This window comes from Vicugna pacos, chromosome 4, assembly GCF_048564905.1.
Source record: "Vicugna pacos chromosome 4, VicPac4, whole genome shotgun sequence".
NCBI lineage: Eukaryota > Metazoa > Chordata > Mammalia > Artiodactyla > Camelidae > Vicugna > Vicugna pacos.
Genome location: NC_132990.1, coordinates 67972346 through 68235585, shown reverse-complemented (window position 1 = coordinate 68235585; position 263240 = coordinate 67972346). Strand labels below are relative to the sequence as shown.

Below are 263240 nucleotides of genomic sequence, written 5' to 3'. Positions count from 1 at the left end.
TTTGGGGTCAGTTGGAGAGAAAGGGGATCCTTTTGATTTTTTTCTCCCCAAATGGTAATGTTTGCCAGGGGAGCTAAATATTGCCCAGAGGAACCTGTGAGATCCTAGGGGAGATGGAAGTAGTTTGGAAAACCCCCACCCCTCAGTCTGCTGAGGACAGTCTCCCTGAGGGAAGGAGTGACATGTCCCTAGAGTCTGGCCACCTGGCGGAGACTCTGTGGTGGGGCACCAGCCTTGGGGGAGGGGGCGGCCCTTTTCAGCTTCGTGTGTCCTGCAGCCTCTGCCTGCTGCTCCGGGGTGGGCTGGATGCGGGGCAAGCTCTCAGCTCACGGGGAGGCTCTGGGCAGGGCAGCTCCCTGGAGAACTGAGCCCCTCAGGCTGCACCAAAGAGGCCACCTGGTGCTGCTGGCACACCTGGTGGCTCCATCCCGAGGAACAGAAGCCCTCACCCCGTCCTGGCGCCACCCCTGCCCTGACCCTTCAGGAAGAGCCTATGTCTGCTGTGAACGTTCCCCAGCCTCTGGACCACCTGGGGGTTTTAAACTAGATTCCACAATGTCCAAAGGTAGCTTGGCTGCTCTGGGTTTGTTTGTTAGTCTGTTTTGGTTTTTGGTGGTGGTTCTGATTTTCATATTGCGGTTGCATGTAAGGAGAAAGCTTCAAATGCCGTCACCATCATCATCACTTCCAATTTTTCACCTGCGACAAAGCTGGGGGCCTGGGAGGAGTAACTGGTTTGAAGTCATGAGCAGAGCAGCCTCTTCCCCTCCACACCTGAGCCCAGCCGCCACTCCTGCCACTACTCCAGCCACTTGGACCCCGGAAGAAGTGCATCGTGCTGGCCACCGTGACCAGTGCCTGGGCGGGCTCACCCCAGGGCCCAAGACAGGAGCTGTTCCGTCCTCTCTTACTCACCACAGAATGGTCTTGGGGACCTTGGAGGGCGGCACCGGGCTCATTTCTCACTTGGGTCTAATCACCAGACACTCTCCATGCGACCTGCTCGGACGCTCACCCTCGGTACTCCTCCCTGGGCGCCTGCATAGATCTGCACTGAGCCGTTTCTGGGGCCAGCGGCATCAGTGGGTCCTTGGATCTGTCACTGTTGGTGCTGGTGCAAAATAGTGCCCAGACCGGCAGGTGAGAAGTCTGCGGGTGTGGCCCAGATACCAACAGCAAGCAGCCATTTACTTGAAGCCTCATGTCTTAGCTTTAAAAGTCCTGTAAATATTGCTTTGGGCTCCATATTACATCCATATTTCAGTCAGGATGCTGACTCAGATAACCCTCCAAATCGCAGCGGCTGAACACATGGAGATTTATTTCTTGTTGGTGCAAATATGATGGGGTCCAGGGGCTCTGGATATTATGCTCCCCTATGCAGGGTTCAGGCTGCTTCTTGCCTGGGTTCTGTTCCCTCAAGGGCAGATTCCCAGTTGCCTCTGAGAAGAGAAGACGGGAGGGTTGCAGGAATGGGTTGTTCAAGGGGCTCTACGTCAACTCTGCCCACATGCCCTTGGTCAGAACCTGGTCACCTGACCCCAACCTAAGTGCAGGGGATCCTGGGAAATGTATTCTTGCCTTACATCCAGGTCGAAAAAAGGAAATGGGACTTGGTGGACACATGGAATCATTTTACCTCAATTCATAGTAATTTTAATATAAAAATGCTTTTCTCTCCTTCAATCTTCAAATAAAATTTCTTCTCCAAGAAAATGACCGGGTTTCTCTTACAGCTAGCTGCACAGGGCACCCGCCCCCACCACCTACTCTCTTCTGGAGAAGCACAGAGTGACAGAAGGCACATGGGTTTCCTGAGACTTCAGAGTCAGGGGATTCTGGGGCATCTTGTATCTTCCCACCAAGAAATTCAATCCTCGGCTCTCTAGCTTGCCTGCAGCCCAGCCCCAAGCTCCTTGGGGAGCCTTCCCAACCTCTGGGAAACCCAGTCCAAAGCAGGTCACTGCTGAAGTTTCCCCTTGAGGAGGGGAGAGGCCAGGACTGGAGGAGGGATGAGAATCATCGACAGTGTGTCTGCCTTTCCCCAGCACACACGGTCCAAGGCACTGGGGGCCCTCTGGCCTAGAGACAGGTGGTCCGTCCAAGCCAGCTCCGGCTACCCCTGCGTACAGGCCTGCTGAGAAGGCAGGCCCTGCACAAAGTGGCCTCCGTGCAGGGAATCGAGTGGCATCAGGGCTCCTTCAGTTGCTGGTGGAAACTTCGTCACACCGTAGGGCAATGCGATGGGGCATGTAATCACGACCTTAATTCACATTGCCTGAGCACCTATGACGGCCAGACCAGGCCAGGCACATTCCAGGTGTTAGTTCATTTAGTTTGAGAAGCCCGTTCAGGAAAGGCAGACTCTTATCACTTCATTTTACAGTTGAGGACACTGAAGGTGTACACTGAGAGGAAGTGCTTGGCCGGAGGTGGCGCGGTTTGGAGATGCCAAAGCCGGTTTGTGGTCCCAGCCGCATGGATCCGGCATCCCAGACGGTTCTCCTCATGCTGCCGGGATGGGCGCCCCTTGGAGGGCTGGGTGAGTCCCGCCAGGGGAGGCGTCTGAGAGCACGTGGGAGTGGGGAGCTTGGGGGAGGCCTTGAGCAGCACCAAGTCAGCAAACCCTTCTCTGAAAAGCCCGGGCGTGCAATAAAAACCTGGAGGAAAGGCCCCACCGGGCTCTGCTTCCTGGAGGCCTCCCCAGCCCAGCCGGCTTGACGGCCTTGGCCTTGGGAGGCCTCGGGAGCTGCTCGGCCAGGCAGCGAAGGGACGGCGGAGGGGAGCCCGGGAGGCCACGCTCCCGCAAACAGGGCAGGAATGTGCCAGGCAGCGTGGGCAGGGGCGCTGGTGAAAAAACGATGACCACGTGTGGAGGACCCGCTTGGTCCCAGGCCCCAGAGTCACCCCGGCCATTGGGTGGCTTGACCCCCCCTTTTAAAGCCGGGGAAACTGAGGTCTGGAGAACCTTCCCACCTGGCCTTTCCCCAGCCCACAGGCCACCCTAGAGGCTCTGAAGTGGGACCTGCCAGGTTATTGCAGGTCAGAACGTCCCCGGACTCCACCCACGTGGGAGCCGCCAGCATCATGACATCCGGAACGTCTGCCCCGAGCCCGGGCTCCCCGTCCGGAAATGACACTCTCGTCTCAGCCCTTTCTCTCTGTGTGTGTGAAGTGGCACCTGATGGGAGGGGAAGGAGCAGGGGCCCTGTTACGCCAGAGAGGGGCCCTGACTGCCGGGAAACTTTCATGTACACTCCACATCCTTTACTTAATACAATAGGAAGAATATTACATAATTTACATAGGTTTCCTTTATTTAAAAAAGAAAACCCATATTTAAAAGAGTTTTGGTTCTTGTAATGTATCTGGAAAATTCACATTTATGGAAATTCATTCCCCGAGGACACTGGGTAAAATGGAACTCCCCCCAGCCCCCCTGCACGCGAATGACACACCATCACCTGGGTTTCTTGTTATTACCATAATTTTTTCTTTTTATCTTTTTTTTAATGTGTTAGTTTCAGGTGTATAGGAAAGTGATTCACATATATATTTATATATTCCTTTTTAGATTCTTTTCCATGATTGGTTATTACAACTGTATTAGAATATAGTTCCCTGTGTTATGCAGTAAGACCTTGTTGCTTATCTATTTTAAATATAGTTGTTTGTATCTGTTAATCCCAAACTCCCAATTTATCCCTTCCCCTCTTTTCCTTTTGATAACCAAAAGTCTGTTTTCTATGTCTGTGAGTCTAGTTCTGTTTTGTAAATAAATTTATTTGTATCATTTTTTAGACTCCACATGTAAGTGATATCACATGATGTTTGTCTTTCTCTGTCTGACTTACTTTACTTCACTTAAAGTAAGTAAAGTAAGTGAAACGTCCATCCCTGTTGCCTCAAATGGCATTATTTCATTCTTTTTTATGGCTGAGTAATATTCCATTGTATATATATACCACATCTTCTTTATCCAGTTATCTGTCAATGGTTGCTTCCATATGCTGGCTATTGTAAATAGGGCTGCTATGAACATCGGGGTGCATGTATCTTTTTAAATTAGAGGTTTCATCTTTTCCAGATACATGCCCAGGAGTGGGATTGCTGATCATATGGTAACTCTATTCTTAGCTTTTTAAGGAATCTCCATACTGTTCTCTATAATGGCTGCTATAATTTTTTAAAAATATGCAGTGGAGATACACACACACATAAATGCACATGTACTATTAATGCATACATCTGACCAAAACAAGCAAAAACAGCACAAAAAGACGTACAATGACCAGTAATCTCCGTTTTATCCATGTGCTTCAATTCTCCAGGCCGTCCCCAGAGACAACTAGATTCTGGGTTTTGTGTGTCCTTTCAAAGAGAGTCTGTGCATATACAAGAATTCTTACATATGTGTGTATCCAGTAACCCGCCCTCCGCTTCTCACTTAACGATGTTTCTTGGAGATTGTTGCATGATATGTACACATCAGCTGTCCTCGGGTTTTTTCAACGGCGCCATTGGCATGCCATTACGCAATGCACTGTAATTACTCACAACACTTTTGTTTACTTAACTGGTCCCCAGTTGATGCATTTAGGTTGTTTCTAGTTTTCTGTTACTACATAAAGTGCTGCAGGGACTCTTCCTGTACACACACCTTTACGCACACGTATGAGTGTGTCCTACAAGTCGGATCACTGGGTCGAAGGGTACATGCATGTTAAATTGCAATCAACGTTGTCAAATTGCCCTCCCAAGAGGCTGCACCGATTTTCAGCCCCACCAACAATGTGTGAGAGGGCCAGGTCCCCCCTCCTCCCCAACAGATCCTATTGTAAAAACACTAACCTCTGCCAATCAGTGGGTGGAAAACATAGCAACACCTCATTATAGATTTAATTTTTTTCCTCTTATGAATGAGGTTGAGACTCGTTCTTCTGTGTTTCACAGCCGTTAGAGTTTCCTTTTCTAGGAACTGGCTGCTTATGTTCTTTGCCCATTTTCCTACTGGTCTTTTTCTTATTGACTTGTAGCCATCTCTTTGCAGATGAAACAAGTTGGCCTTTCATCCTATTTTTTTGCAAAAATATGTGTTCTGTATTGGCCATTTTTTGCCAGCCAACTGTCTTCCTCTGCCTCCAACACATTCTCCACAGGCTGCCAGAAGTGACTTTTCAGAAATACCGACCTGATCCTGTCACCCTCCTACCTAAAGATGCGAAACGGCTTCCCGCCACCTGGGTCCAGCTCAGACTCCCCACTTGATTTGGGGGGGCTGTCCATTTGGGGCCCAGCCTTCCCCCAGCCCCACCAACAGGGTCACCAGGTGCAGTAATGAGGCTTGTGCACGGGGCAGGGGCAATGACACCCAGAGAAGAACATCAGGGGCGCCCCCTGGAGGTGAGCAGAGGGGCAGCCTTTGGAGCGGCTGTCTCTCTCTCCCGTGAACCTTAGCTCAAGACTCACAACACTTTTTGCAGTTCCTCAAAAGCCCCTGTGCCCTTCCATTCCTCCAGGGCTACATCCAGGCTCTTCCTTCTGTCCCTTCCTTCTGTTCCTCCTCTGCAAAGCTGACCTCACTTTCTCAGGCTGGCTCAGGGTCCCCCAGCCTTCCTGTGTCCCTTGAACCCACTTCAAGGTGATTCTCTCTCTAGGGCAGGGCTGTGTGCATTCACATCTGGATCCCACCCCCGCCCCCGGCAGAGGGGGTGCTCAGGAAATGTGTGTGGAGGGAATGAATGAGGAAATGAATGAAGGCAGCCTTCTTGTTTTAATTTAAGGTATCCTTGATGTACAATATTATAAGTTAAGGGTGAACAATGTAGTGATTCACAATTTTTAAAGATTATAGTCCATTTATAGTTATTGTGAAATATTGGCTCCATTCCCTGTATTGTACAATATATAGTTTATAGCTTATTTTATACATAATAGTTTGTACCTCTTAATCCCCTCCCTCTGTATAGCCGCTACCCCCACCCCGTCCCCACTCTAACCACTAGTTTGTTCTCTACACCTGTGTCTGTGAAGGCAGCCTCCTGACCACCAAACCCAGTGGGCATGAGGAGTGAGGGGTGAGTCTTCTCAGCCTGATGTAAATTTGCACACTTACCTGGTGGGCTGTTCTTTTGTGTAAATATCCATTAAACACTTTGGAAAATACAAATACAAAAAAAAACCCACAGCCACCTGGTTCTTCCCAGGTGATTATATAGTTGGCCCTGCTATTTTGCAGGAGGACTTTTTATTTAATAGGTCTGTGTATCTTTCCTGCTTATAAAAGGAGGCCCTTCAGGGAGCAGGTTATCCTCTCTCCCCTAAGCCCTCCAGGGGAGCATCACAGGAGGACTCGGTTGGCACAAACACCTCTGCCACGGGGCTCGCCCAGAGAAGCAGGCGCCCCAGGGACCCCTCCTGGTCTGTAGGGCCCAGTGGGATGTAGGCTTTAAAGCAGTTCCTTCCTCCTAAACCCCAAACCCTCACTGCCCAGCCCCATCTGGGCCAGCCCTCTATCCCTACTCAACCCAGAATGTGCCCACCGCTCCCCAGCCCTGCACCATCCCCCTGGCCACCTGCAGGGCCTCCTGCTGCTCCACCCACCGCCACACCTGGGTCTGCCATCCTTCCCCTGCATCCTGGGAGACCCTTACTCACGTAAGTTGGATAGTGGTCTTCCCAGCTGCACTTCCCTGCCTGGGCCTCGTGGCCCCTCTGGACTCCCGTGCCCTGCCCCCTGTGGGGTCTGTGCTCTACCAGCCCTGCCGGGGCCCCTCTCATCTGGCTAAGGCCCGCTCAGCCGGGCCACCCCTCTCCCTTCCTTCCCTCCCCTATACCAGCCCTGGGGTGGCGAGGAGGCTAGCAAAAACAGACATAGCCCTTCCCCGCCTGGAGCTGGAGGTTGGACAGGGGTTAAGTGTAGAGAGGTGAGCAGAGCAGAGAGGAGGGCTGAGCGAGGCCCCGAGGGGAAGTACAGAGAGAGGCTCAGAGGTTAAGGCCTGCGCGGGGAGGGGAGGCTGGCAGAGGGCCTGGCCCTGCAGGCAGCACAGGCCACACTGAAGGTGTCCTCCTTGCTGTGGGAGAGTGTTCAGAGGATGATATGATTGGGGTTGGGGTTTGAAAGCTAAACGAGCTTAGGATCTGGAGGGTGGACTATGGAGGGGGTGGAGAGGCTGGCTGGGAGGGTGTGCAGGGATCCAGGCAGCTGGAACCAGGCCCCTGTCCTGGCGATAAAGGGCACAGACTCAAGAGGCTTGTAGGAGTCAAAATTGATGGCACTTCTCATAGAAGTTATTTAATGCCATCTCGCCTCCCTGCAGGAGGGTGGGGCCTCGTCCATCCCACTGGCAGCACTGGCAGCATCTGGCACGCAGCTCACTACACAGTAGATGGAACATTCGGGAATGAATGAATGAATGAATGACAGGTGAGAGGGAATAGTGATTGAATGAATGGATTTAACAGTTGGGGAAAATGATGCTCTGTGTCATGGGGCGGTGTGTCACCTGGGTAAGCTGGCGACAACCCTGGCATGGGGCACACCCAGGAGCAGGGCCAGGGGGAAGACCATGGGGCCCTGGGACAGTGAGAAAACCCCGTCCCCTCCCACCTTGCTCACAATAGCTTGTGAAATAACTTATTTCCCCACACACCCACAGGCAGGAAGACGCACTGCCCTGATAAATAAATCTGGGCCACTTTTCAGCATCATTTAACGTCCCCGGGAAGGTTGGGTCACGTGGCATCCAGCAGTAGCCCATTAGCTGACAGGCTGAAGCATATCATATTGAATTCCACGGCCCGTGGAGCCCACGAGACCCCGTGCTGCTGGGAAATCTGCGCTGATTTATTAGAACGCAATTGTGCCGCTCATTTCCTATAATGAACATGCTGCCCCCTCCTCTTGCCAGGACCGATTTCCCAAACCTCCAGTGGGAGTGGGAGGACCTTGAGCTCACTCCCTGTCTGTGGGGATGAGACCTGAAAGGGAGATTGTAGGGGGCAGGGGCCAGTTCCGGGGGCTGACCATGAGCGCTGCTTTCAGAGAGATGGCCTCAGGGTGTTGCCCTGTCCTCCTGTCCACCCTCTGCCCCTGCTCTGTGTCTCCTGCTCTCCTACCTCTGCCACTGGGTCCCCTGGCCCTCAGCCACCACTGCAGCAGGACCTATGGACAGGCCAGCCAGGGACTCAGCCCTGACGCCCACAGCCTGGTCACAGCACTGCATCTGCTTCTGCCCCACCGCCTAGGACCCCACGAGCCTGGGCTTCTGCCTTCAGCACACACCATGCTCGCCGACAACAGCCCTGCACCAACAAAACTGGGGCACCTACTGTGTGGTCAGGCCACTCAAGATGGCTGTTCTCTTGCTCCTTGTACGTCCCCTACTCAACCAGTCCCTGCTTCTCCTACACCCGACTCACCTGAGCATGTCTGCCCCCAGGCCCCAGCTAGTGATAGCTCTGGTGCTTAGGCCAGAGCGGCTCCACCTGCTAGTTTATTAAAGGGAAACATCTGCCCTCGTGATGGTCGTTAACCCGAGGGGCTGTGAGGGACGTGCCCCAGCTGCTGGTTTCCCTGGTGACTGATGAGCCAACATGACGTCAATTCCCCCATAAATGGTGGCCTCCTTCTCCCCCGAGGAGCGGAGATCCCTGCCATGTCCTGCCTGCCGTCCGCTGCTCACGGTGGGACGTCGCTCCAGGATCCTCTGCTTCGGCCGTGTAAGGTCCCCTGTCCAATGAGCCATGGATGTCTCTGTCGCTGTCTCCAGGCTCTTTCTTTAGTCTTGAGTCTGGGCAACTATAAGGCTTGCCAGCTGGTGGGGGGCAGCCCAACAATTGCCGAGCCAGCCAGGAGGCCGAGGAAGCTCCCATGAGCTCCGGGCTGTTGGGAAGTAAGGGCGGGAGCTGTAAGTTTCCAGGGGTGATCCCAAGGTGGCCGCCCGCTAGCACATGGGGCCCTGGGGCAGCTGCCCACCAAGAGAGATGTCTTTCTCTCCCACTATGTTGATGATGTTCTGTTAACCTCAGAGTCTCTTTCCAGTTTAAAAGCAGCAGCGCTGTGCTCATGGCTCACGGGACTGCACGGGGGTGGCTGCTGAGTACAGACAAAACACAAGGACCTGGACTGTCTATCAAACACTTGTGTGCTATCTGGTCGGGGAAGACAAGCTATTCTCCACCCACCGCCCCTGGATAATTACAGACACAGGTGTTAGAGATATTAACTCAGGGACAGGCTTATGTGTTGAATGTGGCCAGTTACCCAGAAGGGTTTGTTTGGGGCCTGTGGCATCAGCAAAATAATGAGCACCCTTGAGCTTCTGGTCCATGATGGAAGGGGGCAGAGCAGCCACATGGTGTGATGGACCCACAGCTCTGTGCCGGCTACAGTGCATTACAGCAGGTGGGAGACATTATTAAAGGCCTGCCGCAGTTGTCAAACAATGCAAACACCCACTATTCGGGGTCAAGAACAGCTGTCCGTGACATATGGGACCCCCAGGGACATGGATAGTGAGCGAGGAACCCACTTTACTGGACACAAAGTTCAGGAATGAGCTGATTACAAATGCCGTGTTTCCACCTGCCCTACAGCCCCACTGCTGCCAGGCTCATTGAAGGGGTGAATGGACCACTTCAACAACCACTGAGATGGAAGATCGCTCTCTTACTGTGTGGACCGGGAGGCTCATTCAAGCCCTGCAAACGAGCATCACTGAACATCCCCGGAGCAGTCGTCCCAGTGCCAACGCCGTGTTCACCCAGAGGCAAATGGTCAACATAATCCGAGTTCAACAGTTGACCACCGAAGAAGGTTCACTGCCCACTGTTGATCAGGACGATAACTCACTTTGGCCCTTGTCACAGGATCTACACCTGGGGGAAAACATTATAAAATGGCCCTGGGCCTGGCAGGTAAGTCCCTGGTGGTTTGGGTTTGCAGCCCCGTGGGGAAGGGGACAGACTTCCCTACTGGAGAAAGGCACCACTATATTTACCCTGTGGTCTGTTGTTAGCCCCCCTCTCCCGTGTTTGCACCAGCTGTGGGGACTGAGGGAGGACAGGTGGCCTGGTACCGCAGGCCGGGGCAAAGACCACAGGCAGGGGTGATATCTCAGAATGTCGCTACTGCTTGTGTTTTGCTTAACGGCCACGACCTCCCCGTATTGTGACTGTTAAACATCTGATGTTTCCTCCTAGCCTGGGTGGAGGGAATCTGTTCATGGACTGGGCGACACCTTGGCCTCACTGCTGGGTGAGTCTGATTGCTGGGTCTACAGCCAGACGCCGTGGTCATCTGCCCTGGACGTCCACGAAACATTGACCCGATAAGTGCTTGGCTCCAAAGTTTGTGCTCCTCTTGGACTCTGATGTCAGAACCGCATGTGTGATATTTAGCTGCAGTGCACCTCACCTACCTGACCCCGTGGATGTGGCGGAAGAGGGGCGGGCTAAGACTGCAGGGGCCATGCAGGGTGTGTCAGGGTGGAGTGTGCGGTCAGGCCACTCAAGATGGCTGTTCTCTTGCTCCTTGTACGTCTCCTGCTCAACCAGTCCCTGCTTCTCCTGCACCCGACTCACCTGAGCATGTCTGCCCCCGGCCCCAGCTAGCGGTAGCTCTAGTGCTTAGGCCAGAGCGGCTCCACCTGCTAGCTTCTTAAATGGAAACATCTGCCCTCGTGATGGTCGTTAACCTGAGGGGCTGTGAGAGATGTGCCCCAGCTGCTGGTTTCCCTGGTGACTGAGTCCACGTGATGTCAATTCCATCAATTCCCCTATAAACGGTAGCCTCCTCCCCCGAGGAGCGGAGATCCCTGCCATGTCCTGCCTGCCGTCCGCTGCCCATGGTGGGATGTCGCTCCGGGATCCTGCTTCGGACACGTAAGATCTCCTGTCCAATAAACCATGATCTCTCGGTCACTGCTTCTGGGCTCTTCCTTCGGTCTCGAGTCTGGGTAACTACAAGGCTTGCAAAGACCTGCAGGGTGCAGCCGACCCAGACCCACACTGATAATATAAGCCATCTGGACAGAACCACACTTGAAAGCACACCGCATGGATACCTGCTCCCATCCCAACATGCAGGCTACACTTACCCACAGGGACACACACCACACCCATCACAGCCAGCGTGCTGGATACATGCGTGCACATGCGCGTGCGTGCACACACATACACACACACACATACTTCTGCATGCATTTTGAATTTCCAAGTGGCAGATAAAATTTGTTAATTCCTACTTTCATAGCCCTGTGGTCAAGAAATATGGCCTTTTCCTTTTACTAATCTGCTTTGTTAAAACATTGTGTTAGACGTTAAGTATACAAAGTGGAATCAACTTGGACCCTACAGCCTAATAATAAAACAAATTCACCTTGACAAGCTGACGTGACACAAGGGGCAGCAGAATCCCAGCACCTATATTTTCTGTAACATACTTTATGTATTTTTTTTCTACTCAGGTTGATTTTTACTGTTATTTCTATTGCCTAAACACTGGTGGACCCCCCAGAATTTTCATTACTATATTCATTTGCTTTTCTTGAATTAGTATGAGTGGACATAGTCTCATTTGTTTACTGTTCATCTGTATTCCCTCTTTGCAACTTGCCATCTCATATCCTTTGCCTGCTTTTCTGCTAGTATGACTGTGGAATTCTCCAAATTTCCAATTATTTGTCTTTTTCAATATTCTTGAATGATGCTTCGAGCTGATACACGAGCGTAGATCACGACACTGACTTTGAAGCTCACGTGTTCTGTTTTTCGCTCTTAGTAACGATGTGCTGTAATCTATTCCCAAGTTTTGTTTGTCGATGAAGCGTTGTTTGAATTACTCTGGCACCATTCAGGACCTACTGCGAGGCTTCTGCGGGCTGACACGCTAAGGCCTGATGTGCCGTGGAGAGCAAGCAAGACTCACTGTTGCCAGTGGAGTTGGTGGTCCAGGAAGGAACCTCCGTGGGAAGTCGCCCTCCAGGTTGTGTGCTCATCCATCCCTCCGAACAGGCTGTGCCCATGCCCCATCCCGTTGGGGGCAGAGAGCGGGGCAGCTCCACCTCTTTCTCCGCTGATCAGCCTACACCTGATGCAAGTGTCCCCCCCGGGACACTTGTTAAACTTCCGAATCCATGGAACTAGAGGTATAGATGCCAACACGTGATTTCCAAGATGTGTCTGTGTATGTGCACGTGTGTGTGTGTTTGTGTGTGTGTACATTTATTTCCTAGCTCTGTCTGCTGCGAAGGTCAAGAAAGGGTGTTCTCGTAGCTCTCAGATCTTGCTCTGTAATTCCGTTCCCCAGGGTTCCTCAGAAAGGACTAATTCCAGAGCTGGGGTGGGGCAGGTACAAGTTGAGCCTAGGACATCTTGTGAGGCTAGAAAGTAAGGGAATGTTCGAAAACCACACTGAAGGCATCACAGGACATGGGCACCAGCTTGGAGGGACTCCCAGTGGCCAAATTCGGGACTGTTTGAGCACCGAAACTGGTGACTAGTTAGTAGCCCTTTAAAAACAGGCCTTTGTAACAGTCCACACCGATAATAGATTTTTAAAACATACGTAGGGAGAAAGGAGGACCTTTGCTGACGATAAAATTGAGTCAACTGGTAAAATGGGAGAAGGGCTTGAATTGCAACCATCCTCGTCAAGACTGGATCGCTCAAGAATCATTAAAATTGTCTAAATCTTGGGGAACGTTTTGTCCATGAGCAGGATATTTGTGTGGTGTCAGCATGTCTCCCGGCAGACTGCATATTATAAGTTGCAAGCAAGAGCAAAAAAAAAACCCCACTAATTATACACTGGAGAAGTTGGACCACACCTCGATCAGGTAGATGATCAAAATTAACATCCTCAGCAAGGGCTGGAAGGGCGTCCTGTGCCTCCAGCGATCTGACTGTGGGAAGGACTCAGCATGCTCCTTGCAGTGTTTTGACCAAGAATGGATAACGGAAACCAGGCACAAGGAAGCATCAGACAAATGCAGAATGCGATTTTTATTTAGAAAGCGGGAGGGGGCAAGAGGAATGGTTGGTTGTATTTTTCCAAAATGTCAATGCCAGCAAAGACAAAGAACAGCTGTAAAAGTGTTCCAGATTAAACAAGGTTAAAGAGACATGACAGCTAAATGCAGTCTCTGACCCCAGACTGGATCCTGCGCTGGAGGGAAAAATAGTATAAAAGGATGTTGGTTCTACTGAGAACGTTGGAATGTGAACGTGAGATGAGAGAAGTCTGTACGATGTCAAGTTGACGGAGGTTATAACTACACAGCGATGACATTAGAGAACATCTCTAATCTTCGTAACGACACTGAAGTATTGAAGGGCGAAGGGCTGTGATAAACGTAACTCATCTGTAGGGAACTGAGGGAAAAAATTATGTGTCCGTGGAGAGAGGGAGTAGGAAATGATAAAACAAATGGGTAACAATGTTAACAGGAGAATCTGGGTAAAAGACATGGGTGTCCTTTGTATTGCTGGTTTTAGAAAATTGGCTGCAAGTTTGAAATTCTTTCCAAATCAGAAGTAAAAAAAAAAAACAACTTTATATTCAAGAGCTTGAGATTTTAGAGTATGTGCAAATACAATCATTAAAAAGAAAAAAATCATGTGTCAGAAACCTGGATAAATGGTTATTAACACTAGATAGCCACGGCGGGGCGGAAGGATTTGTGAATGATGGGATCCCTTTTAACTTTGTATGTTTCTGTTTGTTTTGCTTTGAACTAGGGGTCAGGAAAAATTGTGAAAGACCTTGAAATAAGAAAAAAAAAAAGATGATCAGACTTCCTGAATCCAAAACCAGTTTTCCATTGTCCTTGAGCTACTCAGTCATTAAAAAAAATCATAATCAATATGATTCTTATTCATAGAAACCAAACAGTGTCTGGTGGAATACACTTGGTTATTGCCCTGCCGGTGGACCAGTTTTGCATCTATTTGCAAAGCTCTTTCAGCACTTGTGATTGCCTGTGTAAGTGTGGCTCTTTGGATTCTCCTTTGAATTGGCTATGACAACAGATGGGTTCCCTCATTAATTAATGAGTTAAAAAAATGCTACTTAGATGTTCATTTTATGTTTGTGTGAAATTCATGCCTTTCCTACTTAAAAAGGGTCCTTTAACACAAGAATATGTTAATTTTTTAAAGGTTAAAATCTAGAAATATTTTAAAAGAAAAATATTCCAGAGGCTCTCCAGAGACCGAAGTCAGACTTGCAGGGGGAATCTCCTCTCCCATCTGCACTCTTGATTCCCCAATGAGCACAAAGTCCAGCTTCATACAGACAATTTACTGAACCCAGATCCTTTTTTGGTTGATTCCCAGGGATATCCTAAGAAGATAACCCCATCTTTTGCCTTCTCTTTCCCAATAGTTATAATTAGTGTCTTTCTTGCCTTGTTGCTTCGACATGTGGCAGAGTCCTGCCTCCAAGTCTCCGTTTCTTAACCTCATTAGGAAGGTCTCATGTTTTAATCTTAAGGATGATGTTGGCTATTGGCTTGAGATAGCCTATTTTTTCAAATGTGTTTTTATTATAAAAGCAAAAATATGGTCAGAAAAAAAACCTTAGAAAATACTAAAAATACTAAAAGAGAGAGAAGGGGAAATAAAAAGCCATTTATTATCTCATTATCCCTAGGTCAATATTTTGTTAACACTTTGATATATATCCTTAATAACAGTAATTATTTTAAGATTTTATTAGAATAATTGTTATTGTTCCCAGAGCAGGTAGCATTTATTTTTTATGTGTCAGTAACTGTGCTAAGTATGGGGATGACAAGCATTGTTTCAGCAAATCTTCACAGAAGAGCTCTCTATACTGTAGGTACTGTTATCCCCACTTAACAGTCAAAGAAACTGGGAGGACTTACCCAGTTTACCTGAGAGCACCTGGCTCATCAACAGACACTAAGACTAAAACCCAGGTCTCCCTCATGCCCAAGCTCTGGCTCTGACCTACACTCTTCTTTTCTATCTCTTAATCAAGACCTGTTTTTGCAAATAGATTTTTAAAACTAAGCTAGAATCCTTCTAGACATACAATTCTGTTACGCTTTACACCTAATATATTATTTACATCTTTCAAGGTCATTTATTATTCTTTTACAAATTTAATGGCCACATGGTGTTTCATGCTATGGGTATGTTTTATTTATTCTTAAATGGCTCCATATCAAAACAAGAAAAAAAAACTGGTTGTAAAATAGTACAATAATAAGAATGTAAAGTAGAAAGTTCAAGTTCTCCTTTCCATCCTGCTGAGCCCCACAACTCAAAGTCGCCATTAATAGCATGTGTTTGCAGCCACAAAGTTTTTCTATGTAACTGATTACATGTGATGTAATTCGTTTTTCTTTAAAGCAATAGGGCATACCAATCTATCGCTTGCCTTTCACACACAAGAAATACATCATGAACATCATTCCAAATCGACCCATCCTTTTTTTTTTCAAGCATTTTAAAAAAACTGAACTATAGTTGATCTACAATATTGTGTTAGTTTCAGATGTACAGCAAAGTGATTCAGTGATACGTACATAGATATATGTATATTCAGATATATGTATATATTTTTCCAGGGTCTTTCCCATTGTTATTACAAGATATTGAGTATTGTTCCCTGGGCTATATAGTAAATACTTGTTTACCTATTTTATAGACAGTGGTGTATATCTGTTAATCTCATATTGCTAATTTATCCCTCCCCACCCTTCCCCTTTGGTAACCATAGTTTTCCATGTCTGTGAGTGTGTTTCTGTTTGTGAATGGGTTCATTTGTATTACTTTTCAGATTCCACATATAAGTGATATTATATAATAATTGTCTTTCTCTGTCTAATTTACTGCATTTAGTATGATAATCTCTAGGTCTATCCATGTTGCTTCAAATGGCATTATTTCATTCTTTTTTATGCTGAGGAATATTCCATTGTGTGTGCGTATATGTATTTCTTTATCCATTCATCTGTTGATGGACATTTAGGTTCCTTTCGTGTCTTGGCTGTTGTAAACAGTGCTGCGATGAACATTGTAGTGTATGTATCTTTTTGAAAGAGAGTTTTCATCTTTTCGGGATATATGCCCAGGACTGGGGTTGCTAGGTCATATGGTAACTCTATTTTTAGTTTTTTAAGGAGTCTTCATACTGCTTTCCGTAGTGGCTGCACCAATTTATATTCACCAACAATGTAAGAGGGTTCCCTTTTCTCGACACCCTCTCCAGCATTTATTTGTAGGCATTTTAATGATGGCCATTCTAACCAGTGTGAGGTGATACCTCATTGTAGTTGTGATTTGCATTTCTCTAATAATTAGCAATGTTGAACATCTTTTCATGTGTCTGTTGGCCACCTGTATGTCTTCTTCGAAGAAATGTCTATTTAGGTCTCCTGCTCACCTTTTGATTGGGTGATTTGATTTTCTGATGAGTTGTATGTGCTGTTGGCATATTTTAGAAATGAAGCCCTTGTTGGTTGCATCATTTGCAAATATTTTCTCACACTCCATAGGTTGTGTTTTTGTTTTTTTTCATAGTTTCCTTTCCTGTTATCTGTACTTCTTAATGCACAAGAATCAAGAAGTCATATTTGACTCTTGGCTTGAGAACTGGGAGGATGGCAGAGCCATTTGTGAGGGTTGAAAAATGGAGGGACAGGTTTTGGAGTCATATCAAACCTGGTGCCAAGTGGACCTGTGAATGAGGCTCAGGGCAGTGGAGCTGGGTATAAAAATGTGGGCATCACTGAGCAGAGAATGGGTGCCATGTAAATCCAGTTCCCGCTGCTGAGAAGGAGCTGCACCTTGAGAGAGGGTGTGTGCTCTTCAATTCACCCCCATCCCCACCTCTCCGGGGTGTGTCTCAATCCTGGGGTCTGAGTGTCTTCTGAAGTGGGCCTGCTGCAGTCACTCACATGCTGCCAAGTCACTGAGGCTTCCTGTTTTGCAATGTTGGGGATATTCAGAAAAATCACCTGAACTTGGAATTAAAGCAAAAGGAGGCCAGCTTGTCATCCCAGTGTCCCATCAGAGTATTGCTAAGAGGACCACCCTGGGACTATTCCATCGTCTGCAGGAATACATCTTTATTTGACTTGCCCCTCACTCCGTATGTAGGTATGCAGTGTGTGAAGTTACATGCTCACTTGTGGACTTTGGACACCCTCACTGCTCATGGTTTAATTGCCCTGTAAGGTATTAACTAGTCTTGACTTTCCTTCCTTTCAAGCTGTTATATTTGCAAACAGGGGGCTTTATTGCCACTAATGAAGCAAAGCCCTGGGGAAATTCATATCCAGTTTCTTTTATTCGTTGGGAGCCCCCCTCAACTGTCTGTGGGGTCCTGGCCGTCGGCACTCTTTGCACACGTGTGTGTGTGTGCGCGCGTGTGTGTACCCAGGACACAATTACTGCTTAGATGTCGCTATGGGATGGTGGGACAGTGATGCAGCCTTTGCATTGGGAAGTACCTGGAGGTCTTTTCTCTGAAGGCAGTTTCTCCAAAGATCGTTTCAGCCAGCGACCTGGGAGACAGAAGCCTGGCCCTGGGCGTTCTGGGACCCGTGAAGGTGCTTCAACCCTCCCCCTGCTTTCAGACCCGTACCTAGCAGACTTCGTTCCTGCCTGGTGTCCCCACATCCAGTCTACCTGGTTCCATTCCTCCAGAGAATAAACATCCAGTCCCTTACAAGGAGGTGAAGGGGGAGAGGGAGCTTCCTGGCTGTGCAGACTAGGGGGAGGCTGGGGTCTAGTTCCCCCATTTCCCACCTGGTGCCCTTGCTCTGCTCCCATCATGCTGGGCGCCCCCTCTTCCTGAGCCTCTTGGGGGGACCTTGGGGCTGATCAGCACTTCCGGTTCGTCTCCCCTTCCGCTCTGCTAATTTAGTCGATGCTCTTTCGTTAACCTCCATCTGCCAAAGCTTCTCAGATTTTCTCATATACTGGTATCTCCTTCCCACATTAATTCTGTCCTTACGAGTGAACATCTTTTTAGTCCTTTCTTGTCAGTATAGTGGTGTTTGGGAAGAGAGAAGAATGCATGTCTTCATCGTACTTTGTTTAATTAGAAGACTCTCTCTTAAAAAGGATCCTGCTGATTGAATATGTATTTCTTAAACTTTCTGATAGTTTTTCGTCTAAGTAAATGTTTATTCGTGATCTCTTTTTATTGCTTCAAGGTACAGAATGTGGCCCAAACTATTTCTTTGGTCAGCTTTGAGGTTTTCCTATCTCGATACAATAGTCAACGCTGAGTAATGTTCCAAGTGTACTCAGAAGGAAGGTGTGTTCTCTCTAGGGTAAGCACTTCCTGTCACCCTGCTTATTAAATTGTATTAATTATTAAAATCTTCTGCGTTCTCATGGTCTCCTTGATCTGTCATAAACTAATATGGGTGGTATGTTAGTCTCAAATGCAATTGTATTTTTGTCGATTTTTTCCTTTGCATTTCCAGCAGTTTTTGCTTTGTACTTGTTACTTAATCCACATGTGGAGGTTCATAGCTTTTGTACTTAAGTCATAATGGCCCCTGCTAATGTGAAATTCTCTTCTGTCCCATCCATTGCGATTTTCTTAACTCCTATGTTGTCTACATGGCATCGCCCCAGCAGAGGGACGGCGGTCCCTGAGCGTGGGGACCAGGGCTGCGGCATGGAAGCACTGCAGGGACCCAGCGCTCTGGCAATGAGGTGATGGAGGTGTGGGAGGCAAAGCCAGGTGATAGAGCCGGGGAAAGAACACAGGTGGAGTTGGCGGGTCCTGCAGGCTTTCAAGGCAAGAAAACCCAGCCTGGAGCAGGTGAGAAGCAGGTGGAGACCTGATACTTAAAATGCTATGTGAAGGCACAGTAGGGGCTGAAGACACAGGAGTGATGAAAAGCAAGGGGTGGGAGGGATAGAACCCTGGCCAGGGGCTGCCTGGGGAAGGAAAGGGTCTCCTCCTCTTCTGTGGTTGCTGTGGGGAAGGAAGCGATGTTGCGGGCTGGGGAGCTGGGGTCACTGAGCAGGGTCAGAGGGTCAGTGCCAGCACCTACCCCCAGTGCAGTAGGAGGCTGGCTCCCAGGGCAGGAAGTGTCTGGCTGGGACGTCTGAGCAGAGGTCCAGGTCTGGCTGAAGCGCAGTGGGGAAGGAGGGAGAAAGGCCTAGCTGAGTGGAGACAGGAACACACAAGGGCATGGTCTGAACTCGGCGTGTTTTTTCTCTTCCGCTCAGCCATCCAGAGAGCACAGCCTTGGGGCTGATGTGGTCCAAGAATACCGTCAAGAGAGGGGTCGAGGAGGGAGACCACAGGGGCTAAGCTGGGAGGCAGTGAAGACACTGTGGCCTGGGAGGAGAGGACCTGAGGACCGGGGTGTTGACGCAGGAGGCGACAGGGAAGGCTTGACAGGAGATTGCAAGATGCGGCCACAGGCGCTCAGGGGCTTGTTCCCAACAAAGGCCCTGGGTTCATCCTTGCAGGTGAGTCTGCGCCGCGTGTCAGGACTTTCCGGGTCTCAGAAGCCTGGGTTTAGGTCTAGCTCTGCAGTGACTGGTTGGTGATCCTGGACCAACCTCTCTTCCCTCCTGGAGACAGATTTCAGGGGCTTGGAAAGCATTTGAAGCAGAGGCTGGCAGGAGCTGGTGTCCGCTCCAGGGAAGTGCAGGGGCCGTGCTCTGGGAGCCCAGCAAAGACCTTGTCCTTGCTTGTCAGAGCCAAGGGAGAGACCCCGGCTGGAGGAGGAGTGGGGGGCAATCCCCCTGCCCACAACTGCCACCAGGGTGACCCAAGTGCTGGGGTCCCCTCGGTAAAGAACAGTATCAGCCCACGACTCAAGAGCCACCCCTGGAAAAGCTCCTGAGTCCCAGCTGAAGAGAGAGGCGAGCCAGGTTTAAAATAGCTAAATAAATCTTTAATATTTCTAATTGCAAATGTACAGAAATTGCACAGCCACACAGTCTTAGCACACCGACAACGCTCTCTGTACATTATTACACTGTTAGAGCCCCAGCTGGAGGGAGGCACTCCGGCCAAGACTCCAGCGTTGGCGTTTTTTCCTTTTCACATACTTACAAAAGGGGGGCAGGGAGGCGGAGTGGGGGCTGGGGGCGGCTCTCAGGCCATGTGTAGAAAAGAGGGGCTGTTTCCCTGGACAGTCTGCCTGCTGCAGACGGGAGGGCGGGGAGGTGTGCCCCGAGGCAGATGCTCTGCAGGGTGGGGGCACCCAGAGCTCTGGCCTTGGTCCCCCACCCCCTCTTTTGGGCAGTCGGAAGGAGTCTTCACTTATGGAAGTTTGGCAGTTTCCTTCACCCTAAACATAAAAGTCAAGCAAAACAATCGGGCCTCTCTGTTGGCAGGGGAGAGCCTTCTCCAGCAGAGCTGGGCCTTGGTCTCCCCAAGCAGAGACTGCCTCCCCTCACTTCTCCCTCTGGGGCACAGGTTCAGTGTGACCCTGGCGGGACACATCTCCCCACCACCCTCACCCGGACAGCACACTGCAAAGCCAACAGGTAAATGCCACAAGCAGGGAAAACCCCCAACACCCAAATCCCCAACCTCTGCCCCCTGCCCAATACTGTTCTCTAGATTAAAAATAAAATAAAAACCGTCGGAGAGCAGCGGTCCCGGGCAGCCCTCGGCAGCACAGGACTAAAGGACTATGTACAACCATTAGGTGAAATAGTTACATTACAGTCAAACACCAAGAACATTTACAAAAATCGTCAGACTTGCAATTCAGATAAAAATCTGTGAAGAGTCTGTATACTTTTACAGTTTTTGCACTAAGTAAATAAGGCTCTTGGCCTGAAAGCTTCCAACCCCAGGCCAAGGGCCGCCAGCACCGGCCACTGCTGGCCTCCGGAGCCCGGCTTGCCCAGGCCCTGGGAACCTCCCCCTGTATTGCTAAGAGGCGCTCAGTCCGAGGTCGCTCAATGAGGCATCGGTGGGAGAGAGGTGGGTAGGGAGGAGGGGAGGGCTCACTGGGCAGCGGGATCGAGACTGAACCAGAGGAGGACATCACTGGGGCCAGGCCCCGCCTGTGCGGCCAGGACTGGGGTCAGGCCTCAGCCCCACAGCTTCCCTCCTGAGGTCTGTGACCCTGGGGGGTCCTGCCCTCTCACCACCAGCATGTCTCCAGCCTAACTGAACTGCAGCTTTCACCTAAGAGCCCCTGCTCAGAGCGCGGGCCCAGGACCGGGTGCAGCGTGGTCCGGGCCACCCCTCCCGCACTGCCCTTCCTTGGGATCTCTGTGGCAACCTGGTCCCTGGTAGCGTGTCTCCAGCCCCGGGGGCAGGAAGGGCTCAGCGCTCTTTCCAAGGGGCTCCTCAGCTTCCTACGGCTGAGGCAGCTGGCCCAGCCCTGGCTCCCGGCAGGGCAAACACCTCAGCTCTTGCCCAAGATTCCCCAGGGTGAGGAGTGGGACAGGGATGGACGAGAGAGGCCCAAGCTCCTGCCCACCTATGTCCCGCAAGGGGTCGGGGGTGGGGAGGGCTGATAAGCTACAGAACAGCCTAGAGCTGAGGGAAACCAGCCCCAGCCGTGGGGTGGGCGCCTCCCCTGTCTGCAGCGCCTGGGTCCTCCGCTGGGGCCCGGGAGGGTGAGGCAGAGGCCGGCCGCACACACGGGGCCAGGTGCAGGCCGCTGCTGTCTTGGAGAGGGAGCAAGTCTAACATCCTCCAGGGCCGCTATTTCCCATGCAGTGCACACGCTCAATTTAAAAGGCCCCTGTGTTCCAGCAAGCGAGCAAGCGGGCTTTTGTTTCTAATGCATACTGTGAAAGGAAAAAAAATCACAGTTATCCACCTTCTCAGGGCCTGCGGGCATCAGAATTTTTTTTTAACCATCAATCAGAAAAGCTCAGCCTCTCTCTCGGGGGAGCACCAGCTGGCCACTCCCTGCAGGGCCACCGTGCCTGGGACACTTGCTGCAGGAGAAGGGCAGGCACCGCACAGTGCCACTGGGGCCAACTCTGCCCACGTCTTTGGCTTTGCAGCGCCCAGAGTATCAGCCCGGGCCCACGATTCAAGGGAGGGAGGCTCTGGATCTTCCTACAGGCACGAGGGCCCAGAAGAGCGAGCTGTGATCCTCATTGGGTTTATTTGGCAGAACAAGTTAGGGAAGTTGGGGACAGGTGTGGGGGTGAATCCTCGGTTCCTCACAGCCAAGAAGGCTCCCTGCGCATGCAGTGGCAGGTGCTCAGGGTGAAGACGGGCAGGGGACCCAGAACTCTGGCAGTTCCGTCCTCCCCACCCACTCCCTGCCTGCCTGCCGACCGCCCTGTCAGCTCCTGGAACGGAAGGCAGGTCCCACAGGGCAGGGCCTGGCTGCCTGGGAGCCCTGGGCCCCTGGGGAGGTGAGGGGAAGCCATGAGGAGTAGGTTCCTGGCTCTTCGACCCTCCACCTCTCCGGGCCCCTCCCTGGGGAGGGTGTGGGGGTACATGCACTTGGCCAGGTCAAGGAGGAAAGGTGACGCACACCAGATTCAACAACGAGCAGAGACACGTTGTGGCAGGCCCCCTGCTCCCACCAGGCTGTCCCCACTCCCCAGCCTGCAGTCTCTTTGGCCTACACTGAGCACGCTTCTCGGGGAGCGGGCCGCTGACCCGCTCACGCTGCGCCAGTCTCTCGCGGCTCCCTCTGCAGCCGCCTCCTGGACCGCGGGGTGGAGAGGGGAGGCGGGCCGCGGCCTCCGGCCCCCTGCGCTGGGGCTGCTCCTCCCCAGGCTGCGCCCCCGCCCTGGGCCACCTCGGTCCTCCCTCTCCTCGGGCAGGTTAACAATTGCTGCTGTTTCTGAACTCGCCGTTCTCAGTAATCTGCAATTTGGTGGGGTTGGTGGGGGAGATGCCGTTACGGGCTTGCATGCTGTACCTCTCTTTCAGCTGCGTCAGGGCACTCATGAGGCGGGCGTTGGCAGCGTCCAGGGAGGCGATGCGCTTCTCCTGTGGACAAAGGGGGCGTTAGTGGGGGTCATGGAATGGGCTCCTAGGCCAAAGGATCTCCTGGGGGCTGTGGAAACCTCCAAGAAGTGCTGGGGGGGCTGCAGCCTGCAGGTCACCACGTGTGAAGGATGGGAAGGGCAGTGGGCCTGCTGGAGAAGAGGCGGTCTCGCCATCAAGGACCAAGGCCTCCTCAGGCCTGCCTCCCTAATGTCCCTACCTCGTCACCTGCTTCTCACCCAAACAGAGCAGCCCCAGTGCTGTCATGCACCAGCGCCCCGAGGGCAGGAGGCCTCACTCACAGAGCGTGCATGTGTGTGACACAGGTCACAGCTCCCGGTCAGTCTGTGCAGTTTCTAGACTGAGCAAGGTTGTCCCTTGAGAGGATAAGAGTGCAGACCTGAGTGAAGGAGACTGGAGGCCAGGGTCTTTTATGTCTCCCCTCTCAATGTGGCTGGGAAGCCACGGCTCTCAACAAGAGCTCCCCTGCTCCCCCTGACCAGCCTTCTGTCACCCCCAGACTTCCCCATTCCCCTCCCAAAAGCTTCCACTATTTGGTCAGGACCCCTGGTGAAAGGCAGTACCCACCAAGTTGCCCCACCCCTTTCACAGCCTGTCCTGGTGAGCCTGTAGTCCACTGAGACCCTCAAGTCTGACTTCTTGGAGCAGAGATCCTGGTCTTCTAGCCTCCTTAGCTTTTATAGTGGGGCATGACTGAGGACATAAAGAAGCCAAGGTCACCCCCTCCTTATCCCAGGTCCTCTAACACCTGTGGCAAAAGGCCAGAGCCCCACACCTGGGCATCAATGATCTTCTGTTTGGAGTCTACAGCTGCTTGCATCTCCGCGTGGTCCTTCTTCAGCTCCTCCTCCACTGACATCAACCTGCCGCCAGAGACAAGGACAGTCAGGCTGCATTTGAGGGAGCAGGTGATTTGAGGTGGGTGTGGAGCCAGGTGGGAACAAGCCATCACACCCGCACAGAGGGACACACTAAGAGAGCACCTCCTGGGCCACACTGCCCACACCTGCCTGGGACAGAGGCCCTCCAGCTGCCCCCCGCGACTGACATGGGCTGAGCCTGCTCCTTCCTTACAGTACACCTGCCCCAGGAGCCCCTGGGGCTGCCCCTTTCCGGATGTTCTGCCAGGAGCCGAGAGGGTAGGAGTGGGTGTTAGGTCCTCACCACACCCCAGAACCAGGCAGTTGATATGAGTAGGAAACGAAGGCCCTGAAGGGCTCTGGAGGTTTTTCCACCCACTCTCCTCACTGAGGCTGTGCCAGGCACTCGAGGCAGCAAGATTAAGTCACAAGTCAGCGGGGACACAGGAAGGGAGACAGCCGCTACGCTCTGCATGGGAAGCTCAGGGGCCAAGGGAACAGGGAACAGGAAGTAGTTAACCACCTCGGAGGGTGGGGTGGGGGTGCCCACACCGGATTCTACACCTACATCCGAAGGACAAGCAAGGCCTGCTGGAGGGGTAATGAGCACAGGAGATGTGAGGAACACGGTCTACAGAAGCTGAGAACTAGGGCCAGTGTGAGTCTGCTGCCAGCTGCTCCGTCCCTGAGACCCTTTCTGGCCTCACCTGCTTGTCTCTCAGGTACCTGTCACTCACTGCTCATCACTCCTATCCTCTTCCTTTAGCTTCTGGACCCTACGCTCTCTGGGTCCCAGCTCCCAGGCCACTGCTCTGCAGACGCCTCGAGGACGTCAGGGCTCCACAGGGCTCTGCCTCAGTTCCCTACTCTTCGAGCTCGATGCTCCTCTCAGACGAGCTCACCCACTGCTTTGTATCTGTCTCCACCCGCACTGCTTCTCCAGCCCAGCGGAGCAGCTGATCCCAGGCGAGCACTCAGTCCATTTCACAGGAGATGCACAGGGAGGTCAGCAGTGCTGGGGCAGGTACAGCAGGGCTGTCGTGAAAAGCGAGTGGGATCAGGGGTTGAGGAGTGATGATCAGGAGGAAGGGGTGTGGGGTCACGCCAAGAGGGCCTTTCTTGTCACAGGAAGGTAAGACACTGAGCAAAGCCTGTAAGGAGGCGGGGAAGAGGGAGAGACTTCTGCTTCCAGCTGTGGTAGAGTAACAGGCACTGGATTTAACCTCCTGCCATTTAAAAAAAAAAAAAACCAGAAAACTGGACAAAATTTATGAAACAAAGATTTCCAGACACTGAACAGGCAGTGTAGTGCAGTACAGTGACTCCCAAGGGAAGGGAACACACAAGGTGAGCCCCGCCCACTGCTGGGAGTCCAGGCAGGCAAAGGAGGGAGGTGATGACAGGGAGTTAAGGAGACCGTGGGGCAGGGGAGGGAGGGCACGAAAGCTTTATTGGGGCAGTGCCACAGAGAAGGAAATGCAGAGGACTCCGCCTGTCTCCTGAGGGGTACCCCTGGGGCTTTGGCTGAGGACTGGTCTGCATGCCTGTGGGAGAACAGCCAGGCAGGTGCAAAAACCATTGGAAAAGAGTACACAAAACCACCCCAGGAACAGTTTATGATCCTTCCAGGCAGTGTGGGAAGATGTACTACACAGGGGCATCAGGGAGAACCCCAGAAAGTCTCCAACCCCTGCCCAAAAGGAAACCTCAACAGCGGAGCCAGATTAGGCCTAGACTGAAGACTGTCCAGGATCTGCCCCAACAAAACTTAAAAGTAAGCCTCAGAAGGATCAAACTGATTCTTATCACCTCACTATGTCCTAAAACAAAGCCCCGAAGTATTTAAGAAACACAAAACATCCAGGAGCTACATAAGTCACAGTATCTGGCGAACAACCGAAGATCACCCAGCACACAGAGAAGCAGGAAAGTATCACCCAGAACCAGGGAGAAGAGCAATGAAAAGAGACTCAAACGTCCGATGACAGAAGCAGTAAACAAGGACATTAAGACAACTGTTACATTCCACATGTTCAAGAAAACAGAGGACATGAGCATAAGAGAAGAAATGGATGGGATTTAAACCAAACTGAAAACCTAGAGGCAAAAAATCCAACATCCAAAATGAAAAAATACTGGCTAGGATTAACAGCAGATTAGACATTGAAGAAGAAATAACTAGTGAGCTTAAAGACACAGTAATAATCTAAGATAAAACAACAACAAAAAAAACCCACAAAAAAACAAAAAAAAAGAAAAAAGAATACAACAGAGTGTCAGTGGGATGTGGGGCAATGTAAAGCACCCTAACGTACGTGTGATGAGAGTCCCAGGAAACAGACCGGGGAGGCAGAACTCCATACCCACAGATCCAAGAGCTCAACAGACCCAAGAAACACAAAGGAAACATGCCAAGGCGCATCATAATCAAACTGCTGGCAATTAATGATAAAGAAAAAAAATCTTTAAAACAGCAAGAGAAAAAAGATACATTAAGTATGGAAGGACAAAGATACTACCAGAGTTCCTACTATTATAGCCAGGGTTAAGAGCAGAAATGGGGTCCACTGCTAGTTTTGGTAAAAAGCCACACCACACACATACTCCTGCTAAAACAGCTGAGTTACACGGCCTACAAAGCCTAAAATATTACCTGCCCCTTTACAGAAAGTTTCCAACCCCTGCCCTGAAGCGACAAGATATAGCTAATACCCCAATGAAGCAGATAAAAAGGGCTTGTAAAAAATGTTCCAAAAGAGGGCAAGAAAAGGAATAAAACAGATGGTACAAATAGAAACAAGCAACAAAATAACAGATTTAAAAGTAATTATATTACATTAAATGTGAATGGTCTAAACACTCCAATTAAGAGGCAGAAACTGTCAGATCAGTTAAAAAGCAAGAATAATAAAATGTGTGTCACAGAAACTCACTTTATATAGAGGGATATAGTTGGGTTAAAAGCGTAGAAATGGAAAAGGATGTATCAGGATAATACCAACCAAAGGAAAGTTAGGGCAGTGATATTAATATCAAACAAAGTAGATTTTGAAGCAAGGAATATTATGAGATCAGGTGATTGTATAAAGAGGTCTCTGTTCATCAACAGCACTTAACAAGCCTAAGTGTATATGCACTAGTTTCCGTGTACACAGAGCAAAAACCAACAGAAGTGAAAGGAGAAATAGACAAATCTGTAATTACTAGAAACTTCAATATCCTTTTCTCAGTAGTTAATAGAAGAACAGTAAACAAGTGCACGGAAAAACCAGTAAGGATAGAGAAGACTTGAACAGCACTGTCAACCAAATTGACCTAACGGACATTTACGGCAGAGAGAACGTAAACCAATCCTGGTGTGTTTCCTCCGTGCTGTAAACTGAACTCAAGAGCACACAATTCTCAGAGAACACACAGGATGAGGAGGAGGTAGTGAGGCTGAGAAGTGCTTTCATTCTTGGAACCACATATATGAGGTGAGCCAAGAAGACGGCTGGCAGTCAAGTGAACAGTGGGTTTCCAGTCACCCTGTTTACAGGCCCTCTGCTCATGCTAATTAACCACTTCACAAAGAACCAGTCACAAGTAAATGAAACTGACTAGAAGCAGAGAAAAGGTGACCTAAATAGAGGGCACTGGGGGAGGATTTTTACACTGGGCAAAGCATGAGGCCAGGTGGGGTGACATCCCAGCGACTGCACACCTGCTGAATCTACCCACATGACAGGCTCTTGCACCATGTGAACAAACAAGCTGTAAATCCAGGTTCCTCCTGCACCTGGTATTGCTGTCATAAGGAAGCAAACTCCAGGACTGGGACCCTGGGGGCTGGCCTGGATGCTACACTTTGACTATATTTCCTGCTTGCAGACATGGAGGAGGGTGTATCCACCCTACCTGTGAGTAGGGGGAGAGAGGAGAGAGAGATGGGAATCAACACAGAAATAAAGGTGAAATAAAAGCCATCAATGAAATTGAGAGTCAGCGTTAAAACCAATGGTCCCCCTGAAATCTTCCTCCACAACCCAAAGGCACCTTAAAATTCAACATACCCCAAACGGGCACCATCTCTCCCCCTCCCCATCCAAAGTTTCCCATCCCAGTAACTGGCACCATGACACATCCAGATGCTCCTGGTAAAAATTGGGTTATCCTGCCTGCTCCTTCCCTCCCACCTCCCGCTTACACCCACTGCATGGAGCTGACATCCACTCCTACTTTTCCTGCCCTGGGCTGGGTCCTCACTGTCCTTGGCAGTCCTATCCAGCTTCTCATCTCCCCCGAGTGTTCGCCAAGAAAACGCAGGCCCCAGGCCCTCTGCAAGCTGCCTTAGCCGACCTCACTTCGGCCAGGCCAGCTTTACATTCCACCAGCAACACACGTTGTACCGTGTGGGTTCCCCACACTCCAGGCTACCTCCCACCTCCAGGCCTGTGCCACACTGTCCCCACCACCTGGGACACTCTTTCTCTCTCCACACTCAGCTCATCCTGCAGCCCTGCCCCCTGTGCGTGTGTTGGGCCAGGACTGGGCCCAGAGCAGGACCTGGCTGGCCTCACCTGCTGATGATGCCCTTCATCTGGATGTCCTTGTCCTCCTGTTGCCGTCGCAGCCGCTCCTCGCCCTCCTCCAGCCGTGCCTGATACTCCAGCACCAGCTTCTGTGTTGTCTCCTCCTGGCACTTGAACAGGGTCTCATACTCCTCCAGCTTCTTGGTGGAGATTCGCAACTTGTCCTGCAGTACTGCCAGGTCCTGCCAGGAGGGCAGCGTGCCACGGGCACAGCACCCAGGACAGAGAGCACAGCTTCATGAGCTGAGCGAGGGCACGGGGCAGGAGGGAGCCCGGCTCAGAATGCCCAGGGTCCATCCCAGCCCACTTCGCCCGGGGGGAACGCCCAAGGAGCCCAGGCAGAGAGGCCAAGGTGAGACTAAAAGCCTGTCCCCTGTCCAGGGCTCTCCCACCCCCTAGCCTGACCCTACAGTTACGAGGGGGATGAAGACTCAAACCCAGATCTCAGAAGTAAGGATCTTGAGCTTTTCATAATTAACAAAGGTTAAAAACCTCCTGGGTACATTCAGGAGTTCTGACAGTGCTCTGAGAGGTAGAGCCTCTATAGGAGGGGAAACTGAGGCCCAGAAAGCAAGTGACCCAATCACACGGAGAGTAGAGTGCGTGACTGGCAGGGTGAGGTCCCAGCCTTGATTTGTCCCTAAAGCCATGGCAGTGGCGTGGGAAGTGAGGGGACAGATAAAGGCAAGGCGGTCCAGAGCTTTCCAGATCTGACTCAACCTTCGGGGAAGAGAAGGGACATGTAAAGTGGCAAGAGAAGCAGCGAGCCGGGAGGCCGGGTGAGCTGGACCGAGGGAGAGGCAAGGTCAACACGGGAATCAAGGGGTTGGCGGCTGGGGGCCGTGAGAATACAGGGAAGGGGGAGGCAGGAAAAGCCTCTTCTTGAGCCCCAGGCAACGGGAGCCCGATTCACTCATCAGCAAGGCCTGCCCAGAGCTCAGAAGGCAGACTGTGGAGAGACCCCAATCCCACCCCAAACCTAACTCCTGAAGCAAAGCTGGACCCATAAAAAAGCCCAGCTCCAGGAGAAACAGCCCCATCCCGAGCCCTCTGCTCGGCTGGTCAGAAAGGGGTCAGGAGGGCCCTCCCTGACAAAGGCAGGACCCGGTCTCCAGGAAGCTTGAGAGAACTCCTGCGAGAGTTAATAGCAAGACAGTGAGAGAAGCAGCAGCTCATCTGGCCTAGGAAAGAGGACACTCCGGCTGCCTAACTCTTGAAATCTTTCGGGCAAACCTTGCAATCCACAGAGGGGAACGTGGTCTCGGAAAGGCACAGAGCCTGGGCTGAGACTGGCCCTCTTTGCTCCCCAAATGCTGGCTCTTGGAGCACTGTGCTCCCTGTCCCCTGGTCCCCTTCACATAATAATGGTGAAAGCAGGTGGATGCAGTGCACCAAGGGGATGGTGGAGGCGGCGGAATGCAGCATGGACATGGACCTGGCCCCAGGCCAGGGAGAGGGAGTGCAGACCCCTGACCTCCGTGTCCTCGCCTGAAAGGCTGCTACAGGCTTTCCTGAGGCCAAGGAGGGTGAGGGCACCCACGGTAAGTGGGGGGCCTCGGCCTGGGTCCAGCATCAACCTGGGTTTTGGCCTCCAGGAGGAGATCAGGACCAGATGTGGACCCAGAGCAGCTGCCACAGTAACTAAAATAATTCTGGAGAACTGGCTTACCCTGCTGCCCACCATGCTAGATGTGTGATGGGGTGGGATGTAGATGTTTTAGGGCCAATATTTTTCCCCTGAAAGGAAGAGAATACCTCAGTAGCAACCTGACAGCACCCCTCCCTGGGTTTCTGCCCTAGACCCTGCGGAAATGGGGACTGGGAGAGCGCCAGGCCATGGGTCGGCACGATCCTGGAGTGGAAGAGCCTGGCTGGGGAGCCTCTCCCCACTGTCTTGTGAACCCACGTCTCTGCCTCTTCGTGCATAAGGCTCCCCCAAAGGTCTCCATGCACTTCTTTGGCACCCTAGACCCCCAAGTCCTACATTCTCAAGTCTTAGATTCTCAGAAGCTCGGCTGCCCAGTCACTGAGGGAAGATGCCTCCTGAGTCTGGATTCAGTACAATTTCTAGGTGAGTCTCCGTACAGCCCATATAGACACCTCAGATTTAAGCTAAATCCTCCAAATTCCACTGACTGCTGTCCTCATGTGGGACCAGGGAGTTGAGAAGGGACTGGCCATTTGTGAGAACAAGGAGGGCCCCGTATTCAGGGCTCCAGCGGGCAGAATCCCGCCAGCCACCGCGGGGAGGCAGCCCGCCCTGCCCGGAGCTGCCAGGGTCCGGCTTTACCTTTTCTGCTTGGCTGAGCTCGTCCTTACTCCTTAGCCTATCCCTGTGGGGGGGGTCAGGGCCCAGGCCCTCGTCTTCTAACAACTGCGCGTTCATGGTCAAGAGCCAGGCGGCCGTGCGGTCCAGGGCATTGGGGCTCACGGGTGAAGGGCCCTGCGATGAAACACAGCTGTGAGGGGCTGGAGGGAAGACTGGGAGGGATCCCGGGTGAGCCATGGGGGCGAGTGGCTCAGAGGGGAGCTTCAGCTGACTAGGCACCTCGGACGCAGCCCCTGGCCCAGGGAACTCCCAACTCCTAGATGGCAACCTGAAGTCAACAGCCCAGGTGGCCTGAGCATGGCTCTCTGTCACCCAGCTGAGAGCCAGTGAGCTTGGCCTGGTAGGTCAGGTGCCCAACCCAAAGCACATCTGTTTTGCCTACTGCGTGGAAAGCCCAGGAGACCAGCTCAGAGCAGGGAGGGGTTCCTGGGGGCCATGCCAACTCTTATTCTTGGTCGGGCTTCAACAGGCTTGGAACTGGAGGTGGATGGACCCCTCCTTCTTCCTCCCTGACCCCAGATGTCTCTGAGGGAACTGGCAGAGAGTCCCCCAGGCTACAGTGCCCTCATTTGCAAGACTTAGGTAGGGGCCCGTGGAGCCTGGGGGAGGGGGTGGTGATGTGCAGGGTAGGGCAGGGTGGTGGGATGGGGCCAAATGTGGCATCATTTAGCATGGGATGGCGGCTGGCTGCGGGTGGAGGTGACATGACCAGGAGGAGCAGCACGACACGGGGTAAGACCGCCCCCCAGGCAAGAGAGCTGGGCATGCCCTCTGACCGACGGCACTGACCTGCTTGTGCACCGCACGAGGCTTCAGCTCCGGGCTGTCGCCCTTGGAGGAGGAGGACTGCTGCCGCAGCCGAGCTCCAGGGCCGGCCCAGTCGGGTGAGGCTGATGCCAGGGTCCCGCTTGAGGGCCGGGGGTACTGCAGGGTGCTCAGTAGGGTGGGTGGTGTCCGGCCGCGGGGGGCAGGAGGTGGCGGCGGGGGTGGAGGCGGCGGCTGATCGATCCTCCGCTGGGGGCCGGCGCTGTTCTGGCGGGGCACTGTGGGCTGCCCGCCCTTCTCAGTCAGCGACATCTGCCGCCGCGCCAGCTCCCCGGGGCGCCGCCCCAGCTCTTCAGCGGCACTGCTGAAACTTCCCAGCTTGGCGGCAGCCGCCAGCTCCTCGCTGTTGCTGTGGGAGCTCAAGGAGCTGTGGCCCTCAGAGCCCGAGTCGCCGAGGCCGCGAGGAGACAGCGGCAGGCCGGCCGCCATCTGGTACACAGGGTTCTGGAAGGAGAGCGGTGCCAAGAGCTGGGGCCGGCCCGGCGCGCCCTCTGAGGTGCCTGGTGTGGTCGGCGTCTGGCCTGCCCGCCGCACCGTGGCCAGCCCTGCCAGGCTCACCGGAGCTGCCCGGGCCGGCCACCCAGCCACCAGCTGAGTGGTAGGTGCCTGCCCGTCAGTGGCGAGGGCATCAGTGCCCGCCGGGGAGCCCGCCTCTCCGTCCAGTGTGCGGGCGTCTTGGAGGTCCACCATGGACAGGCTCTTGCCACCGTTGGCCATCTGAAGATCAGGCTCGTTGGCTTCCGAGTAACTCGAGCTGCGGGCAGGTGAGGGCTGGACCCCGGAGGACCTTGTGACAAAAAACAAGTCCTTGTTTTCGGGGGTTGGAGACGGTAACCGGGTGAAATCTATCAGACTGCAGGGAGACAAGCACACACAGGGAAAGAAGGGGGAGAGAAGAACTGTGAATGCGGCCGAGGCGGGTCCCAACCGAGAGCCCCGCCAACCTGCCGCCCACGGCCTGAGCCAGGGCGGGGAGGAGAGGGAAGGCAGGGGAGGGGAGGCAAGGGAGGGGAGGGCGGGGCAGCAAGAATGGGAGAGTCCCAGGAACAGAGGCCCAGCTGCAAAGCCAAACCACAGGCTGGCAGCTGATCCTGGCAGAAGCCACCACGAGGGCTGAGGGGCCGCGATGGCTGCTCCCGCACAGTCCTCTGCACTAGGGGCCCGCAATGCCAGCGTCAGGCCAGGCTGCCCCGCAGGCTCTCTCCCTGCTCAGCTGCACCTCGGGACAGTGGGTTCTGGGGTGTGGAGTATTCTGGAAAATTTCCCTTAGCTAAACCCAAACCCACAGTGCACTGGCTCTCTGCTATCCAAGGGCCCTGCACTGAGAACTCCGACTTCAAAGCCGCGGGGGCTCCTTTTGCCTCTTCCCTCTTGTTCCTAATCAGACTGATAACCTAAGTGGGGGCCTGCACAGAGAGAAGCCTCCTCTGCAGCCTCCTGCTGCCACCTCTTGTCTGACTGGCAGGCGGGGGCTGGTGTTTCCGGCAAAAACAAGGAATCAGAGGAGGATTCTCAAGGTGTGACTCAGGAGGGGAGGGTCTGCACCTGCAGTGGCAGGCCATTCTCTCCCCCAGTGCCTCAGCCTCTCTCTGGCCCCTTCCTGGAAGAAGGCAGAGTGGTGGGGCCAGTTGGGCTTTGGGAATAAGGATGTAGAGCGGTGAACAGGGCTCTGGGCTGGAGGTAGCAAGAACCTGGGGGTTCCACAGAGGCTTGGAATGGAGTTGGCTTAGCCTGGGATGGAGAGGAAGTGCCAAGCCCCAAGTGATGGGACTCAGGCAGGGCAGGCCACGGCCACTCACAGCCACAGTACTTGTGGGCCTAGAAGAAGTGGACAAGGGCAGTAGACAGAGCCAGGAGAAAGCTGACCAGCCATGGGCCTTGGCTATCCAGCCAGATGGCAAGGTCAGGTCTCCCAAGAACCCATGTGCCCGGCCACCTCTTGGCCAAGGTGTGTGTCCCCACCTGAAGGCTTGCTCTGCCTCACTCGGCAGGTTGAATGAATGGCCCCTCAAGATTCAGGAGGACCCTGGAAGGAGCATCAAGATCTCTGCACCTCCGGCCTCCTCCTGGGCCTCCAGTCCCACACACCACACCCCCCAGGTCCTTGATCGCAATGCCCTAGCCTGCCAAAAGCCTCTCGCAGCTGCCACCACCTCAGAACGAGACAGCTCCCAACTCTGCTGCTCCAGCCTCATCCTCACCAGCTGCTCCAAGATGGCCCCGGTAAGGGGGGGAAGTACAGGAACGGGGCATAAACAGTTCAATACAAATGCCTAGGTTTTCAAAGGAACGCCCTCTTTTTGATGTCAACACTCGAGAACACTTCACCTCCCCCTCCACTGTGGAGGGGTGTGTTTTATTTACAGGCCACTCGTCCTGGGGCTGGACCTCAGCACCTCTCTAGTTTTCCCAGGCTCCCAGCCTCTAAGCCTTGCTTTACCTGAGCCCCTCTTGAAAACATACACCCTGGAGCACCACTTCTGGAGATTCTGATTCAGGTCCAGGAGATACCAGAAAACAAGTATTTTTAACACCACCCAGTGATGTGGAGGTGTTGTAACTGTTCTTCATCAAAAGATGTTACCTTTCTCCAGTCCTTTGTCTGCACTAGTCCCTCTACCTAGAATGCCTTTTCCACCAATGGGAATGTTACTTTTCCTAAAAGGCTCAGAACTATAGTACCACCTCCACCAGAGAGCCTCCCCTGATACTTCCCAAACAGAAGTTGACCACCTGCCTATAAAACATGAGTCTCCCTCAGCTTGTTTATGAACACCTGTGCAGGCTTCTTCTCCAAATGAGACTGCAGATGGGCTGCACCTTGCCTGCACGTGTACCCCACAACACCCAGCGTGCCGAGCGGTTCTTACCCAGAGAGATCATTCTCGATCACCATCTTCTGCAGCCCAGCTGAGATGCTGCTGCTGCCGGAGCCAGGTGTGGAGGCCAAGTCGTTGGTCCCTGCAAGCTGTCCACTCCCTGGGGTGCTCAGTGCCGTGTGAACATCCCTCAGGATTCGAGGCAGAGGCCCCAGTTTGGATACAATGCTCTGCAAAGACACAGCAAGAGGCAGGTGTGACCCACGGGGGCCACCTGGGGAGGACAAGTGCACTGCAGTCACTATGTTCAGAACTGCTACGGAGCCGGTCAGAAATGCAGGCCGCCCTCCCCTGCAGTCAGATCCAACAGGTCTGGGAGGGGGGAAGGAGCCCAGAAATTGCAAATTACATTTTTACCAGCTCCCTGGATATTTGTGAGACGGGGTGAAGCCCATAGGAGAAACGCTGACCTAGCTCCAGCCTCTCACCCTAGTTCATCCTACCTCGGTGCCCCCGCAGAGAGAGAAGCCCACAAGGAATACCCGAATTTCCCCACCTGCACCTCCCCATCCGAGAGGCTTCTGGGACAGCCCTGGCCCACGTCACCTACTCCACAGGGTGGGCTGGGGCCTGACCCACTTTGACACCAGAGCTCCAGTGATGATGGCCCAGGTACAGAGCAGGCACCACCACACGCCTATCAGATGAGTAACAGGTGACTGGTCACGCAGAGGGTGGCACCTGGGCATCTGAAACACACTGTCTTGGTTGAGATGGACAATGCTAAGGGCTCCAGGCTGGGGGAAGGGGACGCAGCCTGCACCTGCTCATGCACCAGCTCCCACCCAGGGCTTTGTGCAAAAAGAAAGCGTGAAAACTCGGGTAGTCAAGAGAGAAGAGATGTCAGCGGCAAACAGCTCCATTTTAAATCCTGCTGCAACTCTGTTAGCTGTGACAGCTGCTGACCATCTTCTGTACTCCCTGCCTGGCTGCGCAGATACAGAGGACAATGACTGGCACAGGGACTCAGTAAGTGGTGGCAGTAGAGTGACTGGTGCTGGCAGCAGTGGAGGAAGAGGGGGCCTTGGCCCTCATTTCCATTTCTCCCTCCTGGGTCTCTCGCAGCCCATGGATATAAGTGAGCAGAAAGGACTGCGAGTCTGCTTGTAGTGAAAAGCTGGGACTAATCTGAGAGGCCAGTGAAATAACAATGCAGTCGTGTGATGGAACGGTCCGTGGCCATCAGAAAGGCTGCAGTGGCAGTGCAGCAGGTACCACTGTAGAGAGATGCCCACGACAGAGGGAGTGAGAAGCACGCTCTGTAGTGCACGGAAGTTCTCACTTTAAAAAGGAAACAACTCTGCCTGTGTGTGTACTTAACACACGCACAGATCTATCTAGAAGGCTGTACACCACAGCGCCCTGAGGGGCCACCTCCAGGGATCGCCACGAGCAGGGAGGCCCTCCAGCTCTGGTTCAGCAGTAGCTACTTCTGTGAGATGGTCTCCCAGAGCCCTGGAAAGCAACATGCTCTGGAAGTGGATCCTGGCGGGCTCAGCCCTGGCTGCCGAGAAGCTGCTCGCTGTGTGGGCTAGGGCTGCTGGAGGCAGTGGAACCCCAGGCCACGGAGGCTGCACTCCTGGTGGCTGCAGCAATGTCAGAGGTGCCTAGGGAATAACCATTTCAACTGATGGTCAAGGGCATCAGATGGAAAGGTTTGCAGCTTCCCGCCTGACACGTGGAGGTACAGCATCTTCAGAATCTATCTTTTCCATATCAGTGGCATCAAAACCCATAGCAAAGATGTTTTTGGATAAATGGCTAAACCTGATCACGTTTCTCACGGGTAGGGAGCACACCTTCATACAGGGACTCCATCTACTCAACACCAGTGTGCGGGAGGCACAGCCAAAGCCTTGGTACACGGAGCAGGCACCCCCGGCAGGTGCCAGCGAGTGGACGTGGCACCCTCACCGAGGAAACGGTGCCCGAGATCCCCAGTGCATGTTGACAGGGCCTGGGCCGGACCCTCTGGCTCTGCTGCCTGGGCAGGGCTGCTGACCCACACCCCACAGGTGAACACTTCGACCTCCAGGTTACTCTGGGGGGAGGAGCAGCCTCGAGCTCTGCAGTGGCCTTCGGCCCGCCCTCTGCCCCATCGCAGCCCAGTGCGGACAGGCACCTGCTCCAGCTGGCTGACGGCCTCCCAGAGCAGCGAGTGCAGGCTGGAGAGCTCGCGGCCCAGGTCGATGTAGCCCTCGAAGCCAGCCGTGTTGGAGATGGTCTCGGGGTTGGAGATTTCCAGCAGGAAGCGCTGCATGTTGGTCCACTCGTGCTCCAGGAACTGGTTCATGAACGACATGTACTCCTCCTTGCTGCCAAACCTGGAGATGGAGCACACTGGGTAAGTGCCCAGGTGCCATCGAGGGGCTCCTCCTTCCGAGACCCCCTCACCTCCCATCCCTCCTTGCCCGCCTTGGCTGCCTCCCAATCCATTCTAGCTCAGGGCCCTGTTTCCTCACGACTAAGTCCAGACAGCCTTCCTGGACCTCACTCTCCATTCACTGCCGGTCACAGTCTCCTTCCTCTTTTCCTTCAGTGTCAATGGCCTGGTGCGCAGATGACTCTCAGTCCACGCTCGGCCAGGTCTCTCTGCTGACTTTCAGACATGTACATCCACAGGCACCTCCCTTCATCCTCAGCTCAGTCAGGTGTGCAGTCATCCCCATCACCCCAAACCCCTGTCCTCCTCCTAGGCTCCCTATCCCAAGTGGAGACACTACCATCCAGCAGAGGACTGAGCTGGAAGCCTGGCCGTGGTCAGTTCCTCCCTCTCCCTTTCTCACAACCGGCAGACCTGCTGACTTTATCTTCTCATCACCCGCTGACCTTGCAGCCACTGCCCCCCGTTGCCGCCACCTTCCTGAGCCAAAGCTTCCACCACTTTTCTCTTATGGGAACCATAGCTCTGCTCTCCTCCCAGTCTTGGCTGCCAGTCCTGATCCCTTCCACCCCTCCTGCACCACTGCTGTCAGGCTGAACTTTTCAGGACCCAGACAGATGAGGGCCACCCTCTCTCCTGCTCAAAGCCCTTTGGCGGCTCCCACTGCCCTGTCTGGCTTCCAAGTCCCTGCTGTCCTCTTGGGTCTCATCTCCCACTTCCCCAGCCTGGCACTGGATGACTGAGGAAGCTCACAGCGCCTGGTCCCTCCCTCCAGCACGCAGCCCCCCGGCCCTGCCCCGCGGCTGCTGCTGCTGCCTTTCACCCTGACACATAGCTGGGGAAGCACGTCTTTCAGGAAGTTTCTCCCCTCTCCCCACAAGCTTAGGGCCCTCCTACGAGGCCATGCACATCTCTACCACAGCTCTGTCACCTGCTGAAGAGCGCAGGGACCAGGCGTGATTCACAGCCCAGCACAGAGAAGACCCGGAGGGGGGCTCCATCCACGCCTGGTGAGAGCGCTAGATGACCCAGCCCTTCTGTTTCCACCTGCTCGGCCGAGGTACAGCGAGAACACTGAAGTGCTTCAGGAGCAAAGACGGCCTTGGCAGCATTAGACAAGGATGGTCTGAAACCACCTAAGTGTCCAGCACAGGGGACAGGGTAAGGAGACATGGGCCCTGCTCCCTCGGAGGCATATTAGTCATTCATTTCAAAATGAAGCTTATGAATGTTAAGTACATGGCAGAGTCCTTCTGATAAAATGGTAACTCAAAGAAGCAGAAGGAAAAAATATCTTGTGTTCTCACCTCTGAAAATTAAAGAAACAGCAAAATGGCAAGTACTTTCAGTAGGGAGAGGATGGGGTGTGGAGATTTTACTCTGAAGAAGGGAAAGGGGGAGGCCTGAGGATGGCGGGGGCTGAAGCAGGGGCTGTGGCACAGCCCAGCTAGGGGACAGACCCCTACCACGGGCTCCAGCCTGCGCCCTGACTCTGCCTGTCGGGCGACGTGGCACTCACTTGGCAAAGTTGGCCAGGTTCTGGGTGACCTTGGCGATGAGGGTGAGGGTGCGGGCAGTGCGGTCGTCGGGGTACTCCTGCAGCAGGTTGAAGAGTGAGGGCGACATGATGGCCGGGCAGAGGAAGCGCAGAAACAGGGAGGCACTGATGAGCCGCTCGCTGATGTCCGGCCGGCCCCGGCTGCTGCACTCCTGCCGCCACGAGGCGAACACCTCCTTCAGCTCCCGTGGGAAGACGCTGTGCAGGGACAGGCGGGGGTGGGCCCAAGGGTCAGGCAGGGGGCAGAGCAGAGACCTGGTCCCAGGTCCAAGGGAGCCAAGTTCCAGCGCCACTCCACCCGCCGCCCGAGTCCTCTGAGCCCATCGCTCCGCCATCCACCACGCAGAGCGCAGGGGCACAGGGACAGCACGGTGCAGGCACAGAGCGCGGGCTCGGCTAGCGGAAGCAGCAGGGACGCCCTAGGGGGCTTCAGCAGAGCTGGGCATGATCAAGAAGACGGGAGTATCCTGACCTTGAGTGAGAACACAGCTCCCCGCTTTCTCGATGGAGAGGCAGCGACCTCCCCAGGCAGCCACGATTGAGTGTGGGCAGGGGGCCCAGCACCGGCTGGGGGCTCTCTCCACTAGGCATCCCCACCCGGCCACAGTGAGACCCTTTAAGTGGCCTTCCAATCTTTTCACTCTAGAAGATGTGTATTCCCTGGACCCAGTCTACCCCTGGCTCTCTCACTAGCCCAGGGTGCTCTGACTCAGGGCCTGGCCCTCCCTGGGCTTCGGTCTCCTCACTCTCACTGAGAACAAGGCCTGCCCTGCTGAGCTCACAGAGCCATCTCATGGCCTTAAGAGGCCTTGAGCAACTTGAAAAGCTTTTGCCCAACAAGCCCAGAACCCAGCCCAGCAGGCTCTGGTAGTGAATGGGGCTAAACCAACAAGGACATGGCTGGAGAGGAAGTGAAGGCAGGTGACCTTTAGTCTTGGCCCCCGAAGTGCCTGGCAGAGGACTGGGCAGGGGGTAGGTGCTGAGTGATAACATCTATCGACGGCCTTGCTCAGAACTGAGAGGTGCCTCTGGGCTTCTACAAATGTCAGAAAGAGGAAATGGAAAATCATTGTCTGTGGACATGTTTCCCTGCGTTCCACACCCGGCCCACCCTGGGAGCAGCGGGGCAGAGGGTGAAAACAAAGCCTGGCCCTAGGCTGGGAAGTATGCTCCAGAGTTCAGGCACTCTGGCTGCCCCTCTTCCCCTGGAGCCGGGGGTCATTTTTGGCTCAGCTCAAGGGGCCAGGTGGGCCCCAGGTGAGCACCGTGTGCAACCCTGGGGCAGAGGGACCTGGGCAGGGGGCGCCCACCCCATTGGCTCTGCCCCCACCAGAGGATGCCACTCCCCTAGCAGCCTGTGTCTGCCTGTCCTTCGGGAGCAGCAAAACAATCCCAGGCCCTTCTGAGTGCCCAGCCCTGAGCCAGTGCATCTGCCTGCCCCTAGGGTTTTCACAGTGTGTGCAGGAAATGGACTCGGACACAGGCATCCCACTCTGATGGGACCAGAGCTATGACAGAGTGCCCAGGAGGGGTGAGCCTAAGGAGGACCACAAATGGGAGCCAGATACAGGCCTTAAAACAGGAGGGGAAATAATATGACCAAAGAAAGGAGTAAGGTATATCTGGGGGAGGGGGTGGGAACGGGGTCAGGAGAGCAACTGAGATGGGGAGGACGCAGGCCTGAGCTGGAGCAAATTTGGGCAGCTCCTCTAGTGTAAAAATAGACCCACTGCTCAGGGACTGGCCCCGCAGTCCCGCAAGCCACCTGTAATGGGGCTGTGCTCGGCACCAGGTCACTCGCCCCCAGACCCATGTGCCCCAGGAGCAGGCACATGCCTGGCACATCAGCCTTGCAGGAAGTGGCTCTGGACTGATTCTGGCCCCGACTGCAGTCCTGCGTTAGCACCTGCTCTGCTCACCCCTGCTCCTTTCAGGGGCTGCCAGGAGCCTGCAGACCTCTGTTCTGTTTGAAGATCAACCCTTCTCCTTTGTTCTCTACAGTCCCAGCAGGAGGCCTGCCTGATGTCCAGGCACCCACACAAGCCCCTGCTGGGTCCAATCACAAGCCTGTGATGTGAGCACCAGCTCCTGTGGACAGGTAGAGTCCCAGGTGAAGCATCCACCTGCCCCAGGTAGGCCTGAGCAGGGCCCTGTCAGTCTGGCTCCTGGTGCAGCCCCATCACCTATGACATCACCTGCCAGGCGCACAGAGGATGCCCACTATCAAGCATGTGCAGTGGACTGCCAAACCGAAGGCTTCAACACTGCACAAACCATGTCCTGCATTACTTTGGAATGCTCCTTACATCTGAGAGCCCAAAAAGAACCAGGACGGGGCCCTGGCAGTCTAGCAAGACTCAGTGAGGTCAGACAGCAGGTGGGTTCCCATTCCAGACTGGAGTTGCATGAGGCTGCAGGCATGTCACCTGCTCCTCCTTATTAGACGTCAGCTCTCCTGTTGGTAGGTCAGGGATGATGGAGCAGAGCTCCCTTGCCGGGCTGCCTGGATGGGGTGAAGCACACGTGGGCGAGCACAGCACCCAGCACCCTGTAGGCACCCTGCCATAGGAGGATGGGAGAGAGGGTGGGGGGCCAAAAGGGCGTGCGGGGCAGCACTGACCAGTAGGAGTTGATGATCTTGCAGAAGGCCAGCTCGCAGCACATCTTGAGGTTGCCCTGGTGCTCAGGGAGGTCAGTGGCCGAGCACTTGCTTGGGTCCACTTCACAGTTCTCATCCGACTCATACAGAGCTTTGATGAACTCACCTGGAGCCGGGAGGGCAGGGAGGGGCAGTGAGGACCTGGTGGGCACATCACACCCTCTGCCCACTGCCGGCCTGCACCCCCTACCTAGTGCGTCCTGCAGGTACTTCTGGCCCACCAGCTTGAGGTACTCCTCAATGGCCTTGGTGGCCAGCGTGTTCTCCCGGAAGATGAGGTGCTCATTGTCTCCACAGCGGTCCACCTCTGACATCATCAGGTCCGTCAGGAAGTCCTGAGGAGGCAGGTGAGGGGAGTGGACCTGAGTGGGCCTGGCAGGTAGAACCCCAGGAGAAGCCCCTGCTCCTCGGGGCTGCCCCATTGCCAAGCTGCTGGCACCCACCCTTGGGGGCTGCCAGGGTAGTAGGCAGGGCAGCCTGGTCGGGGGAAGATACCTCGTGCTGGCGACATCAGAGCTGGGTCCAGGATCAGGGAAGTAAGAGCACGCTACATGGAACCATGAGCCTCTGCATCACAGCCAGACCCGCTGGACTCAATTCCCTGTTCAGCCCTGCCCAGGCCTGGCTGGGTGACCGGAGAACTCCCCCTCCCACTGCCACTGGTGCCAAAGAGGACAGATGGGCTGCCCTCTCCCCCTTGTATAAGCAGCTGCCACCATTCCCCCGTTACTCTGATGGGGTCTCCTGCACCAGACAGACTCGCTCTGTGCAGCCTCAGAGGGAAGGACGAGAGAGAGGCAGAGGCGGTCCAGCTGCCCTGGAACACAGTGAGCCAGTGCTTAGTCGGTTAGAGCACGGACCTTGGCTTGGGCAGGAAGGCGGGGGCACCGCTCCCACCTGGCAAACCTGGGTGGCAGCCCCTCACTACCGTGGGTCCCAGACTTCCTTGGAGAGCAGCTGGAAGGCAGCTGTTAAGCGATGAGCCTCGCAGTCCCACGCACGGCTTCACGGGAAGACCCCAGGAGGGAGCCTGCGCCCACGCCTTCCCTCCTGACTGCACCCATCCAGGTGGAAACTCCCTCCCCTAGGCCTGTGCCTCCCCACGCCCACAGCCAGCCTTGTGACTTGGGGGAGGGGGAGAGAACAGGCAGGAGGCAGGAAGTGGGAGACTCAGGGGAGGGTTAACAGTCAGGGCAGGGGCCACCCAGCACAGAGGCTGCAAAGTGGCCAGCGTGGGCCAGGGTTTCTGGCGCTCTGGAAATCCCCCACTTCTGTGTGCACACCTTTGGGGCCCTCTGAAATCACAAGTGGCCCAGGAGACCCAGCTGGCCAATGGAGACAGGAGGGACTGGGGGGAAGTGGCAGTTGGCCTCTCCGGGGACCACACACAGCCTGAAGACCCCTTCCTGATCTACAAGTGACATCTAGGGCCCCCTTCTCTGACTACACAGAAGCAGGGTGAGTGCCGAATGTACAGCCCTGCTCATGCCCAAGGGCCTTCTTGAAATCCTGGGGCAGGTGCAAGGCCCCGGCGGGGATGAGGAGGGGCTCTCCTCAGGGCTAGGACCCAATGAGGGGGAACAGGCACAGGACAGGAAAGTGACCTGTCCAAGGCCACACAGCTGCCTGGGCCAGATCTGGCCCAAGTATCTTGTTTCTTAGGCCCTGTGCCTCTTGTTCCACTGAGTGGGTGGGGGTGGGGGCACCAAGGAGAAGCCCCTTGGAGTCCCACGGTGGGAACAAACTCTGAAAAGCCACAGCCAGGAGAGCAGGGCCTGGGGAGGGAGCAGAAGGTGCCAAATGTCCTCTCACACGGCCCTCGTCAGATGCTCTGGTGAGAAGCATCTCACAGGTTAGTCCCCAAGTGTTCAGAGCTCAGGTGTCCGTCACCCCAGCAGCCTGAGTTACTTTCTACCCTTCCCCTTGCTGCTCCCCCGGCCCCTCGGAGGGCCCCTGTGGGGGTGGGGGAGGGGTGGCTGGAGCCCTGGCTTCCACCTCCTTCCACAACGAGCACCCCAATTCTCCTCTCATCTCAGCTGTGAGCCTCAAGAGCAAAGGTCACTTCAGATTGGAATCAGCATCCCAGGCCAGTCCAGCCCTCAGGGGCCAGTTTGCTGAAAGAGCAGACAGCGCAGAAAGGATCCTGCCAGAGCCCTCGCTGCCTCCCTCACTCCTGCTCTGAGGCCGGACTTCAAATGCCTCAGTTTCCAGCACCCCTCCCAGTGTTGGCCAGGAAATTAAGGACAGCACAGCCAGACGCGGCTCTTCATGCAGCCCTGCCCAGTCAGGTCGGTGGCTGTGGGTTGGGGAAGGAGGGGTTCCAACAACATGGAGGAAATGGAGTGCCCAGTCCCCGGGAAACCCACAAGGAGAAGTGCCTCTCCCTGGTCCTGCACTGGTCACACACCATGAGCCCAACAGGCAGGGGCTCTGAAGGGCCAGAAGCAGGCCAGGGCCTTCTGAGAACAGTAGAGGAAAAGGGGTCCAAGGGAGCCATATACCCTGGGCTCTGCCTGGGGACCTGAGGCCTGGCCCCCAACCCACATCTCCCCTGACCCCAGGCTGAGGGCTCAGGATCTTGACCTGGCCACTCGGCTCTCAAACCACACCATGTCAAGAGGGCGAGGCCTTCTGCAGCATGATGGGATCCAAATCTGGCCCCTCTCCACTGCATTCTCTTCAGGCAGCTCCCTCAAGGGAGGGGCAGGGTAAGGGGCGGGTGTGTGCCCTGGAGGCCTGAAGAACCACGCTCCACTGTGCCTGCTGGGCGCGTAGGCATGGGGAGCCTTCCAGAAGGAGCCCACTAGTCTCCAAAACCAGGCAGGTGGGGCTGAGGCGTGGCCTGGCAGGGAGCGGCCGGTGAGAGGAGGTGGAGAGGAGAGCGGGGCCCCTCCAGCCCTGAAGCAGAGCCTGCTGGGGGCTTTAGACAAGCCCTGTTCCCGAAGACTGCATGTCTCCTGTGCATGAACCTGGGAGGGAGGGGGGGGCTGGGGCTCGGGGAGTGACTGCACCCTGGTGGGCACCTACTGGGGTATCTGCCAAAATCAACACCTCACTGGATGTGTGTGACTGGGTCACTGGGACCCATGTGCTGGCAGAGGCTGGCCACATGGCCTGCTCCCCTCATCCCTCAGAGGCCAGCACCCTGGGGGAGTGGGGAGGTCCCTAAATTCACTTCCTCACTGCCTCCATCCGCCAGCTCCATACCTGCCTCGGCCATCAGCTCCAACAACAGAGGAGTGCAAAATCTCCCCTTCGTGAAGCAACTCTTGGGTTCAGGGTCCCAAGACCAGTGCTGGGACCAGCGCCTCGACCAGAGCTGAACTGCATCACGTGGACATGGGGACTGGCAGGTAAGCTAGGGTGTCACCCAGACTTCCACAGAGCCACGTGACGTGGGGGGCCCCGCCTGAGGCCCACACACCTACCTTGACCTTGCCTGTGCTCTGCAGGATGTGCACCAGGGCCGACGCCATCTCTTCCTTGGTCTTGGCACTGAGGATGGGCTCGAGGGCCGCACAAAGCCCCAGGTAGTGGTTGGTGATGTGCTCAGCGAACTCCTTGTACATCTCCATGGGCAGGATGGTGATGGTCTGGTAGCGCGCCTTGATGCGGATCATGGGCCCAGGGCCCTTGCCGCCCTTGGGGTTGGGCGTCACCACCGGGTACCACTTCTCCACGAACTGCCGCCCGGCCACCGAGGCGGCGGGCAGGCTGACCAGGCCCAGGTAGCTGTTGCGCTCCTTCTTCTTCTTCTTGTCGGTCTCCCGGTACAGATGGACGGTGACGGTGCGCAGGGGCGGCAGGTTGTGGAACTCGAAGTGCTCGCCCCAGAAGACGTTGTCGGTCTTGAGCTTGCCCGTGGTGCGTGCATACAGCACGTCGTCCAGGCACAGCTCGCACAGGTACTTCTTCTTGGCCGGCAGGTCCTTGGCCTCAATCACCCACAGCTTCAGGATGTGCTCCACACGCCGGCTGTTGTCCTGCACACATACAGAGGGGCCATGGTGACCAGGGGGCCGGTCGCCCGTGCACTGCCCAGCCCGGAGTGGGAAGGAGCTCTTGGAAGGTGGTAGGGAGGGCCCGGGCACTGACAGGACTGGGGTGGGGTAGGGACAGCTCTGGAGACTGATGGACACGAGGCTGGGTCTCTGCTCTGCCTCATACTAGCTCACTGACCTTGGGCAAGTGACAATCTAAGCCTCCATTCCCTGTTCTATAAAATGGGAATAAAACCGAGTAGAGAGCAAGTCCAAGGCCAGCACAATGCTTGGCACACAGCAGCCGCATATTGGCTCTTACGCAGCTTGCTCGTCTGCAAAGTCACTTCAGAGGTCATGACCATTGCTAACGCCCTTCCTTAGTGATGTCACGGTGACCAGTGCTCAGCGCAGGCTGAGTCACCCAGGAGGCAGACGCAGAAGCAGGTGATTACAGTCAGGGTCCCAGGAACCTGCCAGGAGAAGCCCAGGGGTGGTGAGAACACAGAAGAGAGCACCGGCCTGGGCTGGCGGTGCTCGTCTGGAGGAGGGACAGACAGCTAAAGTGAAATCGGAGGGAAGAGCAGGAATCAGCTTGGGGGAAGAGGGCCCAGGAGTCCCAAGGCAGAGGTACACCAGCACCCACAAGCCCAATACTCAGTTCTCTGGCCCAGCCTCCCCACTTCCTCAGTGTGCAGCTTCGAAGACAGAGGCCCCCAGCACCGGAGTCAGCCTCTCTCAGAGCCCAACACTACCTCCTGCCCGGGCCCAGCCCACACCGGAGACCCCTCCCTCGGCTCCCTCACGTAGGAGTCTGGGCTCTGCTCTGGGGAGGGGGACACAGGCCCACCTTGTTGGGATGCACCGCTCGCCGCAAGTTCTCCATCCACTTATCCCGTTCGGCTGCTGACCGGCAGGAGAAGCACTTGCTTCCTGACGACGTTGTCACCTGTTGGGGGCAGGCAGGACAGCGTCATGGGACGGGGAAGGCAGCAAGGCAGTATGATGGAGGACCTTTGGGGCTTGGGGGGTTTGGCTGCCAGGTCTGTCTGTACCACACCCTCAGGGAGGAGGCAGAACAAGACTCAGTGATCCCTGTATTTCACGTCTGCAGGCGGTGCACAGAGACCTGCAGTCCCACAGCAAGACAGTGACAGGAGGGTGGCCCAGCCCCGTGCCATCTGGCGCTGGTCCTGGCTCCTCAACCCGGCCTCAGTGCACTCTGTCCATAGGAAAGCCTCTTTCTGACTCCAATCTCATTTTCTCAGAGATAGAATAAAGAAGGCATGGCCCCCAGCACCAATCAGAGGGCAATGCTTAACCCAGTCTCCCTCCATCGGTGGGGCCAGAGGCACCTAGGGGACAGCCACAGGTAGGTACAAGGGTCACCTCGGTTTTTAGCTGACACCTGCTGCTGATGCTTCTCTTTTGCCAAGCGACAGTGACAACAATGATGGTCACAGAAGCGTAACATATCTGGGGCCAGACTAGAGAAATAAGAATTGGGCCATCTGCGTGTGCTGAGTCCTGGGGTCCTCCCACCTGGAACCCTTACCCTCCCCCCACCATCCAGCTTAATCATCCTCTGGTCTCCTCCAGGCGAGGGAGGCTGGCTCAAGCTGTTCCTGCTACCCCAGCAGCATGCTCTACCTAAGGAAACCAGACTCTTTACCTAACCTTATTCAAGGGCCTGCACAAGCCACAGCACCCCCTTCCGTAGACAAGTAGACAGACACCATCTTTAGCCCATCCCAGGCAAAGAAGTCGGAGCCCAGAAGGAGCCCAGCTGGACCAGAAGTCCTGAACCAGAACCGACACCCAGCGGGCACAGGGCTGGGGCAGATGCCAGGCACCACTCCATTCCCTCTCTGGGGCTGGGGGTGCCAGGAGGTGGCCACATCAGTCCCGGGCTCACTCCTCTATCAGGAAGCTCCCTAATTATGCAAGATTGTTGGCGGTGGGAAGCTTCCCAGAAACAGAGGTGGGAAGAGAATATGAATAGTTAGAGAAGCAATTAGGAACTCCCAGGAACACCTGAGACATTAGTTACCCTGGTCCTGGTTTAGCCTCAGGCTTGTTGAATGACCTCTGATATCACCTTGCCCTCTCTGGACTTCAGAGTCCCCATCCATAGTTGGGCACTGGACAGATGATCCCACTGACAGCCCTGCTGGGTTGGGTGGCTGGCCCTCTGCTCTCAAACCCTGGGACACAGAATGCTGGGGCAGGACAAAGTCTGGCTCTCATCACTCAAAGGCGGGGACACTCCTCACTGCCCCACACTGCACTGGAGGAGTTTGCAGGAGGGGCGAGCAGGCTCGAGTAGGGCTCTGGGGCTTGACCCCTCCACCCACTCAAGCCTCTTGCACCTGCCAGCATGGGGGACAGTGCCAGTCCGTCTCCAAGGAGCCCACAGAGCAGGAATGAAGCCCTTCATTTCTCAGCTCCACTTGGTCTCCTAGGAGCCAAAGGCTTTGACAGTCCCAAAGAGCCCGGCCCCCAGAGAGGCTACAGAGCACTCCCAGAGGGTGTCTGGAGGAGCCCTGGCCTCAGCGGGAGAGGACCCAGAGCCCGCCCTGCCCCTGCAGCGGGACGCACCTCGAAGCAGTAGTCCTGGCCCAGGATGCTGCTGTGCACGGGCTTGATGACCACCTCCTCCTCCATGCTGAGGTCCAGCGCCTCCACCGCGCTGCTGGGGCTGAGCAGGGACTCGTGGGAGCGAGACTCCTTCAGCCTCGGCATCAGATGGGACCTGGAGGGCGGCAGCAGAGTGCATCAGGCTGGGCCTGTCCTGTCCCCTCCCTTCCCTTCTCCTCCAGGAAGCCTGCCCAGACATCCCCTCAGCTGGAGGCACTCACTCCTCTCAACTCCCATAGCCTTTTCTGTCTTAAGGCAAAGTTGGGGGGAAGGGGCATCGCGGGGCTGAAGTCACAGACTGGCCAGTCCCTTTTCCCCACTGCAGGGCTCTGGGTAAGGGACTCAGCTCCCGCAGAAGCAGAGAGCGAGGATGAGGCACCACCCAGGACTGGAAAGTCAGCACTGGGTGCAGGGCAGGGATGTGCCTGGCTCCTCAGCAGCCCGAGACCCACGGGAAGAGCTGACCCAACACAGGCAGCCTTCCCCACCTCCCCTCCCCTCAGCCCTGGTCCCCATCCAAGACAGAAGCAGTCACTCCATCCCAACACTTGTCCAGAATGTCACTGCAGACAGAACCCTTTCTCCACCAACCAGCATCGGGCGAGGCAGGAGCGCCCCAGAAACTCCGCTGCTCCCTTCTTACAGATGAGGACCGTGAGGCTCAAAACAGAAGGGATGCAGCCATTTCTGCACAGTACCTGAGATGCCAGGACAGAGTCCACACTCTGAGGCCCAGGAGCGCAGGCCAGGGTCACTGGGCCCCATACAGGCACAAAGAACAGAGCTAGTTGACTCCAACTGGTGCCCAAATGGGGCCTGAAACAGGACTGGTTCTGATAGACCTGGCCTTGGACCCGGGCTCATCGCTCACCTGCTGTGTGGCCCTGGGTAAGTCACTTACCCTCTCTGAGCCTCAGTTTCCTCAGCACATCACATGGAAAGCACCTCAGTAGGCACCTGCACAGTGCTGGGGACAGCCCACCACTGAGAGGTAAACGTCCCTTTCCAGAGCCAGTTGGACACTGCTGGGCCTGCTAAGACCACTCCAGGATGGAAGCTGGGCAGGCCTCCCCCCAGCTCAGGCCCACAGTCCAAACCCTGGGCTTAGGTCACTCAGACCTCCTTCCCTAACACCCTCCACCCTTCAGCTCTCAGCTTCCAATGGTTGAAGCCTCAGTCCATCATCTCTCCCTGTCTCGGCAAGTAAAGACCCTCCCCCTCAGGTCAGCGAGGCCTGGCAGGCCCACCACATGCTTCCTTGCAGGGCACACACCGTAACCCACTTCCAAGACCACCAGCAGTAAGGGGGGCTGAGGCCCACTGCATGTGGGCTCAGGAACCCGGAGATGAGCTGGACAGGCCCTGCCCAGAGAGCTGCCCAGGCTGCCAGAGGCCACCCTCCAGCCCCTACACATGACACCTCCATGGCAACAGCCCTGCCTGACATGGAGTCCCATGCTAGGCACTTCATGGGAGTCACAGCTGGAACTGGGACCCCAGCTCTTGCGACTTCACAGCTCAACCCAAGAGGCTCGGTCAGGCTCCCCGCAACTGCTCCCCGATGCCCAGCACAAAGCTGGCACAGAGCAGGGCTCAGATCGCTGGAGCCGAGCCAGCGCCCTGGGGCAGGCTGCTGAAAGCTCAAGGGAAATGGACAGACCAGAGGGAAGCTGTGAGACAGGCTGAAGTCAGGTTAGAACCAATCCAAACCCCTTACAGGGCCCGCGTGAGGCCCCGGGCCACTGGCATACACAGCCGTGGTGCCTCTGCCCCTCCAGCACCCTCTCTGGGAGGCAGCATTTCACACACAAGCACTGCGCCCAGGCCACTCCACCACAGGTGCTGGCAGGCTTCTTCCCGGGACCAGCCCTCCAGGCCCTGCTTGAATGGCCCAGCCTCCTCCCCATCACAGCACTGACCAGTGATGCGGGCGGGTCTGCCATCCCCTCAGTTGAGGTTCCACCCTGGGCCTCCCTCTCAGAACGGGGCTCCATACCTCAGGTGCCAGGTCCAAGGATGGGACCCAGAGCCCCCAGGCCTGCTGTCTAGGGCTGAAAACCCAGCCTGCAAGTGGAGATCAGGCAGCTTTCTGGCCCAGCACGGGAAACCCTGCCAGGTAAGATGCTGGAAGCCAGGGTGGGTGGAGCGGGCACCCAGGAAGTACACAGGGAGGAGCTGGTAGGCCAGGCCGCCTCTTGCCTGGGGCACCTGCACTAGCTGGCTGGCGAGAGAAAGGAGGCACGTTCAGTGGATTCGGTCCGTCCAGGGAGACCCAAGGGGGCCCCAGTGCTACAGTCGAGGAGCCCAGCAGGCCGAGGCCAGACCCCAAAGCAGCCAGAGCTTGGAACCTGTGGCTAAGGGCCCTCCTCTTCCCTCCCCAGCATCCTGCCCCACAAACATGCCCCAGCTGGACCAAGCCCCACTGGGGCAGTTCCAAACTGAGCAGAGGGTTTGGGGAAGGTCGTATCTAAGGCATCCCGGTACAGCTGGGCAGCCCTGACCCTTCCCACCTCCCCCAGGGATTCTCTAAGTGAGAGGACCTGGAACACGGGCCACACCCAGCCCTACAGCCCAAGCTCACTGGGAAGAGGAGGAATGGGGTGGGGTGGGGTGGAGTGGGTCAAGGCCCAGGGAGGCTCAGTGGCTACTCCGAGATCTCCCAGGTGCTTCTGGGAGAGGAGCAGAGGGCCAAGATCTGACCAGTGGGACAAGGCCAGGGGGCCTGCGCTCTATGACTCATATGCAGACACATACCCTCCTCCTTCAGCCTGGAGTCTACCTGTACCCCCTCCTCCCGACAAGGTTTGTTGGGGAGAGAAAGGGGTACCTATTTATCAACTCTGGGCCTGTGCTTTGGGCCCAGAGGGAAGGTAGTCTGTGGTGACCCTGCAGGGTGGGACCTCCTGGCAGAGGTGAGTGTGCCCATGGTGGTGATTGATAAGACAAGTGGGGCTCAGGGTGGGAAAATGGTCACTTGGTCACTTTCCAGATCCAGCAGGCCCATCTCATGGCCTAAGAACCACCTCCTCCAGGAAGCCAGGCAGCCCTGTCCTGGGCCTGCAGCACCCCTAACACTTCACGCTGGGGACTCCTGCCCCATCAATCACCCAGGCAGGACTCCACCCTGCCCCCTCCCCCGCCAGCCTCTGCCTCTGGCCAGCATTGTGAGGCACTTCCTTTCTCACCTCCAGCCTCTGCCTTCCCAGGCTCGGCTGGAAGCCCATCCAGAGAGGGAGAGAGGGAGGGAGGGAGCAGGGCACTGCAGACTGCCCAGGCTCCAAGGGGACAGAGAGCGGACACAGTCTCCCTACCCAAGAAGCTTGGCAAGGAGGTGAGCAAGTGCTGGCCGCTGCCTTGCTCCCACCCAAGTTGTGGGTGCCCACCTCCACTCGGCCAGGGCACCCAGCTGGTCATTCACATCCCTTTTTAAACTTCAACTGCACACAACTCTGCCAGGAGCATTCATCTACCCATTTAGAAAGATAGGCTCAGGGAGCAACAGTCACTTCATCTGCCCAAGGCCTCCTGCTGGAAGGGACCCAGGTAGGTCTGGGGGCCCTGCCTACAGCTGCCCTGTAGGGGATCAGCACCACCCCCCTCCCCATTCCTGAGTCAGGCCCTTCCCTGTTGCCCAGAGTCTGGGGTGGGAGAGACGGTGGCCCAACATGCCCACTGTGTGGCCTCCCCAGTGCCCAGCTCAGTCTTGTGCATCCCTCAGTGACCTCCTGTGGTCTCTGGAGACCAGAGCCTCGGTCCTCGGTGAGATGGCACCAAGGAGGGCAAAGGCCTTTGCACAGGGGCCCTGGCCGTGCAGGTCACTCCCATAGCCCAGGTATAGGCTACTTCTCACAACCACCCTGCCAGGGCTGCCGTGTGACTGCGCTGGGCTCAGAGAGGCTGGGTCTTGCAGCTACAACAGAACCAGGTCTCATGTCTGGGCTGTGGGGCTGTGCCCGCAGGTAACATCACACACAGCACTTGGCTGGATCCTCACAAGGCTGTGAGATGGATACTGACCTCACGCTGGCTTTACAGGGGAGACACTGAGGCCTGCTCAGAGAAGACAGGTGACCAGCTCAGGGTCTCAGCTTCCTCCTGGTGTCACCTCCACACCCCAACCCCACTGGGAGCCCTTTCCTTATCTGAAAGAGAAAGGACTCTGTTCTCAAATGGAAATAGAGGATAATGAGCACACAAGGAAGCACCACAGAGAGGCTTTTCAGGGAGAGGCACCTCCAGCATGTGAGTCATGAAGAGGGGGGTGTCCCAGCACGATCACATGGGCTCAGCTGCAGCCCTGCTGGCTGGGATCCACCTGTGCCTGTTCCACTTCCCCCTGGCTCCTCTTCCCCAGGGGTCATGACTCCCTCAGGCAGGCCTCTAGGCACTTGTAGCCCGCTCTGCCCAGAAGTTCCCTTGTCCTATCCAACCTTCAATACCCAGCATCAATGCTCAATCTCCCACGACACATTCTCAAACTCCTGGGGCAGACAGCGACCTTGCATGTGGCCCCAGCACCTTGTTCATTAGGCTGTGCTGGGAGGCCTGTCACAGAGCTGTCTCCTTGCCAGGCAGGGGGCTCCTTGTGGGGAGGGCTGGGTCTGGATCAGCACCAAGAATCAGAGCCCCCGAGTTCCTGGACCAAGGCCACAACACCCCAGCAGCCAAGGTCAGCTAAGCCTGGGGGAATAGGAGGTCAGCTGCCATGAGGACAACCCTCCCTGAGCCTTCAGACCCTGGTGGTGGGAGAAGGGACAAAATGGCCCGAGCGCTGGTCTTCAGGGCAGCTGCCTGCTCAAGGCCAATTCCTAAGAGCAGCACCCTGGTGCTCACACAGAATCTCCAAGGAACACCTGGCTGTTGCTTTGTCCAGGTATGCAGAGCTCCCTCCAACTCTCCCAAAGTCAGGGGCTCATCCTCCACTCTGTGGCTGCACCCTGCTACCATGGCCCTACCCCTCTGACACTGTCCAAGACACAGCTGATTCTCTAGACCCTCAACTGCCCATCCCCATCCCCAGGACTAGAGGCCCTTGTGTCCCCTGCAGTCACCCCTCCTCAAACTGGCCCAGCTACTCAGTTACCCACATCCTCCATGCCATGGAATCCTCACACATCCTGGGAAAGGGGTGGTGCCCAGATTCCCAGGTCACAGACAGGAGCCAAGGCCACGGGAGAGGGAGGCCTGCCCTGCCCTCCTCTGCCTCTGAGAGCTGTCTTGGTCAGGACCTTGGGGGGCAGCAGAGGAGGGGAGCCCCACTGGTCTTCCTGTCTAGACCACAGCAGTCCCCTCCCACTGGACAGGCCCCTTTGCCTGACATGATGTCACTCTGGCCCTATCAGCTCTCCCCTCACAGCCTAGAGAGAATCAAGTCTCAGTGCTTCAACCTGGGGTTGAACCCTCCCGACAACTCTACGCACTCACACATACCCCGGCCAGTGACCTAGACTCTCCTCCCCAGAGAATCCCTGGCCAGCCGGGACTCCTTCCCTCTGGGGGGCCTTTGCCCATGCTATTTCCAGAACCCGTCCCACCTTTCTCTCCACCATCTGCCCCAGAACAGCCTTCTTTCTCAGTCTTCAAAGCCCAGGCCAAATGTGGCCACCACAACGCTGTCCCTGGTCTCTCAGACATACAAGAGCTCACACTCAGGCCGGGTGGCGGAGTCCCACTCCACAGCACTTTCCAACCTGCCTCCTCACCTGTCCTCACGACAGCCCGTCAGGACTAAGGTACCGCACCTCAGAAGGGCCAGGTGGCTTGCCCAAGACCGCACAGGTGGCAAGTGGCCGAGTGGGATCTGAACCCCGTTCAGCAGACTCCAGGCCTAACTCCATCAGCCCGAGCCGAGCATCCCCACAGGCGGGCACGCAGGGAAAGGCCCACAGCCAGCTGACCTGCTCAACATGACCACTCATTCCAGGTCGGAAGGAAGAGCCGCAGGGCCGGCTGGGGTCGGGTAGCCTGTGCCCAGGGCCCAGGAGCCGAGAAACGTGGGCACAACACGGGTGCGGGCGGAGCCGCTGAGGGAGACACAGCCAGGCCCCAACAGCAGCTCATTGTGAGGGCCGGTAGCAGGAACAACGGGACATTGTCCTGGCTCCTGGGCCACAGCCTTATCTGATAGCCTTCCAGCCAACCCATGAGCTGTTTTTCAACTCCATCCCCTTTTTCCTCTTAAAAGGTTAGTGACACAGAAGTTTAGCAGATCCCATTATTTCAAGGAGGGAGGAGACCTGAAAACAGAACTTGTGATAATTAAAAAGCCCTATGGGGAGGATGTTCCCACTACGGGTGGGGCAAGTAGAGAGTGGGGCTGGAGAGCCTGGACAGGAAGAGGCTCAGAATCTCCCTCCAAATCTCGACGGGGCAGAGGGAGCTGCCGTGCATGCCCCCAGAGGGCAGGGCTGGGGCCAGGAGAGGCCAAGTCCAGCTCAGTCACACTGTCCTCAAATGGGCAGGCTGGTTTGGTTTGAGAGGGAGCGGGCACCCTGTCTCTGGAGGCGTGCAAGCGGAGCTGGGAGAGCGCGCTTAGCTATGCCGCGGAGGGGACGCCTGCACTGCTGGGGGCGGCTGGCGCAGGGAGCAGGCAGGCAGTGGGGTAAGTCCCAGGAGTAAACACGCACTCTGCACACCCGCAGCTGGGAACAGGCAGGAGAGCCTAGTGTCAAGGGCACCCAGCTGCAGGAGCAAATCAAGTCCCATTCCCTATAAAACACACAACCTTGAGTACCTGTAACTCATTCAACTCTCCAGGCCTCAGTTTCCCTGTCCCTAAGTGGGGAGAACTGACCAACCTTCCTCAAGGGGCTGCCATAAGCATCAACTAAGACAATGCAGGGGAGGCTCCGGAGAACAGGGTCAAGGCCAGGACACAAACAGGGCCACACCCCACCCCGCCCCTCTGCCCCAAACATCCAGCAGAGCCATCTCTTCCCTAGGCCCAGCCTTGCCCTGCTGGCCTGGGAACCGGCTGCTGAGGCCAGTGCTCACTCCTGGCCCAGCTGGGGTCCCAGGGGAGGGGAGAAGAATGCAGCCGCCTGATGGCCCCCAGGGCCCTGGGGAGACAGAATCTGTCCTTAAAAGGCAGGGAGGTTCACTGCCCAGCCTGGGAAGGCTTCCTGGGATGACAGGCCCTGGAGGCATGGTCCCTCTCCACCCAGGGTTCTCCCGGTCTGAGTCAAAGAGGCAAGTCCCAGTAGTCACTAGAACCAGTGTGACCCCGCCACCATACTCACACTGAGCCCTGGGCTGGGAGGTGCCAGTCTCCTGCCTCACTTTACCACCCTACCAGCCGGGAGCCTGTCCTTCCCCGACACCGCAGGGCTGAGCTGGAGAAGGAGGGGCCACACCCTGGCAGCTGTCACGTGCTTCGGCAGCGGGAGGCCCCACTCCCGGGGTGCCCCACACATGCTGAATGACTGACCTGCGGCAGGGTGGACTTCAGCCACTTAGCAAGCATCTACTATGTGCCGAGCTCGGAGACAGGTGTTCTCACCAAGGTACACACATCACCACACGGCCTTCTCCCAACAGCCCTGCACAAAAGGAGGCATTGCCCCAGCAGAAGGGGGAGCAGAACTCAAACAGGTTTGATGAGCCCCGGCTCGTGAGGCGACACCCTAGTCAATCCAAAGGGTTCGGTGAAGGAAGCTTTAGGACACCAGAGAGAAGTGGGCTGGCCAGGCCACAAGGTCCAGAAGTAAAAGCTGGGATCCTAACGGCCTGATCACCCTCTGTCGGACAGTCCGGTACCTACCTCATGCTGGGCCAAGCCTGTGCCCTGTGCCCTAGCAGGGGTCCAACCCTCTCACTGAAAGGGTCCTGTCCTCGCCCATCCTTGATCTGCCTGTGACCGGGGGCCCACAGGCCTGCTACACGGCCCCAAACAAGTTCCTTCCTCTCTCTAGGCTGCTGTCTCCTCACCTGCCGAGCTACCCACAAAGTGAACTCCCCATGAACATAAGGGGCCAGATACTAACCATTACCACCCCCCTCCCCCCGACCGCCCCACCTCCTCACCGCCTCATGTAACAGTGTCGGGCAGTACCTCACTGCTGCCTGTTGCTGACTTGCGCCACAGGCTTGGGGAGAGACCAGGGATGTGATGGGTGCTGGTTCTGACTCCTGAACAGGAGAGGCACCCCTCAGCATCCTGCCCATCTCCTGTCCCCACCCTTTCCAGTACAATTCTACAGCCTAATGGAGTCTTCAAACAACATTCAGGAACACATTTACCTCCCCACATCTTTTTTTGGGCAGGGGGAGGGGGCAAGGGGCACAGAGAGAAGAAACAAAAAACTTTCCATCTAATCCCTTAAGTTATCCTGCAGTCTGAATAATTTCGGGGTTTTAATCAATAGCTGTCAGACTTGTCAAATTACTTTGGGGACTGCAAAGCAGTTTTTAAACATTCATAAACCTCAGCAGAACAGCGAAGTGCCCTGAATTTTAAAAGAAAAGTATCTGAGGAACACTCATTGAACAGGATGAGATTTGGGCAAATCGAAAGTGAGTTGAGGACCAAATGCTCCTCCTGCTTCAGAGTCAGGACAGCTCTCTGCCCTTCCCTGGTCCCCAAGAGAAACCACGAAGCCTGGACCAGCTGCTCAGAAAGACTGAGACACCCAAAACCCTAAGCTCCCCTCAGCCTCCCCCCAAGGAAATCGCCCCCCAGCCCAGGAGCACAGCATTAGCCCCATCTGCCACAACCCTGATACTGCCAGTCCCAGAGCACCCAGACAGCATCCCACTGCCCATCCCCCAGCTCCTTGGCTTGGAACTCTTGAGAACAGAACAGTTCAAGGCCCTGGCTGTGCTGTCCGTCCCTGCGAGTTCAGTTCAGTCTGTGCCGTTTCCTCACAAGCACGAACACGCCCATGCATCCCCTCGGTCCCACAGATCATACCCCTCCCCACCCCACCCTCCCAGACCATCGAAACCTCCAACAGCTGCCTCAGGCCCTGGGGGCTCAGGACCCAAGTGGGGAGGGATGATGAAACAAAAAAAAAAACAAAAAAGAATGAGCTGAAAACCAAGGACTTCCACTCCCCAAGGAAGCTACTTCTTCTCTGGCTTATCTAATTCCTCCCAGCTCTCCACCTCCAGGAAGCCTTCCTGGGCTCAGCGGCCCCTCTAAAGAATGAGAGAGTTGGGGAAGAGGCGGCATCTTCTCCCCTCTCGTCTCCACCTCAGACCTGGGTTCTGGTGCTGTGTGAGCCACTCATGTTGGGGTGACAAGGTGATCTGGGGACTGTTCTTTTCCTACCCCTGGGCACTAGGCTTCCAGCCTCAGACCAGCCACTTGTCAACACAGCCCTAGTCCCTGGCATCATGCTGGTTGATGACTGGTCTAATGTGGTGAGGTCTCCTTCCTTAAAGACAAACACACGTGACTTTGGTCAAATTAATTAACCTGCCATGTCTCAGTTGTCTTATCTGTTAAATGGGGATAGCATCACCTTCGGTGCAACAGGTGTAACCGAATGCGCAGTGATCAGTCCCCGCCCTTCCTTCTCCTGGGCATTCTGCCCCTTCCCACCCCTACAGCGCTTCTGCCTTAGGCAAGTGGCTCTACTTCCTTGCTTAAGGAGAGATGGACCCATCTGGGAGCAAATGCTGGCATCTGAGGTCCAGCAGCAATGCTTTCTCCTGTCCTGCCACCATTTAGGACAGAGGTGCTTTGTGGCCTCTGGCAGACAAGAGGCAAAGACAAGCTGGGGAAGAGGCCAAGGGAGTGTAGACCTTGGGCAGGTCTCTCCTGCACCTGCACTTTCTCATCTGACAAATGGGCTGCCCTTACCCCCTCCCAGAGCCTGCTGGAGGTCTGTTATCAATGATGACACCCCCTACTCCTGGTTCGAGTTAATTCAGTATTTCAGTGTATAGTTACTGAGTGCCTCCAGTATGAAAGTGCTGAGCCTGGGGGCCTTGGGACCCTGGTTTCCCATCCTCTCAAAGCCTGGTGTCTGGGAGTCCCAATGGGGCATCAGAGCTCTGCTTCCCTGACTGCAACTCGCAGGAGACAGCCAGAGCTCTCATCAGCAGCAAAACAGCAGGAGCGGGTGGCTGCCAACCAGCCACGGGCACCCAGGCCACCAGCGAAAGCCAAAACTCATGTCAAAGAAAACCAGGGTGTGGCTGCTGAGTTCCTCCTGCTCCTAGCGACCATGCATCTAAGCCATCTGTGGCTCTCCGGTGCTGGCCTGAGTCATGACACCCCATACGCCTGGGAAGTGCACCAGGCAGGCACTGGCTCTGCATCTAGCAGACCCCAATCTCTGCTGCTCACGTGGCCCAGCTACAGTTAAAAAAACAGGCTCTGAGACCTTGAGGGGCTTCCGAAGGCCAGGGTGTCCCAGATGCCCAAGAGCCCACCTTCTCTTCCCACCACACTCTGGCTGACTCTGGGATAAGCTAGCCCTGTCTGTCATTTACCACTGGCCCATGGGATTCCAAACAGTAATGCCATATACTTTAAATTGTTTCCAAGGTGCATCCCAATCCAGCCACACAGGTCCTGCTCAGCTGCATCTGGACCCAGTCACACTGGGTTGCCCACCTACACTCAGAACACCCCCAGCAGCAAGTCCACCTTATCCATCAATGCCCAGCTCAGAGACCACCATGTCCACTCCGCCTGCCCCAGCAGAACCAGAGTTTGCCCCGAGGCACTCCACCACCAACCCACCTCTGGAAGTGGAGGCTCAGAGAAGTCCAGCAGCTTGCCCAAGGTCACAGTTCACAGGCACCTGGGCAGGGCTGGAGGTCTGGCAGCTGGGCTCCAACTCCAAATTCTCTTCACTGCCTGTCAATGCCTCAGACTTTCACCAAGCCTACAGAAATCCTGTGATCAAATGCACTAACTTTCAAGTCACTTAGAAAAATCATGGGTCACCAGAACTGTACTGAGCCCTTCCTGTCACCTCTTGTGTGACCCTAGGTAGATCACTTCCCTGTCTGGGAAATGTGAGAAGGGTAGGACGCTGATCCAACAGCAGTTGTAGTGATGGTGGTGGCCAGGACCAAGGGACACGGAGACTTGTAAGAAGCCAGGCACATGGCTGGCACTTCCATAGCAGTGGCTCAGCTGCCCATCACAATCGCTCCGCAAGACAGCATGTGACAAGCCAAAATCCGGACGTCTCTGGAGCCAGGATACTTCCCCAGGACAGACTGACGCATCACAGGGACCTGGCTCCTGACAACTGTTTCAAACATTTAAGCTACAGCAAAACACACCCCAGGTCTGGACACGCTGCCGGCCTGCAGGCCGATGGATCAGGAGACAGACACAGGCAGGGAGAAGCAGGGGAAAAGAAGAGTCCGGCTTGGGGTGGGGAGTGGCCCCCAAACCCTAGCGCAGCCCCACCCAGTGCAGCCCCGGGCTGGGCTGAGCAAAGGCCAAGCACCTCACTTCCCGGTTCCCGGTGCAGCCATGGATGCCACCGGGCCTGCTCACGGAAAGGAGCATGATTCCCTCTCTTTTTAAAAACTGAAAACAGAAAACAACACTCCTCGGTTTCTCGCTTTTTGGCAGGGTTATCCTAATCACTTCTACTACACTCTGGGCCACCGGTAGATGTCTGCAGAGGGGCAGAGACACCATTGTGGGGGAACAACTGAGTCCCTCCCAAGACTGGGCACCTGTAACGACCCCTCTCTGACCAGACACTCCCACCCATCTCATTTAGTTGCCCCTGGGCCCAGGAGGCTGGCAGTCTCCCTCCTTCCCTCCTCCGCTCAGGCCATCGGGTCACTCACCATCCCTCAGCTCGGCCACCAGGCTCACCAGGCTCACCAGACCGGGGAAATGGAGGGGCCGGGCCAGCCACCCTGCTGCCCGCTGCCCCCCACTGGGCCCAGCCAGTCCAACCCCACTCCAGTCCTAGGCATACCACTCCAGCCCTGTCCACTGGGACTAATCATGGCTAGTTAAACAAAGGCTAAGTTCCAACACTCCGTAATGTGCTTTTAAAGGGCCAGTGTCCCACTTGGGGCCGCTGAGGACTTAAAGGCACAGCTCCCTTTTTCTGTATAGGAAACAAGACAGCAAAAAACCAAAAATCCCTCTGAGGTCATGATCAAATCAGAGGCCTAGGGCTTCTCAGGAAGATTTTAGACAAAATGTATAACAGTAAAACTCCAAATTTCACCTGAAGAACTGCCCACACCCTAAAACCAGGAGGCTGCAGCTCAAGACTGAGAGTAGGAAGCGCCCACGGTGCACCAGGCACTGCTCTCTGCGCTGCACAGCCCTGTCTCGCTACTCCTCACAATCATGCCACAACACGGGCATTCCCCTCACCCCACCTTACAGGTGAGGAAGCCAGGGCCGTGCAAAGTCTGCAGCAAAGCCAGGGCACAGCCACGTGAGTTCAGCCAAAGCCAGGACTCTCTCCCACCTGCTCCCTCTGGAGGTCCCACCTGTTCCACATCCACTAGCATCTTTTTTTTAAGGAAATAAGCCGGTGAGGATGAGGAATCATTCTCACAGGTGCCCAAACACCGGGCTTTCAGTCTAGGCCTCAAAACTCTGCGAGGTCAGTTCCACTCTTTCCCCCTCCTTACAGATGAGAAGACTGGACATCAGGAAGCGTAGGAAAGGCAGGGAGAGGAAGAGGGGGGTCTGCAGCCCTGCAGGAGTGGGGCACCTGACACCCAGGCCTTCATCCCTTCTCAAATAGACTCTACAGTCAAGAGGAGGGGGTGGGTAAGGGAGTGGTCCTTCCAAGCGCATGGCTCAGGCAAGCTGGGCAAGGTCCACAGGAATGGACGAGGCAGGGCTGCAGGGATGGGGGCACTCCTGGGGCCCCTGGGCTCCAAGGGTGGGCAAGGCCTGGGAGCTGCTAGAATAGGAGTGGGCAGGGGAGAGGAAAGGAGGAGAGATTGACTGCCTGGGGTTCATACCTGGTCCAGCAAGCCGTCCAAGAAAGGTGGGCCATTTTGGGGCACCAGGAGTGGGTGGACAGGCCGTAGGTGTTGTACAGCCAAGCCATCAGAAAGGCCGAGGCCAGGCAGAGTCCTCAGGCCTAATGCTGTAGGGGCCAGGTCATTCAAAGATTTACTACCCTCAGCCCATTTCTATGGAGCCTGGCAGTAAGTTTGAAGCCGTGCAGCCTGGTGGTTAAGAACATGGGTTCTGAAGCCAGACTGTTCAAACCTGGGCTGTGCTGCTTGCAACCTTGTGCTCTTGGACAAGTCAAGTCCCCTCTCCAAGCCTGTTTCCCCCTCTGCAATAATCATAGTACTAATCCTCACAGGGTTGCTGCGAGGAGTCAGTGAGTTACAGAACCAAATCTGGCTTCCAGTGAGCACTTACTAAAGAGCTGCCAGATTAACTAGGTCGAAGGAGGCTGCCCCAGGATATGCTGGGAGACTCAAAACTAGCTTCCTGGGTAGTGGCCCTGGGCAAGTCACTTCTTTCTCTGAGCCTCAGTTTATTTCTGTAAAGAGGGGGTCCAACTGGGACCCTCCGTGACTACCAGGCATGACCACTCCCTAGCATGTCCCAGATGCCCACCCTCCTCCAGAAGCATCCAGGTCATAAGGCCATAAAGGCTGGGCTGTGGTCCGATTCCCCTGCAACCTGAAAACAGCCGGCCTCCACCCTGCCCCAGCCCCAAGCTAACTGGAGTTTGCTGGATAGGGAGAGGGTGCAAGGGTGCCAAGCCACACAGCCTGTCAGGAGGCAGCATAAGGCATCACCTCTCCAGGTGGAGCCCAACCCCACCCAGCCAGCTCCGGACCTCGGTCTCCTCCACTCCCCAGTGAGGAGCAGCCCCCTTCTCAGGTGTCTCCCAAGGGATGTGCCGCAGCTGAGCCTGCTCTCCTGCCTTCAGCAGCCACACAGCCACTCCACACCTGTGGCACAGCCTCCCAGAAGCTGGGGGCTCCCTTGGCCCCAAGAGCCCCCAAAGCTTGACCAAGTTCAAGGTCTGCCGCTTTCTTTCTGGAGCCTAAAGCAACTGATGTGTGTCCTGGGGGAGCAAGGAAGAGGAAGGGAAGCACCAGAGCAAACGGGGGGTAGGAGACAGAAGGAATGCCCTGAAGCCCTCACACAACATGGGGCCACTATTCCTGAGGGGCAGTGGGAGACCCAGGGGCTTATACCCCACCACCACCTCCTCATGCACAGGGTTAATTAGTTGGTACAGGGTGGTGTGACTCGGAGGTCTGCAGGGCTGGGTGGCAATTCTGGTTGTGTACCTTAGCAACTGTGGGACTTTGGGCAAGTCCTTTCAGTTTCCTAAGCCTCAGTTTCTCCATGCATAAAAAGAAATACACTATCCTCTGCAGACAACAGATGAAAAAACACTGGTTAACAAGACACAGAGGAAGCATTTAATGGAACAACTTGGGAACCCAAAGACTCAAATACCTGGGTGGCATTTATTCATCACACTCAGAACCCACCTGGGGACCATCAGACCTTAGGTTCTCCCCAACCCTACACCGCTCCCCGACAAAGCCAAACACATTCTAAACTCCCCCTCACAGCCAGCCAAGCCTTACAGGAGGTCAAGGTGCCGGCCACCAAAATAACTTGAAAAAGATCTCAAACTTCTCTGGAAGCCAAACACACCAAGGAACTTTCCAGAGCAAAGCCACTAGTGCAAACGAAGTCTAGTTCTGCTCTGGGAAGGCGGGAGGGCCCTCCGAGGAAAGCCAGATCCCGGGCTCTTCTTTATGTGCCCCGGACCCAGAGAGAGATTGGCAGGGAGAGGGGAGGGCAGGGCTGGGTGACTCTACAGAAAAGGGGAACATAGCAGGGTGGTTAGCGAGCCCTCCAGGGAGAGAGGGAGAAAGAAAAGCTCAGAGAGCTGTTGAAGGTCATTTTGGGAGGCCCAGTTCAGCCCATTCAGAGTCCCTAGAGTCTGCTGAGAGGCCCTGGATGCAGGCCCAAGGTGGAGACCCTCCGCTGCCGGCAAACCCGGACCCGGACCTGAGGACGTGTGAGCCTCTCACCTGAGCCTCCTCGGCTCCCTGGGCTGGCCCGCTCTCCCTGCGCTTCTCAGACCCTGCTGCCTCCTCTTCTACTCATCTGCTGGCTACTGAGCATAATCGGCCTGACCCCAGGGAGTCTCTGGAAGGTCCCCAAAGGCCTTCATGTGGCCAAAGCCAATCACAGTTTCTGTCCTCCCCTCACTCGACCTGACAGCTAGCTCCCTCCCTGAAGCCCAGGCCACCACACTCCCTCCTCCCTCACAGGCCACGGCCCTCCTTTCCTCCAGGTGTTGTTGGCAGTTTCTCAGGCTCTGATTTGGGGGCACTCCCTTCAGTAAAACACGTTCCTTTGGTGATCTCATCTGCTCTTAGCTTGAAACACCTCCTGTGTGCTCAAGACTCCCAAGTTTCTATCTCTGGCCCTTCCCTGCTCTGAGCTCCAGACTCATACGTCTAAATGCTGGCCTGATACCTCGTCTTGGATGGCTTGTAGAATCTCAGGCCTGAAATGGCCAAAGTGGAGCTTTGTCTCAGCAGCTTAAGCCAGAATTCTCAAAAGCCAGGAACCCTCCCTTTCCCTGACCTTGAGCACCCAATCCATCAGCAAATCAGACCACTACCTTCTCTAAAATCTCTCATACCTGTCCACTCCTCCGCACCTGCCTGATCCTGCTCCCCTACCTGGAGTAAGAGGGACCTTGGAGAAATGCAAATCAGATTATTTAACTCCTGGGCTTTGAAACCCTCCAGTTATCCCTACAGCAATTTGAATAAATCCAGACTTCTTCCCAGGTGAAAGAAGTTCGCAGGAGTGGCCTGCCTACCATCTGACCTCATCAGGCAACTCAACCCCCATTACAAGCCTCCGCTTTCCCGCCTCCCTCCTCCCGCCTCCCGCCTCAGGGACTTTGTACTTGGCTGCTCCCTCAGTGGGAGCTCCAGTTCTACCCCCTTCTCCAAAAGGCTGGTTTCTGGACTCTGGTGGAACTCAGTCCTTCCCCAGCCACTCTGGCTACAACAGGTCCTGCCCCACCCCCATTACTTGCTACAGAAACACTTGGCTGTTTCCTTCTTATCATCCTGCTCATTCAGCCAGCAAATATTTATTATGTGCAAAAGTATGAGCTGGTCACTATTTCAGGCACTGGGAATCCAGGTGCTGAACGAACCAGACAAAAATCCTGACTTACATCACTCAATCCGGAATTACTTATTTGTTTCTCCACTCACTTATGGTTACCTGTCTTTCCTGCCAGAAGGTAAGCTCTGCGTGGCCAAGGGCTATGTCTGTTGTATTTCTGCATCCCAAAGGGAGGGTCTGGCAAGGTGTAAGAGGTCAGTAAGTACTTATGAAATAAATTTGGAGACACAAAGAACAGGGCAACAAAAGACTCAGACCTAGAAAGACACAAGAAGTCAAGAGTCAAGCCTTTGCTGCCTCCAAGGCAGATGCCTCTCATAGCCCTGTGGTCTCGGCTGAGCATGAAGACTTCTGTAACACCCGAGCCCCTCTGGGGGACAGACTAGATGCACAGTGGCAGCTTTGGTTAACTGCTGGAGAAGAGGGATGACTGTAGGCCTGTGCAGTCGGGGAAGGTTCCTTGAAAAGGTGAAACCTGAACAAGGCCAACCCCCATGTCCCCAGCACCCAAACCTAGAGAGGGAGGAAAACAAATCTGTGTTTTAGGGCTCTGATGTTCTTTGCTCTAGTAGAAAACAAGGGAAAAAACTTGCTCCAAAGAACCCTTTACTTTTTATTAGTGTCTGGATCAATATAAGTTTTAGGAGTAAAGCTTCTCCTGCAATACTAACCGCCAGAGAGACAGCAGAAGATTATTAAACCTGTCTCCAAGAGGCAGTGGCTGGGAGCCCCAGCGGCTTCGCCCTTCTCCTTATCTGCGCTGGGAGCCCCAGGCTAAGGGAACAGCAGCCCAAGGGCCCTCACTGGCTACACAGCCTGGGGTCAAAGCCCCCTCCTCACAGCCCATCTTGCCAACCCCACCAGTTCCCTGGGCCTAGATTTCCTTCCCCACTGCTTCACCTGCCTACTTCCACCTCCTCGGTCCAACGCTCAGTGGGCTTCTCCCTACCCAGCTCCCGCATGACTTGATGCTTCAGGAGGACAGGGCCTGGTTCCCAGGAGGGAGAAGCCAGACCAGTAACCCCAGCCCCCACCTTCACTCTTCCTCCCAAGCCTCTGGGGAGGGTCTCCATTCCTTCTCCCAGGGCCAGTGAGGAACCTGGGCTGGTGCGGGAGGGACCTGTTGGGCACCAATGGGGTCCCGGAACAGGTGGGGTCCTGGACAGGTGGAGTCCCGGGGCTGGGCCTCCTTAGAGAAACAGCCAGCCCCACACCCTCCAGCTCTGACCCACAGCCATCGAGGTCACCTGCCCACTCGCCAGGGAGTTAAGTTTCCTGTACCCCTTTTACCCCCACAGAGCCACCCACAGACCTTGGCAGTGGGGTAGGCCCCTGGGCTGACCCAGGTCTGTGCACCAGGGGCCCCGGAGCCAGATCCGGCTTTCGAGGATGGCTGGGTCTCCACAGAGCAGCTCCTCCGGCCCGGCCCAGGATCTTGCTGAGGTTGTCACCGAGGAGTCCGAGGCCACAGAGACCCATTTCTGAGGATGATGTGCACCCAGGTGCCTCTCCCAGCCAGATCAGGGGACCTCTCAGCCCAGGCTGGCATCTAATAGGTGTGACCAGACAGGCTTCCCCTTCCTGCAAAGCACAAGCTGATTCTGTCTTCCAAGTTGAAATTTCAAAAACGACTTAAAAAGACACCACAGTGACAACATCTAGAGATTTCCAGGCCCTCCAAGGAACAAGTGGAAAATTACAGTCTTCCATACAGGTAACCACATGGCACAACCTCCAGGTCCAAGAAGTCTAGAAAGACACACTCCCAGCCACGAGCCAGTAGCCCTCCAGGGGCACCTGGGCGGGGTGCATCCTGGGGACGGAGCTCCAGGTTTGGTCCGGGTCCGGGAAGCTGGAGGAGGCTTGCAGCGAGCTTCAGGCTCCTCCCCCAAACTGCTGGCTCCGCCCAGGGTCATATCCTGTCCGAGTCCCGCCTCCGGGCCTTTGCACTTGCCATTCCCTCCCCTGGATCTTGGCTCTAGGCAAGGCTGGTTTCTCCGCATTCTGCTCTGAGATCAAAGTCGTGCATGTCCTAGGTGAGGCCATTCCTAACCACTCTAGCTAAAGGAGCAACTTCCACCTTCCCCTACTCAGAGTGATTACCTTGCTTCACTTTCCTCATAGAACTGATCTGAAACTTGCTTGGGCCCCCTCCTCCCGCCCGGGAGAATGTCCCGGCCGCAAAAATTGGGCTTGTTCACCTGGTAGGCCCGGTAGACCTCCAGCCGCGTGCCTGGCACAAAGTAGGCACTAACAGATGTCCTGAACGAATATATGTGTCCTTCTGGCTGGTCTGAGACAAGCCAGCAGAATGAGGGCGGGGGTTACCAAAAGACCGGGGCACGCGGAAACACCTTTACCCCGCGCCGCTCGCAGTGTTCCAGGCTCCGACGACCACGCGGCGCGCCGCGCCGCACCTCCCTCCCAACCCGCGCTCCAGGACCGAAGCGGTCGGCTCCGCCCACCCCGAGCCGCTGGCCCCGCCCCGCCAGGCCTGGCGGCGGGGACATTCCGCTACCAGCTGCCCCCAGCTGCAGCCGCTTTCCGCCCCCACCCGCCGCTGTGCTCCGGCCAAGGGCAGGGAAGAGGCCCGGCCCAAACCCGCCGCCCGCGGAGGCCCCGCCGGAGTTCGTCGGGCTCAGAGCAACAGCCCTAATCACCCCACCCCCCAACTCCGGGACCGGCACCCTCCCTCCCCCGCACTTCCATTCAGACATTTTTTAAATGCGAACAAAGACAGAGGTGCAGACAAGGTCACCCGGACAGAAGGGCCAAGGGTAAGCGGGGCTCCGACTCGGAACTAAACAGCCAGGCAACCAGACAGTTCCCCTAGCTGGGAAGAACTGGGTTCCCAGGTGGCAGTCCCGGATTCAAGTTCCCTCTCTGGGCGGTGTCTCCTATATCCTGGGCTGAGCCAGCAGGGCGAGGGGGAGGGTGAAGTGCTGGATGGAAGAGACAAGGGGGTGAGCTAGGTGAACTGTCAGGGTTTGTGAATGCTACAAGACAGGCAATCGGACCCATGAGCCCAAATGCCACCCCACCTTTTGGCCTCTGGTGAAACTGACACAGCCCTCACTGAACCAAAATCCCTCTGGGAAAGGCACACCCAGCTAACTCAACATTTTTGCCTGGGGTCACCCACTAGAGAAGTCACAGTTTTCCAAGCACTGAGCCTCTGTCACACACAGGGAATCATATCTACTTCCCTTATAGTCACCATCCAAAGGGGCTAATCAAAGCCTCCGCTAGGGTGGCTGCTGCATTAACTTTCTGATGCAATAGAATTATGGAATCTAATCCCTCCATGTAAATATGGATTAACAAGCCGGTGGGGGAACAGAGCCCCTGCCTGGGGTCCTGCCTACTCTGTGGCCTCTATATCTAGAGGCAATCACAAGCCCCAGTTCAGTCCTTGGTGGTTTCAGCCTGCTCGACTCTCAACAACAACTGAGCTCCTATTAAGTGCTGGATTGTCAGGCACCTACAGTGCGCAGGCAGGCAGGATTTTGGCTGGGGCACCTGCAGAACCGGTGACTCTTCTGACTATGGCCCCACAGAAACCCCCAACCTGGGAAGTAACTCATTCCATCCCCTGATATGTTCTCACTTGTGCTTGGCTCTGTTCTCAGCACAGGTGATCCTGATCACAGGTAATCCAGCAATACCTGCCCCCTCCATCTGCATCTGCTCACACACCCCTAAAGCCCAGAGGACTCATAGCCAGAGGTGTACTTACGCTGGTTCCCTTCCTTCTGAGGTGAGGTTTCCCCTCATAGCTTCATCTGGGTCTATCCAATGTCTTAATAAAATTTCAGAACAGGGGAGAGGTGAGGCTGTAGTCACCAAGGGAGGCCCTGGGGCAGAAGCAGCCTCTCTGGCTCTCAGAGCATCCAAGGCACCAGAGATGGAGGGGACAGTGCTCAATTCTGAGCACTCCTCCAGGGTGTAAGCCCCAAGCAGGCCTCCCACTTGAGCTCAATAATGTCAATAAACAGCTAAGGCAGAGACTGTAACCACCTTACAAATGAAGAAATCAAGTCCAGAGAAGCTCAATCACTTGCACAAGGTGGCCCAGCCACATCTGGAAGTAGATGTGCCTTACCACAGACAGCTATTTGTATCTTTTTACTGGTCACCTCTTATCTCCTCTCCAATTCTAATACCCCTTCCTCCTGGGAGCCATCCTAGATTTCCCCCAGGTAGGAAGCTATCCCCACTGGTTGATCCACACAGATCTAATATCTTGCTATAACAAAACAGGCCTCTATGACAGAGTCTCTCACTCTGCAAAACAGCTGTCACAGGAGGCAGTCACAAGCTTTAAAAAAAAAAAAAAAACCTGTCCCTAGGGGTCAGAAGATATACTTGCCAGCTGTGTGACCTTGAATAAGTTGCTTCCCTCCTCCTCTCCTAGCCTCGGCTCAGAGGGCTGCGTAGCCTCATGCAAGCTCCTTTCAGAAGCATCAGTAAAAGGGAGTAAATACACAGTGAGCACCCTTGGAATTTCAGAGGCCACCCGAACTCAGTTACTCTTGGTTTCAGTGCCCCCAGTGACCAGGCCTCCAGAATCAGTCCCCACTCACCCAGTGCACACTCTTCACCTTCACCCCACCCAGCCACAGGCCCTCCTCCTCTACTCTTCCTAGTGTGTCCCTGTCCTTTCTCATGGCCACACCTTTGCTCCCATGGATCATCCCTCCTGCCCCGATTTCTAGTTCTCATTCAATTTCAAGACCCAGCTTACCTGCCCCGCCTCAGGGAAGCCTTTCCCAGTGTCCCCAGGCACGGAAGCTACATGATCTCTCCCTCTCTTCCTGAATTCCTGGCCTCCCCACTCTTCTCCCAGGGTCCTGCTTGGGTTCTGTCAGGCCCTCCCTGGGGTCTATTCATCTCTGGTTCTTCAGATCCTGGGACTCAATAAATGCGTGATAGACAGATACGTCCTGCAGGTCAGTCTTCTCCCAAACATTCAGAGGCCAAAAGTCTCATCATCTTCTGGATCTAACGGTGCCTCACCAACTGGGCCAGGCTCTCTGGGAGACTCGAAACCTCTTTCTTCAAGGAGCTTCCCATTTCCTGGGGTACAGGGGAGCCAGCACCAAGGCTGTCAAGGAACACTTCCAGGCAATGCTTGCACATCCCCTTGGGAAAGAGAGATGCTCACAACCTACGAGGGAAGAACTTCCTTGTGATCACAGCCCTCTTCTTTCTAGAAGCTATGTACAGGCCGGCGGCCCTCTGCGGCCTGCCCAGAGCTGCCTCAGCCAGAGGAGGGCGCTGCCATAACCCACCGCCTCAGGATGAGTCTGCAGGACAGAAGCAGGCACAGGACAGGACGGGAGAAGGAGGCCCCGCAGAAAGTCAGCCCCAGAGCCTGGCTGTTCATGGACAAGGGCTTCTGAAGAGAACCCCGCTGCACTTAGCTGATGATGAGAAACAAACTTGGTATTAGACTGAGGGCCAGCTTTGGGTAGCAGTTTCAGTGTGCCCCAGCTGTTAATTTATGTGAGCATATCTATGCTTGTGTGGTTTCATCATCACCAACAAATGACAAATGTGCCCCGGCACCTGCTATGTGCCAGGCCCAGTGCTAGGTATTTTGCATACATTATCTCGCTTAATCTTCCAAAAAGCCATCAGCTGTGGGAATCCACAGAGATACTTTTACTACAATGGAGCTGAAGCACAGAGAGGTTGAAAACACTGCCAAGGTCACAGAGCTAGTTACTGGTGGCAGCTGCGATTCCAGTCCCCTCAACAATCTGGCCCTGGCCTATCTTTCTGGCCTGAGCTTCCATTGCTCACCATTCCCTAGCCTCTGTTCCCTGTCCCCACCCCTCAAGTTCCGCATGCTCCATGTTCTGTGATTGGGCTGGGGGCAGGGGGTTCCTATATATCATCAGCCTGCAGCTTCCTAACTCCCTCCCTCCTCTCCACCTGCTCAAGAGCCCCCCAGCTCCAACCCCCTCTCCCCTCCCATTAGGCCAGCCAGGCTCCTGCCCTCTGGCTACCTCCTTCCCTGACCCCCATCTGCCAGGCCCCCCACCAGCATCTTGTGGTAATGACTTCAGCTGGCAGAGAGAGAATCCTGGAACCTTCCCCCCACAGTGATGTTGACACATGTTCACTCAAAAAACGTGATGTTTCCATCAAAGCATTTAGGGGGAGTAAATTCCTCCCCATGTGATGCCTCCTTGGAAAAATAGGGTAAATTTACTCGAACAAGCAATGAGACTTGGTCAGCACTTCTCTTTCTTGGTTGTCACGGTGCCAAGTCCCGGGTGAGCCCAGCACGGTGTTCCAGGGAGAGTGCTATCAAAGGGCGGGCGAGGGAGGGGGGAGGGGCACGGTGTACGAGGCCATGACTGCGGCCCGCTGTACAGTGTGCTGGTCAGTTTGCGGCCTGTCCCCTAAGCCCCTCCCCAGAGACTTGAGTGCTACTCACTGTGCTCCCACCAGAGCCCAGCTTCTGTCTCTGACTGGGCCACCTACTGCCCAGGCCCCAGGTCCTGGCCCCCCACCAGGGTGGGGCCCTGCCCTCACAGCCATCTCCACACCAGACCTGTTACCCAAGTCACATACGCCACCTAATGTCACCACAACCCTGAAAGGTCAGGAAGCCAAACCTCCCTTATCCACCCCCTCCCCAGTCCCTGGAACCGGAGAAGGGGATGCGGTGAGGAGGCCCTGCTCCACCTCCTGGTTCCAACTCTGCCAAGAGGGGAGGTACAATGCCAGGCACTGTAACCTGGGGGCCCAGGGGTCAGCGGTGTCTGGCTAGGTCCTAACTCATCCCAGCCGCGCCCTGGGCAGCTGGAGAAAACTGTGAAGCCAGAGCAGCTGGGCCTCAGGGAAGGCCCAGCCCTCCTCAGCAGAGAAGACGGAGGAGGGGAGGGGAGGCCCACAGACCACCTCCCTGTCCTCATTTCCCCACGTAAACAGACAGCAATCCTGCAACGAGACAGCAATTACAACCCCTCCCAGAATTCCCCGGAGCCCCGCTCTTAGAGATTCCCGGCTTCAACAGAGTGGAATGGAAGCGTCTGATCTGATTCCCTCCACATGTTTTCCAAGAGTCTGCTGCTGCCGTGCCTGACACTACTGGCCTCCTCTCCACGACACGTGCCAGAGGGAGGCATCGCTAGTCCCATCTTACAGATGGGGAAACATCCAATCCAAGGCCACACAGCTAGGAAGGATACAGGCAGGTGAACAAGACACACAGCTTCTGCTCAAAAAGCTGGCAGTCCAGTGGGGGAGGGATGCATGCAAACATGAGTGTCAGTACAAGCACACTTGACAGGCTGTGGGCCCAGAGGAAGCTGCAAAAGTATCCAGCACAGGGCTGGCCCATCAGAGGACCTATAATGACTGCAGGGACAACAGTTCCAGTTTGGGTGCAAAGTATCGGGAAAGGCTTCATGGAGAGGAGGGTGTCCTAGCACATTCTCCTTTTGAGATCTGGGTCCCCCACCAAGCTCTGTGCCTGGCACATCATGCAAGGGAATGAGTGTGGACAGACGGGTTAACCGGGGGCAGGCCCCTGGCATACTGAGTCACGTTTACATCACGACAGCCCAGCCCCAGGGGGTGTGTCAAGTCCTTGTGCCTCATTTACAAGACGAGGAGACAGAAGTGCAGAGCAGTCAAGTACTCTGCTCCAAGTAACCTAGCCAGTAAGGTCCCTGTCGTGTCTGGCTCAAGGCCTGCCTTTCCAGCAAGCACTTAATTTCTCCGCGTCTTTGCGGGCTCATCAGCAGAAACTCCACTGTCAGAAGCACGTCCACCGCAGGCTGGGGGCGGGCAGCCTGGGTTCATGGTGAGCACATGATTCTGGACCCCGCTCCAGCAGCCTCTGGGGTAAATGGGGAGAGGGGGCTCCTCTCCTTCCGAGTCAAGCCTGCCAAGGAACGGCCACCAATACGGAGTTCTAATTGGTGAGCCCAGCGGCACAGAGCCCAGCAACACAGCCGGTGGGTGATGTTGTTGCAGGGGAAACAGCTGAGCACAGCAAATATAGCCGCTGACCCAATTCAGTTCCGTTCTGTCTTCGAGAAAATAATTGAGTTTAAATGAATAGGTTTCCCATGTCCCCTCCGGCCTCGGGGAGGGTGGAAAAGGAGAGGGGAGACAGGAACAGTTCCCTGGGCTCACTGTTGGTTATTTTTGAGTCATTAGGCCTGTGAAAGGTTTCTTTCTTGCCTTGGCGGACAGTGGGGGTTAGACATGGCTGGGAGGTGGTGAGGTGGAGTGAAAACCACACAAGGTGGACAGTGAAGATGGAGGTTAAAGGCCTAGTTGACAACGTCTTATGGAGTGGTCCAGTGGGGCCACAGGCTCGTCATCTATGGAATGGGAACACTATCTCCTCACCATACACCCCTCCCAGAATCACTGGAAAGACCTAATGCAGGCTAAGCAAACTCAGGGCCTTCCAGGGGGTAAAGGAGCCTGGGGTGAGCTGCAGAGGCCAGTTCTTTATCCTGCAGGAATATAGGCCCAATGCTGCCAGGGCTGTTTTTTCAAGAAAAGCCAGAAATCCAGATTTTTCTGGTGAATGTTGAAGGTGAATGTTTTAGGACTGCTTAAATATCAGGAACAGATTATTAAAAAAAAAAAATCTTTCTGCCCTACCAGAGCCAATGAAACCGGCCTGTGGGCTACATGTGGCCACGAGCCACCTATGTGCAACCTCCGACTTAGTGACAACGCATGTAACGCCATGTAGGACTTGCTGGCGTCCTCCCACCTGGTTACTGCTTCATAGTTTTCTTTGACCGTAAGGCCAAGCCCAGCCCTACTTCAAGAGGCTAGAGACACCCTCCTGTCCTCAAGATCTCAGAGGAGGAAGGAGGGGCTCCCCCCAACACACACACACACTCTGTGGGCAGGTGGGTGGGGATGCGGGGCTGGTTTTACCCTAGAAATTAAGGATCCTGGGCTCGCCTCCTGCATCGCCCTCAACAACCTGTTCGAGTCTCAGCTTCCTCTTTGGCAGAAAGGGAGTTTTTCTGTGATGGCCAAATAAGACAGAGAAATCTTCGAGATAAAGAGCGAGCATGTCAAGTCTCCCCCAGAGTAGAAGGAGCATGAAACTTAGCAAGACCTTGGGTCTTTTTCCCAACTGACAGCTCACGGCTGTGTGAGCCCAGGGAGGTTACCTAACTTCTCTGTATACAGGAGATAAGAATCTCTGGCACACAAAGCTGCTGTGAAGATTAAATGAGATGATGACGGTCAAGAGCCTGGTAGGATGCCTGGCACATAGCAAGGGATCAAAAAAATGACAGGCATTATTATTACTGTTCTTCTTATCTTCAGTGAAAAGCATACCAGAGAATTCTGACTGGGTGATTACAATAATGTAGCACAGCCTGGCAAACCTGTTGTTAACAGATGAGGCCACCTATAATTAGCACAATCATTACGTATGCAAATGATGCGGCTAAGATGCTGGAGAAGGATGTCCTTTGAAGTGTGCTCAAATAACCCCCTCCCCTGGCCGCCCTCCCTCCCCAAATCTTGTTTACACTATTAATTTCATTAGCAAACTTTTTTTTTCATAAAGCAAGACAGAATTCTAAACTAGTATATATTCCAGTCAAAGGGGTTGAAAATCATTTGATGCCTGCTGCCCACTGCAGGGGGCTCTCTGCGGAGGCCCGCGCCCCACCTGAATTGCTTGGGGGGCCCATCCTCATGCTCTTCGGTCAGCCGCAGGCCCGAGGCTGCCACTTACTGTCTCCGGGCCTCCTTTCCTGGTAGTGCAGGCCTGAAGACCTCCACTAACTGGCTCCCATCTGATACGTGGAGCTGGGAAGGGGAGAGGGGCGTGCGGGTGTGTCTGGCACGGAGCAGGCACTGTACTGGAGCAGCTTTAATATGGCTGCTGAGTTCCCTCAAGGCCAGGACATACCACATCAGGCATATCATCGTCCCCATTTTACAGCTGAGAAAACCCAGTCCCAAAGAGAAACTGAGGGAGTAGTTTGCTCAAAGTCACATCAATATTAAGTTGCAGAACTGACTTCAAACTTGGGTCAGGTCCGTCTACCACCCTGGAGTCCACTCCTCTGGCTCTGCCCTCAGACCGCATTCAGCACAGGCCTCTCTACCTGGAGAGGACAGAGGAAGTTAATAATCCAAAAGTGATCACAGCACCTTCATGCTGGGAGGGATCAGCAGAGACTGACCCAGGTTCTGAGCTGAAGCAGCTGAGGTTCGGAGGTCCTGTAATTTGCCTGCAGCCCCACAGGCAGGCAGAAGAAGAGCCTAGAACACAGAGCCCGCGGACGCTGCTTTTACATTTACGTCTTGAAACACGAGACAATTCAACAGTCCTCCTCCCCCTTGGTAGTTGGGTCGGTATCTTAACCACCCCTGCATCCCCTGGGCCCAACACAGACCCAAGACAAAGGATGCTCAGGAAATCTTTGCTGAGCTGAACTATTCTCTTACCAAAAGAAGACAATGCTGAACAGCTGGAACAGTAAGGCCCGTGAAGGAAGATGGGTGGTATTCAAGGTTACGGGAGATTGGACCATCCTCCGTGGGAGGATGCGGCCATCTTCAGCTTGGGAAGGGCCCCTTTCAGAGCATTTCCCTGCTGGGTGTCTGCTCAAGAAGCGGGCAGTTAGCTGACTCTCAATATTGGAAGAAATGAAACAGAAGTCTTAACAGATAATGTTAGCCCCTCACCTGCCCCCTGCCAGCTCTGACCCTTCCTCACTCCTTCCTTGGCCCCTGACATTGCAGCTGGGAGAGATATGTGATTTGCCTGAGGTCTGGAGTGGTGAAGACTGGGACTCATACCTCTTTGCTCCTTCAACAAGGCTCTCCCGTCACCCCGCCACACTAGCCAGCTCTCCCACCCCCACCCCCCAACAACTCTGGCCCTTAGAAACCTAAAGGAGCCTTGACAATGATGGTGAGCATGACTGCCCTCTGCCTCCACCACCACAGCCACCTCTGCCCAGCTAAGCAGACAGGGTACCTCCTGTGTGTGGACACTCTGCCAGGCTCTTCCCCCTTTAAATTCAAATAATCCTCACAAATATCTCAGGCAGGTACAATGGGATGGAAAATGAAGTTGGACAGTTTAAGTAAGCTGCTCCAGGCTACGGAGCTGGGAAGTGGTGGATGCAGGGCAGGTGGGCTCGCTCAGAGGCTGCTCGGTGCTGGGACCCAGGGAACTCCCGGGTGGGGGTCCCCTACCTCCACGTCCTGGTCATGAGTGTGACACAACTTATCACCTATCCCTCAGCACCGTATCCTGCCAGGGGTCACTCAGCCCATCCCCCTGCCTCCAGACAAGGCTTCCATCAGCCTGGAGTAGGGGTGTGCTCTCAGGACCAAGGCTCAGGGGCCGTCCAGAGCTGTGCAAGCCCAGACAAACCATTTTTCAGAGACCACCCTAAATCCCTATCCCCACCACCTCCCACCACCCCTTGTCCCTAGTCCAGCAGCCTCCAGGGCTGGGGACTGGAGCTCCTGGCAGCATGGGGGAGGGGCAGAGAGGAGACCCGTTCCCTGGAGGGTGAAGGGAAGACAGGGCCAGGGTCTCAATTGCCAGCTTCTTCCTTCTCCTCCCAGGCCCCCTTCCCATGGGCAGGGAGCTGCTTCGAAACCACTGCTCTGACCCTCTTAAAATCCTTCCCACTCCCAGTCACCTTCAGGATCAAGTCCTGCCTTCCCACTACCCTTTATTCTGTCCGTCCCCAGGCCAACACACACAGCACGAGTACACAGCAACACAGCCACCAGGCCTACCAGCAAGCCCCGCCCCTCCTCTCCAGGGGGAAACTTCCACCAGCCATCACCTTCATTCTGCGGCCCAACCACCAGCCCCGTGGAGCTGTCCTTGAGCCCCAGTGGAGTCCTTGCTCCCTTCCCTGTCCACCCACAGCCCCTCTAATGTAGAGGCCACTGACCCATCTGCCTCCTCCAGCCAGTAGGAGCCCTTGAGGGCAGAGACTGGGTGTGACCGCCCCTTGCCCACAACACAGCATGTGCCCTGGCTGGCTACAATTTGCTGCACTGGGTTTGCCAGGGTCAATGAGCCCAGATCTAAGGCTAACCTCCAGAAGGGGAGTCTCTTGTAGGCAGACCTGACTATAAGCCCCCCGACCAGGTCAGGTTAGGGTCTGCCAACTGGCTCTCCCAACCCAGCTCATTAAGAGAACATGGATGGTGCCAGGCCCAGTCTTTCTATGGATGCCTGACAATGGCTGTGTCGAGAAACACAGGAGATGAAGTCATCGCTCCCAGAAATAGGCTGATTAAGATGTGACGACAACGCAAACAGCAAGGCTGGACAGACACACACACTCGCTCTGTCTCCCCAAGTGCTTCTCCACCCTGGGAAGTCAGGCCAGTCCTGAGCTCCTCTGGGAAGCGGAGATCATGCCAGGAACAGAGCCAGGGCAGGGAGCTTGGACACAGGCAACAGAACCGGCCTCAGGAGCAAGGGTGCCCGGGGGCTCTCTCCCTGGGGCTCCCTGTCCTGACCTGCGCTGAGGTCCCCGCCCTGCCCCGGCCCTCTCAGACCCCTCCAGTTTGTTTTCTCACTTTCTCCTTGGCCGGCCTTCATCCCTTCCCAGGGTCTAATCCCACCCGCTCCCCGCTTTCAGCCCCCTCACACTTCTGTCCTCTCCTGCAGGGCAAGCCTGCCTAGATTCCAGGAAGGTGGGAGCTGCTACTGTCTGAGACAGGGCTCAGAGCTCGGCTCTGTCTTGCTGCAGCTAGGTGACCGTGAGCGAGTCAATCCATCTCTCTGAGCTTACCTTCCTCATCTGTGAAGTGCAGATAGCAACGTGCCTATGTCATGGGGTGAGACTACATGAAATATGTTGATTTGTTCATTCACCAACCTTGTATCAGACCCTGTTATGGGGGCTGGAGACACATCAGGGAACAAGACACCAACTGCCTGCTCCCCTGGGGCCTAGAGTCCAGTGTGGGAGAAGTGCGCACACCTGTAAGGTAGTGGCAGCTGAACTCAGGTGCTAAAAGGGAACCCACAGCAGGGCCCTGGCTCGAGAGGATGAGAAGGCTGGGTATGACAATGTTTTTGGATGAAGCGTGGAGGGAGGTCACAGAAATCTGGGTGAAGAGTGACCCAGGAAGAGGGAACAAGGGCCAAGGTCCGGGGCTGGGGCGCTGCAGGGGCGCGGGACAGGGACGAGTTGGGTAGGTAAAATCAGTGAGGTCGGCAGGAGCTGCCTGTGCAGGGTCCACAGGAAGGGACGAGACGCCACTGGGTAGTGTGCTGTTTGAAGCCTGCTTCAGCCACTGGCAGAGAATGGACCAAAGGGGAGCTGAGTCGGAGACGGAGACCAGCCTAGGGGTCAGCTGCAGGGTCTGGGTGAGAGGTGCCAGCGGCCTGGATGTGATGGCACTGGTGGTGGTATGGGAGGTACTCGGCACGTGCCTGGCACAAAGTGAATCCTCAGTACTCGTTCTCCTTGTCCCTGTCCTCGTCACCCTCGACATCCTCGTCATCCCTAACGCTGGCCAGGACTCTGCTGGTCCCAAAGCTGAAAGGCTGTCAGGCAGACTTCAGACGAGCCCTGTGAGGTGGGCAGGGCTCCTCACCCTATTTTACAGATGACCAAGTTCCTTGCTCAAGGTCTCCAGAGCAGCGGCAGGCAGGGCCAGCACTCGGCTGAGCAGGCACATCTCCTCCACGTGTCCCCCAGCCCTGCCCAGGGCCCCGTCCTCCGCCAGCTGTGTCCCAATCCACACGGGGCCTCCACCTGGGAAAACATTCGACTCCCAACAGCAGCAGCGCCAGTGCGGCATGTCACAGACTTTAGAGTGCTTTTCTATCTTCTCTCTCACTCGCTGAGAGGGAGGTACTCCAGGCCCCACCACACGAGAAGCGCCCTCGAATCTCAGTTTCGAAGCTTTCCTGGGCTAGGCAAGTACTCCTCCCTGGGCCTGGCTGCCCCCGCTCCCGCCACCCCCCTACCCCCTAGGTCAAATGAGAGCCCCAGGAGGAGACATGCATGCATCTCTCACCCCAGGCTGGGACCAGAGCTGACTCCTGTCCCTGTCCCCAGGGCGGGGCACAGGTGAGCAAAAACAGAAACAACTCAGTCCCGAAGGCCCCAGAGACAGCCATCCGGCCCACCCCCTTCCCGCTCAGCCACCACCTGAGTCTGGGTGGAGCTGCTAAGAAAAGCCCATTCCCTCTCTTGTCCCTCCCCAACCACAGAGCAACCTGGGGAGCCACCCACCCCCGCCCACCCCCAGGCAGCGGGGAGGGAAGGGCTCTGTGGACAGCAGGGGCCTCCCGACCTGATGGAGCACAGCCATCCTCCCCCCACCCCTTCTCTACAGGCCGAGGAGGTGGAGTTAAGCTAGACACCATGCTCTCAAGCACACAGACATAGATCACTTTTTTATAAGCCGAAGAAAACACCCTCCCCCAACCCCGACCAACAGTCAGCAGTGGCTGGTGGCGGGGTCAGGGAGGTGGGGTTCTGAGGTGGCAGCCGTGTGGAAAGAAACATTTCACTTTTTGCTTTACACTTCTCTGTGTGGCTGGAACTTGGTATGCCATGCTTGTGTTTTTAACTACTTTTACGTTTAAAAAAAAAAGACCTTAAAGTAAAGTAAAATTCAGTGAACGAGAGGACATTTGGTGAGGAATGTGGCAAGTGGTGGCACCTGTTCCTCTCGTGACCTCATGAGCCTGGGGAAGGCCAAGTGCCTGCCTTACACTTCATTTCTTCTGCCTGGGCCTCACCTGGGCCAGCTGCCCTGCACACTCAGAGAGGACAGGGCCAGAGTGGGAGGAGGAGGAGGATTCGGAACCAGCCAAGAACACCCCTGACCCTGGCCTCAGACACTCAGACAGGAGCATCTGGGGATTGTAGAGTCACCCCATCCTTCCCTGACAGTCCCGACCCCCTCTGCTGCCTCACTGTCTGTGCTGGTTTGCACAGACCACTGTCCATGTCTGTCTACTCCATCAGCCCCTGGCCACACTGGACTTCAATCACCTGTGTGTCTCTGGCCCAAGGCCCTGCACACAGCAGGTGCTCAGTGAGAGTTTGCTAGACAAATCGCTGGTGATCAGTTAGAAAGAAACTCAAAAATGGATATGAAGGGAGTGGCAGACAGGGTGGAAAAACAAGAAAAGTTATGCCTGAACAGGAAGGCACCCAGACAGGCTTTGGCCAGAGAAGTTCAAACTGAAGAATGCAGGATCCCTGCAGGGGGAGGGGGCAGGGAGGGGGAGGGAGCCCCTTTCTGGAGATTTATAATTTCTGGTGCCCAAAGGAGCTACAGAGCCATCAGGAGAGCAAACGTAAAGGACCAAGAGAGGTCACAGCATGCAGGGGCACACAGCAGACAGCCCCCCGAAGATCAGGCTACCCTGTGTCCCAGGGCTTTCTCTTAAATACTTAACAACCTTTCCTCCCTCAGCTCTTCCCCGACCAAAGCCTCTCATTCACTGTGACAATGCCAGGCAGAAGTGACAGTGACAGGCAGAAGCGCCTGGCCAGGGGCAGAGGACACAGCTGAGCAGGCTCACAGTGGCCTGGTCTGGTCTGCCACATATCTGCTCATTCAGGGCAGCGTCCACAAGGGCCAGTCCCTCAGCACGGCATGCCTGGCTTCCACAAATGCGCGTGGCCCCATCCGTCCTGCGGCTCCAGTGCCCTTTGCTCCAGTCCCTTGACAGTCCTAAAAAAAGGTCCTGCAAGATTCCCGCAGCCACACTTCTGCCCAGGTGGCTCCCTTACCAGGAGGCCCTTCCTACTCTCTGCGGCCCACCTGGGTTTTATCCAACCTTTAGGATAAAGATCTCTAACTAAAGAATATGGGCTGTATTTGGTCAACATTCATGTTTTGTTTAGCCCACACAGTGTTTGACATTTTTAAGTTTTGAATCAAGTCCCAACATTTAAAGATGCGAAATTTCAAAATGTCACCAAGAAATTCTAGACTTCTGGCTTCTCTTATAAATCCAAATGGCACAGTGGCTGCTGCCCCCTTAGCAGGACACACACCCTCCAGGTTGCCAGTGTCCACCACACTGGCGCTGCCTCGGCCTGTGCAGCAGCTGGCACGATGGAGTGGGCCCCCCCCTACATCTTCCAGAGACATGCCCAGCACCCGGCGCACAGTAGGGACTGGCTCATTGTGTGTGACATGGAAATGAACAAAGACACTGTGCCCAGATCTCCTGATTGCTATCTGCCTCCCTCCAAGACCCCAACAGGGACAGGACAATGCCCTGGGTCCTGGGTCACCCTCCCACAGTGGGGCACACCTGTAGTGGGACCCTAGGGCTGTGACCAGATTCTCACATCAATATCTGATCTTTGCTTCATACGCTGCATCTTCTGGAGCCCAGCTAAAGTCAGAGCAGTGCTCCTCTCATCTCTTCACCTTCCATCAAGTGGCAAGATTCTGAGCCGGCCCATAGACGCTGATCCCCAGGACTTTTACTAAACAGAAAAGCAGAAATTCGGCAGCAAGAACTAACAAAGCCAAGGCTTCCTCGATGCCTGCCTGCAGGAGGCCTGCCCCGCTCTGAAGCCAGTAGCCAACTCTTTCCTTTTTCTGGGTTTTCAAGGTCAGAGTCACATTGGCAGGAAGGATTCTCTTTGTTCTCCTGCCTCCAACTTACCCCAAACACAGACACTGTGCCCAAGAGCCAGGTCCTCAGCAGTGGCAGAGGACGCCCCTGCTCCTGGGGGTCAGGGGAGCAGTGAGAGCCAGCCAGGCGCTGGTCGTGCCCCCAGGGGCCCTGCTTCCAGGGAAACGGCGTTGCTGTGGGCCTGGCTTCCCTGCCAGCTTGGGAGCACCATCTCTGGTCCACAGTGCCATGCTTGATAGGAGAGGAACAGCTGACAGTCCCCAGAGTGTGCTCCCAGCCCAGGGAGCAAGCCCCCACCCAGAGGATGGGCTGGCTGGGCTCTGCCCCTCGCTGGCTGACCTGTAACCTCAGGCTACCTGCTTCCTCTCTCTGAGCTTCAGTTTCTTCATTTGGAAAATGGGGAAATAAATACCTGATCCGAAACAATCAACCTCCTAATGGGACCTGGAGGAGCTTTGTGAATCATAAAGTGCCAGGCCAGAGTTAATTATTCCAGCACCTGGCACAGCACCTAGCACGCAGTAGGTGCTCACTGTATCGTTCGTGGTGCATTTATTGGGCCCTGCACTGTGCTGGGCTGCGTGCAAGGTGTCCAGGCCCAGAATGAAGGCCTGCCTGTGCACAGGAGGTCTGCCCTTCAATGGGGCCTGCAGACAACTGTCATACCATGAGAACTGCCAGGAAGTAAGGATCAGGATGCTGTGAGACACATGGCTCCCCCAGGTTGGGTGAGGGACCCAGGCCTTATAAGAGCTACTGGCTACTGGGCAGCAGAGGCCAGAGCTGAGGATGCTCAGCTGTAGGCTGCCTGGCACTCTACCCACTTCCCAACAGCTTAGTGTAAAGAGAGAGCTGCCAGGTGTGGTGAGCAACCCAGTTCTCTGAAGGCACCCAAGTGCATGTGCACGTCTGTGCACCTGGGCACGTGCGCCAGGGAACGAACAGTGACACAGCATGTGGGCCAGATCCCGTGCCACACTTTTCACCTCTGCTCTCTTAGTGGCCCCAACACCTGCTTGGGCAATGGTTAAAATAATACAGACATGGGCCCCACCCACCAAGAGGTGAGGCCACCCCATCCCCAGAGAACAGTGCTGCCCAGAGCCCGGAGTCACACCGCCCAGGGGCGCCGTTCTGGCTGTGCCCCTTATCAGCCCGTGAGACCCATGTCAAGTCACCAAACCTCTTGGCTCCTGGTTCCCCAATCTCTCAGGTCACTGTGAACATTAAGAGACAAAGCACCTGGCGCAGAAAGAGTGCTCAGCCTCACACCCATCCCCTACCTAATCCAAGCCCCTCAAACACAGGCACATGCACGCACACATGCATGCACTGTGGGGACCCAGCCTACACCCGGCTCACCTCTGTGTCTCCTCCTCTCCTTACCTGCTGTTTCTGCCCCTCTTAACTACTTCACAATCCCCTGCTGCTCTGAGCCCTTTCCCGCCTCCCAGAGCAGCCTCAGGTCCCAAGAGGACAGGAAAGTTCGAAGCTTTGAGTACTGGGCTCGCTCATGGGGCTCCCTCTGCCTCACAGCACTTGTCCTTTCTTTGCCATCTGATGAACTCATCCTCTTTCCAGCCTCAACTCCCACCACTTCGGGGAAGTCCTATCCCCAATTCCTTGAGAGCAGCCCCAACACTCACCCACCACCCAAGCAGAGAAGTGCAGAGAGAAGTGGGCAAAGCCTCCAGCTCCTTGCATGTTCCTGGATATATTCCTTCCCCATTCTTGGCCTCAGCTTTCCTACCTATGAAAGGACCTCCATTACTTCTCACCTACGGCCCCAGCATGAGCTTGCTCATGTGCTCTATTTGGGAGAGGTGGAGAGCATCTCCAGGTTCACCCCAAGGTTCTGGAAGGCTGGGAAGGAATTAGACTCTGCCTTGCTCTACTTGGCAGGGCAGGGCAAGTACAGTTCAAGAGACCCCAGCCAGCACCCCCAAGAGACCCCACTTGCTACCGGGGGAGCAGATCCAGTAACCAAGCACAGAAAATGCAGAATAGAGGGAAGTCCACTGGGGTTGGGGGCAAGGGATCATGGCAGGCTTCAAGCAGAAGCTAAGACTTGACAGACAGGTAGGATCACAGGAGGAAGGGAGTCGGAGGAGAAGAGAAGAATTCCAGACCAAGGGAACAATGTGAGACAGAAGCCACGACACCGTGACAGCGAATACATCTCATGCTACTACGGCTGTCTCAAGGCACTCGGCTAAGCATTTAGATAAGAGTCTCATTTATTCCTCTCGACTACCTTGGAGATAGGCACTGCTGTTATCTCCATTTTAGAGAGTTAAGCAAGTTCCCCAAAGTCACAGCACTGATAAGTGATGGAGCTGGGATCCGAACCCAGGCATCCGCCTGGTGTGTCTGTGTGATTAAACAGGGGTGACCAGGCACGGAGGCTCAGGGGAGTGAGGATGAGAGTCTGGGGACTCCCAGGAGACTTGTTAAGACCTCAAAGTTGTGCATTGTTTTCCCTGCAGGCTGCTCTTGGGAGGCACCCAACCCAGGCCGGTCTTGTTGCTGAAATCCCTTTAGGGTGACCCACCCGTGCATGGGAGCGTGGCAGCCACACAGAGTCCAAGGACCCCGGCCACGCACTTCCTTTGCACCATCTGCCTCAAGGATGCAGGGAGCGTCTGCTAATGAGTGAGCGAGCTGCGTGAGCAGGGGAGGGGCTGGGAGCGAGCAGCCAGTCAGGAGCCGAGGCTGTCAGCGGCCACACCGACAGGCTGGCTCCAAGCTGTTGCCAGGGCAGCCCGGAGATTCTGCCTTTGCAGGCGGAGTGATTTAGAACCAGTTGCTCTCCCCTGGGCCACCAACTCCGCCAGCCCGGGGCTCCCCATCCAGTGCCTGGCCCTTCCAAAACCTCAGCACAGACTGTCAGGGGTCCCATAGGGAGGGCCACTGGCACGAGAGGCCATCAAGACAGAAAGTGTGGGCACACTTCACGTGATGGAAACAAGCCGCTTGTTACCACTGTCCCAAACAGGGACCAGGGCTGGGGGTTTGAGGCTCCTGGGTCAGTTTCCAACAACCCAGGTCCATCTTGTAGGACACTCACCACTAAGAGGGACCTGCACTCCCGCAGCAGCAGGAGACCGCGGGCTAGAGGGGGAGGCGAGAGAAGGAAGGGTGATAAGGGAGCTGAGCGGAGAGCGGCACCGGGAAGGCAGGACGCTGACAAATGTTCACCAGGGCTCCTCTCAGCGTTTAACACGTGGCTGCCCCCCCTGCAGGGTTGGGATAATTCTGGGTGGGGAGGAGTGAGCACAGGCTAGTGTGGCTGGAGGGGCAGATGATGGTCAGCCCCGCGCACCCAGTGTGCTGCAAAGTGGTGGGCACATTAAGAACATGACTGACGGTGTGACAAACACACGTGTGACATGTCAGTGCATCTACCCAAGGGCAAACTCGTAGGAGCCCCTAACAGGGACTCAGATGTGTCAGGGGGAGCTACAGCAAGCCCATTAAGTGGTTTTCTGTACAACTGCTCCAGACGGATGCAACGTTTCCTCTCGTTTAGAAATGTGTTCCACTAGTGCGACGAGTGCCTTTAAATGTGACCGGATAAAAAGCCCAGAGGGCATGGCCACGCTGTCTGTACCTGCTCTAAGATTCAGGCAAGCTCAGCAAAACAGCCCTTCACAAGCAGCCTGTCCGGGTCCAGAATCCTGTTTGCCTGAGTCCCACCACCCAGTGGGGGACCTTGACCACTAAGCCAAGCCACTGAGCAGGTTGGCAGTTCCTGCCATGGGAACACTGGCATCACCTGAGAGTGAACCTCGGGTGCCAGGTGCTTCTCCAGGGCAGAAGGACAAAGTGGGGGGCTCACGAGAGGCCACGGGGCTGTCCTTCTGAGAGCTGGCTAAAATGTGTGTGCACACGGCAGGGCACAGTATGAGGCTCACCTTTACGGAAACTCTCTTCCTGGTAGTCCTGGGGGCAAAACAGACAGAGTCCCCACCCACCACTAACCATCAGAGGCTCCTGAGATCTACGGAATGAACCTGGCTGGCTAAGTGGCCACCTGGACTTAGGAGGGAGAGGCAGCAGGGATAACAAATTGAAAATGTGCGGTGACGAGTCACCAGGCCTGCTGCTGATTCCCCGGGTTCCCCGAAGACCACAGTGGGAGCCATGGAACCAGGATCAGAGGACAGCCCACTGACTACCTGCAGATAACAAAGAGCGTCGTGAAAACAAGCAGGGGCCCATAGTGCCCAAGCTGGGGCAGAAATCAAGGGATCTAAGGTCTGGGACCCACCCATAACCCAGGAAGAAGAAAAAGTGTGGGACAAGCCTTGACCTGGCTCCTGCTTCACATCTGCCTGGGCTCAGGGTGGCTGGAGTGTGCCACCATGGAGAGACAGGGACTGCCTCCCAAGGAGAACCAAGATTTGGAACTAAAGTCAGGGCTGTTGCAGTGACCCTGAAACCCCACCAGAAGGGGGTCTGGTCAGCCTGGCTTTCTCTCCAAGGGAGGGGCTGGTTCCCTGAGAAGCAGGGGCAAGACCAGAAAGCAGACCTGGAGGCACTGGCTCCAGGATGCCCTAGTGCCCCCCACTGGCACCCCGCTGGGTGGCTGGATTCCCTCAACCTTCAGGGCCAGCCCCAGGCCTGCCTGGAACCTCACAGTAGATGCCCTGCTGTTTATCAGAAGAACTAAGCAGATTTCCTTTGGAAGTGGAATCTGAGCAGGACAAAGGGCCCTCGGCTGGGGCTCTCCAACCAGACCAAATAAACACTCAGCCTCTCGCCAGGGGGGCTGCAGTTGATATTTGGAGAGGGGCAGGAAAGAGACAATCTGAGCTGAGTTTGGGCTGAAACTGGCTTTCAGCCAACAGCAGTAGCAAAACACTCCAGGCCAAGTTCCTGCTTTGTCTGGGTCTCAGCTGCCCACCTGGCTCCCTAGGGGCACGGTGAGGCCTGGTCCCCCAAGCTGGAGCAGGCAGTGGTACACCCAGCCTCAAGGTTATTCTGCAGCCTGATAACCCAGCACCCCAGCCACCAACATCCCTCAGAGGCATGGGACCCTTCCAGAGAGGGGAGAATTCAGAGCTGCTAGCTGGACGTCTCAATACTTGAGTGGGTCTCAGAATCACCTGGGGGCTTGTCATGAAGACAGATTCTGGGGCCAGTCCTAGATCTGTGAATCGGACTCTCCAAGGTAGGACTCTGGGATCTTTTTGCCTGGTTCCCAGGGCACCATGCGGCTCAGCTGTATCCAGGAACCTAGAGAAGGTGAGGTGACCTCTGATGTCTCCCAAAGCCCCCTTCCCAGGGCCTACAAGGAATGCCTGGTCTCTCCCCATCTGCTGCTGCCACTTCCTAAAACCCTGGGGAGTCCCCAGGTCTCAAAGCACCTTCGGCTGACAGTGCCTCTCCCCACCTCGGGAGGCAGCCAGTAAGGCCCCACCCAGTGACAGGCCAGCTGAGATTAACGGTAGGGAATAAATCAACCCAATTCATGGGGGGAGAAATATGTTGTTTACAGAGATTTTTTCGAAGAGGAGCCACCAGTTGACTTGGTATTTTGATCATTAGAAAATTACCCAAGTCGTGTTGCCGTTAAGAGGAAGCAAAGTCCAACAGGGCAGAGAGGCCTGGCCTGGGGCTGGTAGGGGCTCCGCTCTCTGGAGTCCTGTACCTTCCCAGCTCAGGAGATTCTTGGGTCGCCCTCCAGGGACCCCTGCTCTGCAGGAGTGAGGTCCCTGAGACTGGCTGGTGCCAAGCCCAAGGGAGGCACGTGCCAAGGCCAGTCCCTGAAGCAGGTGGGCATGCACCTGGGCTTGAAGGTACACAGGTTCAAGTCCGGGCTCTGCCGTTTAAAGGCTAGATGATCTTGTGCGAGTCTCTCAACCACCTTCAGCTTTGGATTCCTCACTTGTAAAATGAGAAAATGTCCATTTCCTAGGACTGCTGTGAGGGTTAAGACCACACAGGCCCTCTCTCAGCCCCTAGCTCCCGTCCCCTGGGGACTGCACAAGCTCTTCTGTCGGCCCAGAAGGCCCTCCTGGCAAGCTCAGCTGGGCCCTCTCTCCCTCAGGTAAGCCATCCCCACCACCCCCAACAGATCAAACTCTCCAGCTGTGGGCTCGCACTGCCTTCAGGACACATGCCTCAACAGCAATGACATGCTGACCCACAGGACACTTTCAGTGCGGAGAGGCGGGGCCAGTTTTGCATCCCCACTGCATCTCCCCAACCTGGCACCATGCCTGGCACACAGCGGGCCCCAACTGAACGGTATCCACTGTCCTCACGACCAGGCCATCAGAGCTCCCTGTCCTGTCACTGTCTCCAGACCTGACCACTCAGGAACTCTGGATTCCAACCCCTACAACATTCCAATCAGTGCCCTGCCCTAAAAGGGCCTTCTCAGACCAACCGGCCCCTGTGGAGCCTCACAACACAGCAGCTTCCGGGGACCTGGCCTTGCATGGCTCTCCAGATTTCTCATAGTAACACCTTCTTGGAGTTTCGGAAGCGAACCAAGTCATTTGCCAACTATTCTTTCCCATTAATCTCACAATGCATTTGCTATTTTCCCTCCATAATGACTCATTTAGCACCAATAGAGCAATTAAGCAGACCACAGAATATTGATTTTCTAAGTGGGAGGAATGTCCGCACAAATATCTCTTTACGCCCGTCTCAGGCTGTCTCCTGCTACATGACAGGGTGAACCTCAGGAGGGCTCAGCTAGATCTGCTGGCTGGATTCTGGGGTCTCCAATGGAAGCTCAAAAGCATGGTATGTGCATATGTGGAAGAGTGTGTGGGCACCTGAGATGAAATGACAAAATTCTCATTGGACGTGCATGTTCCCATATAGACCTCAGAACTCTTGGAGACAGGCACCATTATCACACTCACTTTAAAGACGAGGAAACAGAGGTTTAGAGATTAAGTGGCTTGTCTTAGATCACACAGGCAGTTAGGGAGCCAGACCCAGACGCAGGTCCGTGTGTCAGCAGAGCAGCAGAGCTGTTCATCAGGGCATCCTGCGTGGCCTGCTCTCTGTGGGAGCCAGGGGAATGTGGCACCGGTGGGGGAGCAGGGAGGGCAATGCAGTCCCTCTCATCGTGTGACCCAAGGAGACACCTGAGACATACAACAGCTGGTTTAGGTCCTGAGCTGCACACTGCAGCCTCTGCACCTGCCCCTGGCCAACCACCAGGCCTGGGCGGTGGCTCTCAGAAAGGCCTGAAGGAAGACACAACAGCTGGCCCTCCTCCTCCTCCACCTCGCAACTACCACCACCAGCCCAAGACAAGTGCCTATCCAGCTCGTGGGGCACTTCAACATCCCCACACTATAAAAAGGGAGGGCAGATGAACAGCATGAGAGTCAGGAACAGTTTGATGAGCTGGACATTGACAATAAGCCTTATCCACCGGTGTGCGGCTCCCAAATCAGGCCCCACAGCTGGGATCCTATCCAGCAAGAGTCTGGCTTACCTCCTACCTCCCACTCCCAGGAACTAACTTGCGGCAAGCTGGGAAGAGGGCTGTAGGGGCAAAAGGTCCCCAAGGTCCCAGGGAGCAATGGCTTCTTGGTGGCCAGGGGAAAGAGCTGAAGGTCCAGTTAGCAGACATGGATTTAAATACCAGCTCTGCCACCATCTATGCGCCTTTGGGTGGAATAATGACCTCTGAGACTCAGTTTCCTTATCTGTAAAAGGAATAATGCCTGTCTTGCCACCTCCCCAGCTGGTACGAGGGTCCAGCAGTAAATGATAAAGTGCCACCTAAATGTTGGATAGTGAAGCTCAACAGAAGGGAAGGTTTCTGAGCTGGAGCTGCCCATTACTGGAGGTAAGCGAGCAGGCCCTGGACAGCCCGTGAATATGGGGAGCAGAGCATCCTATACATCCTTTTGGACACCCAGATGCACATCAGCATATTAAAGGCTCCCAGGAGTCAAGCATTGAAGAAATTTACTTGCTTCGGTTCACTGGATGCTTCCCTGCCTTGTTTGGACTTGTCATCATCAATGTCCATTAACACCTACAAGGATGTGGTGTTCTGTGGAACCCAGTTTGAGAAATGCTCCCACGGGCGCTTTGGACGATGACTAGGGGAGGAAGGGAAGAAAGCAAGGCCTTTCAAGTACAACTCTGATTAGAGAGACAACAGGACCTTCCCCAACGTCAACCACAAGTCAGGTGCAGACCTAGCCCTCAAACTCCCTACTACACAACAGGGAGACAAACCCATATGTCCAGAGAGAACACTGACTTCAACGAAACAACATTAAAAAGGGACCTAGAAACCTCAAAAAGGAGTCACTCCCAGGCTATCCGTGACCTGAACATGCCTAGAAACTTGGAGGGATTGAAGAAGAAGAAAGGCCTCAAGCAGAAATGCCTCCCTCTTCCCTGCTCTTGCCTGAAAATTCACCATCATGGCCTTCTCCTTCTGGGCTACCCAAAAGGGGGCTAAGTCCCCACAATAGTTGATCATATTTCAGAGAAGAGTTTGTGGGACCACAGAAAGGGGGAGAACACAGTTATCTGTGTGTCCAGGCCCCATCTGTGGATCCCAGAAGAAGGCAGCGGGCACCACCAGCCCCTCCCATTACGATGCTGCAGGCGCTGCGTGGACACACCCCCTCCAACCCAGTGCCCTCTCCTCTCCCTGGGGGCTCTGTGCCAGGAAAGGCTGAGGAGTCTGGGAACCACTGGCTCCCTGGAAGGGCTCCGGCAAACCCACCCATGGCAAACCCATCCATAATGGTGCAGACTTTGCTCCCAGCAAGGACAGAGCCTTATTAATTATTCAGGGGATGGTGCAATTATGCAAATCAGTGGGCAGCCTCTGCCCGACTGCTGCCTTCTGCAGCAGTCCAGGGGGAGGGGGTGCCCAGAGCCCAAGCGGCTGGGTACCAGAAGAGAGTCACCCAGCCAGTGAAAGGGGGAAGAAACCCCCCACATTCCGGGCCTACCAGAGGGCCCAGAGCCAGGCCCCATCCCACACACCGGAGAGCTAGTAGCTGCTTTGAGGAACATTCAGAAGACCTGGGGATGCCTTTTTCCAAAACAAAACAAAACACACCCTAAAGCTGCTGCTGGGCCAGCAATGGCATCATTCAGGGCTTGATCCTGTCGGTCCTGAAGGCATGGAATACTTTCAAAGTTCCCTCTTAAAGCAAGTGTCTAAGGAGAGGTAACACCTCAAATTAGTGTTTACCAAAGAATGTTCTGTAGAACACTGCTGCTCCTGGGGTGGGGGTGGAGAGGACAGGAAACCCTGGATTAAACAAGGTGGAGCTGGTTTCTTTACTGCAGGACCTCCCAGGGCCGAGAGCGAGGACGCCATGATGCCCGTGGAGGAGGACATCTGGTCTCACCTCCAGGAACCAGGAAGCAAGTCTGATAAACACTGGACAGACTGCTCACTAAATCCTCTGCCGGGTCCATCACCCCTGGACTCTGAAATCCCTTGCAGTAGGTTTCCACTACTCTCATACACAACCATCATCAAAAATGTGAACTTCAAGTGCGTGGGGCAGCTACACAAGACCAGCTCGGGTCTGTTGGCTGGGGCTCTTGGCAGGACGCTTACCCATGGCCCTGCCACTGCCCTCACCTGCTTCTGCTCCTTCCTGAGGCCCAGCAGCTGTACGGGTGCCTGGTGCCACCTCAGGTCCACATAGGGCTGGGTTAACTGGGAGCTCGCTCAGCTGCACCATCACAAGCCCTCAGCCAGCCCAGCTGGAGCTCAGTGCCAGACTCAGTCACCTTCCCACAGGTGAGGAAGGCCCACCTCCACTGCCACCTCAGGACTTCCTCCTGCAGAGCCCAGGGTGGCCCTGGGACATTTCCCCAGCCCCATCTGGCGGCTGCCACGTTCTCTCATATGGGAGACATAAAACACTCTGAAAACATCTAGATGCAAATCCCATCTCTGCCACCCACCTGCTGTAAGATCAGGGCATGTGGCTTTTACCTGTCAGAGCCTCAGTTTCCTCACCTGTAAAACAGGGAGAGAGCAGGACTGTGCAATAGTGTAGAGCACAGACTTGGGAGCCAGGCTCCTTGCGTTTGAATCCCAGCTCTGTACTCCAGCAGTGCAGCTCCAGGGATCACAACAGTGTGCAGTACATGGGCTGAGGTGAGGATGGAGTGAGCTCCTCTCAGGGAAGTGCTGAGAGCAGGCCTGGCCCACGGGACCTGTCCATCATGTTAACTATTACACTAGAGAGGGCCCCAGCTTTGAGTCCAAAGAGACCTAGATTCTAAATCCATCACAAGGGTAATCCCTGATAAGTGATTTTACCCCTCCCAGGCCAGTTTCGGCACCTGTAAAATGGGGGGAGGATAACAGAGAGCAGTCCAGAGGATTAGAGATGCCGCACAGATGAGGCGCGGTGCTGGCACGCAGGAGATGCTCTATACACGGCAGGTAGTGTAGTGACCACATTACTGACCGAGCAGGTCGTCTGGGAAACGTCTGAGAGACCAGACGGACAGTGGTTGCTGGCTGGCCTTAGATAATAAAGCCAGACCGCCTGGGTTTGAATCCCACCTACGAGCTGGATGACTCGGACAAGTTGCTCGGTCTCTCTGTGCCTCAATTTTCTTCTCTGTAAAATGAGGACAGTAATGTCCTTCAGAGTGTTGTTGTAAGGATGAAATAAGACAATGCAGGAAAGGTGCCAGGCATGGAGCCTGGCCCAATGCAGGTGGCCACGCAGGGGTATGTGTGTGCGCGCGCGCGTGTGTGTACAGGGGTGGGGGGGCTGGTGATAACACAGTACCAAGAGAAGCTTGCACGAAGAACAGAGATGAAAGACATCTTCCATCCCACGTCACCCCCAGGGACTTCATGACCTGCAGGCAGTGCAGGAAAGCCCAGGAAAGACGACACCCTGTGCTAGGTGCCTCCCCTCCAGGAATCCCGTAGTCCTGGGCACTGAGAGATTAGTTTTTGTTTTTGCTTTCTTGAGATGGGGAAACAGGCTCAGGGAGAAGCAGTCGGTGGCGCTGGGCCCCGGACCAGCTCTGGGTGACGGACTCAGGCTCCTTGCTGCTGACCTCTGCGGCAGCTGGCAGTGCCGGGGATGCGGCGGAAAGGCAGTTTTGGGTTCAGACTCCAGCTCCGTGCCCCACAGGCTGAGGTTCTCCCCGCCCCTCCCACCCTCAGCCTTCTCCCCCAGCAGGTCCCTGGCCACCTCAGTTGGGAACCCAGCACCCCCTTGGCCTGGCCCTCCTGGGGGCCTCTGCACAAACAGGGCACTCTCATCCCCGAGCCCAGACTCTCCAGGCTGCACTAAAAGACCTCCACTTCCACGTGGGGGCCAAGGGCACCCAGCCCAGCCGTGAAACACTGGCTAGTCCTGTCCTCTGGGCTTTGGCTCAGCGGACCTGGGCTTGAACCACACTACTGCCACTCACTTGATCCTGGGACTCCGGAGAGGAGGGACTACACCTCTCTGAACCCCCTGTAACTGGGAAGCCGGCAAGAGGAGTGGGCTGAGCCCTGGGCCTGGAGTGAGGAGACTCTTGCCCCTTCACCTCTCTGAGCCTCACCCATCTCACCTGTAGAACGCAGACCACAAACACCCTAACTGCTCCAAGCACCGTTAGGAGACCTGGTGTCAAAGCACTGTTCCCAGCGGGGAGCCCTTGGCAAGCACAGGAGGGGCGACTGGCGCTCCTGCAGGAAGGGGAAGGTTATCTCAAAAGGCATCACAAGCTTAAAAGGGAACGGCACAGCATGCTAATGGGGGGATTCTAAGCATCAACCAGGGAATGGGGTCCTCCAGGGTGTGACTCTGGGCCAGCCACATTCCCCTCTTGGAATTTCAGTTTCTACATCTGTGAAATGAGAAACAAAAACCCCCTTACCAAGAATCAATAAGAAAAGAGCAGTGCCTAGGCAAGCTGCGGGCACACACCTGGGACACAATCCTGCCCTCTGCAAAAGGAACAAACTTTGGGCAGCGGTTCTCAAACTTCGGGGAAACAACATTACTCCACCAGAGGCTAATTCAGAATGTCAAGGGTGGGGCCCAAGAACCTGCACTTTATCAGAGGCCAGGCCTGTGGCTTCCAAGACAGGAGTGGGTTTTATCAGAGCCAGTTCTGGGGAAGGGGGATTGTTTCCTGATGAAACCTAAGGAAGGTGGAAAGGGGGGAAGAATGGCAACAAGAGTGGAGGGTGGGGCTCTATTAATCAGTCTCCACCCCAGCCGGAAACAGGCATTGTTGAGGCGCACACATCCTTCACCTGCTAACAGTCTGCAGCTGCAGCACGAAGCTGTGATTGTGAATGTCAAAAAGACGGAGCATGAAATTAACTTCCCCTTGGTCAATGGGCACAGGGAGACGCTGCACTAACTCCCTGCCCTCAGTATGAAAACTCCCCACGACAACGTCGCATCCAGTTAGAGCCTGTGCTCCCAGGGTGGCACTGTATCTCTGCACGAAGCACCCTTTTACTACCAGGCCCAGCAAACAAGGGCCCTGAGGCTGGGAGAAAGGCCAGGGCGACAGGTAGGTGACGTCCCGGGGTGAACTGGGCGGTGGCCAGAGCCAGCTGGGACAGGGGCTGGGGAGGGCCCCTCAGCTCCCCCATGGGGGCTGCCCACTGAGAAAGGGAGGTGGGGAATCACTGTGACAAGGAGTAACTCACCTCTCAGGGCACCTGATGTGGGGAAATGTGCAAACCCAACCTTCCATCTGGGCCAATTCCTGCCCCAGCAGCCTCACTGGAGAGATAGGAAGCTAAGACTCGTTGCCCTCCCGAGGTAGGATCACACCGAGGTAGCGATGGAGCAGGCCCAGGAGCCAGGTTCCTGTGGCTCTGGCACTCTGTCTGCTCCAGCCTGGTCTGTGGCAGCCAGGGTAGAAGTGGCAGCAGGAGGGGTGGCGGGAGGCTGGGGGCAACAAAGCCCTGCTCAGGTGCCTTTGGGAGAACCAGGAAAGAGTTCTGGAGGCTGCCCTCCGGCCCCTCCCTTCCTACCAGTTTTTCTCCGGGCAGACCCTGAGCCCCTCCTCAAGGCACAAAGTGCTGTGTTAGAGCCTTCAGCCTCCCACCAGTCCCCCGGACAAGCTGCTACCAGCCAGTCTTCAAGGGGACGACCCCAGGAGTCAGGTGCATACAGGTTTCCTAAGCAGGGGTGAGTCAGGGTATCTGGGGAGGTCCTATTCTTAGCATGCCCCCAGGATCAGACTTGACCTCCAACCATGGGGTCACTTCTTACTCTCCCCCAGGAGTGCACAGGGCATTGCCAGGTGGGCTGCCAGCGACCCTTGCAGGTGAGATTCCATCTCCCTCTCCTTCCCCTAGGTCTTCACCCCACCACCTGCCTGGCTCAGAGGTGACTTCTGGTGTACCTCTGGTGGCTTCCACAGGGACCTGGCTTCTAGTTGCCAAGGAGAGTTCTTCCATGTGCATGCCCAGGGCATGTGGGGTGGCCTGCAGAAAGGACCTGATAGGCAGCCGCGGCTGTGCCCTGGCTAAGTACGAGATGCTGGGCGCCCACTCAGGCTCACATCGCACCTCCCCACAAAGTACGGAGATTCCCTCTGTCTCAGGAGGGGACGGTCACACAGGCCACCCCTCCTGGCGCCCCCAGATGGGAAGGGCAACTTCTACATCATTACCATCACAACCGTCTCCTCTGGGCTTCCAGCCAGCCCTCCAAGGTGGATGGGCAGGTGTGAACTCAGGCGACTCTACATAGAAAACTGACGGGGAGCACGCACCTGGTGGGGATCAGGTCCTTCGAGAAGCTGCCTTAGGCTCTGGAATTGGGGGAGGGGTCCTGTAGGCAGCAGCCCAATGGCTGCTGGAGGGGTAGGAAAGGGGTTGGTTTCATTGTAGAGTGGCTGGTCATGGTCCCATCCACAGCCCAGGCCAGGGCATGTCTCCCCACTGCTCTGGGGCCTCAGCGGGTGGGGGTGGTAAGTCTCACCTCCTTCTGGGCTTGCTCTCCACAGCTCACCCCTAGGCTGGGAACTCAGCCCAAGCCACTCCTCGCAAATGGATAGACTGATGGCCAGAAGACACACTACCAGAGGTTCTTCATGGGACGGGCGCTTTTCCACTCACCCACAGCCAGTCACCCCAGGAGGGTGGGCAGGGGAGGAGCCAAGTGCGCCCTGCCACTGGGAAGGAGTCCCCCACACCAGCGCGGGAGCTGCATGTCTTCCTTCTCGCATCTTTGGTCTCCCTATGACCTCCAGCCCTATTTTGTGGCCCTCTAAAATAGCCATTAATTACAGCCCAGTAATTAACTTTCTGGTTCAAGTAATATTTTGCAAAGGAATTCCATTAAAGAGTCGATCTGCATATCCTCAGACATGGGGCCTGGAAATAGGCAGCACTACTTGGGGAGAATGTGAAAAGCCCCACAGCACCCCTCGGGCCAGGCACCCAGGCCTGGGCTCCACTGGCACCTGAAGGCACGCGGGGACTCAGAGGGTGGCTGTCCTGATGGCCTGGAGATATGCTGAGCCCCAGGAGCTTCTCCTCAAGAAGGCACAGTTTGCTCACAAAACTGGCCAGCTCAGTGGCCACATGCCCAGACAGCAACTGCACAGGCGCACACAAACGCACACGTGTGAGAGCTCAAACACAGAACACACCACACACATAGCGCGACAGGATGTGTGTAAACACACACAACACACGCACATGCTGGTAGACGGGTACACGTATGAAAAGAGACACAGTAAGAATGGTAGTCAGCATTCACTGAGCACTTAGAATGAACCATATGCCCATATTCGACCTGCAAAAACAGCCACTTCACACAGTCCAACCCAATGTGAAGTGCCAGACACGATTCCAGATGCTTTACATGCGATTACTCATTTCAGATGCACAGACGTGTACAAGGACAATTACATGTAACGCACACACACCTTCGTGACGGCAGGTGCGGGCTTGTATGACATACAAAAACATGCACTCACAGATGTATACATGCCCACAGACACTTGTACAGAGACAGGCTTCTCTAGCCTTTAAAACCTCAGCCTCGGGCTGATCGCATTCTTAGTAGCTCATTTTCATCGTTCCTAAAAATATTGCCCGGCTCAAATCTCTAGAAGATACACGAGGGAGCTGCAGATCTAAAAAGAGGTGATAAAAATGAGAAAGCAAAAATAAATTGGTTCTTCTCTATGTCCAGGTCATGTTCTGTGGCCTTCCCCTCCCTCTCTAGAGATGAGGTTCAGAATCAGGTGCTAATTCGTGGGGATCCAGTCAGCCCTGTCCCGAAGATGCCTACGGGGCTCCAGTACAATGCTGCAGGGGGGTTGGGCCTGGGTTCTGTGGTGGTCCCACCTCCTCGCCTTTGACTGTGTGTCTCAGTTCCCTTTAATATAATAGCCCCTTCACTGCCTACCTATTCTGTATGGCGCAAGACCTCTCAAAGTGCTGTGTAAATGCCAGGCCTCCTTATGATAATTCTCGGATTAAGAATTAAATCTGATTCCCTCATGGAAAGGAGAGCAGGCGAGGGGGAGCTGGGGGAGCCTTCCATGTAGGTAATTAATGAATTCCCTGCCTCACCACTTGGAAGGCAGAGCCCCGTCTAACAGAGATCCTCCTACATGGGCCTTTCAGAGTTGAGGAGAGTCAAACAGGGTGACCGAGAATCGTGCCAGGGGCTTGTCAGAACGTTCAGAAGGCAAAGGACCGTAATAGACAAGACTCAAAAGCAGCACAACTGGCCATTAAACTCAGGAAAACAAAATTCAATCCCTAACAAGTGAAGGAGTGCAAGTACCCAAAAAAATGCTATTTTTCTGCCTATACAAATGACAAAGACCGACCATTATAATGACAACACCCAATGTTTTTAAAGATGTAAGGAAACAGGTGAGTACCCTCAAAAACCTGAAACTGTCCATATTCTTTGACCTAGTAATTCTAAGACCTTCTCCCATGGAAACAATCACTAATGCAGACAAAGATGTATAGTCAAGGACTGAAATACCAGCATCATTTTTAATAAAGAAAAACCAGACAGAACCTAAATGCCTAAATTATTAGAAACACGTATGGCCCGAACGTCAGATGAAACAGTGAACTTTTAAAATTGATTTTTAAAACACATATAGGAGAGGTTTGCTTTCCCAGGCGTAGACAAGAACAAGGGTCATTGTGCTCAGCTATTTCTTGTGTTCAAAGTAGTAATGATCTTCTGACAGCCCCCCTCACCTCATGAGGGACATCTAGTATCATCTCTTGAACTCACAGTAACACTGCGTGACTGCCTGTCATTTTCCCACTGCAGACGAGGAAACTGAGGCTCCCCAAGATGAAGTGACTTTTCCCAACCAATGTTAACTACCGCTTATTGAAAACTTACAACATGCTTGTCTAACCTCTCTCACATGTTGTAAAATTTTAGAAACATTTAAGAAATGTGCAAGACCCGGTGTTAGCTGCTAATGAAACAGCATTGCACAGGATAGACATTTTCTCTTAAATACATGCTGACTCCATTAATACTAGTGTTTCCAATGACATTATCATCATCAGGCCCATTTTGTGGGTGTGCAAACTGAGGCTCAGAAAGGTTAAGCGACTTGCCCCAGGAACGCCTGGCTTCGAATCCAAAGATCATATACTTCCCATTACTCCCAGAGACAGTCTAGGCTGCACAATCATCTCGACGTCACCAGAGGGAAGGCAGACACTCTCTGTCTACAGCAGGGGAGGGAGAGAGTTGAGAAAACCCAGGCCTGGGTGCCCAGCCCCTCCTGCACCTCCTGTCAAAAAGTAAAGCAGGAAAACAGATCCCGTCTTCCATTTTCTTGGTTCCTCATCAAGCTTCCTCTCACCGCTCCAAAGAAATGCCTCACCCAAAGGGACAGAAATGATTCCTCCCACTCAGGGCCAGCTGAAAGGCCCCACCGCCACTTCCAAATTATCTCCCTTCCTAGTCTTATGCTGCCTGGAAACCTACTGTTGGTAACTTGCAGGTGTGGGAACTGCAGGCAACACAAATATTCCCGGGAAGGGATAATCTGTCTCTAACGCCACACATATCAGCCTTGCGTACCTGCACCTGGGTCGCCCACCTGTGCTGGGGGCCAGAGTCACAGAGAAGCAGTATCAGGGAGAGAAAAAAAAATAAGGAAAGCATAGTATTGCCAGCTGATCCTCCCAGCTATTCAAGAACGTTAATAAATAAATGAGTGACTTAGAAATTATCTTCTGGGAAGGCAGAAACATCACATCTGAGATTGCTTTTACCAACATTAAAACGGTCTTGTAAATGAAGCAGCAGCATTTCCAGCCTGCAAAACAAAAATGCTTTTGCCAGAACACCTTTCACCTGGAAAGCCTCCGAGCAGCATTCATTTCTGTCATCCAGGGGAAATGATTACCTGTCCCTGGTGCTTATTTCCAAATCCTCCAAAGAAGAAATGAATGTTGAGGGGCCCAATGACTTTGGAGACTGGCTGGGAACCTCCTCCGGGCTGTTTTCAGGGGAATAAGTACAAAGGCTCAAACCATTCCTGTAGCCCTCGAGGACCCCAGAGCTTGGCTGTGCCCACCAAGCCCTGTGGCTTGACCCCAGCCTCACCACCAGACATCAGCACCCCTCCCCCATCAGCCAACCTCAGCATCTCCACACCTGGGGCAGCCTCCTTTCCCAGTGAGCTGAAAGATCCCAGAAGAGAACCAATTGATTTCTAACCTCCAGATGAGAGAATCCCAACGCAAAAAATAACCTCCCTAACAAAGCGGTTTGCGGAGCACAGCAGAGAGCATGCAACAAAGCTGCTTTAGGGGCCATAAGGCAGACAGATTCTTCCAGAGTCAGGACCCAAGTGGCCGCCCCTGAGTGCCCTGTGCTCCTGCTCCACATGGGGAGACTTCGGGGACCAGGGCTCACACTTGCCACCCTAGAAGCCCCCACCCCCCTTCACATGCCCATCCCGTCACGGAGGCTGGTGTCTCCGCACTTACCCCCTCCGTGTGTAGAGGCATGGCCGCCCAGCGGGGTCCCATGGAGCCAGGATTCAACCCCCTCCTCACTGCTAAGCCAAGCCAAAGGCAGCCGGCTCTGTCCTCCCAGCCTTCCATAGCACCACCGCACCACGTCAGAGTGGGGGGAGGCGCCTCTCCACCCGCCCAGGTTTGACCATGAGCCTGGGGGTTGGGGAGGGTCACCATAACTGGTTTTACTCGCTCAACTCCAAACAGGACGACTCCAGGGACTGGCCCGGAGAAATATCTGCCCATCCATCCCAGCAGCAGCCGATAAATCTATTTCTAAGCAAAGCAACAAATCAGGAGACCCTAGTCCTAGCAAAGCCTATTTCAGCTCCAAGGCTGGATAGGATTTCCAACTCAGTCTCACTGCCTGTCCGTGGGAAATCTGGGCTCCTTTCCTGTGCCAGAGAAGCCACCAAGCCAGATTTTGTTTATAGAAAATTAATAAGACAATTCCACACCACTGCCAGTGACATTCTGCTCCAACCGCTACCGTTTACCACCGTTTCTAGAAACAGACTTGTAATTTTACTCCCTATCCCCCCACTCCATGCCCCTTCAGCCCGTGGCAAACCTGACCTGAGGCCAAGCTGTGCAGGACCTGCTCGAGGTCATCTCGGCCATGCCCCGACCTCTGGCCAGGGTTGCCAGCCGACCGCCTGCCAGCGTCTCAGTGCGGGCTTCCCGCTGGAGGGAGGTAAACATGGCATGCACGCTGTCTGCTCCCGGGAGGGCAGACACTCAGAGGCCGGACCGCCTGCTGTCTCTCCAGCTCCCCGGACAACCAACACATGCACACAAAACGGGGTACGTACACAAGCCCCCGCATACGGGTGCAGAGAGTCCTGACCCCCACCAAGGAAAGCGCAGAGAAGGGCATGTTCCTGGGGTAGAAAGCCGGAGGAAGGGGCCGGGCGGAGAGAGGAAATCAGCAAACCCGGTGGCCTGCCGCCCAGACAATAACAAAGATGGGAATCGAGATTTTCAAAGACGCAGTGGCTGCACCCAGCGCTGAGCTCTGGCCTGGCTAAATCTTCCTGCCAGGGCACGCCTGGTCCCCTGGGGCACCACAGCCATCAGAGAAAGGCTGAGGGTCCTGCCTTGGGCTGGGCTTGGCAGCTGGGGCAGGAAACCAGCTGCAGGCAGTGGTGAGGATGCATTAGAGAGAGCAGCTCTGGGCTGATGAAAATTAAAGGTCTCGTAATTCTCTTGAACGATGGAAGGGGTTCTCTTTGAGAAGATGCTAGGGGTCAGTTAAATAGTCACTCAACCTTGGACAGGAGTTGGGCTATAACTTGTACTCCTCTGATCGCTGGAACCAAGGGGGAGGGTAAAGACATTTTCATTCTACCTGTGCCTCTCCTACAGGGAGTGCCAACTCACCAATCATACACAGGGGCACAGCCCTATGAAGGAAGGCAGATGCCAGGGGCCTGAGATGTGGGGGCTGAATGCTGAAAAGGCTCCTTGGTGCCTGCCCGTTCTTTCACCTCCACTTAGCTGAGCAGGGACACGTTCTAACTGGCACTAGAATCCATCACTATGCCTGTGCCCAAGCAGAAAGGTGCCAGGACTGGCACAGCCCTAGGAGGGAGACCTGGGCCCCAAGAGGCTGTGTCCGCCCAGTGCCCCCGCACGCGGACAGGATGGCTTGCCCTTGCGAGCTGAAGCCTGCTTCTTGCCAGTGACTCCTGGCAGGCTGAACCACCTCCTCCCTCCCCTCCTCTGCCCCACAAGCCACCTCCCCTTGGAATTTCAACACCTGCTTCTGGCTTGCCCAGGAAAAGGAAACAGGGAACAGGAGACACCCCTGGGAGTGAAGAGGTGAGCGAGGGAAGCAGCTGCCGGGGCTGAAAAGGATGAGGCCCTTCTTCCTTGGCCTCAGGCAATGCCCCTGAGCTCAGGGCCCCGGCACTGCCCACTCTGCCCGTCCCAGCCCCCAGCGGAGCACGCGCCCTACTTAGAGCAGATGTGCCCCCTAAGCGGCCCAGCCCCCTGCTCCTCCCCTCCAGATGTTCACCGTTTTCCTCACCGCTAGGTCTCCACAAAACCCAGCATCAAATGCCTTTCGTATCGGACACTCAAGGGCTCCAGAGACAGGATGGATCCTGGGGTGGAGGCGCCACTTCGGTCCCCAGCCCTGGGCACTGCACTGCCCGGGAAACAATGCCCACCTCAGCCAGGCAAGGCAGGACTTCTCGGCGAGGACACTTCCCGCTCGGCCTCGCCCCGGGGCTCGGGCACCCGGTCCTCACCCCCGGGGGAGAGGGAAAGGTCCTCCCGTCGGGGGCCCCCCGTCCGAGGTGGCCCCACAAGTTGCCGGAGGGTGGCGTGGGGTGCCCTCGCGCTTTCGGCGCGCCCCAGCCCGGGCTCTGGCTTTGTCCCCGCGCCCTCCGGGGCGCATCCCGGGGCGGCGGCGCGCGGAGGCCGGCTCGGGCGCCGGCGGCGGCGGGCTCACCTCTCATTGTCCGCGGCGGAGGCGGCAGCAGCGCTCCGGAACCCCGGCAGGATGTGGCGGAAGCTGTGGTTGCGGTCCAGCTTGGGCTGGCTCTTGGTGCGCTTGATGGAGCCCTTGAGGCGGCGGCTGAGGAAGCCCTGCGCGCGGGGCGACAAGAGGGGGAAGGGGAGGCGGGGTTAGCGCGGCGGCAGCGGCGGGCCCGGGACCCGCGCCCTGGCTCGGGCGGCCGTGCGGCCGGGGGCGGGCGCGGGACCGGGCTCGGGCTCGGGCTCGGGCTCGGCCCCCAGCAACTCACGGCCCGCGCCGCCCGCCCGCCGACCGAGCGCCGACGGCCCGGCCCGCGCAGCGCGGCCCAGCCCACCCCGCGCCGCTCGCCTGCCCGCCCGCCACGTCGCCCCCGCCCCCTAAGCCGCTGTTGCCATGGCGACGCCGAGCCGAGCCGCGCCGGCCGCGACCGAGGACGCCCGAGCCCCCCGGGCTCGGGGACGGGGGGAGCCCCCGGGACCGAGGGGGCGGGGCTGCAGAGGGGCGGGACCCATGGAAGCCTCGGTGGCGGCACCCCAACACCTCTTCCCAAAACAAGGTCACACACACCCCCACCCACCGGGAGAAATCCACGCCCCCCACGCCGTCCAAGATTGCCAAAAGCGCCTTCCTCCACCGGCTAGGTCGGTGTTCTCAGCCAGGTTGTACAAATCGGGGAAACTGAGGCTCCGCGAGCAGGTGTACGGTCCTCTAGGGGGAACAGCCGGCCAGCGCAGCGTCTGGTAGTACCCTGGCCACCTGGACCGACCCCTAACCTGGGCGCCTTTCCTTTCTCAGGCAAATGCCACTGGTCCTCAGGGTGGAGCCCTTTGCCTGGAACTGTTGTACCCCAGCAGGGGCAATCACCCTGGGGACAGGGTGACCTAGTGTCTAGCTTAGGGAGGGAGGGAGGGTTTGCTGAATATCCCCACTGCATGTTTCAAGATTTGGAGCCAGGTGTGAGGGAAGGCCGGACCTTCTCTAGAGGGACTGCTGCCTGGAACACTCATGATTCGTGGAGGATAGGGGCCCGCTCCTGGGAGGAGTATGGCAAACCTCAGCTGGGCCCCTCATTCAGGCCATTCATCCCTCTGTCAGGCTGCGTTGGACTCAGGCCAGAGCATAATTCAAGCCCAACCCCCAGAGCGCCAGGTCTAATGGAAGAGACAGTATTTGGTACAGCAGCTCCCTTTACAGGTGATGAGGTAGATTTAAGGGCTCAAGGGGCCACAGCCTGGGGTGTTTTGTATCACCCTTCAGGCAGCTGGAAGGAGAGAAAAACTGAGGGAAGGGAGATTCCCTGAGGATGGAGTTGTCTAAGAGGGATTCTGGGGACTCACCCACTCCAGCCTCATTTCTAGGTGATAAAAAGACAGAATAAAGTGGGATATTGACTCATTTTGAAGTTAATGTACACAATCTGAACACCACATTTCATCCATCACACAGTAAAGGGTGGGCTTGGCAGCCCTCTCTGGTCTAGGGGGAGAGCTGGACATTTGATGCAGGCCATGCCCTCACTAGGCCTGTCCATCACCAAGGCCCTAGCACCCTGGAAAGGATGAGGGCAAACAATGGCTACACATGTCATCTCATGTCACCTGCACAAACAGAAATGACAGAGAAACAGTATCCCTTTCTGCAAATGAAGAAACTTTGCTCAGAGAGGTGAAGTGACTCACCCAAGGACACACAGCTTCCAGGCCTGCCTAATGCCAGAGCTGTTCCCATAGGATCCTCCTCTTCTGCCCACCCTCTTCAGCTTTCCATTTTCCTATCTTTCTGCTGCTACTTTTTCCTCTCCCTCAATGTCTCCCATCCATAGGAGACCTATCCCTGTGGCCACCTGTCCAAATTCTGCACATCCTTCAAGGCCCAGGTGAAATGCCACCTCATTCAGAATGCCTTCCCAGGCAGTGGCATCCAAATGGACTCTCACCTCTGCAGCCTGGTATCACCCATCAAGGTACTCTGATCATCTGCAGTTCTCTTAGGGGTTAGGGGCCACAGGAGGGACCCTCCTCCAGAAGGGTGACCCACAGACAGGACAAGCCCTAATGTGGAGGGACCACAAATGGTGGCAGGCCGGGGGAACAGTAGGTTCTCTGAGAGACACAGCATGAAGGCAGGGACCTGCACCTCCACACAAGCTCTGGGCTCTCCCAACCTTGGCCTCTTGCCAGGTGTGTGTGTGGTGTGAGGGGGAACACACCTGGCTAACTTGGATGGATTCTTCTCTCACAGGTGTTATTGTCAAGCAAATTCCCTCAATGGGCTTGTAATTTTTCTTGGCTTTTATTTTTTATGCTGATGAACATTTCACAATTTTTACACTCTTGTGATACAAAGAACCACGAAGCATGTTTCAAATTTATGTAGCTCATTCTGTAGCAGTATGGACAGCTTTATTCTATTTCTGAGTTTTTTTTTTCCCCCAAAGCTTCTTTCCTTCTAGGAGGTTGAGTGGGTCACGAATCACTTCGTCCTCTCCACCCCTACCCATCAAGGCTACACTTAATGCTCCTCTCAGAAGCATTACTTGTCATCCATGAAGCCTACTCTGAACATACCTCCCCCTACCCAAACAGATAACTGGGGTCTCAGATCATTGAGACCTTGGAGTCCCAAACTCTCAATTATAACATTCACTCATTTATCAAGAGCCTACTATGCGCTAGACACAGTGACCAAGACCACCACGAACACTATGAGATGAGTGGTGTACAGATTAACAAGAGGACAGGGAGGTCACATTCACCAGGAGGGTGGTTCTTCAGGGCAAAGGGGAAGACCCCTGTGAACCTCCACCACGCACCACATGTCCACCCGGAAGGACCTTGTGTTCCCAGAGGACCCAGCTTAGGGGTCTACACATGGCAGGCTTAACAAATGCTCATCATCCCAGAAAGCCACAGTTGGAAGGGGACTCAGATCCAAAAGACTTACAAGGGTGAATAAGGCCCAGAGAAGGAAAGGGTCTTTCCCACGATCACACAGCAAGGTTAATCGAAGACCCTGGACTCCAGATCCCTGCTCTGCCCAGCCTCACAGCTTGCTTACTGACCTCCTTCAGAGCATGGAAGGACAAGGATGGCTCCTCACCCAGCCCTGGATGAAGGGAGGCAAGCCTTTTTTCCTATCCCTTCATGGGCAGGTCCTGGGACATGATTTCTCAAGGCAGCTGCAGCCCCAAACTCGGGAAGAGGAACCTACTGGCCTTCAAATCAAAAAATCATTCTAGACCCAAGTCAACCTTTAGCGAGGGGCAGTGGGCGAATCATGTCCCCTTCTGCAGTAAAACGGGGTTCCTAATGCTCACTTTCTAGGACTGTGGTGAAGCCTGCTGACAGCCAGCGGCTGAGAGCTCGGAACGGGGGCAGGCAAACGAGACTCAAATCCAGCTCCACAGACCCCTGGCCACGAGGTGGTGGGCAAGGCCCTTTACCTCTCTGGGAAATGGGTAGCGACTGCAGTGAGGATTAAGCAGGACACAGAAAGCTCTGGACACCCCCTCTTTCCACACCCCTAGGGCCTGACTTCATCCCACCTTCTCCAGGAGGCTACCCCTGACCACATACGCCGGCCCCTCACACCCCTCAGGCCAGCTCAAGTCCTTTCACCCACCTGCGTTCAAATCTTGATTCATATAAGCTGTGGGCTAGTGACTGGACCTCTCTGAGCCTCAGTGTCCCTATCTGTAAAATGGGCTAAGAATGGTATCTACTCTGTAGGGTTGTAGGAAGGATTAAGTGAGGTAAGGTATCACAGTAAAGAGGTAAATACTAAGCAACGAAACACAGTAGCTACCAGTGTTTATTATTATTATTATTATACCGATGTTGGATCTCATACAATCCCTGATTTTTGCCCCAAGAAGGTGTGTGATCACCACAGGTGGGAGTCTGTCTGGACTCCCCGAGGGACTTGAAAGCAACATGGCAGCGGGGACAGGGCTGGTGTCACACAAGCCTGGTGAGTGAATGAACGTGCTTGCAAAATTGTCCCAGAGCCACAGAATACCATTCAGTTTGGTAGTTTTGAACTCTTTTAAACAAGCACTTTCTTCTAATGCAACCTCACAGAGACTCCGGAGGTTCAAAGTGCTCAGCCAGGCAGGGCTGCTCAGGCGGGGGCCTCAGCTGTCATTCACGGGAGCAGGCGCTGATGCCTAAAGCTCAGCGAGGCGCCCGCACAGTGTGCGGGGGCCAAGGACGGGGCGCTCTGCCTCTGCTAAAGCAGCCCCGCTCCCCTGCGCCTCTCAGGCAGCTGTGCCACTGCAAGCCACTGCTGCCACAGGTCAGCAAGGGCCCCAGGGGCTTTTGCAAGAGGCTGCTGCCTGGTGTCACCACCCCCAGCCCTTTGGTGACTGGGTGTGGACAGCGGCTGTAGCCTCTGTCCCTCTCTGTGACAGCTCACTGCCCGTGCAGACATCCTCCCTCCCAGCTGATCCGCAGGCCCCTTGGACTTCCATCCATGTCAGTGACCAAAGTGCAAGAAAGTCCTGAGTGGAGGACAGAGGCGCCATGGGGTCTCTGGCTGGAAGGACGCAAGTTCTCAGCAGCTCCCCCATCCCTGTTCCTGACACTCCGGCTCTCCGCCACCATGCTGACCCTGGCTCACAATGCTGCTTCTCTAGGAAGTTCTGGGAGACTTGCTCAAAGGCCTTTCAGAATTCCAGACACATGATTTCTTCATTCACCATTTCAATCAATTCCAGGTGATGAGGATGATGATAAATGACCAGTTACCGAGCTCAGCCCTGCCAAGTCACTCTGCCCGGGGCACTCACTGAACACCTCCCTAGGAGGGGATGCCTGGGAGAGCCTGATGCCCCTATGGGGAATCCTCCTGAGGACGTGTGCTTCAGAATTCAGGGTGTTTGGGGTTTTCAAGTGGGGAAACACATGCTCAGAGAATTTAAGCCACTTGCTGAAAGTGGCTGAGCTGTCAGGTGCAGAGCTGGGGCTGTAACCAGGAGAGTTCTAGCCCCTGGGGTGGGCAGGACAGGGACCACTCTTACACACTCCCGAGTGCCACACATGCACACTTGTGCATGCATGTGCACACGTGTGCGCGCACACACTCACGCATGAGTCAAAGGCCAGAACGGGAATGGACTGCTCAGCCCATCCTCCCCGCGCCCCAGGCACCATGCTGGGCCTGCGGAAAAGAAATAAAGGGAAGGTGCTTCTCCCTGAGTGCAGGGCTATCACCCAGGGCTCACAGGTGAGGACCTGGAGGCTCAGGGAGGGGAGACTTGCTGAGGCCCATCCTCGCGTGTGCCTCACTTCCCACCCAGAAGGCAGCACCTGGGGGTCATGAGTTTGCATTCCAGCACCACCACTTGGGCACCCGGGAGCCACATGTCACCACTGGTCTCTGAGCCACTTTCTCACCTGAGTGTAAAGCCCTCAGCACCATGCCTGGCACATAGGATGTGCTCTATCAAGGACCAGTCCTTCCCCCAACTGCATTTATTTGGTTCTGCATCCTCAATCCAGCCTTCATCACCTTCTCCCTTTTCACACTGACCCTGGGTCACTGCAGATAGGTGGGTGGGCCTGAGCTGCCTTTGACTCCCACTGAGCCCTCAGCTGCCCACCCTGGGCCCCTGAGACAGTACTCAGGGTGGAAGCAGAACCCCGTGGCCCTCCCTCGGCCCAGCCCCAGCTCCTCCTCCATGGCCATTTCTCAGGGCTGTACCCAAACAGAAATCCTTCAAAGAAGGAGGCTGTTTTCACAGGCGTGTCTCTCAATTTCTTTCAGAGGCTGTATGCAAATGCCAAAAGCACACCTAAATAAACAGGAAAGGGAGGGGAAGATCCCATCCAGGTATCAGCGCCTCTCAGCCCCAGGAGAGGAGATCTGCTGCGCCCAGAGGCCGGCTGGCAGACCTGACACCTTGGCAGGCTGGTAAGGACATCTCCCCCCACCCGGGCACAGGCTCCCGGAGAGGGCTGGGGTGGTGCGCAGTCCTGCTTCTGGGGTCACAGGGTGAGAGCTGGGAGGGCCATGGCGGGCAGCCAGGCCAATGCCTGCATGACACAGACGAGGCACCAAAGGCCCAGAGTCACCAAGCAGTGCAGTTGGCAGAATCTAGTTTCCCTCTATCTTTGCCTGGTGCTCTCTGAACGCCAGCACACTTCTAGAGCCTCCCAGGCTCCTTGTGTTTCCTCTTCCCAGGCCTCAGTCTTCCCATCTGTATTACGAGGAGCTGGGCTGGGTGATCACCGAGCTCCTTTCCGGCGCTGATTTTTGATGATTCTCTAAAGCTAGAGCAGCTGCCTTCCACAGCTGGGCTCTCCCACGCTTGGCACTAGCAGTACCAGCACATTCTGTGGCTTTGCCTGAGTCCTTCAGATGCAAAATTCCTCCTGCCCTCTTCCTCTGTTCCTGGGGCTCTGCCCTCAGCAAGCTGCCAGGCCTCCGTGGCCTCCTCCCCTGGGAGGTATGCACCATCAAAGAGGGTCCCGGCTGGAGAATAATTCAGTAACGGTGGGATTTCAGGCACTGTAACAGGTGAAAGAGGGGAGGAATGTTAAGCCAGGATCGAGTTGGTGCCTTCCTGGTGGCCACCTACTCACAGGCCACCCTAGGCCCAGAGAACCTTCCCTAAGCCCCTGCCAGCGCTCCTTTCAACGGAAGACCTCCACACTCCGCCTTACCCAGAGAAGGCAGCCGGACTACTCAGGTCACACAAAGAGAACCAATTCACAGGCCATGAGAGCCAGGGGAGGGCTGAAGCCTGACGCTCAAGGATCACTCTTGCATTAGTGTATTTCCTGGATAACTACCCCCAAACATGCTCACGTGGAGAAATACTCAGGGCCAGAAACACACCCAAGTTCAAGGACATGCATGGGGCACATGGCGGGGGCGTGGCCACAAAGAAATGCACATATAAGCGTAAGTCTCCCCAGCACCACCAGATACACACGCGTAAACACACAGATACACACAAACGCTTGTGCACGCTGAACATACACAGCCATGAAACACACACATAAACATACAAAATACTGAGATAGGCTCACAAGTGGACACGTACACCCAGCTGTCATCAGGCACTCACGGAATTACGCTGACAGCCAGGCCAAACACGCTGGCCCACGTGTGCTTACGTTCACAGCCAGAGCAGGAAGGGAACGTGGCTGGGTAAGCTCTACAGAGCCGGGAGTCCAGATCTTGGGTCCAAGGTGGGGACAACAGCTCCATGCTGCTGCCACCACAATGCCGCCTGCTCTGCGGGCAGGGCCTCACTTTGTGCCAGTCTCCAACGACGACCTATTTGCTTCTCTCACACCCTGAAAACTGTCTTCACAGCTCCCTGAACGTGTGGTTTCTGGAAGCCTTGTGGCCTGGCAGGGTGTTCTGCAGGGCCCTACGCCTCCCCAGAGCTGGAGACCCCTGCCCCAAGCACCTCTCCTTCTGTTCATCACCACACCTGAAATGCTACCATTTGACACACATCTTTAGGTCCTAGACTTACCTCGATCTCTAGGAATCCCCAGGTGGAATGCAGATACCTCCCCTCCCCTTTCCCCAAGAGGCATGGTAGCAGAAGGTTCCACCACTGACTTAAAGGCCACAGGCCTCAGGCCAGTGACCTAACTGTCTGAGCCTGTTTCCTCTTCTGTGAAACAGGGACAACAGTAGTCACTTCACGGTTTGTTGTAATGAGCTGAGTGAGGTCACGCATGGAAAGAACTTAGCCCATTTCCCGGCACACAGGAAAAATACTCGCTACTATCATCATCACTGTCATCGTTTTTATTGCTCAGACTTTGTTCGGCCACCAGGGGCCAGCCCAGAAATTAGCCAGAAGGAAATAGAGGGCAGAACTTCCGAAGCAATCTCTAGGACCCAAATCGCCTTTGATGGAGAAGGCGGCTGGTCACCAGCTCACTCAGGGCGTGTTTCCTGAGCCTCACCACGCGCTGAGCCCTGAGAAGGGCTGGCTTTCTGCCCTCAAGGGTCCCACGGTCCAGCTGGAGAGGTGTCCTAGGCACCGGCAGGCACCTCCCTGCTGCTTTGGCTGCCTCCAACCCTGCCAGCCTCCTCTGGTCATTCTCCAGGGGCACCCAGTGGGACCTTTGAAAAAGCAGATAAGATTCTGACACTAACCAGCTCCACCTCCATCCACAGCTCCTCACGGCTCCTGGAATGAAGGCTGAGTTCCTTGGTGAGGACTGAGGCCCCTCCTGATCTCCCGCCTGGGCTGTGGCCCCAGTGGCTTCAGTGGCATTTTTGAAATTGCCAGCTTCTCCTGCCACAGGTCCTTGGCACAGGCTGTTGCCACTGTCTGGAACAGAGGCCCCCTTTGCCCAGGGGGCCCTGCACACCCTTCAATCTCGCCTCAGCCTTCTCCTCAGATTAGTCCAGATCACCCTGCAGACCTATCACTGTTGTAGTTATACATGTATTTATTTCATGCCTCCCTCCCCCACAGGATTCTGGGGGCCACTGCAACCTGGGTCCCTAGTGCCTGACACCTGGCAATTATTCTATAAATACTTCCTAAATGAATTAACAAATATTTATGATACAAAAGAAAAAAGGAGAAAGGCAGAGAATGTGCTCTGGGAGGCTTTTTAAGGGATTCCACTTGGGGTCAATCTGGGTGGGCTTCCTGGAGGAGGTAGATTTGAGGGCATAATAGGAACGTTGAAGGTGAGGTAGTGTGTGGGCTTGCTGAGATTACCTGGGGCAGGGCAGCCTACACGGGTATTCCAGGCAGAATCACAGCACAGGCAACGGTGCGGAGCTAGGACAGCAGCGAATGTGGCTAGTTTGGAAGCCCCTGGAGTGACCACAAAAGTTACACACCCAAGCCCAGGCTCATAACATGGGGCACACAACCCCCTCCCCAGTGCATAGGACACCCAGGTCAGGGGGCCCATAAGGAGTCTAGAAGAGGGAGTGGAGCATGCAGTGGGGAAGAGGGTGGGGGTGTGAGGGTGGGAGGAGGAAATGAGGGTGTCAGAAGGACCCCCCTGGTACCTGCCAGTGCCCAGGACTGAGCGGCATCAGTGAACAGAAATCAGACACTGGTTCCTAAGGTCTCAAGCAGGGATGTGAGAACCCAGAGCAGCCAGGAGTGACTCCCTGCCCCATCAGTCCCCTTGCTGGCCAACATTTGCCTTAGCCTTGTAAGCCCACCCCAGGGGTCCAGACAGCCACAAACACTTCATCAGCTCTTTAAGCCCTTGGCCAGCCCTGACCTCAGGGCGGAAAGTCCGGCACCCAGGGCCGCCTTGTTTCAGGAAAACCGGACTTCATCAGGGAGCCACACCCCTGCAGGGTCTCAGCTTTCTCCCTCTGCCTTCCTCCAGGCCCTGCCACTGAGGCCCCAACACCAGGCCAGTCTTCCTGAGGTGACTCACTGTTTATTCCCCATCAAAACGTCCCTGTCCTGTGCTCTGTGTACTGTGCATGAGTGAACGCTCTCAACAGAGGCTGCCTGGCAGAAGCAGCAAGAAAACCATGCACAGACTCAAGAAATCTGGGTTCAGAATCCAGCTCTCCTATTCATAAATAATGAGGACTGTTCCAACGCATTAGTAAGACTCAGCCAGATGTACTTATTAAGCTCTGTCTAAGCTTCAGGCACTATATTAGACATGATTGCCTTGTTTAATTCTCACAACCCAGTGTGCGGATGGGAGAATGGAGGCTCAGAGATGTTAAGCTACTTGCACAAGGCCACACAGCCAGGAAGTGGCAGAGCTGGGTTCAGCCCAGGTAGTCTGCACCAGAGCCCAAGCCCTTCCATGATTCATTACTGCACTGTGAGGCTCTGAGCAAGCACCTTGGCTTCTCTGCGACTCAGCTTCCCCACCTGTACAATGAGGGGGACTGGTGTGGCTGATCTCTAAATCCCTTCACTTTGGGCATGCCATCCTTCCTCTCCCAGTGACCCATTTGCAGGTGACAACAAGGGGACCTTCTGGAGACAACAAGTTGCCAGAAGAAAAGGTGCTGATGGTGGGACTTCAGGCTCTGTGCTGGGCCACTAGGAGCTTCTGTGGGGTCAGACTGCCCCACCCTGCCTTCCAGGCACCCAGATGGCAGGGACGGGGGGCAGGGGTCTCCCCAGAGCAGCAAGGCAGGGAAGAGGAGCTATCCTATTTGTCCCTGGACCACAGATCCTCAGGGAGTACCAGGACCCCAGGGTGCTCCAGTCCCAGAGACCTGTGAACCCTAGTGGGAGGCAGAGACAAGAGGCTGGCAGCAGCCCCATAAATCCACCTGTGTGAGCAGTGCTTTTAAAAGCCCTTTTCACTACAGGACAAAACGCACCATTTGGGAAGAGGATTTTATAGGCTATTCTCCTCCTTGGCGGGTGATGGCGATTTGCCCTGCAGACCAGGCTCACCTGGGAGTTCTGCCCCTGAGGGATCATGGGAACCCACGGGGTGGAGTCAAGGTCAATTTCAAGGCAAGACTGGTGGTCTGGGTGACTTGTCCTGACCTCTCTTCCCAAGTTGGTGACCACTCAGCCTCAGACACCCAGCAGGCTCAGCTCAGCAGGCTCTCAGGAGCGAGATGGAAGCGCCCCTCCTCTCCTCACCCTGCACTCACTCACTGAATGCACTCCCTCCCTGCGTCTCTCACACACCTTCACCCCACAAGCCCATCGGGTGTCCGCCACAGGTGAGGCGCTGCCCTGATGCTGGGGCTCAGATGAATCGGACACAGTCACTGCCCTTGAGAAAGACATCACCACGTCTGGTGGACGGTTAGGTCACAGCGCCTGTGATGGGGAGCCTGGGGAGCGGCTGCCTGCCAGAGCTGAGGGGGAGCCCGGGGGCGGGAAGGAGCTCTCAAGAAAGGAAAACGGGGAGGAAGTGCCGGCGGTCGGACCAGCCTGTACAAAGTCACAGAGGCTGGGACAGGCCTCGGGCCTCGCCGCCCACCGGGGAGCCGGAGCCCACCTCCTGCAAGCGGTCTAAGGCGCTGCCGCGGGGCAGTGACAACCGCGGCTCATTTAAATGTTCTTCAGGCAATTCCACAGAAAAACTCACTCATCCCAATTCAGGCCCTCGTGTCAGAAACAGATGCCATTGCTGCCACCTCCAAAGAGGGCCTCCTGGCTTTGGAAGCAATTCCAGCCCGAAGATTCAGCTATAATAATGTCTGCAATCCAACCCAAATGCCACCGGGTATGACAGAGGCAATGGCTTCGCTTTCATATGGTAGGGAGGTGTGGTAAGGAGCTAAGGCAGACAAGCCCTGCCCTACACCCAGTTTCCTGGGTCCCCTGGGAGATGGGAAGGCCTGCAGGGGCCACAGGGTGGGGTGGGAAGAGGGGAGCAGTGCCCTCCTACCCCAGGGTGTCTGCCCTGCACAGACACCTTCAGACCCTGGGGGGCTGGGCCAGCTGGAGGCAGGGGCAGCACAAGAGGAGGCAGGAAGACGGGGAGACTCAGGTCCAAAAGCCACGCAAAACAGGTTTTATGACTCCTCCCCATTATGCAGACAGCAAGGAGCTGGTAGAGCTGGGATTCGAACCCAGGTCAGCTGAACTTCGTGTCCAAGCTCTGACCGCCATCCTGCCTCTCCCAGAAGGCCTGTCTTGCTCCCCATCAAAAGCGGTGGTGAGGCTGGAACAAGACGCCTGCAAACCATCAGAGGACAAGTGTGATGGAGCAACTATTGGTCCAGCCTGGGGACCAAGATGCTGAGACACTGCCCCGCAGCCCACATGCTGGCCCGCCTCAGCCCGTGACCCTCCTCCTGCTGGAAGGCTACCTCGGCCCCAGACCTTGGTCCCTCCAAGTCCCTGATGAGGGTCCCCTTTCAGAGGTGCCCCAGCTCTCTGGTCAATCCAAGCCCTGGCAACTCAGCCACCAGCGCCAGGCCCAGCTGCCCACAGGGGCTCCTGATTTGAGACGTTCCCTCTACTGGACAGTGGACTCTGTGGCTTATTTAGCTCAGTCAGACCCCTGTGGCCCCTCAGGGCCGGGAGAGAGGGAGCAGAAGGCACTCAAACCCCTGGGATTTCCTCTCTCCTCTGGGAGTTGCTGCCCAGGCAGCCACTCGCTGCCCTCTGCTGCCCCCAACTGGGGAGAAACCATCCTGCATGGACACCTCCAGCTCCCCCCTGTACTCACCAACTGGAATCTTGGTGTCTGGTAACTTGGGGACCCCTCCACTTCCTCTCCACTTCCTGGTGCCAGGGCTGGGCCCTAGAAGCTCTGTCAGGGGCAGTGTCATTAGGGGAGAGCAAATGAGAGGTGTAGCTGGGAGGACCCGAGGCTCTGGGGAAGGTGCCGGGTAGAGTGAGCCCCGCCCACCCGCAAGCCGGGGCGGGGCGTGAACTCTGCTGAAGGCTTCCCTGTGCCTGACCCTGAGCCTTCACCGCCACCCGGTGAATTAATGGCTCCTGTGCCCGTTTACAGATGCTGAAAGAGAGGCTGAGTTGGGCAACTTGCCTGAGTGATGCCACAGAGTGGGGCAGGGAGCCGTGGAGCCAAGATTCAAATCCTGCCCCATCCCAAGTAGACATATGGGAAGAGCCAGGACCGAGGGGGATGTGAAGAGAGGGAGAAGGGCCCCCAAACAGCATTCCACCTGCCAGTCACAGAGCCTGACATTCCACTGTGAGTGACTCAAACTTCCAATTAATAAGGCTCCTTTTGTGCAAGGAACTTAGGACACCCGGACTAGGGAGTCAGCCACTGACACCTTAGTGGGGACCAGTTCCTGCAGTTCCTTGCAGCCCAGAGGGAACTTTCAGGGATGTCCTGGAGGTACCTCTGGAGGACCCCAGGGCAGAAGTGGGTGAGGGTGCAGGGAGTGTCCTCACTCCCCTCTCCATCCTCCCTCCCAAGTTGCCCCAGCCAAGCTGGCACCTCCTGCAATGAGGCAGGAGATTCCAGGGCCCCTGAAATGGGTTCTTCTGCCCTTAGGGACCCCTATAAGGGCATCCTAGACTCAGATCCCAGGGGCAGGGATGGGGTCCTGACAACCTGCCTGAGAAAAAGCAGTTTGCTTGCTCCCTCACTCCTCCCCAACACTGGTCCCCGTCTCTGCTCACTGAAGGAGCTCCAGACTCTCCCAGCCTGGTCAGGTATGCTGCTCTGGACACACTGCACTCCAGGTCTGCTCTGGCCAGCTCTGGCCCACCTTCACCTCCCTCTTGCGGACTCCATACTCCTGTTAATACAGCCTCCTATCCCATTTGCTCTGTGTGCAGCTGTGGGTCTCCTGTCCCTCATACTCCAGCCACTTCCTCACAATTCAGCCCCCCAAATTGTTCCCAGTTTCTGCTATCGCTTGCTCATGCTCTTTCACATCCGCTGGCCTTGCCAGGGGCTATCCTGACTGCCTGGAATGTCCTGTCCCCTCACCTGCCTGGAAATTACTTTATCAAGCCCCAATTAACCCCGCCGTATTTTTGCAGATAGAAATTATGTTTTAATTCTATTTGTGTCAGTGCCCCACACAGGCCTGACACATAGTTGGTGATTAAAAATTTATTAAAAGAAAGGAAATAAAGGAAGGCAGAGAAGACAGGGAGGAAATTCAGTTCACAGCCACAATAGGACTTGCAGACCAGAGCTCTGACTTCCACCTGCGCCATTCACCAGCTGTGGGACCCTGGGCCAGTCCCTTCTCCCTGAGCCTTGCTTTCTTAATCTGGAAAACAGAGCTAATGTAACCACCTTCCTGTTTATTAATGGGGCAGGCAGCCTCCCAACACTGCCAAATACCTCGGATGCTGGTCTGGCCTCGATTCAGGAGGCTCTGAAGAGCCCCTGGTCCCACACTCCCGCCCTGCAGACCGCCCTGGCCGGCCCTGGCCGGCTTCTGCGCCTGGGCTGCCTGTGACAAGGTTCCTGCTGCAGGAAAGGGGGCCTCTCCCCACCGACGGCAGACACAGGCCAAACGGACACAGACCAAAATGATAGTAATTTTCCTTTTGGGTTTGAACAGTTTGATAACAATGAGGCTCCATGAAAGCCAGAGGAGGAGGAGGGCTGAGGGTACAGGGCCCGATCTCTCCGCCAACCCTCTCATCTGCAGAACAATGGCCAGACACGCTGGGAGATTCCAGCTTACATGGCCCATGAGAGCAAGGAACATTGGTCTCACAGGAGGAACGGGGGCGCCCAATCCAGGGTCCAGTACTACCGACTGTCAGTCAGCCACGTGGCACGGTTGACATCCCTCCACCAGCCTGCGGGCCACAGACATAGACTGTCCCATGCAAATGTGCATTTGAGATGGGCCAGAAGCAGCCTGGAGTGGTGGAGGGAGGCCCAGCAGATATTCTAGGTAAACCGACCTTCTCTGGGCGTCAGCTTCCCCATCTGTGCAGTGACAGAGCTGGTTCATCTGATCTGGGAGCCTGACCGGCTTTTCCTCCCACCACCCCCAGCGCTGACAAGGGGCACTAGTGGGGGCAGAGAGGCAGCCCAGGAGGTGGCAGTGTATTGATGAGCCATCAAGGGCCCCAGGGGGAGTTAGACATTCATGTCCATTCCTTTCAGCCCTCTCCTCCCAGGAAACATAATGGGGTGGGGAGATGGGCTCAGCTGCAAGGAAGAGAGGGCAGGAGGGAGCAAAGCATGAGGAGCACTGGACAGGGAAAAGGAGAGACCTGGGCTCAATTCCAGGTCCTGCTCCAGACATGCTGTGTGACCTCGGGAAAGGACCCTCCCCTCTCTGAGCCTCAGTCCCTCCTCCATAGGGGAAGGGTTGGACCAGTTAATTTCCAACAGCCTTTCCACAGAAGGTTTAGGGGGAGTCACCCACAATCCTGCATGCTTGTGGTCAGTACCTGTTTCTGTGTATGTGAGAGAGAGAAAAAAACAGCTAAAATAGGGGGAGGGTGCTGGGAAGCCACAGGAACAGGAAGAAGGGTGAGCAGCTGGGGGAACCTAAAGTCCACAACCCAGAGTCGCCTGCCCACTCCACTCTCAGTCATCATCCCCTCTGACTCCTGTGTCCTATAGGGGAAAGTCCAGAGGCTTCACCACTCACTTTTCTCTCTAGGCTCCTTTCCATCATGTCTCCAACTCAACCAACATCATCTAATCACACAGGGCCACTGTTCCTCTTTAGTTAGAGCCTGCTCTAACTGGAATACTCTTCTCCCTTTGTTCCTAACAAACTCCTACACATCCATCAAAGCCCAGCCCCAAAGATCCCTCCTCTAGGAATTCTTCCCTACCCTCGCTAGCCAGAGGTAACTGCCCCTTGTCCTGGGTTCTCACAGCACCCCAGGCATACCTCCAACACAGCATCAGGACCACCTAGGGTGCACACAATTGAGCATCTAGTAAAAGTGGGTGGTTGAAAGGAACTGAGACCCACTTCTAGAAGCATCTGCAATCAACTGATACTGAGTTTATCTGCAGCTTCCACCAGCCCCCTGGGCCTTCCCCTTCCTGACACTTCTCCGTCTCCATCTCACAAAAAATAGCCCTGAGACCTAATTTCAGCTAAACCTTCAAACACGACTCTTCACTTTCAACTTCCCAAGGAGGAATCAATTGGCTGTCAAGTTTCCCAGAGCCTCTGCCATCTCCTACACCGGGGCCCTGTGAGCGTTCCCCTCAAGGTCGATGGGAGAGGATGGGAGCAGGGAGGGGGGCGGAGGGTGAGGTCCCAGCCCACGCCAGGGGAGGTTGGGTCTGGGGAGGGCGGCAGGCTGAGGGGACTCCTGGGGAAACTGGGAATGGTCACCATGTCCTTAGCCCCCAAATCAAGCCATGAATTCCTCAAATATGGGATGGCAGGTGGGGCGGGCAGCCGGCTGCTGCCACAGGTCCCTGGGTTTCAGTAAGGGGGATAGGAACACGCAGAGCCGGTGACCTAGCCTGACAGTCTGTGCAGATCCAGGCCCCCAGCCTGCGGCCTCCCTGCTTCTGACCCTCTCTCACTTCCAGGATTCCCTACTGGCTGCAGAGAAGACAGACCTGGGTTTGAATCTCAGCCTCGCCATCTCTTTGGAGTCCAAGAGCTGAAGGGCAGAGATGGGTGGGAGTCCCTTTGGTCACCTGCTCCCAGCTCCTTCCCATCCTGCCCTCATCCAGGGTCCCTGCACAGCTCTCAGGGCATGCACTGGCCTACTAGGCCTGCTAGCACCGTGTGGTCCTGGGGAACCACTCCCCCACCGCCCAACTCCACCTGTAGGTAGAAGGAAGTTGTACCAGGTAGGCAAAAAGTTCCATCTTGCCCAAGTCACCAAGCTGGTATGACGCTCAACCCCAGGTCTGCTGACTTTATGGTTCCTTCTCTCAGTTACCACATGAAAACATTTGAGTGTCTACTATATGCCCAAACCACAAAGTCCACTCCCCTCGTTTTACAGAAGGGTAAACCGAGGCTTTCCCATGGTCACGTGGTCTCTGAGAGGTAGAGGTGGGACCAGCACTGAGCCCTGGATGCCTTGTGGGGTGGCTATAGTCCTAGGCTGACTCACAGAAGGAGTAAGGACCATGTGTGGGGGTGCAAGCCACCCAGACTCAGAAGTGACCCCAGCTGGGTGGTGATCTGGTTAAATGCAGTCCCTCCTGGGCCTCAGTTTGCACGATGGAGGTGAACAGAATGAGTCCTATAGACCGCGCTTCGATTCTCCATCAAACTGCATCATCGCCAAAGGGCACCCCTGTGAGAGGTGGTGACATGCCGTCACCTGGGTTTGAAATGGCAGCGAAGACGACAGTTATTCAAGTACATTTTGTGGCATCTCCCCTCATCCCCCAGGCAAAGCCATGTTCCCTGGGTTCCCTCGCGGGGCTACACAGAGCAGCAGGCAGCCGAGCGCGTGAGAATGTGGCTTGTGGGAGCACACGGGAGCGTGTGAGTTCAGGCTGCAGGGAAGAAGGTACTCTTCTGGTCCTGCACAGGATCTGTGTCAAGTCTGTCCCTAAGGCCCAGGCCAGACACATCTCTGACCTTCCTCCCTCCAAACCCAGTCCTCTGCCCTCCACCCCGAGCCTCCCCAGATCTTTACTGTTCTGGAGCCAAAAGAGGAAATGCAATTCAGAGGATAATGATGAGTTTCATGGATAAAGTGTCTACCATGGGTCAGACCTGGGCTGGTGTGTACACCCAAAGGTCCACCGTAGTCCCTCAAAGAAGGGCAGACATTCCATACTTGACTGATGAGGACACGCGGCTCAGAGAGGTTGAGTAACTAAAGGGGTCACGGAAGAACTGGGATTTGAACCCAGATCCCTACTTCTGAGCTCTCTGGTGCCCGCAGCTCTGAGCACCAGCCCAAGACAGAAACTTGACTCACACCCCTTTCCTTAACTGCTGCACAGGAAAAACCAAGGGGTTGAGGGAAAGGACACAAATCATAAGAGTCCAGCAGTTCAGGTTTCCACGCCTGGCTCCGTCACTCAGGGGCTGTGTGACACCAGGCAGATGACTTCACCTCTCTGAGCCTTAGTTCCCTCATCTGTGAAACGTAGACACTAATGGTACCTCCCCTCAGGGCTGCAATGAGAAGCGGGTAAAACGATGGCTGGACACACTTTCCATCCTGCAGACCTTAATCGCGCAGGCGGGACTGCGTGTCCAGGGGCCCGGTCATTCAGAAGACTGGCTCTGGCTCTGGCTCTGAGCCACAGGTGGTTTCTACACCAGGAAACAGCAAAGATGCCACTACAGGGAAACAGACAAGCCTAGGTGGCAATTAAAGAGCTGCAAATTACAGCAACTTCAAGGTGTGATGAGACACCTATTAGAGCAGCAAAGGAAAGGGAAATGGGTAAAAAGCGATGCTGAGGGCAGTCCGGGAGGGTGTAGGGGAAGGATTCCCCTCCTCTGGTTCCTCTCCAGCCAGAGGAGTGCACGCTCACGTGCTGGGCTCAGGGAGACCTGGGCCCAAATCTTGGCTCCACCATTATGAGCCGTTGGAGATTGGCTGAGTGAATTCACCTCTCTGAGCCTCAGCTTTCTCATCTGTAAAATGGAGTGATCGAAGTATCAGCTTCCAGGTTGTCTCAAGGATTAAAAGAGATCACGTAGGTAAGACCATGAGCACAGTGCAGGGGGCTGCATTATGATTAGTCACTGCTCCCTAAGGAACCCTGATGGCTCAGCCCTGGAGGCCGTGGCCCTGGGGACGACAGCGAGGGCAGGTCTTGGTCCCTGCTCCAGCTGATTCTATCAGAGCCTCCCAGGTGCCAGCCTCCTGGTCCTCCCTGCTGCTGGACACCATCTCCCAGGGGCCCTGGTCTCACTCAGGGAAGTGACCTGGAATCCCTTCTCAGCACAGGTTCCCTCTCCTCACTGCCTGGAGGCTGATCCGATCCAGAGCCTGGGGCCCAGAACTACCTCTTAGAGGAGCTTGTTAAAAATGCAGATATCTAGGCCCTGCCCCCGGTCCACTGCACTGAAATCTTGAGAGGACCCACGAATCTACTTTGAGAGCATTTTTATGACATACAGACAGAAGGGAGAATCAGTGGCCCTGGGGAGGCCCCATCCCCTTAGCCTGACACTCAAGGCTTTACATGACCAGATCCGGTCCAGCTTCCCTGCTTCATCTCCTACCCTGACCTCCAGATCCCTCAGCTCCACTCCCACCAAGCATTTCACCATTCCACAAACACCTCAATTTCTAGTGTGCCTCCATGCCTTTGCAACTGCTGTTCTCTCTACCTGGAACTCCCTCTCTCCCTGTCCCTGCCTGCCCAACTTCTAAGGACCCTTCAAGACCTAGCTCAAAAGTCAGCTCCCAGAGGACACCTTTCCCAGCCCACTCCCAGCTCAGCTGGAACCCCTATATCACACCATATAGTGCCAGCCAGGCCTGTGTCCTCTCTGCTCCCTTCACCCCAAACCCTCTTTCCTCTGCTCCCCAGAGGGCTGGCTCCTCACCCCTCGGACTTCAGCTCAACTATCACCTACCCACCGCGCCACCTCAAAGAAGCCCGCCTAGTTTTCCCCATCACAGCAGTTTCCTTTTCTCCTTCACAGCACATGGCTCCAATACAAGAATGTGAGCTCAGGGGCTCATGTAAAGTCAGGGCCTTTCTCCACCTGGCACTCTCTTGGCCAGCTCCTCTCACTCAGCCCCAGTGGCCAAGAATGGTGCCTGGCACCCAGCAGGCCTGCCAGAAAAACAGCTGAATGAATGAATGAATGAGTGAACAAATGATCAAACATCCATCTCCCCTGCAGACTGTGAGCTCTCGGGGGAGGAGAACATGTCTGCTTCCTCCCCCTGTCTACTTCTCCGGTGGCTGGCAGAGCACTGACAGAGGGGCACACGGTAACGTGCTGAATGGGGGCATAAAGGGACATAAAACTGCGGCGCGCGGAAGGATGGCGAGGACGCAGAGGAACGTGGAGTGTCCGATGTTAAGGGTGACTGGGTTCTAGTTCCACAGAGTTGTTTAGGTTTGTAACAAAAAAGTGTGTGCTGGTGGGACTACAATAATCAATAGCTTAGCTATACAGGCTGTGTTTTGTCAGGTCTAAGACATCACCCTTGGAAGATACAGCATTATTTTATGCGCCACCAAGAAAGAAAAAACCACAGCTATTAAATAGGACATACCACGGACTGTACTATGAGAGATATTAAAATGTGGAAACAAAAAGCGTGCATCTTAAGGAAGCGTGGCGTGTGTGCGCACGCGTAAGCGTGTGTTGCTCGGACCTAAAACTAGCCTCTCCCCTTCCCAGGCCAGTTCCTCTTGGGCCCTGAGGCATGCAGGGCCAGAGGTCTGTCCTCGGCCTGCCCCCTCCCTCGCAGGACGGGACCCCCATGTGGCCCCCAGGGGCGGGGCTGAGCCACAGAGAGGGGAGCAGCTAAGCGATCGGATACCTAGAACAGGGGAGGCTGGATGCTCTCCCGGTCCGTGAGGCTCCAGGAAGTGGGGCCACGGGGTCGCAGGGCAGCACCCCTGCCCAGGTGGCGATGGTGACGCAGAGATAGTTACCGTGACCCGGAACGGCGTAGCTGCTGAGGGCTCCATGCTGGGGCTCTTCTCCGAGAGGCTGCCGGGCAGGCTGCGCCGGGAGCCCGGCCTTTCTTGGGGCGACTCTGTCAACAGAGGGAGAGAGAGGGTGAGCAGGGATAATCAAGGCCACCCAGTCAGGCCCTCCTGTCATTCCCATCCAGGCCTGGACAACAGACAGCTGGTCCCCATAGACATGTACAACCATTGTGGAAAACAGTTCAGTGATTCCCCCTAAAGTTAGACAGAATAACCACATGACCCAGCAATTCCACTCCTATACTGCAAAGAACTGAAAGCAGGGACACAGATAAATACTTTATACAAATGTCCATTGCAGCGTTATTCACAAGAGCCAAAAGGTAGAAGCAACTCAACAGATGAATGCGTGAATACGGTGCGATAGCTCCAGCCGATGGAAGGTAACTGCACCATTAAAAGAATGAAAGTTCTGATACGTGCTGCTACCTGGATGAACCATGAAAACATGCTGAATGACATAAACCAGACACAAAAAGACAAATATTGTATGATTCCCCTTATATAAAACACTTAGACTAGGCAAATTCATAGAGACAGAAAGTAGATTAGAGTTACCAGGGGCTGGGGGCAGGGGAGCAGGGAGAGTTATCGCTCAATGGTTCAGAGTTTCTATTTGGAGTGATGGAAAAGATTTAGCAATGGATGGCGGTGATGGTTGCACACCATTGTAAATATACTTAATACCACTGAGTTGTACACTTGAAGACGGTTAAAGAGGCACATTTCATGTATATATTTCAAATTAATTTACCACAGCTTTTTTAAAAAGATTTCCTAAGGTAGAGGAGGGTATAACTCAAATGGTAGAGCACATGCTTAGCATGTATGAAGTCCTGGGTTCAATCCCCAGTACCTCATCTCAAAATAAATAAACCTAACTATGCCTCACACACACCCTGCCAAAAAAAAAAAAAAAAGTTAAATAAGAAAGATTTCCCAAACCTGCACTTCAAGCTACACATTTTGTGATGTGAGATAATGAGCTCCCTGTTACTGGAGGTATACAAGCAGTTCCTTCAAACATGAGCCTCTGTAATCACTGGCTTCCAATCCGGACCTTCTCTTTCAGAGGCTTTAAACCTGAGAAAAGTGCAAGGGCCAGGCAGGTAACGGAGTCAAGAGCATCGGCCAGCTGCTCAGCTCCAGCTGGTTATTTTGGCACAGCAATAGGGGGCCCAGTGCATCCAGAGCTTCCCACAGTTCAGGAGAACCTGGAAATATGGGGTGTTTTTCTAATATGAAATACTATTTTAACATGAAATATTTTAAATGGTGACAGCTCATTCAAAACTTTGAGCTGTGTCTTGGGCACACCTGTTTAAACAGCCAGGCCAGTGGACCTGGCCACTTTCCTCACTGGTCCCCCCATACCGGGCTTGGCACTGGCCACCTCTTGTGCAGTGCTCCGGCTGTGGCCCCCACAGATTCCTCCCTCCCTGCTCCTCCCCGCCTGACCCACCCAGCACACTTTGGAGGAAACCCTTGGAAACCTCCTCCGCCCCCAGCTCTCAGCTTCCAGGCTCTCACTTTGCAGATACAGTGTGTGTGTGTGTGTGTGTGTGTGGCGACAATCTCCTAATGCCCACGTCTAAGCCAGCTGCATCTCCATATCCCCAGAGCTGCATGGAGCCTGGTGCGTGGGGAGTGCTTGGGAAAGACCTGTTGACTCACAAGGAACAAAAAGGACAGGGCGGAGACTTCCCCGGTACGTGTGAACACAGTGGGTTCAGAGTCTGACGCGCACGCCCAGCAAACACACACACACACACGTACACACACACGTTCACAGCGATGTCCATACTCCAAAGCGTACCGGCTCAGATCCCTCCCCAGGTACATGTGCATGTGTGGACACGTGGACGTGCACACACACAGGACAGACGATGAGGAGCAGGCTTTCCCAGAAGGCAGAATGGGCAATCGGGGGCAGTGCTGCAGTCTCCGGCCCATTCTCCCCCTGCAGCTGGATTGGACAGGGGTCCTCAGAAGTGCGGAAGGACAGAGCTGAGCCCCGCACCCCACTAGGACAGGCCAGTGCCGAGCCTGGCCAGTGGGCAAGCAGGCAAAGCCACTTGAGGACTGAAGGAAGTGGGCCACTTGCAGGGATGGGTTCCGACCCTGCTGCCCACCAGGCAGACCTGGGGCAGAGGGGGAATCGGGTCCGGATGTGGACTAGCCAGCCCTGGGCCGCCTCTTCCAGAAAAGCTTCCTGTTCAGCCCAGTGACTGCCATCCCTTACGGCCTCTCTGCTTCCCTTGTGGTACCTCCTACTCAGAACCTTCCTCACTCCCCCTCCACGGTCTCTGCTAGTCACACTCCAGGGGAGACCCATTCTTTTTGGAGGTTTCCCCAGGAAATCTCTTCCTGCTCTCCATCTGCCTTTCTCTCTCCTCCCCACCCCAGCACCTCTCATCACCTCTACCTGGGGGTCCACCCTAACTAACTACTGTGTCCCACCCATGTGTGAGGCACTGCCCTCAGCCTCCAGAAGGAACTACCCTCTCTCCCCGACACACACACACACACAAAATGGCCACAGCTTCACTGCCTCCTCCTGGGCAGGTGAGCCCTCACACCTCTAGGCAAGGGATACAAGGAGGCACCTGACAGGACACAAGGAGCCCAGCAAGGATGCCTCTCCTCTAAGGTCAAGACTGATACCCCACCAACCTGTGCAGATCACCACCCTTGTCTGCTGGGTCTGAACCAGGAGGCTCTTAGAGGTTGCTTGGTCCAACCACCCATTTTACAGATGAGGAAACTGAGACCAAAGGACAGGCTCTTGTCCACTGGCCCCTAACCCAGTAGATATATAACAAAGGCCCTCTTGGGTGCTCCCAAAGTAGCCATAAACTTCACTTCAGGAGCCCTGGGGAGCATTTCTAACCACTTCTGGTTTGGTGCTGTGCAATTCAAGTCAATTTTTGCTCAAATAAACTCTTCAAATTAAACAAAGATCTGGCCCCTCCCCATCTACATCAGAAGGTAGAAATCCAGCATGGAGGCTGCAGGGCAGGTCGGAGTGGGAGTCCACTCTCCCTCCTGCATGAGGGGCCCGCTCTTCCCTCAACTTCTCAAGCCTCCCAGTCCAGGCCCAGGGCAGGGCCCAGCACTCCAGAGGAAGGGGAACCTTGGTACCTTTCTGGGCAGCTTCTGCTTGGCCCCAGTTCCATTCTCCACCCTTCTCCACCCCACCTTCTGCTCCAGGGGGCCGACCCACATGTACCAGGCTGACCGAGCTTCAGGACCAACCAGCTTCTATGGGGTCTGGCCAGTGGGGACCCCTAGTGGGGGACTGGGGAGGGAGGAGGGTCACCTAGGCCAGCCGCATCCTTCCACCAAAGGCCCCGACTACCATCAGGATGACCCAGTCTCCTGGGCTCTCACCTCCTGGTAACCAGGCTCTCCTCCTCCATCCTTCAAGCCTCAGAGGACCAGCCACAGCCATCACTAGCTCTGGGGTCCTGCACGCCTCTTCATGGTTCCCCACACCCGCCCACACCTCCAACCATCCTAATGTAAGTGCCATCTGCTTCCCGCTGGACCCCTGCTGATCCACCAGGCGGGATCTTGGCTGCCTGAGAACCAGGCCCCGCTCACAGAGCTGGTGGGACTCCCCTTTCCATAAGGATGGGCAATCAGGCCCTTCAGGAAGCCATCACATGCCCAGGGTCACGCTGAACCATAGGGGCAGAGGCCGGGCCACATGAGGCTCTCTCCTGACCCAACACCCCAAACAGCCTCCCCCAGGAGCCAGCAATACAAGCTCCAAACACAAAACCCCATGGCTCCCTGGGGTATGGACCAGTCTCTCTCTACCTTTTATTAATTGTCCCCCCTAAGGAATCTTTTTAGACACTTTTTCCCCAGTTCCCCCTCACACCCAACAAAATTCTAATGCCATAGATGTACACATGAGTATACTATATCAATCTTTATATAGAAAAAAAGTGAGATTTTTTTCACCTCGCCTTCCAAAAATCAATTTTTTGCACATTTAAGGACAATACTGCCCCCACTGAGAAAGCATGTTCTGGACCCATTTAAATACACTCCCCACATAACTACCTGGACAGCTATGGTGAGCTCCACTTTCCAGATGAATACACTGAGGTTCTGAGAGGCAAAGGTATCTTCCTCTAAAGTTCCCTCCGGTAAGAAGCGAGACTATATGCTGAAAGCCCCTTACACTGTCCCCACAAACCCATACTTAGGGGCTCAGAGAAGGGTGAAGGTGCCTGGAGCATGGGGTAGGGGGAGGAGCACCAGGCTGGAACTAGGAGATCGGGGTTAACCTTGACTCTGCTGTGTGACTCCGGGCCAGCTCCTCTTCATCCCTGAGCTCATGAGTTAAAATCAATCCAGTGAGTCAGGGAGTAAGAGCAGTGACTGGCTCTATTTCTCACCATTTAAAGGAAAGAAAAGGAAAAAAGAAAAAGAAAAAAGAACCCGGCTCTTTATTTTACACAGGCAAAGAAGGCTGACCCCCTGAGTTCTAACTCTGCCTCGAAAAACACAGCTGCATTTGGCTTTTGATTTAGCAGCAAGTCTTTTCTAATTTGAGGAAGCAGACACTGGGAGGCTGGGGCTATGCCCCTCAAGCTCGAAGCAACACAGCTGGTTTGAGCAGAATCCCAGAGAAGTTGAGTGAGTTTGCTAACATGGTGCAGCATGAAGGTGCATCACCAGAGACAGACCTCGGGGAAAGGAGATCCAGCCAGCCTCCAGTCTGCCCCAGACCACGGAGCACTGGTCCAGGAGTCTTCCCTCAGCTCAGACTCACTGTGTGACCTCCACACGACCTCTCGGACTTTCAGTCCACAAAATGAGGTCACAAGACCAGCTGATCCTGGATCCCCTTTCCACAAGGAGGTCAAAAGAGTCTGTTTTAAACAGGCAGACCACACTGCCTTCCCATCCTTGGAAGCCACAGTCAGAGAAATGCATTTTAACCTTCATGTGTTTACAAAAAAAAAATAAAATAAAATAAAATTGGTTTCATTCAAATGCTGCTGGCTTGGTTGCCATGGATACCTCCTAATCATGAAGGATGACTGTTACTTGTTCCCATGGAAACACGGAGGCCTGAGGAACATCCTGTAATTTCAGACAAGACACCAAATTTCAGTTGTTGAGTTGCACTGCCCAGATCTTAATGCTTAAAAACAGGTAGAGGCAGCAACCTCTGATCCTAGCAGCCAGAGAGAAGATGTCAGCACTGCAGAAAGAGGAGGTGCGAGACTGGGGTATATGTACATGCTGGACCTCAACAGTGATCAGGAAAATGCAAATTAAAACTATCAGGTATCATTTCACACTTCTGAGACAGGCAAAAACTGAAAAAGAATAATGACCCCAAATGTTGGCAGGGATGTAGGGAACTGTTTCATTATAGCTGGTGGAGGGTAAAGGATTTGAGAACAATTAGAAAACAGCTAGTTGAAACTGACACATACAAATACAATCCAGGACCAGAAATTCCCCTTCTACCTGTCCAGTCTGAAAAAGTGCTTCAGCCTTGCCCATGCAGATCTGCACAAAGATGTGTACTGCAGCACTGCTTGTAGGGGCAGAATGTGGGAGACAACCTAAATGTCCACCAATGGGGGATGGATGACTGCTCCTTGGGGCAGTTATTCGGTGGAATCAGGTAGGACTCTGGGGTGCAATGTTTACACAGAACACACTGGCACTGCAAAGGACCCAGTCTTATAAGATCAACATGAACCCAACTCAAAAACATGAGGTTGAGTGGAAAAAGTAAGTTGCAAAAGGAAACAGAATGGAATTCACTTACACTTTTTTTTTTTCACAAGAACATTCATAGCAGCTTCAAACCAAGCTAATACAAAAAGAACATTCAAGGGGGAGGGTATAGCTCAAGTGGTAGAGCACATGCTTAGCACGCATGAGGTCCTGGGTTCAATTCCCAGTACCTCCTCTAAAAATAAACCTAATTACCTCCCCCGCTACCATAATACATACAACAATAAAGAAAAAGAACATCCAAACCAAGCTAATACAAAAAAAATCTGTAATAGCCAAAAAACTGGAAATAACCAAAATTTCCTGCAATAGGTGAATGGTTAAACAATGGTACAACCATAGTGTGTGAGGCAGAATAATGTTCCCCCCAAAGAAGTCTACCCTAATTCCAGAATCTGTGAATGTTATTTTATAGGGCAAAAGGAAATCTGCAAATGTGATTAAGGTCAAGGACATTGAGATGGGAGTGTATCCTGTTTTATCCAGGTAGGGATAATCTTAAATGTGGAAGGCAGAAGGATGGGTCTGAGAGATGTGATGATGGAAGAAGGGGCAGGACAGACTCCAAACATGAGAGGAATCATAGAAGGGGGGGTCACAAGCCAAGAGATGTGGGTGACCTCCACTGAGAAACTGGAAACATCCCTCAGCTGACAACTAGTAAGAAAAACAGAGGCCTCAGTCCTACAACCATATGGAACTGAATTCTGCCAAGAAGGAATGGGCAATGAAATGGATTTTTCTCTAGAGTCTTTAGAAAGCAACACAGCCTGCTAACACCTTGATTTTTTGTCCTGTAAAGACCCAAGCCAGAATTCTGACCTACAGAACTGTAAGACAATAAATCTATGTTGTTTAAGCTGCTAAGTTTTAACTTGTTATGGCAGCAGTAGGAAACTAATACACATATCGTGGAATACTACTCGGCAATGAAAAAGGAACACACTGTTGAATTATACAACAACTTGGATAGATCTCCAGGGCATTATGCTTGGTGATAAGAGCCAATGTCAAAAGGTCACATGGTGCATGATCCCATTAATATGGCATTCTAAAAGTGGTAAAGTTATAGAGATGGAAAATATAGAGATTAGTGGTTGCCAGGGTTTAGGGATGGTAGGGGGCAGGTAGGTGGGTGTAACTATAAAAGGGCAGGACGAGAGAGATCTTTGTAGTGAGAGAATAGTCTTGTACATTTTTTCCTTCATTCTTTTTAGGATGTGTTTGAGCCTACATGACTACCAGTCTAAAGCAAACAGATACAGTAATGGGTTGACATACTTGAAAAACAGGGTAACCACAAACCAAAAGCACATAACAGAGTCACAAAAACTAAAAAGAAACCAAGCTAATAAAAAAAAAAAATATATATATATATATATATATATATATATATATCAAACCACAAAAAGAAAAGAAAGGAACAAAGAAGAAATACCAAATCAACTGGAAAACAAAGTTCAAAACAGCAATAAACACACATCTATTAATAATTACTGTAAATGTCAATGGACTAAACGCTTTAATCAAAAGACACAGAGTAGCAGATTGGATAATAAAACAAGAGCGCACAATATGCTGCCTAAAAGAGACCCAATTTAGGGTGAAGGACACACAGAGACTGAAAGTGAGAGGATGGAAAAATATATTTCATGCAAATGGAAATGACAAGAAAGCAGAAATAGCAATACTCGTAACAGAAAAAATAGACTAAAACAAAGGCCATAAAGAAAGATGAAGGACACTATTTAATGATCAAAGGAGCAATACAAGATGAGGATATTACACTCATTAACATATATGCACCCAATATAGGAGCACTTTAATATATAAAACAAATACTAGTTTTGTATAGTCTTGTATCTTGATTACAGTGGTGGTTGCACAAATCTACACACGTGATACAATGACACAGAATTACATACATGCAACATACCAATGTGCAGAAAAGATGAGAGAGCAAGAAGGAAAGCAGCCCTGACGCCCAGAAGCTGACCCGACGTTCACATCTATGCCACACTATTCTCCTTCTGGACATAAACGATCTCACAGGATACCAACCTCAGACAAGGCTACCATGATGCAGTGAGGCAAAACAAAGCCACTTCATCATTTTGTCTAAGCAACCGACAAAAGCCAGGTCACCGTGCCACCCACACAATACCAAACGTCCCCCCACCTTGGCTTCTTTACCAACGACAGCTTTATCCTCGTGCGGCCTCCTCTCCCTGGAGATAAGATTTAAAGTACCCCAGCACAGAATTACCCCTACAGCTGTCTGAGAACAGCCAATCCAGAGTGAACCCCACTTCCCTAGACTTCTCCCAAAGCACCCAACCAAAGCCCAAATCCTAGAGTAGGTTCTCTCTACTGCACTCTGACTGAGATGGCCCGTGATTCCCCACGGTGTGTGTTCCCCATCAGTGCAATAAATAATAAATCCAACTTGATCAGCTGGAGGCGTGTTCCTGGTGAGTCTTCGGCTGGAGGGCACTGATGCTGGAGGATATTGTATCAGAGTTACATAAGATGTAACAATCAGAAGGAAACTCGGGGGAAGGACACATGGAAACTCCTCTGCCCTGTTTTTGCAATTGCCTAAGCATCTGTAAAAATTTCCAAATATGAAGTTAATAAACAGCCTATTTGAAATATATGGAATCGTATCTGTGTGTAAACAGCTGAGATTTGCCATCCCGAGAAAGTAACTGCAGAAATGTATTCATATCCAGTGTTACCTGAGTTGAGAGAGTGGCCAGCAATCTAGAGGCAAGAGGCACAGAAATATAAAAACCGCTGCAAAGGCTCACCACGGACTCTTGAGGCTGAAATACATTTGCTGTCTGTGTGATTAAATTAATATGTTTTGCTTTCTGTTTGTATGTGTGCACTTACATACAAACATATCATAAACAATACTCAAAAACTTATCAGAGGTTCTCTTTGGAGAATGAGACGGGCTGTGGGTGGGAACTGTACCTTTTACTGAATGAAGAATAATTCGGCCTTCCAAAAACTAATAGTACAATTAAAATAGAAATGAGTGGTATAATGATTCAGAACAAATTGTACCCTCTGAATTCATCCGAAGAGGAAAAAAGGAAAAGAAGCAGAAGGCAAAACAAAATCGGCAAGCAAAACAAATGGCATCAAAAGCAAGCACAGCCAAAATGACCAGTTCGAGAAAGCGGATCCGGAAAGTCCAAAAAGTAGATTTAGACACAAACTTGTGGGTAAGAGAACACAATTCCCCAAGCCTGGAGCTGCCAAGGTGCCAAGGGACCCAGTGTCCCATCCCCATCCTGCTGCCCCGCCCCCCACTGGCCAGGGGAACTGCAGGAAGAGCCAAAGGAAAAATCACCATGGCAGCAGGCCATGGAATCCTCAGATTGCTAGAACTTTCCAGACACAGCAGTGCAGCTGATGCCACTGTGCATTTCTGTGTGTGTGCGCATGCGTGCGTGCGTGTGTGTGTGAAGCACCTCTGTACTGTTCTTATCTGCTCTTAGCAGTCAGCCAAATGAAGACTGAGTTTGCCGAAATATTGCACTGATAAATTAGTAGGTCTCCTGCCTTTAATTGCACACTTTGTCAGCCTTTGGCCATCCATCTTTGGGAGGAGGAAGAGAGGTGGTCCTTAGAGGTTACTAAACCATACCCACCTATGCTAGGCAGAATACTGGCCCCCAAAGAGCCCACGTCCTGATTCTAGAACCTATATGTTACCTTCAATGGCAAAAGGGACTTTGAAGATGTGATTAAGGTCTCTCCAGATGGGAAGATTATCTTGGATTACCTGGGAGGGCCCAATGTAATCACAGGAGTCCTTGTAAGAGGGAGATAGGAGGGTCAGAGAAGACAAGGAAGGGGATGTGGTGACGGAAGCAGAGGTGGGAGTGCTGTGGGGCCATGGGTCAAGGAACCCGGGCAGCTTCTAGAACCTGGAAAAGGCAAGGAAATTGATTCTCCCCGTGAGTCTCAAGGAAGAATTCAGTCCTGCTGACACGTTGGTTCTAGCCCAGGGTAACAGATCAACAAATCTCAGATTTCTGACCTCCAGAACTGTAAGATAAGATGTCTGTGTGTTCTAAGACACTACATTTGAGGTAATTTGTTCCAGCAGCAACAGGAAGCCAATACACCCACCGATCAAGGCTCAACTTATTCGAGGGAAGATGGAGGGGATGGTGACATCAGAACACTGGCTGATCCAGGACTGTGGACCCTCAAGGCCTCTCGCCTCTCCTTTTCCAAATCTACAGCTGCCTTAAAAGAAGAGTTTCCTTTTAGAAATATCATATTCATCACCACATACAATGTCAGCATCTCTCTCTCCACAGTGCATCTGCTGTCAATCGACATATGTGAAGCGTTCAAAACTCACCAAAGTAAATGGCTCCTTTCTTGGTTATTTTATTTTTATAATGTAATTTAGAGATATTTTCACATCTGTACATGGAGAATGTTTCACCTTTCAATAGTTACTGCATACCCTGTGTATTTAGCCTTAGTATAGATACCAATCACATTGATAATATTTCTTTGGGATATTTAAGTTCTAATGGTAGCACTCCAAAGGGAACCATGATTATAGAAACCTAGATATTCAGGTGTAGAATTAAATTCATCCTATTTTTCATTTCATTCAGAAAATATAAACAATTTCTTTTTTTTTCCCCAAATTCCACTCCAGGACTTAAATGGTCTGCAGTATTGTTTAAAAACTATATAATTAAATTAGAACATGGCTCTATGATATACCAGGCTTATAGTTTTCCAACAAATTAAAAGGGGCATAAAGTTTTAAGTGTGTACATACTGAGTTTTTTTTTTTTTTACATAGACCTTTAAAACTCTCTTTACCTTTCTCTATTTGACAACTTGGAATTCGAATTTTAAATTATCTCCAAGTTTCTAATTCAATGACTTAATACTAAAGCAAACTGAATGTCAGCTCTTTGTGTAATTTTAAACTTGAGGAACAAACAGTTGACCCATAGATTGTATATCAGATCTTATAAGGGATACGAAATTGTATTTTGGAAAAACGAAAGAGCAGATCGTTTTATGTTCTACAAAAACATCTGACTGCCCTCGAAACTTGGGGGAAAAAAATCTAGGCAAACATGAAGTTCATGTCACGGGCCATGAGGCATAGAGCCCTGTGCCTCGGACCCACGAGTCTCATGTCTTCTGCCGGCAACCAAGAAACTCTACCAGGTTGGTAAAAGTTCCACCCTTCATAGAAGTTGTTAACAAAGAGTATCAAAAATACTTAGGAATAAATGTAACAAAACAAGTACAAGACTAATAACTAAAAAACATTGCTGAGAGATATTAAAGATAATCTAAATAAAAGGAGAGACAGAACATCTTCACGGACTGGGAAGATTCAATCTTATTAAGACAACATTTCTCCCCAAACTGATCTATACACTCAATGCAATCCTAATCAAAATCCTAGCAGGCATTTTAAAGACAGCGACAGGCTCAATTTTAAATTTAGATGGCAAAGCAAAGACCTCGAATAGCCAAATAATCTGGAGAAAGCAGAAACAGGTTTGAGGACTTACATTACTTGGTTTCGAGACACACTTTACAGTCTTGAAATACAACTAAAGTAATCAAGATAGCGTGATATTAGCATAAAGACAGACATACAGATCAATGGAACAGAATGAAGAGTCCAGAAATAGTCCCACACATGTGATCAATTGATTTTGGCGGGTAGAAATAGTACGAAGGTAAATTGATGGTGGAAAGATAGTGTTTTCAACAAATTGAGCACTAGAACAACTGGATATCAGTACATAATAAAAAATGGGCTACCAGGAAACGTGTAGAAACAGATCTCAGAGAGACAGGGATTGCACCATAGGTGTATTTTTATCCTAAAACTAACTCCTAAAGTAGGAAACAGCAACGTCAACTTTTAACAAGAAGAAACCGAAATTCACAAATGTCAATTGAAGGGACCACGACCGCACAGCTAGGAAGTGCAGGAGGCAGGACTGAAGCCTGGTGATCTCTGAATCTAAGGGCTGCCCCAGAATGGGGAGGAGCCTCCAGGGAGAGGAAAGTGGGAGGACACGGGGCCCAAGGCCCCCAGGAGGCTGAATGTCCTCCCTGCCCTTGGCCTCTCTCTCCATCCCCAGGTTCCCTCCCAGCCCCGCGAAACGGCAGAAAGAGATGGGGGATGTCACATTTTGTTTCCACGATGTGGGAGAGGGTGTGGGGAAGGGAAGAAGTCACGAGCCTATGGAACTGTGATAGCCTGTCGTCTCTCAGATGGAATTGGGATCAGAGTTCAAGTTGTCTTCATGCTCAGGATGTGGTTCAGAGTCAGCGGAGGTTGCCCACTATTTCAGGGGTGGGGTCTGCTGGGAGAGAGGCATGGTGATGACTGTGGAGGGCTGGGGTCCTGGACGCCTCCTCACCCTGGGAATCCTCAACACAGAGCATTGGAGGTGAGGCACAGCAGCTCCTCAGAGGGGATGGGGGGGGCAGGCTGCTGGTATTTAGGAGGTGGGAGGGAAGAGCTCTGTCTTCCCAACCATGTCCAGCATCCTGGGTAGGGCCTCTCCAAAGGGGCAGTGCAAGGGTTCGCTCCCTGGCCCCTGGCTGGCCTCATGAATGACAGTCCAGCGTAAGGGCTGCAAACTTTCAGCATCCAGAGACACCATCACCAGCTCTCCTTTATGCCCCACTGCTTGAGCCCCTTAACAACTGCCTGGGACAGCCCATCCTTCCTACTCCTCATCCTCCCACGCACCTCACTTTCAAAGCATCCCAGCCTTCCAAACACTCTGGATTTCCCTGTCACTCTAAGGGTTACTTAAGTGGCCTCAAGATTTCTCTTGCCCCTGAGTCTCTTTCTGCTCCTTTGCTTTCTGAGGATTTCTAGGAACTTCAGCCAGCAGTGTCACCTCCTCTGTTTTTATTCCTGAGCTTTCTCTTGTGACTCTTCGCTCTGTAGCCGCAGGGCCTGTCGCAGGTCCGGCAGAGAGCTAGCTTTTACTCTGTGCTGCTGGAATCAGGATAGTAAGGAGGTCCCGGCGTGGAGACACGTGTTTGCTCCTCTCCACCGCGTGCTGTTTCTCTAGACCCATTTTTGAAACACACTAGGCGATACTACACATTTTGAAGCATTTGCAAATGTAGTAAAAGCATAAAAGCACGTGTGGGCAGGACGTACCCCGCTTGCAGGAGGCTGGTTGTCCCTGGCAAGAGTGGAGGAGGTTTCAGTTCTGTCTCCCAGGTCAGCACATTTTTTTTTTCATAAAGGGCCAGAGAACAAATATTTTAGCTTCTCTTAACTGCTCTACTTTGCCACTGTAACATGGAAAGAGCCACAGACAATATTGTAAATGAATAGGCGAGGCTGTGATCCCATGAACTTTACTTATGGACACAGAACTTTGAATTTCATATCATTTTCACATTATAAAACATTATTCCTCTTTTGATTTTTCTTTCAACTATTGAAAAATGTAACTGCTACCCTTAGCTCGCATACAAATCACACAAAATCATACAAAACCAGGTAGAGGCCTGGATTTGGCCCATGGGCCGTACTTTGCCGACCCCTGCTGTACCTGAATCTTTAGACTTCTAAGAAAAAGGGAAAGAGAAAAGAAAAGAGGAGCAATCATAGCAATGTTAATATCTGTTAAATCTGAGAGGTGAGGTCATGGGTGTCTGCAACATAATTGTTAATACTTTTCTATACTTTCAAATATTTTAGAATTTTTAAAAAGAATTCAAGAAAGGAAAAAGCCTGGAAATAACTTCCCAGATGCTCCCAGAGCGTATCACTGGATGCTGGAACTAAAGGTGGCTTTTTATTTTCTTCTCTTCTATAATGGATATTTATTACTTTATTACTTTTGTAGTCCTAGGGGGAGGGGGGAGGAGGGGGAACATCAACATAAACATTGTATTTTGTAATAAGATGAGATGGAGGGGTCTGGCTTATAAGGGACTATCAGTGACCCATGAGCCTTTTCCGTAACATCCCCATGAAGGGCTGCCCCAGCCCCCAGTCCCCCACCCCAGGGCTCCCTACTCCTTAAACTGGCCCCTCCCTCTGCAGACAGCACTACCCCTGAGGGTGCAACCAGAGGGCTGCATCCTGGGTCCTCTGAAGCCCAGGGTCCCATCCCAGGAGGACACAGAGGCTATTGCTGCTGCGGGATGGTGCTCAGGCCCCCAACCTGTTTGCTGTTAAACACGCAGCTTGGAACAGGTTCCTAGACCAGGTGGAACAGTGACTTCACAGACAATTAATTATAAATCCAAGCTTCTCTCAAATCTCCACATCCACCAAACTTCTCCAGCGATCTCTAGTTCTGCTTACCACCCAACTGTTGGACCTCCTGCCACCTCCAGGACCTTTCCCACCACTCTCTGGAAGCTGCTCCCCCCAGATCCCCCCACCCAATCTGGTGTCACCCCCACCCCCAAAGCATCAAGAACCAGAGCAGGCCTGTTAGCCATGCCCACAGCTCTGCTGGCCCTCTTCCCATCCCAAGCCCTCCTCACCTGCCTAGGTCTTCCCAAGGGCTTATCTCACCACCAGCTCCCACCCGTCTCGCTTTAAGGACGACCCCTGACCACTCTCTCCCAACTCAGACCCTACCATTGCCTCTTGCACCAGGATGCCAACATGGTCACCTCCACTCACTGGTACCCACTTTTCCCTTCTCCCCTTCTCCTTGTACCATGTCAGTCTAGTTTTCTGGTTGTTCAAAATCATTTTCCTAAATCGCAGCTCTGGTAAGTGAGAGTTAAACACCCTGGACTCTGCTGCTCAGTAGCTGGGCAGTGCCGAGCATGTCACTTAACCAGTCTGAGCCTCAGTTTTCTCATCTGCAAAATGGAACTCATAAAATCATCTGTGAGCATGAGAACTTAATGAAAGGATGCATGTAGAGGACTTAGAAGCGTGCCTGGCACTGTGTAAGTGCCCCAAAATGGAAGTAGGTGTTATTAGAACCACTGTTATTTTTAAAATCCTCCCTCTGATTCCCCGTGGCCTGCACAGGGAGTTCCACCCTGTTGGCTCACCATCCAAGGCCCTGCCTACCCTTCCAGTCACACCATCTGCTAACCCGCTTATAGGACTCCCTTCCCCTCAGCATCCTGAGGGTGGGGGCTGACTGTATCCTCCACGGCAGCCCCTGGCACAGGGCTTGCAAACAGTAGGTGGCTCACTAAAGCTCTGCTGCTCTGAACAAGTACCAGTCACACTTGTAGCAGCCTCTGGGGGAAGGGAATGCCAAGGAACCATCTGGATGGTTCCAATCCCACAGGCATCACACTTCATTTCTAGATCAGCCCTAATAGAGCTGCAATTAACCCCTCAGGATTTGGATGAGCAGATAACGACAAGTCACACAGCCTATAATGAAACCCTATGCTGTTCTGCATCTATCTGTTCAAAGTGCTTCTTAGCCCAGAGATGTTTAGTGATTTGTCTGAGGTCACACAGCCTTTATGGTGCATTCAGGAGGACTCCCCCCCACCCCAGCCACACTCTTGAGCCAAACTCCATCCCCAGCAGAGAGGTGTAAAAGGATAGAAAACCACTTTTCCATAAGACTATCCCAGATTGCCAATTTATTGGTTTCCAGTCTCTCAATCCAAGTTCGACAAACCCCCAAGCCAAGCAGGACACCAAAAAGAGCCCCATCCCTGGTGGCCCAGCTCCCTCTGGGGCCACCCTCCCTCTCCCCGCTGTCCCCGCATCCACCAGAGGCTTGGGGAGGGAGCGGGGCCTCACAGCCCCACATCTTCCTCTCCGAGCTCTGCCTTCTCCATTTCACAGGCCGTGTCAACACATCACCTCTAAGGGCCGAGAAAAAAGAAATAACACAGCCCAGATGCCGACAGTGCTCTCCTGTCTGTCAGGGAGAAGAGAGGAGGGAAATAAAAGCTAACAAGACTTCCAAAAGCCAAATCCCCAAACCTCCTCTCGGGTACCTGGCAGCTGTCAAAGTCAACACAGGAACCTGGCGAAGGGGGGAACCGATCCCAAATAAAATGCAGGCAGCCGTGGAGTGTGGGATTCACAGACCGACGCGGCTGCATTTCCAGGCATGTGACAGACATCCTCACGGGCCCATCTTTTCTGCTAACGTACAGGTGGCCAGTCTAGACTGTGGAACCAAGACTATCTTTTCTGAGAACTGAGTCTACTCTCTTTTTTTTCATTAGTATTATTTGGAGGGCGATTGAGATTCCCCTCGCTTCCTTATTTATGCAATCAGAGGAAATCACAGCACAGAGAGCCGCTTCCAAACTCAAGGCCACGTGGGCCAATTTCAGATGGATAATTAAATATTGAACAAACGCTGAAATGCCTCTACTGGATCAGGATGGCTAAAAATAACCACCCTGCCACTCCGCACGTGGGCATCTGGGCTGTTCCCTCTCAAATCCCTCCTCCCAGCAATTGTCAAACACAACCCTCCCAGGGAAATGGCGGGAGGGGGGAGGGGCGGGGGCGGGGGAGGACCGGGAACTGACTCCCCAAACACCTACTTAACAGAAAACAAAACTTCAGCTCCCAGCAAGCCCCGAGAATGTTCCTGACCAGGAAATACTCTCCCTTTCCTGACATTTAACCAAGTGGCCTCAAGAGGAAGGTGCAGGGGAAATATTGTAGCCATTACTTTTCTTTTAAAAATAGTCCAAAAGGCTTCATGTCATCTCGAAGCAAAACACGTATGCGGTCTGGGATGTGAGCACGTTTGTGTCAAGGTGCACGGGGATTCAACTCCTTTGCCCTCCCGCCCAGAGGACCCAACTAGGAGCCCAGCTGCCTTCGTGTCCCTGTCTGGGCTAATCTTAGGACGAGCAACAAACAAAATTGACGCTAAAGGGGACGCGAAGGGGTGTGGATTCCAGACCTGGGTCTCTCATTAACGTCTGTACCTGACCTTGGGCAAGTGGCCTTGCTCCGTGGGCCTCAGCTGTCAAGGGGAACAGTTAGCTCCCAGGGCTGGAGCTGCAAGAAACCACAAGGATCAAGCCCGCCAACCTCCCGCATCAGCACCCGAGCAAAGCAGGCTGGGAGCCAGTCCCTGAGCGACCAGGTCTCAGGAGCACAGAGATAGACCACCTGGGGAATCAGAGCTCTAGACCTGACCCACCGAGGCCACATTGCATTCCTCTCTGAACTGCACCAGCGAAAAGCAAGAAGCACGGGGCTTTGCAGCGTGTTCTTAGCATGAGCTTTGGAGTCCAGTGACCTCCATTCGAACCTTGCCTCTTACTTCACACCCTGAGCTCGGTTTCCTCTGCTGGCAAAGGGAAGTGACGGTAATGACCCCTACCTCCTAGGAGGGTTGGACAGTAAGACGCCCTGGGCACAGGGCCTGGCGCACGTTCAGCTGGGTAAAAGGAAGCTATTATCTCCCTTATTATTAAAGGTGGTGAGAATTGACCAGAAACACAAAGACAAAGTGGCTAACTTTCCAGCAGATGAACTGGGACCTCTGGCCCCGCTCAAGGACCTAGATAGCTCTGGAAAGCAGGCCCTCAAGCTGTCTGCCCATCTCCAGGGACCTCAAATCAGGGGACACTGAACCCTCAGCACAAAGGAACTTGGTGGAAAAACAGGGCTGAGGTTCTAAGACCTGTGACCTACCCAGGGAAAGGACACGGCTGGCAGACATGAATGGGAGCAGGATGGGGTGGGGGTCGTGGGAAGAGACTGGATCTGGGAGATCTCCTGAGTCATCCCAGGCAGGCAGAGGCGCCAAGCAGGGGAGGCCAACTGGGTCCCCCGCCCCCCGCACTGATGCCAGTGGGGTCATTCCCCTGCCTCCTTCCTGAATTATGGCCAAGATTGTGGGAGCAGATGGCTGTGAACACTCAGTAGAGTCGTTGACTGTGCAAATCAGAGAAGAGGAGGAGGTGGGCTTATCAAAGCCAAGGCTTAAGCTCAGAAAGATCTGCCTGCCCACGGCACAGCGAGGTGGTACGTTCATTCACAAGCTCAGAAGTGGGGGGCAGGGCAGAGCTGGGCTCCACCGTTTCCGAGCTGTGTGATGTGGGACAAGGCTCCCACTCTCTGGAACACAGTCTCCTCACCTAGAAAATGAGAATAATGCCAGTATCCCTCTCACAGCATCGTCACGAACATTAAAGGAGATATGGCAAATACAGTTGAACTCACTGCCGGGCACTGAGCAACTCAGAGACAGAAGTCATTTTAACTTTATGACATACCATGAGAAGGAGTGAACCTCCCAGGACCTGAGATGGAAAAGCGAGGAGGGCCTGGAGAAGCTGGACCCAATCCCCGAAGGAGAGATTGTGTCTCAGCAGGAACAAAGAGGGAAAAAAAGGCAGAAAATGGTAGATGTACAGTGTCACAGGTCTCATCTAAGTTGGCGGCAGAGAACCAGGCCTTGGGCCCTAGAAGGGACATTTAAAGACTGGGGGGAACCACAAGGTACAACCAGCCCCCATCCTCAGGGCTGTTCTCACGCTCGTCCAGCCCCCCGGGGTCTGAGCTGCTGCCCATGGGCCTCTCAGCAGATCTCACTGAAGCCAGGGTCCCCGTGGAGAGGTCTCAGCCCCTGCCCTTTCCTTTGGGAGCACACAGGCCCTTCCCTAACCACTGCTCCCAGTTAGGAAGCAGCTGTGTCACACCAGCACCCTCCCCAAACCTGTTGCCATCTTCCTGGGGACCAGAAGCCCTGGGTTCCATATCCCGCTCTGTGAAGGCGCCCCCTCGGTGCTGCAGTGTCCCCAGCTGGACGCCAGAGGTGGAGTCACTCAGTTGCCAAGTTCTAAGCCCTGGAGGGGACCACCACTTCTGGAGGTCAGCCCCAGCCCTGCTGGGCCCCTGTAGTGAGGCTGCCTGCATTCCTCAAAGTATGCTGGGGCGATCCTGGGAGCCCTCACACGGACTCCAGCATACCCTGAAAGAAAAGACACCCAGGTGGACAGGAGGGGGCCACGTCGCAGCCAAGACACAGGCCCATGCAGTGGAGTATGTGTGGGCATGAGAAGGAACTGATCATCTCAAAAACATCTGCCAAGTCCCCAGCACCCAGGCAGGGCCAGGCATGTGGCTGGACCCCTAGAAAAACTCAGAAGACACAAAGAAAAGAAGAAAAACCTCTCCTGAGTAGGGGGATAGGAATTCCAAGAGGTCTCCTGACATGTGAGGCAGCAGGACAGGATCAGCCCCAGTTGACAGATGGGGAAACTGAGGCCCTGGGATGTGCCTGGAGTCACACAACCAGCTTGTGGCTGAGCTGGGACTAGAGCCTGTTTCCCACTAACCACTGCTCTGGACCCCATAAAGGGGCCTGTGCCCCAGTGCAGCTCAACAAGCCAGCCTCCCCAACCCTCTGGGGGTTTGGTGGGAGCAGGGAGCCTGTGGAATTCACCTCCATGTGCCCCTACACCCACCGCACAGTAGGTGCTCAAGACGTGTTTGCTAGTTGAATAGATGAGCAAACTTTATCCGGGGTGAGAAGAAAACTTGCATTTCCCCAGCAGCCCTGGGGTACAGGTAAATCAGACAGACAAAGCTTTTCTTGATCTTGGTGGGGGCAGGTGGTAAAGTACCCTGGCTGGTGACACACTTTTAGGAACAGGACTCCCTCAAATCTACGGGCCATGCCCAGTCTTCAAGCGGACTCAGAGTTACAAGGCACAATGTAAAATGGCCAGATGACCCTTGCCATCCAAAACGCACTGTTTCCACTCTGCCTCTGGCAGTCGTCAAGCTTCTTTCCCCCTCCCCACGCCATCACCAACAGGTTCACTCTGCCCATTCTCCAGATGGAGAAATCAGGGCCCAGAGAAGGGAGGAGACTTTCTTAGTGCCCCACTTTGGTCACACCTGGGAGGGTGCAGACACTGTCCCTCACTGGCAGCCCTGTCAGGAACAAAGTCTTACTTTCAAGTCTGCAGCTAGTCCCCTCCCCCACCCCAGAGGGACAGTGGGGGCAGTAGGCAGGGAGCTTCCTCAGAGGTGGCAGTCTGGTCACAACCCTTTCCCTGCCACCAGCCAACTGTTCCCTGCACTTTCCTGTTTCTGAACACACCCACTCCTGATTTCTCGGTCATTGTCCTTGCTAGTGGCAGAGGCCAGAATAGGTGTGGAGCAAGGGCCCCATCAGGGCTGGGGTGCTGGGTACCACTGACTCCTCAGGGGCCTGATGCTGTCACTCCATGGGACCAAGTCCCCATGCAGATGGGGAGACTGAGGCCTGAGGCCTGAGGGCAGAAGGGTCAAGCTCAAGGCCACGGTGTGGCTCCTCCAGCATGAGTTACCACCTGGGTGGGGGTGCTGCCCTCAGGAGGAGGGGTGGTCCTGGAGGCAGTCAGGGATCTGGGGGGTTAGTGGAGGGAGGTCAGTAGCTGCTCTAGCTGACCCCTACCCAGCTGGGCCAGGGGCCTCCAGTCTCCACCTCTCACCCTGCCAGGCTGCTCTCACCCTCTACCCAGGACTCTCCATCACTCAAGGCCTTTATCAGGCCCAAACTAGTGCTCCCCGCTGTTCCCCTCCACCAGCGCCCTCCCCTCTGTCCACAACACCCATGGTGCTTTCCTCCTCCGTCTTTGCACAGGTTGCTGCTCCATCCAGAGTAAGAACATCGAGAGCTCACACTCAACTGTGCCTCGAGTCCCAGGCAGCACAGGCTTCCAGCTTTCCATGCGTTTGCTCTCATTCCTTAAAAACGCCTGCCATCACTACTCCGACTTACCATTAAAGGCCACTGAGGCTTAGAGAGGTAACTGGCCAAGGGATGGTTTTGTGCAGAGCTGGGGCTCGAGCTCAGATCTGATTCAACCACTCTCTCTGCCAAGGGAAATTCTATTCTCTAGTGAGACCCAGTCCAAATGTCACCTACTCTGTGAAGCTCTCCCTGATTTCCCCAGATATAACTTCTGTTCAGGGACAGTTTCCTCCCCTCTCCCTGCAGGTTGGATGCCTTTTCAAGGCTGGAACACAAAGCAGGGGATCCTGAATAGGCGGGACTGGGAGCTAGGTTTCAGGCAACGGCCAGACTTATTGATTATCTCCTGCCCAGCTGCCTGGGGACTTCCAGTCAGGCAGGGGTAGAACTGGGCTGAAGGAAAGGTCACGCAGGGCACTGAGCAGGGGTGGTGTGCATGCAGAAGGACTCACAGTGGTCCGAGTGTTATTGGGCCTCTGTACGGTTTCTATTTCCCACAACCAGAACCCATTTCCTCACACAATCTTCCACTTACTACTAGCCCCTTTTTACAGCTCAAGAAACTGAGACTCACTAAAGGGAAGAGACTTGCCCAAAGTCACAGTGCTTGAACTAAGATCTCTGGCCACCCTGGCCAAGCCTGGAGGGAGGAAGCGGCCAGAGGCCTCTTCAAGGAAGGCAAAAGGGAGGGGATCAAAGGCTTTGAGAGATCCTCTTAGACTAAACTCCCAGTACACACATGTATACTCCCAGTCTCAGCTTGAACCCTTCCAAACACGGGGAACTCACTACTCAGGAACTCACGACTTCCTGAGGAAGCTCTGTACATTGTTGTTCGGCCCTGACTGTGGGAAAAGTCTGCCCCATTCTTGGGGAGCAAATGAACATTTACTGCCTGTCCACTTCATTTATCCTCAGACTGATGAGAAGACTGACAACATACAGGGCCTGGACCACACAACCAGTGCCCAGAGGGGTGGGTATTTGACTAGATCCCAAACACAGATTTGCTCAAACCCTTCTGGGTCAGGCTGGGCAGCGGGCCAGCCTTCCCGATTCCCAAGTAAGCTGATGGTACAAACTCAGCCCAGGTCCCCTCTAGGCGCTCCCCACCCCCTCCTTCTTCCTCCCATCAGTGGACACCTCAGTGGGTCTGAACCTTTGCCAGGGACTCCAGCCTCCCCGGGTCCCTTCGAAGGCCTCCTCCTTCCAGGAGGCCTCCCCCCTCCCTCCTACCCAGCCAGGGAAGGAAGTCCTGGCCCCCACCCTGCCCAGAAGGCAGCCCCCTGGATCACAGGCTTTCCAGCTGAGGATCCTGTTACTGGAAAAAGAAAATGCTGCTCGCACCTCCCCCTCCAGGTTCTGCCTCTTGAGCTTAAGAGAGAGAAACTCCTTTCAAAGGAGGTGGAGCCCACCCACTCCGAGAGGTCTTGGACAGATGTTACAAGCCATGGCTCTTTTGGAGCCAAGGACCCCTGGGATAGGACCCCTGGGACAGAGCCCTGATACCCACCCACATGTCCCTCCATCCAAGAGGTGAGGGAGTCTGTTAAGTCCCCGAGAGAGAAGAGGGTGTGGGGGAGGGTAAGCTGAGAGGCCAGGACAGCGCAGACAAGGTGAGCAAAAGCCAGATCCACTCGGGTGACCTGATTGCTCCGCTGCTGGGTAAACTGAGGCACAGTGGGGTGGGGTCGAAACTGAGAGGTAGAAGAATGAGATGCTGAACTTCTATCTCCCCTTTCCCTGCCCAGGGCAAGGGGAAACACCAAAACCTCAGTTTCCCCACCAGGGTGGGGAGCATGGGGACGAAGCGGGGGGGGGGGGGGGAGCACGAATGCAGCAGACACAGTAATTAAGGAGCGACCAGAAGGGGAGGATGAGACAGTCCTGGGTAAAAAGACAGCAGGAGGAGCCAGGGTCCCTGACATCCCAGGGCATCAGGAGGTGACAGGGCGGCAGGGAGGGCCTGGGGTCAGGGGTCGGGGTGGCGCCTACCCCTGGCGGGCCGGGTCCGGCTGCGGGAGCGGCTCCTCTGTCGCTGCAGCCGGGGCCGCCTGAGCAGCCGGTAGTAGTAGGAGGGCCTCCCGGTGCTCTTCCTGGCGCCGCCGCCCGCGGACATGCTGCCGCCCGCCGGGCACCGGGCCGGGCCTGGGCGCGCTCACACGGGCCCCATCGCCCGCTCCGGCCGACCCGGCGGGCGTCCCCGTGTTCTCCCGCGCGCCGCTGCGGCCGCCGCCGAGGCCAAGGCTGCCCCACAAAGTCGCTCAAACTCCTCCTCCTGCTCCCGCCCTCCGCCCTCCCCGGAGCAGCCGGCCCCGCCGCGGGGGCCGGGGACCGGGAGGCCGGGCTGGCACCGGCCCGGAAAGTCAGTGCGGGAGAAATCCCGGCCTGGAGTCGACGGGGCGAGGCGGGCCGGAGTGCCCAGGACCCCAGGCCGGTCCTCAGGAGGGTCACCCCCCTTAGCCCCCTGTGCCTGACCTCTGGGAGAAAGCCTCGCCCCACCCCGCCGGCGGGTGTAGACGGTGCACACCCGCGTGTGCGCCCTACCCGGCACCGGGCAGGGCGCACGCCAGGGGAGCAGGCTCCCGACCGGGTCACTTTCAATTAGGGTCCAAATGAGGCCGATGCCACAGGGCGCGTGTCTGCCCCACGCTCACTGGGCTGAGTCTCCACCCACAAACACACCGCCCGGCACGCCCCCTACCCTAGCCAGGTAGAAAGGACTTAACTTTTACGCGAGATACTTATCTGTTCTTTAAACCCATCTGATACATGTATTATTTTCCTATATTTACAATTAGGGTGTATATTTCAAGCGCATAAAATGCTGTGAGAACATAATGAACACCTATGTATCCCTTGGGGCTTTGCCAAATCTGAACATTTTGCCGCTTTGATCCAGATCCTCCCCCAGATGAAACACCACAGATGCTGTGAGGTCTTCCTTGGCGCTGGGCACTTACAGCTGCTCTGGCAGGGCTGCCTGCAGGGCAGAACTACCCCTACCCCACTGTACAGACAGGAAGATGAGGCTGGAGAAAGGAGGATGCCAGCTCCCTCTATTGCATCCTGCTGAAAGCTTTCTCTAAGTCATGCACCCTCCCCTGCTCAAGAACCTTCCATGGCTCCCCAGAGTCCAAAAGCAACAAGTCTACAGAAACTTCTTTGGTATTTAAGGCTTCAGCAATCTAGCCCCAATCAAACCATCCCCTAGCCTCACCTCCACTGCTCCCCTACTTCTCACTCCTCTTGGCTCTACTCCTAGCAGGACTGCCCTCTCACTGACTTTTTCCTGCCTGGTCAAAGCCCTTCGTTCTAGGGCCCACCTCCTCTAGCCTTCCCTGACCACCCTGGCTGAGTCTCTCTCTCCCCTCCCTTGCCCCTGCAGCAGCATCTATCTCTCAAATTATTCAGACAACCACCTGCCTGAGTTCCATCTGCTCAGGTACAGAAGGGGAAACTGAGGCCCTGGCAGGGAGGTCTGACTTGCCTCCACGGCAGAGACAAAGGGCCTTAAGCAGGGCTCTGGACAAGCAGTCTGAGGGGTCTGTTGGTGGGAGAGTTACAGATGGGGCCTGAGGGAGTCTGGGTGTCCGCCTCCCGCACAGCTGAATAAAGGGGGCCCTGAAGGGGGCGGGGCAGTCTGGGCAGGAATCCAGACCAGGTTTTACACCTCACAAAGGGGTCCCCTTCTCTCGCTTCCCTCCATTAGGGGTGGGGCCCCCAGGTCAGCAGAAGCCTGGATCACAGCTGGAAGCCAGGCGCCTTCCCAAGACCAGGGGGGAGGGGCAGAAGGGGTGTTGCTCCTCCAAACCCAGTCTGGGTTGTCAGAAGCTATCGACTCCCCTGGCCCCTCTCCCCAGCGCTCTGGCCAATCCCTGGGGAAGATGGAAAACCACAAGGCCTGCAAGGACCCCATTAGCCTCCTTTGGTTTAAACACTGCTCTAGCTCGTTTTCAACAGCAGACATCACGGGAGCCTCTTTTACAAACTCAAGGGCCCCTGGGAAGAGCAGTACCCAATCCCTCCACCTACAGGCAAGCTGTGAGGCTTCCCAGCCAGCCTCCTCCGGGACATCGGGACCCAGCTGGGAGCCTCCCCACTCAGCCTGGGCTCTCTCAGCCACCTGCCCACAACTTGGCACTTCCAGAATGAATAACCAAGGAAGTCAGATCCTCCAGTTTGGGGAGACAGGACTCCTAGGAAATCCAGCTCAGGGTGGGGACAAGAGTCCTATTCCCGGGGCCTAGACTTCATCTGAGCCAGTTTCCTCCCCAAAACAGGAATTCCCTGATCAGCCAAGTTCTAGCCCTCCCTGAAGGGAATGAGAGACGGATCGAGTGATCAGACTGATGAAGGCTAGGACAAGTGGTCTTGGCTTGGGGCGCCTCCATCAGCAGATCTAGATGAGCGTATGTAGGACCTGGGATCTCATCTGTAAACACAGTTGGGCTCAAAGGTCTGGCATAGATTCTGCTTATACTTGGGCTTCTCAAGTCTTTCTCTGTGCCTCAGTTTCCCCACCTACAGGGAGAAGTTACAGACTCCCAAACTATCTGCCTTGTGGACGGAGGAGGGTCAGGTAATGAAGAAGCAGCTTTTGCATTTCTGGTCTTGGGATGGAGTGGGTGTTGCCAACCACTCAAGCTGAACATCTCCGCGGGCCTCAGGTGGGTACTGAGTAGATACCAGCTAGGGTACTGAGTAGGAAAGGGGCAGAATGGGAGGTAGGAGAGGAGGTCCAGGACCCCCCGGGATGGGCAGGCAGACAAAGGCTGCTCCCTGCACGCCCAGCAGAGCATCTGGAATCAATCCTGCTGCAGAGCAAGCCACCCACCCCCTCCTGCTGCCCCTGTGGCCTCCTCCCTTCAAACAGAAGCAGCCCCTCTTCCGGAGACTGCCTTGACTGAAGGAGGGGCACCTGAAAATAACCCTGCCCCGCCACCACCACCACCACCACTTCCTCCGACAGATCCCCTCCAAGGGGAGGCCCCGCCAGAAAAGGCTCCCCAGGCCCTGCTGATCTGCAAGCCCGGGGCCCTGCAGGGCTAGCAGTCCAGTCCGTGGCCTTGTTGGCAGAGGGTCTCCTGAATAGACCCAGCTCCCACCTCCCCACATGCTGCTTTGGGTGGGAGTCAAGACTGTAGCCTCCATGCCCGTGAGCCTCCAAATGGCCCCAGCTCCTTAAACATGCATATTTCTGGTGTTCCTTCAAGGCTCTTGATTTAATGGGTCTGGGTGGGGATTGGAAATCTGCCTGTTTAGTAAGTGCCAGGCAGGGGCTTGGGGACTGGGGAAATCAACCTTCACCACCCCTCAAAAGCCCCTAAAGGTGAACGTGCAAAGTACCAAAAAGGACCAAGCTCTGTCACAAAGCAGCCAGCTCTCTCTGCAGCCCCACCTACTCCTGCACTCTGATCTATCTGCTGTCAGCCTTCAAAGGCTCTGGCCTTTGCCTTGATGGTCAGGTGGCTGCCATGAACCTCTTCCATCTGCACCCACCTGGTGAAGTTCTTAGCCCTCAGGACCCGGCTCAAACATCACTTCATTAAGGAAGCCAGAGTCCCCAGGAGAGACACTCCCCACCCCCGCCACACCTCACCAGTCAGGTTTGAATAAGGAGGACACAGGAGAGGACCAGGGAGGGATGGGCCCAAAGGATTTCCCTCCAGGGAGAGGACCATCAGCATCCTGGGGTCTGAAGAAGAATTACACCCCGCTGGGCAGGAAGTCCAGATAAACCAAAGGCAGGGCCCGGGGTGGGTCAGCAGGGAGGGGGCCAGCCCAGTGCAGCCTCACATCTTACTGGGGTGTTAAGTTTATAGTCAGTGAGGAAGGAGCAAAAAAAAAGCATACAGGCAGAATTACCCTTGAAAAGCCTTAAATTGCCCATCTAGGATAGTTTTTCCTCCAGTGTAAGGACAGATCACCCATTTCTTCATCTGAGCAAAGAAGAAGGGCCCGGCCTTTCCTGAGGGGTCATTTTGTGCAGGAGGAAAATGACAGCCACAACCAACATTATCTAACACTAGACTCCACTCCCGGAGGAGCGATGCTCATGCCTGGAGGGGACCACAGGGTCTAAGACTTCTAACCTATGGAGGGTACAAGCTTTGGCCTCGAAAGACTTGTCAGAGGGTGAATTTTGGATTTAATAGCAATAAACTGTGTTCAGCATTCAATGTGTGCCAGATCCTGTCCTCAGCATCTATGCACATTTATCTCATTTAATTTACAAGCCAAATGGTCACCACGTTCATTTTACAGAAAATACAGGTGGCACAGAGAGGGTAAGTGAGTTCCCTAAGGTCACACAGCTTGCACTAGGAGTCAGGATTTGAACTCAGGCAGGCTGGAAAGAGCAAAGTTCTCAAGGATGAGCAGGACTTAATGCAGAGATGAAGGAGGGGCAACAGGCCGGAAATTTCCTTAAAAGCCAGCTTTTACAGGGAACAGGAGGAGGCGAGAAGGGATGGAGTCCTGACACGGGAAACACTGGAGCCCACGCCAGTCCCCATACAATAGGTGTCTGGAAGACTCAGACCTGTCAGGTTTCCTGTCGGGACAAGGGTGGCCAGTAGTGACCAGGGGAAGTCCCCAGCCAGGCAGCCATGCACACATCCGCCTCCCAGGCTGGTCTCCACCTTGAGTCACTGGAGCCCTGGGCAGGGTGGGGGTGTGGCAGGGGACATTCATGGTTAAGGTCATGGGCTTCTGCCCCTGGAGGCGGCCTGTCTGGCAGGCAATAGCAGCTTCCTGTGTCCACTCTTTGTCCCGGAATCAGGCTAGACCATGAGCAGGACCTTCATTCAGAGGGGGGAGGCCAGAGTTGGGGGGTGCAGCTGAGCCTGAGAGGTCACACTGGCATCCAACGCCTCCACTGGCCCCTGGACCTCCTCCCTAAAGCCACCAACGAATTCCATGACATCCTTCACAGAAACTGGCCCAATCAGGACCGAGATGACCTCGGGCTTAGATGGCCCTGCCCCTCTCAACACAGGCGGAACTAGGGGATCAATCAAGCGTGGACACTGGAACACGCACAGACAGAGCCTCGGGGAGTGTGAGTGTTTTTTTAAATCAAGTCACTCAAAACTGGGCTGAGGGTGAGGGAGGGCTTGAACGGGGTAGAAGGCCAGTGGGCAGGATCATTGTGTTTCTTTGGGCGCTGTGTGACTCAAAGAAAGCCCCTTGACATCTCTGGGCCTCAGGTTTCCTCGTGTTAAATAGAGACAAGTTATCTCTGTCCAGCCCACCTCCACAGTTCATATCAGGATCTAGAAATTTCCTCCAGTCCCAAAGCACCACCTCTGTGTTTCCTCCTGTCCTCCAGAAACTCAGAGAAGAGGATATATCTCCCTCATAAATGTCAACAGCCTGTCATAAAATCCTGGAAGGTCAGGGCAAAAGGAACCTTCAGAGTAGGTGATGGAACCAGGGAAGCCGGGACCCTATAGGACAGCCACTTGCCTGGAGGAGCCTGCCTAATTCACTGCAAGCCGGGATCTGGCATCAGTTCCCCAATTGTGGAGGGTCTGATTGCCCACTGCACCCCAGCACAGAGCAGTCAGGGAGGGGTGCCATCACTCCCTGCATATGGGGCAGTGAGGCCATGGGAGGAAGGGACTCGCCTGAGGTCACATATGAGAGCTGGAGGTTAGTCCACCTTGGGACTTAAATAGAGATGCCAAGGCCCCTTTTCCCTCTCAATTACCTGGACCACCCCTCCCAGATACCTGGCGCATTCTGCTCACAGGTACCCGGATTTCCTCTCAGGGCCCCAATCCTGTGGTTGGGGGAGGCTGGGATCCACTCTCCAGGCTCCAGTCCCAGCCCCTCCTTCTCACCCCTCCTCAAGCAGCCCACATTTCAGCCCAGATGGCCAGGCCTGGAGCACCTCTCTCTGTATACTTCCTTTCCTGCCCTGACCCAGAAACGCTGCCAAGCTCCAGGTGGGCCCACAGCTCCTTTCTCTCCCAGCCCTGGGGCTAAGGCTCCAGGTCTCCGGCCTCCTTCCTCCCCTTCCAGTTGATGGGCCCAGACAGCTCCACACCCACTAGGCAACAGGAGGGGGTGGCATATGGTCCCAGTGTGAGGTCAGAGAGCCCTCTCCCTTCCCAGGCAGGCCTGCCTGGTCAGCTGTGAACCATTTCGTGGCTGGCACTTGCCTGGGTTCCAGCGGGACAGGGCCTTGCTCCATCCCCGCAAATCCCACTGAGGAGGACAGATGAACTGGCCCAGTAGCCAGCTCCTAGGATGCTCCCATCTTGGTGGGCAAATGAAAGAGTATGGGATTTGGAGTGAGAATCAGCACTTCCTGGCTGTGTGACCGTAGATTACTGCCTTCCCCTCTTCGTGCCTCTGTTTCCTCAACTATGGAATGGTTGTGAATTTGTGGAAGGTCATACAGCATAGTGAATCAAAGCCCTGTGTATAAACTGGCTGACATCTGCCCCTCCGGGTTACTTATTGCCTATTTATTTTCTCACCAATCTGTGGGCTGCTTGAGAGCAGGACAGCCAGAGCTAGTCAGCACAACTACTGGCCCAGAGCTGGCTCTCAGTAAGACAGACTGGGAGAGATGGTGGCAGCGTTTGGGAAACAAGTCCATCTGATCTGGAGTCAGTACTGGGAATCTGGAGGAGGAAAAAGTCCTGGAAGACTGCCTGGAGGAAGAGTCGTTGGCTCTGAGCGAGAAGGCTGAGTGGACATTGACTGAGTAGAGAGCAGAAGAGTGTATTCTTGGAAGCGGAGACAACATGAGCAAAGGCCCAGATGCGGAAACCACTGAGACCTGCACTGGGGGCAGTGTGTAGAACTGTGAGGCTGGAGCAGAAGATGAGGTGGGGACTGGGCAGCAGGCTGTATGGGGTGTGAGGGCTGAGATCAGGGAGATGAGATGGGGAGATAGATCCCAGCAGGGGTGAAGCCCAGGCAGCCCTTCCAGAAGGGGAGGAGTGTAGTAAGGAGGGAACCCCGGCTGGGGAGGGCTCTGGGGATCAGGGCTCCAGTCCTACCTCTGCTGCTGTGTGACTGCCTGACTTTGAATAAGTCACAGCCCTCTCTGAGCCTCACTCTGCAACTAAAAGGAGGGACTGGCTCCATGAGGCAGGCCTGCAGGGGCGGGGCTAGCCTATATGCCCATGAACTACACTGGCAGCATTTGGAAACAATTTCCGGGGCCCCCTTCCCAGCATCACCGAATCCAAATCTTGGTGGAGAGGGCCAAGCAATCCATATTTGTGAAAGAGCTTTCTAGGCGCTTTCTTGGGGAGCCAATGGCTAAGACGGTTCTATATGAGGTCGGATATCTTTCCAATCTTTGACTGGGACCTACCTCAGGGCCTTTGCATGTGCTGTTCTTCTATCTCACACACTAGCCCCAGACCTTCAGATGTCAGCTCTGTCCTGCCATTCAGGCCTCAGCTCAAATATCACACCCTCAGAGGCCTTCCCTGGCCACCTTATCTCAAGTACCTCTGCCCTACTCCCCACACACTAACCCACTGTCTTGTTCTATTTTCTTCAACTTATCGCTTCCTGAAACTATCTTATCTGTGTATTCGGCTGTTCACTAATTGTCTTCTCCCAAACTTTAATGAGGGCAGGGGCCTTGTCAGTCCTGTCCCAGGCACGTCCCCAGTGCACACAACAGCGCCCAATAAACTTTGATGAATGAGGTGAATGAAGGGAGCTGGACTCAAAGCCCCCATTCTTTCTTCAACACCAGAACCAGGGGGAAGGGACTTCATCGCTCTGGGTCTGGGTTTCCTCTGTGTGACATGTGGACAACGGACTGTAATTTACTTTTAAGCAGCAGCCTGGGGCTGGTCAGGAGGCCAGGATGTAAGTCCTGACTCTCTGCAGGAGCTGGCACAGAATAAACGATTGGATGAACAAATGCCTTTGCTTTGCTGTGTGCCTTTAAGAAAGTCCCCCCTTCCGTTCATAGGCCCAGCTTCCTCTCCTGTAAAATGGAGTTGACTGGGTGGTCTTTCAGGACCCTTGGGCACTGACACGCAGAGCCTCTGTGCCCAGTCCAGAACATAAACGGGAGCCACAGCAGGTGTTAGAGGAGGGGCAGGCTTGCCAGAGCCGTGGTTCTCGCACTTTCTCACTTTTCCTGGAGATCCCACCCAGCCCATAACTGGCATCCTAAGGCTGTGTAGATGAGAATTAAATGCAGCTTCTACAACCTGTCACCCCTCAACTCCCCTTCAGAGCGAGAACAATGCGGGCCCTGCCCTGACCCCAGGAACAGCATTTTGTCTGGAAATTCCACCAGGGGGGAGGAGGAAGGGCTGGGGCCCTAGAATTTCTGTGCCTGCTCAAACAGGAAGTAGCTGAAACTTTGGGGCCAAGGAAAACAAGTTCAAGGTCATCCTGGAAATCAGCTCCCTGTTCCCCATGGCTAGGGACTTGTCCCTTTCCCCAGGTGGGGCTCTCCTGGTGATTAATGATTAATACAGAAAGATGGGATGTGGAGGGGGGGATGGTCCAGGACCACAGGCAAAGACCTAAGAGGAAGCAAAATCCACCCAGCCTCCTCTGGCATACCTTTGATGACACGGAGCTCACAACCGAACTGGCCCCCTGTCCTCAGAAAATCTGAAAGTGAAGATGTCTTCCCACAGGTAGGACTTGCAGAGGACCTTTGGGGATCTAGTGGCCATCCCACTCTCAACTCATGGCTCGGAGGGCTTGGGACTTGCCCAGGGTCACCCAGATGCCCCCAGGCACTCCCGCAGTTCCCAGCAGCAGAGGAAGCTGTGCCAGGCGCAGTAAGGAGGAGCCAGCAGGAGAGTTGAGGCTGGAGTCCAGGCTTCCCTCCAGGCTAAAATGCCAGGGTCAGGATAGGCGGACTGATCTCTGGCTGATCTTTATTAGAAGGGGCCTTGAGTTGATCCTGAGCCCACTGAGAGCCCTGGGGAGGCAGCCTCAGTCACAGGAGCCTCAACACAGCCCCCCTGACACCACAGCCTTCTCTTTCCCTGTAGCCTCTGCCCCTGGGAAACTGTGAAGTGGCTTCAGAATTTTCTGGGCCTGCTTTCTCTGACCTCGTGTTTCTTGTGTCCTCCGGGTGCCCCCCTCTCTTGTAGCTAACCCCCTCACACAGCCTCCGGTGCATGTACAGACCTGCCTTCCCACTCAAGCCCTACGGTGGGCTCCTTCCAGGCCCTGCCAGGCCAGGCCCCCAGAGCAGCCCGGAGCCCTCAGGAGGTGCTGCCTGGTGCTGCCCTCTGCCGGGCTGCGGAGCCCTGGGACAAACCCTTCTTGGCAGGACCCAGCCCAGGACGCCCAGGGCTCCAGGGATGTGCCCCCTGGGAACCCCGGGGAGGCATAGCACAGGGTCCCAGTCTGCTGAGTGACTTAGATAAGCCTTCCCCACCCCTCTGCACCCCACTCTGACCGGCAAAGCGGGTGGTGCAGAACCTCAGTTCTCAGATGTCAAGGAGCTGCAGTCCCCCGGGGAGCATGTTAAAATGCAGATGCCCAGGCCCACTGGGGAGAGCCTGCTTTAGCCAGCCTGGGAAGAGCCCAGGAATCAGTATTTTAACCAGCAGCGGGTGGTCCCACTCTGACCACACTGGCCCATGTACTGCTCTCTCTCAGGGCCCCCTGGCTCTATATGGAGGTCTCTGGGACCCCAGCCCCCGACAGTGTTCCCAGCCTTTTACAAACTGTAGCCTTTGCCTTCTCAGCACCTGTGAGTGGCAGGCAGGAGGGATTCCCAGCCTCATAGTACAGACAGGCAAACTGAGGCTCAGAACGAAGGACCAGTTTGCTCATCCCACAGTGAAGCTCCCAGCTTCCGCCTTCCTCCCCAGGTTCCCCAAATGTGGTCTAGATTCTGGGGCCCAGAAGGTCAGCTCAGGTCTGGCAGCAGCCCTGACTGGCCCCCCTTTGTCCTGGTCTCTGTGCCCTCTGACCTCACCAGGTTCTGGGCAATCACAATATCCCCTTACAGCCCCAGTAGGCCTGGTATCTTCTTACAGGCTGGAAGGGATGTGGTCCCATCGGAGACAACATTGCCAGTTTGGTGCTGTGCCTGGCGTCCTCAGGAGCTGGACACCACCGGCACATCGGAGATTAGAGAGCCTTCGACCAAAGTGTTTGCAAGGACTGGCCTGGAGAAACCGAGGCCCAGAGTAGGGAAAGCCTTGCCCAAGGTCACAGAGAACACAGTTACTAACCCCATCACAGTAACTTACTCTCTGCCGGGCAATATTAATTCAGTGCGTCCTTATCACAACCTTAAGAGGTGGACACTATTACTCGCCCATTTTACAGGCACAGAAAGGGGACCGTGGTAGAGACGGGACTGGATCTCATGCAGCCTGGCTTCTCATGGTGACTCTGTACTGCCACAAATGGTCTCCCCTAACTGTCCCCAGGTAATTCACCTGCCAGCCCTTTTCCAGACGTCAAGAAGACAGCCACTTGTAAAAAGGTGCCCCGTAGCAATGAGACCAGGACCTTGGCTTCTAGTCCCAGCAGGGGGGGAGGAGGTGGTCAGTGGGTGCTGCCCCAGACCCTTCCCCTTCCTCAGCCACACTGGTCCCCAGCCCCCGACCACTTCTCTCCTTCATGCCTTTGCTCCCACAGTTCCCAGTCCTAGGACACCGGACATAGGGCGTGCTTCCCAGACACCCAGCCCCTCTGGGAAGCGGATTTATGCTAGCTCCAAATTCTAGCTTGAGTCTCCCACCTGTTTCCTCTCCACTGTCATTACCCACATCCAGGTTACTACCATCTCTAACTCTGGGGACTCCCACAGCCCCTAAGTGGTCCCCCCAAATCCTCTCTTGCCCCCCGAGTCTACCTTCCACAAAGCAGCCAGACTGAGCATTTTTCAAAGAGCCCTCTGTCCCAGCCACCTCGGCCTTACAGGCCTTTGGACATTATTTCTGGCTCCTTCACTGCCCCATCCCTCCACCTGCCCAACCCTCCAAACTCTCAGAACTCTCTGCTTTGCTCCAGGGAGCCCATCACATTGTGCCGTGAGATCTAATTTTTGATGATTCATCTCCCATCTGTCGCTCCTGGCTCACTGCTCCCCCCGAGGGTCACGTCCTGTCTGCCGGGCTCACCCGCATAACCTCAGTGCCCAGGCGGGCGCTGTCACACGGCTGCTGCCCATCAAGAGGAGGGAGGGGGCGCCACAGGCGTGTTTTCAAGAAACCAGTGGACACGAGAATGTACACTGGAGCCCCCAGACCTCTGGGCCCCCGTGCGTCACGAAGCTCCCGAGCTCACAGCAAATCGGGGCCACGTACCCTCCACCCCGACCCCAAACAAGTCACAGCCCAGGACTTATTAATTTTCTTCCCCATGGGTTTCAGGGCTTTTCATTCTGTGATCTATAGCCCATCCAATAAATTTCCCCCATTATCCTTCACATGCAGCGTGCTGCCTTTCTGCCACTTAATAATGCATTCGGCCCACTGGGCCTCTCCCTGGAGAAAGCTAAGGCTTGGCTCCAATTCGGGAGCAGGCCCACGAGGCCACGTGGGATTCTGAGGGCTCCTTTCAGACCCAAACCTGGAGCAGGTCTGAGCCTCACACTCAGGGCTAACTGGGCAGGGGCCCAACTCCTCTCCCGCCCCTCCCTCCCTCGAGCAGTGAGATCGTAGGCTCAGATGTCCGTCCCCAGTGGGGCCCTAGTGGCCACTTTTACAGCTGGGCTGGAGACTGGTGCTTCCCAAACCAGCTTCCGTGGCTTGCAGCGGCTCCACAGCCATGATCCTCATCTCCCTCTCCAACTCCCCAGGCAAGGCAGGAACCCATCAGACCCGTTTCACAGATGAAGAAACTTCTCTGAAATACAGGGAGATTGCAGCCCCGCCTTTCTTACCCAACTGGGTGCTTGCCAGCTTCAGACGTGGCCAGTGGAGATTTCTGAGGGTATCGTCTGTGCTGCCACTGTACTCAGGGCTTGACTTGAACTGTCTCACCCACAACGACCTTTACAGGCAGAAGGTACTGTTACGCCCACTTCACAGATGGGGAAATCAAGCCTCAGAGAGAAGCAACTTCCCTGGGGTTGTCCAGGAAGAAAATGGTAGTGCCCCAAAGGAGGTCCCCCCTTGGAGTGAGGGATGAGAAGGGTCTACACGCTCCAGGGAGCGCACAGCTCCAGCCAAAAACAAAAGGTGGCAGAGAGGCAGGAAGAGCTGGGGGCTGTAGGGTCTGATAGCTCAGGGGTGGCAATCCCACCCCTGGGGGCTCCTCAGCTGGGTGACCTAGGGCCAAATCCCTTAACCTCTCTGGGCCTCATCTCCTTCCTCTGTAGGATATGAACACCGTCCTCCCAGGGCTGTCACGGGACCTGCATGAGGCAACACGTGGGAAGCTGCCTTGTAAACTGTCCAGTCCTGGGCCGAGTCACTTCTGCGTGTTAAGACAGTGAAATAAGACATCATGCAAAGACCTGCAGGAAACCCCTGTGCTGCTCCAGGCAAAGTGTAACCGGCAGCTCTGAACGGTGCAGGGATGGGCCACGAGACCCGGGCTCCTCCTCACACCACGAGCTGCTTACCTTACTCGGGTACCAGGCACCTCGCACACCGGTTTGGAAGCAACTGGGAGGCCCTTCTGGTTGTGGGCGCACAGCGCTGCCCGGCGGGCTGGGGGTGTTGGGCAGAGGGGCATTCCGGGCTAGCCTGGGCCCAGCCTCCCCCCCCCCCCCCACCGCCATCCCCTCCTCCGGCCCTCAGCCGCTGGGTCTCCTCCCCTCCACCCGCCTGCCGCTGAAAGTTTCTGCTCCTACTTTATAGTTTCCGTGGCAACCACCTCTCTTCCTTTGATTGTTTTCCTCTCCTCAGTCACTTTACCCTCTTAACAAGCAAGTTTCTCTCTTCTTTATGCTAAAGAGAGAATCAGGGTGGGTTGGGGCAGGAGGTCTGGCCAGGAGAAAGAGGACAGAGAGGAACAGGGCTGGCAGGGGAGGGGTGGCCTCTGGGGTGCAGCCAAGGGGCTGGTGCAGCCACTGTTTGCCCACAAGTGACCTATGGGCCTGAGACTGCCCACAGGGTCCTCCACTGTGGGCTTCTTTAAAGGTGACTGTCCTGCTCAGAATGCCTACATGGCCCTGCAGGGGATGCTGAGGCTGGCCAGTGAAGGCTTTGCAAGGTGGCTGGTCCTCAGTTTGCTTCCCACTGTCTTGTCTTCACTCACAAATGCCCGTGTTTGGACCCACTCTCCCTGCTTCAGCGCACCCTTCCTTTCCCTGGGCCGAGCTCCAAAGTACCCCAACAGGAAGCCCTCCCCGATGCCCCCACCACCACCACCCCGCCCGAGCTCCTCTCCCCTCCCCGGTGTCTGTCCTCCTGGTCCTAACCTGTCTCCTAGGCGGCCTTCTGCCCCTGGACAGCAAAGGCAACGCCTCCCTCACTCCATCTCCGAGCAGGTCCACAGGAGACTGTGTGGAACATACAGCCAGAGAAACCCGGATTCCGGTCCGGGGCCTCCCACCAGCTAGCCACCGGTCCTTCGCAAGTGTGCTCTAGAACTTCATGTTCCCTGTGGTTGAATATGGATGGAATTCACTTCTTCCCAGGCCGTTGGAGACAGAAATGAGTTCGTGGGTCTGAAAGAGCTTGGAAAATTCTGAAGAGCTGTGCCGAGTCCGGGATTATTTTTAGGCACTGAATTAGTGCCGTCCAATGAATAGCCCAGAGGCCTCCTTGACCCCGCAGGTTTCACAGCTCTCTTTCTCCACCTGCTGACCTCTTGATGCATGTACTGCCCGCGTCTGGCCAGCTCCACACCATGGCCCTGCCTCTCTAGCCAGTGCTCCACACCAGTCACCGGCCACCAGCTTCCCCAACCACACACACACACACACACACACACACACACACAGTCACCGGCCACCAGCTTCCCCAACCACACACACACACACACACACACACACACACACACACACAGTCACCGGCCACCAGCTTCCCCAACCACACACACACACACACACACACACACACAGTCACCGGCCACCAGCTTCCCCAACCACACACACACACACACAGTCACCGGCCACCAGCTTCCCCAACCACACACACACACACACACACACACACACACACACTCTGCCACTGTCCGCAGGATTGTCTGCTCTGGCTGAGTCTGGCTGAGGGGGCTGAGGGGGCCTCAGGGGCCTAAGTCAGCAGGGAGCCCACGTGGTGGGGACAGGGTTGGGGGCTGGGGCAGGAGGCAGCCCCAGAAAGGGCTCCCCAGTCAACCAGTTGTCCGCTTTTCCCTTTTCCCCTACCTGCTTCTGTTCCGTGCCCATCCCTGAGGCTGGACCACCAAGACCCCGCTTCCCTTACAGTCCGAGCAGGCTCCCCAGTAACACCTCCCAGAAGCACAAGGTCTCCTCCATGTCTCCCACCAGGGCTCCCTTCCTTTCCCTGGTGCTGCCGGTGAACTTCACCCCCACTGCCGCCCAGCCTCACACCTACACATCACCCCTTCCAGACTGCTGGCAGAGGCTGCACCTGCCCAGGCTTGTGCTAGGAGGGGGCTGGTCTCCATGTGCAAGGGGACGCCTGGGGGCTCGGCGGCTCTGGGAGGGGCTTCTGTGTATACTTCAGGGCCATTTCACCTCCCTCCAAAGACCCGCAGAATCAGAGGGCCTTGAGCAGGTTCCAAGAAAAAAAAAGAATAAAGAATGTGAAATGTCAGAACCGAGTGACTAAAGACAGGGCCCACTGCGGCCAGCCAGGGAGTCTCTCCTCTGCCTCCCCTTCAGTCCCTGCCTTGCTCCCAGTTCAAGAGCCCAGGATTCCCACAGCTGACATTGGGAAACCAGGTCATTCAGCCCTCCCACTAGGGTGCATGGGGGACACATCCCAGGAGCTGGCATTTGAAAACTCATGCAAGTACTGGCACCATTCCAGAAGGAACACTATGTAGGCCTAAGGGGGCTCCAACACAGCCCCTTTTCTCAGGGAACTGACTGTATGATGAGACTCATGAACTCCCACAGGGACCCACCAACAAGGGCCCAAGGCAGAGGAAGCTTGAGGAAGGGAGTAACTAATTCTGGCAAGGCAGGGAGAAATCAAGGGAGGCATCACAGAGGGGGTGGCACCCGGGCCAGGCCTTTGAGAAAGAGTCCAACAGGCGGATGGTGTTGGGGAAGGCAGGGAACCCACTGAGGGTTAGCGGCAGCCTGGGAACCACAGAGACTTCCCTTTTCCAAGTGCCACATGGTTAGACCATGGTGACGGTTTGGGCTAAGAAGATGTTGGCCCTGTGTGGAATTAGTGGGAACTCTTGGGCCAGGCAGGTGGTAAGGCCCCCACGATGGCCCAGAAAGAGGCACTTTCCAGGCTGGTTCCTGAGACTAGACCCTGGAGCCATGTCTGTTCTGATCACTGCTGTCATGGGGCAGCAGCCCCAGAGTATACCAAAGACGGGTAGAAACTGCTAGGTCTTAAAAGCGGTAAAGAAAAGAATTGCCTCGAGTTCCCTGAGCAGCCCATTCCGGGATTTCACTCCAGCCCACCGGTCAGCCAGGAAGTCCTTCCTCCTATCTAACCTACATCTCTCTTGCTGAAATGTACACCCACTTTGCTTTGGAGACACAGGAATAACAAAGCACAGAGGCTGAAAGGCCTCACCAGGCCCTCTGTTTGCAGCCGAGGTAGGAGTTGGGGCGGGTCAGTGGGCAGAGACACAAGCCCTGGCTCTGACAAGAGAGGACAGGGCCCTGTTTGTGTGCATAATTAATTTATAGGCCTGGGGAGGGCCAAGCGAGCGGGAATGTCCTCTCTCTGGGCCTCAGAGGCTTCCCTGACCCAATTTAGAAGCTGCATTTATTGTGTTGTTCATGTCAGACCTTCCGATGAGATCTCTATTCCCAGCGTGTTCATGAATTTTCTGGGGGTTTAATAGAGTACAATCTGAGAACGATTTATCAAGAAGATTAAACCCCCAAATATGCTTCTGCATGCTCTACAAAACACAGCAAATTTATTCTCCGGCATCAGTGGGCTCCCACTGCCCAGAGCAGCGCAACCACTCAGAGGGATGAAGGCTGGAAGCCCTGGACCCAGGAGGGAGGCAAGTCATGTGGGGCGCAGGAGACCTGCTGAGGGTCTGGGGTGAGCGTGGGAAGGGGCATATGGAATCCGGGACCCCCAAGGTTCAGCCGCAGAGTGAGTATGGCCCGTGTTCCCACCTTGCCCAGGGCATCCCTGCTGGAGTTGGGCTGGGGTGGGGGGTGTCCCAGGCTCACAGCCAAATGCTGGTCTAGATGCTTCCTGCTCTGAGACTTGGAAACAAAGAGGGGCTCACTCTCCGAGCCCCCCTTTCATTCACCACACCTTCCCAACACTAGGAACTCCCAGACAGAAAGGACTCATGTCAGAAATAAAATTTGTACTTGATCCTTCCTGGAGCGACTACACTTGAGCCTTGCTGGAGGGGATGCTGGGCAGAGGAAGTGAAGACAGGGCAGGAGGTAGCCCTGTCCCAGGGCTTTGCAATGGCACAGAAACCCAGGGTTGGGGTGGACGGGATCTCAGATACTGGCTCACAGGCCCAGGCCTCAGTGCAGATCTGAAACCTCAGACTCGGCCTCTCTTCTCCCTGCAGACCCACCAGTCCAATGGGGCCACGGGACGATGATAAAAGCAGTCATACGTTCAGCCTGCCCACCACCTGCTCTGTGCCAGGCACTGTGCCGAGCTTTAAACACTCACAACAACCCTGCCGGGGCGGGTGCGATCATCACCGCAGGTCTCAGATGAAGAAATAACTTCAGAGAGTGTCTGATGTGCCTGAGGCCGCGCGGCTAATAAGGGACAGAACCAGGATTCAAACCCTGACTTCAGACTCCAGTGCCTGAGATCTCAAGGACCTTCCACCACCACCTCGTCCCATAGCTGGGACAACTCCCCCTCTGGCCCCGTGGGGACCCTCAGTTTGGGCTCAGTTCAGGTCTCCACATTCCCTACCGGATGACCGCCCAGTCTCCTCACTGGCCACCCAGAGCCCAGCCCCGTCCCCTCCAGTCATCCATCCACCAGCAGCCAAGGGACTGTTCCGGAACGCAGACCTGACCATGTCACTCTGGTGAAAACCTTGCTGAGGCTCCCAGGGCCCCCAGAGCACCCTCCTCTCTGCTGTCTCTCGCACCACCTCCTTCCTCCACGGTCACCACGTGTGCCCCCGCTACCAGTCCCCATGCCTGCGCTCCTGCGGTCCCTCTGCCTGACATGTTTTTCCCCATGTCTCTAACTTCAATATTCTCAAGGCTCAAGTCCAATACCGCCTTCTCCACGAAGCCGTCCCAGGATCAGTTCCCTACAAAGAGGTGACTTCTCCCTCTTCTGAATCCCGACAGCACAGGATCTCCCGGGCCCCTGGCACAGCCAGTTTAGGTACAGATCTTGCTCCCCGCTCTCCTACCCCTGAGGCACCCAGGAGCTTCTGGAGGGCAGGGTCTTCCCTCACTAGGCGCTCCTTGCCATCCCCACACCCCCAGGGCCCAGCACACAGCTGGGTACCCAGAGCAAGCTGCTTCAGCGCAGACTAGTCCATTTGGCAACAGGACACCTCGACCTGTGAGTAGGGGGAGGCTGGAGCGGCCTGAGTGCCCGGTCTGTGAGTCCTTCACCTTTTTTGGTTCCAGGGACCCCTAAGGCCTGAGGCCCCCTTCTCAGAAAAACATTTTAACATGCATAAGATAAAATACCAAGGATTACAAAGGAAACCAATTATGTTGAAATATAGTTTTCAAAATATTATTAAAAATTATAGCAATATGTGTACTTCTTTATTAATGCCTTCAGTAACAAGATCCAGTTCTAATAACTATGGTCTTTTTGAAGTATGAGGAACAAAAGCATTCTTTCTTTTTTGGTTGGGGGGTGTGTAATTAGGTTTATTTATTTAAAAAATTTTTTAGTGGAGTTGCTGGGGATTGAACCCAGGACCTTGTGCATGCTAAGCACATGCTCTACCACTGAGTTATACCCTCCCCCACCAAAGCATTATTTCAAGATACCCACAAAATTATACTATGACATGAAGGTTCCTGTGATTTCTATGATTTCTATAAAAATAGAACAGCTAATACCACTGTGGTTTGTCACCTACATTTGTAATTGAAAGAATTACAATTTGGAATTATAATTAGAGGTTAGTGAAAATGAAGGTGGGGTATTTTTTTTTCCTGACCAAGTTCATGGACACTCCAGATTCCACCCAAAGTCTCCTGGGGTCCCCAGTTAAGAACCCCTGGCTTAGAGGCAGGGGCCGAAGAGAAAAAAGCAACGTTTGTTCTGGAGTCCAGATTTTGGCTGCGCTGTCCCGAGTGTCCCTGACCTCCTTGGAGCTCTGTCTCCACCCACCTGCACGGTCAGATCACCGAGGAACCTTGCCCCGTGCCCACAATCTGCATGTTCCAGCTGATCCTAAAGCCCCTCAGTGGGGTGGGCTTGGCAGAGGCTCCTAGAGAATGACCCCTTGTAATCACTGTGCCCCGGACAGCCCAGCCCAGGCCCTCAGGGCCCCTGGCCACCTCCCAGGGAACTTGTTTTATGTCTCATAGAAGCAGGGCTGACAGGCGATAAATAGCCGAGGAAGGCTGGAGTGGGCTCAGACTGTCTGCCCGGCGCCCGCCCAGCCACCCCACTGTACCCACCACCACCCTCTCCATAGGGATGAAAGCACCATTAATAACCTGGGAAGAAAGGGCGCCGTGACGACGCGCCCAAAGGCTGCTCGGAGATCATCTCTGGCTACATTTTCTGAGTGCAGCGCCAAGCCTGGGGCCGCTGTCAACCCTAACCTTCCTCAGTCACCAGCAGGCTGGGCTCTCCTCCTCCTGGGATCCCCCAGGGCTGCCTTTCAGCCTTGGTCTTGGCCTCGAAACTCCTGACCTATCCACTCATGAATAGGTTACACTTTGCAGATAGGACCCCCCAAAGAGTGGTCCCCAAGGCGGGGTGGGACCAGAGAAGGAAACGGGGTCGACTCTGTCATCTCTGTCACCTTTACCAGCATGAGTCCATCGCTGAGCCTACAGGGAAGTCCCTGGTCTCAACCAGACCCCACTGCCAACTCCACTCGTCATCCCACGCGCAGGTGACTGGTTCCCCTGCACGGTACCCGTTACCAGCTACCTTGTGCAGGTCTGTGGCAACCCCTGTCCAGGCGAGAGCTCAGGCAACCCTACTACCAGCCCTGTGAGCGATAATAACTCTTATTGTCTCATTTTACAGACAAGGTAGCTAAAGCTCAGAGAGGTTAAGTGACCGAGCAAGGAGTCACAGCTGGAAGCAGACAGAGCCAGAGTTTAAGTCCTAGTCTGTCTGGCTCCAAATCCCCCATTATCAGCTTTCCAGACTCCAAGTGGTCTGCCCTGCAGCCACAGATGGCCAGAGTCTCTCTAAAGGAGGTTTGCCAGCCCCCTCCACACACCCCTCCCTCCCTTTCCTGCCCCTGCCCAGGGACTCCCTCAGAGACCAGAGACTCATTTCCAAGCCCTGTGGCCCCAGTCCCACCTCCTCCAGGAAGCCTTCCCTGATGGCCATCCTCTGCAGTGTCAGAAGTCTTCCAGTGCTTCCTAGCCCTTAGTAGAAGCTGCCAGGGATGACCACTAACACCACCTGTGGGTAGGGGCTGAATGAGTCTTTTCCCTCATCACCTCTACCACCATACTCTCAGCCAGACTCAGACACACCACAGGGGCTCTTCCAAGAGGAAAGATGAGAAAAGTCATGCTGGCAGATGAATAAATGAGCTCCTGGCTCGATGCTCATGCCAACTGCCTACCAGAAGCAGGTCTGTTCACCTGCAGGCAGGGGGGTGGCTGCCCCAGGATCACTGGAGTGGGGGCCCACCTGACCAGTCAACCAGGATGGCTGAGGGGTGTAGGATTTGGCATTGCAGCAACTCTCTGGGCAGAGAGGAGCCCTGGGCCGAAGGGACAAAGTCAGCAGATGCATTGCACCCACACATTGCTTGAGAAGAACCCAGAGAAGGGCAAGACCCAAGTTCAAGGCCAAGGTTCAAGAACCACTACTACTGCTCTGAGCTCACGGCGGGAAAAATAGCAGTGCCATTCCCAACAACAGCCACTTTCCTAATAAATGCGCTTCCTCTAGACAGAGGAATGCTGGGCCTGAGCCCGACAAGGTCCACAAAGGATGCTCTCTGAAACAGCTGGTGGGGCCTCACACAACTGCAGAGGGGGCCTAAATCACCCTCCCCACTCCAGACTGCAGAATGATTTGTGCAGGACATAGAAAGAGTGAAGTAGAGGTCCATGTCCTAACTGGAAAACCTCTCCAAAATATCTTAGTGACAAAAGCAGGTTGCAAAATGATAGATGATTTTTTTAAATTGTTAAACAGGATCGTAGATTTTCCATGGACACATATGTGTACGAGAGCTCAAGAGAGAACTGAGAAGAAGGAGAACACACTCCAAAGGCCTCCTGAGGGTCCCCCCCCAACTCCCAGGTGGTCCTGCCCCACAAAGCTCCCCCAAACTCTACCCCAGCCCTAGCCCAGCACCCCCCACTCCCGATGCAGGAGAAGCACATGTCCATATCCACTCTCACCCATGATAGGCAGGAGTGTAAATGACCCTAACCTGTGCGGAGGGCACCTTGGCAATGTATATCAAAAATTACAATCCATTAAAATGTCCACTTTAAATTCATATAATCTCCTTCTCCATCTTATCCTCAGATAAACACTCATGAGAGTGCAAGAATAGATGTACAAGGATGTTTCCATATCCCTGTCTGCAGCAGCAAAAAAAAAAAAAAACTGAAAGCAACATCCACGTCCATCATCAGGGTCCCGGCTGAATAAATTACGGTACCCTCTGAAGATGGAGTTCTGAGCAGCCCTTTTGCAGCGGGTGGCAGAGATGCGTATGCTGGCACAGCGCCCTGTGGGTTGAAGGTGCAGGACATGTGGGACGATCCTGGGTGGACAGGTCCGTGGAAGGGTGAAAACAGGTTTCTGCATATTCTTCCAAAAAAAAAAACAAACCAGTGGTTATTCTGGGGAATGTGTGTGTTGAGTCAGGGACAAGAAATTGAAGAGGTTTAGTTTTCACTTTAAACGCTTTCGTGTATTTAAAATTTAATTTAAAATCATGGAATGTGCTGTTTTCATATATTAAAAACCAGATCTTGGTGCGAGATGTTGATGGGGAGGAGGCCGCAAGTGTCGGGGAGCAGGGAATATCTGGAACTCTCTGTACTTCCCGCTCCATTTTGCTGTGAACCTAAAACTGCTCTAAAAAATAAAGTCAAAATTTGAAAAAGAGAATTAGAGATTAAAAGCCTTTAGACATTGAAAAGCACACAGCGCTTTGTCCTCCAAGTCAGCGCTGCTCCAGGTTGAAGCTTCCTGTGCCTGCATCATTCACAGGCTCCATCCTGGCTGCCACATGGGGAGGGGCTGAAAGGTGGACCCACCCGACTAAAGCTCAAACTGGGGAGCCCTGTTGGGGTCCCAGCTCTGAACCTCTGCTCATGTGACTTCCTCTGCCCAGAATGCCTTGCGCCCTCATTGCGCGAGTTCAAGCACCATCCTCCCCAAAATCCCACTTCAGGCACCCTCACCCCCTGAGATGCAGACCCTTCCAAGGACAGTCTGTGTCCCCAGCATCTCTCTTTGCAGCCTCCAGGGTTGGCCAGTGCCCAGCACAGAGCTCATTAAACATGTGCCCTACTGGACACATTAACATTTCTAAAAGCCCCAAGCACTGTCTGGATATCTCTCAGGGGCCACTCATTTTGCCTTGAATTACGATTCCACCTGCCCTTAGCAGCAGGGAGCTCCCCAGAGGGGCTCCCGGGGCCCACACCCCCAGTGCCTGCCCAGCCCTAGAGTTCACCCAGCTCAGGAATCTCAAGGGCTAGTGCCCGCGGCCGGAGCCAGGAATTGAAGAGAATGAAGGAAGCAGGCCGGCCAGGCTCAGCGGAGGACGCACACCCCAGCCCACAGGAAAGCAGGAGGCGGCTGGAAGGCAGGCCCAGGATGGCCGGAGGATCCGATTTCCAGAGCAGCTACCAGATTCTGATGTAAAAACCTCCTGACTCTTACATGCAAGCGACTAATAATGCACACTTCAAAACAAACAGCTCACAGGTCACATGAAATAGGGCTGCAGGCCAGTCCCCCTGTCTCCGGGGGCCTCCAGGAGCAACAGCTCAGCATTCAGAGCAGCCACAATTAAAAAAGAAGAAGAAAGGCAAAAAAGCCCTCCTTGGTCCTGCTGTCCCAGCAGCCCAAACAGCCCCAGCACCAAGGGGACTCAGAGACCAGCCATTCTGAAGGCAGCCCAGCTGGCCCTGGAGCCACCAGCTGTGTGACCTGGGGCAAATGACTTAACCTCTCTGAGCCTCTGCTTCCAACTCAAGAAAAGAATAACCATATCTGCCCCCCAGGGTGCAGTATGAATGCTGGGCTGTCATGAGGGAGAGGACCGGGGGACCTGGGAAAGGGCCAGAGCCTGTAAGGGCTCACCCTCACGTGACCAGCAGGGACAGTTAAGCCTAGAGGAGGTGAGGGTGCAGATGTGTCACAGAGTGGTGGCGTGGCAGAGCAGGGGCCCCTCCTCAACCCCCCAACCATGCCCTCAATGGAGCAGGGAATGATCAGCCTCAGAGCTGCCCAGGGAGGCTGTTACAGAGGGGTACTCCTCTCCGAACACTCTCAGCCCCCTAGTATCAGAGTGCCACACTCATGGAGCACTGAGTACACGGCGGGCACCATGAGAAATGCTTCAAGTAAGTTCCTGTCACTTCACGTTTTCAACAATCCCAGAGGGAAGTTATTATCACCTCCCCATTTTACAGGAGAGTACACCAGGGCTCAGAGAGGTGCCCTGATTTGTCCAGGGTCACCTAGTAAGTGGTACGGCCTGGATCTGATGGTGGACGGTCCCTTCCAGGGCTCTTAGCAGCCTCCTCTTCAGGGACCTTGCCTCCTCTTTTCCACAAACCCTGCGATTCCTACAGTGTGCTAGGTGCTGACCTAGTCCTGGGGCCACCGGGAACAAGACTCCTGCTCCGGGCAGCCTGGCTGGGGCTGGGACACAGAGGCAGGGAACCAGGGACTGACTCAGCCTGCGAGAGCGGCCTCAGAGAGGATGGGGCCCTGAGCCAGGGCCCAAAGGTGAGGAGGAGCAGCCCGGAGGCACACAGGTGAGCAGTGGGCTGGGTGCGCCAGGAGAGAGCCCCCAAGCTTTGAGGCTGGGGGCTGGGAATTACAGCACAGACAAAACCCACCACACTCAGCTCCAGGCGGGTGAGAGAGCCATGGATGGTTTCTCTCTGGAGAGAAGCAAATGTGGGAGGGACAGAGAGGGATGAACATTATGGAGGTGATGAAAACTCAGAACCTTGGAGCTGAAAACCTACCCCTGGGGTCCCCCAGCCCTCTAGCAGAGGAGGCCTCTTGCCCCGGGTGAAGCTCTGCTGGCCCATCACCACCAGCCTCGAGGTCACATTTGGGGGTGGTCACTCAGGCTTAGGGACGTATTATGGGCTTAACATATGTTCCCCTAAATTCACACATTGATGTTCCCACCCTTCAGTAACTCAGAATATAACTGTATTTGGAAAGAAGGTCTTTAAAGAGGTGATCAAGTTAGAAGGAAGCCATCAGGGTGGGACCTAGTCCAATCTGACTTGTGTCCTTACAAGAAGAGGAAACTGGACATAAAAAAGGCGCCAGGGGCCCACGTGCACAGAAGATGATCATGTGAACAGCCAAGAGGGTGACCGTCTGCAAGCCAAGGAGAGAGGTCTCAGAGGAAACCAGCCCTGCCAACACCTCGATCTTGGACTTGCATCCTCCTGAACTATGAGAAAATAAATTTCTCTTGTTTAGGCCGCCGCATCTGTGGTATTTTTTTATGGCAGCCCAAGCAAACTGATATATGTGGGGTCCAGCCATGCTGTGTTGGAGCAAGGCCCCTGGCTTGGCCATCTGGAGCTGGCCTTGGGCAAATCAAGTCAATCTCATCTGCAAAGACAGGGTGAGAGGAGCTGGCCACTCGCTTAACAGGAATGGTGCGAGGCTCAAATTAGGCTGAGAACAGCCAGGTGGGAGGTGGCAGCCCACCTGTGCATACCCCCAGGCACCCACACATCCTTGGGAATGCATCCACCCTGGACTCCTTCTAAAGTCTGTGAACATTAGAAAGCATCTGGACACTTTTCACACAGCTAGAGCAAATAATCCTAAAACGGATACAGACTCTCAGAAGACCCAGAATTGCCAAAGCAATACTGAAGAAAAAGGATGAAGCTGGAAGAATAACCTTCCCAGACTTCAGACAATACTACAGAGCTACAGTAATCAAAACAACATGTTATTGGCAGAAAAACAGACATATGGATCAGCGGAACAGAATAGAGTCCAGAAACAAACCCACACATCTATGGTCAATTAATCTTCAACAAAGGAGGCATGAATATACAATGGAGAAAAGACAGTCTCTTCAGCAAGTGGTGTTGGGAAAACTGGACAGCCACATGTAAATCAATGAAGTTAGAGCACTCCCTCACACCATACACAAAAATAAACCCAGAATGGCTTAAAGACTTAAACATAAGACAAGACACTGTTAAGTCCCCTAGAAGAAAATATAGAAAAAACATTTTCTGACATAAATCTTGGCAATGTTCTCCTAGGGCAGTCTACCCAGCCAACAAAAATAAAAGCAAAAATAAACAAATGGGACCTAATTAAACTTATAAGCTTTTGCACAGCAAAGGAAACCATAAGCAAAACCAAATGACAATCTACAGAATGGGAGAAAATATTTGCAAATGATGCAACTGACAAGGGCTTAATTTCCAGAATACATAATACAACTTAATAACAAAAAAAAAAAAAACCCAATCCAAAAATGGGCAGAAGACCTAAACAATCAGTCCTCCAATGAAGACATACAAATGGCCAACAGGCACATGAAAAAATGCTCAATATCACTAATTATCAGAGAAATGCAAATCAAAACTACAATGAGGAATCACCTCACACCAGTCAGAATGGCCATCATTAAGAAGTCTATAAATGATAATATGCTGGAGAGGGTGTGGAGGAAAGGGAGCCCTCCTACACTGTTAGTGGGAATGTAGTTTGATGCAGCCATGATACATGGAAAACAGTATGGAGATTCCTTAGAAAACTAAAAATAGACTTACCATATGACCCAGAAATCCCATTCCTGGGCATATATCCAAAGAGAACTCTAATTGGAAAAGATACATGCACCCCAATGTTCATAGCAGCACTATTTACAATAGCCAAGACATGGAAACAACCTAAAGGTCCATCGACAGATGACTGGATAAAAAGTTGTAGTATATTCATACAATGGAATACTACTCAGCCATAAAAAAGAATAAAATAACACCATTTACAGCAACATGAATGGACCTGGAGATCGTCATTGTAAGTGAAGTAAGCCAGAAAGAGAAAGAAAAATACTATATGATAGCACTCATATGTGGAATCTAAAAAAAAAAGACACAAACAAACTTGTTTATAAAACAGAAGCAGACTCACAGACAGAAAAAACAAACTTACGGTTACTGGGGGGTGTGGGGGGAGGCGGTGGGAAGAGATAAATTGGGAGTACGAGATTTTCAAATACTAACTACAGTATATAAAATAGATAAACAAGTTTCTCCTGTATAGCACAGGGAAGTACATTCAATATCTTGTAACCTATAATGAAAGAACATATGGAAAGGAATATATGTATGTATAGGTATGACTGAAACATTATGCTGTGCACCAGAAACTGACACAACACTGAAAACTGACTACACTTCAGTAAAAATAAATACATATTAAAAAAAAAAAAGCATCTGGACTTCGAAATTGCCAGTCCTCCAGGGACAGACAACTGAGCCGGGGCAGGTGATCAGCTGCTGGATTCCTTACAGCTGTCTTGGTTTTTAAAACTGAGAGTCTCATGTCCTGGGAAGCACCCCTCTCCCAAGTCCTGTGCAAACCGAGATGGTTGGTCACCCCAGCCAAGGGTCTGCTTCTTTTGAGGTCTTCGTTTCCTCATTCATGTGTTTGCCTGACAAATATTTACTAAGGATCTACTACATACCAGAAGCTGTCCTCATGGGCTTTGGGGCCCGTGAAACACACAGAAACAAGCATTAAAAACTATAAACAGACACACATGTATACACTTGGGTAAGTTAAAACTGTGATGCGTGCTACAGAGGAAAAAACAAACGTCGAGGCAGAGACTAACTGTGCGAGGGGCCACCCTCAACGAGGCACCTGGTCCTAAAGGAGGGTCATTCCAGGTGAGAGCTGTAGCAGGACACTCCAACGAGGAGACGGGGCTGGAGGTGGATGAAACAGAAGGAAAAGCCAGTGTGGCCGGAGAGCAGTGAGGACAGGGAGGAAGAGGTGAGGCAAGCCAGCCAGACCTCGGGGCCAAGGGCAGGCTACATGTGGAAGCCGGGAGCCACCTGACCCACGTACACACTGGCTACCGAGCAAAGAACAGACTGTAGGAGAGCAAACACAGGAGTGAGTCCAGTTAGAAGTATCGTGCAGTCACCCAGACGGCAGCCTGGATCTGGATGAAACCGGGGAGCCAGGATGATGGACAGATTCCAGGTTCTTCCCAAGGACCCATGTGGTCTTCCTCTTGAACTCAGCAGCCATGGTCCTCCCCCAAGAAGAACCCCGGGAATCAAAGTCAGTCAAAGCCCAGTGGCCTTGGTGATGACATTTTACCCCCAACCCCCCCCCCAACAAACACACACGCCACAGTGTCTGTCACTGTCTCAGCCAAACCTGTCCCAGGCTGGCTGGGGATCAGTCTCGTCCAAGGGGCCAAGGGACCAAGTGGTTTTCTCCCCCTGGGGGTGGGGAGTAGGACACTGGCAGTATTTTAAAGCCATTAACGATTGACATCTGTTAATTATTAGTTTGTCCACCTCTGTTTTGCTTTCCCCCGCACCATTGCTCAATCCATCGGCAGCCCCAGCCCTGAGAAGTGGAAATATTACCTCCTAGCAGAGAGATGGGGAAGCAGAGGCCCCTCACACAGAGGGAGTGACCCCATCAGACCAAGGCTTAGAAAGGCCCCCTGGAGGCAGAGTCCGGAGGAGTCGGGAAGCAGGCACGTGACAGGAGGCTGGGGCTGGGGCACCCCTCGTGGACAGTGCGGGCAGGGATGCCGGTAGGAGCCAGTGGCCAAGGGAACTGCTAGTCCTTCAGGAAGAAGGAAGGAGGGGAAGGGGGGGAAGCCCAGGCAGGGATTCCCCAGCCCAGGGGCTGGCTGGGGCGGCCCTTACCTAAAAGAAGAAGGTCCAGGGCGGACGAGGGGTGGTTGGGGTGGGAGGAAGTGGTTACAGTGGAAGGAAAAGGACTTCCATGTTGGAACCGTGATGTGCCTTTAGAGCATCCAGTGAAAGTCACTTCTCCATCTGGAACTCGAGAGAGAGGAGTAGGGTAAGAGACTTACCATGGGGACTGGAAGTCGCCCAGGTTCAGGGGCGGTTGACGCCCCGGGCATGAACGGGGGCTCCCAGGTGAGAGCGGGTAGGTGAGAAGAGGAGTGAATGGGAGCAGGACCCTCAGAGGGCCCCAAAGCGTCACCATGCAGGGACCTGGGAAGACTGGCTGAGGCCCCCAGCAATAACGATATTATAATTACCGAAGTGCCCATGTATTGAGTTTCTTTTACACGCCAGGCCTTGAACTAGGGACGTGAACGCATCATCTACCTCACTGACACCTCCATCAGCCCACTGAGGTTGGTACTGTCATCCCCTTACAGATGGGAATGTCAGCAACTCCGTTACCCAGCTAGTCCTGGACCCAGTCAAGCTGCAGAGCTCCCACATGATTTTAACCACTATATGGGGGGGTCAGCATTTGCAGACTGGTCGGGGGTGGATATTTTCTCTGGGGAAGGGGTTTTTAGGGGCCGGAGGTGAGCAGGTAGCAGAGGACAACTGTTCCTCCAGCTGGGAAGAGTGGGAGGACAACTTCCTCCAGCAGCTGGCCCGGCGGCCACAGTAGGAGCCGCCCATCTGAGCGGAAGGATCTGGAAGGCTGCAGCAGGGGGCTAGAGGTGGGAAGGACCTTTAGTTCTCCTTCTGCCTTTAGAAGCCAAACTTGGAAAACAATGGCCACTAAAAACGATTTGATGACTAAAATTTTTGACTGTGGCTAAGTTTAGCACTCGGGGTGGGGTAGGCCCAGTGACGTCCAGCATGCGACTTCCACCACCAGCCCGATGTCATATCCTGGTCCCCTGTTTAACTCTTCTGTTCCCACGTTTTCAGATAATAACTTCCAAGCCAAATAGGACTTGGAGGTGAATGAGACGCCACTCAGTGTCCCATGAGTACCTAACACCTAAGCTAGAAAGGGCAACGTTTAACCCAAAAGAATCAACCACTAAGGTGGAATTTCAGGCACCAGAGGTGGTTTACCGGAGTTCCTGAAATCACACCAGTTCTCAATCTAATGAAGAGCGGTAAACAGTAGGCACTCAAACTAAAACAGTGCCCGGCATATGGTAGGCACTCAGTAAATACGCGCCCCTGCAGGCAGGAGCTGTGCAGCTCACTTTTGTTGCGGTCAAAGGACAGGAAGGCCTCCCGGGAGCCTCGGAGTGCCAGGAGCCACACCCTCCAGCCACCACCCCTTCGTCAGGTCTCACCGCATCATGATGTGTCCGTTCTGCAGGGTAGTACTCCATCTGGCCAGAAAGGACTTCCAAGCACAAGTATTTGGCCCTTTCAAGTTTGGGGGAGTCTTCCAACATCATTCAGGTTCAACCCAATTGTTTAGAAGCCTTAGAAGCACTTCCAGACCACCAAAACCCAGACCCGACTAGGGATGGCAAATGACAGCGCAGCACACGCAGCCCCCTGCCACCCCCGCTAAGGCTCAGGCACCTCTCGGACCCATCACGGTGCTCTTTTCTGCTGAGCCACGCTGGGCTTCAGATCCTTCGAAATGCCCCGGGTCTGGTTGGTTTTGTTGTAGGAGACAATGTAAATTCCTTCTTTGGTGGGAAAAAAATATGCCTCTGAAAATCCATTGAATTTAACAACCATTCATGACATGGGAATCGTGTTTATAGGTTTTTTGTTGGTTTTGCCTATGCCTGCACCCTGCTTTTCTGGGACCAGTGCCCCAGTTTTCTCTGGGATCTCCCCTTCCCCCCACCCAGTACAGTGGAGAAACAGAGTTTAGAACCCAGATGTGGGGAGGGGACGAGAGAACTAGACAGCACATCCTAACTCGTTCATTCAGCCAGGGTTCAACGGGCCTCCCTGGGCTCTGCAGATCCACGAGCCCACAAAATCCCTCTAACTTCGGCCAGCTTGAAGGGGGCTTTTGTCTCCTGTACCTGAGAGAGCACTGGCTGACCCCCGTGGACACACCGAGCTGGGCACCGAGGGGTGATCCCAGGGTGACCAAGGGCCTGTCCTTCAGGAGTTTCCCAGTCTAGCCGGTGGTTACACAGACTCAATTAACCAGTCACAGCACCATCTCCAGCTCAGACCATGATGGAACCAGAGAAACCACTCTGCTCTCCCCACCCAAGGGCCCACCCCCTCCTCCACGGAGCCGCTGCTGAGCTCCCATCCCCCACCGAGCCCACTGAGGGTCCTGGACCAGGAGTCAGGAGACTGGGAGTGTGGTGCGAACTTGGACAGGTCACCCTGGGCCTCAAGCTCTTCATCTATAAAATGGGGAGGAAAATGCCACATGATACCCAGGCCAAAGGCTCTGAAAGGGACTTGCAGTGTCCAGACCTCACAGAGGAGGGTAGGACAAAGGACAGGCCACCTCCGAGACTGGACCCAAACCTGTGCTCCAGGGGTCTGAAGATTCCCTCCCCTTGGGTGAGGAAGGGGTGGTGGTTGGGGTTTTGGGGGAGAGACTGAAGCCCCTGGACTGCACTGCCCACCCTGTACAAGCCCCAGATGAGAGACCTAAGGAAACTTCTAGTCCAGCCTCTTCCTCCCACACCCAGAGCACTCACTCATTTGAAATTGGGCCTTCTCTGGGCATTTGCGGGGGCCATTTCTGGGAGGAAATCCTCACGCTGCCTTTTTAAACTTCCCTGTCTCAGGGGGCCTCCCTATGCTGAGGTCCTCCTCCATGCAGTTCTCTGCATGCCCATGAAGCCAAGCACCCTGCCCTGCCCGCCCCTCCCAGGGGACAGCAGTGTCCTGGGCGGCAGGGTCCAGGGCCAGCACCTCGGGCTGCCTGGAGGAAATGTCAGGTCGATGTGCAGCAGCTGCCCTCCCGAAAGGCTCTCCTAGGAGTCGCCACTGCCTCCCTGGACCTCCGAGAGGCCAGATGACGACAGCCAAGTTCAGGGTCAGGCTGGCGCCAATGCCCAGGACTGAACTGCCTGTGGTGAGAGGTGACCACACCCCTCAGACTTGACACTCACCTTGCAGCTCTTCACTTTCCTACAGTCAACCTGCCCCAGTTCCACAGTCAGGTGAGCTCCCTGACTTTCAATACGAGAGGGGATAAATTTAAAGACAAGAACCACATTATTTATAGTCTCTGCCCCACTCCCACCATAACCATCACCAGCAGCGCAGCTGGCCACCCACTCCTTGGAAAACACCTTTGTGGGCATCCCCCTGCCTCTGCACCACCACCCTCTCCTAAAACAATATTCAGCAGCTCTGAATTACCAAAATCAATTACTCCAAGAAGGAATTTAGGCAGCAGGCACCAGCATAAAGGCGGCAGATAATTCCCACTGTCAGGTAATTGCTCCCCTGAGAATTTCTGATAATAAAAGAAGCATCGAAAAGAAAACATCTTCCCCCAGAAAGGAAGTGGAAACTGCATTGATAAACGGGAAGCTCTTCTCCTCCCTGCTGTCTTCCCTTCCCTTCCTCGGCTATGCCCCTGCAGGACTAAACCCCAGTAGGGTCCCAGAAATCCACAGGGATGCGGTGGGAGGCTGGCGGGGCCCAGCTGTTGGGTCTCAGGCCCTGGGGACAGTGCTAGGTTCCCAGAGGACATTTGACTCTCACATCCTTCCTTGGGCAGGGATAACCAACAGGGCCAGGGCTCCCGTTACCCGCAGGCTCAGGGATACACAATTTGACAGTTAAGCTCGCTCTGTTTCATGTGTCCAACTCATCCCCTCTTTGAGAGTCAAAAGCTCTTTGAGAGCAGGTCACAGCCAGCCCTTCCTTGTCACCTGGCCCCAAACACCCACATAAAGGACCTGCCAATTGATCCAGGAGGTGATGGAGAGTTTACCTGAGGTCAGTTCCTTGGTTTCCTTGATGGTAAAATGGGGAGATAGATAGCATCAAAACTATTATGTAGATGTCTACAATTCCACATCCCCCTAGGATGCCACAGCTTTGTTAATAGGCCTTCCAAGAAGAGAGCATCCTAAGCGCAGAGGTTTGGTGAGTTCTGGGACAAAGTTCAGCAGGTTTCTGTATTGCAGGACTTCTCAGAGCCTTTAAAATTGCTACTGTGGATTGGTATTGTATGAATGGGCATCAGGTATGCAGCCTTTTCCACTACTCCTCTTCTACAAAGTACCTTCCAGACTGCCATTCCATGGAACATACCTGGGCCAACAACAGCAACAGACAAAAGGCATAACCAAGGATGCAATAAGGCATATAAGGGGGCTGGTTGTGGGGGGTGCGGTGCTCTAGGCCAATTTCGTGGAGGACAGAGTGCTTGAGACAGGTCCTGAAGGAGCAAGGAAGGGCAAAGGTAGGGTAGGGACATTCCAAATAGAGGGGACTGATCAAGTTGGACCCCAGAGGTGGGAGAACCCAGGGCATGCTGGTCCTTGTTGTTATCTGGATAGAATGAGGTAAGACAAATGGGGAGGGTCTTAAGGTAAAGAACACAGTAAGGGATTTTTTTAAGGTCCTTGGGTAAAAATAATGGCTTACTTGCACAAAAACTCTCCACGTGCTGGCATTGTATGAAGCAGAATTCTTACAACTTCTGTAAAGCAGGTTTTATTGTACCCCTTGCTTTAGAGCCGAGGACAAGTTAAGTAGCTATGTCAGTTCATGAAGTGACTGGGGGGCAGGGCAGGGACTGGAAGCCCCCAGCATACCAATTTCAGGACCCATGCCCTTAACCACCGCTCCTCCTCGCCCCAGAGCCAGGAGGGGCAGGACAGAACCCAATGCCACCAACACCAACAAGGTGTGAAGAGTTGATGATTCCTTGCCATGGGATGACTTGTCCCTACGCCATCGGCCAGACCTCCCCAAATGCATACCTAGGTCATTAGTTCTGAATATTTAAAAGAAGTCTTTCCAGCCATCCCTCTGGGAATGGGCAAGAAGATGCCAACACAGCATGTTGGTACCTAAAGAAACAGCGGGCAAACTCATCAACATCCTCAACAAGATTTGTTTCCTCAGCATGTGGCTGCGGCTTGATCTACAGGGCCTGTGAAGCTGTTCTAAGAGGGAGCAGACCTCTCAAGGGAGCAGGGGAAGTCATCATCATCCCCATCAAATATTTCAACAATCATCTCAATCACAGTAAAGAAGGCCCCGGACAGCCTCCTGCACATCCACAGGAAAGGAAGTGAAACTGCCTTCGTTCAATTAGGTAATTAACCAGACAATGCAAAGAGAAATTCCAGCAAGGATGTAAATTCTTAAAAATCTCTGCACTAGTTGGTGAGGAGGATGTCAACAACAGGAACTCGGTGGAGGGGAGAAGCCAGGGCGGAGAGGTGTGTCCTGAGCTAAAAACAACAGCAGGCAGGCAGTAGTTTTTAATGACAGGCACTTCCCTGTGCCGGCTCCGTGATAAGCATTTTGCCCACATTACCTCACTGATGCCTCAAGACAACTCGGTGACGTGAGTGTCACCATCATCCTCATATGATAGGTGAGGAAACTGAGGCACCAGCCTGAGGGCACACAATGAAAGTGACAAACTCCGCTCTGATTTCAAACCCACATCTTCCTCCACACCCCTCTGCTCCTTCTCCAAGGTGTGCCCGAGGTACAGGGGCTCTAGGGATGAACAGATCTAAATGGGGAAACTGAGGCTGGATTGGACACCTTCCCCCTCCCCAAGTGTCCTGACTGCCAGGCCTGGGGCCTCCCAGCTGACCGGGCTGCAAGGCTGCCACAGAGAACCAGGCAAGCTTGGAAAAAGTGATTTTGCAATCCTGTTTGCAGAAACCACGGCAGCCGCCTCCAGCTTCACTTCCTCCAGGAAGCCCCTACCCCACCCCATAGCTCACCCTTCCTGCACCAACCTGTGGCCTCTGCAAAGACTGGGCATGCTTTCCCCCTAGGAGTGGACCCAGGAGGTTCTCTGGAGGAGGTGGGGAGCTGAACCTCACACTTGTTTGAGTACCTCCCGCCCTGCCCCCTCTTCACCCGGAGGGGCTGCTTCAACACTCACCTCGGTGCCTTAACCGGCAGAAATAAGCCCTAGTGGAATGTGAACGCCATGTAAAAGATAAAATTCAAGCGCCTTAAAGAAATCTTTTCCTCTATTATCCCCTTTCTCTAGTCATCCCTGTGTCTCTCTAAAAAAAAAAGTCCATATTCGAAAATCTTTTTGTTCGGCCAATTTGAGTCACTGTATATTTTTATAAGAAAAATAAATAATTCATATAGTCTCTTTATATCAGACTTCCCCATACTTAGAACTGCCTTCATCAGAGGCAATGAGTTCTGAAAAGGGGCACTGGCCAGAGTACCCGAAGACCAACGCAAAGTTAAGTGAGAAGTCTCGGTAATAATAATGCAAGTAATGGTAAGTCCTAACAGAAACACTAGCCTTTATTGAGTGTTTGCAATTGCAGTGTCCTGTGTTATCTAGTTCCGTGTCTAAACTTAGCCTAACAACTACCCTGGGAAATAGGGATTGTTCTTAGTCCCAGTTTACAGATGAGAATACAGAGGATCAGAGAAGTGAGAGAACATTGCCCAAGGCCACACAGCTGGGAGGTAGAGCAGCCAGGACTCCAATCCAGGTCTGTGTGATGGACCCCAGACCACTCTCCATCCTCAGCCTCTCTGAAATACCAGACTCCCCTCCTCAGGTGGGAGCAAGCTGCTTGGCTCTTTCCCCACCTCCCAGCCCAAGCCCAGGATTCAGCAGCTAACAATAAAGCCCTGTTCCAAATCGGAATCAACACAGCATTGGTCACTCCACTCAAAGACAAACGCCCCCAGCAACCATCGTGCCTTAAAGGCACCTTATCGGGATAGAATGGGAAAGGAATGAGCATCAACATCAAAGAAGCCAGCAGCTAGAGGGGGTGGAAAGAGACAGGCCCAGGACCGGCTGTCTATGAGACCATGGCTTCTAATGTGCCCGTCCGTCTGGAGCCTGGATACAACCATACCTGCTCTCCTCTGTTCCCCAAATCTGACTGCTCAAGGCCAGTGCTGAAGGGGGAATATAGGGATGATGTCAATCTAGGACTCCTCATTCACCCACTTCCTGCCCCTTAGTTACTTAATCACAGCTAATTTCTCTGTATTTACACTTTCACAATCTCACAGGAATTAGCCCAGCAGCTGGAGGGCAGAGAAGCAGTGACTAATACCTCGGCTGTGAAGTAGGGAAGACTTGCATGCAAACTCCAGCTCTGTCCCTTCCCAGCCGGGTGACCTTAGGCAAGTCACTTCTCCTCTCTGGGCCTCAGTTTCCTAGCTGCAAAATGGAGATGCTAACAGGACTTCACAGGTCTGTTATGAGAATCAAAGGGGATACTTGGAAAGCCTTCAGCCCTGATCCCGGCTGATGGGACGTACTCAGAAAGTGTGAGCTGCTCAGAATTATTATTACAACCCAGGGAGGTCCTGCCCCTTGCACAGAGCCAGTATGAGGCAGAACCAGCACTAACACCAGGTTCCAGCTCTTTCTGGACACAGAGCCAGTCACCCAGAATCTGTGAGATGGCACAGCCCAGAAGCTTGTCATGGCCCATTAGCCTCCAGGTCTGCAGCTGACAGGACAAGTACAAAGTCCCAACCCACAGGTTTATTTTCCTTACACACACACACACACAGAATCGACAAGTGGTTCAGAGTGAAAGTTCCCAAACCTTGGCATCCTCTCCCACCCCGAAGTGAGTAGTGATCTCATCCCTGTGACTAAGCCGCCCGCCGACGCCAAGAGCCCTCTTCGGGAACCCGCAGGCTTGGCGCTGCTGGCTCCCAGCCCCGGGAGGAGCTGAGGCGGTAGAACCAAGATTCACACAGAGCTGGGAACCCCTGTGCTCGGAGCCCAGAAGCAGAGTGGCTCTGAAAAGCAGGACGGTGTGGCAGCCAACGACCAGAATGGGGCTGGAGATCCAGGTTCGAGTCCCACCTCTGCCATGAACTTCCCACGAGGGTTTTAAGCAAAACCAGGCCTCTGTCTGCCCAACTCTAAAATGGATGGATGACAGATTTCCAATAGTCTGTCTCTCAGATCTGGCTTAGCTTCCTCCATCCTGCCCACCAGGGTCTCTGCCCTAGCTGGGGAAGGAGCAAAGAGCTAATAAAGGTATGAGTTAGAGGACAAAGGGCACTAGAATGTGCAGGAGATCCTGGGGGTCTGGGAGCTTGCCAGGGGCAAGGAGCACAGTGCTGGAGGCACCAGAGCAGCCTATAAAGGTTTCAGTGGATCAGGAGAGGAGAAGAGCCTCCCCGAACCTCAGCTACCACCTCCTCCTTTCGCTAATTCCCCTCACCCTGGTGAGGACAGATAGACAACTAGGAGAACCTAGATTAAAAACAGGATAAATCCAAGAAACCCAGGTACAGACTTTGCCCCACAACTGGCTCTTCCCAGAACCCAGAGGCAAGAGAACACGTGATTCTCCCTCCTCCATGGTGCCAGGTCCCCAGAAGGAGAGGTGGACGGACAGGGTGTCTTCTGTGGATTTGCATAAAAATCTACTCTAACAAACACATTAAAATGACACCTGCAGCAAAGCCAGGGAAGCACACCATTGCACTGCACTATTGATAAAACAGGCACCTGCTGTGCTCTGGAATCCTCAATGGCTCCCAGTTCCCTACAACACCATGTTCACACTCCTTATTATAATGGCACTCAAGGGGTTCAAGGTGGGATTCCGATGGTACTTTCCTGCTTCATTCCCTTCACTACCCCACCTCCCCCCACGCCCCTGCTCTAGCACTTACAGCCTCCAGCTGCTCCCCCCACCCCGACACCGCCCTTGATCCATCCTGAGTCTTCCTGCTGCCCTGACTGCTTTGCTTAATAATCTACCCCTATTGTTTCAACCAACCCCCTTCCCTCCCGTAGCCTGTTGACTTCAGACTTTAATCGGGCTTCTCAGAAAAATAAAGAATGCAGGTGTAGGGGAACAGGGAACAGACCTAGATTCTGCCACCAAATACTGTGTCCAGCCTCAACTGGTAATTGGGCACACGCCTCCACGTGCTCCTGTATAAAGTGGGCAGTGCGACCTCTACCTACGTCAGCAGCTGCCAAGCCACTCAAGTGAGCTAATGGAGCCGAAGGGCCCTGCACAGCCTCAAGTCGGACACGAACCCAAGGGATCAGGGTGCCTATTTTTAACTCCCCACATCCTGGCTGAAAAACAAATCCCTCACACACCCTGCAGATCCCTATCAGGGGGACCGGCAGAGCCTTTTGGGAATTCTCTCCTCCCGGAAGCAGCACCGGCTTTGATGGACGGGAAAGGCTCCGAGATTCTGGCTCGGGCCAGTGCCAGCTTCCATTATGTCTGGCTGGATCCTCACTGACCCTGACAAACAGTCATTTCCTGGTGAACTCGGTTGTCACATATTCTCCAGCTGGTGACAGCCAGACAGGGTCACCAAAGATGCTGAGAAGGGCCATTCATTCATTTACTTATTCATTTACCCCCCCATACTCCCTCCCCTTCCCCTCCGAGGAGGTGGGGCCTGCTCTAGGCTTGCCCAGAGGAGTCAACCTCAAGGCACCTGTGCTGGGATGCTCTGTCTAGGGGCAGAGACAGGGACGGAGACAGGTAAACTGAGAAAACAAAAGTAAGCAGGATATTCAGTGACAAAAGCATCACGGGAGGTAATAGGACCTCAAAAGCGCCTGTGGGCCTCCAACTGGGCAAGGGGCTGAGGCAGCATCTGAACATAAAGCCAGGCCATCATCAATCTCGCTTCTCTCCCTCCAGCACCTTCAGCATCCCTTGGACCTTACTCCAAGATGAGTCTTTAATAGCTACTGTGACCTGCAGGGAGATGGGAACTTCCTGCTTCAGGACAGAGAGCTCCTACCTGGTCACCTGGCCCAGGTGCGTAGCTGTCAACTAAAGCCTCTTCTCCCTGGTCCCACCTTGCTCACCTGCCACTCCCGAAGCTCACTCTCATCAAATGATACCAGCGGCGAAAACGACCCCAACATAAGAGTTTCAAAGGAAAAAAGCCTCATTCTGAATGTGGAGTCGTCAGCACGGAGATCCTCTTCCCAGATCAGTGACCCTTGCTGAACACAGGGATGAAAATTTCCCCGCAGTCTCTGACTGCAAAGAAATGCGCATCCTTAGAAAAGTCATGTGATCCCTGGGTGCCTCTGGGGCCAAGTGTGTGGGCCTCCAGCACAATCCCCATGACCTTGCAGACCCTTTGTAAGTACTTTACAAACTCTCTTCTGAATGTTAGAGAATCAGGTGAGTTTTGCTTATGCTCCTTTGACCTGAAGTTCAGCCTGCAGGCGGGGGAGCTGATGAGGGGCCCTTTTCAGACCTGGTTCCAGGCCTTTCTCTCTTTGATGTCACAAAGCCAGAATAGACTTTAAAAAAAAAAAAAAGACAGATCAAGAACCAGCCAAAGGAGGCAGGAAAATCTTTCTGCAAACCAAAGGCATCTATCTGCCCATCCCTCAACTAGAGCCAACCTGGCCCAGAGCACAGAGAGGACCACCCCCCTCACCTGTTTGCGTTGGGAAGTGGGGTGCAGGCAAAACACTTGGAGCCGGGAGCGTAAAAACCAAGCCCAATTACAAGCCAGTTCAACTCTACAAGGCTCTAAGAGCATTTATGAGACCAGAGAAGGCCCTCACAGGGCCCCACCCCACTCCGTGGGCAGCGAGATGAGAGGCAAAGCCGGGCCTTGCCCTCGAGAAGGTCCAACCCCATCTCAGGAGACCGACAAGCCGATGACAAAGTGGAAAGCAAAGCAGCTGAGCAGAGCTACAACCCAGGACCGCACAGGGGGACGGCTCACCCTTAGTGATGAGACCGAGTGGAAGTGACATTTGTGCCAGACCCGGAGGGCCAGTTAGAATTTGAGCAATGAAGCAGTGGCCAAGACAGAAGAGCACACAGGAGTCACAGGCAGAGAACAGGCGGCTTGGGGAGCAGAGGGCGAAGAGGCGGGCAGGAAAGTAGGAGCGGGCATGGGGCCCTCCCTGATGGCCAGGCCATGGAGCACGGGTTTGATTCCGTGGGTGGGCGACAGGGAGCCACCCCCAGGGAGGGGAGAAGAGGCACCATGGAGGCAGAAGCTGAGGGCAGGTGGCTGACAGAGGCTGCGGTCAACAAGTGCCTGCTTTAGGCAGCCAGGCTGCTGGGAGCCCGCCCTGGGCCCGCCGGATTCCCTTCGCCAGCTGCTCTGCTCCGGGGAGATGCTGCAGCCGGCCCAGCACAGACTCCATTTGGGAGGGGCCAGACTCAAAGGCTGGGGACTCCCCTGCGGAGGGCCATGTAGTAGCTCAGGGACAGACAAGGGACTGTCACACAGCCTCCTGGTCTCTCCGCCAAGGCTACCCTGGGCTGAGAGGGGTGCTCTGCTGGGTTGGTCTCAGAGTCCCACTCCCCCACTGTGCTCCCCAGTCACTCCCACCATCGCCCCCCTGCAGAGTTCAGAGTGAGCAACTCACCTGGCCCCGGGCACCCCTCTGCTGCCCCACCACCACCCCCTGCTCCCTGAGTCCCCAGACACTCAGCCCACAAAAGCCCTTCTGACTAGTTTCATAACAAGCCCCAGGGCAGCACTCTGCCCTCCAACCCCACCCAACACCTCACCCATGTCCTGAGCCTGTCATGGTCCCCCCCCCAGCCCCCAGAAATGCAAAAAAGAAGTGTAACCTGTGAATGTCAAGGTTGGAAGGAATCTGAGAGCTAACTAAACACTCCCTTGCTTTATAAACAAGGAAACTTAAGTTTTCAGAGATGACCAGGATCACACAGCCCAACGGTGGACTGGTCAGAATCCAAGTCTTCAAGCATCCAGGCCAGGACTCTGGCACCAAAGCCACGGCCAGGTGGGGCCGAAAACACTGAGCTGTGGGATGTGGTGCAGAGAAGGCCTGTGCTTATTGTCAAGGGACCTGGGTCCAAGTTCTGACTTTACCACCTCCCCCACGCACACAGACATTCGAGCTTTGGACATGTCACTACAGCTTCCTGGAGTCCAGTGATCTCTTCCATAAAATGGGTGTTTAATAATTCACTGCTTTCAGGAGATCAAACAGGATGAAGGGAGAACAAGTGTTCTGTGTACAGTCGGGGCTGGGAGAGTGCCGAAGCTCACGTGGCGATTCCTTTACCCGCTACCCCTCCTGGCACCAGCCCTGCCCAGCCAGCCTCAGGTCAGCCGTTTCCCCAGAGCTGCCCATGGACCAGCAGAGCAGCCATCCAGGGGAAAGGATGGATTTCTACTGGATTTGAAACACCAGTGCACACAGGGCAGACCCACTCCGCTCCCCTCCCCTAGAAGTTGGAACACAGTACCTCCTGTCTGGGAGGTCAGAGGCCATCACGGGCCGTGGAGGAGGAAGGGGTGAGTGTGGAGGGGAGTCCTGCCCATCTCTCCTGGGTCCCCACCACTCAGGCTGAGAAATCTGAGCACAAGGGCCTCATTCAAGGTGCACCGATCCTTCTAGAAAGCAGAGGGCAGACGTCTGGAGGGACAGGGTGGGGGCAGGGATGGTGAGCAAGGCCTTCTGGGAGCCACAGACTTGTGGCTGTGAACATCCACTGTGGCAGGAGAGGCCTCACCAGGGGCACTTCTGTCCCCCAGGGCCTGCCCCATAACACCTGACATCCGCCCAGGAGACTTCCACAGTCCATCCACAGAGAGCAGTCACCCCCCAGTGGGTGTGACATTATGCCCCAGAAAGGAAAAGGAACCAGCTCCAGAGAGTGAAGCCAAGACTTGAATTCAGATCTCTTGGAACCTACAGCCCACATTCTCTCCCTAAGCCTCCCTTAGGGCTATGGTTCTCAAACTGTGGTGTGCATGAGAATGGTCTGGGGAGTTTTAAAAACTGCAGATTCCTCATAGAGGTGCAGGATCCACATTTTAATAGGGGCTCCAGGTGACTGTGATAAAAGCATTGCCAGCATACACCACACACCCCGACATACACACACGCACACACTCCCAGGCACGCACACCAGCACAGGACAGAAGTCACGATTCGAGGCATGGACTCTAAAGGCAGGCGCTGGGTTTGCAACGCAGCCCAGTTCCTTACAGGTTGTACAACCTTGGCTTAATCTCTTAACCTCTCTAAACCCGTTTCTGCATATGCAAATGAGCATAAGAAAAGAATCCACCTCACAGGGCTGTCTTAAGAATGCACAGAAATAGTATGCATAAAGCCCTCAGCATATACAGGATCTGGCACATAATAAACACTCAATAAATAGTGCTATGATCATTGCCAAACTCAGTTCAATGTGTTGAATGCCTAAGGGAGGGAACAGAACGCCAGGTACCGGGGGACCACAGTGAATAATTGAGCCAGTAAGAGATGCCTGAAGGGTTATATACAACCAGTGGGTAGAGGTAACAGGGACACAGATTTCTACTCAAAATAGAAAGAATTTTTTAACAGACTGGAGATGCCCAATTATGAAACCAGCTGCCTAGTAGGCTGCCACGAGAGGATCCCCAGTTAAAAAAAAAAAAAAGGAGTAGATGTTTACCACATGGAGATGCATCTTCAGGGAAGGAAGAATGGGGATGGAGTGGCTGGATGATCCTGAAGGTGACTTTGGCCAGGCTCTAGGTCAGCCCCTCTCCCTATCATGCTGGTTAATTAGTGCATTTGCACTTCCCTGATATTTACAACCTTTACCTCCAAGCATCAAAAAGGATGAGAGGAGATCAGAGGTAGACAGAAGGCCTTATATCTTCTGAATGATTCATGACAAGGAGAGGGATGGATGGGGTTGTCTTAAATCTGAGGCCTAAAAACCTACTGAAATCATATGCCTTGGAGGGTATATGTATCTGTGCCCTTTTCTCAAAAGGGCTGGGTAAGAGGGGCTGGTCCACATCAACTTTTGAGAGAACTGAGGCACAAAGGGTCTGGGTCCCTCAGTCAGCAAAAAGGCCCAAGCTCCAGGACACAGACTGGCAGCCCAAGGCTGTAGTCCTATGAGCCAGATGCCTTCCGTGCTTGACCTCACAAAAGCCTCACCACATCCCCCTGGGGTGGGAACTCTGAGCTCAGAGTGGTTAAGAAACCTGCACAAGGACACACGGCTAATGAACGGTGGGGCTGGGATTTGAACCCTGGTTCTCTGGGCTCCAAAGCTGGTGTTTGGTATGGATTTTTTAACTCTCAGGTATACTGTCTTAGATCAAGGAGACACAAACAAGCGATTGGCTTTGACATAGAGGGGAAATAATGATCATTAAAAATGATGATCCTCACAGGTGACAAGCTACTTACCTATCCACCCTCAATCAAAATTAAATTCAAATCAAAATTAATTTCCCTCCCTCCTAAATAGCAGAGGGCAGCGCAGGAGAGGAGGGGCACAGTTTCCATATGACATGGAAGTTCAAAAGAACAGACCATTAGGAAACCAGAAAACCCCACAGTGATTCCCAGCAAGCTGGGGATTGGAACCTAGATGGCTTTGGTCGCTAAGCCCACTCTGCTTGCTCAAGATGTTTTCGTGGAGAGTGGGGTTCAAGGCAGCCCAGGAAACAGAAAAGAGATCTCGCTCTGATAACCCCGCCCCCCCTGAGAACTGAGGAGTGGCTACCGGTTGAACAAAACAACACCCAAAACTTGGGTGCCCCGGGGTGCCTGGCTCTAGGCAGAGAGGAATGGCTGCCCAATTATCAACCCCCAGGGTGAGCTGAGGAAGGTCTGAGGTTTGGGGAGACCCCTTGGAAGCGGGAGTTGGGAGGCTGGAGAAACCCCCCAGCTCACCCCTGCCGGCTGCGGAACCTAGCTGGAGGTGACTTCCTTGTAACACCGCGGCGCGGTCCTCTCCCAAGGACCCAGCGGTGCAGGCGGGCGCACAGGAAAGTTTAAAGGGTCAACGCACCACGTAGAGATCCTGGTGGCATAGGGAGCTTAGGACAGAAGAGGGTTACGTAAAGCAAAGTCCCAGCCCAGTCCCCACTCAGGCACCAGCATACCTCCCGTCAGGCCCCCAGATCCTCCTGAACTCCGGATTCCTCTGGGACTCCGACAAGCCCCCGGGGGGCCCCTTCCTACCGACTCCGGGGCCCTAGCTCTTACCTCTACTCGCCAGACGGGCCGCTGGGCGCTGCCATCCCAAAGGCACCGGAGCCCGAGCAGCACAGGGCCGGAGTCACCAGGTGGCGGGGTTGCGGGGTCGTGGTACCGCGGAGTCTCGGGCACAGGAAAGTTTCCGTGGCGCCAACCAGGCGGAGCGGAGCGGAGCGGAGCCGGCCAAGCAGGCGGCAGGCCCGGCAGTAGCGCGCTCCGGCCGGCTCCGCGCCCCCGCCTGCGCCGCGGTGCTCGGGCTCCCGGGCTCCCCCGGCCACTCGGCCGGCCCGGCCCCGCCAATCGCAGGCCCCGCCACCCACAGCTCCGCCCGCCCGGCCTGAACCGAGGCGAGGCGGGAGGGGAGGGGCGGGGGCGCACCTGTTTGGTCAATCGACCCCACTACCACCACCCCGCCCCGGCCGGCCGGACAGGACAGGGCCGATCCCCTCAGCTCGCCGAACACGCCCCCTGTCCTCGCTTTGGCCCCGGATCTAGGCCGGGCCACACGCCCTCTCCCACCCTACACCGCCCCCCACCGCTGGGCTGGGCACTCCCCCTGTCCCCTGGCCGGGCTCAGCGAGCCCTCCGAGGTCCTCTGTGCCGCGGGACCCGCTCCTTCCCCAGCCTCCAGGATTTCAAAGATAAAATCCCACTTAAGCCTGGGGACCATGGAAGTACCTAACTGAGGAGTAGACCGCGACTCTGCCTTGCTCACCCATCTTTTTGCACTTTACACCCTCCCCTTCTACAAGGTACTTCGAGCGTTGGTTGACCCCTTAAACTTTGTTGTGCCCTGGACTCGTTCTCCGCTAGCAAGGCCCACGGGCTGATGCTAAGTCCAGAGCTTTGGGAGAGGACGGCAAGGGGTGAAGGTGTAGAGGGGGAGGGGTCACAGGGAAGGCACCTCCAGCCCTCCCACCAACATAAACTCTCCACCCCATCTAGGTTGGAGCAAACTTCTCCAGAATGCTCGCGATCCTTTTCAGCAGGTTCCCCAACTTCCCGTGGGGTCACAACCAAAATTAAAGCTAGACAACCTTATTGTCCCGTTTTCCAGATAGCAAGACTGAGGCCAAAGGGAAGCAAACGGTTTTCAAATGTAGCGGCGAAACTGCTGCTTTTTTCAAACCAAAGGTGTGTTTTCAGAGGGCGCCTGGCAATTCTCTCCTGGGTTCTGATGCCTGAGTTCCCCCTCCCTCGCCCCCCGCCGCGGACCTGGGGTGGGGAAGGAGAAAGGGGCGCTAGCAAGCGCCTGGGAAGAGCGAGTGGCGCGCCGGCCGCCGGCCCGGCTTACCTCGGCAGCAGAGCGTGTCCTCGCAGAGCGCGCCGGCGGGAGGCCCCAGCAGCGGCAGGGAGGCCCAGGCGAGCGCGCGGGAGGCCGCGCCGCCGGCTCCCATCCCGGACGCCCTCGGCGGCTCCTCGGCCCGCGGGCCTGCCACCCTCCGCGGCACCTGCGGGGACAGCGCTGTGCCCGCGGCCTCGGCCTCGGCCTCTTCCTCGGGGGTGGGACCAGGGTCAGGCCCGGGGTGAGGATGTGCGGGGCTCCCCGGGCTCCCGGGACTGTGGCGGCCCGGCTCGGCTCCCGGCGGGCGCAGATTGCTCTGGGCAGGGCGCTATTTTTAGCAAGAGCTGCTCTCCCAGTTGGACAGACAGAACCAGTTAATTCGACAGCTCGGGAAGGGCCTGCACCGGGAGCTCCCAGGAACCGCAGCCGCAGCTCTGCTGAAAGATGATCCTTCGCATTCCTGCCTCTCGAGGCGAGAGGGCGGGAGGACGCCTTTAATTACTGGGGGAAGCCAGCGTCCTCTCTGAAGGCAGTGCCTTGGCCCCAAGTGCCCGCCCAGGAGAGGGCTCTTTAAATCAACTCTGAAACAGGCCGGTCTTCCTCCTGCTGACCCCCAGGCCTCAGACTTCCCATAAAACTCTCACCTATGATCCAACTTCCCCTACCAGCCTCCAGCACTGGGGAGCGCCCCTCAGCTATGGGGTCTGGGCCTCAGCAGGGACAGAAGCTGGCACTCCTATCACTCAGGAGCTACTTGCTGAAAAAAGGGAGGAAAGATGAAAATCCTGTACCAGATGAGCTGGAGGATCAAATAGAGGTCTTCAGAGCCTGGGCAAAAGGGGACCGATGGACAGGTGGCTTTGCAATTCTCAGAACCCCTAATGCCACACCTTCTGGCCATGTGACCTTGCAAATCATCTCACCTCTGAGCTTTAATTTCCTTTTCTGCATTAGGGAGTCTCGAGAGCCCAAGAGACAGAGTGTGAGAAAGCCTTTGTAAACAAAAGCATGACATGGATGTTCACAGAATGAGTGAAGAGAAGGACACAAGGATGAATAAGAAGTGGATCTGCTGTCAGGAAGCCACTGAGTCTTCTAATTCAAGGAGGAGGTGCTAAGGGCTGAAAAAGGTACAACTTGACCACGTGATATAGCCCAGGGATAGATAAATAGGCTAGTGGGCTAGAATAAAGTCCTCAAAAATAGACCCACGCATGTATGGAAACTTCATATGTATCAGAGGTGGTGTTTCAAGTTGCTGGAGAAAGGGTGGACTTTTTTTATAAATATTCTTTTATGGAAGGATGGGATGTCCATGTTGAGAAAAAATGAGGTGGAATCCCTTCCTCACACCATGCATAAAATAAAATCAATTCCAGGTGAATTAAAGGCTTAAATGCAGGAGAAACTTTTAATAGGGAAGGGTTTCTTAAGACCCTCAAAGCACAAACCATGAAGAAAAAGATTGATAGGCTTCATTAAAGGGCCTAATTCCTGTTTATCAAAAGAAGACATTTGGAAAAATGTGATATCCAAAATGTACAAATCAATTTTCAAAAGAAACAAGAGAAAACTGGACAAAAGATATGAGTGGCAATTCGAAGAAGGGAAAAAATAAACATCCAGTAAACATATCAAAAGATATTCAGCCTCAGTCTTAATCAGGGACATGCAATCTAAAACCCCAGGAAACCATTTCGCTCCTGTGAGACTGGCAAAAAGCAAAGGGCTGGACAGCAGACAGTCCATTGATGAAGACTGTGAAGCGCAGGGAACTCTCATACGCAGCCGGTGGAGGGGGAAAGGGTACCACACTGGAGGACAATTTGACAGCATCGTGAATTGATGCACAGACCTCCGTGACCCAGAGGCTTGGCTTCTGGGATAAATCCAGAGAACTTCGTGCTCATTGCAACTGTGCCGTCCCAGTAAAAAATCTAGAACAGCCTCAGTGTTCATCAGCAGACAAAATGCATAAACAAATTGTGGACAGGGTGGTGAAAATCTATTATTTCAGGGAAAATAACTAGATTCCTTATGAATTTTAAGTGAGGGGGTGGGGAGCAAGTTGCAGAGGATCAAATTGATCTCATTCATTGAGATTTTTAAAACATGCAAAACAAAATGATACCATATATTGCTAGGAATGTATATATGTGGTAAAAAAAGGATGCAGAAATTTAGATAAATGATACACAATTGAGGAAGTGTTTACCTCTGGGGGTCGAGAGAGATGTGAAGGAAGGTGGGATGGGGCTTCACCTCATTTGGTAACGTTTTATTTCTTGACCTGGGTGGTAGTACACAGGTGTTTGACTCTTCAGAACACTTATCAAGGCACAGAGCAAGCTTGGTGGCATAAAATATAAAATCCACATAAAATCCAGTCTGGCTCTGAACTTCGGTTTCCTTATTTAAATAATGCAGTCGTCATGTCTGTGAAGTGCTCAGCACGAAGCATGACTCATGGTGAGGTGCTCAGTAAATCTTAAGAACGTGAATAGCCGGCTCCCTAGTCCCCACTGGGACCCTTCACACCCTATTCCCAGCCAGCTAAGTCTCCCCTACCCAAGCCCCACCATGCCACCAGGTCTCCCAGCCCCCCAGGCACTGAGATGCTTTCATAACTGCTCACTCTTCCTGAAATGCCTCGTCCTCCCCATCCCTGCTGGGCCGCTCTCTCCTATTGGGATCCAGCTCTGGCATTTCAGCCCATAAGAAGCCCCTGTGAGGTCTTTCTTCATCAAACTCTCCCAGGCAGAGGGTTCCCACAGCACCCACGCACCCTGTGGTCCTGGTTTATCACATGGTGGATTATTGTACCTGAGGGGTGGATCTGTCTCCTTCGTGAGCTGGCTGTGAGCTCCCCCAGGTCATTAACCTTGTCTGAGTCACCCCTGCCTGCAGTCCTACCACCTGCGGAAGGCTTGGCCTCAGGAAGGTTTGTTGAATGAATAAAGTGGACCCAGATTCTCAGAAACGAAAGGGGTCATGCCGAACTTTCAAAAGGAAAGCAATCTCACTATACCGTTTGACTGCCTGGTCTTCATTGAGTGTTCTTGGGAGGTCATGTGACTTGTGGGGTCAGAGAGAGCTGGGTTCACATCTAGGCTGAGCCACTTGTCACCTGTGTGACCTAGGGCATGCCACTACATCCCTCTAAACTCAGTTTCTGTGTCTGCACAACCAGGATGTGACTAGGACTTATGGCAAGGGGTTCTTGCAAGGATTAATAACAGAGGCAAAATGCATGGCCCCATTTTTGGAATGGGTAGCAATTATGTGAATATTGACCAAGAGGAAGATATTTGCAGGGGAGGGTGGAAGGAACCCAACTGGGTTACTATGAAAGTGGGAGGCTGATAAGAGAGATGCCAGGGGGTGTTCTCCAGTTCTGAGCATAAGCATGCACCTGGAGACTGGCCCAGAAGATGGGAGAGTCAGAAGTGTGCTCTGAGTCAATGCTTCTCATGGTCCTCCCTCCGTCCTTTGTCCTGCCCCTGGGTGTGAGGCTGCTCAGCATTTCAGAACTACAGTCCCTCCTCCCTGCTCCCCACATCCACGCTGGCCCCCTCAATCTGTTTTCACACGTAGCCCAGGGATCCCAATCTGGACCTGTCTTTTGCTTGCCAGCTTCCATCTGTAAGGGCGACAGAGCCTGCGGCACCTTCCCCAGGGACGCGTCTGAGGCGATTTACCAAATGCATCATCTGCACTATGTATGCAAAATCCACATATGTCCACTTGTCGGAAGCTTCCATCAAGGAAAAGTACAGAATGGCAAATTGCTTATAGTCCAGACTCTGGAAGGTGAGTTGGCCGCTGTTACGTGTTGGACAAGCAAACAAAATACATGAAGTCGACAGGGCTATGTGATCACTGGAAAAGAACAATATTGTGCACTTCATGGATTCAGATGAGATTTTCTGAGCTAATGAGCCAATCCTCTCTGATCCAGATCGCACTGGACAATGGAATATTATCCTGGTGACATGGACATTAGCCACTGTTGGTGCTTTGTCCCATGAAAATGGCCATGTGAGGCAGGAATACTGTCCAGCTTAAGGTCTGCCATTTCAATGCTTCTCAGGAAGGTCATTGATGACCTCCTTGTTGGTAACACCAAAGGACACCTGTCCACCTTCATCTCACCTCTTGGCCATATTTCACCCCTTGGAAACTCTGATCTCACCATCTCACCATCCTTTCCCGATTTTCCTCCTAGTTCTTTGGTCACTTCCTCCTCTCCTTCACCACCTCATTTTACTCTACTGGGCCACAAAAGCTGGAGCTTGAGATTGTCTGCTTCCCTCTTATCCTTCCAGACTCTCTCCATGGGCAGCTTAAACTCCATCCAGGCCCATGTCTTCAACCACTGTCCTTAGGCTGCTGAGCCCCAAATGATTACTTCCAGGCTAGTCCCAGCACTGTCTGTCGTCTCTTGCCTGAACTTCTGTAAGGACTGAGCTGGTTCCCTGCATCCACTTGGGTCCTCTCCCCGTTGCTCCCTGTCTAAGGGTCATCCTCACATGGCTTTCAAAGTCCAGTGCAGTCCTGTCCCTCCGATCCCTGCTCGAAAGTTTCAGTGGCTTCTTGTTGCCTTTGATCTGGCCCCTGCCTGTTCGTCCAGCCTCACTTCTTGCCATCTCCCCTTTCCGTCTCTGCCTTCAGCCCCCCAGCCAGTTTCTGGGTCCCCAAATACGCAGAGCTGCTTCCCATTACACAGCCTTTACACATGAGGCTCTCCTCCCTGGACCACTTTCCTCCATCCCCTCCCATCCATGCCCTAGTTAATTTCTTCCCATGGCAGCTTCAAGGAAGGCTTCTCCGGCTTTGCACACGACACAGTCTACGCATCCGCGGCTCAAGTCTCTGCCCTCTGTGCTGTTTAGCACCGTTGGTGACTAGACCTTCCTTGTGTGACCACTGGATGAGTGTGTCACCCTCCCAGGGCTGGACGTACGGAGCCCCGGGACCATGCCAGGTGTGTTCATTGTTGTATCTCTCCCCACCCCCAGCAAAGGCCTCAGCACAGAGTAGGTGCGCCGTGGATGTTTGTGAAATGAATGAGTGAATCCGAGTCTGCCGGCGCACCTCCAATGCTGGGCCCTGTTTATCCTTGTTGGACAACGTTAATTGCCAGAAATTTCTACATCTCTCCACAAGGGTAAGCACAAGGGGACACAAGTGTGAGCGCTTCACCGGGTGCCTCATGTGTTCCCACTTAATTCTCACTCCCACCTCCGAGGATGCTCAGAGAGTATAAGCAACTTGCAGAACATCACACAGCATGTAAATGCAGAGTCTGTACTCAAACCCATATCTGTTTGGCTCCAGATCCTAGGCTCTGTTTCCTATAATGCCACACCACCATGTTCACGCCTATGAGGCTTTATGCTCGTACAAACTAACCAATTACTTAATCACCCATTGGGCTTATGGACCCTCAGTTGCTGACCGAAGGGAGATTCAAAACCACAGCGACTGAGGTATCATGTGATGGACGAACACCCAGGCTCACAGGCATCCCGGGGCAGGGATGACTTGAATGGAGGGGGAGAGGAGGGAGCAGAGAGAAGCCTGGATCCAGTGTGTGCAGGGCCCTGAGGGTCACCAAGGGTAAACAGTAAAATGTGCAAACCCCGCTTCCTGCTCTGAGGTGCTTGAGAATGAAGTACGCAGAGAGAATGCAGCTGGAGTGAGACACGTGGACGGAGGAAGAGCAGGCGGTACTGAGCAGGAGAGTGCTCTGGTTCCCAGGACAGCCCTGACCGAGTGGATTCAGTCCTGGATGCTTTGATTTCACCTTTCCAGTTTCTCTCACACCCACCCCCACTGTCCACGGCTTCCCTGAGTGCCACGTCACTGGGGCTCCCTCTGGGCCGGGCTCTGGGCTGGGTGCTGGGGACACAGATGAACAGAACCGCTCACATGTGCAGGGGAAGAGAGAGTCCACATCACCCGGGGCCCACGGAGTGCCCCTGGGTGCCACCCCATGTGCTCCTGAGGGAGGCTGGTGGGTGGCTGGGGGGCCCTGATGCCAGCCTGGGCTGGCGGGCCAGAGGGGAGGCTTCAGGAAAGTCTTCCAAGGAGATGACTTCTGAGTGTGTCTTGAAGGAGCAGAGGGAGAAGTCAGCCAGGCAGGGAGGAAACAATCCCTGCCAAAGCATGACGGCATGAAAAGGCCAGGCCAGGCCAGGCCAGCCCAGCCCGGCCCAGCCCAGCGTGCTCGGGGATTCCAATCAAACAGCTGGGAGGGAGGGGGCAGGAAAAGGGGCAGGGCTTGGGGGGAGGAGCCCCAAATGCCATGCCCAGGAGCAGGGACTTTGGGCGAACTACTGGGAGATCTTATGCAGGGGAGGGACGGCCAGTGCTTGAGCTTCACACACACACACACACACACACACACACATACACACACACACACACACAAATCCTTTCATCTGAAAGAGGAAGGTGGATTCCAAGGGCACACCTGGAGGCTAGGAAGAGGACCATCAGAGGAGAGGGCTGACTGCGAGTGAGGAAGGGGGGACAGACAGCTCTTCAGAGGGGCTTGAGCAGAAGCAAGGTGGGAGATTGGGTGGTTGCTGGAGGGGGTGCTTTGGGCGGGGGTGGGGGTGGGCACGGCGACTGCCTCCCACATCCCCCCTTGGAGAATACAGGACTCACTCCCCCGGGTGTGGCTCTCAGCTGTCAGCCCTCTTTGGGGGTGGTCTCTGCTAAAGTGAGCACCACACTGGAGGTGACAACTCCTTCCTGGAGTGTCCTACATCAAGTGACCAATCACCCCAGGGACATAAAGTCCCGGCCCCTTGACACTACTCAGGCAACTCTGGAGGGCCAACCCTGCTCTGGGGTCTTCCCAGGCCCTACAGAGAGGCTCTGAGACCCGCACTTAGACTGCATGGTGGCTCAGTTTCTCTTGCTCCCTGCCCTTGCCTTCCCTGGGTGCTGAGCCCTCAGGCTGGACCTGGCAGACCCGCACGCTGACACATCTCAGAGCCTGCTTCAAAGGGTGGATAGGAGTTCGCCAGGCGGTGGAAAGTCATACCAGGAAGAGGAAACAGCTGGTGCACAGAACCCAGTTGAGGACGATGTGGGGGGCTAGGGTAGGATTACCAGATGAAATACAAGATACCCAATTAAATATGAATTTCACATAAACAATGAATACTTTTTTAAAAAATGAGTGTGTCCTATGCTATACTGGGGACATACTTAGATTAAAAAGTTATCTGTTATTTACCTCATCCCCTCTGACACCCTCTCTGCCAGCAGCCCACCAGGGGGTCCCCCATGCTGTGGCCCAGGTGCTTCTCAGTTTCCATCTTGTCCCTCCCTTGCTCAAACACCTACAGCATCTCCCCATTGTCCAAACCCTCAACTGGTCATCTGAGGCCTTCTATTGTCTGATCTGCAGCCACTCTCCAACTCTGTCTCCCATCCTTGAATTACAACCCCCTTTCATCTTCCACCTCTGGGGGTTTTGCTCAGCTGTTTCCTCTGCAAATAATGCCCTCCCCCGTGTCCACACTTCCAGAAAGCCCCCCAGATCCCTCTGGGTGGACGGAAGTGGTCATCTCCTCTGAGCAGCGGCGGTAGCACCTTGAGTGAATCATTTCTCATCTCTGAGCTTCCGTTTCCTTGTCTCTAACATGGGGACAATACTGCCTCTCTTAGGTGGCTGACGAAACAAGAGACCATGCTCAGAAAGTACTGGACGCATTCTTGAATGGTGGCACTCCCCCACTCTCCGTGCCTAGATCAGTGCCTGCCACCCGGTGAGCACAAATGCACTTTTGCTGAATTGAATTGACACAAAGGTCCTGAGCTTTCATAGTTTAACTTGCTTCTTGGAATTGTCATAGCCAACAGTGGAACTCTGACAAATTCAACCTCCTATATTAAGATGATCTGGAAAGAGATGAATAACGAAGCCACTGCAATTCTGATTACATAACAGGCTTCCCTCCCAGGTGGCAAAGAAGCAAACCAGCTCCCCGCACAGGGCCGATTTTAGAACCAAGCCTGGCGCCCAGCCTCTCCAGCTCGGAGCAGTTAATATCCGCCACGCACGTTTCTATCTCAAGCCCTCCCAGTCCCAGACCACAGAAGGTGATTTCTTGTAACCATTAGCATAATTACCTGACTGCGACGCTATAGAGAAGCGATTAGATGAGCCTATGATTTTTGCACAGTTATTTGTCTCAAGTAAGTCACCTGAAGTTCATCTGCCATCAGGATTCATGGCTGCATTCTGTAATCGTAGGGAATTATTTTGCCAATAACAGAGGTACCTTGATCTAATTTAGTTTTAATGCCAGGAGGTGCCCTCCCAGAATAATCAGCTCCAGGGCAATTCCAATTTCCAGGTTGGTTACACGTGCTGGAGAGAAGATTCAATTCAAGGAGGCTGAAGTTAGGTCTTTATCACCAAAAGTCATCTGGGGGCGAAATGGAATCCTACCTCTGCGTGCTTGCAGAAAAATGCAGGGAGAGGCTGAGCTGGGGGATCAGGGGCTCCCAGGCAAGAGGAACCACTGGAAGACATCACTGATGGGTGACGACTGGGTTGAGTTAGGACCACAGGGCATTCCCTGGGAGAACCCTAATTTTCCTTGTATTCTTTCATTATCTCATTCATTCTTTTATTCCATTTCTGGGGTCTCTGCCCTACCAGCCCTAGTGTGTGCTGTAATCTGAGTACAAATGTTGATAACAAACCCTTGGGCAGCCCTGTTCTAGGTGCTTTACATGTATTAACTCATTGCATCCCGTGAGGCAGGTGGGTGCTATTACTATTCCCATTTCACGATGGGAAAAATGAGGCAGAGAGGTTAAGACACTGGCCTCAATTCCCTCAGCTAGTAAGGGGCATAGCTGGGATTTGAACTTCAGACTGTAATCTTCCTCAAGTTCATCTACAAGGAAGACTCTGAGCCCACCAGGAATTGTTCAATCCCGAATCTGATCGCATTTACCCCAGACAACAACTCTGGTCCCATTTTATGGAGGAAGAAACTGAGTCTCAAGAGGGGGGTGATCTGGCTAAGGTCAGCACAGGGAGTGGAGGAGCTGGGGCTTGAACCCTGAGCTTCTGACTCTGGACCCAGTGCTACACTAGCTAAAGCCAGGAAATCCGAGAGGCATCTTTGAACAGTTCTGGAAGCAGGCTGGGTATCATGTAATTAAACTAAATGCACACTGACCAGCCACCCAACTCTGCACTTTCCTTCCCGCTTTGGAGCCATTCCTTTCCCCCATCCCCCACCCCTCGCCCCAGAAACCGAGTGTCCTCTGCTGTCCTGCCAAAGCCCCCTGCCCATTCTTGTTCACTCACTCATCTGTTTATGCTGTCAGCAGAGGGCTGTAGGGTTCAGCGGGAGGGGCCGGAAGGTCGACGGGGCTCTGCCACTCCATTCTGCTCTAAGCCTTGGTCTTCTTATCTGTTCTGGAAGGAGGTGGGTTCTTTCTGAACTGATGGAGCCACAGAACCCTGATTTCAAGTGAAAAATTTCAGGCAAGCGCAAAGTTCACAGCAGGTGAAAGCGAGCTGCTCGGGGCAGAGCTGTCAGGGGAAGAGGGGTCTCTCCTGTTTGGCAACCTCTAGGCATCTCCTTGGGACTCCAGGACTCTTCTGTCCACCACTGGCCTGGACAGAGTGTCTTGGTTCTTGGGGTTTTTAGAGCCAAGGAATCTGGGTCCACTGATCTCCGAAGTGCTAAGTGGGCAGCTAAATGCCCTCCTGACAGCCTTCCATCCCCCTGAACACCCATCCTGCCTTGTTGGTGTCACCAAGGGCCAAATCTGAGAGGGGCCTGTCAGCAAGGCCAGGCTGTGCCCAAGCCCCTGCCCCGGGGAAGGAGCCTCCCAGGAGTCTCAGCACAGAGAAGCGCTCCCTGCTTCTCCTCGCCTTCCTGTGGGGTCAGTCTGTCCCGGCACACTGGCCAGAAGGATTGCCTACTCCTTTCACCACCGCTCTGCCCATTTGTTTTCTCTCTTGTCCTCTCCCTTTTCTAAAACCATGTTTGTTTGTTTGTTTTTAATCCCTCCCTCTCTCCCGCCTTCCTCCAACAAGAGCTCACTAGTCCCCAGCTTTCTGTGCTAGGGCTAAGGCTTCAGGAGGAATGAGCCGACTTCACTGGCAGAGACAGCTGTACGCTGGAGTGATTGGTGCCACCAATGCCCCAAGCACTCACTCACTGGGGCTAGGAAGGCTTCCTGGAGGCAGTGGTGACAAAAGGGGCACCAACGCATAAACAGGAGTTAGCTCATTTTGGGGGCCATTGCAGATGGGGTGAGGTAAGAGCCTTAAAGGGCTGTCCAAGGGCCGTGGACTTGATCCTGAGTGTCCTGGGACGCCAGTGGAGGGCTTAAGCAGGGCAGGTGGGGAAGCTAGACATGCATTTTAGAAGCTCATCTGGCTGCACACAGTTGGAGATGGGGAGCCGGAACAATGGGGCTTCCCTTCCCCAGGTCACCTCCCCACCCTCACCCTCCCTCTATACACTCCACGCAGCTAGCCGTGGTTCCCTCTGAGACACAGCATGTGGACAGAAGGGAAGAGAGGAGAGGCTCTGGGCTGCTGGCTGTTCCCACACTGGCCTGGCCCCCAGCCAGCAGGACAGCCCTTGACCCCTTCACCCCCCGGAGCAAGGGTCAGGATTAGTTCAAATCTCCATCCCCACTGACTGGGATGCTTTGATTTCTGGGCCTCTGAAAAGGGTCTGTTTGTGAATAAGAATTCAGATAGGTTAGCCTCCCCACCCCCTTCCAGCACCTTCTATCCAAATCCTGGCTCTGACAAGCCCCTGCCCCAGCTAGCAGCCCCCCTCAACCCTGGCTCACTGCCCCTCCTCCACACCAAGGCGGGGGAGGGGGAGGTTTCATCCCCAAACACAAGCTCTTTTGTTCCACCACTCAGCTCAGGCCTTGGCTCTGCATCGCATTGGTGGAGGCTTTGCTGGCACTCAGTGAGCCCCGGGTCAGAGAAGGATGAGGCGTGGAGCGGGCATTGAGGGGCTAGGGACAGGGGCTGGAGGACAGGCGATTTCTGACTGCAGCTTTGGTCCCTGTCCCTCCCCTGTTCAAATCTCTCCCTCGGCTCCAGCTTACTCTGGGACAGTGGTTCCTAATCGGGGGCAATTTTATCCCACAGGGAACATTTCTCGATGTCTAGAGACATTTTTGGTTGTCAGAACTTGGGCTGGGGCGAACGGCAGATTTGGTACTGGCCTCGAGTGAGAAGAGGCCAGGGATGCTGCTAAACACCCCCCAGTGCCCAGGTCAGTCCCCACAACAGAGTCCCCAGCCCTACCTGTCAGCAGTGCCGAGGCTGAGAACCTCTGCCTGCGGGCACAGGGCCCTCACACTGTGTCCTCAGCTGTGACCCAGCCTTCAGGCCCGTCACTCCCAAGCCACCTCTGCACCCTGGTCCATGCTGTTTCCCTTACTAGGGCACCCTCCTGGCTGCCATCCATGAAATCTGATTTCTCTCCACCCCCTCCTACCTGTTGGGACCCCTCCTTGCTGCCTGCACCAGCCCCAGCTGCCCTCTTCCAGAAGATGTCTCTGACTCCCTGATTCCGATTTCTCGCTTCCCTGATCGGCACCACACCAACTTTAGCCCTCAGATTGCGAGCAGGTCAGGTAGGTCAAGAGCCCAGGCCCCTGGCACCTCTAACACAGCCCCTCCTGCCTCTCCCTTGCACAGGACCAGGCACTTGGGGTGCTCAGCGCAGACTCACAGTGGCACACAGTGGGGTGCATGCTGGCTTTGGAGCCAGTAGGACTAGGGTTCAGATCCTGCTCTGCTACTTCCTATTGGTGGGACCAATTGCCAAACGTCTCTGTGCCTGTTTCCTCCTCTGGAAGCTGGGGATGGGTGTTCCAGCAAGAGTTCTGTGAGCCGTGCACTTGCCCTTCCTGCCCCGTGTTCCCCGTCTGGCTGGCTGACCTCACTGAGGTGCCCCTGTCTCTGGCCAGTCTCAGATGGAGAACCACCTACTCTTGGGGCCAAGACGAGGAGGATTAGAGTTGCCCTCCTCCTTCTCCCCAGAAGCTGGGCTTGCTCTGGGCAGCTGAGGACCTTGGGGAAGGAGACCTCTGAAGCCCGAGGTTCAGGAAGCCAGAGGCTGGCAGGCCTGGGTGAGTGGCAGCCCAGAGCCACTGCCCTCTTGACTCCCAGACTTCTCAGCCTCTCTCTAAACACTCTTCCCAGCTTCCCAGCACCCTCCCAGGGGCATCTCCTCTGGGGACTGTGACCTCCTGAGGTAGACAGCCACCCACACTTAGCAGAGCTTGCTCAGGGAGGGACACTGTGCTGGGCAGAGGTGTGGTTTGGGGCTTGAAGAATCCTGGGGATACAGCACAATGGCGGCTCCCCAGGGCTTGGACCTATTCATGGCTCCCAGGGTGTGGGATGAAACCCAAGCACAGGAGACTGGCCCCCCTAACTTCTCCAAGCTCCTCCACTGCCTCCCCCACCTGGATTTGGGGGTCCAGGCTCACTGAATTGCTGCAGGTTTCCAGTAGCTACTGCGGTTCTCGACTCCAGATCATCCCAAGCAGGTCCCTCTGCTGCTCACTGCCTCCTGCCACAAGCCAACCCCTGGTTATCTTTAAGCTCAGCATCTTCCATGCTCATCCCACCCCCACCGGCCTTCTTGTCCTGAGCTGTCATTGTAGCTTTAGGCCCCTGTCCTGAGCTTCCCCCTGAGAGAAGGGACCCAGCCTGGCTCTACCCTGGGCCTCCAGGGCCCCGCGCGGAGCTAGCCTGCAGGATGTGCTCTGCACGAATGAAAAGAAGTGAATGTGGGCAAGGAATGGAGATCCAATTCCAGTGGCTGCCCCTCAGAATCTTCTGCTAGGGGTGGAGGAGGAGGGGAAGGTGGGGAAGGAACTGAAATATTCCAATACCCAGGTCCCCCTCTAGACTAACTGAATCCAAATCTCCAGGGACGAGGCTGGTGCCATGCCAACCCACAGTGAGGGTCAGAACTCTCTGGAAGGCTGGAATCAGCCCGTGTCCCCTCCCCCTTCCTGGGTGCAATGGATGCCCATGGCAAGTGAGCTGACTCCTGGGGGAGGCTGCCAGTGCTCTTTAATACCCACATGTTGCATTCATCAGAGGAGCCCTTTACACCCTACACTAGACCATTCATTCAACAAACATCCAGCAAAAAGGGACACAGAGACAAGGCTGACACCCAGGGGTGACGAGGCTGCCTCCAGAGCGCTGAGTGGAACTGAGTGGGGAGCAGAGGAGGATGAAGGGTGTTGGAGCACCAGCTGGAGAGTCCCCTGGTCTGGGGTGGGGACTGGAGGCAGACAGGGAGACGGGAGGCTGCAGATGAGGAAGGGTCAGGGGCTGTGGAGGGAGAGGGAGTCGTGGTTGGGCAACTGGGTGGCTTGGCTAGAGGAGGAGGAAGGGAAGGCTGTTGGGAAGACTGAGAAGGGACAAGAGAGGCGGGGGGTGGCATGAGGGTCACGTGTGTGCAGGAAATAAGAGATTAACACAATGACAATCTCAGGAATAATAACAATAATAGCCACCTGAGTGCTAATTCTGCCTGAACGGGTCTAGAACTGTTTTCAAAGAATTATCAGTTTACTCTCCCAGTGACCTGCGAGACAAGGACTGCTGTGTGCAATCATCCCATCTCACTGACGAGAAAACCGAGGCTCAGGGAAGTTACACAGTTTTCCCATAACCACGTGCTACCTGGTAAGTGGCTGGGATCTGATGCAGATGGGCCACCAGTCCAGGGACCTTGCCCTGGGCTACCCCCAGCCCACCCCCAGGGCCGCTCAGCCCTGAGGAGCAGTGAGCCAGTGCCCCAGGAGGACATCCTGCACTTGGGAGTTGGGGCTCCTCTGGCGGACTTGGGGGGAGCAGTCTGGGGCAGGGGGTGGTGCCGAGGACCATGTGGGCGGGCAGTGAGGGAGCTGTGCAGGAGCAGGGAGGCTGGGGGTGCTGACGGAGTGGGGAGCGGAGGAAGGGATGGAGCCCTGGACTTGTTGAAGGAGGAGAAGGGGTGGGTGGAGGGGCTGATTAGGGGGTCCCCAGGCGGGCAGGCGTGGGATGCAGAGCTCAGAGCCATCTGGCCTCAGCCAGGAGTTGAGGGAAGGAGGTGGAGCAGATGCATAAGCACCAGTGGGCCTGGGGGCACCTAGAGGGGCTTCGGGACCTGGAGCCTGACTCCTCTCACTGCCCCCAAGTCTGTGCACCTGAATGAGAGGGGGGAGGACTGCAGGAGGGGAGGGGCAGGGCTGGAGCAGGGTGGGGCCCTGTCCATCCGCTCCAACCGCTCCCAGCTGTCAGAGGCCCAGTCTGGAAGCAGGGCCCCAGGAGATCGGGCTCACTCACCCCAACGCGGCCCTCCACAGAGCTGGCCAGGGGAAAGACTGCAAGATCTCAGAGCAGGCACCCTCCTAGGCACCCTGGCTTCCAGGTCGTGGTCTTGGCATAGCCACTTGGTCAGGGATAGTGTCACCAGGAGAGAAGGGTCTCTACTGGCCCCCTCCCAGTGGCGGGGGTAGGGGGGCAGGGAGGACACCAGGTACCAGGAGGGAAACCAGGGACAGAGCTGGGAGAGCTCCAGAGGGCTCCAGAGTGAGGCCCTGAACCCAGCCACCTGGGCTTCAGGAGGCCAGAGCCCACCCTCGCTCCCTCCCCTGACCTGTCTGGCCGCCTGCTAGTTCGACCTCAGCAGAGTTCCAGGTCCCCTCCCTCCATTGCCACTGCTCAGAGCTGCAGCCTGCCTGTCCACCCTCTTCTCAGGGCCTAACATTCCACCATTAGTAACGGCGGGGGAGGCCATTTGTCTGATATTTGGGTCAAGGGAGAGAGTCTTGGGCAGAGGTGTGATTGGGGGCAGGGAACAGGCACCCCGGCCATTTCAGGAACTATGGTACCCTGAGCTGGCTTTTCGGGCGCACAGCCTGCCTCGTTCTGGCACTGGGTCTGTGGTACCCCGGGGTGGGAGTGTGGGGCCCCCACACCCTCACAAGCTCACTCATGGGTGATTGCAGACACAAGCAGCGGAGAAGACCCACCTGCAGGCACCGCGTCCTAGTGGCGAGGTGCTCATGCCCTCAACACGCATTCCTGTGGGTGCACACACACACACACTCACACACACTCACATCCACAGAGGCACGGGGGATGTAGGTCACCCGCCGGAGTGCCTGGGGCCTGAGGTTGTGAGGATCCGGCCATCCAGGCACACGCATCCAGATTGGACAGAAATACCTCCCTCCCTTCGCCTGCCTCTTCTCCCTACTCGCCTGTGTCAATCTGACCTGAAGCCTCTCTAGGCTTCTGTTTGGTTTCCCCGGAATGTCACTGACTGAGACTGCAGAACCTGACTCTGTCCAGGGGAAGGGCAGGGTTCCTGGCCCTCGTGGCCTTTTCTGTGTGTGTGTGTGTGTCAGTCCCTGTGCAGGGCAACATGGAGCCTACAAGAGACAGAGGGCCATGGCCGCACCCAGAAGACTTCCAAGGCATAGCCCACGAGATGTCCCAGGACCAGATTGGGGATTGATTGACCAAGAGGGAACAGTCAAAGAGAGAGGAACAGAGCAACCTCTACTCGGCTGGTCAGGGCTGGCTTCCTGGGGGAGGTGGCAGGACCTCGGCTGGGGAAGTGAGTGAAGGTTTCAAAAAGCCTAGGAAAGGGAGTGGCACTGACGCAGCCTCAGCCACTCCCATCCTCCACCCTGGAACTGAGTCCTCTCTGGGGGTCACATCTGGAAGGACCATCACAAACTCTTCTACAGAAAACCCCTGGTTGGCACTGCAGGCCCTTCAGACACAGCAAGGCCAGAACATCACTCCCCCTCCCACCCAGAATCCATTCTTCCACCCACATCCCCTTCTCAGTGTGGACACCAACATTCCTGCCACACAGGCCAGAAACCAGGTCACCCTGACCTCTTTTCTCACCCCCACCTCAGCCTCCAACTTTTCAGTCTGGCTCATGAAGCAGCTCACAGCCCAGAAGTGAAGGCAGGGAAGCAAATGGCCTGAACTCATCAGCATGCTGCAGGAGAGCAGGAAACCCAGGGTACCCGGAAGCTCAAATGAGATAGTCAGGGAAGGCTTCCTGGAGGAGGTGACAGCCAAGGTTCGACCTCAGACTGAGCAGGAGTGGCCAGATTAGGGGAGGAGTAGTGGGGAGAGCTGAGATGGGTAAGTGTTCCAGGCAGGGGGAACAGTAGGTACAAGGTGAGGGAGTAGATGGAGGGCAGTGCATTCAAGGCAGAAATGAATTCATCACGATGGAGTGGAAAGAAGGGGTGTGCTGGAGACAAGAGCGGAGGTGTCATCCAGGGTTCAGACGGTGGACTGCCTTGATGCTCTGGTAATGAGCTTAGACTCTCTCCTGCTACAGTGGGTGCCCCGTGGGACTTTAAGATGCCTGTGAGTGGCTCCTTTGGCTGCACATACAGGAGGAGTTGGGGAGACAAGTGGAGACGGGAATCCCCAGGAGGGGGCGAGGCAGCTGTCTAGGAGCACAAGGTGGAGCCCGGCCTGAGGTGGGGCTGGGAGTTGGAGAGTCCGGGTACCACAGGGTACCCATGAGGGAGGGGCCAGCCCAAGGCAGCCACCATCCAGGACGATATGAGGAATGATCTGCGAGGCAGCTACTACTGTCCCCACTCCTTTGATGAAGAGGCTGGGGCTCAGAGAGCCACGTGGCCCAGACTTTGGAGGTGCCGCAGGACGGAAACCCAGGCCTGTGCGTGAGGACAAGGATGAAATGTCTCTGCTTCCTAAACAGCAGGGGGTCTTGTGGCAGCCACTGCCTCCTTCTCCCCCCAGGAGCCCCTCTCCTTAGGGGCCAGCTCCTCTCTCCTCAGCTTCCTCCTGCTCTGCCTGGCCCAGCTCCAGGTGCCGGGGCCGCCTTCCCACCCTACCGGGCCTCACTCCCTGGCCTTCTTGTGCGGACAGCTGCTCGGGCTTGGGCGCATCAATGATGTAAGCCCCTCCCCGTCCGGCCTCATTGTTCTTCTTTATTGACTCTTCTTGCTTTCGCTTCTTCCCAGAGTCCTGTGGGGCAAAAAGGGGGGCTCCACCACTCGTCCACCTGCCCAGCTGGGGAAGGTCAGAGGCCCAGGCAAAGCCAGCCAGCAGGACTGGGGCTCTCCTGAGCACAGGGAAGGGCTCTGGACTTGGGGGCTGGAATACCCAGGGGGCAGCCCAGAGTGGTGGGCAGGAGCACAGGCTGGGTTTCAATCATGGGTGCCCCCACTAGCTTGTAACCTTGGGCCCTTCTAAGCCTCAGTGGTCTCATCTGAGCAATGGAGCTGTTCCTTCCTCTGTAAGGAGCCAATGACTCCAGGCAGAACATTTTGCACAGAGCTGGGCACATAGTGAGAGCTCAGTAAATGGTCCCCCCTGCCTCTCTGGCCCGATTCCTTCACCTGTGAAAGGACCTCAGGTGGGAATGTGGCTTCTCCTGTTCCTTAGAGCCATCAAGCAAGACAGAAGGATTGTCATCCCTTCCCCACCCTGGGTAGGCTGGGCTGTCATTGTTACCTCAATTTCACAGATGGGGGAACTGAGGCTTGCTAAGGGCCCAGGTCTTCGCCCAGGGCCTGTGGAGTTAACTGACTGGCAGAGCCAGGAGGGGGCCGTAGGCTCTTATCCCTGAGAGGTAGAGCAGACCTGAACAGCACCTGTCTTCCCAGTGATCCATCCACACAGACGCAGCCTCAGAGAGGGGCTGGGTGGGCACTGGTTCAAAGCGCAGTCTCGCGGGTAGGGCAAATTGCCATGACTCTCAGCTCTGACATTCACTCGCTGTGTGGCTTTGGGCGAGTCCCTCAGCCTCTCTGAACATGAGAACAATGATACCAACCTCGCAGTTTGGGGGAAAGGGGAAGTGAGATGGTGGATGTCAGGCACGTGGCCGGCCACAGGGCTATTTTCTTATGGTTATTTTCTATTTGTTACCAGCTGAGGCAAACTGCTTGTGACATCTTCAGCTTCCCCCTCTCATGGGGGAAGGGCCAGGGAGTGGTGACATCAGGCCCCCTGACAGCTTCTAGCCCAAAATAGCCCTCTCTTTAGACCAACTCTCTCCCGTTGCAGTTCCTACTGTCCCCAGCTGAGTTGACATCACCTTCAGCTGTGGCTCCTGCCCCATTGTACCTGTCCCCTGAACTGCTCCACAAGCAGTCCTGAGGAGGCAGGATTTTAGGCGACACCTTTGGCATAGGAACGGCTCTCAGAAATGAAGCCCCTGGACTCTGCAGCAACCTGGGTTAAATCACTGACCTCGCTGTAAGGTTTTGGTGTCACTTACCTTCCCTGAGCCTCAGTTTCCTCATCTGGAAAATGGAGCTATAACAGCAACCGACCAGGTTTATTGTGAGGATTCAAATAGGCAACATACATAAAGGACCTTGCGTGAAGCTGGGCCTGGAGCAGGTGCTCAATAAATAGTCCTGGTTATTATACCTGCAGCACTTGGACGTTTACAAAAGCACCTCCTTCTGCCTCCCTACTAGGGTGCCCAGCTGGAGCGAGTATCCTTTGCTGGTTATCCTCAGAAAGAAGTGGAAGGTTCTGAGCTGCCTGCTCTGCGCCCAGGATTTCCAAAGCAAGCAGCCCCTTCCAAAGTTTTTATCCTGGCCATCTGTCTGAGCCTGACTCCCTCTCCTCTGAATCGTGAACTCACTCTAACAGGTGTCCAGCCTCACGCGGTTTTCCCTCGGCCCTCCTTTGGAGACCCCAGCCAGGACTGGGTCTGCTCATTCATCAAAGACACTGAGTCCGAACAAGGTACAGGGACTTGGTCCAGGCCACCCGATGGCAGAGGGAAACTAGATGGGGCTCAGGCTGCAGGGAGGGAAGAGGGTGCCAAGTGCTGAGTCGGATTTAGAATCTCAGATGGGCAGAGCTGTAGCATCTGGGGGTGTGGAGTGCATTACCCTCAATGGACAGCTAAGGAAACAGAAGCCCAGAGAGGAGGAGGATGCCTGAGGGCGCGGAGCAAGTTAAGGGCGGGATCCAGCTGGTACTGGATCACCATTCAGTCCCTTCATTCATTCATCCAGTGAATGTGTATTGAGCATCTTCTCAGAGGCTCTGGCAGGACCTTAGGGATATAGTGGCAAACAAGATCCAGCCCCTGTCCCCAAGGGTGTCGTGGTCTTGAGGGGGAGTCAGGTCAGCGACCCGGTGATTCCCTTGTCCCCCTCCTCAGCAATCACAGGCACATGGGATGGAGACGCTTCTCTGGGCTAAACTTTCCATGCAGCTCTGAAGGGCCCATACCAGAGCCAGTCAGTCAGATCTTGTCTGGGCCTTGCCCCCGTCAACACATGGGGAAACCGAGGCCCCTCCATGGAGAGCTCTGCTAGCTCCCTGCTCCTTGCCTTCCTTCCTCTGCTTGTTGCAGAAAGAAACCCCTGTTCCTGTGTTTGCCACTCCCCTAGCCATGGTCTGAGCCCGGGCTGGCCTTGCTCTAAGGGTCCCTCATCTCAGCACCCCTTATGGGGCTCAGCCCTGTCTGCTAAATTGCACTAAATGAACCTGAGGTGTCCAGAACTTCAGTGTCAGCGGCTGGGGATGGAACTCCTTTCAGCCTCTGAACACCTGGTGAATGGAATCACCAGGATAGCCACTGGCTGAAAGGGAGTCTTGCTCAGAGCCCCACCCCCAGCAATGTCTCTCCCAGCCAAGTCCCCATCGAGGCTCCTGAGTCCCCAAGGAACTCAGCTTGCCAACCCCTGACCAGAAGCCTCACCCTCACTGGCAGTGTCAGAAAACCCTCTGAAGTTTCTCTGGTCTCCATGCCTTTGCACCTGCTGTTCTGTCTGCCTGGAATGCCTTTCCTTACCTCTTTGGCTGGGCCAACTGAATCGTCTGCTCACTCATTCAACAAGTATTTATTAGAAGCTTACTACCCATTAGGCAGAGAGCTATGCTCTGGGAATAACAGCTGTCAGATATCTTAGAGATTAGTGGGGGATACAGAGGTTCAACACGTACGCATACACTAATGTGCAGTGCAAATAGGAACAGGTCCTATAAAGGAAAAGAGAGACTAGGAGAGTGGGATCTAATTTAACGGATGGGGAACATGATCTAGGGAAGGCTTCTCTGAGGAAGTGACTGTCAGTTGAGATTGGGAGGAGGAGGAATTAGCTCAGTGAAGAGTGAGAGGAAGAGTATTCCAGGCAATGGAAATAGCATGTGCAAAGGCCCTGGGGTGACAACCAGTTTGGTGAGTATGAGGCAAGTCATATCAGTATGGCTGGAACCTATAGAGTGAGGGGGTGAGGGCAGAAGAGTCAGGTCGGAAAAGGAGGCAGAAGAGGCAGACCTTGGTGAAGGGACCTTGTGGGTAGTGGCAGCGGGGGGGGGGGGGGGGTCCAAGAGAAGGAACCAGAAAAAGAGACTGAAAAATGGATGGGAGAAAATCAGGAGACTGACCTATCCCAGAAGCACACGAACAACAGGTGTCTCAAAAGATAGTTATCCACTTCTTCAGTGGAGGAGTCGCCTCTAGGAAGCTTTCCTTGACTCCAGGTGTGGGCTTCCCCATCAGAGTGTTTACCTCTCTCCCAGTCTAGCCTGGGAATGTCACAAAGGCAGAGACAAGGTTTGACTTGTCTCTCTAAATCCAAAACTTAGTCCAGATCCCAAAAGTAGCATTTGTTTGTTAGGTGAATAAATGTGTGTTGATCCAGGATCAGAGAGGAAGTGACTCAGGCCACAGTTTTCCCTTGCTGCCCTGACCAAGATGGCCCCTTCAGCTCTGGTGCTCCAGGGCACCCTCTCTCGGCTGAGCCTGGGCCCCCTCCATTCCTGCCCACCCCTCCCCTGTCCCTTCCTCTCAGATCCCAGGCACCTCGTCACCTGACCAGCTTCCAGCAGACCAGCAACAGGCTCCCACAACAGGTGACAAGGTGTGATGGTACACAGGCCCCTTCAATTAGGGGGCAAGCAGCCTCAGCTGCCAGGGGCCCAGAGCTTACCCTGCCCCAAGACTGCCGCTCACAAACCCAGGGGGGACAGCGGCGGGGCAGGGGGGGCTGTGGGTTCCTGAGACATCACTGGGTTCCAGGTGGGGAGATGGCACCCCAAAGGATTTGGAGACTTGCTTGGCCACGGGTTTGTCCCCCAGGCAAGGGTCTGTGCCCTCTGTGGGGTTGCACCCAGGCATCCCTGTGCCAAGCTTCAGGTGGGGAACCTCTGGAGACAGGGGAGACAGGCAGGCCTGTCGCGCACCCCAGACTGTCTGCCCCGCCGCCCCCTCACCCCACCCTACCCCACCCCGAGGAACTCATCGCTCTGAATCCCGTCTCGTCTGTATCATTTGTCTGTCTCCCATTCGAGGCTGGGAGCTCTTCCAGGGCCCGGGCTTTGCCTCCCCTCCCTCTCTCCCCTCAACTCTTTCCTCCCTCCATTCACTAAACACAAACTGTTTCTTAGGCTTGAGTTCTTTATTCCTGCACCCTTGACCCTGACACAAAGCCTGGCTCACGGCGGTCACCGGGCCTGCGTCCACTGGCCCCACAACTGCCCCAAGATGCCAGGCCCATGGGCTTGGTCTTGCCGAACTCCCCTGAGGGGTACAGCTCCAAACATGGCAAAGGGCCCCCTCTCCCTGGAAAGAGCTGAGGCCGACAGGAGGGAGGAAATTTGGCCTTGAATCTGGGCCTGGTGGCCAGGCCTGGCTGGGGTGGGGGTGGGGGTCCAGAGGGAGAAGGACATAGTTTTCTTCGCAGAGACCTTGGTCGCAGGAAGACCTGGGCCCCATAAAGGCTGATTCAAGCAGGGATGGAATAGCCCTCCTCTCTCAGGCCCACAGGGCCCTCTCCCTACCAAGCCCTATAGCCTGCTGACCCCCAGGTCTCCCCTCAGGCCCTGAGCCCCCTCCTGCCCCCTCTCCTCTGCACATCCGAGGAGACAGCCAGTGTCCTGGGCGTCCTAGCCACGGGTGTGCAGCCTGGTCAGGCTGAGCCTTTGGGTCTGAGTTACCTGCACCCCTGGGGCCCCAGACCTGCAGAAACTGGCATGGCTGAACCATTCCGAGCCTTACAAGTCCCTGCCGTGGGCTCTCAGGCTCTTAGGAAGGGTCCCAAGCAACTTTTCCCCAACAATCTGCCCAGGGTTTGCAGGGAGGCTGCGTCAGGGGCAGCTCCCCGGTGGCAGCCCCTGGGGCCCTGCGAAGCGGTGGGGAGTGCTTTCAGCCTGCCTTTAATTACAGACTGCGTTCCTGGTGCCTGGTCCATCTATATTTATCTGCAGGATCTCACTAATTAAATTCCCCGCAGCACCCGGCAGGCCTGTGGACAGCGAGCGAACGAGTGAGGCAGACAGGCAGGGGGGCTGCAAACTTCCTTCCTTTCCTTCTTGGCCAAGAGCAGAACAGAAGCAGCCCAAACTCCCTCTCCCTCCCCCCAGCCCCCACCCCCGCCAGCACCCACGTTCGAGGCGCTGCCCAAAGTCCCGGTCCAGGGACACTCCAGCTCTGTGCTCTGTAGTTCCCTGGGCACCCAGGACCCACAGGTCCCAAGACCAGACAGTGCCCAGCCTCCTCCCCCCTTCCACTCGGATTCCTGCAGCAAACAGAAAAGTCTGCCCGAGCAGCCGCTGAATCCCCAACTCTGCCACTTTGCCGTGCTTCTTACCGTAGGAGTCGTCTTGGTCCAGGAGGGAGTCGGGCTCCATGGCGTATGGGCCCCCAGCCCCTGGCCCCACCTGATTTATGAACCGAGGCTGTCTCCATGAGCGTCTGGGTTTCTCCTTTTGTATTCCATCTGGCGGCTTTTCCAACTAGATGACTGGGTATTCCTGCAAACAGGCCCCTTTCCAGCCCTCGCCTTCATACAGTACATTTAAAGTAGCAGTAACCTCTTTTTCCTCCCCCCGCAGCCCGGCTGGAAACATTAGAAGGGACCGAAGCAGCGAGATGTCTAAAATAGGAAGACGCCAGGGACGACTGGCCTGGCTGCCCGCGACGCTGGCTGCGGGGATCTGGCCCGGCTGTGCAGATGGAAAAGCTCAGAGGTAAGGCTGAGCCTGGGCTGAGCATCTGGAAGCTACTCTGGGGCCCTGGGGTCTGTGAGGAGGGGGGAGGCTGACCCACCCGTGGGAGGGGATGGGGGGTCCGCTCTGTTCACCACCCAGCGCCCAAACCCCAGGGGCTTCTCCCAGGCCCTGCTGGAACCTCCCACTCAAATCTGTTCCACAGACATTTCCTGCAGTGTGGGGGATGCAGAAATTGACTCATCCATCCATTCAGTCAGACGCTAGATTTTTTTTTGAGCATCTACTCCACGCCAGACACCGGGCCAGGTGCTGGGTTTGCAGTGGGGAGCAAGTGGCAGTGTCTCGTCTCTTGGAGCTCACAGGTAAACAGGTCAGTGCAATGCAATGCATGCCATAAGCACTGTGGGAGCATAAAGAAGGGCTGCCTCATCCAGACTGGGGAGGTGGTCAGGGAAGCCTTCCCAGAGGAATGGACATCTAAGCTGGGGCTTCGTGGATGAGTAGGAGTAAGCCAGGTGAAGGATTTGCCAGGTGGAGACAGTGGCCTGTGCCAAAGCCTCGAAATGAGAGCGTACTTGGAGGGTTCAGCGCCTCCCAGATAAGTTCCAGGTGGTTGGAGCAGCAGTTGAAGCAGGGGTGGTGCAGGGAGATGGAGCCGTGGGGAGAAGCAGGGGAGGGTCGGGCAGGGTCTCACAGGGATGGTTCTCAGGCTTGGCTCAGGGGATGGCCAGTGGGAGTGATACATTTCAACTTGTCCTTTAGAAAGGCCTCTCTGGCTACTGTGTAAGAGGCGGGCACCAGGGCAGGGCTGGACCGGGGAGGCTGTCAAGATCCCCACGGAGAAGGACACGTGGCCTCTAGCAGCAGAACAGCTATAATAAGGCTAGGTGCCGCTCACTGAGCAGCCACCAGAGCCGGGCACCACCCGAGTGTTACCCTCATTGTCTCCTTCACTCCTCAGTGACCACCCCCACCCCCAGCAGAAACTCTGCTCGTCCTGTTTTGCAGATGAGGGCAGTGCAGCTTAGAGAGGGGAAGTGACTTGTTCGAGGCTTGTGAGTAGCCTTCAGGCCAGGCCTGGACCTCAGAGAGGTGACAGCCTTGGCCCTGGGGGACTAGAGGAGAATAAAGAGGCAGTAATTCAATCTGCATCAGACCCAGAATACGGAATAGGGCCCCAGGGTTGTGGGAGAGGGAGGGTGTCATTGGGTCCAATCAAGGAAGGCTGCCTGGGTAAGGAGGCATCTGAACAGGACAGAGAGAAGAGCGGGATTTGGGTAAGTAAGCAAGGGAAGATGAGGGCATCCCAGAAAGAGGGAATAGCACAAGCAGAGACACGGAGGCAGGAAGGCAGCAATGGGAATGACAGCTGATTGGGAGAATGTCAGGGCAGATGAGCCGACTGGGGCTAGAGCAAGAGGGCATGGAGTGACAGCCTGGAGCGTGGGCCTGGTCCAGGAGGTGATCACAGCCCCGAAGGCCTCTATTTCAGAAAATGGTTGTCATCCCAACGGAGGCCTGGGCATGCCTGCTGACAGCCGCTCCTCAGTCTTCTCCTTAATGCTCTGTACTTACAGCAGGAGAAACTTTCTGCCCGCACAAAATCACTAGAATATTCAAAGCCAAGCTTCAGCGACCAGATTTTTGGAGACATGGCTCTGGGGCTGAGGCAGAGGGAACATCAGGAGGAGGGAGATGCCAGGAGGCTGGCAGGAGGGCCCAGGCCAGGAGTGGCAGGGCAGGAAAGACCCACCTGGGCCCCTCCCAGACACCCGCCGCTGCCCAGCCGCTCCCAGAGCAGCCAGTGGCTGCCGACAGGGTTGGCTCAGCCTCAGGGAAGCGCCTTCTGTCACCCCTCACTGCCCCTCCTTGATGACAGAGATCCCAGCTCCCAACCTCCCGCTGCCTTAATTACAGGGAGGTCAGGCCCTACCCTGGCAGCGCCAGGACCTGGCTCCCTGGATCTCTGACTCAGTGGGTGTGGGGGGCAGGCTGCAGTTGGGGAAGGGGGTCTAGAAGTGGTGGTTGGGGCCCCCCGACCACCAGGCCACAGGTGAGTTCAGGTCCAGTACGCACCCTTCCCCAGCGGCCCAGGGTCTCTGCGAATTCTGGAAGCTCAGGGGATTCGGGGGCTCACTTGCACATAGGCACCTGTGGTCTCTTTCTAGCTACAGGGCTGAAATCAACCACCTGGGTTTCCATCCAGGCTGTGCTGCTCACAAGCTGGGTGACACCGAGGTAGTTACCCCTCCATGGGAGTCATTGGTGGAATGGGCCTCTCCTGGCCCCTCCTCATTGGGTGGGTGGTTGCGAGGATTATCTGGGCTAAGGTGCATTAGGGCTTTAGGGTGGGACCAGGCTGGCGTGGCTTAAGCACTCAATAAAGGGTAATGCTCATCCTTATCCAAACTTTCATTGCCTCCACAGCCTAGAAGGGAGGGAGGGGGAATTGGAGGCCCCTTTTACAGATGAGGAAACTGAGGTTCCAAAAGAAGGGACTTCCCTCAAGGGTCTCACAGTGAGGCTCAGGATGCACCCCTCACCAGCCTGTGCCCCCAGAACCAGCTGGGAGCAGGAGGTGGGGCTTGGTGGTGGGGGACCTGGGTCCTCCCCGTTCTGCCTGTCTCCGGGTGGCGTGACCCTGGGCGGGGCGCTTCCCTCTCTGGACCTCACTTTCTCACAGGTCAAGGTCAGTAGAATTAGCCTGACAGCTCCCACCCTCCCAATCCATTTCCCTCACTTTATGAATTAGACGAGCAGAGGCAGGGAGGTGACACAAAACAGGGAGTGACAAGGAACTGGGAGAGTGTTTAAACGCAATCAGAGCTCTGACCCTGAAGGGACACTTTTATAGTAAATGTGTCTCCAGCACTGGGCTCTGCTTCCTTCCCTTGGGGACACAGTGCACACAGACCCACCTGCTGATTGGTGGCTGTACCGCCTTCTGCCCTTTGGCTGTGCCACCCCTGACGTGGACCGTTCCCCTACGGGTCTGCCTGATGGGAGGTCCCTGTTGCCACCACCTCCTCCCGCCCCAGAGCATCCAGCAGGGCCACTCAGCCAAAGAGGAAAGGAGTATGTCTGGATGGAGGGGGCAGGGAGGCTCGGAGGTGGGACAGGGCTGGTGAGAAGACATGTCCAGACCAGCCTGGGATCTGCTCCCTGGTGGCCCCACCTTACATCCTGGGCCCCTCCGAGCATCTGTCTTTCGCCGTCTCTTGTATTTAAGGAGAGGACAGCTTTGCACTTTTGCCTGTTCAAAGGTCACAAAATTGAGGGCTGGCACCTTTTAATAGGTTCTGAGTCAGCCGACAGGGGACAAGGGCAGGTTACAGAGCAGCCCTGTCACCGGATTCAAGGAGGGTCTCCTCCTGATGCCAGCAGCTCCGTGCCTGTGTTCCCGAGCTCTCTCAGGGAATCCTAACCACGTGGTCCTGAAGAAACTAGGACTCAGAGAAAGGAAACGCTCATCAGCCCCACAGCCCGGAAGTGGCGGGAGCAAGGCCCAAGCTGTGGGGCCCCACATGCACTGCTGGGCCGGATCAGAAACTCGAGTCCTTCGTGGCGCTGCTGGGATGGTTAAGTCACTTGCCTCTGGTGGTCACACGGTGGATTCCAAGGCCCAGGCTCTCAACCACAATGCACCCTGGGCTGCTCATCCTGCAAAGGCGAAGCTGAATTATCATTAAAGAACCTCAGATCTTTCCAGGAAGAAGCAAGCTCTAAAGAAATGCGGCATTTAGGGGACTTCCAGGGCTGAGGGGATGGGTTCAGTGGCCTGGGGGCCTCAGAGTTCCCGAAATAATGGATTTTGCGAGGAGCTCTGGGGCTCCATGTGAGATCCTGGCTGCTGGGTCCCCGGGGCCCTGCTTTGGGTCCCGTGAAATCCTGGCGACACAGGCACGCCCTGCATTCTGGCAGCAGGGATGAGACACGGCTGCTATGATGTGAGGGGCATTTTCAGTGGCTAGCGGGGGTAATCCTCTCCGTCTCCTCCCTGAGCACCCAGAACTTGGCCTTAGGGGTGCCCACGCATCCAGTCATCGCCCCAAGAGAATCCCAGGCTTCCCAGAGCCCTAGGTTGGAGGCTCATCCAGTGCAACCCTCCCCACCACTCAGTAGGGCAGGAATACCCACCATGACATCCTTGTTCCAAACTCAGCTTACTTACCTCTCAGGATGGGGAACTCCCTCCCTCCCAGGGAGTCAGTTGCTTCTGATTCCAAATAAGGTCCTTCCTCAGTGGAGTCAGGCTGAGTCCTCCTGCTGCCACCACACTGGTCCTCACTTTTTCCCCCTGTAGTCACAGAGTGACTCTGCCTTGGGGGAAGCCCCTGCGGCCACCAGAACCCCCTACCTGAGCTCAGCCCTGTGCCCTCCACCTGACCCGCACCCCTCCCCACGCTCCCTGGCTTGTGTTTTCAGGTTTTGTGGTGAGTCAGGAAAAAAACCCAAGAAGCCTGGAAGCGTTTTACCGACATGGCAGTGACGGCAGTCATGCAATTCAGCAAACTTTAGCCAGAGACTGTGCCAAGTGCTGGAGACACAGAAATGAATCAGAGTCCCTGCCCGCCCGCCGGTGAGGATCTCCACGAGGATAGAGGTGGGAGGGAGAAGAGGGACACCCAAGGCATCTGCCAGGAGCGGGCGGGTCAGCAGCGTGAACGCCCCCTGCTGGCCACAGGGAGGGTTGGAAGCGATCTTTCAGGATGGCTCGTTCCATCCTCTGATTTTTGTTATCAGCCACCAAGTGCTGCGGGGTGGGCTGAGCCACCATTCACCCAGCCGTCCTCTACTGAGGGACGTCCGGGCTGGTCCCTGTCTTACATGATTACAAGCCGTGCTGCTGTGACCCTCAGCACACACATCTATCTCTGTACACCAGCGTTAGTATTGTTGGATTCTCGGAAGCAGAATTGCTGTGTCAAAAGACATGAGAACTTAAAATCTGGATTAGTGTGGCTTACTGGAGCAGCTTCCCCTCACGGCTGGTAAGAAGCACTGCAAATTCTCCGGGGCCTGGAGAAGTCCTGTAGGGGCCTTTCAGGATCTGGGACCTCAGCATCTCAGGTGCTCCAGAATGACTCTGGGGCTCAGGTGTCTCCAAGTAGATGGACCTGCCTCTTCCTACAGAGTCAGACCCAGGGCAATACTGCCCAATCAACTTGTTGGTCCATCCCTCCATCCAGCTATCCGAGCATCCATCCATCCATTCATTACTCACTCATCCATCCAAGCATCCATCCACCATTCCATCCACCCACCCACCCCTCCATCCATCACTCACCCATCCAAGCATCTATCCATCCACCTTCCCAGCGACCCACCCACCCACCCATCCATCCATTTAGTATTTGGTGAGCACTGATGATGGCTTCGGTACTCTGCTGCTGGTGGTGAATACAATCATATTCCTGCCTTTTTAGTCTTCACTGTCTGGTGAAGGCAGGTCTACACATGCCAGGTACTGAGAATACAGCAGGAAACACAAGAGGAAAACAGTCCCTGCTTTCCAGGGTTTACATTCTAGTGGAAGAGATGGATAACAAACACATACACAAACGTGGTATGTGGGGGGATGATAAGGGTTCGTGAGGGAGATAAGGCAGAGTGAAGGGGGTAGGAAGCCCTGGGAGTCAGGCTGTGTGTCATCTGGTCAGAGGAGGCCTCTCTGAGCAGATGCCCAGGGCAGTGATGGAGGGAGCTGTGCAGATACTGGGGGGCAGGGGTAGTGTCAAAGGCAGAGGGAACAGCCAGTGCAAAGGCTCTGAGGCAGGGATGTTCAGTAACAGCCGAGGAGGCCAGCATGGGGGTGGCGGGAGACCAGGTCAGCTCCCAAAGGTCTTGTCGGCAGGGAAGGGCTTAACTGTTACTGAGTGAGGAGGGGCCTGTGGAAAGTCTGGGGCAGAGGGAGGTTGGTTGCCGGGTTGGGCATAGATCACAGGGGGCCAGGGCTGAAGCAGGGACAAGGGTCAGGAGGCCAACGAGAGATTTTGGACCACATGGTTGGGTGGAGGTGTGAGGAGGGTGGGGAGGGGTATATTTTGAAGGTAGCCACAGGCTTTCCTCATGGACTGGATAAACAGGAGTGAAGGACAACACCGAGGTTTTTGGCCTCATGAACCAGAAGAATGGGGACGAGGGAAGAGGAGCAGGTGGAGGAAGGGAGTTTGAACCGAGAGCTTGATCTGAACGTGGGTAGTTGGATGTGCATGTTAGCCATCAGGCAGAGAGGTGAGGAGCAGCCCGTGGGGTGCAGCCTGGGGTTGGGGGACAGGTCCAGGCTGAAGACAGAAACATGGGGCTGTCAGCGTGCACATGCCTGGATGCCAGCCCCAAGAGACAGAGAAAATGGAGTAGAGGTCTGGGGGCCCATTCCTGGGGCGCCCCATCATTAAGAGGGCAGGGAGATGAGGAAGAACCTGTCAAGAGAACAGGGAAGGAGCAGCCAGTGAGCAGGAGGAGGAGGACACGGAGGGCGGGGACTGGGAGCCAAGGGGAGGAGGGATTTCAACCCCGGGGGGCATGACTGCTGTGTCAGGGGATGCTGAGTACCCGCGTGAGCTGGGGGCACAACACTGACCGCTGGGTTTGGCAACATAGTGCCACCTGGGCAGAGACGGGGGAACTCAGGTAATTGTGGGAGCCCCAAGGAAGGGCACTGAACAAGGAGGGCTTCCTGGAGGAAGGGGTGTCCAACTGGGAGTCTGAGGGACACATATACATTCGCCAGGTAGAAAGGGGATGTCCCCACTGAGCAATCAGTACAAGGCCAGGAGGCGAGAGTAGTCACAGCTTGTTTGAGAAACTGAAGATAAGTCTGGCTGTAATATGGGGTGCGGGATGGGTGAGATGGAGGGGGGTGTTATCCTCACAGGACCCTAGAGAGGTCAGCAAGGCTGATGGTGGGGTCCTTGATTAGAGACCAGGCTTCGGTGGCAGAAGAATGGGTGGGAAAGGGAGGAAGGGGGTGGTGGCTGGGGGAATGGGGAGCCAGGATGAGAAGTGATTTGGGGAAGGGTGATGAATTCAGGTAAATTTAGGGTGCTGAGGACGCTCAGGGGGAGACCTCCAGCATCATTGGGGCCCGTGGGCTGGGCACTGGGGTCTGGGAAGTGACCATAAGTTCAGGGAGGATGCTGGGAAGAGCTGGGTGGAGCTGAACCACACACTCAACTCTTTCCTGGTGCTGCCTGCCCGAGGTCAGCCTGTGTCCAGCCGCCCTCTGTGTGCTGGGAAGGGACCCCGGCAGCCTCCGGTCATTGTGGCTTGTTCTTCCAGAGAGCAGGAGCCCAAGGGGAGCCCAGTGGTTCCTCTGGATGGGCTGTTATGTGCCTTGTCCCTCCCATCTCCATCCCAACCACAAGGCGCCTTTGTCACGCCCCTCGGGCACCTCAAAAGGAAGGGGCCCCCACTATTTGCTGCATGCCCATAAACATCGATTCATGGAACAGTAATTTATGGAGCACCTACTAGGTGCCATCCTGGCCCTGGGAAAGCAATGATGACCCAGGCAGACAGGCCTCTGCCCTCCAGGGGCCCACCATCCAACAGGAGAGGCAAGCAATCCATATAGAATTAGATCAAGTGTTGTATTAGAAGAGGGAGGCGGGGGACCCTTAGGGATCAGAAGGGCTTCTAGCATTAGACAACATTTAAAGTATAGGTCTGAAGGATGAGTCAGAGTTAGCCAAGAAAAAAGGGGGGTGGACAAGAGTTTGAGGGAATGGGAATAGCATGCAGAAGGCTCAGAGGTGAGAGAGAATGACAAGTGGGAGGGAAAGAAAGAATTCAGTGTGATGGAGCAGGGGGTGCCTTGCGGTGGTGGTGGGTTGGGGTGTGCTGGTGGTGAAGAACCTCAGGAGGCAGGCTGAGGACCGTGGACCTTCTTCTGAGGGCAATGGGGAGCCATGGAGTGTCTTAAGCCGGCAGGGACTTGCTCAGGTTAATCTGTGGGTGAATTTGGAGACAGAGACCAGAAACACTCAGTCTCAGTCCAGGATTATCTCATCCAAGGCTAGACACCCCCCTCCACCCTCTTGTAGCTCCCTTACAGGTTTGAACCCCTCCAGGGACCTAGAACTCACTACTTCAGGAGACAAGTCCTCAAGATGATTTAACAAGCTCCGTGAGAGCTCCACAAGCAGGCTCTGGGAGTCCAGTCTGGTCACTGGGATACCCGTGAGCTTTTAACTCAGCGCGGCGAGGCGCGAGGTGGGCTGCGAAGCACCGCGGCGTGGATAATAGCCTGGCAGCTGGCGTTGAAAGGCTCCGGAGCCACCTACGGGGGCGATTGGCTTGTTGCGTGCGAGCGCTCCGGATGCCACCTGGTAAGGCTGTCGGCAGGATGCTGAAGAAATAAATCTGTTCATGAAGATGCGCCGCCTCCTCCCCACCGCGCAGCACCCCACTCCCTCCCACCACCACTCCCGCCTCTTCCGGGGGCGGCTGAACCTGCCCCGCAGCGCCACCGTGTGGGCGAAGCGGGTCAGGACAGCAGGAGATCGGTCACTCTGCTGCAGGTGCCAAGCGCTGGGCAGAGGAAAAGAATCCCAGCCTAAATGGCCTTTTCAGGCTGCAAGGCACACCAGGTCCTATTCTTACTGAATTAAAAAAATTATTTCTTCAGAATGGAACTATATTTGCGGCCTGCTTGCGATTCTTAATCATTTAAGTAATACATACTTACTGAAAAAATATGCAATCTCCATAGCTGGCAGAAATTGATCATTTCCTCCCAGCATTCATCCTCCCCAGCCCCCTACTGATTGCATTTTGGCAAATAGGCTTCTGGATTTTTTTTTCTACAGGAATATATATATATATTTCTATTTGCCTTACTTATTTTCTGTTTCCTTTATTTCTTATATACACATACATGCAAATGAGATCATATTATGTGTGCCTGATGTTTTGCCATTTGCTTTGCTTTTTAAATTTGTTTTTGTCAACTGTTGAGCAGAGACAAAAGAATATTTATCTAACACATGTACAGTGTGTGAAGCAGGTTGAAGTGAACCCTTTGTGCCCACCACCCAAGTTTATGATTTAATTTTTTTTCAGTTAAAAATATTTTTTTCTCTTTTCTCACGTTACTCTGGGTTGATTTCACACTTTTTATTAACCCACGTCATCTCTTCTTTAGCTTGTTAGTTTTCCATTCTTTCAGTGCTTACTCTACAGATTACAACGCGCATCCTTGACTTACTAAAGTCTAATATAAATTAGTACTCCTACCACTTGCAGAAAGATGAAGGAATCTTAGGCCGCTAAAAACTCCATTTACCCCCTCCTGACTTACATGCTATTGTCATTTGGTGCCATCTGGAAGTTTAATTCTTTATATACTTCAAGCTCCACAAGAGGATATTATTATTGTTTTGTACAGACAATATTTATTTAGATTAACATCGTATTTTTCTCTCTCCATTTTCCTTCATTTCTTCTTGCATTTTCAAGCTTCCACCAGGGATCCATTTTTCTCCTGCCTGAAAACCATCCTTTGCTAATTCTTTTGATGGGGTGAGCCAGTAATGAATTATTACAGTTCTCATTTGCCCAAAAGACCTCTGTTTCGCCTTCATTTTCAAAGGGTGTTTTTGTTTGTTTGTTTGTTTCAGTGTTTGTTTGTTCGTTTGTTTTCTTGCTGAGTATATAATTTCAGCTTGGCAAGAGAAGACAAGTAGGGAGAGAAAAGTAACAGAAAATTGGGACAAATAGAAAACAAACAGTAAGATGGGACACCTGCAGCTGAATATATCAGCAATTAATTTAAATGTAAGCAGATTAAATACCCCACTTGAAAGCCAAACATTAACACATTGGATTAAAAAGCAAATAAAGGCCAATCATATGCTGCTTACAAAAGAGCGATGTTTGATATAACAAGATAGATCTGTACCTCGAAGGAGTGTGTATGTGTGTGTTGATATGTTGCTGTGTTTGCTTTGCACATCTGTGTGGCCCCTCTTGCTGCACAACCACTTCCCCTCAGTAAGTTGGGCTCTCTGTTCTCTGGGCCTTTGCACATGCTACTTGCTCTGCCTGAACACCCTCTCCTTTCCCCACCCTCACCTTTGCCTGGCGCTCTCTCGCTCATCCATTAAGAGGAACTGAAAGAGTGTTCTCCCCTGGGGAGCCTTCCCTGAGCATCCATCGTGTCTGGCCAGGGGCCACACTGGCTCTTGTCCATCTCTGTGTCCCCAGCACTGTCAGGGACATGGCACAGAGAGAGGCCCAGAAACTGCTTGTTGAATGAATAAAAGAATGAGGGACAGATACAGGTGCTGGGGAAGACTTTTCGATTCAACAAGTCTCCCCTGCTCAACTCAAAAAAACCAAACTGTGGTCAGAGCCGGCAGGTCTCTCAGAGACGAATCGAATCCGAGAACCAGCAGCATGGGCACCACCGACTGAAACGCTTGTCTGAAATGCAGCTGCCCAGCTCCCGCTCCAGACCCACCGAATCAGAATCTGCCTTTTAAATACATGCCCAGGTGATTCACCTGCACATCACAGAGTGAGAAGCACTGCTCTCTGGTCCCCACTTCCCATTTCACAGACACGGTAACAGGCGGCAGAGAGGAGGGCCTCGCAAGGCAGTGACAGGGTTGGGACTTCGAGTCCCAGGTGGCCTCCTTTCAGGTGCCAGGCTCCTGCCCCCACCCCACCTTCAGTGCACCCCCCCCCCCGGCACGCATCACCTTTCTGGTTGGCTTGGCCTCAGAGGCCAGACTCTTCCCTGGTCACCTCTTGGGGTCTCTGCAAGGAGCTCGCACTCCCCCTGGTGGAAGTAGGGAAAGATGGGCTGGCCTGAGTGGCCTGGACACTTGTCTCCAGGTCTAACATGAAGGAATGGAGAAGGGGTTGGGGGGGGGGGGGAAGAGGGAAGGGGGTTGGGGGTAGGGTTGGGCTAAGACACTTGCTCTGGAAAAGGCTGTCTGAGTCCACAGTGGCTTCACCACATATTATGTGTGCAGTCTGGGGCCATCTGATCCCCTTCGCTGAGCCTCCATTTCCTCATCTGCAAAATGGAGAGAGTAACGATGGTGCCTACATCATGGGCTGTTGTGAGGATTCCAAGGGGTGATGCTGGGAAAGCTCTTAGAAGAGTTAGGGGACCAAGGTGATAGGAGAGCCATCCGATGTAGAATTCCTGTGAGCCTCTCCGTCCCTCCCTTGCCCCCTGGGAGGCTTTCAGAGACCACTCAGCCCACCCCTTCCTTACTTCACAGGGGGAGATGGAGGCCCGGTGAAGGGAGGCTAAAGAAATATCCACTCCCAGTGGTGGCGGTGGTGGCGGTGGTGGGGCGGTCCAGGTCCTGTCCCTGATGCCTGGGATGTGAAAGGCTGAAGTCTGGAGGGGGAGTGACTTTGGGGGACAGGAAGCCAGGAAAAACACATGCTCTGGAGTCAGACAGTTCATGTTCAAGTCTGGCTCAGCCACAGACCAGTTGGATGAACTTGAGCAAGTGACCTTGCAGCTCTGGGCTTCGGTTTCCTTACCTGGGAACATTCTCCCAGGACTGTTGTGAGGTTTATAGGAGATGGCGTTAAGCACCCAACACTCAGAAGGCCCTGTGGTCCCTGCTGTAACTGACACGGGCCAGCTGGGAGGCCAAGGGAAGGTACCCAGTCAGACCACAGCAGCTGCCACGCCTGAGCACAGGGCGGTGGGGTCTCTGGGTCCTTCCTGGGCATCAGGAAGGTGGTATCAGGGTGAGGGAGTGTGGGGGGCCAAGACCAGTAACCAGGTTGGAGCATGGTCTATGAGCTAAGAAAGAGTGCCCTGGGCTGGGGTCGGCTTTCAAAAGAGCCAGCTTCCAAGGCTGATGGTCAGGTTCACCCAGATCAGGAATCTCCCCAGGTGGGTCTTAACTGGGGACCATTCTGAGATCTGCCTCATCTATAGGCCCCTACAGGCCCTTCAAAGGGAACTGCCCTCAGGTGACCCTGGGGCCCCTACCAAGGCTGAGCCCTAGCTCCCAGGACACCATCTGTGGCTTTGTTAGTGACTTGGGCAGCTTGGCATAAAAAAATGAGCTGGACCAAGTCGATTAACCCCTCCGAGTTTTAAGACTGTCAGACAAAGGGGAGAGGGGGTTAGCAGGCAAGGTGGCCAACCCTGGCTGCCCAGGCCTTTCCTGATCCTGACACTGAGAAGTCCTGCTTTCCAAGAAACAGACACAGCTGGTCAAAAACACAGTAATGGGAGCAAAGGCTAAAGAAATGCGAGTGAAGCTGTGAATACTGATCACAGCTACTGATCATCGAGTGTATACTGTGTGCCAGGTCCTGGGCTAAGAACTTTTTCCTTTTAAGATATTAAAAATTATTTTAGAATTTATTTTTAATTTGCCATTTTAACCATTTTAAGCGTACAATTCAGGGGCATTAAATATATTCACGTTTGTGCAACCATAACCACTATTCACTTCCAGAAATTTTTCGTCATTCTGTTAACAAGGCTGCTGCCAAAACTGTTGCCCCAGAATCATACCTCTGCCCCTCCCTCAACTGGAAACCAATTACCCTTATCCAAGTTTCAGAAGGACGCTGAATAGAGAAAAAAAAAAACAAACAAGAACTGGTTAGAACCATCTAGGCCCAAGATGGTGGAAGATCTGACTTCCACTAGACCTTGAGCCTCATTATATGCTCATTGTAATATATTAGCATGCCAAGGGACACACCCACCAGCTCCATGACAGTTGACGGTTGCCATGACAACACCAGACAAGCCCATACGAGGACTGCAAAGGAGAATGCATCAGTTCTAGGTCCAAACCATACCCCATTTTTGGATAAGTCATGAACATTCCTCCCACTCTGTCCAAATCCCTCCCTTTTAACTCAGCCTTCCTGTATGTGGTGTCTCCACCTGAACTGGGCTGAGACGTTCATTTGTGAGCTAGGCCCCTGCTTCTCTATTCTTCGTCCATCAAATAAAGCTTGTGTTGTTCCAGTCTCAGCATTGGCTTCATGACTGGCTGTGCAAATCCCACCAGAAAAAGAACCTCCCTGGCCTGGACAAGGGGTCTTGGCCTGGACTAGGACCCTGACACGCATCCAGTCAACCAGTTCGCTGGTAACAAGTCCAAGCAGAAACTCTCTACCCATTCAACAGGAACTCCCCATTCCTTCCTCCCCCAACCCCTGATAGCCTCTATTCTACTTTCTCTGGTTGCCTATTCTAGGTACCTCATGTAAGTGGAATCACACAATATTTCTCCTTTTGTGTCTGGCTTATTTCACTTAGCATAGTGTTTCCAAGGTTCATCCACGTCATCACATGTCAGAATTCCATTCTTTTTAAATTAAGGCGGAATAACATTCCATTATGTGGACATTTTGTCCATCCATTCATCTGCTGGTGGGTGCCTGGGTTGTTTTCGCCTTGATTATTGTGAATAAGGCTGCCACGAACATTGGTGTAGAAATATCTGTCCCTGCTCTCAGCTGTTTGGGGGTAGATCCCAGGAGTAGAATTGCTGGGTCACGTGGTGATTCTATATTTATCATTTTGAGGGGTGGCCAGCCTGTTTTCCACAGCAGCTTGTGCTCAGCGTTCTTAGTGCCTTAGCTCTGGCAACGCCACCCAGGAGGCTGGCCCTGCTATTGGCCCAGGTTCCTAGGGGAGGACCTTGAGATTCGGACAGATGAAATAGTGTCCCATGTCCCTCAGCTAACAAGCGCAGAGCCAGGATTCAAACCCAGACTGACTGACGCCCATGAGCCCCTGTGGCCTGGCCCTGGGTTGGCCTGAGTCTTCATACCCTCAAGGGAGCAGTGGCTACAAACAGGAGAGGGAAGATGCCCAGAAGTGCCTCAGCCCCCACCAGCTCCCTGGCTGTGGTTCCTCAAAGGCCGCTGATACTGGGCTTTCTGGATGGAACACACCTGTCTTTGTCCAGCATCTCTCTTCTGGCCACTAGACACCCCCTACCCCTATTTTCCCTAAGGAACTCCTAAAATTCCAGTTAAAGCGATTGGATTCACCAGAAGTGGGTGTGAGACCCAGACTTAGCCAATCAGTGTGAATCTTCCTCCTGGCAGTAGTGACTGGTTCAGAGATGGTCATGTGACCTGTGCCGGCCCAGTGAGACTTGAAGCTGGCCGGGACCATGGTTAGAGCTGATGGGAAGAAACTTCCTGTTCACTGGGATGCCAGAGGGTGGCTTTAAGCCAGAGATGCTACAGCCGTCTTGTTTCCTCAGTGGATACCTTTCTGAGACCAGAGCCAGCAGGCAGGGAAGCTGATGGGGGTGTAAGACTGAGTCTTAGTGCCAGTGTTTGAGTCTCTGGATCCAGATGTACCTGAAATCAGATCTGAGCCAGTATCTCCTCCTCTTCCTTCTTTTGCTTGAGGTTGAATTGGGGTTTTTGTCATTTGCATCTCAAAGAGCTTTGATTTGGTTGACCTTAGGGTGTCAAGAGAGTCTCAGCTCCCTGGCCACCTCACCTATGTTTGTGCCATAAACTTCCCTTTCTGTGAGCTAGTCTCAGCAGATATGTTTCAACCAGTTCAACCAGAGTGGAAGAAAGAAGGAGGGGGGTGTTCGGCACAGCCTAGAAGGAGCCCAGGACCCAAGAAACTGACTCGATTGTTCTAGGGCTGCGAGGTGAGCCTGGCATAGATAGCATCCAGGGGGTAGGGCTACCCAGGGAGGGTCCCAGAGGCAACCACTCAGGGATGCTGGAAGGCAGGTGAGCAGAATGCAGCTTTTCCCACAAGTGCAGGGCTTAGGAGGCAGACTCAATTCCCTGGAGACCAGGAGTAAGGCTTCCACAAGGGCCCAAGCTCAAAGCACTCATAGCTGCCTGTACTCAGCCCTACTGAGGGGAACCCACTTTCCTGAGAGTCTAAACCTGCCCAGGGGCCAAGGCAGGTCAGCATGGTCTTAGCTCCTGCAGAGGAGCTGTCCAGTCTTCAGATCAGGCGTGAAGTGCCTCCTGGGGAGGCTGTCACAGAGACCATCACTCATCTTCACTGTCTTCTGCTGGTACCCTTCACCCAGCCCGGGAGCAACACATCCCTGCCGTGGTACCAAAGTCGTGCTCCTCCTGAGAGATTGGTTTGTCTTCATTCCGAGGCTTTGGGGATTGGATGTGTGTCTACAGTTCCCTTCCTGTGTCACCTGCTGGGAAGCTTGGAGCCGAGGCGTGGCCTTCATGATGAGAGTATAGTGATGAGGGAACCCAACCCCTCACAGCAAAAGAACTCTGTGCCGCGGATCCCCAGCGTTAAAAATTCAACTGACAGAATTATCTGTAATGTTTACACCTTCAAAATTATATTCCCCTCATTTTCGGGGAAAGAATATTGTCTTTTCAAAATGTACATCTGAATCTTTTTTTCTTGGGAATAAATTACTTTGTTCACGGTGACTCTGCTTGTTTTCAAGATATATACCTTGAATGACTTCTCAGATCTGCATTATAAGGATCTCCCTCCCCTGTACATCCCAACACGATTTCTGGAAACATGCAGTGAACGTGAGTGTGTGTTGTGCGTGTCCTGTGCATGAAATCGTGCACTGTACCCACGTGCAGAGAACCTGTAAAGCTGATGGGGTAAGAACTAAGATAACTGGCCACTCAGCAGTGGCTGGAGGATGCCCCCCTTATTTCTCTGTGCCTTGAGTAGATAAAAGCCATCTTCAAAATGTCCTGAGCCTGTGGTCTTGCTTCCACAACAGTAAATCCTTACGATCTGTAGTTTAACTTCATTCCTGCTGCCTTTGTATTCCCGTCCTTGTGTTTCTTTCTTCTTTTTCCGCACTCTTATTTTCTGCTCTGGTTGTGTATTACGCACCCTTAGAAGCTGCCCGAAAGCCTTTCTGCAGCAAGGCAGGGAGCAAATCAACCAGCCAGTCTACTCAGAACCAGACAGCAGGACTCCTGAACCTGCTCCCTTGTTCTTCCAGTACCAACCAGCAGGTGGCACTAAAGTGCTCCCAAATATCTTAACAGGGTCCCGGCAGGGCGACCTCAAATATTGAGTGGACAGTGGCTGCAGATGGAGGCCTTGGGGACTGTGGAGGGAAGGGGCTGAAGGCAGCTGAGAAGCATCAGCATCAGCTGCATTCGTTCGCTGCAGGCTGGGATGATCCTCAGGCCTCCCAGGGTTAACTGATGTCAGGGAAGCATTCTAGGTCAATGTCAAGAGTAAACGAGAGACTAGAGCGCATATGCTCAGTGCCTGGCACATAGTAGGTGCTCAGCAAATGTTGGGACCCTCCTTCCCCATATTGTCCTGGAAGAAATGGATGGCTTTGCTCCTTAATGGGTCAGGGTCCCAACCTGGGACCATGCTGCAGTCACTGAATTCCTCCCGTGGTATCGTGAGCGAGCCCCTCTCTCTGCAGGACAGACGCCGGGACAGACTCCGCTGGCCAGGGCTGATCCTCCTGTTGTGGCTACTCTTTCCGTGATGAGATTCAGGGGGTGAAGAGAGGTGGCAAGAATAGCTACCACTTGTCCCACTTCCCCCTGCCCTTCAGGATCTTCTCCCAGAAGAGGAAGCCAGAAGGAAGCCGTCCCCAGCCACGATCCCCAGTGGAAAGAACAACAGGAAGAACCTGAAAACCTGTGTTGATGATCGCTGCCCTGTTTAAGAGCCTGGACTTTGATGGCAAGCACATCTCAGACCGGAGTTGGCATCGGGATGCTGCTTACTGACTTTCTCATCTTGAGCAAATTGCTTAATCACTCCAAGCCTCAGTTTCCTCATCTGTAAAATGGGGAGAGAAATACCTGCCTCACAGAATAGTCATGACGAGTCAATGAATTAAAGCACATAAGGTGCTCAGCCTGGTGCCTGGTTCCAACCAATGCTGCTCATCACTGCTGCTACCTTTTGTGGAGTCGTCCGGGACAAGGAACTTGGTCCCACCGAACCTGGTTTCCTTATTTTCAAAATGGAGCTATGGAGAGCCTCCTCCCTGGGTTGTCGGGAGGATTAAGAGAGTCAGTAAGTGTACATATAGCCCCTTAGACAGTGGCCAGCACCCAGATGATGTCCTGTCTTCACTGTGGGCTGTATTGGAATCCTAAGACTCTGGGCTGGAAAGAAGCACTCATTTTAATCCCTTTACAACATCCCCTCCAAATGGGTGCTTTATATCTACTTGAATGTTTCCAGTGATGGGGTACTCACCACCTCCGAGGAAGCCCTGCCCCTTCTTTCTCTGTTCAGCTCTGGCCATGACAACGCCCTTCTTTATGTAGGACCAAGACTTATCTCCCAGTAGTTTTCCAGCCAGGAATTGAACATATTCCAAACCTTGATCTCCCAGGGGCCATCACTAACTCCTCACTTCCCTTCCCCATGACTTCTGCTAAATGGATTATTCCTCTGGCCTTTGCAAAATTAGATTCTGATCCGGTGAGTGGGGGGAAGGGGAGGGGTGCAGCTGAAGTTCGCCTCCGGTTTAGGAGGGCATTTAACTGCTTCCATGCCAGGGCGGGGATTGTCCCACAAAGCTGGTGGTCAGTGCGAGAGGCTGCTTCTGCTGGGGCTGGGGATGTCCACACTCAGTGTTTGTGTTCATGGAGCCACTGGACACGTCACATCTGCCTGACATGGCTGCTCTGTCGTGGACAGAGCAGCAGCCGCTGGCTGCAGATGGGGAAACTGAGGCTCAGAGTATAAGTGGCCGAGCAGGTAGCTCTGCCTGTGGATGAGTTCATTCGTCCAAGTGTTCTCTGAGCCCTTACTTCATGCCAGGTCCTGTGCTGGGTGCCAGGGATACTGCAGTGAACAGGACAAGGATATGACTTTGTGGCAGGCTGGTGGTAAAGGGAAATAGAGGGAGATAACGGAGGGAATACTTTATTCTTCCCACAAGCTGGAAGGATGGCTTGTTCATCCGTCCTTCTGTCCATTCATCCATCCATCCCACCAGCATGTACTGAGTGTCTAAAATCATGGGTCCTCAGAATCCAGCGATGCCCAGAATCAGGACCCAGTGACAGAGTTAGACATTGGTTATTTTTGCCGTGCATCGCCCTCTCTTGTCTTGGGGCAACAGCATCCTGACTTGGCTTTGGAGACCTTGTTCCCCAGCCCACATGTTTCATATCAGCAAACTCCATCTCCCTTCTTGGGGGTGGCACGCATGACCTAGGCTAAGCCCCATGGCGCTTTCCATGATTGTCACCATGATGATCAGTTCAGGGATTGACCCGTGACCTACATCAGGTTAATTGGGACCAACAGGTCTCAATCCTAGTAGTTTGAGATATGGAGGAGGGGCATTAATCCTTCCACTGGAGTTGGTGTTGAGGGGATGGGAGCTGTAGGGGGTCACCCCAGGGAGCTGGAGAATGGAGCCAACCCAGGCAAAGCAGGCAGGGGCCAGCAACATTATTTGAGTCCCAAATCCATCTATGCCTGACGCCAGATCTATACCTGACGTGAGTCACTTTTTGGTTTAAGGAAATCTGAATTTTTGCCATTTTAAACAGAAGAGGCCACCTGATTCCAGCACAGTCCTCCTCCTCCCAGCTGATCCTGGGTGGGCATCACAGTCCTCAGTTTCTGTTGCTGCATCACCATCTCCTGTCCCCTTCCCACAGCTCCTGACCCTGACTGCCCACTCTCCAAGACGATGGATGCCTCTCTCAGCCAGCCTCAGAGTCAGGCTTCTCAACCAAGTTCAGTTCCTCCTGGGGTCCCCCATGGCAGTTTAGCCTCATCTTCTGTTCTTATCTCTGCCCCAGAACTTGGAACACACCCCTCATGACTGAAGGACCCCTCCTTGGGCCGCCCCCCAAGTATCCTGCCTGGTGATGATGCTTCCTTTGTTGGGCAGTGGCCCCTCCACCCCAACAAGTCCCTCTGGTTGGAAGTCAGCCCAGCACCTCATCCCCTCGTGAAGCCTGCCTCTGAAGTATCTCGAGAATCCATCCCTCCTCTTCTGGATGAGGCCACCCTGGTCCAGGTCCCATCCCCTGTTGCCTGGACTCTTGCATCAGCCTCCTCACACTGGTGTCCTGGGCTCCAGTCATCATCATCAGTGGAGGTCCATCCTTTGGGACTTTGTAGCTCAAGAGAGAATTCCTCCAATCGCTTGCTTGGGGTAGGGCGTCGGGAATACTTCCGGCTGTTGCCATTCTGGGAGGGGGACAGACGGGGGGCTGGGGGTCCCATCATTCAGGATGCATGTTCCTTAATCCCTGCTTTAGTCTTGTTCTCTGCAGTGCTTGATACTTGCAAGCCTTCGTGGTTCAATTCTCCCGTGGTTAGGCCTGTGGGTGAAGTCATCTATACCTGTAAGATTTGAGGAACCCCTGTTCTATGTCCAGGCTTCCAACCACACCTGGTCCCTCCACCGGCTTTTTCCCTGCATTGTCAGTTTGGTGGGACTGAGGAGGAATTGGGGTTGCTGCATAGATACCTGGGCCAATCCACCATGTCTAAGGGGCTCGCAGTCCAGGTTCACCAGAGAGGGGCCTCTACCTCCCCCTCTCCCCTCAACCCTCCCCACCTGGCTTGTGCCCCCCCACCTCCACTGAAACACCCTCTGTCCAGTCTCCAGGACCAGATCCACAACCAACCTCCTGCCCTCACATGACTTGACGTCTTGCAACATCTGGCACTTTGGAACTTCCTCTCCTTCCAAATTTCTCCTCCCTTAGCTTCTGGGGGGACGAACACAGTGTCATGAAGACCCTTCCTGCATTTCTCCAAACCTCTGCTGCAGCCTCTGAATCTAATATGCTGGCTTCTCTTTCCCCTGCTTTCTCTAGACTGTTGTTATTCCTCAGAGCCCGCGTCTCACCTTAGACGGTTTCCCTGAGCGCCTCTTCCATTCCCGTGGTTTCAGTGGTTTAGTTCCAAAAGCTGTTCTCTTCCAAATGCCGACCTCTGGCTCTGACCTCTCACCTGAACTCCAGACCCCATGTCCAGCCCTCTCTCTCTTTGTGGCTGGCCTCACATTGAAAGCCGGACTTGGCTTCCCCTCTCCCAAACCCACCTCTCTTCCTCGGAAAGGCTACCATCATCTGTTTAGTTGCCCAGAAATTTGGGTGTCATCCTTGACTGCCCTGTTTTCTCATTTTCCACACTCAGTTACTCCCCAAGGCCCACTGACTTTAGCTCTTTAATAAATCTCTATGGGTGGGAGGGTACAGCTCTGTGGCAGGGCACATGCTTAGCGTACACAATGTACTGGGCTCAATCCCCAGTAAGTACCTCCATTAAAATGAATAAATAAACCTAATCACCACCCCCCAAAACCCCCCACAAAACAAATAAATACACACATCCCTATCCAGCCACCCTCTCTTCTTCCTAAAGCTTCTCTGAGCCAGTCTCCCTGCCCCCTGCATTCCACACTGCCGCCCACCTCCTATTAAAATGCAAATGTCACCACGTCCTCTCCCTTCTGAAAAGCCTCTGACGGCTCCCCACTACTTAGGAATTAAGCCCAAATTGCTCCCAAGGCTGGACTTGCCAGATTTAGCAAATGAAAAATACAGGATGTCCAGTTAAATTTGAATTTCAGGTGAACAATAGCGGGTTTTTTTTTCCCCCAAGTGTAAGTATGTCCCAAGCAATATCTGGCACCTGGACCCTTCCCTCCCCACCGCATTTCCTGCTATGCTATATTTCACATGGACATTCAGGACAGACTGAACTGTGAAACTGAGCTCCCCGAGTGGGTCAGACGTCTCATCAACGGGCCCTTTTCACCTGCTGCTCCCCACACCAGAGAGGCCATGCCCCTCTCCTGCCCTGACCAACCCCTGCTCATCACTGGGGTCCCCTCCTCCAAGAAACCTCTCTGCTGCCCCGTAGTAGGCGGGGCTCCCCTCCTGGGTGACCAGGGGCCCATTTCCCTGGACGGCAGCACCTTGTCTGCTGGTTTGTCCTGCCAGTTTGCTCTGTCTCTCCTGCAGACAAGGAGTCGCCAGCAACTCTGTGACGTTTCCCGGCCCACATCTATCTGGCCCAGCCTGCCTGGCCCCATCCAGCTGGAGGCTCCCATGGGCCTGGAGCCTTGCTTCGAGCTCTCTTGGCCTGGGTCCCAGTCTGATGGTTCACACTCCCTCCTCACCCGAGTTCCCACGAAAAGTGGCCTCCACCCCTAGTCCCCCTGCCCAGGGCCAGATTACAAAATGTTGAGACAATGGAGGCTCCCGGCCAAATTTCCAACAGGCCTGCCGTGAAATCCCCCACAGCATCTGTCTGTACATCTGGGGGCAGATGCTGGCAGCCGAGGCCTGGAGAGCAGGGCGCTCTCACACTGGGCATGCCCAGGCCCTGATGACAGAAAAGGGGCGGGAGCTCAGACTTACAGCCAGGACACCTGGTTTGAATCCCAGCCCTGCACCTTTCTGCTGCCTGGAGACAGGGCAAATGAGCACCACCCATCTTGCACCTCATTTTCTTGTCCACAAAATGGGGATAATAATGCTTATCTCACAGGATATGTTATCAAAGAAGAGTACCTGACACACGCAGGAACATACAGCCGCGAACAGGATGATGCTCTGACCTTCACCGGCCTTGCTCAAGGCTGGTGGCAGCAGGACCTGGGGACCAGCGCTCTCCTGGCAGCATTCTTCTCCCAGCATCACTAACCAGCATCACTAACCAGTCCGGAGCAGCTTCATATAGAGAAGAGAGGAGGAGGAGGGTTGTCAGACCCCACTCTCCACCCGAGCACTGGCTCCAAACAGCACTCCCACTGTGAACAACCTGCAAGTCAACAGCACAGGTGAGCCAACAAAGCTACAGGTGGGGGTGATCACACAGGAGGCAGCAAAGGGACAGAGTACAAAGCACTGGGCGGGGAGCTGGAAAAGCGGGGTCTCTTCCCTCCTGAAGGCTGTCCCGCTCCGTCCCCTCAGAACCCAGCTGAACTGTCATTGCAGCTCTGCTGAGCCAGCCGCCACCCCAATGGGACAGGGTCCCCTGCAGACATTCCTGGCACATTTCACCTCACCATTTATATCATTTATTTCCGGGTGCCATTATTTATGTTCCAAATGGAAATGCAAAGAGAAAAGAGAATAGAAAAAAAAAAAGGGGGGGGGATAGAATATCCGAAAACTGTGGGACAATTAAAAAGGTGTAACACATATGGAATGGGAATGCCAGAAGAGAAGAAAGGAGCAGAAGAAATTTTGGAAGTGATAATGGATGAGAATTTTCCAAAATTAATGATGAACTCTCTCTGCCTCCCCCTTCCAAACCGTGAGCACCTCAAGGGCAGAAGTCTGTCAGTTTGCAAATAACAATAACCAAAAATGTTTACGATGATATTTACAAAGTGTTTTTATAAATTATATATATATCTCCATACATACACACACACACACACACACACACACACACACACAGACTTTCAGTTCCAGCTCCAACATGGAAAGACCTCAGAAGGCATCATTTCCAACCTCCCAGGAAGACCAAGCGGAACAAACTGCAAATCTTAGATCTGTCAGAGAATTTGAGTTCACAGGGCAAATCCTACCCTAAAAACTGGAGAGACAGGAAAACAGAATCACAACCTGATTAGCCTCCTGGGGGAACCTCTGGAGCCCTGACGGGCAGGAACAATCCTGATGGTAACTGATGAATTGCAGGAGGCTCAGGGTAGACTAGGTTGAGAGGCAAATATTCCTAGATAAAATGTTTGCTAAAAGGTAAAACCTAGATAAAAGGTTTCATCCCACATGTTTGTGTGTCTTACCTCCAGGAGCCTACTGGGTTCTCAAGGTGAAGACTGGAGAGAAATCTCCTCTGCTTCTGGAGGGGGCAGGGGAAGAGTGGCCACTTTCAGATACACCCAGGTCTTTATCTGTAACAAAGATCTGCCCCCAAGGAAAATTGCTTTACCGGAGTCTTATCTGATGTGGGCAAAGGGCTAAGTCACCTCCAGCCTAGGAAGTGGGGGAGGAGCTAAGAAGGTCATGGCCCAGGCACTCAGGGCCACTAAAAAGACAAAACAAACAATTGGGATTTAATCATAAGACTCTAGAATACTTTCCCTCCCCAACATTGTGTCACCACATCAATAGGTATAATAACAGTGGATTACAATTCAGAGAGCTGCAAGACAAAATGCTGTTTAAGAAAGAATTCTTAGGGAAAACCAAAGACAACAGGAGAGAAGACAGCAAGGAACTAGAAGAAACTGAAGCCTCTGGCATCTGCAGCTGTAGCAGACATGAAAGACGGTCCAGCTCCTAGCCAGGTTAACATCAAACCTCACGTTAAAAGCCCGAGTACCTCAGTTCCTAGTACCAGATACATCATGGTCAGCTTTCAACAAAAAATTACAGGGCCTGCTCAAAGACAAGAGAAAACCTGATGTGAAGAGACAAAGCGAACATCAGAACAAGACTTAGATATGAAAACAGAGCTTGGAATTGTCAGAGAGAGAATTTAAAACAGCTATGATTGACATGGTAAGGGAACTGATGGAAAAAGGAGACAACATGCAAAAACAGGTCAAGTAAGCAGAGGTGGAAACTCTTAAGAATCACAAGGAAATGCTAGAAACCAAAAACACTGTAATGAAAGGGAAGAATGCCTTTGAAAGGCTTATGAGTAGGCTTGACACAGCCAGGGAAAGAATAAGTGAGCTTGAAAATATGTCAATAGAAACATCCCAAACTGAAATGCAAAGAGGAAAAAAACTCTTTGCCATGTTTATTCAACACAGCATTGGAAGTTCTAGCCACAGCAATCAAATAAGAAAAAGAAACAAAAGGAAATTAAATTGGACAGGAAGAAATAAAAGTGTCACTGTTTGCAGATGACATGATACTATACATAGAAACTCCTAAAGATGTCACCAAAAAACTGCTAGATCTCATCAACCAATTCAGTGAAGTTGCAAAATGCAAAATTAATATACAGAAATCTGTTACATTTCTATATACTAACAGTGAAGTAACAGAAGGAGAAATTAAGAAAACAATCCTATTTACAATTGTATTAAATAAAAAAAAGAATAAAATACCTAGGACTAAATCTAACTAAGGAGGTAAAAATCTGTACTTGGAAAAGTATAAGACACTGATGGAAGCAATTGAAGATGACACAAACAGATGGAAAGATCTATTGTGCTCATGGACTGAAAGAATTCATATTGTTAAAATGAACATAATACCCAAGACAATCTATAGATTTAATGCAATCCCTATCAAATTACCAAAGAAATTTTTTTTAACAGAACTAGAACAAATAATTCTAAGACTTGGTATGGAAACACAAGTGGCCCCAAATAGCCAAAACAGTCTTGAGAAAGAAGAGCAAAGCTGGAGGTATCAGGTTCCCTGATTTCAAGATATACTACAAAGCTACAGTAATCAAAACAGTATGGTACTAGCTCAAAAACAGACACACAGATTGACAGAACAGAATAGAGAGCCCAGAAATAAACTCACATTTATATGGGCAATTAATCTATGCCAAAGGAGGCAAGAATATACAATGGGGAAAGACAGGCTCATCAATAAATTGTGTTGGGAAAACTGGACAGCTACATGCAAAAGAATCACCCCACACTTTGCACAAAAATAAATTTAAAATGGATTAAAGAGCAAGTCCCCAAACCATAAAACTTCTAGAAGAAAATGTAGGCAGTACATTCTTTGACATCAGTCTTAGTAAAGTTTTTTGGATCTGTCTCCTCAGGCAAGGGAAACAAATGCAAAAATAAACAAATGGGACTACATCAAACTAAAAAGCTTTTGCATAGCAAAAGAAACTAGCAACAAAACAAAAAGGCCGCCTACTGAATGAGAGAAGATATTTGCAAATGATATATCCAGTAAGGGTTTAATATCTAAAATATATCCCAAACTCATACAACTCAATATCAAAAAAAAAAAAAAAGAACCCAACTGAAAAATGGGCAAAAGATCTGAAAAGAAATTTTTTCAAAGAAGACATGCAGATGGCCAACAGGCACACGAGAAGATGCTCCACATGGCTAATCATCAGAGAAATGCAAATCAAACCACGGTGAGATGTCGCCTCACACCTGTCAGAATGGCTATTATCAAAACAACAACAACAACAACAACAAATAACAAGGGTTGGTGAGGTTGTAGAGAAAAGGGAACCCTCGTGCACTGTTGGTGCAAATGTAAATTGGTGCAGCTACTGTGGAAAACAGTATGGTGACAGATCATAACTAGACTTATTGCAGTGATCATTTTGAAATGTATAGAAATATCGAATCACTATGTTGTGTACCTAGTGTTGTAGATCATTTATACTTTAAAAACAAACAAACTCATAGGAAAAGAGATTAGATTTGTGACTACCAGAGTGGGTGGGGTGGGGGGTGGGGTGAGGACAGGAAATTGAATGAAGACAGTCAAAAGGTACAAACTTCCAGTTATAAGATCAGTGAGTTAGGGAAGTAATGTACAACATGATAAATGTAATTAAGCTGATGTATGTTATATATGAAAGTTAAGAGAGTAAATCCTGAGAACTCTCATCACAAGGAAAAAAATATTCTATTTCTTTAATTTTATATCTGTGAGATGATGCATGTTCATGAACTTATGGTGGCAATCATTTTGTTACAGCTCGGTGTTACAGCTCAGTTGTGACAGCAACCTGGATCCAGGTAAGAGACCAAGCAACACTTGGGGAGTTGGAGAACTCAGGTTTATTACACCAATGAGCCCACAGGAATTAATATTTCAAGCTCTGGACCACAACTGTAGGTTTACACAGGCCTTTTATAGGCTGCCAGTTTTACACTTTGCAACATCATATGCAAATAAAGTACAACAGAAGTTGACCAACCAGCAACAAGTTTTGTAGAAATAGACCAATCAGGAGTGAACTCCATGCAAATAAAGTACTACAAGTGGACCAATCAGAAGTTAGGGAAGTGGACCAATCAGAAGTGAGAGTAACAACCAATCAGGAGTGAAGGAAAGTGAGCTCAGGGAACCAATAGAATTCTAGGTGTAAGTTAGCCGCTTTAGAGGCAAAAAGTGAGATAGAGCCTCTGGGCCAGGGAACTGGAGGGTGCTGGGAGGAGAGCCAGCGGCCCTGCCTAGGGGTCCTGCTGGTCTTATGGGGCTTCCCACCTCAATTTCATGATGTATGTAACTCCAATTATCATGCCATACACAAATTTATAGAGTGCTGTATGTCAAGTATATCTCAATAAAAATATAAGGGAAAAAGTCTGGGAAAAAAGGGGGGGAACAGAATATTCAAACTGTGGGGCAGTTACAAAAGGTGCAACAGGTGTGTAATGGGACTCCCAGAAGGAGAAGAAAGAGAGAAAGGTGAAGAAATTTTGGACATTCTATTGGCTGAGAATTTGCCAAAGTTCATGACAGACCCCAAAGCACAGATCCGGGAAGCTCAGGGAACAACCAGCAGATAAATTCCCCCAAAATGGACACCTGAGCATATCCTCAAACTGCAGAAAATCAGAGACAAAGGGAAAATCTTGAAAGAAGCCAGAAACAAAAACACCTTCCCCGAAGAGGAGCAGGGTAAGAATGATACTCGACTTCTTATCAGAAAGGAGTTAAGTGCAAAGAGAGTGAAGTCAAAGAGTTAACATGTTAAAGAAAAAAAGACCACCAGCCTAGAATTCTGTATGTAGCAAACTTATCCTTGCAAAGTAAAGGAGAAACAAAGACTCTCTCAGACAAACAAAAACAGAGGGAGTTTGCAGTCAGCAGACCTGCCTTGCAAGAAATGCTGAAAGAAATTCTACGGAGAGAAGGGAAATGAGGTGGGTGGGAAACTCGAATCTACATAAAGAAAAGAAGTATGTCAGGGCTGTGTGTGACTCTTTTATGTGGTCAGTCAGGTGTGGCCACAAGGGGAGACAAGGGAGAGGCTCAGGGAAACAGTTTATTACAGTCACATGTCCTAGAGCCGGGAAGCATGCACCCCAGGCAGGGCCACAAGCGAGTGACACCAGGGTGGGCAGAAGGCAGAATTCAAGACAGAGGGCTACACTGGAATTTGACACAATATTGTATAATGATTATAAATCAATAAAAAATGTTTAAAAAAAAAAAAAAGACAGGGGAGCACTGAGGCCACAGCTTTCACTGGGATTTCCACAGGAAAGGCACGTCAGGGCAGAGTAAAGGTTTAAGATGGGCTAGTTTGAATAATTTGGGGCTGGGGTAGTTGGGCTATTGGGGGAGTCTCTGGTTGCCTGGAACCTGGTCCCAGGATGATTAAGGCAGAGGAAGAGACCATCTCTGTGGGTGTGGGAGCCAGTTAGAAGGGTGAGGGCCCTGGATTGCTTAGTTTGCATTTGAAAGGCAGGCTCTTGGCTGGGCTGTCTATGTTATCTCTGAGAATTGACTAGGGAGGGGCAGCCTCTCTCCAGCCAGAAAGGTTTTTTCAGATCACACTCACACACACACACACACACACACACACACACACACACACACACACACACACACACGAATACTACTTAGCCATGAAAAAGAATGAAAATTTGCCATTTGCAACAATGTGGATGAACTTGGAGGGTGTTATGCTTGGTGAAATAATTCAGACAGAGAAAGATAAATAACTGTATGTTATCACTTATATGAGGAATCTAAAAAATAAAGCAAACTAGTGAATATAACAAAAAAGAAACAGACTCACAGATATAGAGAACGGTGGCTACCAGTGGGGAGAGGGAAGGGTGGAAAGGCAAGACAGGGGTAGGGAATTAAGAGATACCAACTACTATATATAAAATAAATAAGCTACAAGCATATACTGTACAGCACAGGGAATCTAGACAATATTTTATAATAACTATAAATGGAATATAGTCTGTAAAAATTGGGAATCATTACATTGTACACCTGAAACTTATATAATATTGTAAATCAACTATACCTCAGTTAAAAAACTTAAACATTTAAAAACATAACAGACATAAAATTTTAAAAAATATATATATATATACACAGAGACAAAAACAATAAAGGATAAATGAGGGTAAAACAAAATCTTTGGTTGTTCTTATTCTTAATTGATCTAATAGATAACTGTTCAAAGTAATAATAGCAAAAATGTACTGGGTAATTGTAGCAGATGGCTAAGGGGAAGGAATGACAGCAATGTTACCAGGGACAGGAGGGAGGGACAGGGAATACAATGTTACAAGGTAACGTCACTACCTGTGAGTGTTGTTTGAACGTGGACTTAGATGAGTTGTAAATGTATATTGCACACTCTAAGCGAACCACTAAAGAAAAATTTTACAATAGCATAATTGAGATACTAAGAGAGGGGAGACAATGGAACCATATTATATGCTCAATTAAAACCACAGAAGATAAAGAGAAGATTTAGGGGGGAAGATATAGCTCAAGTGGCAGGGTGCATGCTTAGTATGCACAAGGTGCTGGTTCAATCTTCAATACCTCCTCTAAAAATAAATGAACAAGTAAATAAACCTAATTACCTCCTTTCCCCACCCCCAGAACATTTTTAAAAATTAGATTCAAACATATATACAAAGAAATATGAAGGAGGAAATCAAAATGTCCTAGAACGTATAATCCCATCTTCCAATCAATGTTGAAATCACGTTTGAAAAATATAATTAGAAAATGCAAATGGTACAGCCACACCTTGAAAACGGAGACTCTCCTTCCAACATCTCCCATTGTTGGTTTCTTGTGGTTCTTCCAAGGAAAAAAAGCTTTATGCACATAAATATTGCTTTCTGATGAACGCTTTTTCTTGTTTACGGTTTTTCACCACAGCAAATGCTGCCAAGAACGTTTTTTTTTATTTTTGTCTTTTAAAAATATTTTCTTTTGAAATAAGTTTAGACCTACAGAAAAGTTATGAAAAATAATACGCTCTTCCTCCAGCTTCCCCTAAGGCTGACATCTTACATAACCCCAGCACAGTTACCAAGATCAGGAAATGAACATCACACACACAAGAGAATCTACAGTTTCCCCATTCATGTCCTTTTTCTAGTAGGATCCAGTCCAGGATCCCACATTGTATTTAGTTGTCATGTCACCTCAGGTACCTCCAATCTGTGACAATTTCTCAGTCTTCGTCTTTCGTGACCTTGACAGCTTTGGAAAGTTTCAGCCAGTTATTTTGTAGCATGTACCTCATTTTGCATTTTCTCGTGATTAAATGATGCTGTGCATTTTGGGCAAGAATACCATGGGGGTGATACTGTCTCCCCAGTACTGCATATCAGAAGTGTCGTGATGTCCACATGACTTGGCATGATGCAAACTCTGCTCACTTGGGTCAGGACGGCATCGGCCATATTTCTCCCCCCATAAAATGACTATTTATCCTTTGTAATTAATAAGTGTCTTATAGGGAGATACCTTGTGATGATGCAAATATCCTGTTTCTCATCACACGCTGGCCCACTGATTTTAGCATCTGTCAAAGATTTTTGCCTGCCTCGGTGAATACTGTGGTGTTTGCCCAATGGTTATTTTCTATTTCTGTTATTCCTTCTATGTTTGTTCATTGGACATTTACTATAGGAAAAAGCCTCCCCCTTTCCCTCATCTATTTAGTCACTGAGCACCAAAACTTGAGTATTTGTTTTATTCCATGAGTCATAATCTATTAACATCATTATTTATTTTGTTGCTCATGTTGTCATAAACTTTGAGTCCTTCTTTGCTTTCTGACACCACAAAATGTTCCAGGCTTATCTTGTATCTTCCCTTCCCTAACTCTGGAATCAACAATTTTTCCCAGGAGACCTGCTTCCTTTTATTGGAGAATAGCCTTTAGAAATGAAAATCTGGTCACCAAGTGCCCTCATTGCTATTGGGGTGTGCTGTGGTCTCAATGTTCGAGCCTCGCCAGAATTCACATATTGGAATCCGACCCTCCAAGGTGATAGCATTAGGAGGTGGGGCCTTTGGGAGGTGATGAGGTCCTGGAGCCCTTGTGGAGGGGGTTAGAGCCCTTAGAAAAGAGACCCCAGAGAGCTCCCAGCCCCTTCCATTACGTGAGGACACAGTGACAGGCTCTGTCTGTGAACCAGGAAGTGGGTCCTCACGGGACATCAGATCTGCTGGCACTTAGATCTTCGAATTCCCAGCCCTCAGATCTGTGAGGAATAAATTCCTGTTGTTTATACGGCACGCAGTCTGATGTTTTGTTATGACAGCCCAAATGGACTAAGACAGAGTGTCATCGATTCTACGCCCTCTCAGCAGGCAGAGCTAGCAAATATTTTATGTATGTATATTTTATGCTTACACATGCATACACACATTTGTATTTACATCTGTATCCTTCTAGATAGATAGAAATATAGACAGCCATCCTCTCTCTCTCACACACACTCTCTATAGATGGGTGGATGGATGAATAGCCACCCACTCTCTCTATATAAATGGATGGATGGATGGCCACTCTCTCTATATGGATGGATGGATGGATAGATGTATACATAGCCACCCTCTCTATAAATGGGTGGGTGGATGGATAGCCACCCTCTCTCTCTCTATAAATGAATGAATGAATGGATGGCCAAGAGTTCATACTGATACCTCTGATTCTACTCCAGCACCACAGAATTCATTCTAGCCTTCCTCCTTTGCTTATTTCCAACTCCTTTCTCCAACAGTGTGAAATCTGACTCCCCAATCCATTTACTTAATCGCTCAGTCCTAGGATACACATTAAGCAGTTTCAGAATTGCTAACCCAGACTTCGGTGGAAACAGTTGCTAGCTGGAACTCAAATTCGTGTACAGTCCTTTTTGTTTTTAGCCTTCCAGCCTTTCTGTCTATATCCAATCAGAATAACTGTTTCCCAAAGTTGCCTGAGTTAGTGCTGTTCTTCCCTGTTGCCTTCAGTGTGGTGGCGCTATTCATTTGTCATACTTTTGGGTTCATCTGTCACCATTTGTGTAACTTTGGAGGTTCCCCTGATGTCCGGGTTGCTTCTGTTTATTTAGTTAGCTTTGGGGGGTGTGAAGCCTTGCCAGGGTCCTCTGAGTCAGAGCTGGCCAAAAGTCAGAGAAATGCCACTTCTGTCCAAATGTCTTTCTCTCCTCCACCCCCGTTTCCGTTTCCCCTTCTTTCAACCTCATTTGCACCTACCCTCTGTAAACAGCCCATCCCATTAGCTTCTGGTCTGCCCTCAATATTTATCTTGAAAACATTTTGCTAAAGTTTCTAGAAGATAAATTCCAAGCCTGAGATTTCCGGTGTGTGCTGCATGTTCCTTGACTTGTGCAAATTGCTTCCACATAGCAGAATAGGTGCTCAGTGAGAACAGTTAAGGAATAAATTTTTGGCTCGACACTAACTCATTGTCGGATTTGCGGGGTCTCTTTGTGTCTCTGGACTTCAGTTTTCTGACTTCATAGGCAAGGGGAGCCTCTTCCAGCCCTGATGACAGCATGCTGGGGCGAAGGCAGTGAAGTGGACAGACACACCTCGTTCTATTGTGCTTTGCAGATACTGTAATTTTTTTTTTTTGAGTGTGGCAACCCAGCATTGAGCAAGTCTGTCAGCGCCATTTTTCCAACGGCATTTGCTCATTTCATGTCTCTGTGTCACGTTTTGCTAATTCTCTCAACATTTCAAGTTTTTTCCTGACCTTTATAATATTTGTTACTGTGACCTCTGATCAGCGATCTTTGATGTAACTACCAGGACTCACTGAAGGCTCAGATGATGGTTAGCTTTTTTTTTTTTTTAGCAAGTATTTAATTAAGGTATACATTTTTTTAGACAGTGCTATTGCACACTTCATAGACTACGGTATAGTATAAATGTAACTTTCATATTACGGGGAAACCAAAGCATTAACGTGACTCACTTTTTTTGCGGTGGGTCTAGAACTGAACCTGATCTCCAAGATCTGCCTGTGTGTTTGGTCTTTTCCCTCCACATCTTTCATGATTCCTTCCACTTCTTGCCACCTACCTCTCCCTCTCCATCCCAGCTCCATAAACAATAACAAAAAAACAGTAACAACCTCAGTCATCATGGCTGCAACTGTTTACTGAACACTTGCCTTGTGCACTAATCTCATTTAATCCTCACAAAAACCACCTGTATAGGAACTCTTATTTTTTTTTTTTTCCTAGTTTATGGACAAGGAATTCAAAGCCAAGGGAGGTTCAGGAACTTGCCCAAAGCTGCACCGTTCTAAACTGGGAGACAAGACTCGAGCTCTTGTCTGTCTTCCATCTGAGTCCACGTGGTCATGTTCTTGGCAGAACTTTCTCCCTGTCCCCATGGCACATTCCTGTACGCGTGGTTCTTGACAGATAGTTGACGAAGTCTCCCATGCCTAGCGTTTCCCATTCCTGGTGAATATAAATAGCAGTTCTACGCACAGATAAGTCAAAGCCTTTCTCCCTCAGAAGCTCTGGACTGTGTTCTGTGACTTTCCACACAGGGTCTGCAGGATGCCAGGCAGCCTGAACTTATGTAAGCATGCAACTGCTCTCTTCTTGCAACGTTTGCCAATACCTCACATGTTAATTCTTTGGGCCACACCTTAACTAATGTCACCTTTGGCTTTTCAGAGACAATATGACCCAAGACGGTCTTTCTTCTCGGGGGCAAAGAGGCTTGTGGCCTGGAAACTATCCATGGGCCAAAATGGTGACTCTGACAGTGAGGACTTCAGGCCCTGGCAGAGCTGTCATGGGAGGAAGTAAGGGCAGCAGGACCTGCCCGACCCACTGTGTGTCAAGCTCAGTCCACGCGGCTTCTTGTGGCTGCACTGAGAGGCAAGATGACCTTCCTGCCTCTTTTCCACGGGGTGAGGGAGTCTGGCCTTGGCTGCTCTTCCTTTGGCTCCAGAGCCAGGTGCTAAATAAGGTTTCACTTGTGCCTACTCTTAGAAAATGTCCCCTGCGAGGCAGTACAGGGAACATACAAAGGTCCCAGAGATAAGGAGGCTCTCTCAGAACACTCTCTTTTTGATGATAAATGCTGCTCAGGGCTGCTGCCTCACACAACTCCAGGAGGCTCTGTTCATACAGAGAGCACGTGGAGTACAAAGAATGATGCTCTGCTGGAATCCGTGCTGGGACAGTCCCCTGAAATCATGCAGTGCAGTGGTCCTGAGGCTGCCTACTTCCATTTCCTGAGCCAAAAATTAAGGCTTCATTCCAGTTAAAAATAAGAAAAAGGGAAAATTTTAAGAAATGCTGTGCCTCTTAAAGTGCTTGCCATTCCAGCATTTTAATCAAGAGCTTAGTGAAAATGATTATCTCAAAAAATTATTTTTAAAAATGAGGAAGAAATGTTCCCATCAGGTATTTGCAGGAAATTCCAGGTTAAGAAAAAGGTAACCGATTCCTTTGCTACAGGACTTATCAGAGCCTTTAATATACTGAAGATTCTGTCAATCCAAGATGCAGCAATGGGCCATGGCATTTCTCAAGCTTATTTCATGATAGAATTTCCTTTTTTGAAACTAGATATTTCAGGAAACACACTGGGGAAACTGGCACAAGAGTGAGGCTTCCCTAAAGAGTCAGCTTTCTTCAAGAACATATAGAACACATCATTGCCCCCCTCCTGTCCCTCTCAGCTTGAATCACTGTTTCATCCCTGAGACCACTGAGACCCTAGGGCAGCCCAGTCCACCAGCCCACAGACTCCGGAATGAATTGTGGTTTATTGAATTTGTTGAATTCTAGGTTGTGTGGTTGCTGACCTGGTACAGCCTGTGTGGCTGAGATGCCTCAGTTTCCCCAACCAGGGCTGTAGCTCCCAGCCTGAATGGGACTATTGGGAAATTGCTATAAAGGGTATGACTCCCTGGAATTCTGTTCTGAGCTGGGCTCTGTCTCACCCACTCACCCCAGCCTCTCCCCTATGACCTCCTCCCCTTTTTGCTCAAGCTTTGGCATTAAACACAAGTAGGTTCTCATTTTGACTCTGCCACTCCCCGGCCATGTGAACCTGGATGTTATAAGGCTCCCTTTGGGGTTAAGTATGCCTGAGTTATAAGACTTGCACTAGATAAAGTATGTAATGAGATGAAGCCAGTGCTAGGCACATAGTAGGTCTCAATAAGTCCTCTTTGGTTATGTGATCCCAGCTGTGCTGCTTCCTGGCTGTGTGTCCTTGTGCAATGCAGTCCTTGACCCTGAACTTCAGTTTTCTAATTCTTAAGGTAAGAATAATCGTGCGTATTTCAGCAAGTCACTAGGAAACTGAATAAGAGAAAGCATGCAGGTGCTCTTTGGAAGCTACGCAGTTTTCTGTAGCTACAGTAACCATGGTAACAACAATGCATTAGTGAAATGTAAAGTTGCTACACCAACCACTGGGAACCCATTCTAAATCCCTCAGGAATTCTGTGTACTTGGCAGCAGTTCTACGGATTGACAACCATTCATCCCACAGATATTTTTGGACTGCCAACTCTAGGCCAGATTTCAAGCTCACGCATTGTCACAATAAGGATGATTGTGACAGCTGATCTACATTCTATTTCTGTTGATTCCCCAAAACAGCCCCTACCTGGCAAGTATTATAACCCCCATTTCACAGACAGGGAAACTGAGGCTCAGAGACGTAAAGCAGTTTGGCCAAGCAGTGCTTCTAAGTGCTGGAGCTGGGACACAAGCCCTGGCTGGCCTGACTCCAGGGTCCATGTTCTTCTAACCACAGAAAATCTATGAGGTCTGGGAGCCACAGTTGCCAAGAACGTTGCTATGGCTCTGGAAGGCAAGGAACCATGAACCCAAGAGGTGATGATTTTCCATTCTTAGCTTCTCTGTGCAGAACTCTGGTTGGCTCCTCGAACATCTTTTCTGCCGTTCTGTATCTCCGATGTGGGAGAAATGGACTGTCTGCAAGACAAATAGACTTTGTGCACATTTGAACCTCTGGTTGTCTTGGCAAGGCTGTTCACAATCCCCCCTTTCCACCCTCAAGAGCTTCCTTTAATAAGTCATTTTGAGCCTTCACAGAATGCAGGTAGCTCATTTCCTTCCACTCCCGCTCTGCTTCCCTGTCCCTGCCCCCTCTGTGTCCTGGCTCCAGAGTCCCAGGACACGTGTTTCGGAGCTGAGCCCTGCCCCAAGGCCTCCTTCTTGCCTGGGGCTGGTTAGCTCACTGGAGAGTCAGGTCTCTGAGTTTCCTGATGCCACGGGATGCTAAGGACCACACCTGGAGCAGCAGTGGGCAGGGGGAAGCGTGCTCGTCTTGGGCCGGTGGACGTACCTGCCCCTGATACCCCCAGGTGTCATGAGGGACCAGTAGCCTCTTCTTGTAAGTTCTGGTGACAAATATGGACTCTTCCACCCTCTCTGGCAGAAAATCCTATCCCATCTCCCTTCTTCAAATTCAGTTACAACTTCACACCTGTTCATGTGCCCAATGCACAGTGAGGCCAAAAAAATACTGAAATGTCTGAGTTTGGAGTAGAGAAAGGTTTATTGCTGGGCTGAGCAGGGAAAACCCATGGCTCATTCCCCTCAAACCCCAAACTTTCTGAAGGGTTTCAGCTGAGTGTTTTCTTTTTTCTTTATTTTCATTATTGGTGGGGGGAGGTAATTAGGTAATGGGGATAGAACCCAGGACCTCCTACATTTTAAGCATATACTCTACGTCTTGAGCTACACCCTCCGCACTCCAGCTGAGTGTTTTTAAAGGCCAGCTGAGGAAGGGGTCCCAGAGTCTGTGACCAGCTGCGCACAATTCTGATTGGTTGATGATGAAAATGAGAGTTTTCACCAATACAAGAACACATCTGCAATCACGTCTATGATGGCCACCTAGTTTTACCTTGGATGTCTGAACCACAGCTACTCCGTTTAGACTTTCAAACGCATTCCCCTCTTCCAGACCGAAGCAGATATACAGTGTGTGTCCAAAAGGCCACAAAACAGGCCACTTTCGGTCAGTAAAGTTTAAGTCAAACTATGCATAAGCCAGAATGATGCCCCCTACCTCAATACGTGGCAGATTTTCCCATCATTTCCCTTCTGATAATACATTTTTCAATAGATGATCAAAATATCTGTCCCTTAATACTAGGGGATGATGGCTTCTGTCCCAGGTTCAAGTCATGTGCCTCGGTGCTAGGCCGGCTTCATAGTTGCCTGATTAAACTAATCAGATACCGTGAACAGGCTCAGAGGTACGTTAACAGGGAAACAATTTATAGGCCATACATTTTATCACTTCCACCCAGTCGTTACACAAGCATTGATAGGGAGACAAACATTTGGTAAACAGTTCAATTTAAAAAGTAGATCAAAATTCAGGAATATTTCAGACAAAACCAAAAAATTGCAACCATTTTCATCAGTTCGCTCAACCCTGTGCAATCCATCCCTCTTACTAACAGTTCCATGAACTTGGAGTTTTCTTTAGACTCCTTAATATCCAACAGCTAAGCAGTCCGATTTAAAAGAAACCGGTATTTGTCAGAGCCCCAAATCTTCTCGAAGATGAAGCAGTCCCGCAACGCATGCGCTCAGCTGTCTTATGAATAAGAAAAACCCCTAAAAGGCAAGGAAAAGATCCAGTCACAATAATTTTGACAAAGATGCTTAATCAACACACAACATTCCAACAACCAGAACGATGACTCACGGCATCATACCAGGACAGACCCAAACTTCAGAAGTGCCACACGATTTCTAGAATGTCCGCATCAACAGCGTTCACCCGACCACGTGAGCCAAGGAGGCTCGTCAGTATTTGACAGTGCCTCCCGTGCAATTCAACATACCAGCCCTCCCTAGTTAGTTTAAACATCTTTCTGTGAGGTGCCCCAGGGGCCCTCCAAAGCATCCCAGAGTCAGCTGAAGCCAAAAGAACTTTAAATAGAATTCGATAGAAGTTTGTCAAAAATACCAAGAAGTTTCCTGCAGTCTGTCATCCAAAGCATTCTAAGCAAACTTGTTCTCTTAACAGAGAGGAACCAAATCCAGTCCTGCACCAGCCTACTTTTATTTTTTTTTATATATTAGTTTCTTTTTCGTTTTTTTAAAAATTTACTTATTATTGTATTTTTTTTCATTTTGGCGGGGGGGAGGGTGGTAACTGGGTTTGTTTATTTTTAGAGGAGGGACAGGGGGATGGAACCCAGGACCTTGTGCATGCTAAGCGGGCGCTCTACCACTTGAGCTACACCCTCCTCCACCAGCCTACTTTTAACAACAAAATCCATTTACCTAATTAAGTTTAATCTCAGCCCAACTATGCATAGAACTCCTTCTTTAGGGTTCTGTCTCTACAAACTTCTCACAACTTTCTGTATCCATATTAGTTTGCCTATTTGTTTCTCGTCTAAAAACAACCAGCTTTAGGGAAAAAAAATTCTTTTTCTCAACAAAGTGCAATTCCAGTCATCATACCTTCTTTTACTCAAAATATATATCCTACTTTCCTACTGGATACAGCCCCCTGAATTTTCAGGGATTTTTTTCCCCCTGTTTCCAAATATCTACTCTTCAGTTTAAAGACGTAACAGTAATAGATAAAAGTATATATGTGTATATATATATAAAATGTCTTATTTGCTCACATTCACATGTCTTACTTTCAGCAAAACCAGGACAAGAACAGGATTTGGATCCAGATACTGACACACACAAAGATGGAAGCTGAAGCAATCACAGAAGGCCAACTTTGATGTAACAGTAGACCCATTAGGGGCCATTCTTCTCCAGATCTTAGCGAATTCTGAGCCCACACAGTGTTACAATAATAAAAAAAAAAATTATCATCTTCTTTCATTTATGGGAGCAGAGCTGAAGATCTCCCAGTTTTGTAAAATATACCCTAGAGGGGCCTATAAGGTGGACCAGGGCCCTGCTCATCCATACTTACTCACCACGGACGTTCTCAAATAGCAAGAAAACAATCATTCAAAACAGTCTTTCAAGGTCCCAGTTCCCAAGCCCCCAAAAGGGAGATTCCCAACCTGTCAGTCTGAAAGGGGAAAACTCCAGCCCACACCCAGTCAGAGATGAAGCGGAACGAATCCCCAGGGCTCGAAAGGGAAAATCCCCAGCCAAACGGCTGCCCCAGGCAAAGCCAAGGCAATGGGGAAGGATGCCCTGGTGTCATCTCACGTAGGCTCCATTCCCCACCAAAGACGTCTCAGCCAACCGGTGCAAGTACTGATACACAACACACACACATGCAAACAACAAACGTGGTCCCACAAAGAAAAGATCAGACCAAGGTGTAGCCCAAAGATTCCACCTGCACTCCCGGGCAGAGGCTTCCAGAGCGGCCCGGCTCCTGAAAGAGAATGGACCCAGAGTAGCTAGCAATGAGCCCAGCTGGAGTGGAGCGAGTTCCCAGCCTGCGCAAGCTGGAGTGACTTACCCCCAAGCGACACCAAATGTTGACCGTAGCTCCTGACAGTTCTTGGCTCCAAACAGCCTCATGCCAGAGTGGCTCACCTCTGTCAGGGAGGGTCCCTTCCAGTTCCCCGGAGCCAAATGAGCTTGGGTATCTCCTGGGGACCCAAGGCAGGAGCTGCCTCTGGCCAGGGTCAACCTGCCACAGGCATAGACTCCTAGGCTGGAGTCACCAAAATTGTTACTCAACACAAGTTCATGTGCCCAATGCACAGGGAGGCCAAAAAATACCGGAACAGAATTTGGAGCAAAGGTTTGTTACTGGACTGAGAAAGGAAAACTCATGGCTCAAGCCAAAAAATCCCTAAACTCCCTGAAAGTTTTCAGCTGAGCATTTTTAAAGGCCAGCTGAGGATGGGGGTCGGGGGGAGGTCTTAGGGTCTGTGATCGGCTGTGCACAATTCTCTGATTGGTTGACGGCGATCAATCCTTAGGCACCAGAAGGTCTGGGGGGCTATGTGCTCATGATCATCAGGTAGTTAATTTCTTCCACTTGGTGGTGGTTTTGAGCATCTGAAAAACTCAGGCAATATGCATGAGGCACTATTATCTGGGGCCTTCAGAGAGGAGCTACAGGAGAGGATATGGAGAAGGGATTTATCCCGGGAAGGCTTCCATAGGGTCCTGCTCAGTTACACCCCCTCTCACCTCCCATTGGCAGAATGTCCTGTATCACACTCTTGGATTGTCAGGGAGCTCTGGGGATGCTGCAAACATCTTGTCATTGCTGTCAACATACTACCGCATGGTGCTGCTCGGGTGCCAGTCTCATGTCTGTCCACTCCTGCCCCAGGTTGCCCGGGTTCCGATTCAGGCCACCGTGACCCTTCCAAAGTGGGGGTGCTCGGCTGGCAACTTCACCCCCACTGTGGTGAGCTCTGCCACTGGTGCACGAGGCCTCAACACCTCGGTGCTCACACCCAAAGGCCCTCAGGGGCGGAGAGGGCCCAGGCTTCTATATCCCTTGGCGCCCTGTCCCCACAGCCTTATCCCCAGCCCCAGGAGCCCACCCAGAGGTAGGGGGCCTTCCTTTTCACCCTCTAGAATGATTAAGGGCATGTTCTGTCCCTTTTTCTGATTATGGGGCTTCCGGAGACTTATCAGGAGGGCCAGGAATTTAGAAATGCATTGAGCTAATCTACTTTTCTTAGAAGAGAGGGTTCTCGGGCCTTCCTGAGGGTAGGATCTCCTTTCATTCCTTCCTACGCCAAATAATCTCGCCTCTCACAATACATGGCAGCTCATATCAGCTCAGTGAAGGAGACCTCTCTCCCTGGCCTGGAGAAAACACACACACATCATGTGTATCGAGGACTCATGGGACTGGCAGGTGTTACTGATGATTTGGCGGTAAAGGGGGTGGTGTTACAAACAGCTTCTGAGGAAGAGGGACAAAGCATCACCTTCTACAACCTTCGGTCACCCCTGCTTGCCTGGAAGTCTGCCTGGTCCCCCCACCCGGGTGCTGGCTCTCCTCCATCCTCTCCCTTCCCCCACCCCATTTTGTGTTCTCTCTTTCAAGAACTCCTCGCCCCAAACAAAGCCTTCCCCTGTGTCTCCAGTCTCTTCAAGAAGTTTAAGATGTTTTCCTCCCTTCCCAGCTCTTAAGATAAAAGCTGTTAAGACAACTTTCTTTGTTCGTATTCATCACCCGTAACCACAGGAGGAGGGTGGTTACCTCACTTGATGTCTGACACCAAGAGAAGGAAAGAACTTGCTTAATTAAAGAGCTGATAAGTAACAGACTCTCCACCCGGGCCAATGGGCTTGGCTCTCGGACGCCAGGCTATGGGGCGAGGTGTGGCTAAAGAAGGGCCCTGACACTTCTTAGGTGCTCTGCGTGGTCCTAAGGCTTGGCATTTCTCCTGTGACCCGGAAGTTCTCCCCACGTCACAGATAAAGGAAATGTGCATCAGAAAGAAGCAACTTGCCTGAAGTCAACCGTAGGGTGGGCCACTCCCCCTGCCCAGGAGAAACCTGGGTCTTCGCTCCAGCTCTGCTCCTGTTGGCTCTGTACCCTTGGATACATCCCTTCCCAGAGCTGAACCGACGGGGTTGGACTAAGCATTTCCTCCCAACGCTGATGTCTAGGGGGCTAGGATTTCACTCTTAATGACTCTACTGATGCTTCTTTAGCCCAGAGACCCCCTGCCCACCACCGCCTTTGCAGGCTCTGTGAGTCTGTTTTGACCCCAGGCCGTGGGCTCATGCTGGACTTTGTAGAAAAGAAGACTGTATTGCAGGCGCTCCTGACCCTCCATCTCCCACAGCAGCTCCACGTGCAGCCAGTCACCCGAGAACTGTGATGGCTTTCCAAATAACCCAGAGGGCTGAGTTCCTGAGGAAGGAAGAAATTAGACAAATAAAGCCAATCCAAACACTTTCTTCTTATTCTGGTCTTGGGGAGTGGCCCAACTTCAATGCTTCCGTCTGGCCCCTCCGTGGCTTTCCCAGTGCCACACCCACCTTTGAACAACCAGAGCACTTGGCCAAGGGTGACCAACTCGTCCTACTTTGCCTGAGACTAACCCAGTTTTCGAACTGAAAAGTTAACATTCCAATAACCGGGCCCCCCCACCCAACCCCAGTCCTAGGCAAACTGGGAGGTTGGTCACGCCACCCTCACCACATCTTTAATACCTTAAGAACTACTTCCTGATTAAGAATTCAGCCTCTGGAGTCAGATGGATCAGGTTTGAGTCCTGCCCTCTTGTGAGCATCACCAAGTGACTGCTCTTCCTGGAATCTTAGTTTCCTCGGCTGTAAAACGGAGACAATAAAAACATTTCACTTCAAAGCACTGGTGTGAAGATTGACTGAGATAATGTTTAGTAGGATCTAGTCCCTCGGATCACAGCCTCACAGAACATATGTTAGAACAGATGTTAGGCGGCTAATGGAGGCTGGTCCTGAGTATCCCCGGGGCACAAGGAGGAGCTGATGAAGTCGGTCCAGGGATGACAGGAGACCCTTGAGGGCTGGAGAGCTCTTTGGGTGGGGCCTTGATAGATGAGTTGGAATTATTCAGGAAGAGAATGGGGAAGAACATTCTAGGCCAAGAAAACAGGCTGGGGAAGTGCGTGTCTGGTCAAATTCAGCTGAGCTGCAACGACGTTTTCTGGAATTTCCTCTGGGTTGAGGTTGGCCGTAAGAGAAATCTGCATGAGGTCTGAAAAGTGGAAGTGAATGCAGCCGTGTCTACGCTCAGACCATCAGGACGGACAGTGTTGCAGCTCACGCATGCTGGGGTAGATCTCTCTGTCTCTCTGTCTCTCTCTCTCTCTCTCATGTGATGTAGCAGCCAGGTGCGCACCTGCGCCAGCTCCCACTGGATTTTTCTCCATCAATTTCTCCATCTCTTCATCTCTTGGATCAATTTCTTCAGCAAAGCCTCCACTTCTCCTGCAGGTCAACCCCACGATGGAAGCCAGAGGCTCAAAGGCAAGGAGAGACAGCATGGGTTCCAGTTTGTTCCCATGAGAACCAGCTTGCCCTTGCTCTGCCCAACTCCTGACCATCTTCCCTCTCTATTGTCTGCCCTGCTGGCCTCCGACATGACACTCAGAGCAGAGGCCACTGCTATGCATAAACCATTTATGCCGCTCTTACACTCCCACAATTGCATAAAGTCAACTCCCTTTAGTATTTCCCGATTCTCTACCACGCCTAGTGGTTCTGCTTCTCCAAATCAACCCCGACGGATACACTGAGTCCTGTGTGACTGGGGGCTGGAGAACCAGGAACCTGGGAGGGGCCGGGAATGATGGGAAATGAGGACAGAGAGGTGGGCTGGAGTCCCGGGGTCTGAAAGTCATGAATGTCTGGGCAAGAGGGTTGCAATTTATCCTGATGTTAAGGAGGCCATTGAAGCTTTTTGACCTGGGAGTGACTTGGGCAGATCCCAGTTGCTCTTTCCCTCTCTAACATTCTCGGTTCTTATGATCGTCTGTTTATTTTAAGCCAAGCCCTGGGCTGGGTCCTGGGAGAGACACAGAGTGGGTCCGACATGGGTCCTGTTCCCCAGGGCCTCAGAGGCACGTATCAGTTAAGTCTTTTATGTAAAGACGAAACTTCAAGTCAGAGAGTGGTCAGAACCACAGGAGGAGAGTTGGGAAAATCATCTATTTCCTCAGCTAGAATATAACTTTCTTAAACCACATTTCTTCTGTACTTCCCCTTTCAGGGCTGAGTGGATAGTGGTTGCTTCTTGGATTGACTTGAAAATGCTGATTCCTCTTTATCGGGAGACCAAAGAAACAAAACAAAACAAAAACAAGAAAAAACAAAACAAACAAACAAAAAACTTAGGGGCTTGTACTAAACAAACAGAGGTTTCAAAAATGGTCTTTTATCCTCTTAACTTCATTTACTTAACAGTGTGGGTGAATCTCGTTATTAACTAGGGATGTGTCAACCCTGTGTCCTGGGGGTCCAGGCTGGTCAGAGTCGGGATTCAGACACTTCAGCACATGCACCCAGTTAGGCAACATCCCCCACCCAGCCTCATGCCCTTTGTCCCCACTGAGATACAAGGGCTGAGGAGGTGGGAGGGACCCCTGGGTCCACAGTTGTGGTTCAGACACATACAGGTGTGTGTGGCGGAATCAGGTGGAGGAGGGAGGGACCAGCTGGCAAGGCACGCGAGTGCTTCTTCCGGACAGCAAGGCATCTGGTGCGGCCCAGCAGATTCAGCCACCGGGCCAGGGAGGGGGACACAGGGGGTTAGTGTCCCCCTCCCTGGGACACTAGGGAGGCTGTTGGTGGGCATACAGGAGCTGCCTCACTGAACTCTGTGCCACGTGAAGGCCCGAGCAGCCTTGCTGGGGGAACTGAGACAGTGTGCAGCCCGGACAGGAAGGAACCTTCTTTTCTGTAGCCACGTGACAAGCTGTGACAGCCCTGTGAGGTCCCAGCCAGCAGCGATGTCACCGTGGGCTTCCGCTCCTTTCTACCTCTGAGGGCCGTGGCTCTGGCTAGACACGTAGTCACAGGACTGACTCATAAGTGACTGTGTCACAAACTCACGAATATAACAAAAAAGAAGCAGACACAGACGGGGGAACAAACTAGTGGTTACCAGTGGGGAGCGGGAAGCGGGGAGGGACAAGAGCAGGGGACGGATTAAGAGGTACAAACCATTAGGTAGAAAATAAGTTACAAGGATATATTGGACACCAGAGAATGTAGACAATGTTTTATAAGGACTATAACCAAAGTGCAACCTTTAAAAATTGCAAATCACTTTATTATACACCTGCAACATAATATTGTACATCAACTATACTTCAGTTTTTAAAAAATGTGCCTGTATCACAATCCTTGGGACTGGAGTTCCTATATGAGAAGGTAGAAGGTATCTTTAAAAAAATTTTTTTAGTATTATTTTTTATTGAAGTATAGTCAGTTTACAATGTTATGTCAGTTTCTGGCGTACAGCATAATGTTTCAGTCTTACATGTATATATACATATATTTCAGATTCTTTTTCGTTATAGGTTACTACGAGATATTGAATATAGTTCCTTGTGCTATACAGTAGAAACTTATTTATCTATTTTATATCTAGTAGTTTGTATCTGTAAATCTCAAACTCCCAATTTATCCCTTGCCACCCCCTTCACCCCCTGGTAACCATAAGTTTGTTTTCTGTGTCTGTGTTAATGGAGGTACTGGGGATTGAACCCAGGACCTCATGCATGCTAAGTGTGCTCTCTACCACTGAGCTATACCCTCCCTCGCCCACAGTTGAAGGTTTCTAACTTGCGGAATTGAAGATGGAATGTTAGTGGACATTGTTCCTATCCATAGGTGGCAAGACCTGGGAAGACTGGATTACACCAAAATAAGAATGGAGCTTGTGAAAAGACAGCAATCAGATGGGTAGAGAACTAGTAATCTTGTCTTGTCGGGGAGGAGGATGTAGGATTTTGTGGAGCCTGAGGAGCAGAAGCAGATACATGTGGCATGGGGGCGGGGAGAGAGCTATTAATCTCTTGCTGCAGAAGGTGTAGACGTTGTAAAGCACCCAGATAGGCGCGGAGGAACTGGAACCAATGGGAGAAAGCCATTTAAAGCCCCTCGCTTCCTCCCCACCCTCCTGTAACCACTACCTAAAGTTGTCTTTCTGATACCACGGATGTATCTACCCTTAAACAGATTCTCCTTCGTCCCAAGGAATAACTTTCGAGAGCCAGATCCCTTCAGGTAATAGTGGGTACCTGGCTGGGACAGAATTCTAGCAGAAGCAGGATGACCAAATGGTGGGGATGCTGAGGGCCAGCAAACTCCAAGCTCTGGCTCTCATGGACCAGTAAAATTCTAATTAAAAAAAAAAATTCTTTGTCGTATCAACATAAGTTTAACACCAAATAAGAGAAGAAGAACATACACACAGCCTTTCTCAACAGAGAATGTATCCAACACATACCAAGAAAATAAGTAAGAAAGAAAATACCCTAATTTATGTACTCAGTTTCTGATCCCACGATGGATGATTATAAAGCAGGGGATATGAAGGAATTACAACTGGCAACAGCAGCATGGATGAGCCTTAGAAACATAATATCACCAGGAAAAGAAGACTCACAGAAGGCATACAACATGATACCATGTGTATAAAAGTTTCAAAATGAAGCCAGCCCAAAGAGTATCTTGTTTAAGCGTGGATACACCCGTGGTCAAACTATTTTTGCAAAGCAAAGGTATTAGAAAGACAACTTTAGGTAGTGGTTACAGGAGGGTGGGGAGGAAGTGAGGGGCTGGGATGGGGGAAACACAGGTGGTGTGGACGGTGTCGGCAGCTTCTAGGGTCTAACGCACTTGGCTGAAGGGCAGATGTTTGTTCCCTTATGTATTTTTAACGCTTTGTGACTTCATAATACGACATGCATTTTTGTCTGTGTAAAATTCTCAAAAACCAAAGGATATATGCAGAAGTACACAAGAATGTATGGGTACAGAAGTGTTTTATACACAAAATTCTTCCCATTTGGGGCATCTCCATTGACAGTGACACAGAAACGAAGCTCGGGTGTCTGACTTGTTCTGCCACTTCCACATCTGTCAGTCCTTTTCATCAGTCCAGGGTCATGTGGGTATGTGTGTGCCCTTCTGCCCACTTGTGCAAACCCAGGAAGTTGAGGAACAGCAGCTCTGGCTGGCAGAGCTTGCAGGAAGGGGACCTCAGGCTTGGTGGGGGACACTGTGCAGTGAAAATGTGGATGCAATTTGGGGTTTGGAAACCACCGTGGTGGAAGGGAAGAGAGTGGGGTGGAAGGTGGCAAGAGGGAGGGGTTGCTATAAATGGCCTTTGGGGAGGTGACAGTCCCCATCTGTCCCACTCCTAGACCCAAGACAGAGTCCCCATCATGTTCTGGTCCTCCTCTGGCTGTGCCCTCTCTGTGTGGTGAGGAGTCTCCAAGGCCAAAGGGACACAGCCTCTCAGAGCTTGCATTGTCTTCCTCTTGGAACCACGCCCTGGGTCCCTGGAACCCGGGAGTTCCCTGCCCAGTGGTCCTGGCCCTGCCTCCTGAGGGCAGACCACACTAGCCCGTGGGGCTGTGCAGGGAGCGGTGCTGACAGAGCTTAGGTGCACTGAGGATGCACGTGCAGGTATGCAGGGCCCTGTCGTGGTGTGGATGGAGCCATGGGGAGGGAAAGAAGGGGCGAGGGCTGGGGACCTTTACTGGTACTATTGCCTCAGCTCCACCACTCTTAGGGTTGGGCCTGTCTAAGACTGTCTTAAGGCCTAAGATTGTCTTAAGGTCTAAGATTGTCCCCATGCCTGCGAGCCAATAATGTGAAGGCTCAGGCCCATGTGCCCAGGTCAGAGGCTTCAGGATGCCCCACATGCCTGTGGTAGCTCCTGGCCACACATAGAACAACTTGGCTGTGAGCTGCTCTGTAAGGCCCAGCCAGACATGGGTCCAGAGCCCTGAGCTCTGGGCTGTCCCTGGCTCTGCCATCAGCAAGCTTGGACAAGCCAGTTGCTCTCTCTCCAAGGAAGGTATAAGATGCCGGTCACCTCGGTGGGGAATCAGAGCAGGGGAGAATCTCAGTGGAGGAACAGCCATCTGCCCAGGCATCACTCCCCAGAGCCACCCCTCTCTCCCGCTGGATCTGCTCCATCCCCTCCCGAGTTGGCTGCCCCCAGTGAGCTAAGCCCACTGCCCTCTTTCCATCCCATCTCAGCTCCACCCTGAGGAAATATTTCATCAGCAATGATTAGATGGCAGTGGTAGACAGCCTCTGAGATGACCCCCAATGGTCCCCACCTCTAGCATCCATTTCCTCATGTAATTCTTTCCCTGTCAGTGTGAACTCGACCTAGAAACTCACTTCTAATGAGCAGAATATAGAAAAAGTAAGAATAGCCCATCTGAGATTAGATTACAAAAACCTGTGGCTTCCGTCTCTCTCTCTTGCTCTCTCTCACTTCTTACTCTGAGGGAAACCAGTTGCCATGTTGGGAGCTGCTCTGTGGAGAGGCCCGTGAGGCAAGGAACTGAGGGCCGCCTCCAGTCAACAGGCAGGGAGGAACTAAGACCCTCAGTCCAACAGCTCACCCTGCCAACAAGCACTTGGGTGAGCTTAGACATGGACCTTCCCCAGGCGAGTCTTCAGTAGAGACTGCAGCCCCAGCCAACATCTTGATTCCAGCCTCAGGAGAGATGGGAATCAGAGGCGCCCAGTTAAACTGCTCCAGGCTATCTGACCTCAGAAAATATGAGCTCATTAATGTCTGTTGTTTTAAGCCACTAAATGTTGGGATAATTGTAAGCAACAATAGATAACCAATCCAATGACTTTTGCCCTTCCCTTACCAACCCTGATGTCCCCCAGTCTCTGCTATCTTGTGCTGTGGTTGCTGTCATTAGAGCTGTTCTCCAGCTGTCTGTCCCTCTATTTTCTGGGCTCTTCTGGGGTGGGGGCAGAACCTGTCTATCCCAGTGGGTCTCTCTGGGATTCTCTCTGTGCCATCCTCCAGCTCTGAGGCATCCCACTTTGATGGGTGACAGCCCAGTCCAGAGTTGGGTTGTGGGGGGTGCTAATCCTGAAAAACCTCTGCAGGTTTGCTATGCAACGCTGGGTGGCTGTTTGCCCTCCCCCTCACCTTGCTCCCTCCCTCTGGGTGGCAGGATTGCCAAGGATGCTGACAGCTCTCTTGTTACCATTGCAACAAAACAGAGAGCCCATGAGTGTCTACAACTTCTCCCTGGTTCATTGGTCTCCAGGGCCTGCTGCTTCCACTGTTGCCATGAAAAGCAAGGATCGTCAAGGGAAGCTCAGAGAAGCAGCCAGTTGGTGGGGGGTGAAGGGGATATGGTCAGAGACCAGCCTCATTTTTTGACTTGCAGAGCCAAGTGCCTGCACCTCACTTTCCCAGAAATGTGCCTCTGCCTCGTTTCTCTACCACCCTCTTCACTGTTCCTAGTGCAGGAACAGATGCTCCTAAAGGAACTTTGGAGAGAATGGAGGGAAGTTATTAGGAAAAAGGACCCTGGATGTAGATTCAGACCTGGGTTCAAATCCCAGCTCTGCTATTCTCTAGCTGCATGGTCGAGCAAATCAGCCAGTTTCCTTGAGCCTCAGCTTCTCATCTGTAAAATGAGGTGAATCAGCTCTGCTCTAGGGTATTTAAAATTTTTTATTGTGGTAAAATATATGTAACACGAAATTTACCATTTTGACTGTTTTTAAGTGTACAATTCCTTGACATCAGTAAATTCACATGGTTGTACAACTGTCTCCATCCTCTATCCCCAGAAATTTTTCATCATCCCAAACTTTCTACCCATTAAATAATAACTCCCATCCCCCATTTTTGTCATCCCCTGGTAACCACCACTCTACTTTCTGTCTTTACAAACTTGACTCCTCTAGGTACCTTGCATAAGTAGAATCAGAAAATATTTGTCCTCTGTGTCTAGCCTCTTTCATTTAACTCCTTTAGGGTATTTTGAAGGATCATTGAAACGTGTGTGCAACAGCTATGACTGTGAGTCAGTAGGTGCTTAGAGACCTTCATGGATGAATAAGTGTCAGGATGGTCACATCTGTCTCTTGCATCTCCAGGCAGAAGGAAGAGGCCTGAAAGAGGGAGGAGCCTACCTTACACGTGGGGAAACCAAGACCCAGGATAGGAAGTGCAGCTGCCCAGTGATGGTCCTGTCCCCAGCAGGCCACTGGGGTCGATAACAAAACCAGGGAGGTCCTGCATGCATAGGGCACACCTGCTGGATATTCTGTCAGTAAGACATCATTAGCCTGAGTCTCAGTGTTTTCTGTTTTGTTTTTTAAATTATTTTTTCGGTGGGGGAGGTAATTAAGTTTATTTATTTACTTATTTATTTTAATGCAAGTACTGGGGAGTGAACCCAGGACTTTATGCATGCTAAGCATGCGCTGTACCACTGAGCTATAACCTCCCCCCGGGGTCTCAGTGGTTTTTGACTCTCAGTTTGTTCACACATCTGTTTCTCCTCCTGCATAGAGGCTCTTCAAAAGCTGGGTCCTCACCTCTTCACCACTGTAGCTCTGGAGTCTTCAGGGCAATGCTGTGGCCAAGAACCTACCAGCATGAGCTGGTGTGCACGTTGCCCTGATAGAATGCAAGTACTCCTAGGACAGACCTACATCCATTCTGGGGCCCCAGGGCAGTGTCTCTTCAGATCCTGAGACCTCTTTCCCCAACCCTGCCTCTGCAGGGGCTAGAGAGGTGCAGCCCTACTCCCCAAGCTGGGCTGGACAGGGGAGCCTGGCACTGCCCTGACCACTGCAGCAGCATATCAGGGCCCTTGTGGGTTTGTTCCCTACTGCTGCGGAAACAATGACTGAACACTGAAGGCTTAAAGCACACACATCTATTATCTTACGGTTCTGATGTTCGAACTCTGACACGGGTCTCACCGGGTTAAGATAAGGTGTCAGCAGGGCTGTGTTGCTTTCCAGAGGCTCTCAGGCAGAATCTGCTCCCTTGCCTTTTCCAGTTCCAGAAGCTGCTGGCATCGCTTGGCTTGTGGCCTCTTTTCACCCCTAGACCAGCAACATGGGGTTGAATCCGTGCATCACATCAGCCCAAACTCTGCTTCCTTCTTGGACTCCTCTTTGGTCTCTGTCTTCCACTTTTAAAGATTCTTGTCTTGGGCTCACCCAGATGACCCAGAATTTTTATCTTTTAAGACCAGCCGATTAGCCACCTTAATTCCATCCCCTACCTCAATTCCCTTTGCCACGGGATGCAACCCACTCACAGGTTCTGGGATGGGGATGTGGGTGTCGTTGAGAGGCCGTGCCATCTGCGACCACACCTTATTGCAATACGGACTCCTGGGTCCCACTGCAGACGTGGGCGGATCTGCTGTCTCTGCCCCAAGAGTCTGCGTTTTACCCCCAGGCAGTGGGCAGACAGGAGGTGGGGCCTGGGAGAAGGTGGAGCAGGTGGAGCTGATACGTGGGTTTTCCTGCTTCCACTTGCCTCCAAAGGGTCTCCTTCCCGTGCGGCGTCAGCAGCTGTGTCCTCCTCCCAGAGCGGGGCCAGGGTGGACCACGCGGCGAGTAAAAACCCAGGCCTGATGCGTGTCTCTGTTTTTATATGGGGTGGGGGGAGGCATGGGAAGGCAGGCGGGGCGCCCAAGAGGAGAATCCCAGGCTTCTCAGGTGGGTTCCTCTGACTTCCCAAAACTTGCCTTTCTGTTCCCAGGCCCTGTGTCACCCTGGTAGCCTTTAGGTTGTTGACGAGACCCTGGTCCTTGATGCAGGTTGCGGTGGCAACAGTCATTTCTAGGTGTGTCTCTTAAATGAGATCCCAAATGCCTGTGTTCTGAGTCACGAGGGGGTGGAGAGGAGCGCCTGCAGGGGGGCCTGCTGGAGCCTGCAGAGGAATCCTGCTGGGAGAGGGGCTGTCACAACCAGGTAGAAAGCAGGCTTGTCCTGAGCAGAGCTAGAGGCTGAGACCGATTATCTGAAGGCAGAGAGACTTATCTAAAACCCTCAGGCTTCCACTGCTCTCCCAGCCACACTCCACCCCTGTTATCCAACCCCTCCCACCGGCTCCCTTTCAGGGCTGACCCACCCCATTGGCTCCCTTTCAGGGCCGCATGTGAGCCAGCTTTCCTGCCCAATATAGCCCTTTGCCTGTGCTGTCTGTCTTTCTCTAACACGTCCCCCTCTCTCGTCCCCTTGTGAGTTTCTACCCATCCTTCAGAAGCCAGTTCGGTAATAACATTCTCAGGAAAGTGTTTCTCGTCCTCCCTACCTACATCTGGATGCCCCTACCGGAAGCCCTCGAGGGCACCCCTGACCCTCTCTCATACCCTGTACCTCTGTCCGCACACCTTTTATGGTTGCAGTGTTTACCTCTGAAGTTCCTTCTGCTTGGTTTTCTTCCTACCCGTCCATAAGCTCCCTGGGGGCAGGAACTGAGCTGGCTTCGGCCCATCACTGCATCCTCGGTGTTCAGCACAGTGCCTGGCACACAGTAGGAGCCTAAAAATATTTGCTGAAGGAAGGAAAGGAGATGAATAGTTGCACCATCTAGAAGTAGAAGATGCTTCTTTGGAGAGAGTGAGCCCTCCGTCAGTGAGGAGCATTCAAATACAGCTGGACGTTTACCTGGGGAGGGTATTTGTCTAGAGAGGAGTCAAGCATGAGATGAACGTCCCAGATGAGCTCTGAGGTCTTCTTCGATCCCAGGAAGATAAAGGGCTAGGAAAACTGCGATGGAGCGGCTCACTGGCTGTTGTCAGAGAGGCCCGGGGCTGTCCTTTTTCCTCCCCTAACTTCCATTTTCTCATCTTAAAATGGGATGATGATAATCATACCCCGAGCCATGGGGTTATTGTTTGTGAAAATGCTTTCATACTGTCTTCAGCCAGGTTCCCCAGAAGCAGGGCCTGGAAAGGGCTTCTTGTGAAAGTGACTGATTAGGGGCATGTTCTCAGGAAAAGTGTGTTGAAAGACACAGGTGGGGCAGGGAAAGAAAGTGAAGGAAAGGTACGGACTTGCCTGGTGATTAGCTTAACCTGTTCCCCTGGGGATCTCCAGAGTGTGAACTGTATGGCGGAGCTGGTTCCATCTTGAGACAAGGGAGCTGACTTTCTGTGGCCCATAGGAGTCAGGAGTCATTGGTTGCTGGGTGCCCTGAGGATGTGACCCCCCCAGGCAAATAACTTCCATTTGGCCAAGGATAAGAATGGGGCAGCTGTGACCACAGGAGCCAGTACTCACAGAGGCTGCAGACAGGTGCGCCAGTGGGCGTGCAGGAGAGCTGGGTGGGCTCGGGCAGCCTCCATTGCACATATTTATGGTCATTGGAACTGGAAGCGATCAACCTTGATATCAGGCATCCAGTTTTGCCACTGAGGAAGTGGGAGCTTGGAGAGTTTCAGCGACTTGTCCAAAGCTCCCCAGTCCAGTCAAGGGTGGGAGCAGGACTTGAACTCAGGTTGTCAGCCTCCAAATCTCTTCCCTTGTCCATTCCTGCTCCAGGTGCCAAGGCTCACCTGACTGGGGAAGGGCCTGGCCAGTGGGGAATCTGGGCGCACCGTGGGAAGGGGCAGAAGAGGGCCCCCCGCCCCTGAGGGGCCAGAGCTGTGGTATTGCCTCCAGATCCTTAGCATCAGGGTACAACCAGCCTCAGCTGAGCTCTTGCAAACTCACCCCTCTGGTTCCTGCAAAGGAAGTAGAAATAACCAGGTGGAGGAGAGCTGCTAAGAGGCTGTCCTGAGCCCCCATGAATTGAAAGGGGAACTGACCAGGCATACAAACCAGAAGTGTTTCCTGACTTGGGGAAGGGAAATCAAGCCCCAGGCTACCAGGCTTCCTGCACACGCAGGTGCACACACCCTCACAGCACACATGCACGCAAGGTGCTACCCTTGCAGGCAAGCTCACAACTGCACATGAGCACCCACTCCCTCACACTCAGCTATGCAGCCACACACACTGAAACACACACTCACTTCAAAGGCACCCACACACCCACGTGTGCAGACACACATTTCCAACACCCATTCAGACACCAATATGCACCTGTGCCTCACCTCCATCACAGGCACAAACAGGCACATTCAGAAGAACAAACAGGAATGCACACGCAGCCACACATGCGCGTGACTGTCAGTTACTCAAGGATACACACATGTGCTCCCATACCTAGTCACGCAATCATCAGATATCCACGGGGCAGGCCAGGCTCTGTCTAGGCATGCAGATACGTGGACACGCAGACACACATTTAAACATACCCCCCACACACAGTCATAAAGGCAAAATGTGCACACTCACGCACATAGGCAACAAGTACACACAACTGCACTCTAGGAACACACCCAGTTTTTCCCCAGCTTTATTGAGATATAATTGATCACACACAGTTGGATTGCTCTGTGAGTGAAAATGATGAGGGGTATGGTTTCTTGAGAAGTCTTGCCTTGGTGGCTTCTTCCTGCATCACTGCCCCCCCCCACCCCCCGCAATATCCTTTCTCCCTTTACTGCTTGCCTTCCCCCTTTTATCCGTCCCCTCCTTCTCTCTTCTCCCATCTGCCTCCTATTTTTCTCAGAAGGTGGGTGGCTGCCACATTGACACAGTTATAAGAAATTCAACCTGAAAATCTTGTAGGCCTGGCTTTCTTTCTTCCTTTGCATGTTCCAACCCTTTTCCTTTCTTTCCTTCTTTTTTTAAAATTCAAGTATAGTTGATTTATAATACTGTGTTAGTTTCAGGTGTACAACAAAGTGATTCAGTTATATAGATACATAATTTCAGATTCGTTTCCATTATAGGCTATTGCAAGATATTGAAAATAGTCCCCTCTGCTCTATAGTAAGTCCTTGTTGCTTAGCTATTTTATGTACTGTAGTATTTTTATCGGTTAATTCCCTACTGCTCGTCTATTCTTCCCCACCCACTTTTCCTGTTGGTTA

The 263240-nt window shown here is 53.5% G+C and overlaps 1 protein-coding gene and 5 long non-coding RNA genes across 20 annotated transcripts; 4 read left to right on the top strand and 2 right to left on the bottom strand.

The window, feature by feature from the left end:
• The first annotated feature begins 8650 nt into the window (after nucleotides 1–8650).
• LOC140695901 (uncharacterized) lies at nucleotides 8651–10914 on the top strand. Its single transcript, XR_012071737.1, has 3 exons — nucleotides 8651–8721; nucleotides 9598–9918; nucleotides 10204–10914. It is a non-coding gene; the product is annotated as an uncharacterized lncRNA (long non-coding RNA).
• Nucleotides 10915–19879: 8965 nt separating this feature from the next.
• Nucleotides 19880–209978, bottom strand: DAB2IP (DAB2 interacting protein). Of its 14 annotated transcripts, none has more exons than XM_072960054.1 (17): nucleotides 209632–209978; nucleotides 120692–120795; nucleotides 100758–100894; nucleotides 47591–47744; nucleotides 45843–45941; nucleotides 44441–44995; nucleotides 41203–41347; nucleotides 40974–41118; nucleotides 38315–38551; nucleotides 36535–36736; nucleotides 34404–34582; nucleotides 31498–32386; nucleotides 30670–30822; nucleotides 28368–28561; nucleotides 23724–23811; nucleotides 22860–22930; nucleotides 19880–21762 (listed from the first exon to the last, which is right to left on the bottom strand). In XM_072960054.1, the coding sequence occupies exons 1-17, from the start codon at nucleotides 209669–209671 to the stop codon at nucleotides 21753–21755; spliced, it is 3402 nt and encodes a 1133-aa protein (XP_072816155.1). In that variant the 5' UTR covers nucleotides 209672–209978; the 3' UTR covers nucleotides 19880–21752. The 14 variants fall into 14 exon arrangements, with proteins under 14 accessions (XP_072816155.1, XP_072816150.1, XP_072816149.1 ...); XM_072960049.1 differs by lacking the exon at nucleotides 209632–209978 and adding exons at nucleotides 164065–164216; nucleotides 186988–187091 and having other exon boundaries at nucleotides 19880–22930; XM_072960048.1 differs by lacking the exon at nucleotides 209632–209978 and adding exons at nucleotides 164065–164216; nucleotides 185703–186142 and having other exon boundaries at nucleotides 19880–22930.
• On the top strand, nucleotides 144989–147404 carry LOC140695900 (uncharacterized). 2 transcript variants are annotated; one of them, XR_012071735.1, is made up of 3 exons: nucleotides 144989–145259; nucleotides 145738–145892; nucleotides 146546–147404. It is a non-coding gene; the product is annotated as an uncharacterized lncRNA (long non-coding RNA). The 2 variants fall into 2 exon arrangements; XR_012071736.1 differs by lacking the exon at nucleotides 144989–145259 and adding an exon at nucleotides 145454–145634.
• Nucleotides 209675–210346, top strand: LOC116280357 (uncharacterized). Its single transcript, XR_004189720.2, has 3 exons — nucleotides 209675–209788; nucleotides 209876–210010; nucleotides 210195–210346. It is a non-coding gene; the product is annotated as an uncharacterized lncRNA (long non-coding RNA).
• A 7225-nt stretch (nucleotides 210347–217571) lies between these two features.
• Nucleotides 217572–231587, bottom strand: LOC140696155 (uncharacterized). Its single transcript, XR_012072251.1, has 3 exons — nucleotides 231449–231587; nucleotides 218080–218342; nucleotides 217572–217942 (listed from the first exon to the last, which is right to left on the bottom strand). It is a non-coding gene; the product is annotated as an uncharacterized lncRNA (long non-coding RNA).
• Nucleotides 231232–247832, top strand: LOC107033633 (uncharacterized). Its single transcript, XR_012072250.1, has 3 exons — nucleotides 231232–231717; nucleotides 235550–235590; nucleotides 247491–247832. It is a non-coding gene; the product is annotated as an uncharacterized lncRNA (long non-coding RNA).
• Nucleotides 247833–263240: the final 15408 nt, after the last annotated feature.

What these genes read in the sequence shown, in the direction of transcription:
- DAB2IP (XM_072960046.1), bottom strand. Translation starts at nt 143,341, where the DNA reads ATGTCCGCGGGCGGCGGCGCCAGGAAGAGCACCGGGAGGCCCTCCTAC. An exon ending in CTACGCCGTTCCGGGTCACG is followed by an intron (nt 100,895 to 120,691) that starts GTAACTATCTCT and finishes CCCCGCGCGCAG; the next exon opens with GGCTTCCTCAGCCGCCGCCT. An exon ending in TCCGCCGCGGACAATGAGAG is followed by an intron (nt 47,745 to 100,757) that starts GTGAGCCCGCCG and finishes GCCGCCCTCCAG; the next exon opens with GTCCCATCTGATGCCGAGGC.